At 45.0% G+C, this 288,358-nt stretch overlaps 1 protein-coding gene across 2 annotated transcripts; it reads left to right on the top strand.

Moving 5' to 3' along the window:
* The first annotated feature begins 23,668 nt into the window (after positions 1 to 23,668).
* Positions 23,669 to 224,791, top strand: LOC146805865 (vomeronasal type-2 receptor 116-like). Of its 2 annotated transcripts, XM_085623192.1 has the most exons (5): positions 23,669 to 23,780; positions 114,824 to 115,115; positions 149,932 to 150,750; positions 209,879 to 210,002; positions 222,496 to 224,791. In XM_085623192.1, the coding sequence occupies exons 2-5, from the start codon at positions 114,861 to 114,863 to the stop codon at positions 223,398 to 223,400; spliced, it is 2,103 nt and encodes a 700-aa protein (XP_085479318.1). In that variant the 5' UTR covers positions 23,669 to 23,780; positions 114,824 to 114,860; the 3' UTR covers positions 223,401 to 224,791. The 2 variants fall into 2 exon arrangements, with proteins under 2 accessions (XP_085479318.1, XP_085479319.1); XM_085623193.1 differs by lacking the exons at positions 23,669 to 23,780; positions 114,824 to 115,115; positions 149,932 to 150,750 and adding an exon at positions 169,757 to 169,875.
* The last annotated feature ends 63,567 nt before the right edge of the window (positions 224,792 to 288,358 follow it).

Below are 288,358 nucleotides of genomic sequence, written 5' to 3' on the forward strand. Positions count from 1 at the left end.
TTTCTCCCGTAGGAAACCATTGACTGTTTTTCTGTGAAATTTCTTCCAAGTGTTGATTTTTGCAAACTACAAATATTCTTTAAAAATTGTACCAACTGTGAAAACGTAATTACTTACCTGTTTTAGATAGATGTCCCAGTGCTGAGCCTAGGAACCCAGCCCTGGATTACAAAAGTAACGGGAACATACTTTACCCGTAACTCGAATTTTCACCCATAGGAAACCCTTAACTGTTTTTCTATGAAATTACTTCTATCGATTTTGCAAACTTATAAATATTCCTTAAAAATCGCCTGTATAACTTAAACACAGTTTCTCAACTGCTTACAGGTGGTACACTAGTGCTGGATCCAACACTGACCTAGAAAAAGTACCCGTAACCCCACTTACCGGCTAAGTGAATTTCCTTCCATAGGATAACATTGGTAATTTGATCAGAAAAAGTTTCTAAGTGTCAACTTTTAAAATAGCAAAATATTGTTTAAAAATCACAACAGTAACTTAACCGAATTTACTCACTTGTTTCCAAGAACTGTCCCAGGACTGAATCTAGGATCCAGTCCTGGAGTTAGAATAGTAATCCTGAAAGTAATCAAGCGCACATAACTGAAAATTCCCATTGAGCTCAATGTATTATTGTGTTTGAAATTGTGTTGCCTATTGCAACAACCAGTAACTATTACCTACAAAAGTCAATTGCATATTGCAAAAGTATTTAACTAAAGCATCTCATTTGGAGAAAGTATACTTTGATACCTATTATTGGTTCTAAAATAAAACAACCATATATTTTTTATATAAACCATTGGCCTAGAGTTCAGTTCTTGAGTGTGTGAGACCATTTGCTGACTGAGTGTGTACAACAAATGCTTTACACTGTCCTCTGATATTGCCTTACTGCTCGACCAAGCTACCACTTTAGAGAGTAAGGTTATATCTAACTTTAACCTCTGACAAACCTCTGAGGACTGTGGACTCTGTACACACTGTACCTATTTGGGAACAGTATATACAGAGCCACTTTCTCACAATATTCAAATACTCACTAGGTGAAAGGCAGCAATACTAAAAAGCTAGGTCCACGTATACAGTCCACAGAGACCACACACTTGGAGCAAATAAATACGACAATCCAGGATCCTTGTGGTACTCAGGAACCAGATGATTGAATCCAGGCAATAGAAATTTCACAGAACAGATGTCAAGAAGGACTGATAAGCACACCAGTTTATACCACATGAACGCTGTTAGCAGCACAGCATAATTAAGAGAGAGTTCAGGGTGCACATAAGGAGCAGCAAGCCTGGTTCCAGTGGAAAAAACACTGCATAATATTTCACTGTTAATAATTCCAAACTTATAGTGACTGTTTAAGACCACAACAAAGAAAGTCAACGGTGACTAATGGAATCTTCAAAAGTTAATGAATTGCAAGTGAAAGGGGCGCACCAGCGCTTCCTTTCCGATTCAAAGCTAAATACCTGAAATGACTGGGCGCTTGAACTAAACACAATCTTTAGCTCTCCAGAATCCCCAGGCCTCCACGCCAGGAACGAAAAAAGGGAGGGAAAACCGGCTCAATACTCCGAGGAAGCCGGGCCTTGAAACAGCGGAAAAGCCAGCTATAAAATCTCTGAGGAAGCCGGGCCTTTGAACTGCAGATTTCCCTGTGAACAGAAACAGGCTACAGCTGGGAAACCACACCAACACAGGAAACTCTAGTGGAGAACACCGTCCGCTCTGAAGAATGCCAGAAAATGCAAGATTGTCAAGCCCCAACCCCAGGAGGCGAGGGGCTTTATAGTGGTGGTTGTATCCAAGGCGGCTTCCAATCTTTCTTATAGTCATACGCCCCAGGGAATTCTGGGACTTGTAGTCCAGTGAGCGCCATCTGCCTGCTGGTGGCGCTCTATACTTTACACACAAGACACCATTCAATTGGGGGGTGGAGCCCTTCGTGTAAGTGCATTGCGAAGAACTGTGACACCCAATGCCCCCACGGTCCCAGCCGTCTCCCCACCTCCTGCGGGAGACGGCATTGCTTTTGGACAAAATGCAGCTCCCCTTCTCAAAAACCAATTCTGCTTTCCTTCTTGGAAGCAAGAGCAGGTTTCCCTGCTCTCCCTTCCAAGAAGTAAAGCAGTGTTTGCAATGACAGGGCAGGAGCCTCACGGCTCCCGCCCTGTCATTGCAAATGTTAAGTCCCGGGGGTGGGCACCCCAGGACATTACAGGAGCCCGCCCTGGGGAGTGGCGGTCCCCAGGGCCGTCTACGGCTCCACGAGGTGGGCCACATGGTCCCCCTGACTTTACTTGCATTGTCCCGGGGAGGTGGTGCTCCCCGGAGCTTGGGGGGGCAGTGATCCACCCCCCTTCTCCCCCTTTAAATAACAATTGCCCCGGGGAGGTGGTGGTCCCCGGACCAGGTAGAAAATGAAGCGCCTCATTTTCTAAAAATTATATCCCGCTTGGATTCATGAACTCAGCGCGTTTACACTAGTCTGCCGTGCTGGACGCAATGGAGTCGCAACTCCAAACATGCAAAATAAATAATCAATACCTCTGCGTTTAGCATACCTTTTGCACCAGAAAACATATCTGTGCCCAACAATCCACACTGTCAGCATCTTGAAGGGATGTCTGGAAGTAATGAAAAGATGTCTGTAGCTGAGGTAGTCAGTTGGTAGTATGAGAAGTCCTAAAATGGTGGACAAGATGCTGTTTTTTAAAAAGTAGACAATTGATTGGGTGTTTAAGAACATTGTACATTCAAAGTAGGTTGCATTTAACTTTTCTTTAAAAGCATATTTCTTATTGGTTAGTAAAAAAATTTGGAAGGGTACAGTAGGAAGGATATGGTCATATTGTGGAAATGTCAACCACACCTGCTGTTTGCTTTTGCAACATTGTGTGGTGAACTTGAAAATATGGTGAACTTGTGACCTGTGAGTTCAGTTGAGTGTGCCATGAACTATTACTATGTAAACTGTGATTAAGTAGAATGGGGGTAGGGTTGAAAGTTAACTGTGGCATTAAAATGTGAATTTGTAATTTATAGAAAAGTAATATGTTATTACAGTAACATTTCCCAAGCCAGTGCTATTTTTAAAAGTGGTGCATTATAAAAAAAACATGTAAACTTATGTGTGATATATTTTTGAACTCCCGTATAGATTTGTGGTTCCATCACTTTGCTGCAAGGTGGAGTCGCGACTCCCAAAAAAATTCAGAGGTAGTTTGGTTACTTTTAGAAGTCAGTTGGTAAGGGTTGATATGTCTAACCAATAGAAATGTGTTTTAGAATTTAAAATAATCTGGGAAGCAATGTGATTTGTTACTTACATGTATATGTTTGGAAAAAGAGAGAGGGAAACTTTGCCATTACTGGTTTTCCCTTGCTGAGAGCAGTGCGTTACATTGATTGTGTGCATTTTCTGATATTTCATATTCTACAAATCAATTTGTAAGGTGAGTTATAAATTTGTGAGGTGTATTATGTGTTACCTTTATTTTAAAGTAAAAAAAATATTCATGAACTTTAATGTTTGAAATGTATTATGATATGTAGAGATGTTTCTTATAGTTTGTTGTAACGTTGTTAACTATGATTTGAAATAAATTTAGTATAGTATTATGTGTATATGGGAATATGGATGAATGTGTATGGTAGTTTGCTTCGATGTGTGGATATGTATATTTGCACTATACCGCATATTTTCAGCTGGTCCTTTAAGTTTGGCGGTAGATTCTGATAAATATTAACGTGTGCATGGAGTTCTGTCTCATGGATGTTTCTACTTATATTTGTATTTTCATATGTCTTATACATTATATCAGGCTTCTTCAACAAGTAGCTTTTGGTAGCTCTCCAGCTGCTCATAGGTAGCTCTCCTTTGTCCATCCTGGCCTACTAAATTTAAAGCAATTCTTGGTTGAATTAATATATGTGTATCAAAATTGAAAAGTGAGTATTCAAGACAAAAACGTGTGTATATTCATAACTAATGCATTGATGTTTGGAGAGACTTATTAGTAATAGTAACTTGGTTCCAGGGGCAATGCTGTTATGTTTTACTCATGTAGAAACATTCCAAATTGACTAAGCATTTTTTTAAATACTGCCAGGAACCATGCCTGATGCACCCACACTGTTGGTAATCTTGCACATGAGGGCCACTAATGTGAACTTGACATGGTCCATATTAAAACTCTAATCATATTAGTAGTCCAGGATGATTTTCATTGAACACAAGTAGCTGCTCATAGGTAGCTCTCCTTTGTCCATCCTGGCTGTTGGAAAGGCGTTCGCCGGAGGGGGGCTCGATACACGTCTTGCCCACCACCTTGACCCACCTCTCCCAAGTAGGCCGACCCAGGCGCGCACACCCTGAGATACCCTACGAACAGAGTAACACCACACGTATTCTTTGTAGGACGATATGTTCTTTTATCGATGATTTCAAGGGATTTTTATGATCCAAGATGCAAGCAGTACAGCAGTGGCACAACGTACCACAAATCGGTCGTGGGGAATGGGTGTAGCGGGACAGTCTTTCAAGATAGTGTCTCTGCGAAATACCCTGCGGAAGCTCACAATCCTCGAGCTGGAGGGTGTCGTATCTCTGGGCGATCTCTTACCGAGTCGTCCTCAAGGGGAGCGCCGCGAGTCTCTCAGCAGGCACAAGTGGTCGAAGTTCGGGAGCCGCGATTCCGTCCGCAGGGCTCAGATGGTTCAATAGCTGGGGGCCGCGAGTCACTCAGCAGGCCTAGGTGGTTCAGGGTTCGGGAGCCGCGACCTCGTCTGCAGGGCTCAGATGGTTCAGTAGCAAGAGGCCGCGAGTCACTCAGCAGGCCCAGGTGACTTCAGTATTCAGGAGCCGCGACAGCGTCTGCAGGCTCGGATGGTTCCAGGTCTTCTCTGCACTCGTTTCTCCGGCACCCCTTGTTATACTCCGCTGGTTCTTTGAAGTCCGGAGTGCTCCCAGAGGGGGGACTGGGGTGACGGAGGGGGTTCGGCGGGATTTCCTGCCGCTCACTTCTTTGGTCTTTTCAGGTGGGTCTGGGAGGGACCCCAGACGCTCGGCAGGGGAGGCACCTGCTCCCCAGGGGCCTGGTGGCCGATCAAGTCCTCCCGGGGAAGGTGACCCGAGGTGTGACTGGGCTGGCGCCTCTGGGTCTGGCTCGAGGGTTCCCGCTCCCTCGGTTGGACATGCGTGGTAGGGTGTTGAGTCTGTCAGGCCTCTGGCCGGCCCGCGGATCGGGGGTGGCTGGGGCGGCCGGAGTCGGAGATGTCGTGTCTTGAGGGTGGTTGCAGGTTGGCTGGATGATGGAGAGGGCAACGCCGTGAGGCCGGTCTCACACGCGTCCCCCCCAGCTGAAAGGCGTGGAGAACTACCCATCCACTAGGGGGTTCTCCTCGCCGAAGCGGAAGAACCGGGACAGGCCGTCGGCGTTGGCATGATCCGTCCCGGGGCGATGTTCGACAGTGAAATCCATCCCTTGGAGAGAGATGGACCATCGTAGTAGCTTGGGGTTCTCCCCCCTCATCTGCATTAGCCACCGCAAGGGCCGGTGGTCCGTCTGTACTCGGAAGTGGGTTCCGAACAAGTAGGGCCGTAGTTTCTTGAGGGCCCAGACTACGGCAAAGGTCTCTCGTTCTATAGTACTCCAACGCTGCTCTCGCGGCAGCAACCTTCTGCTGATGAAGGCTATGGGCTGATCAATGCCCTTGTCGTTGAACTGCGAGAGCACGGCCCCGATGCCGTGTTCGGATGCGTCGGTCTGGACCACGAACTCTTGGCAGTAGTCAGGGGCCTTGAGTACGGGGGCGGTGCACATGGTGGTTTTCAAGGCGTCGAACGCCTGCTGGCACGGGGTGGTCCACTGCACCTTCTTCGGGAGCTTTTTGGAGGTCAACTCCGTGAGGGGCCCCGCGATACTACCATAATTTTTAATGAACCTCCGGTAGTACCCCGTAAGGCCCAGGAAGGCCCGGACCTCCGTCTGCGTGGTGGGGGGCTCCCAGGACTTGATGGCGTCGATCTTCGGCTGGAGGGGGGCGACCTGGCCGCTGCCCACCTGATGTCCCAGGTAGACCACGGAGCCTTGCCCGAGCTGGCATTTGCTGGCTTTCACTGTTAGGCCTGCTTGGCGCAGAGCCATTAGTACTTGTCGGAGGTGCTGGAGATGCTCGTGCCATTGAGAGCTGAATACGGCGATGTCGTCAAGGTACGCTGCGCTGAACTCTTCGAGTCCGGCCAGGACCTTGTTCACCAACCGCTGGAACGTGGCTGGGGCGTTTTTCATCCCGAACGGCATGACCCTGAAGCGGTAGTGGCCATCTGGCGTGGAGAAGGCAGAGCGTTCTTTCGCTCCCTCCGTGAGAGCAATCTGCCAGTATCCGCAGGTCAGGTCGAAAGTGCTGAGGAACCGGGCGGCCCCCAGGCGGTCGATGAGCTTGTCGGCGCGGGGAATAGGGTGAGCGTCTGCGCGGGTGACCGCATTGAGCCCCCGATAGTCCACACGGAATCTTAGTTCGGGGGCGACCCCGGGGGAAGCCGCCTTCGGGACCAGAACCACCGGGCTGGCCCAGGGGCTGTCGGAGGGTTCGATTACTCCCAGGGTGAGCATTTTCTGTACCTCGGTCTTGATGCAGGTGCGGACCCGGTCAGGCACCCGGTAGGCTCGGTGTCTCACAGGCGGGCTGTCGCCGGTGTCCACGTCGTGGACGCACCAGTCGGTGACCCTTGGAATGAGGGAGAAGAGGTCTGCGAATTGTCTGAGCAGCTGGCGGCAGTCGTCGGACTGCTGGGGAGTGAGGGTGGTCGAAAGTCTCACTCCCTCCATGGAACCATCCAGGTCTTTAGCGTTCAGGGGGTCGGGCAGGGGCTCGGTGTCTTCTTCCGCCCCATCATCGGTGGCCAGTAGCAAACTTAATTCCGTCCTCACAAAGTGGGGCTTGAGACGGTTCACGTGGAGGACCCGGAGGGGGTTCCGTGGGGACTGTACGTCGACCAGATACGTGACCTGGCTCTTCCGCTCGACCACCTTGAAGGGACCAGTCCATTTGTCTTGTAGGGCGCAGGGCTTCACCGGGGCCATGACCCAAACCTGCTGGCCCGGCTGGAACTCGACCAGAGTTGCGTTCTGGTCATACCAGCGCTTCATTTCTTCTTGGCTGGCCTCGAGGTTAGCCTCTGCGAGTTCTCTGAACTTCCTCGTCTAGTTGCGGAGCGCCAGGATGTAGCGGAACACATCAGGGGGTGTCCCCCGAGGGCTTGTCTCCCAGCCCTCTTTGACCAGGCCCTCGGACGGGATGTCCGTACAGCAGTTCGAAGGGGCTGAACCCCAGAGACTTTTGGGGGACTTCTCGGTATGCGAACAGGAGGCACGGGAGGAGGACGTCCCATTTCCGGCGCAGGGGCTCTTCGAGGCCCAGGATCATTCCCTTCAGGGTTCGGTTGAAGCGTTCCACTAGGCCGTTGCCCTGGGGGTGGTAGGGGGTTGTGAACTTATACGTGACTCCGCACTGCTGCCACAGGGACTTCATGTAGCAGGATATAAAGTTAGTGCCGCGATCACTCACAACCTCGCGGGGAAATCCGACCCGGGAGAAGATCCCCATGAGAGCCCGGCCCACCACGGGAGCCATCACGGTGCGGAGGGGGATGGCCTCGGGGTAGCGGGTGGCATGGTCCACCAGGACAAGGATGAATCTGTGGCCCTGGGCGGTCTTCGGATCCAGGGGTCCCACGATGTCGATGCCGACCCGCTCGAACGGGGTACTCACAACGGGGAACGGTTGTAAGGGAGCTTTGCGTTTTCCGCCACTCTTCCCACTGCCCTGGCACGTGAGGCAGGATTTGCAGTGTACTTCTACATTCGCCCGCATCTTGGGCCAATAGAAGTGGGTAACCAATCGCTGATATGTCTTGTCTTGGCCTAAGTGTCCTGCCAAGGGTACATCGTGGGCCAGGCCCAGGAGGAGGCTCCGGAACCGCAGGGGTACCACCAGTACCCGTGCTGCGCCTAGCTCGGCGGACTTTTGCTCGCTGTATAAGAGGCCATTGTCCAAATCGATCCAATGGGTTCCGGTTCGGTCACCGGCGGCCTGGGCTTCGGCTTGTTGTCTAAGTCCCCCGAGGGAGGGGCAGGTGGCCTGTTCCTGGCAGAACTCTTCACGGGAGGGCCCCCCCTCACAGCGCCACTGGGCCATCTCGGGCAGTTCTTCGAGCTCCGTCAGGGCCTCTGGGGCGGAAGGTTCCGGTCCTTCCCCCGGGTTAGTGTCTCCTTCCCCCTCTGAAGGAGGGTTGTCTGCTTCCGGTAGGGTGTCCCGGCTCTCGGGGATAGTGTTCGGTAAGAGGGCTTCACCGCCCTCGGAGAGAGGCAATTGTGCGGTCATGGAGCGCGTGGTGGCGCAGACCCACTCTGGTAGGCCCATCATCTCCAGGTGGGCTCTTCGTTCTACTTGCCCCCACGGGGAACTCTCCAGGTCGTTGCCCAGGAGGCAGTCTACGGGTTGCGATGTCCGGACCGCTACCTTCAGTTCTCCGGAGACCCCTCCCCACTCGAAGGGCACCAGCGCCATCTGGCAGAGGCTCTCAGAATTGTCGGAGGATACGACCGGACAGAGGGCCCCGGGTAGGATCTGGTCTTCTGAAATTAGGCTGCGGTGGACCGCGGTGACACTCGCCCCGGTGTCGCGAAGGCCCTCGACTCGGTGGCCGTTGATGGTCACCTGCTGTCGGTATTTTTCTGTGTTGGCGGGCAAGGGTGTCCCGGGGACCATTTCTCGATCACCAAGGGAGACCAGGGCCATGGCCGCCGGTTCCCATTCTTCGGAGTCTTCCATCTCTTCCCCCAGAGCCACGGAGGCCATCTGCCGGGCCGTGGGGTGGGTCGTTGTGGTTCACTGATACTGGGGACACTGGGGGTCATTGGCGTAGTGCCCGGGCTGTTGGCAGCGAAAGCAGGTGATCCTAGCTCGTGGACCTGGTTGTCCTGGGGCTCCGGTGCTTGCTGGGGACGGTGCCGAACCCGCCGCTGGTGGGCTGCTGGGGGGGCTGGTGGAGGACCCCCCGGGGAAGTCTCTTGGTCGGCCGTGGTTCCCTCCGCCCCTCTGGCGGGGGGGGCCTTGACTGTGGCGGCCGTAGTCCCCCACGGGGCCCCGGGTGGCCCGGGTGTTCACCCAACGATCAGCCTCAGCGGCCAGCTTCCGAGGGTCGGTGAGTTTACTGTCCAGGAGATGCTGGCGCAGTTCTATAAAGCAATTGGCCGCTAAATATTCCCAGGCAATCAGATCGAACAGTTCTTCGAAGGTGGAGACCTTGCTGCCCTTGATCCACCCGTCCAAGGCTCGGCTGTAAAAGTTCACGTATTCTACCCACGTGGTGCCCGGTATTTTTTTGCAATCTCGGAATCGTTGTCGGTACATTTCGGGGGTGAGTCCGTACCGGCCCACGAGGGCTTCCTTCATGTGGCTGTAGGAGTTCATGACCGTGGAGGGCAGATCTAGCAGAGTGTCTCTTCCTTCGCTTAAGAACCGGCCCCATAGGCCAGCCCCCCAATCCTTCTGCGGGACTCGGTGAGAGGTCATGGCGACTTCGTAGGCCTTAAACCACTGCTGGATATCATCGTTCTTGTAATACTCCTTTACCACATCCTTGGGGATGTGAACTTTGGTTTCCCCGGTGGGAGCGGGCGGTGGATTCCCGGGTGGCGGTGACTTTTCGTTTCTAGCCCGCCACTCAATCTCCTTCAGGCCGCGTTCATGTTCTAGCTGGAGTTTCTTTTCGTCGTGCTCCCTTTGGAGTCTCTTCTCCTCGAGTTCCCCTTGTAGCCGTAACTGCTCAACGGCCAACTTCTTCTCTGCCAGTTTTATTTCTCCCTCGATTTTTAGTTTTGCCAGTTCAAGTTCGTGGTGGCGGCTTCTCTCTCGGTCCGCTAGTTCCTCGGGGGACAGGTTCCCCTCTGGCCCGTTGTTTCTCGCCGGGATGCTTGGTGGTTCATGGGTAGAGTCTCCTTCCGTTTGGGTCGGGGGCGCCCCGTCTCGACCCAGGTTTTCAGTACTTTCTGGAAGTCTTCCTTTGGGCTTAATCCGGTGGTAGCGATGCCAAGGTCTTTGCAAAACTGTTTTAACTCTCTATGTGTGTAATAGTCCAATTGATCCTCTCGGAACGGTGAACTTATTTCGGTACCTGCGGCACCCAGGGAGGTTTCTCCTTCCATCTCTGTTTGGTAGTGCGTCAGTCGTTCACTGCACGCTCTCTTTCGGTGTCGGCTCGGATCCCGTCGTCTGCCACCAAATGTTGGAAAGGCGTTCGCCGGAGGGGGGCTCGATACACGTCTTGCCCACCACCTTGACCCACCTCTCCCAAGTAGGCCGACCCAGGCGCGCACACCCTGAGATACCCTACGAACAGAGTAACACCACACGTATTCTTTGTAGGACGATAAGTTCTTTTATCGATGATTTCAAGGGATCTTTATGATCCAAGATGCAAGCAGTACAGCAGTGGCACAACGTACCACAAATCGGTCGTGGGGAATGGGGGTAGCGGGACAGTCTTTCAAGATAGTGTCTCTGCGAAATACCCTGCGGAAGCTCACAATCCTCGAGCTGGAGGGTGTCGTATCTCTGGGCGATCTCTTACCGAGTCGTCCTCAAGGGGAGCGCCGCGAGTCTCTCAGCAGGCACAAGTGGTCGAAGTTCGGGAGCCGCGATTCCGTCCGCAGGGCTCAGATGGTTCAATAGCTGGGGGCCGCGAGTCACTCAGCAGGCCTAGGTGGTTCAGGGTTCGGGAGCCGCGACCTCGTCTGCAGGGCTCAGATGGTTCAGTAGCAAGAGGCCGCGAGTCACTCAGCAGGCCCAGGTGACTTCAGCATTCAGGAGCCGCGACAGCGTCTGCAGGCTCGGATGGTTCCAGGTCTTCTCTGCACTCGTTTCTCCGGCACCCCTTGTTATACTCCGCTGGTTCTTTGAAGTCCGGAGTGCTCCCAGAGGGGGGACTGGGGTGACGGAGGGGGTTCGGCGGGATTTCCTGCCGCTCACTTCTTTGGTCTTTTCAGGTGGGTCTGGGAGGGACCCCAGACGCTCGGCAGGGGAGGCGCCTGCTCCCCAGGGGCCTGGTGGCCGATCAAGTCCTCCCGGGGAAGGTGACCCGAGGTGTGACTGGGCTGGTGCCTCTGGGTCTGGCTCGAGGGTTCCCGCTCCCTCGGTTGGACATGCGTGGTAGGGTGTTGAGTCTGTCAGGCCTCTGGCCGGCCCGCGGATCGGGGGTGGCTGGGGCGGCCGGAGTCGGAGATGTCGTGTCTTGAGGGTGGTTGCAGGTTGGCTGGATGATGGAGAGGGCAACGCCGTGAGGCCGGTCTCACACTGGCCTACTAAATTTAAAGCAATTCTTGGTTGAATTAATATATGTGTATCAAAATTGAAAAGTGAGTATTCAAGACAAAAACGTGTGTATATTCATAACTAATGCACTGATGTTTGGAGAGACTTATTAGTAATAGTAACTTGGTTCCAGGGGCAATGCTGTTATGTTTTACTCATGTAGAAACATTCCAAATTGACTAAGCATTTTTTAAAATACTGCCAGGAACCATGCCTGATGCACCCACACTGCTGGTAATCTTGCACATGAGGGCCACTAATGTGAACTTGACATGGTCCATATTAATACTCTAATCATATTAGTAGTCCAGGATGATTTTCATTGAACACAAGTAGCTCTCACTACAGAAAATGTTGGAGACTCCTGCATTATATGGTGCATGATGTTAAAGAAAGAGCTCTTGTTGCTTTCTATGTGGTAGGGTCAAGAGTGTGAGTACTAGTAGAATGGTGAAGATGCAGCACAAAGCTGTGCTATAAAGGATGCACACATGAGGTATTATTAATTAGGCTTCTTTTTTGTAGGTTGTGCAAAGGTATAGTTGAATGATGCCGCATAATTGTAGATAGAATGGTGAAGATGCTGCACAAATGCATGCTTTGAAAGATGCATGTATAAGATGTTATTAATTAGGCTTCTTTTTTCTAGTCTGTAGAAAGGTATAGTTGAAAGATGCCATATATTTTTAGATGTTTGGTTGAAATTGTAAGTTTGTTTTATATGTATTCACCTAGGCAGTACTCAATAACTGATGAATCCCTTCAACTGCTATTTACACACCTTCAATTACCCAGGTAGGACCCATGCAGTCCAGCAATCACCCTGTTACTGCCCATGCACTCATCCAATCACACATCCAGCACCATTTATTTATCCAATAACTCCGCCAATACCCAAGCACTTATAAATTCACCATGCACTACCCTTGCAGTACTCTAATCATCCAGTCAGTACCCATGGGCCCATGCAATGACCCAAGTACTATCACATGCACTGCTACAATCCCCTGTGTACTACCCATGCAGTCCTCTAACCACCTAGAAACTACTCATTCACTCCTTCAATTACCTAGGTAGTACCCATGCACTCCAGCAATCACCCTGTCACTACTGATACACTCCTCCAATCACACAGACAGTACCATTAACTTATCCAAACACTCTGCCAATACCCAAGCACTTAAAAAATTCACCATGAACTACCATTGTGGTACTCTAATCATCCAGTCAGTACCCATGTACTGATGCAATGACCCAGGCAGTAACCATGCACTGCTACAATCACCTGTGTACCACCCATACAGTCCCCTAACCGCCTAGACACTGCTCATTTATACCTTCAATTACCCAGGTAGTACCCATGCACTCCAGCAATCACCCTGTCACTACCCATGCAGTCCTCCAATCACCCAGCTAGTACCATGTACTTATCCAATCACTGCGCCAATATCCAAGCACTTTTGAAATCACCATGTGGTATCCCTCCACTGCTCCAATCATTCAGGCAGTACCCATGTACTCATGCAATTACCCAGGCAGTAACCATGCACTTCTACAATCACCTGTGCACTACCCATGCAAACCTCTAACCGCCTAGACACTGCTCATTCACACCTTCAATTACCCAGTAATTACCATGTACTTATCAAATCACTGCGCCAATACCCAAACACTTATAAATTCACCATGCACTCTCCTTGCATGACTGTAATCATCCTGTCAGTACCCATGTACTCATGCAATGACCCAGGCAGTAACCATGTACTCACTACCCATGCACTCCTTTAATCACCCAGCCAGTACCATGTACTTATCCAATCACTCCGCCAATACCTAAGCACTTTAAATTCACCATGCACTATCCTTGCAGTACTCTAATCATCCAGTCAGTACCCATGTACTCATGCAATGACCCAGGCACTAGCCATGCACTGCTACAATCACCTGTGCACTTCCGGTGCAGTCATCTAATCACCTAGACACTACTCATTCACTCCTTCAATTACCCAGGAACAACCCATGCACTCCAGCAATCACCCTGTCACTACCCATGCACTCTTCCAGTCACCCAGCCAGTACCATGTACTTATCCAATCACTCCGCCAATACCCAAGCACTTATGAAATCACCATGTGGTATCCCTCCACTGCTCCAATGATTCAGGCAGTACCCATGTACTCATGCAATGACCTAGGCACTAACCATGTATTCAAGCAATCATCCCAACATTACCTATAAACTCATGTAATTACCCAGGCATTAAGCATGCACTTGTAAAATCAACCAAGTAATAACCATAGACTTAGAAATGCATGCAGGCACTACAGATGTACCCAGGAACTTATGCAATAACCCAAGCACTACCCATGCACTGCTCCAATTACCCGTGAACTACCCCATGCAGTCCTCTAATCATCTAGACACTACTCATTCAATCCTTCAATGATGCAGACACTACCCACGCACTCCAGCAATCACCCTGTCACTACCTATGCACTCCTCCAATCACCAAGCCAGTATCATGTTCTTATCCAATTTCTCCGCCACTACCCACACACTTATAAATTCATCATGCACTATCCTTGCATTCCTCTAATAATCCAGGCAGTACCCATGTATGTTATGTTATGTTAAAATAATTTTTAAAGTGCGCGTTCACCAACGGTTTCTTGACGCTGAGAGGGGACAAATGCTTTGACAGACACAGTGAGAATTAATTAATTATAGGCCAGGGCAAAGAGCCATATTTTACGAGATTTCCTGAACTTAGAGTACGAGGGGGCTAGACGCAACTCAAGAGGAAGAGTGTTCTAAAATTGTGGTGCTAGAGTCGAGAATCTTAGACTGCCATGTTTTTTCCGTTTGAATGGGCAGGGGGTCAGTAGGTTCATGTTAGAGGAGCGTAGCTCTCGAGAGGGGACATTTCGCTGTATTTTGGTGGCGATGAAAACTGGTCCATGGGACGAAAGGTCTTTGTAGATCGTGCAGCCAAGTTTAAAAAGACAGCGTTGAGTCACGGGGAGCCAGTGGAGACTTTTAAGCAATGGTTTCACGTGGTGGGATATTGGCTGGCCATAAACAAGCCTTGCGGCTTGGTTCTGCACCAGTTGTAACCGGCGTGATTGGTAGACTGGGATGCCGGAGTACAGAGAGTTGGCATAGTCAAAACATGACATAACAAGGGCAAGAATGACTTGGATCAGCACCTCTGTGGATAGAAATCTGCTAATTTTCCGAATTCTTCGCAGGTGGAAGAAGCATGCAGAGACCACTTAGTTTATCTGAGCCTTCATGGTGAGATCCCTACTGATTATGATACCTAGGCTTTTAACCGAGCTGACTGGAGAGGGTGGACATCCCAGTGATAGAGGTCAAAAGTTGGAGCTCCAAGGGTTGGAGGAGGTCCCGGTAATAACCAGCTCAGTTTTATCGGGATTGAGCTTGAGCTGATTTGAGTTCATCAAGTTTTCTAATAAAATTCATGGTGGATTGAAAGTTCTCCATAGAAGAGGGCGATGAGTCGATGGTAAAGACTAGCTGGAGGTCGTCAGCGTAGTTTAAAGTGACGACTTCTCTCTTTCGGAAGTCCAAGATCAGGGGAAAGATGTACAGATTAAAGAGGAGAGGGGAGAGAGATGAGCCCTGTGGGACTCCACAGGACAGTCTTCTCAGAGGAGAAATTAGCAAGGCGGACCGCTTGATAGCGGTCACTGAGGAAAGAGGCAATCCACTTTAGTGAGAGGCCCCGGATCCTGGCGCTCTCGACCTGGTCGGCCAATACATCGTGGTCAACGCTGTCGAAAGCCGCCAATAGATCCAAGAGCACTAAGGCCTGCGTGATGTTATGATCTGCCCCCTTAATTTGTCGAGAACTGCCAAAACAATAGACTCAGTAGAGTGTTCGGGTCTGAAGCCCGCTTGATGTGAGTTTAAGTAGTGGGTGTGCTCTACAAAAGTGCTCAGACAGTTCGCAACATGGGCCTCCAGGATTTTGCCCAGGAAGGGCAGCAGCGACATGTACTCATGCAATAACCTAGGCACTGACTATGCACTGCTCCAATCACCCGTGCACTACCCCATTCACTCTTCTATTCACCCAGCCAGCTCCATGTACTTAACCAATCACTCCACCAATATCCAAGCACTTAGAAATTCACCATCATTCAGTCATTTTCAATGCTTTAATTATACACATATCAATATATTCTACTTACTACAATTCATGCAACACTGAAAACAATTAATTCTTAAACCAAATAGGTAGTTCTGAAAAGAACAATTTTTTCTTCTTTATTTGTTTTATATTTTTTAGTATTTTTTAAAATCTTTTTTTAAAAGTTTGGGTGTTTTTTTGGTAAAAAATAAAAAAAATCAGAACCAACAAGGAAAACAATGAAAGAATTATGCAATTAAAACTCATTGCATAAAGGAAAAAAAAAACACTTGTGGTTCTCAATTGCATTGAGATTACATTAACTGACTGCTCCCCTACACACAATGGTAGTTCACACTTTAAGCAGCACTGCTTCGCACGACACAAAAGTGGATGGACGTTGATGATAGAAGTTGTTCCTGCACCAGTAGAGGTACTGGGTCTACCTCTTGTATTATCAGCAGCATCCTTTTCCTGCTGGTGTCGTAGTTGCTCTCTTTCGAGTCATCGAGGGTGCGTGGTTTGTAGATGCTTTAGCATCGACGAGGTTCCACATGAATATTTTTTCTCTGATCCACGTAATAATACTGCTTCGCAGATCGTGCAGGTAACCTTCCTGGCATTAACTTTTTTCTCACCATGTGGGAAGGTAAAAAATGCTCAGACAACGCTTTGAAATCTTTTCTTCCTGGGCTCTTCAAGATCTTCGTCATCCTCTGGTGGAAGCTGCTGTGGTGGTGGTCCAGCTGCCATTTCTGCAAGGTTAAAAAAAAAAAACAAAGAGATGCAAAACAGAGGCCATTAAAAAAACAGGTCTGTCTCCTTAGATGCTCCAGAAGTAAAATAAAACACTGGGTGGGGTCCTTCAAGTTCTAGAATTAAAGACCTGTAAACCAATGAAAGTCTTTCTTTTGAAGTCACAAGGGATTTGCACACCAAGCGTGCAACGTAAGGGACCCTAGCATAATTTACAAAAAATACATTTAACAATAATATATCTATATTCCACTTACAGTTACATGATATATACAATGATCTTAAATCATGTCTTTGTAAAGTATATGTTATAGTGGTATATACATATAGTTTTAAAAGTTAAAGATTTGAGGTGGATTCGCGCACCTGGAGCGACTGGCATAGCCACGTACATGGCGTTACGTGGGGCTTGAACCATGCACCCGTCGCTGATGAAACGCATATTCCACATGACTTAATTAATATGGCAGCCAGATATTTAGATTCGCGCACCCATCGTGATAGGACCACGATGAGTGCGCAAATTTTTTTTTTTTCAATAGAAAAAATTTATATTTGTAATTTAAAAAAGAGAAAACATAAGTTTCAGGGATGTTATAGTTAAAAATTAGCCTTTAAAAAAACCATAGAAATTCACGGAAAAAACCATAGGTTTCAGGAACATTAAAGTTAGAAATTAGCATTTAAAAAAACATAGAAATTCACTGAAAAAAACATATTTTTTAGGGATGGTTTAGTTACTTGGATATTTCACTCATACAAAACCAGTGAAATGTGGCTGTTATAGTCAGTTAAACTAACTATAACTGGCGCCCCCTCAATGCACTGCTCATGATGTCACATATTACATAATTCATGACATGGTCAGTGACATCATTGATGACATCACTGATGTCATCTCAAATGACATCACTGATGGCATCATCCACGTGATAATCTGATGGACCTCCTCACACCCTAATATAACCTTTGATACACCCACTCTAAAATGCAGACTACCATTTTCGAAACCATAGACACACCAATACCAGTTACTACATACTCCCTCACTGAATCTTAGGTCTACACACATGTCCACTCATTCATCCATACAGTTACTCATACATACAGTCACTCATCAATGCAGCACTGTCATATGCACTTTAATAGCTATACAGAGAATCACACACCACCACTTACCCATAAAGTTACTCACACACCTAGTCAGTCCTGAAAAGAATCAATCACACTCCAATTTACTCACCTATACAGTTATACACACACCACTTCACTTATTCATAGAGATACTAACACATACTTACTCTCTTCTACAATCACTGACACAAGCACACACTCATCCACGCAGTCACTCTCACAATCACTCACTCTCACATATAGTCATTTATATACTCCAAAACTCACATATACTGACTTTCACATATGTAGTTATTCACAGATGTGCCACTGAGACATCCAAAGCAAAAACCAAAGGAAATGACATCCAGTCACTCACCAACACACCCATACACACACTCACCCAGCCATAAAGCCCTTCACAGATGCACTCTTGAACCCATACACCCAGTGAATCACCTGCTCACACATCTATGCACAGAGTCACACACCCACTACCCATCCACAGGGATACTCAAGCACCCATACAGATACTAAGACAACCAATCAATGATCCATTTAGACACTAATATAGCTACTCAACAACCCATGGAGCCGCTTTCACACAAACTGACACATTGATACAGACATTCACACAGTTTAGTCACTAACCCATGCATTCAGTAAGACATGATTCATTATTAATTCTTCAATACACCTTGGCATATATATATATATATATGTATATTATCTACTGGCGGTCGCCAGTAGATAGTTATAGTTAGGACCACGTTTCCATAGGAAATCTGCAACATTCTATTTGGAATAACTTTGGCGCCGGTCGACGAATCCTCGCGCAATTTTCAAAATAGGTGGGGCGCTACGCTCCGCTCCTACCCTGAAAGTCTCGGGGGGATTCGTCAAGCGGGGGCTGAGAAAAAAGGGGGGTCCCAAAACGCATTTTTCCCATGCATTTTTCCATAGGACCTTTAGACACAGCTACAGCCTGAACAGCTGAACAGAGTTACTTGAAATTTGGCAGAGAGGTAGTCCTCAGGTCAAGGAAGTGCCTTTTGTAGGTCTGGTGTAAATCTGTTCAGTAGTTCCTGAGAAAATAGCATTTAAATCAATATATATATCTGAGCCAGCTTACGGTGCGCTTACCGAGCGCTTACGGTAAGCTTACCGTACGCGTACGGTGACGTGCGCGAGCGCGATTCTGATTGGCTGTTAGATCTTAGTAAACATTCGAATCGGTCGTAACCAGGAAGTGTCGGCCGCCATTTTCTCTCTCGCACTCTGAGGGGAGTGGAGGAAAAACAAAGTCCGAAAACAGTAAAAGTGGCTTGATAGACAGCTCCCAACCACCCAGTCATTGTTATGGTGTCCCCAAAGAACCCAAAAGGCAAAAAATGTAAAATAAATTATTTTCGGAAAATCGCCGATTACGCTTACCGTACGCGTACGGTAAAAATTTTTTTTAAAAAACAAACAATATCCACGTTTTTCACACCATGTGTGCAAAAGGTGCCCGAAGGGCACCTTTTGTGCATGGCATAATTCCCCTAAAGACAATCTGTAGATAACCATTAACAATGATGTGCCTAATACGGCCTCCGTGTGTGGACGGTGCGCGAAGCGCATCGTGCGTACATGGCCCATTTAGCGTAACGTGGGCACACGGTGCGCGTAGCGCACCGTGTGCCCACCGTGCGTGCACGGCACTAACTGCGTAAAGTGGGCGCGCGGTGCGCGAAGCGCACTGCGTGCTCACTGTGCGCGCACGATGCGCGAAGCGCACTGTGCGCGCACGGAACGAACTGCGTAAAGTGGGCGCGCACGCCACGAACGCCGTAAAGTAACTTAGCATTTAAAAAACCGTACAAATTCACTGAAAAAACCATAGGTTTCACACACGTTATAGTTAGGAATTAGCATTTAAAAAACCTTGCAAATTCACTGAAAAAACCATAGGTTTCACACAAGTTATAGTTAGCGGACATTTTACTGATAAAAAACCATTGAAATTCCCCCGTTATAGTTAGTGCAGGCAACTATAACTCACGCGACCGCAATCCTCTGCTGATGACATATGTGTCTTTATGAAAAAAAAATATTTGTAATATATGTATAGCTAAAAATGTATGGAAGAAGACATGGGTAAATAAGTGTCTAAATACAGTATTAGCATCAGCAGAGGATTGCGGTCGCGTGAGTTATAGTTGCCTGCACTAACTATAACGGGGGAATTTCAATGGTTTTTTATCAGTAAAATGTCCGCTAACTATAACTTGTGTGAAACCTATGGTTTTTTCAGTGAATTTGCAAGGTTTTTTAAATGCTAATTCCTAACTATAACGTGTGTGAAACCTATGGTTTTTTCAGTGAATATATATATATATATACACATATATATATATATATTATATATATATTCACTGCACTGAAAAAACCATAGGTTTCAGGGACGTTATAGCTAGTTGGACATTTGACTCATCTAAAACCAGAGAAATTTGCCTGTTATAGTTTGTTGAGCTAACTATAACTCAAGCGCCCGCAATGCATTGGTGATGACGTCACATATTACATCACTCATGACATGGTCAGGGACATCACTGATGACATCACTGATGACATCTCAAATGACATCAATGATGATATCATCCAGTGAATGTATTTTTCTGTAAAGCTTAAATATTTTTCATATATATCTATGCCAAGGTGTATTGAAGAAAGAGTGAATTTTGAAGTCCCTGAATAGATTAGTTAGTAGGTGCGTGACTGACTGTATAAGTGATTGAATGAACATGTGTTACTGAATGTATGGGTTAGTGACTAAACTGTGTGAAAGTCTGTATTAGTGTCTCAGTTGGTGTATAAGCAGCTCCATGGGTTGGTGAATAGTTACATGAGTGTCTATATGGGTTATTGATTTGTTGTCTGAGTATCTGTATGGGTGCCTGAGTGTCTGTATGGGTGGGTGCGGGTGACTGTGCATACATGTCTCAGTGGGTGATTCACTGGTTGTATGGATTAAAAAGTGCATCTGGGAAGGACTGTATGGTTGAGTTAATGTGTGTATGGGTGTGTTGGTGAGTGAATGAATATCTCACTGGTATATGTGTGAGTAACTGCGTATGTTTTAAGGCAGTATATGTGAGTGTTGGAGTATATAAATGACTATACATGAGAGTAAGTTATTTGAAGAGTGGGTGTATATAAGAGTGTCTGCTTGTATCTGTGATTGTATAAGACAGTAATTATGTGTTAGTATCTGCATAAATAAGTGATGAAGTGTGTGTATAAATAACACAGTTGGTGTGTATAACTGTGTACATGAGTAAATGTCTATGTGATTGATTCTTTGCATGACTGACTAGGTGTGTGAGTAACTCTATGGATGAGTGGCGGACTGTGACTGTATGTATAGGTGTATGAGTGCTTATTATAGTACTGTATTGATGAGTAACTGCATGTATAAGTGAGTGCATGTGAGTGTAGACCTAGGAAATAATGGGTGGTATGTAGTATCTGGCATTGTTGTGTCTATGGTTTCAAAAATAGTAGTCTGTATTTTAGAGTGCATGTATCAAAGTTTATATTAGGCCATCAGTATGTGCATCAGATTATCACGTGGATGATGTGATCAGTGATGTCATCAGTGATGTCATTTGAGATGTCATCAGTGATGTCATCAGTGATGTCACTGACCATGTTATGAGTGATGTAATATGTGACGGCATCACCAGTGCATTGCGGGTGCACAAGTTATAGTTAGCTCAACTAACTATATCAGGTGAATTTCTCTGGTTTTATACGAGTCAAATGTCCAACTAACTATAACGTCCCTGAAACCTATGGTTTTTTCAGTGAATATCTAAAGTTTTTTAAATGCTAATTCCTAACTATAACGTCTATAAAACCTATGGTTTTTTCAGTGAATTTCAAAGGTTTTTTAAATGTTAATTTCATATTTTAATATTTATAAAACCTATATTTTTCTATTGTTTAAGTAATATTTTGCAACTCTATTATCCTTTTTTTGTAAATTTGAAAAATTATGGAATTTTTGATATCTTCCCCAAAAAGTATGTATATATATATATATTTTTTTTTTCCGAAAATTAGACTCCCGTACCGGTAGTGTACCAAGCTCCATCTCCATGCAAATCCTATCTGTGATAATGTAAAAATCTCGTTAAGAATGAGCATTTTGTATCCGACGGCTTTGAGGAACCGTGTCGCGCCTAACATCATATACATATAAGGTTGCGCCAGGTCCTAGTTTGGTATGCGACGGCTGCGCGGTACCAATACGCGCGTTACTTCATCTATGTATAGGGTCGCGCCGGCTGCTCGTTCCGTATGTGATGAGTGCACGCTGGCAGGCCCTGTGTTACATCATAGATGTATGGTATCGCGCCGGGTACTCCATTCCCTCATTTGTTTTTTTATGTCTCAAAACTACATCTAAATAGGTTTAAAGTGTATATGAGAGCAAGAGATAATCTAAAATATTTTCCACATTTATATATTTCTAACTGTAATAAACTTATAATATAGTAAATATTTTTTCTCAAAATTGCGTTGGGTGCGGCCTCCTTGCGCGCTCGGTAGGTGCTTGTCATGTGACCTTAAAAAAAAGCTTTTGATTGGTTCATGACATTTTCCACTGTAACAGTTGGAGGACCCCACCCATTTTAGTCATTCTCTCTACACCGTTTGATGAGAGACACCTCTTCTGCTTTTTTGAAAACTTTTTTGCTGTGTACACTTATCTTATAGTACATGCAACAATCATCTTGATCAATAATATTGCTCTGTACAGTAGCCTTCCACGTGTGATAGCCATGCATCTGAAACGTTACATTGAAAAACAAATGTGTGTTACACGATGCCCCTGATGTGTGTGTGTTCACATTATTGTGCTGCCTTTCAGGCTGGGTATTGGTGATCACATGTGACAAACAGTAAAGAGTAATGTGTAGATTTGTGTTGCAGTATGCTCTGTTATCAGACTTTACCAGTATAGTAGTGTGTCATGTGTGAGACTTTCAGATTCACATTTGACATGCATTGCTTGACTGTAATGGGCGTTATCACTGTGTATGACATAGCCTCACTGCTGATCCTCCTTCTATCCGAGCACATTCACATGTGGGCGCTTCACGATAGCAGCACTTTCAATAATACCGCACACCATTGACATGCGTGTCTGCGCATTTCCACAAGCTTGACAGCGACATTTGATGTTGTCCATTCAATGTTTTCAGACAACATCTTGTTAGCGATAGTTGCCGCCCTCCCGGTACATTCTACATTAATGTAAATTGCAGATTTTGCGACGTCAAAACTGCAACAGGGACACACACATAAGTACACTTCCTGCCCAGGCAGGAACTGAACAACGCCCAAGTCTCCGGAATAATTATTCACACCCCTACGCTGGCCTGGCGTACGCAAGCCCAGCCCACTTTGCATACGCATAAATAGGATAACGATGATGTCACATGTCCCAGCTCTTCCACACTGCTTCAGGTGACATGGCTGCATCCACCTCGCATATCAAAATGTGCAATGAAAAAAAGGGAACCATGAGGTGTACATCATCCTGGCAATCAAAACTACATCTGAATTGTGAACCCTGCTGGCCGTCATGTTTGGACACAAACCATTGACAGCAGGTGAGCAGTGGGGCCTGGGTGCACAGGGGCTGCAATTGAGCACGTTGCGGTGGGAGGGATGGGGTGCATAAGCCTGGGTGCACAGGTCCAAACAAGCGATGTTGCCGTACGTAATGATGTGATCTCTGACCTCATTCAGTCACATCTCTGTCTCATTTTAAAGACCTGCTGGACCGTACTGTAGGCCTGAGCCAGCCGGCAGCGCTGCCCTATAGACACGTGGCGTTGGCTTTTGGGGCACTGTAGTGAGCTGATTACTTAGTGTACATGCACACAGGCTTGCCCAACTGCATTGCACGCGTACATTATGCTTCTAGCCTGCGCTCTGTTCCTATGTATGTGAACGCTGGCATAATATATTATTATTTACCCTTGTGTATTCTCGTGCACTCCAACTCCTCTTTGAACCACGATTACCACTAACAATTGGTAGATCGTACTTCAAGAAGGAAGGATGCACTCAACTGGTGTTTTTTCTTAACCTTGAAATAAATAAACCTTCATTTACCTGAAGACGTTTCCACCATTACATTATTTCTCCCTTTTCAGACACTGAGCTAGTTCCACGCTCTGGCCTTTCTGGCGCCTTCCATCGTGGTATCAAGACACCGTCCCTGACCGGAGACCTGCTGTGTCACCCTGAGAGCGGCACCCTGGAGTTGGAGCTCGCACAGGCGTGGCCTTGGACACACCGGTTGTGGCAGGTGAGCAGTGAAGCATTAGTGCACAGGAGTTGCAATTGAGGACAGTAAGGGCCTGGGATGCAGCAGCCTGGGTGCACAGGTGCAGACAAGCGATGTTGCCACAGATCATAATATAATCTCTGGCCTCATTCATATCTGTTTCTTTTGAAAGACTTGCTGGACTGCACTGTTTCTCGCTGACCCCAGCATCCCACACACAGGGGTGATGGGAGGTGAACAGTGAGGGCAGGGTGCAGTAGGCTGACGCTCTGTCTCCTCCTCCCTCTGTTCTTTTGACTTTCTCTCCCCTTCTCCCTTCCACCCACTCGCTCTCTGTCCCATTCTTACTTTCTTCCTTTCATTCTGACTACCTTTCTTTTTAGGTCTCGCCTACGCAGTGTGCATGCAGTGCATAGGAGACCTTTAGTCGTCGTTCAGCTCTTTTTACAAAGCACATAGTCGTGCATACGGCTTGCGGGAGTGCACAGCCACGTGCCACAAGCACGAGTATGTGCTTTGAAAAAAGCAGGAGGCGCGATCACGCACCAGCTCATCGCCAGTGCACTCACTCAAGCGCTTCTGAGCACCACTCGCGTGCTTTTTGTAATTTTCTTTTAGCGTGCGCACACAACTCCCGGGCTTGTTATTTCATTGTATTTATTTTGACATTTTTAGAGCGCCTAAGTGGCGCCTTACGAGAACTTCAGGGCATGTGCTGTAATTACCTCTTTTCTGATGCCAGCTCATGATCGTGGCTTAAGCCTGCCTCTGGTCTCATGCGGTGAGCCAATGGTGGTGAGTATTAGAGATAGGAATCTTATACTATGAGCAGGAGCCAGTGTCACCGGGCAGGGTGCCTTGGGTCAAATGGCAAGGAGCCTTTAGTCTTGTGCAGAGGGTGCTTGCTTGAAACGTACAGTGTGCAGGGCTTTAAGTGGGCCGGGTCCCTCCTGGTCATAGATCTGCTAGCAATTAACAAGCATTTGCAATGCAATTAGGTCTCGCATTTACGCGAGTTTGAGCTATTGACAATGCAAATAACAATGCCTTTTATTTTTGTTTTCGTTTTTTAAACATCAATAAAAGGCATTGTCATTTACAATGCCAATAGCTTAAGCTTGCGTTAATGCGAGACAGTTGCATTGCAAATGCTTGTTCTCTTGGACATGGCACACATACTTATGTTCCTTTTTTCTCTTGCAGGTTTTGTACGCTGCTTCCGGAGGAGTCCCACCCACTTCTTTCATGTTTTACTGTTGTTCGAATAAAGTTAAGTTTCCATTCATTTGTGTTGTTTTAATAAAAGTTATTTTTTTACCAATAAATAAGTGAGTGTATGGGTCTTCTTTTTCTGACAACACTTGTCTGTAGTTTATTGTGAAAATCGGCGGTTGATAATAGGTTATGAGGGAAAACATTTGTAATTTTGAGATGCACCTACCAAATATAAACCAACAGACTATTACATAAATGAAGCCTGGGTAATTCTACAACGGCAAGGTTTCTATGAGTGTATCACTTTATCACACCATGACTACTGCCCGTGTGATTACAGAACCAATAAGGCACTGCCCAGGGCCACCGAGCCTTCAAGGACTGACGCGGCCCACCCTGCATATTTAAGTAAAGCACCGGAGGTTGCCGATCCCCAGTCTTGAGTTGGCCTCGAAGTCCCCCGAACAATTCTTAAACAATACCCGGGGAGTTGTCGATCCCCTAGTCTGCAAAACGTCTCTGTGCCCTCCCCCGCCTAATTTACATGTGATATTAAGGTCCCCAGTGCTGCAGAGACCGCGCAATATAATAATAGGATTGGCCCCGGAACATCACCTATCAGTGGGATCATTTAAATGCACGGGTGAGATCCGCTTCATTTTTTTTCTTCCATTTTTACCATCCGGATCTGCTTTATTGAAGCGATACGAGGTTTTCCTCCTCTCGCTTCAAAGAGGAAAACAAGGGTTTGCTATCACAGGGTGGAAGCCATGCGCCCGCCCTGTAATAGCAAACATAAATGTCCCGCGGATTCACACCCCGGGACATTGTATGAGCTGCGCCTGGGAGGTAGCGCTCCATAGGACCATGAGGCATTGGTTACTGCATCCGGCGCCGGCGCCGGATGCAGTCCGGCGCCGGGAAACCCTTTGTGGGTAGCTGTGCGCCTTACAAGTGTTATAAAATAAATAAATAAATAAATACTGCATAACTACAGAATTAGTATAAACGCATACTAACACTACTTGCACACGTGTAGTACAGTGACCAGAGTGTAGTGAAGAGGCAGAGGAAGCCCAAAATCAAAAAAGTATAAATCTCATTGTATTTATATTGATTGGGAATAGTGCGTCAGGTGCTGGATCTTGACGAGATACACTGCCCAGTTCGTATATTGTTCTGCACATGAAAAAAATCACATCACATCTTTCACACCAACTGCAATGCGAAACAAATTCCGGCAATAAGCCACGTTAGCACCAGCGATTTTACACCTGCTTTCTGATGGTGTTAAGCAGGACGACTACCTGCACAATGAAAGAGAACACAGCCAAGAGCCACACCAGAACACCCACAGGTGCCATAGATTCAATGAGCATGATACAGGGATACCCATGAGGGCCACAAGACTCATCGCAACAACTCCAGGACGGCCAAAGCCCCCAAACTCGCATCTGAGCAAGTGTGTCCCTGTGGTCATTGTGTTAGCATGATAGGCACGAGCCCTGCAACATCACAGTGTGCTGTCACCTCAGCGTTGGCAGTGAGTCTGGACATATAACTGCACACTCATCCTCCTGCATGCACAACCGGTGTGTGCTGGTCCGGGGTACACAGGTCAGCGCAGGGGTGTGTCTATCCGGCAAGGGGAACAGGGTGTCTCGGACATGTCCGTGTACAGGAAGTGCCCCTAAGTGTGTCTCTGTGTTCTGGTGTGGCCTGCCACAAGGGCCGCAGCAGTCGATGTTGTAAAGTGGCATGAACCACCTCCAAACGGCGATGTGTAGTTGGAATGCAGCAGGACATGTACGAATAGGCATTACAATGGTGTGCCGTACGAGTGCACAAGATACAACAGCGTACTGTACAAAAGTGTGGGGGCTCGTGGGAGGGAGGAGCAGCTGTTTGGCAACGTGACAGACAGGGAACTCACCCATGTTCCACGTGCTGGGCATCCCATCAATGACGACCACGGTCGTAGACTTCCCGCAACACCAACAACCGGCCTTTGTACACATCCTGTATGAATGCAGCGTGGTTTTCACTTCTATGCTCGTTCAGTGGTGTGATGTTGGCGAGTTATATTACTTGTGCTCCTTGTTGGTGTGTTTAATTTTGTCCATTGTTGGTCTATACTTGTGCTGTACTTAATTGTGCATGTGTGCCATTCTGCCCATCTCCTCCGTCCCCCCACGCCCTGCTTCTTCCTCTTCCTGGTGCTGTTTTGTCTATAAGTTTGTTGCTCCACACATAAATATATGTAACGAACAAATTAGAATAGTTCCTTGATTCTTTCAGGTTTCAAAACGTCTCTCTATTGGTTTCTCATTAATTTTCCATATAAACAGTTTTTAATATTCAATAACACATAGAAGTCAGAAGTGCAACGTATTCTATCAAAACACTTTCTAGAACATTGTACAACACGTGCAGGTTAAAAGTTCAGCAATTTTTTTAAACTTAATGATTTTTTTTGCAACATTTTCTCGAACATTTAACGGCACATGCAGGTTAAAAGTTCACGATTGTTTTAAGTTCGAACAGTGCCTTCCAAATGCAAGTGGCAGCTGTGGTTCAGTTGAGCAAATTTTATCCTATGATATGTACTCCACGTTGAAACTGCTTTTTCTTACCCAATCACAAAGATGCTTTTCCACAAAACGAATGTGCACCCTACTTTTAAAAAAAATGCTTTTCACCCCCCAATCATGTATCGTTTTGTATGACAAAAAAACAGTAGTTCCCCATCTTTAAACATATCTATTATTCTACCAAGGAACTGCATGAGCTACAGACATCTTTCCATACCTTCCAGCCATACCTTCAAAATGCTAGTGTGGATCATAGAACATAGCTATATTTTCTGGTGCAAGAGGTATGCAGAGCATAGACGTATTCCATAGCTTTACAAAATGTGGACATTAAATGGTTTGCACAGAGAGGATTGAAGTGACACCAATTGCTACCTTTGGTTAAAACCTCTTTGCATCTTCAACACCCTGACCTCATGATTGTGCATTGTGGTGGAAATGACATAGGCACATTGACTAGGGTAGGTTTGGAAATGCTTATGAAGGACACCTCAGCTCAGCACCATGTGACTCTAAGCAATAGCTCACTTAATAGCTCACATAATTTCCACTCCGGCCTCAAGGGCCTTCAGACCCATAGGGGTGAGTAGTTAGCGCTTTTCAAATACTGTGTTGATTACATACTCGCAAATTTACCTTCGCACTTCCTGTATAACACCCTCTAAGCACCACACACAAGTTAACAATGTTCGAAACAAAAGTTCCTCCAAATAGGTATAACTACATGCTGACACTACTTGACAGCTGTGGCACAGCGGCCAGAGCACATGACTTCACAGCATATGACACACAGTTTGGACTCACGCTTTCATCCCTGAGCCTGGCGGCGCCTCAGCTTAGCACTATGAGACTCTAGACAATACCTCACATAATTTCCGTACCCCAGGACTTTCTGACCAGTAGGAGTCAGTAGTTCATCCTAGTAGGTATACACACATGCTGACACTACTTCCACAGGTGTGCTGCAGTGGCCAGGGTACATGACTTCACACCATAAGACACACAGTTTAGGCTCACGCTTTCATCCCTAACTCCCGCAGCAGCTCACCTTAGCAGCATCAGACTCTACGCAATACCTCACTTAATTTCCGTACCCACCACTTTCAGACCGGTAGCTATGAGTAGTTCGCTTTGCACCGCCTCTATAGCACACCCTAAACACCCCACAGAGGTTACAGTGCTCCTACCCTCCTCTTTCCTACTTTTGTCGACCTTTTTTCCCCTTACTCGCTTCAACAGAATAACAAAATGACAGTCAACACTTCCTAGTTGTAACCCTCTCGCAGCGCTCCCAACCAATAAGCAGCAAGCTCGTGCTCGTAACAACGCAGATGGCAGAATTCCCAAATATCGATATCTGTAAATTTTTATATTTCTCAAAAACTACTGAACGGATTTACACCAAATAAACAAAAGCGTGCTTTCTAGACCAAGACCCTTCTCCCTGCAAAAGTTGGTGTAATTCCGTTCACCCAGTCGACCTGTAGCCTTGTCTAAAGTTTCCTATGAAAATTAACATGGAGAAAACATGTTTTGGGACCCCCCTTTATTCTCGCCCCCCTTGACGAATCACCCCCAAACTTTCAACATAGGAGCTGATATGAACAAAAAATTAGTTTGGAAATGTTCTTCCCATGGAAACTTGGTCCTATCTATAACTACCTACTGGCGACTGCCAGTAGGTAATATATATATATATATATATATATTCACTGAAAAAAACACAGGTTTCTGGGACGTTATAGTTAGTTGGACATTTCACTCATGCGAAACCAGAGACATTCAGCCGTTATAGTTAGTTCAGCGAACTATAACTCGTGCCCCCACGATGCACTGCTGCTGACGTCAAATATTGCATCATTAATAACATGGTCAGTGACATCTCAAATGACATCAATGATGACATCACTGATGACATCATCCAGTGACTGTGTGTTTCTGTAAAGTTTAAATATGTTTTATATATATATATATATATATATATATATATATATATATATATATATTACCTACTGGCGGTCGCCAGTAGGTAGTTATAGTTAGGACCACGTTTCCATAGGAAAACCTCAACATTCTATTTTGAATAACTTTGGCGCCGGTCGACGAATCCTCGCGAATTTCTCAAAATAGGTGGGGCGCTACGCTCCGCTCCTACCCTGAAAGTCTCGGGGGGATCCGTCAAGCGGGGGCTGAGATAAAAGGGGGGTCCCAAAACGCGTTTTTCCCATGCATTTTTCCATAGGACCTTTAGAACGAGCTACAGCCCGAACGGCTGAACAGAATTACTCAAAATTTGGCAGAGAGGTAGTCCCTAGGTCAAGGAAGTGCCTTTTGTAGGTTTGGTGTAAATCTGTTCAGTAGATTCTGAGAAAATAGCCTTTAAATCAATATATATATCTGAGCCCGCTTACGGTACGCTTACCGTACGCTTACGGTAAGCGTACGGTGGCGTGCGCGAGCGCGATTCTGATTGGCTCTTAGATCTTAGTAAACATTCGAATCGGCCGAAACCAGGAAGCGGCGGCCGCCATTTTGTGTATTTCACTCTGAAAAAAAAGAGTGAAAACAAGGAAAGGGGGCAATGAGGAGAGTTACAGACCCCCTAACAATTGTAAGGGGGTCAAAGAAGGACAGAAAAGTACAAAAAAAACATTTATTGATTTTAAAAAAAATCACGGGGTACGCGTACGGTAAGCTTACGGTAAGCGTACGGTAAAAAAATAAATAAATAAATAAATGAAAAGCAGATTTAAGAGTTTAGAAATTAGGGAGCTCTAAAAAGAGCTGTTGTGTTTATGGAGTCATTTTTTTAGTGGTACCTACAAGTAAGTACCGATGCAGAGTCTAAGGTTCAAGAGGAAGACTCTGTTCCCTTCATCATTGAAGTGCACACCATCTCCTCTATAAATGTCTTGCATGTCGTAACGCAAGTTGTTGTGGTAAATGGCACCCATACCATAGTCACGGAGGAAAGCAGAAACAGATTTGTTGACGTGCTTTCTTGCTTTGTCAATCTGAGGACAGAAATGATTGGACCAGTTCCATTTTTGCCTTTGGCATATGTTGGAAAACACAAAGGCAGTTTTAGGGAAAAGTGTAAACAGTTGTGCAAAGGTGTCCTTCATAAGCATTTCCAGACCTACCCCAGTCAAAGTGCCTAGGTCATTGCCACCACAGTGCACTATTATGAGGTCAGGGTGTTGGATTTGAATGAAGGATTTCACCAATGGCATCAATTGGTGCCACTTTAACCCTCTCTGACCAATCCATTTAATGTCTACATTTGGCAAAGCAAGGTCTCTCACCATATCTGTTTTCTCTGCAAACTTTTCACTCCAGAAGACATAGCTGTGCCCTACAATCCACACTGTGAACATCTTCAAAGGAGAACTGGATGCACTCAGGAGGTGTCTTTCAGTAGAATGGCAATATGAAAAGAAAGACAGTTTGGAAATGGAGGCATACATATTTTTTACAAAACAAAAAGAACTGATTGGCTGTTTCATACCATTCTAGAAAAAAAACTAGGCTGTATGTGAAAATTAAAAGAAGCATGTTTTGTATTGGTACAGAACAGTACTATGGATTTGCTGTTAGGTTTGAAAAGTCAAGCACTCTTGCTCTGTGGAATTGAAACATTGTGTGTCGAACTTCTGACCTAACTGCACACAGCAGTGTTCCATGAGCTGTTGCTATGGTAGCAGGCAGAAGTCAAGTTGGGGGAAGGGTACTAGGCAGAAGTCAAGTTGGGGGCAGGGTACTTTTGGAAAAGGGTTGGTTTTCAACCAATAGAAATGTGTCATTACATTTGAAAAAAAGGGGGAAGCACTGAGATTTGAAACTTACATGTATATGTGTGGAAAAATAGAGGGAAAGTTTGCCATTATCTGGTTCTGCTGAGAGGAGAGAGGTGTAGAGAACAGAGATCCTGGCTCTGATAATCTGCTGTTTGAGTGTCACATTTCTTTCACAACTAACTAATTTTAAAGGTGAGTTTACAGTTTGAGAGGGGATGTATGTGGTAACTTAAGAAATGAATAATAGAAATGGGAATTGTTTTTGTTGTAGTTACACATGGTGGTTTCATAATGTGTCAGTCTGTAAAAGTGATTTTCACTTGGCCCGAAAAAAAAAGAGCAGTAAGTGTGCTTTCAAATTGGCAAAGAAATTTCGTTTTGGCACTAATGTGAAAACATGATTCTGTGTGCATAGAAGAATTATAGGCAGAGATTTATTGCGTCTTGCTCTGGTGATTTCACAGTTGCAGTAGATGGAAAGGGGGAGCGAATTTTTGGGGGAAGAAGCAGAGGCTTAGCACACACCCATGTGCTTGCCATGTATAGTCATGCACAGTAATTAGAAGCGAGTGGGGTTTTCAGGTTTAAGTCTGTAATGCAAATACATTCAGCATCACTAAGGCTGGTTGCCCCTGCTGGAGTGTAGGCAGTCACAGAGAATACACACGGTGGTGGTCTGAAAAAAAAACAGCTTGGACATGTGCATTTAAATAAATTTAAAAAAAAGGTTTCAGAATGTGTCAGTCTGTAAAAGTGATTTCAAATTGTAAAAAGAGATTTTCACTTGGCCCGAAAAAAAAAGAGCAGTAAGTGTGCTTTCAAATTGGCAAAAAAATTTCGTTTTGGCACTAATGTGAAAACATGACTCTGTGTGCATAGAAGAATTATAGGCAGAGATTTATTGCGTCTTGCTCTGGTGATTTCACAGTTGCAGTAGATGGAAAAGAGGAGCGAATTTTTGGGGGAAGAAGCAGAGGCTTAGCACACACCCATGTGCTTGCCATGTATAGTCATGCACAGTAATTAGAAGCGAGTGGGGTTTTCAGGTTTAAGTCTGTAATGCAAATACATTCAGCATCACTAAGGCTGGTTGCCCCTGCTGGAGTGTAGGCAGTCACAGAGAATACACACGGTGGTGGTCTGAAAAAAAAACAGCTTGGACATGTGCATTTAAATAAATTTAAAAAAAAGGTTTCAGAATGTGTCAGTCTGTAAAAGTGATTTCAAATTGTAAAAAGAGATTTTCACTTGGCCCGAAAAAAAAAGAGCAGTAAGTGTGCTTTCAAATTGGCAAAGAAATTTCGTTTTGGCACTAATGTGAAAACATGACTCTGTGTGCATAGAAGAATTATAGGCAGAGATTTATTGCGTCTTGCTCTGGTGATTTCACAGTTGCAGTAGATGGAAAGGGGGAGCGAATTTTTGGGGGAAGAAGCAGAGGCTTAGCACACACCCATGTGCTTGCCATGTATAGTCATGCACAGTAATTAGAAGCGAGTGGGGTTTTCAGGTTTAAGTCTGTAATGCAAATACATTCAGCATCACTAAGGCTGGTTGCCCCTGCTGGAGTGTAGGCAGTCACAGAGAATACACACGGTGGTGGTCTGAAAAAAAAACAGCTTGGACATGTGCATTTAAATAAATTTTAAAAAAAAGGATTCAGAATGTGTCAGTCTGTAAAAGTGATTTCAAATTGTAAAAAGAGATTTTCACTTGGCCCGAAAAAAAAAGAGCAGTAAGTGTGCTTTCAAATTGGCAAAGAAATTTCGTTTTGGCACTAATGTGAAAACATGACTCTGTGTGCATAGAAGAATTATAGGCAGAGATTTATTGCGTCTTGCTCTGGTGATTTCACAGTTGCAGTAGATGGAAAAGAGGAGCGAATTTTTGAGGGAAGAAGCACAGGCTTAGCACACACCCATGTGCTTGCCATGTATAGTCATGCACAGTAATTAGAAGCGAGTGGGGTTTTCAGGTTTAAGTCTGTAATGCAAATACATTCAGCATCACTAAGGCTGGTTGCCCCTGCTGGAGTGTAGGCAGTCACAGAGAATACACACGGTGGTGGTCTGAAAAAAAAACAGCTTGGACATGTGCATTTAAATAAATTTAAAAAAAAGGTTTCAGAATGTGTCAGTCTGTAAAAGTGATTTCAAATTGTAAAAAGAGATTTTCACTTGGCCCGAAAAAAAAAGAGCAGTAAGTGTGCTTTCAAATTGGCAAAGAAATTTCGTTTTGGCACTAATGTGAAAACATGACTCTGTGTGCATAGAAGAATTATAGGCAGAGATTTATTGCGTCTTGCTCTGGTGATTTCACAGTTGCAGTAGATGGAAAAGAGGAGCGAATTTTTTGGGGAAGAAGCAGAGGCTTAGCACACACCCATGTGCTTGCCATGTATAGTCATGCACAGTAATTAGAAGCGAGTGGGGTTTTCAGGTTTAAGTCTGTAATGCAAATACATTCAGCATCACTAAGGCTGGTTGCCCCTGCTGGAGTGTAGGCAGTCACAGAGAATACACACGGTGGTGGTCTGAAAAAAAAACAGCTTGGACATGTGCATTTAAATAAATTTAAAAAAAAGGTTTCAGAATGTGTCAGTCTGTAAAAGTGATTTCAAATTGTAAAAAGAGATTTTCACTTGGCCCGAAAAAAAAAGAGCAGTAAGTGTGCTTTCAAATTGGCAAAGAAATTTCGTTTTGGCACTAATGTGAAAACATGACTCTGTGTGCATAGAAGAATTATAGGCAGAGATTTATTGCGTCTTGCTCTGGTGATTTCACATTTGCAGTAGATGGAAAGGGGGAGCGAATTTTTGGGGGAAGAAGCAGAGGCTTAGCACACACCCATGTGCTTGCCATGTATAGTCATGCACAGTAATTAGAAGCGAGTGGGGTTTTCAGGTTTAAGTCTGTAATGCAAATACATTCAGCATCACTAAGGCTGGTTGCCCCTGCTGGAGTGTAGGCAGTCACAGAGAATACACACGGTGGTGGTCTGAAAAAAAACCAGCTTGGACATGTGCATTTAAATAAATTTAAAAAAAAGGTTTCAGAATGTGTCAGTCTGTAAAAGTGATTTCAAATTGTAAAAAGAGATTTTCACTTGGCCCGAAAAAAAAAGAGCAGTAAGTGTGCTTTCAAATTGGCAAAGAAATTTCGTTTTGGCACTAATGTGAAAACATGACTCTGTGTGCATAGAAGAATTATAGGCAGAGATTTATTGCGTCTTGCTCTGGTGATTTCACAGTTGCAGTAGATGGAAAGGGGGAGCGAATTTTTGGGGGAAGAAGCAGAGGCTTAGCACACACCCATGTGCTTGCCATGTATAGTCATGCACAGTAATTAGAAGCGAGTGGGGTTTTCAGGTTTAAGTCTGTAATGCAAATACATTCAGCATCACTAAGGCTGGTTGCCCCTGCTGGAGTGTAGGCAGTCACAGAGAATACACACGGTGGTGGTCTGAAAAAAAAACAGCTTGGACATGTGCATTTAAATAAATTTAAAAAAAAGGTTTCAGAATGTGTCAGTCTGTAAAAGTGATTTCAAATTGTAAAAAGAGATTTTCACTTGGCCCGAAAAAAAAAGAGCAGTAAGTGTGCTTTCAAATTGGCAAAGAAATTTCGTTTTGGCACTAATGTGAAAACATGACTCTGTGTGCATAGAAGAATTATAGGCAGAGATTTATTGCGTCTTGCTCTGGTGATTTCACAGTTGCAGTAGATGGAAAAGAGGAGCGAATTTTTGAGGGAAGAAGCACAGGCTTAGCACACACCCATGTGCTTGCCATGTATAGTCATGCACAGTAATTAGAAGCGAGTGGGGTTTTCAGGTTTAAGTCTGTAATGCAAATACATTCAGCATCACTAAGGCTGGTTGCCCCTGCTGGAGTGTAGGCAGTCACAGAGAATACACACGGTGGTGGTCTGAAAAAAAAACAGCTTGGACATGTGCATTTAAATAAATTTAAAAAAAAGGTTTCAGAATGTGTCAGTCTGTAAAAGTGATTTCAAATTGTAAAAAGAGATTTTCACTTGGCCCGAAAAAAAAAGAGCAGTAAGTGTGCTTTCAAATTGGCAAAGAAATTTCGTTTTGGCACTAATGTGAAAACATGACTCTGTGTGCATAGAAGAATTATAGGCAGAGATTTATTGCGTCTTGCTCTGGTGATTTCACAGTTGCAGTAGATGGAAAAGAGGAGCGAATTTTTGGGGGAAGAAGCAGAGGCTTAGCACACACCCATGTGCTTGCCATGTATAGTCATGCACAGTAATTAGAAGCGAGTGGGGTTTTCAGGTTTAAGTCTGTAATGCAAATACATTCAGCATCACTAAGGCTGGTTGCCCCTGCTGGAGTGTAGGCAGTCACAGAGAATACACACGGTGGTGGTCTGAAAAAAAAACAGCTTGGACATGTGCATTTAAATAAATTTAAAAAAAAGGTTTCAGAATGTGTCAGTCTGTAAAAGTGATTTCAAATTGTAAAAAGAGATTTTCACTTGGCCCGAAAAAAAAAGAGCAGTAAGTGTGCTTTCAAATTGGCAAAGAAATTTCGTTTTGGCACTAATGTGAAAACATGACTCTGTGTGCATAGAAGAATTATAGGCAGAGATTTATTGCGTCTTGCTCTGGTGATTTCACAGTTGCAGTAGATGGAAAAGAGGAGCGAATTTTTGGGGGAAGAAGCAGAGGCTTAGCACACACCCATGTGCTTGCCATGTATAGTCATGCACAGTAATTAGAAGCGAGTGGGGTTTTCAGGTTTAAGTCTGTAATGCAAATACATTCAGCATCACTAAGGCTGGTTGCCCCTGCTGGAGTGTAGGCAGTCACAGAGAATACACACGGTGGTGGTCTGAAAAAAAAACAGCTTGGACATGTGCATTTAAATAAATTTAAAAAAAAGGTTTCAGAATGTGTCAGTCTGTAAAAGTGATTTCAAATTGTAAAAAGAGATTTTCACTTGGCCCGAAAAAAAAAGAGCAGTAAGTGTGCTTTCAAATTGGCAAAGAAATTTCGTTTTGGCACTAATGTGAAAACATGACTCTGTGTGCATAGAAGAATTATAGGCAGAGATTTATTGCGTCTTGCTCTGGTGATTTCACAGTTGCAGTAGATGGAAAGGGGGAGCGATTTTTTGGGGGAAGAAGCAGAGGCTTAGCACACACCCATGTGCTTGCCATGTATAGTCATGCACAGTAATTAGAAGCGAGTGGGGTTTTCAGGTTTAAGTCTGTAATGCAAATACATTCAGCATCACTAAGGCTGGTTGCCCCTGCTGGAGTGTAGGCAGTCACAGAGAATACACATGGTGGTGGTCTGAAAAAACAGCTTGGTTTCATAATGTGACAGTTTGTAAAAGAGATTTTCACTTGCCCAAAAAAAAGAGCAGTTTGTGTGCATTCAAATTGGCAAAGAAATTTCGTTTTGTGACTATTGTGAAAAGAAATGTAGTAATATATTTAAATACAATAAAGGATTTTTTTTTTAGTTTTTTTCAGGTATTACTGAAGAACAGTGAACAAAATTTAAGATGCCTACAAAATCTCGAGTTCAAAAAACGCTAAAAAAAAAACTATATTTGAAGACAACTGGAGGACCAAAGTTAGTAGAAGATGCTGATGTTGGGAAAAAGAAAAAATCTTCTGGTAAGCAAAAAAAACAATTTCTAAACAAAATATTCAAAACAAAGAAAAATGTACAAAATGTCTGTTCTCGGAAAAATGTAATAAAAAATAGAGAACAGCAAAAAATTGAGAATTTAGTTAATGCAAATATACCTTCTGCAATTGAAAAGTTTAACATAAACAGAAAAACAGCATTTAAAGAGATACGTAGAAAAATGTTTCAGAGAAGAGTTATGTCCAATTTGATAAAGGATATAAAGAAATATAAGCAAAAGGCTAAATATTACAAGAGAAAAAAAGAAATTGAAGCCATTGCAGCAAAAGCATTAGAATTAAAAAGGAAACTATTCATATTAATTTTGAATAGGATGCGTACATTAGATAAAATGGTTAATGTACTGAAATCACAAAGCAAAAGCAAAAGAGTAGTGAACAGAAAAACTTTTGTAAAGTGTTTTTAGGAAAGTGGATGCATAGTTCAAGTAGTGAACCTTTTTTTAATGAAGAGAGCTATTTTCAAAGTAATAGTTTGCTGCATGCAGTTGACACCAGAGGTCGTTCATACGAAGTAAAAAATGGTTGCATAATGGAGAAGGAGATAATGGTTCCAAGAGATGAGGTACAAGTGATGGCAGATGAGGCAATGGGGAGACGTCCTAAAGCCCCAGTGTACACTTGGAATTGTAGTAGTATTTGCACTGTGCGTCAGGAATCTATTGACAGATTTCGAGAGTTTCTAAGAGAATATAGTAAAAAAAGTGTAAAACAAAAGATTAAGGTGCTTCAAAGTCTGGATCCATGCAGAGTGAGAGAGAATACTGGTTTGCAGGGTCATTCTCTTGCTTGTCTATCTAGAAAAGTGTGCAATAGTGTTTTCCATCATTTTAGGATGCTGGCTGTTCATCATACTGAAATGAGAAAGTTTGTGAGACGGTTGTATTTTGCCAAAAGTCCAGCAATAAAGTTAAATGAATTGAATAGGGCTCTGTTCCGAGGAACGGTATCAGATGTAGAGAAGGTTGTTGATGAAATTCAGTTTTGTTACTTTGGTCCTGAACAAAACAGTGCAGAGAAGGACACAGTAAATGAGGCAGAAGTGGAAGAGAATGTAGAACCTTGTGTAAGTAAGACATTTAATGATCACATAACAAAATTTGCAATAATCTCTAATGAAAGACCAAATGTTACTTGTATTTGTTGCCGCAGAACTCATTATAGAAAACAAACTAGGAATGTTGATCTCTACAGAAAGAGTGAAAATGAAGATAATTATAAGTGGATGGATTTTGCCACATATATATTTCTTGAAAATTGTTTTGAATTGGGTGAAGATCAGCGTATTTGTAAATACTGCTACAACAAGTTAGAGGAAAATAGAATGCCGACCAGAGCTGTACATAATAATTTAGAATTGGATGCTATTCCTGCTGAACTTTCTGAATTAAATACATATGAGTCTATACTCATTCAATGTGTTCATCCGTTCCAGACCATAGTACGTATGGAGCCCAAAACTGGTAAATTACCTCCTTCAGATTTACTGAGAGGTTTAAAAGGTAGAGTGGTGTATTTGCCCTTGGATTTGAAAAAAAATATGGAAACTATTGATGCGGATACTTTGGAAACTGAACCATTAATTATTCTGGTTAATGGTGTACCTACAAAGAATAAGAAGATTTGGCAGGAGCTGGTAGATGTGCGGAAAGTACAAAGAGCAAATTTGTATTTGAAAAAAAATAACAAATGGTATGAATCAATTTATATAGAAGAAGAAGAAGAAGAAGAAGAAGATTTACAAGGAGACACAGAAACACCAACTGGACAAATTGAAAAAGTGGACAAGTCAAAGGAAGAAGAAATTTATGAACATTTTAGCATACATCCTCTCCATTCGAAAGAAGTTATGGGAGACAATATTGATCTCTTTCAGATGAAGAAAGCAAAAGGAAATCCCGTGAGTGTATGGGAGGAGAGCTTGGAAGCTCGATGTTTTCCCCAGCTGTTTCCTAAAGGAAAAGGAGGACGATACGATGAACGTCCAGAACAGATTCCAGCTTCAGAGTATCGAACTACAAGACTATATGCTGAAGATCCCAGATTTCGACAAAGTATTCCTTATTTGTTCCATCTTTTATTTGAAAGCGACTTGTCTGCACTGTCTTATGCAGTAAATCACATTTTAAAAAGTGGAGTACATTTACAAAATGTGTCTGCTAAGGATTTTATGGAGAAAGTGCAGCACCGAGATGATCATTTGGAAACACAACTGATCAATCTGATGGCTTGTCAGCGTGGGACAAATGAATATTGGTACCGACGCCATGGTGAACTAAAATGCATGTTACGCAATTTAGGAACACCAACATGGTTCCTTACCCTAAGCTGTGCCGAGTACGCTTGGGATGATTTACTGGATTTTCTACGAGAGGCCAATTCAAACATTAAAAACATCGAATACAAGACAGCAGGAGAACTGTGCTCATTGGATCCGGTTAATGTTTGCAGATATTTCAATCATAGATTTGAGGCTATGATGTCCTTCATCTGCAATAAAAAAAATCCACCCCTTGGAGAAGTAGTGGATTTCTTTTGGAGAAAAGAGTACCAGGCAAGAGGTGCTCCTCATATTCATATGCTGCTGTGGATCAAGGATGCCCCAAAGTTTGGAACAGATACTGATGAAGCAGTGTTATCTTACATTGAAGAATATGCAACATGTGCTATACCTAAAAGCACAGAAGAGAACAAGTTAAAGGAGCAAGTTCTACGTTTCCAAAGTCATCGGTGTGGAAAATACTGTCGACGGAAATACAAGAGCAAAGAAAAATACTACACTAAATGTCGATTTGGATTTCCTAGACCTGTTCTTACAAATGGAAGAGTCAACAGTTTTATGTCAGCTGTGAGACATACTATCACAAGAAAATCACCTAAGAATACCTACAACCTTAAAAGAAAAGAAGAATCAAAAAATATAAATGACTACAACCCAGTCATTTTATCCATGTGGAACGCTAACATGGATATACAGTATGTTGCTGACAATTCCATTGCTGTTGCTCGATATGTAACGTCTTACATTACGAAATCAGAAAAAACAGAATTGAAGGAAATGTGGGAAGAGATTTCTCACGAGAAGACTGTCAGTAAGAAGCTGTACAGTTTCAGTTTGAAGATGTTATCGCATCGAGAAATTGGATCCTACGAATGTTCAGATAGGTTATCTTCTGCAAGTCTCTACTCGAAGTCAAGAAGAATAATTTGGGCAAGTTTAGGCCTTGCAGCAATGAGAAATCGGGTACTGAAATCTGTTGGAGAAATTGAATATTTGGCTGAGAATGACCCAGAAAGTACAGACATATTGAAAACAAACATGTTGGACACATATTATCCCAAGAGAAGTCATCATCTGGAGAACATGTGTCTCTATGAAGTGTTACAGAACTACATTTATTCACGGAAAGCTGCAGAAGACATCAACAGTGGAAAATATAAAGTTGTTGGTGAAGAAGGATGTTTGGTGAAGCAAACCAAAGGAAGTTTGATAAATCACCGGAAGCTGAGTTGCGACACTACCGACAAGAAAGAATTTTACTACTTGGCTCTTTTACAGTTGTTTAAACCATGGCGTACAGAGGATGAACTACTGGGAGAATTCCAGAGCTATGAAGATTCTTTTAATGCTTGCAAAGACAGCATACAATGCAGTACATTCTCAACTTATCTGCAAATGTTAAATGAAGAAATTGAACAGGAAACTACAATTGCAGCAGAAATAGCTAGAGACAGTTCTCAGGACAGCCAAAGTTCAGGAACACACAGTCAAGATCCCCTAGGACAACCAATCGTTGAAAATGAAGCATCAATAGCCATGAATGAAGTGGAAACGGCTATGAATCAAGCTCAAGAAGAATTTATAGACTTAGAAAATTTGGAAAGACAACTGAATCAAGAGCAGCAACAAATTTATGAAGAGATCAAAAACAAAATTGATCACGGATTTCTACATATCAAAAAAGAGTGCTCATGCACATCATTTCATCCAATCAGGATGTATGTAAGCGGACAAGCTGGCACTGGAAAAAGTTTCCTAATTAAAGTCATCAGAAGCTACCTAAAGCAAAAAACGGATTCTACTTTGTCTTGTGTGGTTACTGCTCCAACTGGGTTAGCAGCATATAACATAAAAGGAATCACCTTACATCGTTTGCTAATGTTACCAGTGGAGCATGAGAACAAAATACAATTCAACAAGCTAACTGGAGAAGCATCCTTGGAAGTTTCACGAGTATTGAAGAAGATGCAAGTTCTCATTATTGATGAGGTGAGCATGGTATCAAACTTAATGCTTGCCTTTGTGCATTTAAGAATGCAGCAAATTTTGAAGACAGACTATGACGTGTTATTTGGTGGAAAACACGTCATAGTTTTTGGGGATCTTTTGCAACTTACTCCAGTTAAAGGACAACCAGTGTTTAATACTGTGACACATGAAGACACAAAGAAGTCATTGGGAAGCATTGGAAATACAAATATTTGGTCCTTCTTTGAGTACAAGGAACTTACAACTAATATGAGGCAAGCAAACGATGAAGAATATGGAAGTATTCTGAAAGATATCAGGATTGGACTACTCACAGATGTTGGGAAAAAAGCATTACAGAGTCGGCTGCTACATAATTTATTTCCAAAGGAAGAAATAGTTGCAGAGAAAATATACAAGAATATTGCAGAAAACAAAAGTGTCATCTGCTTAATGCCAACTCTACGTGAATGCTCAATATTTAATGAGGAGCTTTTGAAATTGGAAAAGGAAGACATCAGGAAATTGGAAGCAGTGGACAAAATTGAGGATGGAAGAATTACAGTCACAGTAACAGGCAAACTGAAAAATAAATTGGACTCACTAGAGAAGAACATCTCCAAAACAGCAGGATTAGAAAAAAATCTTTATGTTTGCATGAACTGTAGAGTGTTTTTAAGGAGAAATTTGGATGTTGAGAAAGGCTTAGTGAATGGAGCGATGGGAAGAGTTGTGGGTTTTATTAATTATCAGAAAAAAGAAGGAATTGAATGTTTACAGATAAAATTTGATCAGATAGAGGAAGTTAAAGACATTTGTCGTTGTTCAGTTCGTTTCATGCTTGTGAAAGACTTATATGTACGTAGGAAGCAGTTTCCGTTTTCACTAGCATATGCTGTAACTATCCACAAGTCTCAAGGATTGACTGTAGATTGTGCATTTGTGAACATTGGTTCAACTGTGTTCAAAGAAGGTATGGCATATGTAGCTTTGTCACGAGTCAAAACATTATCAGGTTTATTCATGATAGACTTTGATGACTCAAAAGTTAGTGCTGATACAAACTGTGTAAAGGAGTATAATAGATTAAGAAGAAGCTATGCTCCTCATTTAGGTCAGTATCCTGTGTTGGAGAAACGTGTAGTTTCTCGTAAAAGGAGAAATGAGAATATCTGTAATGAAGATGTAGAGAAGAGGAAAAAAAAGAGGAGTGATGTAATTGCAAGCAAAAAGAATAAGGAAAATGAAGAACAGGTTGTAGGATGTCATTTTGAAAATAGCTCTGGTGTCAACTGCTACGCTAATGTAGTGCTGAATGTTGCATTTTATCTGGAAAGTTTGCAAGAGCAGATAATAGTAAATCAGGGAAAAAGATTCTGTTCAGAGCTCAGTCTCCTTTTTCAAAAGCTGAGTAAAGATAAAACTCAAATAGAAAGTGCTACTGAAATTAGAAAACTTTTAGATGTATGTTCAGGACGAACACAGTTTTCTCAAAATGAACAGCAAGATGCACACGAATTTTTGATGTATTTTCTTCAGGTAGTGGAAGAAGAAGGAGTTCCCATTGACATTTTTTTTGGTCTCTCTTATAAATGGGAACATAGTTGTGATAATTGTTATAATATATGTGGCTCTATTGTTGATAATGAAAGGTTTATTTATTTGACATTGCCAGAGAGTAAAACAGTCACTTTTGCAAAATTAGTTAAAGATGCTAATCATAGCATGAAATGTGGTGAGTGTAATTCTGACATGTTTTCAACATTAATTTTAAGGGAATACGGACAGTATGTAATTTTAATGATGCAACGATGTACAGCTGATGGATCAAAATTGGATACTTTAATAAAGAAGTTTACAGGACAGCAATTATCAATTTCAGGAAAAACTTTTGTAACTGTTGCAATAATTTTCCATGATGGACCTACTGTTACTTCTGGACATTACACAGTTTATCTAAAATGTGAAAAAGGCTGGACACTGTGTAATGATTCCCAATTGATTTTCAAACAACGTTTGCCTTTTGATTTAGCAAATTCCTATCTAATCTTCCTGAAACCTAAATTTTAGAGAGATTTGGCAAGATCTGGACAAAATAATTTTACCATTTTACTGGATTACCATTGCAATTTTGTAGAAAAAAGATTTTTAAAATTATCATTTGGCCTAAAGGAAAGATAACCAATTGTAATGTGGACTTTTTTAAATTTTAATGCAATTTTCAAAAACCAATAATTTAGAGATAATCGGTAACTTCTGCACATTTTAAATTATGGAATGCTATTGGACTGCCATTGGAAATTTTTTCAAAAATGATTTAAAAAATTACTATTTGGCCATGTGGAAAAGTAAGCAATTCTATTGTGGACTAAATAAATTATTCAAAAAATTTTCGTGAACCAAAATGTTACAGAGAATTGGTGAGATCTGGACAGATTAAACTTTAGAATTTTAATGGTTTTCCCTTGGAAATTTATTCCAGGAAAAAAAAAAAAATACTATTTGGCCTAAAGGAAATAAAATCAGATGTATTTTGGAGTTATTTGAGATATAATATTGTGATTATACTTCTGAAACAAACATATCAGACGGTATTTTAAAGAAAAAAGTATTGTTTTTAGATGATATTTTTTTAGAATAATATGCATTTCTGTAATGATAAGTTTAAGTGAGAAGACATTCTGGGCTTTTTTAATACAATCTTTGTGATTGTTAATTTTTTTTGCCCGCTGTAAAATGATGAATGCAATTGCTTTCACAATTAATAGTGAAATGCAATATATTCTGAAAACAGCAAAAATAAGGCAAAAATATTTTTTTGTAAAAAATGTAAATATGTGTATTGTATTATAAAATGGATAAAAAATATTAATACTTTTTTCTTTATTTTCAGATCGATATAGAAAATTTTCGGAAACTACAACCATTTTAAAAACTATTTTTTAAAAAAACAAATGAATAAATATTTTTTTGAGTGAGTATGGTAAGTTAAAAATAAAAATTGTAGTCTCTCAAGGACTTTGTAATGAGATAAATGATTTTTAGTGGTTTTTTTTAAAAAATAAAAAAAAGGTACGCTTACCGTACGCGTACGGTAAAAAAAAAAAAAAAAGTTTTTTAAAAAAAAGAAAAAAAAAGATGAAAGATAAGGTTGGCTCTTAAAAGAACCGTTGTGTTCATGCAGGGACAGAGGAAAGAAAGATTGGGAATATTAGACGGTACGACAAGTGTGCTGATCTATTTTACTGTTCACCAGGGAAACACTGGTCTCCCTATAAGTAATTAGATCGTGACAAGTGGCGCACCGTACTTCAACCCTCGCAAACCGAGGGTTAATTTCCAGAGGGCCAGCAAAAGGAGATTCTCCCCCCACAGATGAAGGGCTCACCTGACCTGCAGAAGAAGGAGTCTGCCCTGCAGATGATGGTCCAGGCTGAGCTGCTGTGGATGTACTGGCTCGTCTTTCTGAAGAGTTACCTCCAAAAAGATGACCATGTGTCCTTCTGTGTACTTCCTGGAGGTGTCTCTTCATGGTGTGATTCCCAAAGGAATACTTCCTGTTAGGATTACCTCTAGAAAGTACACGCTTACACAGCTTGCAAGTAACTAAGGGTGCATTCACCTTTTGCTGGCCTTCTGGAAAAGTAAAATACTCCCAAACGTAAGAAGGCTTTACTTTCCTCGCTCTCTGCCTCAAGACAGTGCTGCTGGTGCTAGCCTCACTCTCAGAAGAGCTCTGCTGTTCTGCCATCGTATCCCAAAGACAAACCAGCTCCTTCTCCCAAGGGATCACAAGCAGAAATGAGGGGAATGGGTGTGGTGTAGGAGAGTTCTAGAACTGAAAGTAGTTTCAACCAATCAAAAGTTGTGTTTCAAGATCACATGACCTACCGTACGCTTACGGTACGCTTACGGTACGCTTACGGCAAAAAGTACGCGTGCGCGTAAAAAAGACACGCGCTTGCGCGCATGCGCATAACAGTCACTCCCCGGCACTTCCGCGTAACGTACGCGTGTTGCGTAAGCGCGCACGCGTCCCACGTGCAGTACGCGCGGCTACGCAAAGTACGTAACTATACGCAAGCAGCGTAGATAGATTACGGGCGTTGCGTAAACCGTACGCTTACCGTGAGCTTACGGTACGCGTACTATAAAAAAAAAAAAAAAAAAAAAAAAAAAAAACTGGAAATAAATTTTACATGTTTATTTTAAAAAATATATATAAAAAAAATATTTAAGGATTTTAAAAATTTAAGCATAGTCTTTATAAAAGATAAGAAAATTAAATTAAAAATATGTTTGAAAAAAATGAAGAATAAAAAAAAAAATAGCATTTAAAAAACCTTGCAAATTCACTGAAAAAACCATGGGTTTCACACACGTTATATTTAGGAATTAGCATTTAAAAAACCTTTCAAATTCACTGAAAAAACCATGGGTTTCACACACGTTATAGTTAGGAATTAGCATTTAAAAAACCTTAGAAATTCACTGAAAAAACCATAGGTTTCACACACGTTATAGTTAGGAATTAGCATTTAAAAAACCTTAGAAATTCAGTGAAAAAACCATAGGTTTCACACATGTTATAGTTAGCTGGACATTTTACTCGTAAAAAACCAATGAAATTGCCCCGTTATAGTTAGTTCAGCTAACTATAACTCGCGCGCCCGCAATGCACTGCTGATGACGTCACATATTACATCACTCATGACATGGTCAGTGACATCACTCATGACATCACTGATGACATCTCAAATGACATCACTGATGACATCACTGATGACATCATCCTTGTGATAGAGTGGCAGACCTCCTCTCACCTTAATATAAGCTTTGATACACACATTCAAAAATAGAGACTAAAAATTTCAAAACAATGGACATACCAATACCAGTTACAACAACCTCTTCAGTAATTCTAAGATCCACATACACATCCACTCATTCACCAACAGTCCTATACAGTCACTCATACATGTACTCACTCATCATATGTACTCATACATCTATACATCCTGTTACACAATGCCACTCATCCATAGAGTTACTCACACACATAGTCACTCATGCTAATAAAGAATAAAACATACATTTACTTGCATATACAGTAATACACACACCACCATACTTACTTCTACGGAAACTTACACATACTTAGTCTTTTAAACAATCACTTATAGAAACACATACTTATTCATACAGGAACTCTTTCAATCTCTCCCTCTCACATATACTCACATATATACACCAATAGTCACATATACTAGTTAAAAACATATGTAGTTACTCCTGAAGACACTATTGAAACAGTCATTCACTCACTAACACACCCATACACACACTCATCCACCCATACAGTCCTGCACACATGCTGTCTTCAACACATACAAACAGTGAGTCACTCATTCATGCATCTATGCACTACGTAATACCCCCCACCGTACCATACAGACACTCAGACTGATACTCAAAAAAACAACTAATAACCTATATAGACACCCATGTAGCTACTCACCAACCCATGCAGCCACTTATACACAAAGTGAGAGATACACTTAATCAGTCAGTAACACAATCAATTTTTCAAAAACAAATCATCCATTTAGACACTTATATACCCATTTATTCTTCCATCGACCTTGAGATACACATATATAAAACATATTTAATTTTCAGAAAAACACACATTCACTGGATGATGTCATCAGTGATGTCATCAGTGATGTCATTTGAGATGTCATCAGTGATGTCATGAGTGATGTCACTGACCATGTCATGAGTGATGTAATATGTGACGTCATCAGCAGTGCATTGCGGGCGCGCGAGTTATAGTTAGCTGAACTAACTATAACGGGGCAATTTCATTGGTTTTTTACGAGTAAAATGTCCAGCTAACTATAACATGTGTGAAACCTATGGTTTTTTCACTGAATTTCTAAGGTTTTTTAAATGCTAATTCCTAACTATAACGTGTGTGAAACCTATGGTTTTTTCAGTGAATATATATATATATATATATATGCCAAAGTGTATTGAAGACTGAGTGGGTGTATAAGTGTCTGAATTGATGATTTAGTGGGAGTGTGACTGACTGTATAAGTGAGTGATTAAATGTGTCTTACTGAATGCATGGGTTAGTGACTGATACAGACATTCACATAGTTTACTTTGTCAGTTGGTGTGTAAGCGGTTGTATGGGTTGGTGAGTAGCTAAATGAGAGTCTATATGGGTTATTGATTGGTTGTCTGTGTATCTGTATGGGTGCCTGAGTATCTGTGTGGGTGGGTGGGGGGTATGACTCTGTGCATAGATGTGTGAGTGGGTGATTCACTGCCTGTATGGGTTCAAGACTGCATCTGTGAAGGGCTGTATGGGTGGGTGAGTGTGTGTATGGGTGTGTTGGTAAGTGAATGGATGTCTCAGTGGTACATGTGTGAGTAAATGCATATGTGAAAGACAGTATATGTGAGTGTTTGAGTATGTAAATGACTATATGTGAGAGAGAGTGGATGTATGGATGATTGTGTACTTGTATTAGATTTTGTATAAGAGTGTAAGTATGTGTTAATTTACATTTGAATAAGTGAGGTGCTGTGTGTATAACTGTATAGCTTTATTTATTTATAAAGTTTTATGTAGCGCAAACAAGATCCAGGGGGATATTAGAGCGCTTTACATTAGGATGGAAGGAAGGACATAAATGAAAAGTCGACAACAAGTAGTAGTAAAAAAATTTTAAAAACAAGCAGGAATTGTTACAATTTCAGGGACAGTTGCACCATGGAGGGTCATACAAAAAACAAGTTTGCGTGGGCCCAGAGGGGAGCGTTGTGCATGGAAAAGAGGAGCAGTAACGGATGATGGTACAATGGAAGTAGGAATAAGGCCTTTGAGTAGGTGAGCCCTGCCCAATCAGGGTAAGAATGTATTCATTAAGAATCTTTTGGCTTCCAATTTGAATGCCGTCATTGCAGATATTCTGCCTACTTCTGGCGAATGAGAGTTCCAAATCTTTGGGGTGGTGCCGGAGAAAGCTCTGTGACAGGTTCTCTTTTTCTTAAGGATGAGTGGTTTCAAGAGGAAAGTATTGGCACTCCTTGAGGCTCACAAGAAAGCTTAAGTTTTTGCGCTAGGTACCTGGGAGTATTGAAGGGAAGATCTTTGTGCGTCAGAACAGCAATCTTTAACTGAATACGTGCTTCATAGGGCAGCCACTTGAATATGGGATATGTGCTCATTTCGCTTTGAGCCTGTAACCAGTCTAGCCGCTGAGATCAGCGATACTCTTAGAGGAGCATGATTTTTCATGTTCAGGTGCTTGTCCAGGAATGACTCTGAGCAATTTGGCTGAGTCTATGATAAGAGGAGTGCAGTTAAAGGCAGTGAGGTGGTTCAACCAAAGGTCAAGCTTGGGGTTGTGGTTCGGATGGGAGATCACCATGAATTCCATTTTGGAGGTGTTGAGCAGCAGATGGTTCTCAGTTAACCAGTTTTGAGAAGAGGATAGGGTAGTGTTGAGAGAGATGGAATTTTCTGAGGAAGAGATTTTCACATAGATTTGTGTATCGTCCGCTTACATATGAAAGAGAGTGTCTGCAGAGTTAGAAAATGGTTCCAAGAACAGGTTGAAAAGGATAGGCGATAGGACAGACCCTTGGGGAACCCCCATGTGAACTAGAGAGAGCTGGGAGAGAGAGGGGTTTGCCTTGACCCTTTGAGATCTGTGGTGGAGGAAGGACGAGAGCCATTGTAGCACCTAACCAGAAAAACCTATCCTGTTTTCCAGAATGGAAAGGAGGTTGTCATGATTAACCATGTTGAATGCTGAGGAAAGGTCCAGGAGGATCAGGAGGCAGGATTCGTTTTGGTCCAGAATTTTTAAAATGTCATCCATAACGTGAATGAGCGACGATTCAGTGCTGTGCCCCTTCCAAAAGTCAGATTGATGCTGGTCAAGGAGTTGGTACACCTCTATGTGAGCATGTTGGGATTGAACGCATTTTTTAATGAGTTTCGCTAGGGTGGGAATGTTGGAGACAAGACGGAAGTTATTGAGATCAGCTTTGTCTGCGTTGGGTTTTTTCAGTATATGTGAAACCTGAGCTACCTTTAGGCAATCGGGGATCATGCCTTGAGAGAGTGAAGTGTTTACAATCCTTGTAGAGATGGGGATGAGAACATTCTTGATCTCTTTGCAGATGGTCGGGGGCAATGGATCATTGAAGTGGTTGGATGGGTTTACGTTATGAAGGATCTTGGTGATGTCTTTTTCACTAAATGGGGTAAAGGTGCTCCAGGACGCATTGTTCTTGATGTTCAGGTTAGTAGAACTGCGTTTTTCACAGAGGTCAAGAGGTGATCTGTCACTGGGGGAAAGCAATAGAGCCTTCTTAGAGGCGAGGTCAATGGTGATGAGTCTTGCTTTCTCAGTGAAAAAAGCAGCAAGTTCATCGAAGGAGGGAGAGCTGCCACCAGGATCAGAGTGGTTTGGACCTACAACTGATTGCTGTTTGACCAATTTGAAGAGTTTCTTGAGGCGGTTTGCCGCTTGATCCAGTTGGTGTCTGAAATAGTCAGCCTTTGCGCTCTTAATTTGTTTATTCTAAAGGGTCATAGCCTCTCTAAGGAGTTTTAGTTGGTCCACAGAGGGATTAGATCGCCAGGAACGTTCGAGTGATCTCAGGTTGCAGCGTTCCATGTTTAAATTGTCATTATACCAGGGTTTGAATAATTTTGTTGAGGCATTTTTTTGTTGGATTTGAGCGAAGTCATCCATGATGTAGGAGATTGTTGAATTGGAGGAGTCAGTGAGTGACTGCTCTTCGGCCACGTCAGCTAGGAAGGAGAGCGCCGATTTTCAGTGGAAAGCTATTTCATCGGAGTTTATTGATATGAGGTCCCTTTTCCAGATCTTTACTTTTGTAGGTTGAACCTTCCTCAACGACATCTCCTTGTTGATAAAAAAGAAGATGCAGTGGTGGTCGGACCAGTCACATGGGATAATGGAATCCAAGGTGATGGGCTGTTATTTTGAGATAATGACGTCTAAGGTTTCTCCTTTTGTATGGGTTGATTGGTCACAGTGCTGAGTCAGGTCTTGCTCATTTAAGAATGATTTTAGGCTGGATACGGCGGTGTCATTGGGGTTCGACCAGTGGAGGTTGAAATCACCAAGGAAGATTTGGGCCACAGTTGAATCAACATTGAAGTAGACGATTTTCATTAGTTGCTCGATAAAGGGAGCTTGTCTCTCGTGGAGTGGTAGAAGGTGCGAAGTTTACAAATCGGTAGGTTCTTGCTTGAAATGCTGAGACAGAGGTATTCACAGGAGGAAGACATAGAGGACTCACATTGAGAGATCGAGATTGTGTTTCTATGAATACAGGCTAGGCCACCACCCAATTTCTGAGCTCTGTCTAGCCTAAGTATGTCGTGAGTGGGTGGTACTAGGAGGTCTAGGATAGGAGTGGAGGAGAGATTTAGCCAAGTTTCAGTGAGGATGATGATGTCTAAGTCTGAAATAGTCAGCCTTTGTGCTCTTAATTTGTTTGTTGTAAAGGGTCATAGCCTCTCTAAGGAGTTTTAGTTGGTCAACAGAGGGATTAGATCGCCAGGAACGTTCGAGTGATCTCAGGTTGCAGCGTTCCATGTTTAAATTGTCATTATACCAGGGTTTGGATAATTTTGTTGAGGCATTTTTTTGTTGGATTTGAGCGAAGTCATCCATGATGCTGAAGATGGTCGAATTGTAGGAGTCAGTGAGTGACTGCACTTCGGCCACGTCAGCTAGGGAGGAGAGCGACAATTTTCAGTGGGAAGCTATTTCATCAGAGTTTATTGATATGAGGTCCCTTTTCCAGATCTTTACTTTTGTAGGTTGAACCTTCCTCAACAACATCTCCTTGTTGATAAAAAAAGAGGATGCAGTGGTGGTCGGACCAGTCATATGGGATAATGGAATCTAAGGTGATGGACTGTTCATTTGGGATAATGAGGTCTAGGGTTTCTCCTTTTGTATGGGTTGATTGGTCACAGTGCTGAGTCAGGTCTTGCTCATTTAAGAATGATTTTAGGATAACGCGGTGTCATCGGGGTTCGACCAGTGGAGGTTGAAATCACCAAGAAAGATTTGGGCCACAGTTGAATCAACATTGACGTAGATGATTTTCATTAGTTGCTCGATAAAGGGGATCTTGTCTCCCGGGGGGTGGTAGAAGGTGTGAAGTTTACAAATCGGTAGGTTCTTGCTTGTGATGCTGAGACAGAGGTATTCACAGGAGGAAGACGTAGAGGACTCACAGTGAGAGATCGAGATTGTGTTTCTGTGAATACAGGCTAGGTCACCACCCCATTTCTGAGCTCTGTCTAGCCTAATTATGTCATTAGTGGGTGGTACTAGGAGGTCTAGGATAGGAGTGGAGGAGGGATTTAGTCAAGTTTCAGTGAGGATGATGATGTCTAAGTCCTTGTGTTGGATAAGGTCGAAGATATCTGAGACATGTTTGCTGGCTGATCTGCAATTGAGTAATACACATTTGAGACGTAATGGAATGGGGGAAGGTGTCTGGATGACAGCCACACAAGTGAGGTTGTCAATATTGCTGCTTCTCGGATTGCAAGGATGTTCTCTGTATGAATTAGAATGGGTAGGTTGAATTTGTCTTGGCGGGATCATGTTGGGGTTGGACTGGGTGGAGAAAGAGTTGTAAGGGACAAGCAGATCCATGGACGATGGGGGGATACACATCTTCTAGGCCTGGAGGAATCTTTGGGTAGGGTGAATGTATTTCAGGATGGGGGGGCTGAAGGCTGACCGATGCAATCACTCTCCCTAGTGGAAGCGTTGGGCAACTTCGCAGATGTGAGGAACGAGCTGATCACGGGGAAAAGATCATTATACAGGGCTTTCAGTTCATGTAGCTCAGAGGTGAGAAGGTGCAATTGGAGAGATATGTCATCCAGGTGCGCTGCCAATTCGGGGTGTTGGGCTGGAGGAGGAGTAGGGAAAGTGAGAGGGGAAGGGGGTCTTGGCGTAAGTCCTTAGGATCCGGGGTGGGGGTAAAAGTTTCCTTGGTAGGAAGTAGATCAAGTGGGACTAGTGAAGTTACATGTTCTTTTAATAGTGAGGTTGGAGCGTTAGAAAAAGGGGTGTCATCGCTGGGCTGAAGGTTAGGTGTAGTCAGATCCGGAGTGAGTGAGATGACCTCCGGCAGCACAGTCAAGTCAGGGAGTTGGGCTGTGGGGCTGTAAGCTGTGTGCCAAGTGAGCCCGAGATGTCTCTCTCCGTCTGAGTCAGGGGACTACCTGGTTGGGGCAGGTCGACAGGGGACAAAACCAATGTGTGACGATCAGAGGGCAAGGAGTAGTTTAAATGGAGATTAGGCCTTAATGGTAGTGGCACATCCACCAGGGAAGGTGCTAAAGATCAAGTGGCGAGAGTGGTTTAGAGGGATTGAGATCCTTCCCGAGGGGGAGGGGGGCGTACTCGACAAATCCTGAGAGAAGGTAGAGATAGTGTGTGTGTCATTGGATTTCGATGAGACCGCAGTTTTGAGTAATGGGAAGATAGAGGTAATCTTAACTATATTGAGAGTGGATGCTTGGATTAGGACGATACCATTGTTATATAGGGTGATGGTGGTATTAGCGTTGAATGTGAGTGAGGGAGCTGTTGTGAGCTTGAGGTCGTGGGGTGATTTCCTGGTACCTGGTATTCAGAGCATAGAATAGAAGACTTTTCACCAGCAAGCTCTTTTCCTGGTGTAGAAAATAAGATCATTGACTCTAGTACCATTGTTAGAACAAAAACAGACATCGGAGTCTAACATTTCGGTTCTGGCCCTGAGCAGATGATGCTTGTATTCCTTGGCTGTGTTTTTCGAGAGGTTGGGTTGGTAGTTGATGATGAAAGCATTGGATCCTAATGGATCGGGGCATAGCGCCATTGTGGTAGTGTGAATATTGGCAATGCAATATCTTAACAGTAGGGAGAGGAAGCTGTTAAAGTGAAGATTTCAGTGACCATTTTGTGGGATAATGACTTTATGAACCCGGAGTGGCGGGTATTCCCCTGACTGCCCACTCTCGAGAAAGTACCTGAAAGCAGGGGGAGTCACAGTCCTTTATGCTAGCTATACCCTGCTCAGGTGTGAAAGAGAAAAAAAAATTAAGCCCAATCCGGGAGGACACCCCAAAAGCAGGTGGTGTACCAGCTCTTTTCAATACCTGCCATGGTGAGAGAAGATAGTGTCCGCAAGCCCACTCCAATAAGATTCCCCTAAGCAGGGGGTGTAGTCCATCAGCCCCTATTCCTTTCAAAAGTCTGACCATAGGTGTGTAAATGAGAGTGTGATTGATTCTTTGCATGACAGACCAGGTGTGTGAGTAACTCTATGGATGAGTGGCGGTGTGTGAGTGTCTGTATAGATATGTGAGTGCATATGATAGTGCTGTATTGATGGTTAATTGCATGTATGAGTGACTGTATGGGTGAATGAGTGGATGTGTGTATAGACCTAGGAATTAGTGAGTGGGTATGTACTAACTGGTGTTGGTGTGTCTATGATTTCGAAAATGGTAGTCTGTATTTTAGAGTGGGTGTATCAAAGGCTATATTAGGGTACGAGGAGGTGCATCAGATTATCACGTGGATGATGTCATCAGTGATGTCATTTGAGATGTCATCAGTGATGTCATAAGTGATGTCACTGACCATGGCATGAATGATATAATATATGACGTCATCAGCAGTGCATTGCAGGGGCGCGAGTTATAGCTAGCCAAACTAACTATAATGGCCGAATTTCTCTGGTTATGTATTTGTGAAATGTCCAACTAACTATAGCGTCCCTGAAACCTGTAGTTTTTTCAATGAATTTCTAAGGTTTTTTAAATGCTAATTTCTACCTATAACGTCCCTGAAACCTTTGTTTTTTTCACTGAATTTCATAGGTTTTTTAAATAATAATTTCTAACTATCACATCCCTGAAACCTGTGGTTTTTTCAGTGAATTTCAAAGATTTTTTAAATGCTAATTTCTAATTATGCCTACAGAGGTAGAACATGTGCAGAAAGAGGAAGAAAGGCGTAGAAAGAAAGCAAGAGAAATGCAGAAAGAGGCAACAGAAGTCCAGAAAGACGAAGAAAGGTGCAGAAAGAAGCAAGAGATGTGCAAAAAGAACCAACAGAGGAGCAGAAAGAGGCCTTGTTGCAAAGTCATCCTGTGCCCCCAACTTTGTGCTGATGGGTACTGGTGATAACTGACTCTGACTAACCAGGCCCGGAGCCGCGCTATGCTGAAAGACACTTAGAATACAGTGAAAACACCTACATACACTAGGGTACACCATGGTTTTGGGCACCCCTTGTGATTGGCATGACCTCTTCTGTATGGCTCTAGTACATAATAGGGCAGGGGGATTAAAACTACCTACAACTAAGAGGTGCAGAAGGAGGCAAGAGAAGTGCAGAAAGATGCAACAGAGGTTCTGAAAGAGGCAAGAGAGGTGCAGAAAAAAGCAAGTGAAGTGCAGAAAGAGGCAAGTGAGGTACAGAAAGAAGCAAGAACAGTGCAGAAGGAACCAACAGAGGTGGAAAAAGGGGTACAGAAAGGGGTAGAAGAGGTGCACAAAGAGGCAAGAGAGGTACAGAAAGAAGCAGGAGGGGTGTTAAAAGAAGCAAGAAATGTGCAGAAAGAGGCAAGTGAGATGCAAAAACAGGCAGGAAAGGTACAGAAAGATTGAAGACGAGTGCAGAAAGAGACAAAAGGGGTGCCGAAAGAGGCAACTGTTGTGAAGAAAGAGGGAAGAGAGGTACAGAAAAAGGCAAGCAAAGTACAGAAAGAAGCAAAAAGAGGTACATACAGAGACAACGGGGTGCAGAAAGAAACAAGACAAGTGCAGAAACAAGCATGGAAAGTGCAGAATGAAGCAACAGGGGTGCAGAAAGATGCAAGAGGTGTGTAGAAAGCAGCAAGTGAGGTGCAGAAAGAGCCTACAGACGTGCAAAAAGAGGCAAGAGAGGTGTAGAAACAAGCAAGAGAAGTGCACAAAGAGGTAAGAGAATTGGTGAAAGAAGCCACAGAGGTGCAGAAAGAAGCAAACATGTGCAACATACGACTTTTACATGGATTTTTGACGTGTGCTCAGGGTATTGGATACGCTTTGCTTCCATGATTGGTTCTAGTAGGAAACATATGTAACTGGTCAACCACGACTACTGAGCAGTTTCACCCCTAGTATGTATGCAGTTGGTTCAGTGAGGTAACTGATCGGTGTGACATCTGGTGTGACCAGCAAGCTATGAACTAGAATCAAAGATGGGTCAAATCGGCTTTTCATCCTCCAGAGAGAAAAATGTTCAGTTCCAGTGAACTTGCTAATAGAAACACCTGTTATTTGCCGTGCTTTGACACGGCAAAACTGCAGTATTAGGCGCTGCAGGAAAAGTTATCAGTTGTGCAGCAGAACACTCTAATGATGGATTGTGAACATCTTCACTTAAGACACATTTTGCTATTTTAGAGATCTGTTGGCTTTTAATGGGCAGTGGACACAGACTTCTCAGCTAAAACCACGTTTTTAGAGACACCCACAGAAAGACAATGCCTCTTTTAAACACGTCACACCTCATGTCTCGCGTGGCCATGGGGCCGCAGCCGTGCACATCACACCGTGATCCAAGCTCTCTCAAAGTGGGCTTCTGAGAGCGCGGCTGAAAAGGCACCTTGTGAAAAGAAATGGAAAATTAAAGCTAAAGCAGCCAAAGAAAGGGCTTAATTTACTGGCATGTACAGTATACAAATGAGATTACTATCAGGTTAACTGCATCATTTATGTCCATAATAATGGCATCATCATTACAGAGCTCAAATTAAATTACACCATAATTAGCATAGCACAGTGATTGGTTAAACTTTAAAACAAATACCCAATTTTGCTAATGAACAACTGTAAGTGGAGTGTACACTTCAGTTAAAAGTCCCTAAACAAATATATGTTTTAGAACACAGGGAGGATTCCTGTGAAGACATGTCTGTGACGGTGTATTATTTCTACACAGAGTGACGTCAGACCCTCTGGTAATGGTGACCCATGCTCTTTACTTATGGGTGATAAAATGCCTCGTCTCCAGCAGTGGGACGTGAGCGTCTGTATTCACACGTCACTGGCACTGTCTCCACAGGTGCCCACTTCCCGCCTAAACTTCTGACAGGGTCAGTTGTGTGAACTGCGTCCACATATGGAGGACATGTCCAATAACATGCGAGGGCACGCTCGCTGCGTGTCCCCTTGCACCCCGTCCGTGGAGAGGGTCTCACATTAAACCAGACGCCGTTTTCGGCTGTTCTTTCTTGAAAATAAAAGGTGAGACGCTACTAGCGCCACACGTCAGGACGGCAGCATCCTGCTAACTCGGTGACATGAAAAGCTATTAGGGGGACCTGCAATTCAATTTCCTCTAATGTAATCATATCAACACAGCGGTTCCAGAGGTGGCTCGAACACTTGTCACTGGTGTGCTGCCTTTCACAACAAATACATGGCCGCTGTTAGTCAGTGCCACTGTGACACAAAGTTAAAGTAGAACGTCTATCCGACTCAACCAGCGCGCACACGTGGTGTCTGCAGGATGCGCAGGGACCCTTCTTGCAGACACGTTGACCACCCTAGTGCTGGGGGCATAGCTCTCATCAGAATAGCAAGTGCATAGGTGCAGGAGTACAGGGGAGAGCCCACTGCACCCCAATTATGGCCTTCTTTACCTTCCCAGGGGCAGGACAGGCCTAGCTGCCTGGCCTACAGTGGGACTTAGGGCACCCTGGCTGCGCCACTGAACATTCACGGGGTTATGACCCACGATTATGACCTCTAATTCCAAATTCAAACATGTGGCCTTCAGAAAGAACTGTCCTGTGTAAGTCTCCCAGAGGTAGTCCTGGGGCCGACCATTTAGAGCGCATGTACCGCAGTCTGTGGTGCACCACAGATACATGTTGCGCACGTATGAAACAAACCTTCAATGGGATGAGGGCAGGGAGGCCATGATTTGTGTCCTCCATTTTACAGTGAGCCTTACATGCCGCGCCGGCTTGGCTGCTCACCTCTAAACCCAGGGAAGGGCTGGGCGCCGTCTGTAAAAACAAAGACCGGGCTTTCTGCTACACTGCACACTTGCTCGAGTGGGAGAGGTGTCTCATAAAATGTGCATTAGAAAAACAGAGGCCTCGCATTTTAAGAGGAAGTGGTTTTCATTTTACTCATATAGGAATCCATTAAAGGCGAGATCTGAAGTAGTTTGCAAATGACGTGCCTTTCAAGGTAGAGCCAGGGCAAATGCACTCCATCAGCTAATGATGCCGCTCATTATGTGCGGATGTGGTGGTAAGGAGGAGCCCGCCACCCGCCAGTCCGGGGCCTGATGCGAACCCCCGCCCAACGGTCACCACAGCAGGGCTTGTTAGGGTCCTCTGAAGCCGGACTCCCGTCACTGGACACACAACTCCAGGGAATGGATTCGGAAACTGACACTTGCACGGAGCGGGCTTTAAACAGACGCTTGTTATCTGCCAGCCCAGCGCCCTCTTGGAGTTTATCACCGGCCTAAAATACCCAAATGGTGCAGTTGAAGCGCTGGATCGAAAACTCTCGGGCCCAAATCCGAGCTGAATCCAGCTACCAAAACAAAAAATAAAAACCTTGAGACCTATCTCTTTAAGAAAGCCTTTGCAGGCCTTTCACGAAGCCCGGGGGTACCCAGTGTGAAGAACGTCGGCCATGACATCCATCACTCTCAACTGGACCGGTGTTTCAATACTTCCCACTGTGATCTGTAATTTCAGCGCTACGAAGTTATCGAAAGTTGACAGCGCTTTACAAAACACCGAAACACATTAATTAAAATAAGATTACATTCACAAACCCCGGCTACATTTCTTCAGAAACACACACGCACATATTGATATAATTTCCAGTGAAACTACATGCGTCAGTTGAGGAAAAAACAGCACCCAAATGTCCACAAGAAAATAAAAAGCCCACTTGAAATGTACGGGTCAAAATTGCTTTTTCGTCTCAGTGCACAGGAACCTGCAAAAAAGTCCACGGCACTAAAGCAAGCATCCCAATAACACCGGCAGTGAGATGAACACTAAGTAAAACTACACTTTAAAAGCCTACGTGACATTATGAAGGGCCAGCACTGCAGCACTGTCTTGAGCTCCTGGGGTGTGCACCCACGCACCACCACCCCGCGCCCACCTCCCACTTATTAATTGTGAGTTCAACCCCTGTGCACTCCGAGCTCCAGCAGCTGGTCTGCCAGTAGGGTGACCAACTGGCATTGGTGCAAATTCAGGACAGTGAGTGTAAAAATTCAGGACAGAGGGTCAAAATTCAGGACACAAATTCAGGACAGGAGGTCAAAATTCAGGACAAAACGTCAGGACAATAGGTACGTTTTACAGACACATCAGAGGAGGTCGCACAATAGTATATAAGTAAGCCCAGCCATATCCACACATATTCAACCGTTTGCAAACCTATCCGTCATGTATCCTTCCATCTATCATTTCACTCATCCATCCCTTCATCCATCCTTTCACTCATCTATCCATTATCCATCCATCCACCCTTTCACCCTATCCATCTGTGCACCCATCCATCCACTCTTCCACCCAGCCGTTCATCCACCCTTTCACCCTATCCATCCGTGCACCCATCCATCCACTCTTCCACCCATCCATCCATCCTTTCACCCTATCCATCCATTCACTCATCCATCCAGACATTTACCCTTTCACCCATCCAGCCATCCTTTCACTTACTCATCCATCCACCCAGCCACTCATCCTTCCACCCATCGACCCTTTCAGTCATCCATCCATCCTACCTTTCTCTCTCCATCGACCCTTTCACTTAGCCATCCTTCCTTCCACCCATCCACCCACCCATCCATCTACTCATCCACTCATGAATCCATCCATTGACCCTACAACTCATCCATCCTTTCTCTAATCCATTTATCCTTTCACTCCTTCACTCATCTATTCATCCTTTTGTCCATCTACCCTCTCTTTCACTCACTCTTCCATCCTTACATCCACCCTTTCACTCATCCGTCCATCCATTCACCCTTGCACTCATCCGTCCATCCATTCACCCTTGCACTTATCAATTCATCAATCCATCCATTTCACTCATCCACCCACCCATTCACTCACTCATCATCCACCTTTTCACTCATCCATCCTTTCACTCATCCATCCACCCTTTTACCCATCCAACTACCCTTCCACCCATACATCCAGCTATTTACCTTTTCTCTCATTCATCCTTCCACTCACTCATCAATCCATCCATCCTCTCTCATTATCCATCTATTCAATATTTCATTCATCCATTCACCCTTTCACTAATTAATCCAGCCATCCACCCATCCCTTCACTTACTCACTTGCCCACCTTTTCATATTAATTTTGAGCTGAGCCTTTTGGAGAAGAGGCCCATCAAGAACTTCACCCTCGCTGCAGGAGCCATTCCAGGACTGGGACAGAAGCCACCCAGGGCGGAGACAGGATGCACCACGGGGGGGGGGGGGGTCAGGAGCCATCACAGGCGGGGGGACAGGAGCCATCACTGGGGGGGGGGGAGGAGCCATCACAGGAGGGTGAACAGGATCCACCAGAGTGGGCACAGGGTTGGGCATGCAGTATTCTAGTATCATCTTGGTCTCTTCCAGGGTGGTATAGGGCTCCTCACCCCCTCCTGGACAAGACAACAGAAGACAGGCTCTCTTTTCAAACTGTTAGTTTTGCCACCCCCACTGTGATGTACAGTACTTAGAGGAGATACTCCAAGAGAACTGATTTAACTGATTGTCCTCCATACTTTGTTAATCAGTGTGGGTGCGATTGTGCCATTTCTTTATTTTGTTACATTATAGACTGCATGTTTGAAGAAACGAGGTTTGCTTATAATTTAGGAACAGTAATTAAGCTCTGTGAAGAGAACCACGTGCTGCCTCGGAGTAATCAGGGCCGGTTCTACGATTTTTGGGGCCCTGGGCAGGAAGGGAATGTATGAGACCCCTCTAAATTGCAGAGACAAGAGCATTCAGGGCTGTTTGCATCTGAATAGATGCCCCTGCACCTGAAGCGTCAGCCCCTCCCTCTCAGTCACCTTCAAGCCCCTCTTAACAGCTCATCAAGGGCGGAAGGTGTGAGGGTAGCCATCCCGCTGTGCCTCTCCAGTGCTGCTGGTATCTGAGCTTTGGTGCTGAATCGGAGTCTGTTACACCCGACCTCAGCAGCATCGGAGTCAAGCAGGGAGGTGGGTGGAAGATGTGCCGGCTTTAGGGTGGTGCGACCGGTGCCCGGTTAAAATTACGGACAAATGGCGTCCGTTAAAGAATCCTTCACGGACAACGGACAGATGGCCGAAATTATGGACTGTCCGTGAAATTTACGGACGGTTGGTCACCCTATCTGCCAGGCAGCGCTGCACTCAGAACCCAAACGTGTCAGCATTCCTCGCTCTCCTATTTCACACACACAAGCACAGCAACGTGAACAGCACGCACAGCCGGGGCAGCACGCACCACGCTGGACAAGCACAAGAGCAACTGCACGTTCAACGAACAACCAGCAGGTAGAAAAGTAAACAGCTGACAAACAAGCAACCCAAGCAGCTGCACGGGACGTGGCAAAGCTAGGCAGACGGCGAGGAAAACAAACTGCACTTTTAAAAACAATACTCTGCAATTTAGAAAAGTACTAATCCAAACTAGTTAAACGGGGAACTCGCCACTACGTTATCTGGTACAAAAACAGTACTTTTGCCAACTATAATGCACAGGTGTCATGTTGTATTCTATGCAGCAACATAGCCCTGGGGAGATGGCGGTTCCCGGGACTGCAGGGGCCCCCACGGCTCCCGCTAATACTTTTTGGCAATACCCCCCGGGCCTGGCCCACCCGGGGGCCTCAATTAAATTAGCGCGGGAGCCCGCGATTCATTTAAAAAAAAACTATTTGGCGAGATTTTTGACCCTAGCGTGAATTTCACTGAAATGTAAAAAACAATTAAAAAAAAAGAAAAAAGCTGTTCTGGGCTCTGGGGGTCCTTGTGGGACCCCCTGAGCAGGCCTAGGGGGTCAGGGTGTTTCTACCCTGCCCCCTTTTCTTGTTTTTCGCGTTTCTTTTTTCTAGAACCGAGTCACAAGATGGCTGCCAACATTTCCTGGTTTGGAGTGTTGACAGCCAATTAGAATAAAGCTTGTGGTCGGGAGGGTGCGCGGATCCAACTCGCCTCTAGACATTGAAACTTTTATTTTTTTATTTTCTCAGCAACTACTGAACGGATTTACACCATTTAACAAAAAGAGTGCTTTCTGAATCATGCACTACCTTTTTGCAACATTTGGTGTAATTCCGATCCGCAGTTCGAGCTGTAGCCGTGTCTAAAGTTTCCTATGGGACATTGTTTTTTTTACCTTTTTTCTTGAATTTCTCAGGAACCACTAAACGGATTTACACCATTTAACAAAAAGAGGGGCATATTTAGAAGGCGGCGATAAAAAATTATCGCCGCTTTTGCAAGGTCACGCTAACGCGTGCAACCTTGCATTAGTGCACAAATTCTTAGCGCCCAGCTTTGCATCTCTAATGAGCTGCAAAGTGGGCACAGGAGAAATGTCGCTAAGAGACAGGCTACAGCCCGAACTGCCAAACGTAATTACACCAAGTTTGGCAGAGAGGTAGCTCTTGGTTCAGAAAGCTACCTTTGTTTTTAAATGGTGTGAATTCGTTCTCTAGTTGCTGAGAAATTCAAAAAATAAGAGTCAAAAAATCAATTTCCCATAGGAAATTTTAGGCAAGGCTACAGCCTGAACTGCTGAATGGAATTTCACCAAATTTGGCAAAAAGGTAGTGCTTGGTTCAGAAAGCGACCATTTTTTTAAACGGTGTAAATCCATTCAGTTGTTATTGAGATATTAAAGAAAAAATATATATATATGTGGGCGGAGCCTAATGCCCAAGCACGAGAAAAGGTGGCAGAGTAAAGACACCCTGACCCCCCAGGCCTGCTCAGGGGGCCCCACAAGGACCCCTAGGATGAAATAAAGCATTTTTTTTTTTTAATTTTCAGGCGGGGTCGCGCCAATGCACGATTCCGTCCAAAAATGTAAAAAAAATGATAGATGTGTGTTTGTGCTCCAGCGGCTCGCGCTTCTTGCAAGATTCCTCGCTCCGTATTATTTACATGTACTAGGCCCTGCCGCGCATGCAGTTGTCAGAGGTTACAGGGCAATCTTCGGGCTGCTGCTATAATTGAGAATACTCCCGTATTTCATCGAGGCCCGTGCGTCTTGCGCGCATGTGCAAGTATGCACAGCAGTCTCTGCACTTGCAGGCATCTACATACCTACGCATTTCTGCCTTTCTGCCATTGTCTCTGTGCACACCAGTTTGTGCATTTTTCTGTGACTGTTGCTCTGCATTTGTGCATGGTGTGAGAAGTTGTCCTGATGTATGCTGTCCACTAATTATAGTGGGCACCTTGTATCAGTCCAAACAACCCCTTATGGTGAATAGGTTAAAGACAACCTTTATTGAAAGCTATCCTAGTGGTAGCTATGGAGAGCAGCCTTCAGGCTAAGTCTTGAAGGAATGTAAAGCAGCTTGTTTTACCAGTCTATAATCTCTTGAATTACCAAATGAAAGGACAACCACACCATGTATATATTTAAAATATATGTATTTAAGATAAAACACACCCCTCTTGTCTCTTTATGAGACTGGAGTTCGAAGTACTTAATTTACAAGTTAGCAAACAACAGTAATAGCACAAAAACACGTTTGGGCCCTTGGGGCGTGCCAACCATATAACAATAAAGTGGTATAAGAACCACGACTGAACTAGGCACAAGGCCTAGAGCCTGTAGAATCGCTGGGACCCCAAGGAAGCACCCAAGGTAGTGACACAGGGGACCCACGGGGACCGTGTGCAGTGTGTAAACACAGCTGCGGGTTCCCGTTAGCTTCTGTGGGCAATGTCGCGGTTGGAAATTTAAAGATTAGGGACACTTAGAATCGAGTCAGGACCAAACCCTTTTGGACTTAGGAAGTTCTAGGGATAGCACCCAACAGGAGCACCGGAGTACTCATATTACCTCACCCAGGGAAGCCGGCTGCATAGGTGTCTTCGTCGATTTCAATGGGAACTGGCGAAGAAGTGCTGCTGCCGTGAAGAGGAGAAGTGTCCGAAGCGATCCAAGCCTGGATCTAGGATGGAAGGAGCCTAAAAGCAGAGGGGACAGAGTCTGGGTCACTTAACAGTGACCACGGGCACGATAGACCAATGCCCACAGATGTCAGGTGCTTCAGGTGAGTTGACAGGTGTCTTCACTCTTCAGCCACGAGGTCTAGGAGGTGCCGATGACAACCAGGAGCTTGATTCGAGCTGTCCCACAAAGTCTGTCAAGTGCTGCATTGTCGGCGACCAGATTGGATCCAACAAGCCTTGGTAACAGCAAGTCAGTGGAAATCAGAGAAAGGACGTCAGTTCAGACCAGCAAGGTCTGGGTGACTCACCCAGCAAGGGTAAGTTGGGGCACACCCAGAGCAACCAGGAAAGCCCAATCAGAATAGAAGTTGCCTTCGTGGGGACCTAATAGCCAACCGGCTATCAATCGCAAAGGAGCCTCAAGCAGTCGCACTTGAAACTGGCCCACGGGTCACTCATGGAGTGGAGGCCACCAATCTTCGGTGCAGGAGGTACTCAAGGGTGGCGCTACTCGGAGCCCAAAGCACAACTTTGAGGAAGACCAGGAAGATGGTGTTGCTGCAAAAGTTCACGGTGTCCAGGGGTCATGGTTCTACGTCACCCACAATAGCCACGAGCCTCAGCTTTGCTGTGAACTGAGGGTAGCCTCAGGAAAGTCTGGAAATCCACCTCTGGTGATGCAAAGACTTCAGCATCCGGCGGGAGCTTCAGCGATGCAGACCGGTCCGTTGCTTCTTTGAAGCCTGCCAATCAGGGGAGTCACTCCGTGACCCCAAGGGAGATTTCTTCCGTCTTCTAGTCAAAGTAGAACATCCAAGGTCCAGGATATATGTTGCAGAGTTTCGTCCAGGGTAATCTAAAGTCGCAAGGACTGGGTTCCCATACTTATACTAAGTTTGGGGGTTGGACATACTCTAGGGACCTACCTATGGAAGGGTTTGGAAAGAGAGGTGGTTACACCCATTTCCTTTGTCCAGTTTCATGCCAGAGCAGGAGCAGGTAGCCCCTGCAACCGGTTTGAACTGGACTATGCACAGGGACACCAAGTGTGCCCCCAGTGCAGGACTTCAAAGCACCAGAGAGTGCTCCCGCCCAGCCCCAATACACATCTGCCTGTCTGGGGAGGTGGTTACACCTCCCTGGGACAGGAAACCTATTGTCCAGGCCTCCCCTGCCGGAGTTTCGGTCAGCAGCAGGAGGCCAGACCCGTGTCTGTGGCAGAGGCATCCATTTTGTGATGCCAGGGCTGTAGAAAGTCCTACCAGGTTAGACCAGTGTGAACATGTCTCTCCTCTAGAAGGGTGGAATGCTACTTCTGCCACCAGAACTGGCGGGGGTAGTATTCCAAAGCGTTTGATACCAAACACAACATGTTTCCGTGCAGCCATCCCAAAGTTAGCATTTACCGCGAGGTTATAATGCACTTAAGAGTATATGGTCAGGCTCCACCACAAACAGCATCAGAGAAGGGTCTCCGAACGCTGCAGAGGGGCTCTGCTCATGCAGGGGCACCCTCTCACATAAAAACCAAGCACTCTGCCTTGAGGATTGTTAAGGCCTGCCATAGGAGTGACTTATAGGTTTTATATGTGTGTGCAATGGTTGTGATATAGGTAGCCTATACCACAGTAAGGGGTGCAAGCATCACCTTACCCAGGCTGCAGCAGCAGACCTGTGGTGCCATTTTGGAGTGCTTCCCAGGGGTGGCATAATGCATGCTTCAGCCCCTGGTAGGCCTCTGAGGTACCTATGCCCTAGGTACATAGTATACCATGTACTAGGGGCTTATAAGGTACTCCAGAATCCAATTAGAATTGTACCTAATGTACATGGAAACCATTTTAGAGAGGAAGCAGCTAGGCTGGGGTCCTGATTAGCAGGGCCACAGCTTGACTAAGGTCGAAAAATAGTGAAACACCAGCAAAAAGTGGGGGTACCTATATGAAGCAGATCCTACTCTCCTACACATGGGTGTGCATGTATGCGTCTATGCGTGCGATGTGCCGTGAAAACATACTGGGAACCTATTGTTAATGACGTCCGATGCGGCAGAGATGGCCTCCGACAAAATCACAGCGGTCATTGTGCACTGCTCATATTCCGTGATACATTGAGACATTTTGTAAGTTTCGATTTTGCAAGGTCAAATTGCACAGCGTTTTAAATCACCCTAGCTCTCTACGGCATAATCGCATTTCATAAATATTTCGAGAGATTAGTTTAACATGCAATTCTTGTGTACATTAAGGCTGTATATGCCCCTCCATAATGGATACAGACAGGCTGCAGAAGTTATTAAACTCAGTGATGAGGGTGAGGAGAGTAGCTCTTAAGTTCTCCAAGGTGACTCTATCGCACCCCCTTCCAGAACACACATCCTGAGAAGGTGCAGCGCTGAGATCCAGGTAACCTCAGCATGGCATCTCTATTAGCACATGAATTCACGTGCTTCAGTCTTTTGAGGTTTTGTCTTGTTTTCAAGTGCCGAAGCTTGCAGCTGCTCGGGTGTAATGACTGCAGCATTCTCTGAACCATAATCCCCAGTGCTGTCACGCATGTAAATGTAGATTTTCCACAGCTCTGGTGGGCTGAAAATCTGGATTTTATTAAGGACACGGAGGCAAATATTATGCAATAAATCCTTTATTGCTACCACTCAGCAGCAACAAGATAGAAACCATGTTCTTAGAATCAAGAATACAGAACCTCTAAGAACATTCCAAATACAACAAAACTCCCCTTCAATCTCAGTTCTCCCTTCTTATATTGCTTGCGAAAAAGATAACAAAAAACTTTAAACAATTAAACATTTCCAGTCTTTAACTTGAATCCAAATCCATATCCAACGGAACAAGATCTTCTTTTCTTCCTTCCCATACGTAGAAATGTAACTTCATCGAAAACGTCCAAACTCCAAACTTAAACATCTTAGATTTGTCCTGCAAAACAATAAAACAATCAACCATAGGGATGGGTAGAGGAGGGATAATATTTGCCTCCGTGTCCTTAATAAAATCCAGATTTTCAGCCCACCAGAGCTGTGGAAAATCTACATTTTATGGCACGACACGGAGGCCAACATTATGCAAGTTTAAAGCTTATCAACAATACATTGAGCTGCACTCTCAATAGGTTTAAAATAAAATTTCCTAAACACACCATCAGTTGACCAATCTGCACATTTTAAAATATCTTGCAAACTACCTCCTAAAATTCGTGCCTTTGAAGCAGCTGCACCTCTCACAGAATGTGCACCAAACTTACTTATATCAATTCCTGCTCTCTCCATCACACATTTAACCCATCTAGCCAAAGTTGGCGATGAAACAGCCTTATATGGATGCCTGAAAGAAATGAGCAATTGATCCACTCCATCAGGTCTGAAAGGCCTTGTTCTACATTCATATTCCTTCACACAACGTGCCACACAAAGCTTTTCTTTTTCCAACATATACGGATAAAAGACCGAAGTAGAATTAGTTTTCGTCCTTTGTCTAATATAAAAACAAATCCCCTCAGGAGTAAAGCACCTGCCTGAAATCTCTAGTGCACGTACATCTGAAACTCTTCTAAAAGACAAAAGACACAACAACATTGTAAGTTTATAGGACAAATCCTTTAAATCCAAAAAACTATTATCGTCCCAAGACTCAAGAAAAAGTAAGACTAATGATACATCCCATAGTGAAGAATACCTTGGACCCGGAGGATTAGCCAGCCTGATACTTCTTAGTAATCTCTTCACCATTACATCTTGTCCTACTGTAATTCCATTCACCAAAAGATGACCCGCTGAAATTGCTGACCTATGTAAATTCACAGACCTATAAGCCAATCTTTTCGTATGCAAATCCGTTAAATAATTCAAAACATGAACTACATCTGCTGATACGGGATCCAAATTCCTTTCCACACACCAACCATTCCATCTATTCCATGCTGACTTATATACCCTCCTTGTTCCGCCTGACCAAGATTCCTCAATGAGCTTTGAAGCTTCAGATGAAAGTCCTGGTTTAGACCAGACTCTCCTGAAAGTCTCCAAGCTAGTAGATGAAGTTGACCTGAATCCACCAAAGTGTGAACCTCCCCCATAGGTCCCCGCAATATCCCCTGAAACATGGGCAGAAGAATTGGCAGATCCACACTCAACTCCAACATCATAGGGTACCAAGCTTGTGAGCTCCAAAACGGGGTGATCATCACTATTGTCTCTTTCCACTTCCGAATCATTCCTGTCACTCTGCTTATCATTGAAAAAGGAGGAAAAGCATAAGGACGTAGACCCCTCCAATCCTGCAGAAATGCATCTATCCCTACTGCCTCCGGATCCGGATGCCAACTGAAAAACCTCTCTAGTTGAGTGTTTATCCTGTTCGCAAAGAGATCTACCTGAAAAGGTCCCCAAATTTGGTTCAATCTCATAAAAACCGACCTGTCCAACCTCCAGTCGCTTGAGTCGTAAAAATTCCTTGAAAACCAATCTGCCACACAATTCGCATTCCCTGGAATATGTTCCGCTTGAACATAAATATTCCTCTCCAAACAATACTCCCAAAATATTTTTGCTAAATCTGCCAAACCTTTCGATCGCGGTCCTCCCAACCGGTTGACATACCTTACCGCAGAAACATTGTCCATCCTCAAAATCACAGAACATCTTGCCGTCTCTCCTCCAAAACATTTTATTGCAAAAGATCCTGCCAATAATTCTAAACAGTTTATATGCAATCTTCTTTCCTGAATCGTCCAACGACCTCCAGTACTTAACAATCCACATCTCGCACCCCAACCATCCAAGCTTGCATCCGACTCCACAATTAGATCTGCATTCTGACCAAAAATTGCTCTTCCATTCCACGCTTCCATATTCCTTAACCACCAAACTAACTCCAACCTCGCCTCTTCCGAAAGACAAATACTCTCCGAATATTTCAAACCATTCCTTAGATGCAATGCTTTCAATCTCTGCAAAGCTCTGTAATGTAACGGACCTGGGAAAATCGCCTGAATTGTTGATGACAAAAGTCCAACTAAACGAGCCAACATCCTTAAAGAAATACTGTTCATTTTTAATACATTCCTTAATTCTTTCCGAATTCTCTTCAGTTTCTCCTTCGGAAGTTTCAGAACAGCATCCATCGTATTTACTAGAAAGCCAAGAAATTGAATTTCCTGACCTGGTACACATTGAGATTTTTTCCTGTTTACCACAAAACCCAAAGATTCTAGCAAATCTACTGTAATTTTTGTATGGGAAATTAGCGTTTTCCTGTCCTGATCCATTATTAATATATCGTCCAAATAAATAATCAAACGAATACCTCTCTCTCTCAGGAAAGCCGCTACCGGCCGAAGCACCTTCGTGAAACACCACGGAGCGGATGACAGGCCGAAAGGAAGACACACAAATTTCCAAATCCTGTCTCTCCACACAAACCTTAAATATTTCTGTTGATTTCTCCAAATTGGAATCGTAAGATAAGCATCTTTCAAATCCAATCTTGTCATCCAATCTCCTTTTATTAACACATCTTTCAAAAGATGTATTCCCTCCATTTTGAAATGGTGATATATCACCCAATCGTTCAACTGTCGCAAATTTATCACAGGGCGCATGCCCCCTTTGTCCTTTTTCTCCACCAGAAAAATATTGCTTATGAATCCTTCTACAGACTCTCTCTCCCTTTCTATTGCACCTTTCCTTACCAAATCCTCTACCTCTAAGTCTATCAATTTCATTTGATCTTTCCCGAAAACCATACGATCTGGAACAACACTTTGAACTGGATCTGCAATAAATTCTATTCTGTAACCCTCTACGGTTTCCAACACCCAACTGTCTTTCGTTATCGTCCTCCAAACCTCTACGAATTGGGCAAGTCTGCCGCCCAACCTTAACTGGATAACAGTATGGTCTTGACTTACCACTTGAGCTTCTTCCTCGTCTCTCTCCTCTATTATATCTTCCTCTCGCACGTTGACGTTGCGGAAAAAATCCGCCTCCTCTATAAAATTGTTGACCCTGGTAGCCTCTGGACCCAAATCCGCGTGAAAAGGAGCCTCTAGTAATTCCTTGTCCTCGGCCGGGGAACCGACCCCTTGTTCTCCCGGCCGAACCAAAAACACGTTCATTAAATACTTTTTTAATCTCTCTTTGAGACTTTTGTAGGCTACTGAAAGCTCCTACATATCTAGATAAATCTTTAATAAAATCATCTCCGAAAAGCAGCCCCTTAGCCAAAGGTCCTTCTTCTTTACTTGCCAGGTCTACCAACTTCGGATCAATTTTTAACAACAAGCTCTTTCTTCTCTCAATTGATATTGCCGTATTTGCGTTGCCCAATAAACAAATCACTCTTTGAACCCATTCTCTAAGTTCTTGTACATCAATATTTTGTTTATTTACATAGGCCTCCTCCGCCATGTCAAAGATTTTTGAAATTGGGCCAACCACATCTAACAATCTATCCTGACATGATTTCAGCCCACGATCTAATCCTTTCCTTGGATCACGACCTCCTTTAGCAATAAAAGCTATCATTTTCGAGTCCAGCTCCGGTGTCATCAACACCTTATTCTCAACTAATGGACGAGGACATTCAGACCTAAGACGAACCCTAACTTCTTTGGGAATTTCTCTTCTGATCCAGTACTCTAAATACTGTGCAACATGATCAGATGGTGTCCATTCCGGACTGAAAGGATGTTTAATAAGTAAAGGGTCAAACATATCATTACCCATTGGATCCTTAATATTTTTTATTTCTGATCCTTTATTTCCATCCTTTTTCCCTTTAACTTCAACCATGTCCTCCTCAGATTCAAAATCTGAACTACAACTTATTTCGATCTCTGCACTCTCAGAGGAATCATCACATACCACGTATTTGTGTTTGCGCATTCCCTTACTGGCTTCATCACTTGGGCCTCTTACTTGCCCTTCCTTTTGGCCCGTGGCCTCCTCTACTTGCCTGTCATGACAGCAAATATGTTCTACCACCGTAGTCTTTGACTTCTTCCCATGTTTTCCATTTGCGGAAACATGTTTCCTTTTCCTTGAAGCCTTCCTATTGCTTGAATGCGCTTTTTCATTCTCTTGGGCTGACCAAAACCTTTCCTCCTCCTGTCTACTTGACTTAGATGCTGCCATCAACTCTAATTTCTTTTCCATTCTTAATGATACTTCTGATGTAATCTTCTCTATTGCCAAGTTTAACCTATCTTCCATTGTTCCCTCACCTTGCTCCATAGCAACAAACTTAAACTTACTAATCTCAACCCAAATTTATATTTTCTTTCTTTCTATCAACTAATTACTCGCTCGCTGCTTGAAAAGACTCCTCTCCTACATCCACAGACAACGAAGACTGTAATATCCAGTTTCCGACACAAAGCTGACTGAAAAAAAGCCGATTCTGACTAACAAACGTCGTTGCTTAGCAACCGACGTCCGTACGGCAACACCAGAGAATCAATTCTATCCATGCGCAACAATAATTCAATGCGCGAAGACTCTCTTCACTCCACACGCGTTCCATGAACACCTCACTGTCTCCCGCGTCACCCGGTAAGAACGCGAGCCTCGCTCGAGACCTTTCATGCCTCGCGCATAACGCGCATTCTTTAAAACTACAACGCCTAAAAACAAACCGTCGTCTTCCTCAAAACACTCGCCTGCCTGTATCCAAATCATTATTTTCCATAAAATTACACATCTTTGTCATTTCTTTCACGAGCTGCCTCAACGTTTTATCCAACAATAAAAAACTCGAAACTTCAACGAGACCCGATTCGTTCATTAAGTACAATAAAGACCCGATTTTTCCTTTTATCAAAAACATATTACCATTTCATTGTAGAGAGGCTATCTTTTAATTTACCAAGCTTATTACTTATTTTAAACTCAACTCACTCCGTCTACCATTTTAAACTCTACTCTAGCTTAATCAATCTAACACCATAATATACAAGTCTCAATATCATACAACATTCATTTATTCTTATTCAAAATACAAGTCATTCTGAATTATATAATAATTCAAATCTTTAAAGTATACTTATCTCCTTGAGCAGCAGCAATAAAAGAAGGGAGAACTGAGATTGAAGGGGAGTTTTGTTGTATTTGGAATGTTCTTAGAGGTTCTGTATTCTTGATTCTAAGAACATGGTTTCTATCTTGTTGCTGCTGAGTGGTAGCAATAAAGGATTTATTGCATAATGTTGGCCTCCGTGTCGTGCCATAAAATCACAGGCCGTCAATCATGGATATGACATCAATCCGGAGTTATACAACTAACTGGAAAGCTACACAATTGTTGCGTGGAAGGTTGAAACTCTGCTAACAATCGTTCCAGGATCCTTTAATGCTCGGTAGGAAAGATGAGCAGAAGAAACTGCGGCACGCGCTGCGAATATGTGATACCTTTTGTATTTTGAGGGACAGCTCAGCAAAAAATCCACAGAATTCCAGAGGCAAAATGAGTGCGAGAGCCTCGGAATATGCTTTTTAGCACTAGATAGATTTGACAGAATCGTGAGCATTTTCAGAAGGATGCATATCTTGAGGGATTTTGCTTGATATGTATTTGATATAGTCAGTAACACAGTGGACCTAATGAGGACCTGTCTAAAACACCCAGTTTGAGTCCTTTATCACACGGTCAGAAAATATTTCTGTCAACCGAGCACCTCTTTTCATAATGTAACTGCAAAGAGAGGCAGAAATGAAGGATGGGCAGAGAGGCGGATGGCTCCAATGTGGTGCTTGACGGGCAAACACAGGGCGAGAGGTGAAAAAAGGAACAGACAAGCAAAGAAAAGAAAGGATATATATATATATTCACTGAAAAAACCATGGGTTTCACACACGTTACAGTTAGGAATTAGCATTTAAAAAACCTTGCAAATTCACTGAAAAAAACATGGGTTTCACACACGTTATAGTTAGGAATTAGCATTTAAAAAACCTTAGAAATTCACTGAAAAAACCATAGGTTTCACACATGTTATAGTTAGCTGGACATTTTACTCGTAAAAAACCATTGAAATTGCCCCGTTATAGTTAGTTCAGCTAACTATAACTCGCGCGCCCGCAATGCACTGCTGATGACGTCACATATTACATCACTCATGACATGGTCAGTGACATCACTCATGACATCACTGATGACATCTCAAATGACATCACTGATGACCTCACTGATGACATCATCCAGTGAATGTGTGTTTTTCTGAAAATTAAATATGTTTTATATATGTATATCTCAAGGTCGATGGAAGAATAAATGGGTATATTACTGTCTAAATGGATGATTTCTTTTTGAAAAATTGATTGTGTAACTGACTGATTAAGTGTATCATAGTGAATACATGGCTTAGTGAGTAATGTTTAAATATGTAAATATCTGTATCAGTCTCTCACTTTGTGTATAAGTGGCTGCATGGGTTGGTGAGTAGCTACATGGGTGTCTATATAGGATATTAGTTGGTTTTTTGAGTATCAGTATGAGTGTCTGCATGGTTTGGTGGAGGGTATTACGTAGTGCATAGGTGCATGAATGAGTGACTCACTGTTTGTATGTGTTGAACACAGCATGTGTGCAGGACTGTATGGGTGGATGAGTGTGTGTATGGGTGTGTTAGTGAGTGAATGACTGTCTCAATAGTGTCTTTATGAGTAACTACATATGTTTTAAACTAGTATATGTGACTATTGGTGTATATAAGTGAGTATATGTGAGAGTGAGAGATTGAAAGAGTTCCTGTATGAATAAGTATGTGTTTCTATAAGTGATTGTTTAAAAGACTAAGTATGTGTAAGTTTCTGTAGAAGTAAGTGTGGTGGTGTGTGTATAACTGTATATGCAAGTAAATGGATGTTTGATTCTTTATTAGCATGAGTGACTATGTGTGTAAGTAACTCTATGGATGAGTGGCATTGTGTGACAGGATGTATAGGTGTATGAGTACATATGATGAGTGAGTACATGTATGAGTGACTGTATTGAACAGTTGGTGAATGAATCGATGTGTATGTGGATCTTAGAATTACTGAAGAGGTTGTTGTTACTGGTATTGGTATGTCAATTCGTTTGTAAATTTTAGTCTCTATTTTTGTATGTGTGTATCAAAGGTTATATTAGGGTGAGAGGAGGTCTGCCACTCTATCACAAGGATGATGTCATCAGTGAGGTCATCAGTGATGTCATTTGAGATGTCATCAGTGATGTCATGAGTGATGTCACTGACCATGTCATGAGTGATGTAATATGTGACGTCATCAGCAGTGCATTGCGGGCGCGCGAGTTATAGTTAGCTGAACTAACTATAACGGGGCAATTTCAATGGTTTTTTACGAGTAAAATGTCCAGCTAACTATAACATGTGTGAAACCTATGGTTTTTTCAGTGAATTTCTAAGGTTTTTTAAATGCTAATTCCTAACTATAACGTGTGTGAAACCCATGTTTTTTTCAGTGAATTTGCAAGGTTTTTAAATGCTAATTCCTAACTATAACGTGTGTGAAACCCATGGTTTTTTCAGTGAATTTGCAAGGTTTTTTAAATGCAAATTTTTTTTTTTTCTTCTATTTTTTCTAACATATTTTTATTTTAATTTTCTTACCTTTTATAAAGACTATGATTAAATTTTTAAAATTCTTTAATATGTTTTTTTTAATATATTTTTTAAAATAAACATGTAAAATTTATTTGCAGTACTTTTTTTCTATTTTTTTTAATTTTTTTTAGTACGCGTACCGTAAGCTCACGGTAAGCGTACGGTTTACGCAACGTCCGCAATTTTTCTACGCTGCTTGCGTATAGTTACGCAATTTGCGTAGCCGCGCGTACTCCGCGTGGGACGCGTACGCGTGTACGCTACACGCGCACGTTACGCGGAAGTGCCGGGGAGTGACTGTTATGCGCATGCGCGCAAGCGCGTGTCTTTTTTACGCGCATGCGCACTTTTGCCGTAAGCGTACCGTAAGCGTACCGTTAGCGTACGGTAGGTCATGTGATCATGAAACACAACTTTTGATTGGTTGAAACTACTTTCAGTTCTAGAACTCTCCTACACCACACCCATTCCCCTCATTTCTGCTTGTGATCCCTTGGGAGAAGGAGCTGGTTTGTCTTTGGGATACGATGGCAGAACAGCAGAGCTCTTCTGAGAGTGAGGCTAGCACTAGCAGCACTGTCTTGAGGCAGAGATCGAGGAAACAAAAGCCCTCTTATGTATGGGATTATTTTACTTTTCCTGAAGGCCAGCAAAAGGTGAATGCACCCTTAGTAACTTGCAGGCTGTGTCAGCGTGTACTTTCTAGAGGTAATCCTGACAGGAAGTATTCCTTTGGGAATCACACCATGAAGAGACACCTCAAGGATGTACACAGAAGGACACATGGTCATCTTTTTGGAGGTAACTCTTCAGAAAGACAAGCCAGTACATCCACAGCAGCTCAGCCTGGACCATCATCTGCAGGGCTGACTCCTTCTTCTGCAGGTCAGGTGAGCCCTTCATCTGTGGGGGGAGAATCTCCTTTTGCTGGCCCTCTGGAAATGAACCCTCGATTTCGGAAGGTTGATATTCGATGCACATTTTGTCAAGATCTAATTTGCCATAGGGAGACCAGTGTTTCCCTAGTGAACAACAAAATAGATCAGCACATTTGTCGCTTTGAATAATTTTCCCATGCTTCCTTTCCTCTGTCCCTGCATGAACACAACGGTTCTTTTAAGAGCCAACCTTATCTTTCATCTTTTTTTTACATATGTTTTTAAAAACTTTTTTTTATTTTTTTTTACCGTACGCGTACGGTGCGCGTACTTTTTTTTTATTTTTTAAAAAAAACACTAAAAATCATTTATCACATTACAAGGTCCTTGAGAGACTACTATTATTATTATTGACTTACCATACTCACTCAAAAAAATATTTATTCATTTGTTTTTTTAAAAAATAGTTTTAAAAATGTTTCTAGTTTTCGAAAATTTTCTATATCTATCTGGAAAAAAAGAAAAAAGTATTAATATTTTTAAAACAATTTATAATATAGTACACATATTTACATTTTTTTCAAAAAAATATTTTTGCCTTATTTTTGCTGTTTTCAGAATATATTGCATTTCACTATAAATTGTGAAAGCAATTGCATTCATCATTTTACAGCGGGCAAAAAAAAATAACAATCACAAAGATTGTATTAAAAAAGCCCTGATTCTCTTTTTACTTAAACTTAACATTATAGAAATGCATAATATTCTAAAAAAATATCATCTAATACCAATACTTATTTCTTTAAAATACCGTCTGATATGTTTGTTTCAGAAGTATAATCACAATATTATATCTCAAATAACTCCAAAATACATCTAATTCCATTTCCTTTAGACCAAATAGTAATTTTAAATTTTTTTTGGGAATAAATTTCCAACGGTAATCCAATAAAATTCTAAAGTTTAATTTGTCCAGATCTCACCGATTCTCTGTAACATTTTGGTTCACGAAAATTTTTTGAATAATTTATTAAGTCCACAATAGAATTGGTTACTTTTCCGCATGGCCAAATAGTAATTTTTTAAATCATTTTTGAAAAAATTTCCAATGGCAGTCCAATAACATTCCAAAATTTAAATTGTGCAGATGTTACCGATAATCTCTAAATTATTGGTTTTTCAAAGTTTCATTAAAAATTAAAAAAGTCCACATTACAATTGGTTATCTTTCCATTAGGCCAAATGATAATTTAAAAAATCTTTTTTCTACAAAATTGCAATGGTAATCCAGTAAAATGGTAAAATTATTTTGTCGAGATCTTGCCAAATCTGTCTAAAATTTAGGTTTCAGGAAGATTAGATAGGAATTTGCTAAATCAAAAGGCAAACGTTGTTTGAAAATCAATTGGGAATCATTACACAGTGTCCAGCCTTTTTCACATTTAAGATAAACTGTGTAATGTCCAGAAGTAACAGTAGGTCCATCATGGAAAATTATTGCAACAGTTACAAAAGTTTTTCCTGAAATTGATAATTGCTGTCCTGTAAACTTCTTTATTAAAGTATCCAATTTTGAACCATCAGCTCTACATCGTTGCATCATTAAAATTACATACTGTCCGTATTCCTTTAAAATTAATGCTGAAAACATGTCAGAATTACACTCACCACATTTCATGCTATGATTAGCATCTTTAACTAATTTTGCAAAAGTGACTGTTTTACTCTCTGGCAATGTCAAATAAATAAATCTTTCATTATCAACAATAGAGCCACATATATTATAACAATTATCACAACTATGTTCCCATTTATAAGAGAGACCAAAAAAAATGTCAATGGGAACTCCTTCTTCTTCCACTACCTGAAGAAAATACATCATAAATTCATGTGCATCTTGCTGTTCATTTTGAGAAAACTGTGTTCGTCCTGAACATACATCTAAAAGTTTTCTAATTTCAGTAGCACTTTCTATTTGAGTTTTATCTTTACTCAGCTTTTGAAAAAGGAGACTCAGCTCTGAACAGAATCTTTTTCCCTGATTTACTATTATCTGCTCTTGCAAACTTTCCAGATAAAATGCAACATTCAGCACTACATTTGCGTAGCAGTTGACACCAGAGCTATTTTCAAAATGACATCCTACAACCTGTTCTTCATTTTCCTTTTTCTTTTTGCTTGCAATTACATCACTCCTCTTTTTTTTCCTCTTCTCTACATCTTCATTACAGATAGTCTCATTTTTTCTTTTACGAGAAACTACACGTTTCTCCAACACAGGATACTGACCTAAATGAGGAGCATAGCTTCTTCTTAATCTATTATACTCCTTTACACAGTTTGTATCAGCACTAACTTTTGAGTCATCAAAGTCTATCATGAATAAACCTGATAATGTTTTCACTCGTGACAAAGCTACATAAGCCATACCCTCTTTGAACACAGTTGAACCAATGTTCACAAATGCACAATCTACAGTCAATCCTTGAGACTTGTGAATAGTTACAGCATATGCTAGAGAAAACGGAAACTGCTTCCTACGTACATATAAGTCTTTCACAAGCATAAAACGTACTGTACAACGACAAATATCTTTAACTTCTTCTATCTGATCAAATTTTATTTTTAAACATTCAACTCCTTCTTTTTTCTGATAATTAATAAAACCCACAACTCTTCCCATCGCTCCATTAACTAAACCTTTTTCAACATCCAAATTTCTTCTTAAAAATACTCTACAGTTCATGCAAACATATAGATTTTTTTCTAATCCAGCTGTTTTGGAGATGTTCTTCTCTAGTGAGTCTAATTTATTTTTCATTTTGCCTGTTACTGTGACACTAATTCTTCCATCCTCAATTTTGTCCACTGCTTCCAATTTCCTGATCTCTTCCTTTTCCAATTTCAAAAGCTCCTCATTGAATATTGAGCATTCACGTAGAGTTGGCATTAAGCAGATGACACTTTTGTTTTCTGCAATGTTCTTGTATATCTTCTCTGCAACTATTTCTTCCTTTGGAAATAAATTATGTAGCAGCCGACTCTGTAATGTTTTTTTGCCAACTTCTGTGAGTAGTCCAATCCTGATATCTTTCAGAATACTTCCATATTCTTCATCGTTTGCTTGCCTCATATTAGTAGTAAGTTCCTTGTACTCAAAGAAGGACCAAATATTTGTATTTCCGATGCTTCCCAATGACTTCTTCGTGTCTTCATGTGTGACAGTATTAAACACTGGTTGTCCTTTAACAGGAGTAAGTTGCAAAAGATCTCCAAAAACTATGACGTGTTTTCCACCAAATAACATGTCATAGTATGTCTTCAAAATTTGCTGCATTCTTAAATGCACAAAGGTAAGCATTAAGTTTGATACCATGCTCACCTCATCAATAATGAGAACTTGCATCTTCTTCAATACTCTTGAAACTTCCAAGGATGCTTCTCCAGTTAGCTTGTTGAATTGTATTTTGTTCTCATGCTCCACTGGTAACATTAGCAAACGATGTAAAGTGATTCCTTTTATGTTATATGCTGCTAACCCAGTTGGAGCAGTAACCACACAAGACAAAGTAGAATCCGTTTTTTGCTTTAGGTAGCTTCTGATGACTTTTATTAGGAAACTTTTTCCAGTTCCAGCTTGTCCGCTTACATACATCCTGATTGGATGAAATGATGTGCATGAGCACTCTTTTTTTTCATGTAGAAATCCGTGATCAATTTTGTTTTTGATCTCTTCATAAATTTGTTGCTGCTCTTGATTCAGTTGTCTTTCCAAATTTTCTACGTCTATAAATTCTTCTTGAGCTTGATTCATAGCCGTTTCCACTTCATTCATGGCTATTGATGCTTCATTTTCAACGATTGGTTGTCCTAGGGGATCTTGACTGAGTGTTCCTGAACTTTGGCTGTCCTGAGAACTATCTCTAGCTATTTCTGCTGCAATTGTAGTTTCCTGTTCAATTTCTTCATTTAACATTTGCAGATAAGTTGAGAATGTACTGCATTGTATGCTGTCTTTGCAAGCATTAAAAGAATCTTCATAGCTCTGGAATTCTCCCAGTAGTTCATCCTCTGTACGCCATGGTTTAAACAACTGTAAAAGAGCCAAGTAGTAAAATTCCTTCTTGTCAGTAGTGTCGCAACTCAGCTTCCGGTGATTTATCAAACTTCCTTTTGTTTGCTTCACCAAACATCCTTCTTCACCAACGACTTTATATTTTCCATTGTTGATGTCTTCTGCGGCTTTCCGTGAATAAATGTAGTTCTGCAGCACTTCATAGAGACACATGTTCTCCAGATGATGACTTCTCTTGGGATAATATGTGTCCAACATGTTTGTTTTCAAAATATCTGTACTTTCTGGGTCATTCTCGGCCAAATATTTAATTTCTCCTACAGATTTCAGTACCCGATTTCTCATTGCTGCAAGGCCTAAACTTGCCCAAATTATTCTTCTTGACTTCGAGTAGAGACTTGCAGAAGATAACCTATCTGAACATTCGTAGGATCCAATTTCTCGATGCGATAACATCTTTAAACTGAAACTGTACAGCTTCTTACTGACAGTCTTCTCGTGAGAAATCTCTTCCCACATTTCCTTCAATTCTGTTTTTTCTGATTTCGTAATGTAAGACGTTACATATCGAGCAACAGCAATGGAATTGTCAGCTACATACTGTATATCCATGTTAGCGTTCCACATGGATAAAATGACTGGGTTGTAGTCATTTATATTTTTTGATTCTTCTTTTCTTTTTAGGTTGTAGGTATTCTTAGGTGATTTTCTTGTGATAGTATGTCTCACAGCTGACATAAAACTGTTGACTCTTCCATTTGAAAGAACAGGTCTAGGAAATCCAAATCGACATTTAGTGTAGTATTTTTCTTTGCTCTTGTATTTCCGTCAACAGTATTTTCCACACCGATGACTTTGGAAACGTAAAACTTGCTCCTTTAACTTGTTCTCTTCTGTGCTTTTTGGTATAGCACATGTTGCATATTCTTCAATGTAAGATAACACTGCTTCATCAGCATCTGTTCCAAACTTTGGGGCATCCTTGATCCACAACAGCATATGAATATGAGGAGCACCTCTTGCCTGGTACTCTTTTCTCCAAAAGAAATCCACTACTTCTCCAAGGGGTGGATTTTTTTTATTGCAGATGAAGGACATCATAGCCTCAAATCTATGATTGAAATATCTGCAAACATTAACCGGATCCAATGAGCACAGTTCTCCTGCTGTCTTGTATTCGATGTTTTTAATGTTTGAATTGGCCTCTCGTAGAAAATCCAGTAAATCATCCCAAGCGTACTCGGCACAGCTTAGGGTAAGGAACCATGTTGGTGTTCCTAAATTCCGTAACATGCATTTTAGTTCACCATGGCGTCGGTACCAATATTCATTTGTCCCACGCTGACAAGCCATCAGATTGATCAGTTGTGTTTCCAAATGATCAACTCGGTGCTGCACTTTCTCCATAAAATCCTTAGCAGACACATTTTGTAAATGTACTCCACTTTTTAAAATGTGATTTACTGCATAAGACAGTGCAGACAAGTCGCTTTCAAATAAAAGATGGAACAAATAAGGAATACTTTGTCGAAATCTGGGATCTTCAGCATATAGTCTTGTAGTCCGATACTCAGAAGCTGGAATCTGTTCTGGACGTTCATCGTATCGTCCTCCTTTTCCTTTAGGAAACAGCTGGGGAAAACATCGAGCTTCCAAGCTCTCCTCCCATACACTCACGGGAGTTCCTTTTGCTTTCTTCATCTGAAAGAGATCAATATTGTCTCCCATAACTTCTTTCGAATGAAGAGGATGTATGCTAAAATGTTCATAAATTTCTTCTTCCTTTGACTTGTCCACTTTTTCAATTTGTCCAGTTGGTGTTTCTGTGTCTTCTTGTAAATCTTCTTCTTCTTCTTCTTCTATATAAATTGATTCATACCATTTGTTATTTTTTTTCAAATACAAATTTGCTCTTTGTACTTTCCGCACATCTACCAGCTCCTGCCAAATCTTCTTATTCTTTGTAGGTACACCATTAACCAGAATAATTAATGGTTCAGTTTCCAAAGTATCCGCATCAATAGTTTCCATATTTTTTTTCAAATCCAAGGGCAAATACACCACTCTACCTTTTAAACCTCTCAGTAAATCTGAAGGAGGTAATTTACCAGTTTTGGGCTCCATACGTACTATGGTCTGGAACGGATGAACACATTGAATGAGTATAGACTCATATGTATTTAATTCAGAAAGTACAGCAGGAATAGCATCCAATTCTAAATTATTATGTACAGCTCTGGTCGGCATTCTATTTTCCTCTAACTTGTTGTAACAGTATTTACAAATACGCTGATCTTCACCCAATTCAAAACAATTTTCTAGAAATATATGTGGCAAAATCCTTCCACTTATAATTATCTTCATTTTCACTCTTTCTGTAGAGATCAACATTCCTAGTTTGTTTTCTATAATGAGTTCTGCGGCAACAAATACAAGTAAAATTTGGTCTTTCATTAGAGACTATTGCAAATTTTGTTATGTGATCATTAAATGTGTTACTTACAGAGGGTTCTACATTCTCTTCCACTTCTTCCTCATATACTGTGTCCTTCTCTGCACTGTTTTGTTCAGGACCAAAGTAACAAAACTGAATTTCATCAACAACCTTCTCTACATCTGATACCGTTCCTCGGAACAGAGCCCTATTCAATTCATTTAACTTTATTGCTGGACTTTTGGCAAAATACAACCGTCTCACAAACTTTCTCATTTCAGTATGATGAACAGCCAGCATCCTAAAATGATGGAAAACACTATTGCACACTTTTCTAGATAGACAAGCCAGAGAATGACCCTGCAAACCAGTATTCTCTCTCACTCTGCATGGATCCAGACTTTGAAGCACCTTAATCTTCTGTTTTACACTTTTTTTACTATATTCTCTTAGAAACTCTCGAAATTTGTCAATAGATTCCTGACGCACAGTGCAAATACTACTACAATTCCAAGTGTACACTGGGGCTTTAGGACGTCTCCCCATTGCCTCATCTGCCATCACTTGTACCTCATCTCTTGGAACCATTATCTCCTTCTCCATTATGCAACCATTTGTTACTTCGTATGAACGACCTCTGGTGTCAACTGCATGCAGCAAACTATTACTTTGAAAATAGCTCTCTTCATTAAAAAAAGGTTCACTACTTGAACTATGCATCCACTTTCCTAAAAACACTTTACAAAAGTTTGTTCTGTTCACTACTCTTCCTTTTGCTATGTGATTTCAGTACATTAACCATTTTGTCTAATGTACGCATCCTATTCAAAATTAATATGAATAGTTTCCTTTTTAATTCTAATGCCTTTGCTGCAATGGCTTCAATTTCTTTTTTTCTCTTATAAAACTTTGTTTTTTTCTTATATTTCTTCACATCCTTTATCAAATTGGACATAACTCTTCTCTGAAACATTTTTCTACGTTTCTCTTTAAACGCTGTTTTTCTGTTTATGTAAATCTTTTCAGTTGCAGAAGGTATATTTCCATTAACTAAATTCTCAATTTTTTCCTGTTCTGTTCGTTTCGTAACATTCTTTCCAGTACAAACATTTTGTACATTTTTCCTTGTTTTGAATATATTTTTAAGAAATTGTTTTTTCTGCTTACCAGAAGATTTTTTCTTTTTCCCAACATGAGCATCTTCTACTAACTTTGGTCCTCCAGTTGTCTTCAAATATAGTTTTTTTTTTAGCGTTTTTTGAACTCTGGATTTTGTAGGCATGTTAAATTTTGTTCACTGCTCTTCAGCAATACCTGAAAAAAACTAAAAAAAAATTCCTTTATTTTATTTAAATATATTACTACATTTCTTTTCACAATAGTCACAAAACGAAATTTCTTTGCCAATTTGAATGCACACTAACTGCTCTTTTTTTTGGGCAAGTGAAAATCACTTTTACAAACTGTCACATTATGAAACCACTTTTCAGATTTTTTAAAAAGCCCATGTCCAGACTGCTACACTACAGCAAGGGCAACCAGCCTTAGTGATGCTGAATGTATTTGCATTACAGACTGAAACCTGAAAACCCCACTCGCTTGTAAATACTGCGCATGATTATACATGGCAAGCACATGGGTGTGTGCTAAGAGTCTGCTTCTTCCCCCAAAAATTCGCTCCCCCTTTCCATCTAATGCAACTGTGAAATCACCAGAGCAATACGCAATAAATCTCTGCCTATAATTCCTCTCTGCACACAGAGTCATGTTTTCACATTAGTCCCAAAACGAAATTTCTTTGCCAATTTGAAAGCACACTTACTGCTCTTTTTTTTTCGGGGCAAGTGAAAATCACTTTTACAGACTGACACATTATGAAACCACTTTTTTTGATTTTCTTAAATGCACATGTCCAAACTTCTTTTTCAGACCACCTCCATGTGTAACCTGGGTGGCTGCCTACACTCCAGCAAGGGCAAACAGCCTTAGCGATGCTGAATGTATTTGCATTACAGACTGAAACCTGAAAACCCCACTCGCTTGTAAATACTGTGCATGATTATACATGGCAAGCACATGGGTGTGTGCTAAGAGTCTGCTTCTTCCCCCAAAAATTCGCTCCCCCTTTCCATCTAATGCAACTGTGAAATCACCATTGCAATACGCAATAAATCTCTGCCTATAATTCCTCTCTGCACACAGAGTCATGTTTTCACATTAGTCCCAAAACGAAATTTCTTTGCCAATTTGAAAGCACACTTACTGCTCTTTTTTTTTCGGGGCAAGTGAAAATCACTTTTACAGACTGACACATTATGAAACCACTTTTTTTGATTTATTTAAATGCACATGTCCAAACTGCTTTTTCAGACCACCACCATGTGTATTCTCGGTGACTGCCTACACTCCAGCAAGGGCAACCAGCCTTAGTGATGCTGAATGTATTTGCATTACAGACTGAAACCTGAAAACCCCACTCGCTTGTAAATACTGTGCATGATTATACATGGCAAGCACATGGGTGTGTGCTAAGAGTCTGCTTCTTCCCCCAAAAATTCGCTCCCCCTTTCCATCTAATGCAACTGTGAAATCACCAGAGCAATACGCAATAAATCTCTGCCTATAATTCCTCTCTGCACACAGAGTCATGTTTTCACATTAGTCCCAAAACGAAATTTCTTTGCCAATTTGAAAGCACACTTACTGCTCTTTTTTTTTGGGGCAAGTGAAAATCACTTTTACAGACTGACACATTATGAAACCACTTTTTTTGATTTATTTAAATGCACATGTCCAAACTGCTTTTTCAGACCACCACCATGTGTATTCTCGGTGACTGCCTACACTCCAGCAAGGGCAACCAGCCTTAGTGATGCTGAATGTATTTGCATTACAGACTGAAACCTGAAAACCCCACTCGCTTGTAAATACTGTGCATGATTATACATGGCAAGCACATGGGTGTGTGCTAAGAGTCTGCTTCTTCCCCAAAAAATTCGCTCCCCCTTTCCATCTAATGCAACTGTGAAATCACCAGAGCAATACGCAATAAATCTCTGCCTATAATTCCTCTCTGCACACAGAGTTATGTTTTCACATTAGTCCCAAAACGAAATTTCTTTGCCAATTTGAAAGCACACTTACTGCTCTTTTTTTTTTCGGGGCAAGTGAAAATCACTTTTACAGACTGACACATTATGAAACCACTTTTTTTGATTTTCTTAAATGCACATGTCCAAACTTCTTTTTCAGACCACCTCCATGTGTAACCTGGGTGGCTGCCTACACTCTAGCAAGGGCAACCAGCCTTAGTGATGCTGAATGTATTTGCATTACAGACTGAAACCTGAAAACCCCACTCGCTTGTAAATACTGTGCATGATTATACATGGCAAGCACATGGGTGTGTGCTAAGAGTCTGCTTCTTCCCCCAAAAATTCGCTCCCCCTTTCCATCTAATGCAACTGTGAAATCACCAGAGCAATACGCAATAAATCTCTGCCTATAATTCCTCTCTGCACCCAGAGTCATGTTTTCACATTAGTCCCAAAACGAAATTTCTTTGCCAATTTGAAAGCACACTTACTGCTCTTTTTTTTTCGGGGCAAGTGAAAATCACTTTTACAGACTGACACATTATGAAACCACTTTTTTTGATTTTCTTAAATGCACATGTCCAAACTTCTTTTTCAGACCACCTCCATGTGTAACCTGGGTGGCTGCCTACACTCTAGCAAGGGCAACCAGCCTTAGTGATGCTGAATGTATTTGCATTACAGACTGAAACCTGAAAACCCCACTCGCTTGTAAATACTGTGCATGATTATACATGGCAAGCACATGGGTGTGTGCTAAGAGTCTGCTTCTTCCCCCAAAAATTCGCTCCCCCTTTCCATCTAATGCAACTGTGAAATCACCAGAGCAATACGCAATAAATCTCTGCCTATAATTCCTCTCTGCACACAGAGTCATGTTTTCACATTAGTCCCAAAACGAAATTTCTTTGCCAATTTGAAAGGACACTTACTGCTCTTTTTTTTTCGGGGCAAGTGAAAATCACTTTTACAGACTGACACATTATAAAACCACTTTTTTCGATTTTCTTAAATGCACATGTCCAAACTTCTTTTTCAGACCACCTCCATGTGTAACCTGGGTGGCTGCCTACACTCTAGCAAGGGCAACCAGCCTTAGTGATGCTGAATGTATTTGCATTACAGACTGAAACCTGAAAACCCCACTCGCTTGTAAATACTGTGCATGATTATACATGGCAAGCACATGGGTGTGTGCTAAGAGTCTGCTTCTTCCCCCAAAAATTCGCTCCCCCTTTCCATCTAATGCAACTGTGAAATCACCAGAGCAATACGCAATAAATCTCTGCCTATAATTCCTCTCTGCACACAGAGTCATGTTTTCACATTAGTCCCAAAACGAAATTTATTTGCCAATTTGAAAGCACACTTATTGCTCTTTTTTTTTGGGGCAAGTGAAAATCACTTTTACAGACTGACACATTATGAAACCACTTTTTTTGATTTTCTTAAATGCACATGTCCAAACTTCTTTTTCAGACCACCTCCATGTGTAACCTGGGTGGCTGCCTACACTCCAGCAAGGGCAACCAGCCTTAGTGATGCTGAATGTATTTGCATTACTGAGTCCAACCTCAAACCCTTAAACTATTCTTTTTTTTTCCAGTACACCTTAATTTATTGTGAAAACATACTCCATATTATTTTACATGTTCCTCACATTTAAATTTCTCCCAAAACAGAAAATGATAAACGCAACTACAACAAAAACAATTTCCATTTCTATTATTCATTTCTTAAGTTACCACATACATCCCCTCTCAAACTCTAAACTCACCTTTAAAATTAGTTAGTTGTGAAAGAAATGTGACACTCAAACAGCAGATTATCAGAGCCAGGATCTCTGTTGTGTTCACCTCTCTCCTCTCAGCAGAACCAGATAATGGCAAACTTTCCCTCTATTTTTCCACACATATACATGTAAGTTTCAAATCTCAGTGCTTCCCCCTTTTTTTCAAATGTAATCACACATTTCTATTGGTTGAAAACCAACCCTTTTCCAAAAGTACCCTTCCCCCAACTTGACTTCTGCCTGGTACCCTTCCCCCAACTTGACTTCTGCCTGCTACCATAGCAACAGCTCATGGAACACTGCTGTGTTGAGTTAGGTCAGAAGTTCGCCAAACAATGTTTCAATTCCACAGAGCAAGAGTGCTTGACTTTTCAAACCTAACAGCAAATCCATAGTACTGTTCTTTGGTTACACATTTTTTTGTACCAATACAAAACATGCTTCTATTAATTTACACATACAGCCTAGTTTTTATTCTAGAATGGTATGAAACAGCCAATCAGTTCTTTTTGTTTTGAAAAAAATATGTATGCCTCCATTTCCAAACAGTCTTTCTTTTCATATTGCCATTCTACTGAAAGACACCTCCTGAGTGCATCCAGTTCTCCTTTGAAGATGTTCACAGTGTGGATTGTAGGGCACAGCTATGTCTTCTGGAGTGAAAAGTTTGCAGAGAAAACAGATATGGTGAGAGACCTTGCTTTGCCAAATGTAGACATTAAATGGATTGGTCAGAGAGGGTTAAAGTGGCACCAATTGATGCCATTGGTGAAATCCTTCATGCAAATCCAACACCCTGACCTCATAATAGTGCACTGTGGTGGCAATGACCTAGGCACTTTGACTGGGGTAGGTCTGGAAATGCTTATGAAGGACACCTTTGCACAACTGTTTTCACTTTTCCCTAAAACTGCCTTTGTGTTTTCCAACATATGCCAAAGGCAAAAATGGAACTGGTCCAATCATTTCTGTCCACAGATTGACAAAGCAAGAAAGCACGTCAACAAATCTGTTTCTGCTTTCCTCCGTGACTATGGTATGGGTGCCATTTACCACAACAACTTGCGTTATGACATGCAAGACATTTATAGAGGAGATGGTGTGCACTTCAATGATGAAGGGAACAGAGTCTTCCTTTTGAACCTTGGACTCTGCATCGGTACTTACTTGTAGGTACCACTAAAAAAATGACTTCATAAACACAACAGCTCTTTTTAGAGCTCCCTAATATCTTAACTCTTAATTCTTCATTTCATTTATTCATTTTTATTTTTTCTTCCGTACGCTTACCGTAAGCTTACCGTACGCGTACCCCGTGATTTTTTTAAAAATCAATAAATGTTTTTTTTGTACTTTTCTGTCCTTCTTTGACCCCCTTACAAATGTTAGGGGGGCTGTAACTCTCCTCATTGCCCCCTTTTCTTGTTTTCACTCTTTTTTTTCAGAGTGAAATACACAAAATGGCGGCCGCCGCTTCCTGGTTTCGGCCGATTCGAATGTTTACTAAGATCTTAGGGCCAATCAGAATCTCGCTCGCGCACGCCATTTTTTTCATCCGTACGCTTACCGTAAGCTCACCGTACGCGTACCCCGTGATTTTTTAAAAAATCAATAAATGTTTTCTTTGTACTTTACAGTCCTTCTTTGACCCCCTCACAAATGTAAGGGGGTCTGTAACTCTCCTCTTTGCCCCCTTTTCTTGTTTTCACTCTTTTTTTCAGAGTGAAATACACAAAATGGCGGCCGCCGCTTCCTGGTTTCGGCCGATTCGAATGTTTACTAAGATCTAAGAGCCAATCAGAATCGCGCTCGCGCACGCCACCGTACGCTTACGGTAAGCGTACGGTAAGCGTACCGTAAGCGGGCTCAGATATATATATTGATTTAAAGGCTATTTTCTCAGAATCTACTGAACAGATTTACACCAAACCTACAAAAGGCACTTCCTTGACCTAGGGACTACCTCTCTGCCAAATTTCGAGTAATTCTGTTCAGCCGTTCGGGCTGTAGCTCGTTCTAAAGGTCCTATGAAAAAATGCATGGGAAAAACGCGTTTTGGGACCCCCCTTTTATCTCAGCCCCCGCTTGACGGATCCCCCCGAGACTTTCAGGGTAGGAGCGGAGCGTAGCGCCCCACCTATTTTGAGAAATTCGCGAGGATTCATCGACCGGCGCCAAAGTTATTCAAAATAGAATGTTGAGGTTTTCCTATGGAAAAGGGGTCCTAACTATAACTACCTACTGGCGACCGCCAGTAGGTAATATATATATATATATATATATATATATATATATATATATATATATATATATATATATACAATTCACTGAAAAAACCATAGGTTTCAGGGCTGTCATAGTTAGCTGGACAGTTAGACTGATTTGCATATGGCTGAGTTCAAACTGGAACAGCACGGTGAGCAAAAAAAACAATGGATTTAGGCCCAGATCTCTGTACTGGGGTGAATGTATGACATTGTTCTGCACTCTGTCCATCAACTGTTGTTTTTGCATTTGTCACCCCGAGTGGGAAGGGTATACCCAGACATGGGTCCCGTGCTCTCCATGCCACTGGAATCAAGCTATCTTGGCTGAAGAGGGGTGAAAGCCCGAAACCGGTCCTAGGATGCTTGTTTCCAGTCCAGGGAGGACCTGGCTTGGCAGTTCGGGCTGGACTGTTCCCATGAGGCACAGGGTCAAGACTGATTTGCATATGGCTGGGTTCAAACTTGAGCAAAGAAACAATGGATTTAGGCCCAGATCTATGTACTGGGGTGAATGTATGACATTGTTCTGCCTTCTGTCCATCAACCGTTGTTTTTGCATAATTCCTAAATATAACATATCTGAAACCTATGTTTTTTTTAGTGAATTTCAAAGGTTTTTTAAATGATAATTTTTTAATGTAATAATAGTTATATTTATGTTTTTTTCACTGATTTTCTACAGTTTTTTAACTGTTTATTTTAACACATTTTATTTTTTTAACGTACTTTATACATTTTTAATATAAATGGAAATAAAAATGTTTTTTAAAATATTGAAAGTGAAATTGTGTTTTTTGTCAGGGTCACTGCATGAGTACTTGGGTACTGACTGAATAATAAGAGTACTGCAAGGAGACTGCATGGGTGAATTTATAAGTGGGTGGGTTTTGGCGCAGTGAATGGATTAGTACATGGTGCTTAATGGGTCAGTAGAGGAGTGCAAGAGAAGTGACAGGGTGTTTGCTGAAAGTGGAAGTTTCACGGTGAATCGTGAAGCGGGGGACGAGAAAAAAGGGGGGTCCCAAAACGTCTTTTCCCCATGCAATTTTCCTTAGGAAAATTTAGCCACAGCTACAGCCCGAACTGCTGAACGGAATTACACCAAATTTGGCAAAGAGGTAGCCCTTGTTTCAGAAAGGTGCCTTTTTGTTAAATTTGTGTTAATCCGTTCAGTAGTTGCTGAGAAATTCAAAAGTAAAAACATATACATATCTAGGGCCGCGGATCCTCCCGAGCACGAGCTTTATTCTAATTGGCTGTCAACACTTCAAACCAGGAAGTGTTGGCAGCCATCTTGTGCCTCGGTAGATTTGCATATGGCCATGTCTGAACTGGGGTGGCTGAGTGGGCTAAAGAACGGTGATGGATTAAACCCAGATCAGTTGACTGGGGGTGAGTGCTTGCAATGTTCAACACTCCATCCATCATTTCCTTTGGTTTTGCTTTGTTCGCCATAAGTTGGCAGGGTATGCTCAGACGTGAGTCCCTTGCTCACTTTGCCACTGGATTCAAGCAAGCCTGGCTGAAGACGGCTAAAATGCCAGAAACCGGTCCTAGGAAGCTTGTTTCCGGTCCAGGGAAGACATGGCTTGGCAGTTCGGGCTGGACTGTTCCCATGAGGCACAGGGTCAGACTGATTTGCATATGGCCATGTCTGAACTGGGGTGGCAGAGTGGGCTAAAGAACGGTGATGGATTAAACCCAGATCAGTTGACTGGGGGTGAGTGCTTGCAATATTCAACACTCCGTCCATCATTTCCTTTGGTTTTGCTTTGTTCGCCATAAGTTGGCAGGGTATGCTCAGACGTGAGTCCCTTGCTCACTTTGCCACTGGATTCAAGCAAGCCTGGCTGAAGACGGCTGAAATGCCAGAAACCGGTCCTAGGAAGCTTGTTTCCGGTCCAGGGAAGACATGGCTTGGCAGTTCGGGCTGGTCTGTTCCCATGAGGCACAGGGTCAGACTGATTTGCATATGGCCATGTCTGAACTGGGGTGGCAGAGTGGGCTAAAGAACGGTGATGGATTAAACCCAGATCAGTTGACTGGGGGTGAGTGTTTGCAATGTTCAACACTCCGTCCATCATTTCCTTTGGTTTTGCTTTGTTCGCCATATGTTGGCAGGGTATGCTCAGACGTGAGTCCCTTGCTCACTTTGCCACTGGATTCAAGCAAGCCTGGCTGAAGACGGCTAAAATGCCAGAAACCGGTCCTAGGAAGCTTGTTTCCGGTCCAGGGAAGACATGGCTTGGCAGTTCGGCTGGATTGTTCCCATGAGGCACAGGGTCAGACTGATTTGCATATGGCCATGTCTGAACTGGGTTGGCAGAGTGGGCTAAAGAACGGTGATGGATTAAACCCAGATCAGTTGACTGGGGGTGAGTGCTTGCAATGTTCAACACTCCGTCCATCATTTCCTTTGGTTTTGCTTTGTTCGCCATAAGTTGGCAGGGTATGCTCAGATGTGAGTCCCTTGCTCACTTTGCCACTGGATTCAAGCAAGCCTGGCTGAAGACGGCTGAAATGCCAGAAACCGGTCCTAGGAAGCTTGTTTCCGGTCCAGGGAAGACATGGCTTGGCAGTTCGGGCTGGACTGTTCCCATGAGGCACAGGGTCAGACTGATTTGCATATGGCCATGTCTGAACTGGGGTGGCAGAGTGGGCTAAAGAACGGTGATGGATTAAACCCAGATCAGTTGACTGGGGGTGAGTGCTTGCAATGTTCAACACTCCGTCCATCATTTCCTTTGGTTTTGCTTTGTTCGCCATAAGTTGGCAGGGTATGCTCAGACGTGAGTCCCTCACTCACTTTGCCACTGTATTCAAGCAAGCCTGGCTGAAGACGGCTGAAATGCCAGAAACCGGTCCTAGGAAGCTTGTTTCCGGTCCAGGGAAGACATGGCTTGGCAGTTCGGGCTGGACTGTTCCCATGAGGCACAGGGTCAGACTGATTTGCATATGGCCATGTCTGAACTGGGGTGGCAGAGTGGGCTAAAGAACGGTGATGGATTAAACCAAGATCAGTTGACTGGGGGTGAGTGCTTGCAATGTTCAACACTCCGTCCATCATTTCCTTTGGTTTTGCTTTGTTCGCCATAAGTTGGCAGGGTATGCTCAGACGTGAGTCCCTTGCTCACTTTGCCACTGGATTCAAGCAAGCCTGGCTGAAGACGGCTGAAATGCCAGAAACCGGTCCTAGGAAGCTTGTTTCCGGTCCAGGGAAGACATGCCTTGGCAGTTCGGGCTGGACTGTTCCCATGAGGCACAGGGTCAGACTGATTTGCATATGGCCATGTCTGAACTGGGGTGGCAGAGTGGGCTAAAGAACGGTGATGGATTAAACCCAGATCAGTTGACTGGGGGTGAGTGCTTGCAATGTTCAACACTCCGTCCATCATTTCCTTTGGTTTTGCTTTGTTCGCCATAAGTTGGTAGGGTATGCTCAGACGTGAGTCCCTTGCTCACTTTGCCACTGGATTCAAGCAAGCCTGGCTGAAGACAGATGAAATGCCAGAAACCGGTCCTAGGAAGCTTGTTTCCGGTCCAGGAAAGACATGGCTTGGCAGTTCGGGCTGGACTGTTCCCATGAGGCACAGGGTCAGACTGATTTGCATATGGCCATGTCTGAACTGGGGTGGCAGAGTGGGCTAAAGAACGGTGATGGATTAAACCCAGATCAGTTGACTGGGGGTGAGTGCTTGCAATGTTCAACACTCCGTCCATCATTTCCTTTGGTTTTGCTTTGTTCGCCATAAGTTGGCAAGGTATGCTCAGACGTGAGTCCCTTGCTCACTTTGCCACTGGATTCAAGCAAGCCTGGCTGAAGACGGCTGAAATGCCAGAAACCGGTCCTAGGAAGCTTGTTTCCGGTCCAGGGAAGACATGGCTTGGCAGTTCGGGCTGGACTGTTCCCATGAGGCACAGGGTCAGAATGATTTGCATATGGCCATGTCTGAACTGGGGTGGCAGAGTGGGCTAAAGAACGGTGATGGATTAAACCCAGATCAGTTGACTGGGGGTGAGTGCTTGCAATGTTCAACACTCCGTCCATCATTTCCTTTGGTTTTGCTTTGTTCGCCATAAGTTGGCAGGGTATGCTCAGACGTGAGTCCTTTGTTCACTTTGCCACTGGATTCAAGCAAGCCTGGCTGAAGACGGCTAAAATGCCAGAAACCGGTCCTAGGAAGCTTGTTTCCGGTCCAGGGAAGACATGGCTTGGCAGTTCGGGCTGGACTGTTCCCATGAGGCAAAGGGTCAGACTGATTTGCATATGGCCATGTCTGTACTGGGGTGGCAGAGTGGGCTAAAGAACGGTGATGGATTAAACCCAGATCAGTTGACTGGGGGTGAGTGCTTGCAATGTTCAGCACTCCGTCCATCATTTCCTTTGGTTTTGCTCGGTAGAACCGAGGCACAAGAAAGCAGTGAAACAAACACGCAAAACACAAAAATGGGGCAGGGTAGAAACACCCTGACCCCATAGGCCTGCTGAGGGGGTCCCACAAGGACCCCAAAAGCCCTAAAAGAAAATATATATTTTTTTAATTCGCAGGATGCGTGTAGGATCCGCACATCTCGCCTCGGAAAAAAAACGCAGCGTGGGCTCCCGCACTTTGTTTCTAATTAGACCCTGGGGGGCCAAGTCCCGAGGGCAATATATTATAGTAATGGGGGGCCCAGAGGGGCCCCCAAGCCCCACGGACTACCTCCCCCCGGAGATTTCTGAAATATGTGGGGGGGCTCTCAGCCCCCCCAGGGACCACCTCCCCCGGGGCTTTAAAAACATGGGTGGGGGGCTCAAAAGCCCCCCAAGCCCCGGTGACCGCCACCCCCGGGGCTTTATGCTAATACATGCAGGGGCTCACGGTCCTCCTGCAGCCCCGGGGACCGCCACCCCTTGGGACTTGTGTTTTTTTCAAAAATAAAAACCTGTGTGTGGGGGGGCTCAAGCCCCCCCACATGCCCCAGGGACCACCAACCCCGGGGCTTTGGAAATGGTGGGAGGAGGGCTGGCTCCTGCAGTGTCCCGCAGTGCCCACCCCGGTACACTGTAGTTTGAAATGGCAACGGAGCTGCGTTGCAGAGTATTGTAAAAAGGGGCGTGTCCTCTGAACACTACTCTGCAACGCAGCTCTCTGGTGCATACCGGAGGTAGCTGGTGGGCTAGTTGGCCCCCAGGTACCCTCAGGATTGAGGAGGAATTAATTCTCCAACTTAAAACGTGCCACAGGACGTGTTTGCAGACATGTCACCTCAGGCCACGCCTTCTTCCTTCACCATTGTGCAAACGTGCCCCGTGGCGAGTTGTAAGTTGGGGAATTAATTCTCTTTCAATACTGAGGGTCCCTGGGACAGGTTTTCAGAGACCACGCCCCTTTTTACACCTCTCTGCAACGCAGCTCTGTGGCGCTTACTGGAGGTACCTAGTGGGCTAGTTTGACCCTAGGGACCCTTAGGATTCAAGGGGACTTAATTTCCCAGCTTAGAACGGACACAGGGCGCGTTTACACAGTGGTGAAGGGAGGGGACGGGGTCTGAGTTGACGTGTGCAAACACACCCTGTGGCGTGTTTTCAGTTGGGGAATTAATTCCCCTTCAATCCTGAGGGCCCCTGGGCGCCAACTAGCCCACCAGGTGCTTCCAGTAATTGACACTGCGCTGCGTTGCAGAAATGTGGTGCAGGTCCTGCCCCTTTTTACACCTCTCTGCAACGGCACTTACTGGAGCTACCTAGTGGGCTAGTTTGACCCTATGGACCCTCAGGATTCAAGGGGACTTAATCTCCCAACTTAAAACGGCCACAGGGCGCGTTTACAGAGTGGTGAAGGGAGGGGATGGGGCCTGAGGTAACGTGTGAAAACACACCCTATGGCGCGTTTTAAGTTGGGGAAATAATTCCCCTTCAATCCTGAGTGCCCCAGGGGGCCAACTAGCCCGCCAGGTGCTTCCAGTAAGAGCCACTGCGCTGTGTTTCAGAGAGGTGGCCCAGGCCGTGCCCCTTTTTATACCTCTCTGCAATGCAGCTCTGTGACGCTTACTGGAGGTACCTAGTGGGCTAGTTTGCTAGTTGGACCCAAGAGACACTCAGGATTCAAGGGGACTTAATCTCCCAACTTAAAACGACCACAGTGGTGAAGGGATAGGATGGGGCCTGAGGTGACGTGTGCTAGCACGCCCTGTGGCGGGTTTTAAGATGGGGAAATAACTCCCCTTCAATCCTGAGGGACCCTGGGGGCCATCTAGTCCACCAGGTGCTTCCAGTAAGCGCCACTGCGCTGCGTTGCACATAGGTGGTCCAGGCCGTGGCCTTTTTTACACCTCTCTGCAATGCAGCTCTGTGGCGCTTACTGGAGGTACCTACTGGGCTACTTGGACCCTAGGGACCCTCAGGATTCAAGGGGATTTAATCTTCCAAATTAAATCAGCCACAGGCCGCGTTTACACGGTGGTGAAGGGAGGGGATGGGGCCCAAGGCTTAGGCTTAGGGTCTGACAAAATCGACTTTGAACTTTACGTCGTAACGCTGCCATAAATTTGCTGCTAAGTTTTTATTCACTGTGTGGTGTTGTATTATAATCCTTTTTTAAATCCTGCTGCTTGTTTGCACACTTATTGTATTTGTTTGAAGTCTTTTTGACATACAGACCTTTACCCGCGATACTCCGCTGATCGTGGGTTCCTCACTTTCTGCTTTTAGCCGGTGTGCCAGCGAGAGGTGCCATTTTGTTTTGGTTGGGCGCTCTCTAGCTTACTGGCCACCGGAGCACCGGAGCACCAGAGCTACAAAAATGCACGCTGCGCGTTCGCAGGTGCTTAGGGGCTGACAAAATCGAATTTGCACTTTACCTCGTAACGCTGCCATAACTTTGCTGCTAAGTTTTTATTCACTGTGTGGTGTTGTATTTTAATCCTTTTTTAAATCCTGCTGCTTGTTTGCACACTTAATGAATTTGTTTGAAGTCTTTTTGACATACAGACCTTTACCCGCGATACTCCGCTTATCGGGGGTTCCTCACTTCCTGCTTTTAGCCGGTGTGCCAGAGAGAGGCACCATTTTGTTTTGGTTGGCGCTCTCTAGCTTACGGGCCACCGGAGCTACAAAAATGCACGCTGCGAGTACGTGCAGCGGACAAGCCCGTCAGCATCCCGATGGCTGCCGGGGCCAGCTATGCTGTGCCTCAGTCTATTGGTGCGCCTCTTCGACGGTGCTTCTCTAGTGAGTCGTTAAAACTGTTAAGGGGAACGAGCTGTGACCACCAGGTCTATCCTAATTTATTGGGGAAGCAAGATTTCGTGTGTTTGGTTTGCAGGTTTTGTCTCTGTTTTGATTCGAACTCCTTGAGTAGGTCCTCGAGGATGCCTACTATTTCAGCGGTGCTGATAAACGCGCGCTCCCTGAAAAAACATCACTCGGATGTGTTTGAGCTACTGGATGATAATTCTCTGGATCTTCTATTTATTACGGAGACCTGGTTGGACAGCTCTTCTGATCCAATTGTCCCACTGGCTATTCCTGGGGGGTATTAAATATGTAGATTGGATCGTCCCAAGGGGAGAGGGGGCGGGGTGGCTATTATTTCTAAAGTGAAGTGGGAGCTCTGCAAGTGTGACCTTAGTATTTGGGGTGGGTGTAAAGCCCTTGATTTTAGTATTCGCTTTTCGGCTCATTTTATGCTGGGGGGCTCTTTGATTTATCGTCCGCCAGGCCCGGAGAAATCTTTTCTTCAGGCCTGTGATGAGGCTGTGTCAGCGCGGGCTCTGCGTTTTTCTCACTATCTGATTCTTGGAGATTTTAATATACATCTGGATCAAAGAGATTCTAGGGACACCACAGAGTTCCTTGATATTTTTCAACCAGCGCCGTTTTCCCAATGAGTCACTCAGGCGACCCATCAAGGGGGCCATACTTTTGATCTCATTTTTGCTAATTTCTCTATCAAAGTTAAAGACCCCCTTCCTGTCTCTTGGTCGGATCATTTTTTGACCTTCTTTTCATGGGAAGTAGCCTTACCTAGCGCAATGGCCTTAGCCTGCCATAAACCTCCTTTTAAGAGAATTGATCCCGCCAAATTTGCTATGACGTTAGCGGACAGTAGGCCGCCCCTGCCTCAGGATTTGGATGGGAGCCTTTTAGCCTTTTCTAATTGGATTCAAGGCACTATGTCTGCCATCGCCATTCCCACTTCTAGGAGGTGCCCTAAGGAGTCCCCCTCCAAACAATGGTTCACAGCTGAGCTGAAACTTTTGATGCAGGATTGCAAAAAATTGGAGCGCTCGTGGCGCCTCAGTAATTACTGTCTGGTGGCAAAAGGTCTGCTTAGGCAGAGCCAGAAAATCTATTATAAGGCGATCTCCCTAGCTAAAAGGGATTATTATGCTGTTCATATCGACCAGGCCCATAACAACTCAAAAGAGATCTTTGCTATTGTTCAGAGCTTTATGTCACCTACAGCGCAGATTAGCGCTCGGCCTGCGACGGATGCTTGGTGTGATACGCGATATGATTTTTTTTTTAATAAAATTCGAGGGAAACAAGACAGTTTTATACGGCCTTTTTCCAATTCGTGTCCACCCACAACAAATTCTATTCTGACACCCATTTTGGATGTTATCTCTCTCAGTCACTCCCTGGTTAATTTTTTCCCGGTTGACCTATCTAGTACGATGAGAATTTTGAAGGGACTGAAGCCTGGCTCACCTGCGGACCCCTGCTCTGCAAGATTATTGGCATCAGTGGCAGAAGTGGTGAATTCCGAGGTCAACAGTATTATTAACCGTTCTTTGCTAGATACTAGGGTCCCAAGTGTTTGGAAGCAGGCTAAAATCCTTCCCCTACTGAAGAAACCTGCCCTCAATCCCTTGATTCCTGGGAATTATAGGCCCATTTCCCTTCTTCCCAGCCTTGCTAGGGTGTGTGAGAAGATAGTGAATAGACAATTGTCTGAGTTTGTGGAGAGGGAGGGGCTCCTGCATCCGGCTCAGTCCGGCTTTCGCTCTTCCTATAGTACTGAAGGGACTCTGGTGGAAGTGACTGAGGCTATTCGGGAGTGTCTCAATGCCGGCGGGAGAGCAACCTTAGTGCTGCTCGACCTGTCGGCTGCTTTTGATACGGTCCCCCATCCCTTATTGCTAGACAGACTGGTGGAGATTGGTGTTGCAGGTTCTGCCTGGGGTTGGATTAAGTCCTTTTTGGAGGGCCGGGTTCAGCAAGTATGGCTGCCTCCGGCTGCTTCCTCACCTCAGCGGGTCTCCACGGGGGTACCTCAGGGATCATCCCTTAGCCCCCTTTTGTTTAACATCTATCTTACTTCTCTTGTCATATTAGCGGAGGATTTGGGGGCTAAGGTGATCGCCTATGCCGACGATACCCAGTTATTGTTTACTTGGGATAAGAATGAGGATACCGTGGCCCCTGTTCAGTTTTGCCTATCTTCGGTTTTTAAGTGGCTTGCGAAGGTCCAATTAAAATGCAATGAAGATAAGTCTGAGGTACTTTTGTTTGGTAACTTCCCTCTTGGGTTTAGAGATACGATCTGGCCAGCTGAGTTTCCGCCCCCACTGTCTAACAGCTGTGTTGCAAAGAATCTTGGAGTTTGGTTTGAAGATAATCTCTCTTTCTCTAATCAAGTTAAGAGACTCGCGGTATGCTTTTTTGGCCTCCTTAGAGTCCTGAGAAGATTCTCCCACTGCTCCCTCAGGCGGCGAGAGAATCAGTGGTACGTGCGCTTATTCTCTCCCGCTTGGATTACGCCAATGTGCTGTATGTAGGGATTCCGGCCTACTCCCTTAACAAACTTCAAGTGGTGCAGAATGCGGCGGCCCGCCTTCTGGGTGAGATCCCTCTAAGGAATAGTGTGCGAGGTTATCATCGCTCTCTCCACTGGCTTCCTGTGAGGGCGCGAGTGATGTTCAAATCTCTCACTGTTGCCCATCGTGCTCTTCATGGTCTTGGGCCACTTTATCTGCAGAAATAGTTCTCCTTTTATGTTCCAGGGAGGTTATTGCGCTCCTCGGCTCTCAGGCTGGCAAAGGTTCCTTGTTTCCATCGACATCGACTAGGGGGTGCTTCCCTGGCCGTTCTTGCGGCCCAGGCTTGGAATGCACTACCACTGGCGCTTCGCTGTGTGGAGGATCCAGCAGTTTAAAAAAAATTGTTAAAAACTCATCTTTTTGTATGAAGTTCAGGTTATGCTTTCTGATTCCCTATGCTCGCGCCGGGACACTCCTTGGAGTAGCTGTGCACGTTAGAAGTCCAGATAACATAACATAACATAACAAGGTGATGTGTGAAAACATGCCCTGTGTTGCGTTTTAAGTTAGGGAAATAATTCCCTTTCAATCCTGAGTTCGCCTGGGGGATAACTAGCCCACCAGGTGCTTCCAGTAAGCGCCACTGCGCTCTTTCAAAGAGGTGGCCCAGGCCGTGCCCCTTTTTACACCTCTCTGCAACGCAGCTCTGTGGCGCTTACTGGAGGTACCTAGTGGTCTACTTGGACCCTAGGGACACTCAGGATTCAAGGGGACTAAATCTCCCAAATTAAAACGGACACAGGGAGCATATACACAGTGGTTAACGGAGGGGATGAGGCCTGAGGTGACGTGTGCAAGCACGCCCTGTGGCGGGTTTTAAGATGGGGAAATAATTCCAATTCATTCCTGAGGGACCCTGGGGGCCAACTAGTCCACCAGGTGCTTCCAGTAAGCGCCACTGCGCTGTGTTTCAGAGAGGTGGCCCAGGCCGTGCCCCTTTTCACACCTCTCTGCAACGCAGCTCTGTGGCGCTTACTGGAGGTACCTAGTGGGCTACTTGGACCCTAGGGACACTCAGGATTCAAGGGGACTTAATCTCCCAAATTAAAACGGACACAGGGCGCGTTTACATAGTGGTTAACGGAGGGGATGGGGCCTGAGGTGACGTGTGCAAAAACGCCCTGTGGTGGGTTTTAAGATGGGGAAATGATTCCCCTTCAATCCTGAATGGACTCTGGGGGCCAATTAGCCCACCAGGTGCTTCCAGTAAGCGCCACTGAGCTGCGTTGCAGAGAGGTGGTCCAGGCGTGCCCCTTTTTACACCTCTCTGCAATGCAGCTTTGTGGCACTTACTGGAGGTACCTAGTGGGCTACTTGGACCCTAGTGACCCTCGGGGTTCAAGGGAACTTAATCTCCTAAACAAAACGGCCACAGGGCGCGTTTACACAGTGGTGAAGGGAGGGGATGGGGCCTGAGGTGTCGTGTGCAAACATGCCTTGTGGCGCGTTTTAAGATGGGGAAATAATTTGCCTTCAATCCTGAGGGCCCCTGGGGGCCAACTAGTCCACGAGGGGCTTCCAGTAAGCACCACTGCGCTGCATTGCAGAGAGGTGGTCCAGGTCGTGCCACTTTTTAAACCTCTCTGCAACGCAGCTCTGTGGCACTAACCGGAGATACCAGGTGGGCTAGTTGGACCCAAAGGACACTCAGGATTCAAGGGGACTTTATCCCCCAAATTAAAATGGCCACAGGGCATGTTTGCACACGTCAGCTAAGCCCCCCCCTCCCTTCACCAGTGTGCCCTGTGGCGCGTTTTAAGAGGTAGTTTTAATCCCCCTGCCCTATTATGTACTAGGGACTTACAGAGTAGGTCATTCTAATCACAGGGGGACCCCAACGCATAGTGTTCCCAGGTGTATGTAGGTGTTTTAACTGTATTCTAAGTGTCTTTTAGCATAGCACTGGCTCTAGGACTGGTTAGTCAGAGTCAGTTACCACCAGTATCCATCTGAAAAAATTGTGAAAACTGCACCAAAACCCAAACACTCATAAATTCACCCAGGCACTCTCCTTGCAGTACTCTAATCATTCAGTCAGTACCCAAGTACTCATGCAGTGAGCCAGGCCTTAGCACATGGACTGCTTCAAACCCCTATCCACTATGCATGCAGTCCTCTAATCACATACACATGTGTCTTTCACACCTTCAATTCCCCAGTCAGTATCCATACACTTCCAGCAAACACCCTGTCATTCCCCTTGCACTCCTCCAGTGACCCACTTATTATGCAATGGATGTCCATCCTCTGGTTCTGCACAGACCAGGCCTATGGCGTCAATACCTTGGACAAATGCAGCAACATTTTGGACGCTTGCCATTGGCATCACTAAGTGTGAGCTATGGGCTTACCTTTTGCTTTGCTTACTTCACTTGCGTGCAACCTGTGTTCAACTGCTGACGGTGCCCTTCCTATTGGGCCTTGGATATCTGCCACTCCACAACATCAGGCGCTGAGCTGGATAATGATTTGTTGGTGGGTCCCTTGCCAGCCCATGACCAGTACTGTTCTAGTGATGCCTGTATAATGTGTGCGGCTGCACTTGGAGTGTTGGCATGTTGGAATACCTGTGAGGCTGCCCAGCACCTCTTGCAGGAGAGTTTAATTGAATATCACGCAAGTTGCCCTTTTCTGCTGCTGGATGCACTGGATTATGAGGAATATGAGTGTTCATTCGCTCTGGTGCATTGGATGGCATTTCTCTTTTTTCTTAACGACAATGATGCCCTTTTGTGGAGCACCTTGCATTCCAGGGTGCGCGTAATCTTTTGGATTTTTCTGACTAAACTGCTCAAATATATATATATATATATATATATATATATATATATATATATATATATATATATATATGTATCCAAGCAAAAAGGTTTCCCTGCTTGAGAATGCCTACACGATGGGAGGTATGTCCTTTTCTTTATTGCAGGAAATGCCAGATAGCGTACAGTTTCTCCGAGTAAAATTGCGCCAAACATGTTTCGGGTGAAATGTCCCTTGATCACTGGCAAACACACAGAGTCTCACAGCTGCTTGCATTTATATAACTCCACCTTCAATGATTAGTGTATTCTGGGTGAGCGAGTTTTGTACCCAAAGTGAGATTCTTTGCCTTAGTGGTAGCAGTCTGTTCTGTGATAAATGCCCCCTGCATATCCCGCAGGCCGCGGATCCGTCACTGAGGTTCCGCAGGGTTGGAGGTCCATCTATTGCGGGTGAGGATTATATTTGCGAGACATTGCTGTACTTTCTCCGTGGCAGCCCACTTGGGGAATTCAGTTTTTATCACAGAACAGACTGCTACCACTAAGGCAAAGAATCTCACTTTGGGAACAAAACTCGCTCACCCAGAATGCACTAATCATTGAAGGTGGAGTTATATAAATGCAAGCAGCTGTGAGACTCTGTGTGTTTGCCAGTGATCAAGGGACATTTCACCTGAAACATGTTTGGCTCAATTTTACTCGGAGAAACTGTACGCTATCTGGCATTTCCTGCAATAAAGAAAAGGACATACCTCCCATCGTGTAGGCATTCTCAAGCAGGGAAACCTTTTTGTGTGGATTTAAATAGCGGCGCTCCTCGTCGCGAGAATGCCCCCCGCATATCCCGCAGGCCGCGGATCCGTCACTGAGGTTCCGCGGGGTTGGAGGTCCATCTATTGCGGGTGAGGATTATATTTGCGAGACATTGCTGTACTTTCTCCGTGGCAGCCCACTTGGGGAATTCAGTTTTTATCACAGAACAGACTGCTACCACTAAGGCAAAGAATCTCACTTTGGGAACAAAACTCGCTCACCCAGAATGCACTAATCATTGAAGGTGGAGTTATATAAATGCAAGCAGCTGTGAGACTCTGTGTGTTTGCCAGTGATCAAGGGACATTTCACCTGAAACATGTTTGGCTCAATTTTACTCGGAGAAACTGTACGCTATCTGGCATTTCCTGCAATAAAGAAAAGGACATACCTCCCATCGTGTAGGCATTCTCAAGCAGGGAAACCTTTTTGTGTGTATTTAAATAGCGGCGCTCCTCGCCGCGAGAATGCCCCCCGCATATCCCGCAGGCCGCGGATCCGTCACTGAGGTTCCGCGGGGTTGGAGGTCCATCTATTGCGGGTGAGGATTATATTTGCGAGACATTGCTGTACTTTCTCCGTGGCAGCCCACTTGGGGAATTCAGTTTTTATCACAGAACAGACTGCTACCACATGGCCATATTTTCGAACATCCCTTGGAGAGAGGGTAGAAGCTGTCAAAATGATAAACAGATCAATAGGAAAGTAAAGTAAACATCCATCAATTAGGAAGAAATTTCTCATTTTCTAAAAAATATATATCAAAAATTTAACGTCTTATATAATTCATTTACAAGGAATTATATAAGACGTTAAATTTTTGAAATATATTTTTTAGAAAATGAGAAATTTCTTCCTAATTGATGGATGTTTACTTTACTTTCCTATTGATCTGTTTATCATTTTGACAGCTTCTACCCTCTCTCCAAGGGATGTTCGAAAATATGGCCATGTCATTTGAATACATAATACATGTTTGAACTATAAACAAATAATAGTTCAGACATTTACACGTACTATACGTGAACCCTCCCATTCAAATGTACATTCCAGTATAATTGTTAATCACAGACATGCAATAGCCCTATCAGTATATAAAACGTAGAGTACTATACGATTATTTTTATATACTAGCTTTCTTCACTGTTAAAGGTCTCTGTCAGAATGTGACTAATGTTTAAATTGAACTACAACTCCCAGAATCCTATGGGATTAATTGTTTGACAGGAAATGGTATAAAAAATAGCTGCAAGTAGTGTCACTTACCGTGAACAAGGCCGTTAAGGCCGAAACGCGTCGGTTGACAGACTAGGCTTCTAAAACTAATAAAGTCTTTTGCAAAATCTACGGTTCCAGAGTGCGGCGCCTTTTGTGACAAAATTGAACCTGGCCAGGGTTTGGCCCAGCGCTCGCACCCGCTGTTGTGCGCTCCAGCATTTAACCCCATTGTTTGAAAAAAAAAAAATATATATATATATATATATAATGGAGGCAGGCGCCTGAAAAGCAAGAAAATTATGAAATAAAAGCACTTCAAATGTATTGGGCCTCACTTCGTGTTTTTCGGCTGAGAAAGAGTAATGGGCTTCCCCATGCCCATCTGTGAGACCGCCCCGAAGAGCCAGAAGCTCCGGTAACTGGGGAACGCCTCGTGCTTCTTTGGAATATTAATTGAGGAGCTAGGCTCACTCGCACCTCCCAGCCTACAAAGGATCGCCACTGGAGCAAACAAGGTTGGTGCGTGGAAGGGATTCTGGCAGCACAAACAGGCTGTCGAGATCGTGCATTTTGAAGATGTCTTTGCCAAATTTCTGATACTCACTTGAGAAGCAGCGGCGAAATCATACTCACATGACTGTTTTATAAATAATTCCACTATTACATCGGGCTTGTGCAAAGTGATAAATATTACCACCAAGGATTAGAACTTTTGTGACTTTCACCATGCATTTTACCAACTCGCACAAAGCACTTTGGGATCAGTAGTTCGACATTGACAGTCACGTGCTGCACTAGTTTAAAAGCACACTCAAGCGCACCTGGGCGCTTGTGTTTCCAGTCCGTGAACAAGGCATCACGCCGAAACGTTGGGCAAATGGAGGCAGGCGCCTGAAAAGCAAGAAAATTATGAAATAAAAGCACTTCAAATGTATTGGGCCTCACTTCGTGTTTTTCGGCTGAGAAAGAGTAATGGGCTTCCCCATGCCCATCTGTGAGACCGCCCCGAAGAGCCAGAAGCTCCGGTAACTGGGGAACGCCTCGTGCTTCTTTGGAATATTAATTGAGGAGCTAGGCTCACTCGCACCTCCCAGCCTACAAAGGATCGCCACTGGAGCAAACAAGGTTGGTGCGTGGAAGGGATTCTGGCAGCACAAACAGGCTGTCGAGATCGTGCATTTTGAAGATGTCTTTGCCAAATTTCTGATACTCACTTGAGAAGCAGCGGCGAAATCATACTCACATGACTGTTTTATAAATAATTCCACTATTACATCGGGCTTGTGCAAAGTGATAAATATTACCACCAAGGATTAGAACTTTTGTGACTTTCACCATGCATTTTACCAACTCGCACAAAGCACTTTGGGATCAGTAGTTCGACATTGACAGTCACGTGCTGCACTAGTTTAAAAGCACACTCAAGCGCACCTGGGCGCTTGTGTTTCCAGTCCGTGAACAAGGCATCACGCCGAAACGTTGGGCAAATGGAGGCAGGCGCCTGAAAAGCAAGAAAATTATGAAATAAAAGCACTTCAAATGTATTGGGCCTCACTTCGTGTTTTTCGGCTGAGAAAGAGTAATGGGCTTCCCCATGCCCATCTGTGAGACCGCCCCGAAGAGCCAGAAGCTCCGGTAACTGGGGAACGCCTCGTGCTTCTTTGGAATATTAATTGAGGAGCTAGGCTCACTCGCACCTCCCAGCCTACAAAGGATCGCCACTGGAGCAAACAAGGTTGGTGCGTGGAAGGGATTCTGGCAGCACAAACAGGCTGTCGAGATCGTGCATTTTGAAGATGTCTTTGCCAAATTTCTGATACTCACTTGAGAAGCAGCGGCGAAATCATACTCACATGACTGTTTTATAAATAATTCCACTATTACATCGGGCTTGTGCAAAGTGATAAATATTACCACCAAGGATTAGAACTTTTGTGACTTTCACCATGCATTTTACCAACTCGCACAAAGCACTTTGGGATCAGTAGTTCGACATTGACAGTCACGTGCTGCACTAGTTTAAAAGCACACTCAAGCGCACCTGGGCGCTTGTGTTTCCAGTCCGTGAACAAGGCATCACGCCGAAACGTTGGGCAAATGGAGGCAGGCGCCTGAAAAGCAAGAAAATTATGAAATAAAAGCACTTCAAATGTATTGGGCCTCACTTCGTGTTTTTCGGCTGAGAAAGAGTAATGGGCTTCCCCATGCCCATCTGTGAGACCGCCCCGAAGAGCCAGAAGCTCCGGTAACTGGGGAACGCCTTGTGCTTCTTTGGAATATTAATTGAGGAGCTAGGCTCACTCGCACCTCCCAGCCTACAAAGGATCGCCACTGGAGCAAACAAGGTTGGTGCGTGGAAGGGATTCTGGCAGCACAAACAGGCTGTCGAGATCGTGCATTTTGAAGATGTCTTTGCCAAATTTCTGATACTCACTTGAGAAGCAGCGGCGAAATCATACTCACATGACTGTTTTATAAATAATTCCACTATTACATCGGGCTTGTGCAAAGTGATAAATATTACCACCAAGGATTAGAACTTTTGTGACTTTCACCATGCATTTTACCAACTCGCACAAAGCACTTTGGGATCAGTAGTTCGACATTGACAGTCACGTGCTGCACTAGTTTAAAAGCACACTCAAGCGCACCTGGGCGCTTGTGTTTCCAGTCCGTGAACAAGGCATCACGCCGAAACGTTGGGCAAATGGAGGCAGGCGCCTGAAAAGCAAGAAAATTATGAAATAAAAGCACTTCAAATGTATTAGGCCTCACTTCGTGTTTTTCGGCTGAGAAAGAGTAATGGGCTTCCCCATGCCCATCTGTGAGACCGCCCCGAAGAGCCAGAAGCTCCGGTAACTGGGGAACGCCTCGTGCTTCTTTGGAATATTAATTGAGGAGCTAGGCTCACTCGCACCTCCCAGCCTACAAAGGATCGCCACTGGAGCAAACAAGGTTGGTGCGTGGAAGGGATTCTGGCAGCACAAACAGGCTGTCGAGATCGTGCATTTTGAAGATGTCTTTGCCAAATTTCTGATACTCACTTGAGAAGCAGCGGCGAAATCATACTCACATGACTGTTTTATAAATAATTCCACTATTACATCGGGCTTGTGCAAAGTGATAAATATTACCACCAAGGATTAGAACTTTTGTGACTTTCACCATGCATTTTACCAACTCGCACAAAGCACTTTGGGATCAGTAGTTCGACATTGACAGTCACGTGCTGCACTAGTTTAAAAGCACACTCAAGCGCACCTGGGCGCTTGTGTTTCCAGTCCGTGAACAAGGCATCACGCCGAAACGTTGGGCAAATGGAGGCAGGCGCCTGAAAAGCAAGAAAATTATGAAATAAAAGCACTTCAAATGTATTGGGCCTCACTTCGTGTTTTTCGGCTGAGAAAGAGTAATGGGCTTCCCCATGCCCAACTGTGAGACCGCCCCGAAGAGCCAGAAGCTCCGGTAACTGGGGAACGCCTCGTGCTTCTTTGGAATATATATATATATATATATATATATATATATATATATATATATATTATCTACTGGCGGTCGCCAGTAGATAGTTATAGTTAGGACCGTGTTTCCATAGGAAATCTGAAAATTCTATTTTGAATAACTTTGGCGCCTGTTGACGAATCCTCGCGAATGTTTCAAAATAGGTGGGGCGCTCCGCTCTGCTCCTACCCTGAAAGTCTCGGGGTGATAAGTCAAGCGGGGGCCGAGAAAAAAGGGGGGTCCTAAAACACGTTTTCCCCATGCATTTTTCCATAGGAACCTTTAGTCCAAGGTACAGCCCGAACCGCTGAACAGAATTACTTGAAATTTGGCAGAGAGGTAGTCCTCAGGTCAGGGATGTGCCTTTTGAATATCTGGAGTCAATCTGTTCAGTAGTTCCTGAGACAATTTCAGTTAAAAGTACATATATATCTATAAGCGCGCACCGTGCGCGCACCGTGCGCGCACGGTGACGTGCACGAGCGCAATTCTGATTGGTTGATAGATGTCAGTAAACATTCGAATCGGTCGAAATCAGGAAGTGTCGTCCGCCATTTTGTCTCTCGCAGTCTGAGGCAGTGAAAAACAAAGGTGGAGAACGTGAAAAGGGGGCAGGGTGGACAGTTCCTGACCCCCTAGCCTTTGTCAGGGGGTCACTGAAGGACCCCCAAGGGTGAAAAAAACATAATTTTTTTTAACAAAAAAGCGCGGGGTGCCCCCACCGTGCGCGCACGGCACGCACAACGCACAACACAGCGCGCGCACGGTGGCGCACGGTGAAAAACCTGAAAAAAAAAAGATTAATAAATACATAACTTAGCATTTAAAAAACCGTACAAATTCACTTAAAAAACCATAGGTTTCACACACGTTATAGTTAGGAATTAGCATTTAAAAAACCTTGCAAATTCACTTAAAAAACCATAGGTTTCACACATGTTATAGTTAGCTGGACATTTCCCTCGTAAAAAACCAATGAAATTCCCCCGTTATAGTTAGTCCAGGCAACTATAACTCACGCGATCGCAATCCTCTGCTGATGACGTCAGATATTACATCACTGTATTTAGCCACCTATTTACCCATGTCTTCTTCCATTAATCTTTAGCTATACATATATTACAAATATTTATTTTTCAGAAAGACACATATGTAATCAGTGATGTAATATCTGACGTCATCAGCAGAGGATTGCGGTCGCGTGAGTTATATATATATATATTTTTTTTTTAATTGTGCCCCTTTTTTTGATTGGCTCTATTTGGATGGAACACAATGGAATTTGGCTTTACTTATCATTGAAACCTGTTTGTCTATGCACCACAACCTGGCCAAGGGGAGGGTGCCACGTGTTTGCTAGATTCATTTCCATCATCTTTAAATTAGCATGAGCCCGGTAGTTGTGATGCTACTTTTGCACAGGACACTCGTCATTATTTTTTCAAGACTCTGTTTATGCCTTTCACATGAGAACTCTGTGCTGTGCTCATTCTCTGTCTATTCCTGGAGTTTGGTCTGAACATTATGAGCAAGTTCGATAAGCACTCCCTCTTGTTATTATGTTCTGGTCAGGCCCTAGCACTCAGACAAAACATACCAATGCAGCTGTTTCTGCTGGAGAATCGTACTTCAGTATTATGAGGATGCATGTTTAGGAAAGACACACTTGGAGAGGGACCTTTCCAGGGAGAAGAGCAACCCGCACCTTTGATGTAGAAATACGTTTTATGGTCTGAGGTATGGGGTCTGCTGGCAAAGCGCAGAGATCTTCTATTATAAAATAATACTTCTGCTTACCAAGGGGAGGTGGTTAGGCCATATAGTCCTTTTTCCTCTCTCTTTATGAAATGATATCGTGCTTTATGATATATGGCCTTGCTGCAATGCTAACTGTATTGATATTATGCATTTTGCTGCTGGTGTTGGCTCGTATACTGCATTTTAGAGCACATTAGTTAAAAAAAGAATTTTAAATTATTTTTGTGTCTCTGTAAGATCTTATTGTGGACAAGTACGATAGTGTGAGCGAAAAGATGTGTCTTGTTACCGCGATTTCTGAGAGATCCAGGAGTGTTGTAGTCTCTAATCATTGGTTTATCTGTTTGTGAGTAGGAGAGCTAGCGAGACACTATAGCTAGTCGGTCCTGGGCTCGTGGGCACTAAGGCGGTAGGAAGGTTTAGCCCCTATACACGAGGTTCCATAATCCTGCGCATAGTTCTGCGTATGTGCAGATCCCCTGCAACAGCTTCAGGAGGAGCGTGGCTTGTCCAGGTGTTTGACTGGCTGCTATTCTGGCATGGGCGGAGGGAAGAAGCCACGCAAGGTTCTAATTGGGGCCTGTGAGAAAATGGACCCTAGAAACCTAAACACTATAAATTAAACCTTATTAAATACTAACTGATGGGACGGGAGGAGAGTAATATAAAAAATGGGTGGGTTTATATTTCCTTTTGTCTTCTTTCTTGATTTCATGTCCTGCATGACAATACTTCACTTGCCTAAACCGCTAGGCTTGTAAGACCTGGAAACACTCCAAAGACTAAACGGACCTTGTGAGACACCCCCTGGGAGCACATCCTTTTAACAACACCCTATGGAAATCGGCCCGATTGTAAGTCAAGAGGGGTCCTTGAAGACTGAAGGGACCGCGCATTTTCAACCAAAGACCGGGTGAAACCTAAAAGAAGAGGAATTCTTCTTTTCACATTTCTGTTCACTTTCTTACTTTATTTGGCTGTCAAGGCTAGAAAGACACCTCAGCCCTCAACATAACTAGCATCACAAAAGACTGTATGCCCAGAGAAAGAAGAGCACATGTATTAAACCTTAATCTGGGAGGAAAATCACAGCTTAACTGTGGCGTGTTTCCTTGTTCTGGGGGAGCCAGTGGATGAGACCTCCAGCCGTCCCAGAGGGACGAGAAAAAGGTAACAGAAGATTAGGGACTCACATCAAGCTAAAGGTCATTATACAAATAAAAACTGATGTTCCAAACCCACTTATCTTGTTTTGTCAAACGCAGGCCAAGCAACACACTCCTATTTTTGAACCACTGGAAAGTGCATTTTTCCACTCCCACAAAGCCCTCCACAACACAGGATCAGCCTACCTCAACCACCGCCTCTAGTTCCACGCCCCCCAGAGATTCCTCTGCTCAGCCCAGCTCTCCCTAGCTATGGTGCCACTCCTCAAGAAAACCAGAACAGGAGGATGGTCCTTCTCCTTCCTCACAGCCAAAGCATGGAACACCCTCCCACTCCACCTCCGGCAGACACCAACACTCTCCAAGTTCACGAAGGACCTCAAGACCTGGCTCTTCCACTGAACCCTAATGAACACCCTGGAGCTAAGCCCCCCCCAGTGCCTTGAGTTGAGACCCTACGGGTGAGTAGTTGTGCTTTACCAACACTTGATTGATTGATGGGTGCACCAGCAAGGGGAGGCAAGAGCAATGAAAAACTTAGGTGGGACTTATCAAGCCATACAAGGCGGCCTTGCATTAGTCTGCCCCAGGGAGGCATACCATGATTGGAGCATGGGTGTTCCACGCGCCCACCCATGGACTTTGGCACATTTCCAGCTTTACCATTAGTGGTAGACCTTGGAATGCATCACAATGCTACGCCTCCCCAAATGAGGCGGAAAAAAATGTTCATATGCCGATGACACACAGACCATCTTCTCTCATTGGCACAGAACCATTAAGCGTCTTTTCTGAACCTGGGCTTTAGTAGAATTTCCTTATGGATCGATAAGTACTCACTCAATGGTGACAAGACTGAGGTCATGGTTCTGGGTAAAAACGCCTCTCATTGGGGCCCTAGACACTGGCCAGAATTCTTAGGGACCCTGCCCAGCCCATCTCCTAATACTCTGTCGCCTGCTGAATCTGCCTCAGTTTCTCACTTGCTGCAGTAACTGCATTGACTTAGGCTCACTAAGCGAGTTGAATTTCAAGCGTTGTGCTTTATGTTCAAGGCCAAACGATACGAAAACTGGCAGTCCATTACCAGCATACTTGTCCCTTGAGTTCATCAATCGAGCTTTGTTCCCTGTAGCGAGGTTCCGTTTAATTAGCATAAAAGGCTGCTCTATCACATATCTTGGGTTGAAATGTGGTAAGCTTAGAAATTGTAATTGATTAATGACCTTTCGTAAAGGCCTGGCAATTTTTATTAAATTTACTTGGACACCCTACTTGTATTTGCTCTGCACTGGGAAACTCTTCTGGGTAGCTGTGCTCATTACAAGACTCATAATAATGAGGAGAAATATCTTTATTTCTCCTAATTTCTTCCCCCTTTCTATGTCTGCAGCATTCTGCAATACAAATAGAAAGAGGAAAACACTTCTCAGGACTGGTTTTGTGCAGGAAGATGTCCCTTCCTACACTAAAACAATCCTGCCTACAACCAAGACACCCTTGCACCATGACACAAGGGTGCCTGCGTTGGTGCTAAGCATTCAAAAGTGTGCAAGGACTAGCAAAGGGCAGGAATGTCCTGTATAATTTTAAATACAGTCAATCAATCAAACAATCAAGAATTTGTAAAGCGCGCTACTACCCGTGAGGGTCTCAAGGCGCTGGAGGGGGTGGGGAATGTCACAGCTACTGATCGAACAGCCGGGTTTTGAGAAGTCTCCTGAAAGTCAGCTGGTCTTGGGTCTGACGCAGGTGGATGGGGAGGATGTTCCATGTCTTGACGGCGAGGTGGGAGAATGATCTGCCGCCGGTGTTCATTGGGTGGATGCGTGGGGCGGTGGTGAGGGCAAGGTCAGCGGAGCGAAGCTGGCAGTACGGGGTGTAGAAGGTGAGCCGTTCGTTAAGGTATGCTGGTCTGGCATTGTGGAGTGCTTTGTGCGCGTGGGTGAGGAGCTTGAAGGTGATCCTCTTGTGGACCGGGAGCCAGTGCAGGTCACTCAGGTGGGCGGTGATGTGGCTGTGGCGAGGGATTCCGAGGATGAGGCATGTGGAGGCGTTTTGTACGCGCTGGAGTCTTTTCTGGAGTTTGGCTGTGGTTCCTGCGTAGAGGGCATTGCCTTAGTCCAGCCTGCTGCTGATGAGGGCTTGGGTGACCGTCCTTCTGGTTTCGGTGGAGATCCATCTGTAGATTTTGCAGAGCATGCGGAGGGTAGTTGAAGTAGGAGGAGGAGACAGCGTTGACTTGCTGGGTCATGGAGATCGTTGAGTCCAGGATGAACCCCAGGTTCCGTGCGTGCGTGGTTGGTGGGTGTTGGGGCAGCTCCCAACGTGGCCGGCTACCAGGAGTCCTCCCATGCGGAGGGGCTGTGGCTGAGGATGAGGACCTCCATCTTGTCGGAGTTCAGCTTCAGATGGCTGGTCTTCATCCAGTCTGCAACGGCCTTCATTCCCTCTTGGAGGTTGGATTTGGCGGCGGCCGGGTCCTTGGTGAGGGAGAAGATCAGCTGGGTATCGTTGGCGTATGAGATTATGTTGAGGTGGTGTGATCGGACGATGTTGGCGAGAGGTGCCATGTAGATGTTGAAAAGGGTAGGGCTGAGGGATGATCCATAGGGTACGCCGCAGGTGATCGTGGTGGCTTCAGATCCGAATGGGGGAGGTGGACTCTCTGGGTTCTGCCGGTGAGAAAGGAGGTGACACATTTCAGGGTTTTGTCACGGATCTCTGCGTAGTGGAGGCGTGTGCCAAGGGTGTGGTGGCAGACATTGTCGAAGGCGGCCGAGAGTTCCAGGAGGATGAGGGCTGCGGTTTCACCGTTATCCAGCAGGGTTCTGATGTCATCGGTGGCAGCGATGAGGGCGGTTTCAGTGCTGTGATTGCTGCGGAAACTGGATTGGGAGGAGTCCAGGATGTTGTTCTCCTCCAGGAAGTGGGTCAGTTGTCTGTTGGCAGTCTTCTCAATGACATTTGCCGGGAATGGGAGCAGGGAGATGGGTCAAAAGTTCTTGAGGTCCTTTGGGTCCTCCTTGCACTTCTTGAGTAGGGAGTTTATCTCAGCGTGTTTCCAGCTCTCCGGGAATGTGTCGGTCTCAAAGGAGCTGTTGATGATCTTTCGGAGTTGGTGTGCGATGATGGAGCTCGCTTTGTTGAAGATGTGGTGGGGGCAGGGGTCGGAAGGTGAGCCGGAGTGGATGGTGTTCATTATTTTGATGGTGTCTTTGTCGTTGACGTTGTTCCAGGAGAGCAGGAGGTCGGTGTGTTTGGTGGGCATTGAGTCGGGGTGTTGGTGTCTGTCGTTGGTGTCTGGGTGCCGAAGCTGTTGCGAATGTCTGCGATCTTGCAGTGGAAGACGGTGGCCAGGTAGTCGCAGAGTTCTTGTGACGGCGGGATGTCATTGGAGCTGATGCTGGGTGTGGCAAGTTCTTTCACGATGTTGAAGAGCTCTTTGCTGTTGTGTGCATTGTTGTCGATGCATTCTTTGAAGGAGGTTCTTTTGGTGGATCGGATGAGTTGGTGGTACTTGCGTCTGGCGTTCACGAGGGCTGCGTGGTTGTCTGGAGTCTGGTCTTGGCGCCACTGCTTCTTGAGCCTTCGGCTGGTGTGCTTGGAATTCTGGAGGTTGGCGTTGAACCAGATGGCTCTTGTGTTGTTGCACCTGTTTGAGGGTTTTCTGATTGGGCGAGGGTGTTGGTGCAGTCATCAATCCATTGTCCGAAGTTGTGGGCTGCTGCGTTGTTGTCCGAGGGTTCGGATGGAATGTCTCGAGCGGGGATGGTAAGGAGCCGGTCTTCGGTGACTTTCTTCTAGCTGCGGTGTGGGAGTCGTTGTGGTTGGTTGTGCGCGGTGTGTTTCTCGAAGGAGAAGTGGATGCAGTGGTGGTCAGTCCAGTGGAGTTTGGTGGTGTGGCTTAAGGTAACTTGGTTGCTGGCAGAGAAGATGGGGTCAAGTGTGTGTCCGGCAGAGTGGGTGGGTGTTGTGACGAGCTGTTTGAGTCCGAGGTTGGCGATCAGGGTTGTGGAGTTGCTGTTGTTGGCATTCTCGAGGTGGAAGTTCAGATCTCCCAGGAGGATGTAGTCTGTGAAGGCGAGGGCGTGCGTGCGGATGAGGTTGGCGATGGAGTCGCTAAACTGTGGTCGGGGTCCCGGGGGTCTGTAGACAAGGGTTCCCCTGAGGGTGGTGTTGTGATCGACGTGGTTCTGGAAATGTAGGTGTTCAGCCATGCTGAGGGAGTCTTCGGTCTTGGTCGAAATGCTGATGGTGTTCCTGTGGATGGTGGTGAATCCTCCGCCAGTGCTTTTCTACCCCATCTCTTACATGCAGCACAGCACAGCAAGGTGTCTTGCTGCATTGTGCTCTGTGAACAAATTATAAATATAGGCCGAAGTATTTAACCTGTAGGTGGCAAGCATACATTTACAGTGTAGTTGAGAGCTAACCAGCTGACACCACACAGTTCAATCCTCAGATGAATAAATAAAAGTGGTTAATTTCCTTCCTGGGAATGGAAAACTAATGGTGCTAGGGAGTGTAACTGCTGCCAAACGCTATTCAGATTGGTTGCCAAAAAGCCAATCGGGGCCGGTGGAAAGTAAAGATGAGCTCTGAATGTTTTAGAGAGTTTGGATTGCTGATTCAGTCAGGGTTGCTTCGTTGTTAAAACTGTTCTGATTGGCTGCTGGACCTTGTATATAGTCTGCCTGTGATTGGATAGATGAGCTGGGACTATTCCCTACTATTGCAGCAGTCCATGGCTTGCGGTGAGATTCCTTCCATGACTTTTTCTGTCATCTGAAGTTATGCTAGAGTAGGCATATTTTCTAGATTGTCCACATCTAGACGGACACTGACGAATTTTGCTCATCCTATCCCAGAACTAGTCAGAAAATGAAAAGGAAAGCTGCACTAGTCTTGAAAGAAGACATTTTATGACATGCAAGCATACACCTCTTCTATATAGAGCCTTTTTTTATTGTTCCTATCCTTATTTTCTAAAGTGGTCATTTTATTTAGATGTCTTGTGAAAAATCAGTAATTATGTTCTATGTTGTCCACTCTTTAGGGCTACTTTGCAGTCTGTTATTAATGGCCTGGTGTTCATGTACGCCGTGGAGGAGATTAACAGAAACCCTACTCTCTTACCAAACCTCACGCTGGGGTACCATTTATTTGACTCCTGTGCTAGTGAGATGAAAGCTCTCCAGAGCACCCTGAGCATCATGTCCCAGCAAAGTGAGCCAGTTCCAAACTACAGGTGCCAGAGCAAGGACACTCTGGTGGGTTTCATCGGAGACACGTTCTCATCAACGACCTACTCCATGGCCCAACTCCTGGCGCTCTACAAGTACCCACAGGTAGGAGGATGCTTTACTTAATCTCTTTTATTATATTTTTTGAGGGGGGAGTCTAACCTCACCTGCCGCAGACATCAGAGCTTTGATATTTGCATATAAAATTATGGTCAAGATGCAAAACCTGCCAAGAAACTGACAAGGTGTAAATTAGACCAACCCATATCCTGTAACCTTGGGCTGGATTCAGCAAATTCCCAAGTTCTGCTGCTCGTCATGTAGGATCCTGTTTCTTCCACGGGGCCATATTGCAGGGACAAATTTGGAAGTGGAGGTCGGTCTTCATCCGATGTACCTTTGTGTGGAGTCTAGGAAGGTAGTAACAATTTATATTTTAACATTTCTGTAGACCATTTGGCCCCACAATAGAGACAAGGGTTCGGTAACTACGGGTAAGTGTATTTATTACAGCTTGATAAGCAATCAGTAAATCAGCAAAAGAAAAGGTATTATGGACATGATGCATTACAACAAGTAGGGGGGCGTGGCCAGGCCACTGACCAAGATGGCCTCGTGGCACTGAAGCTGCGTCGGACGCTGCAAGCTCATCCGCATTATCCCCACATTATGCTGTTTTGAACTGTGATTTCACTGCACCATCCGACAGCGGACTGGACTGTGCCCCGGTGCCTTTGTTGGAGTGCAGGAAGCTACTGAAGCCGGTTTTTCAGCTGCCGGAGAATTGAGGAGCTTGACTCGCCTGGGCCGCGATCGGCCCTATCATCCCAACGGCCTGCCTGAGAGTGTCCCGGAGGCCGTGCCCACCAGATTCCTGTGGAGTTTGTGGTAAGAGCACCGGGTGCAGACTTTCCTTTGTGCCCTCCCTCCCCCGTTGTAATCTTCAACAGTTAAGCAGCGACCTTGTCTGCTTCAGCAGGGTGCTGCGCCACACATCTGCGTATCCTGGAGGCCAGCGGGGCCTGGGCCCATGGGTGGGCCTGGGAGGCGACCACCCAGTCACCGCAGGGGTGTTAGGGGGGGAGGTGAGCTGAAGATCTAGGCATGTCCCACACCCGGCTGCCCCCACGCTGTGTTCCAGTACTCTGGCTGGCCTATTTCATAACAAAAACCAGCAGGCCAAGCGAAGCATATTGCCGGGAACAGGAGGGCCCTGAACTGCCCATGAGACCATTATGCCTGCATCTGCCAAGTGGCTTTATTCCGCACAGCTGCACAATGTTGAAGTGCTCGCTGGGACTGCACAGTCACCCATCTTACTGTCGGACTCGGATCGCTTTTGCTGAGTCTGCCCGTCGGCACATAAGTGGCGCTATCTGCTTGCGGACGCGCCCCCCCAGTAGGCTTGACTTGGGGGTTATGCATTTACAGTGACTCTCCCCCATGAGCTGCATAACGGTGGGCTGGTCCAATATCCAGCGGAAACTCTTGGGGTTGAGGAGCGCCGTGCCGGCTCACAACAATACCACGAGATTGGGCCTGTCCTGCTCATATGCACTGTGGCCTGTGGCGCACAGCGGTTTTAACATTCTGACGCTCAGCAGTTTCCTTAACTGTGACAGCCCAATCCACTGCACAACCATATTTGTTTCCCACACCAATTCTGGGCCTGGCCTCTAGACAAAATTGCCAGCGGTGCCTGATGGACTCTGAGATCTGTTTTTTTTGTTGTTAATCCTTGTTTGCTTTGCGGCACTGCTTCCACCACGCACCGGCTCATCTTTGCATGACATCACCTTCCTGATACTCCCCTGCGGGTGGGTTGTAGCCTTTTTGCAGAGCCTGCCAGGTTATTTACACAGCCACTCTGTGCATCACTGTTTATACGCTGGCCGGGGTGCTCCATTACTCAGAGTTGTTTAGGGCGTTCACTAACATCCACGTTCTATTTCCCTGACCGCCCCACGCAGCGGCATGGGCCGCAGAGACCCGAAACAAAAGACCCTACCATTTGAAAAGATAGCTGAGAAGACGCAAGACGGGGGATCAGAAATGGCAGAAGGGGGTCAGGGTTCTGTACACAGCGGGGACCCGACAGCCCAGTCAGCATCGCTATTACAGGAAATAAGGGCGGGCTTTAGAGCTCTGGAAGGCCGATTTGACACCCTAAATAAACGGGTCGAGTGCCTGGGGGCCAAGATCCAGGTTCATGACAGACGCTTAGATGTCGCGGAGGCCAGGATCTCCGATATCGAAGATGGCAAGGCACAATCCCTTAAAAGGTTAGAACACATCAAGCGTATTCTCAAGGATGTGTCCTTTAAAAACGAGGACCTTGAAGCACGCAGCTGGCGTAATAATATACGCATTTTAGGGGTTCCTGAATCGGCGAACACTGGGCGCATTGACCTCTGAGTCCGTCCTCATTGACATGTTTGGTAGGGAGACATTCATCCCTGGCTTTGTAGAAGAGCGGGCACACCGTACATTGGGCCCCAGACCCAACACGGGCTGTCCCCCAGGCCCATTATTGCCCGGATCATAACCTACTGTGACCGTGATACTGCCCTACGCCTCACAAGGGAGCATGACGACACTACGTGGCAGGGTTTAAAACTGTCACTCTACCCTGATTTCACAATAATGGTGCAGGAAGCCTGCCGTAAATACAATGGGGCCAAGGCCGCCATTCGAAACTTGGGCCTAAAATACGGCATGCTTTATCCTGCAAGGTTGCAGGTGGACATCAACGGCTGGGCCCGCATTTTTAACACACCTACTGAAGCACAGGAGCTCTGCCATTCGTATAAACAGAACTATAGCCAGACGAGGGCGGTTGATGCGGGGTCCTCCCCCCGTGCAGCGGCTCCAATGCAAGCATTGAACTAACAAGGACACTGGATAATGGTCTATGATTATGCACTAATATATATTGGTGTAGTGTGATTTCTTGGGATAATTTAATATGTAGACAGGTATTATATTCAATAGCTAGGCGTCCGACGTGACGTTGCTGACCCTCACGGTTTACGCCATTGGCATGTTTCTCTCGAAGCAGGTGCATCATTTTGTTTATATTTTGTTCCAACTTGGATGTTTCCTTGATGCTACATTTCGGTGTCTTATGGGGTTTTGTCCTCACTATACAGGAAGTGAGGCTGGGTGGGGGGAGGTTAGGCTTCATACAAAAATGTTTTTGTTTAATCACTGCTATGCTCACTGTACTATTTGCTTTTTCGTTATGGCTTATTGACTGCCACAAATTAACCAAGCACATTAGATGGCCAAGTTAGGTAATGAAAGCGGCACCTCTGGTTTGTCCCTACTTTCTTGGAACATTAGGGGTCTTAACAACACCCGAAAACAAAAAACATTTTAGTCATTATCTCCAACGACACAATGTAGATATTGCTTTTTTACAGGAGATGCATTTACCCAAATCTGATTCCACTCAGTTTGCCCTGGGTTGGGAGCGGCACAGATACTGCTCCAATTTTAGCAACTATGCTAGGGGTACCGCAATTCTGAATCAAAAACGGGTGCCATTCCACTTACACGCGTGCATTGGCGACAGTGAGGGTCGTTACACGATTGTAACTGTGAAACTGATGGGCCACACTATTGCACTAATATGTGTTTATGCCCAAAACATTGACTGTCCCGAATTTTTCCACACCTTACATGCCCAACTCGCAAAGCACAACTCAGTTAGTCTGGTTGTTGGAGAGGGATTCCAACTTACTCTTAAATCCTGCATTGGATAGCACCTCCACTTCCCATGGCACCAAACCACGATCACATCAGGCCCTCCTGGACCTCTGCAAAAAAAGTTCCCTTGTTGACATATGGCGCCAGCGAAATCCCCTCACGACTGCCTACACGCATTACTCAGGCCAACATAATACATGGACGCGGATCGACTACTGGCTCATATCTCAGGACATTTGCACCTGGTATAATTCCATAACAAGTCTCCCTAGAACACACTCCGACCATTCCACCGTACTCCTCCATGTCATGGTCCCCAGACCAGACGGATATGAGCTGCAGTGGTGTTTTCCGGGTCGGGCCCTCAATGATGACTTATTTTACTCTGAGGTGCAGGAGGCCATTGTAGACTATTTTAACATAAACACGGGCTCAGTGGACACTTGGGTGGTATTGTGGGAGGCTTTTAAAGCCTACATTCGGGGTGTCTGCATCTCCAAACACGCCGGAGTGCTCAAAGACCTTCGAGTGACTCTCGCTCGCTTAGAGCAGGAACTTGCCGCATTTGAAGGTGATTCCCTCCTTTTCTCCGGTCCAGACACACCGAAGTGTCGGCTTGCCCTCCTCACTGAATACAGAGACTTCGCTGACCGTGAGATTCTTTTTCTCGGCAAATACCAAACAGCTCTCCGATATGAGGAGGGTGAGAGACGCGGCCACACATTGATGCAGATGCTTAGGCCCCCATATAGCAAAGCATATTTCACGACTTTGCGATCCCCCACGGTCATATGCTCACTGACTCTGTTGAGATCTGGAACTGTTTTTTTGGGAATTTTACACCACACAGTACACTTCTAGGGCCGCAAACGACTCCAAGGCTCAGGAAGATTATCTGTCCAAGATCGCATTGGTTTATTTAGAAAAACACATGCAGGAATTCCTGTCTGAGCCCTTTTATGAAGAGGAGATTATTGGCACAATTGAGGCCCTCAGGGGCTCCAATGTGCCGGGCCTTGATGGCTTCACCGGGGATTTTTATAAATCCTACAAGGATTTCCTAGCGCCTCGACTGCTTGAGGTTTATGCAGAGACCTTGAGAGGAAAATATTTTCTTCTACACTTCGGGAAGCGGTCATCATTTTGTTGCCTAAACCTGGTAGGGACCCCACACTTTGCGGCTCATATAAACCTTTATCGCTACTCAATCTAGATTACAAAATTCTGGCCAAAATGATTGCCCTCCGTTTGTCGCAATTGATGGAGTTTATTATTTCACCCGCTCAGTCGGGATTTGTCCCTCACAGATCGACTTCTTTAAACCACAGGACACTGTTTGCTATTCTGCATAGAATTAACCCTGAGACCCCGGCTGCAGCGGTACTGTTGGATGCTGAGAAGGCTTTTGACTCCCTGAAGTGGCCCTTCTTCGTATCCATCATGCGGCAGATGGGTAAGCCCAAGTTATTTGTGGCAAACACGGAACTGCTATACAGCTGCCCTATGGCGAGAATACGCTTGAATGGCTCATTGTCCCGTTCCTTCTCCTTGTCCCGGGGAACCAGGCAGGGCTGCCCCTTATTGCCCCTATTTTTCATACTTGCCATGGACCCCTTGGTCCGGCATTTTCAAGAGAAGCATTTACATAGGGGCCTACAATTCAACACAGGCCCCTGCTGGTATCTCTTTACGCCGACGACGTTATCCTCTATGTCAGGGAACCACAGATTAATCTTGAACCCTTGATCAGAGAGACGATCGGATTTGGTTTATACTCTGACCTAAATATCAATTGGTGTAAATCAGTTGTATTCCCCCTGACCCCTGTCACAGTGCGATGGAAATGTGAATTCCCACTTGACTGGTGTACTGATTCTACCAGGTATTTGGGCATTCTGTAACGTGGTCCTCTGGGGTGGGATATGGACGAACCATCAGGAAGGTCGTAACACTTGACAAATGTTTTTATATCTTTTGGCTTGGATGTCTAGATTTCATTTAATTATCGTTGCATACAACATGATACCATGTTGTATGCAACTCATGCACTCATGTTGATTTTGATGTAATGTCAAAGAACAGTAAATAAAGTTAAAAACAAAAAGCATTACAACAAGTAAATTAATGCATCAGTGAGGATTGTGGCTAGACAATAGAGGCCAAAAAAGAGTGTGGTTGGAATAACCCAAATACAAAAGAATACAATTCAATGTACAGCTTAAAGACTCTGCTCCTCCTTCCTCACCATAAATAAAGCTAAGAGTCATCTAATGGGAATTCCAAATCTAAATTTGGGGATGGGAGTTGTAGTGTGAGCGGACACAATACACCTCACACAGGATGTCCTGAGTTATCTGCTTATTGGCTGTACGTTTATGCTGAATAGCATTCTTTACCGAAAATTACTCCATCTCAGACACAATTTGCACTCCATTATCGAAGACAATTTCTTTGGGACAACCTTCCCTCATAAACAACTTCTGTAAAGATTTAATATCAGCATACATTGTAGGCTCCTATATGAAATCTACCTCCCACCATTTCCTGTAGTAATCCGCTATACCTCAAGCAAACTTGGATATTTGTGGTAAAATGTTGAATGGACCTATCAAATCGATAGCCAATTTTGACCATGCCCCAAAAGGTAACACACTGGGCTGTAGTGTCATAGTCTTAATCTTCATGCTTTTGTCACTATTAGCACAAATGACACATGTTCTAACATTGGCAACGATCTCAGAGTCCATACCAGGCCACCAATAACTCTCTCTGATCTTCCTTTTAGCAATGGTTTGTTACAGATGACCCTCATGCTGATCTAAATAATCTTGTGTCTTAACCCACTGGAGGGAATTAACTTATCAAGTCCAATCAGCATGTCAGGTCCGTTCCAATGAGATCCCCTAAATTCCGCCATATTTGTTCTTCAGTTCTTAGAGGTCATCAGTTACTATACCAGATTCTTAAGATGCTTGCCTTGCAGTTTGGAGTCCCTTTTATTTCAGTGCCTGTGTTTTTGGCTTACACGGAATTCTAAGATGGCCACCTGTTAGGTTGCGGTTGGCCGGTCTAGTGATCAGCAGTGTTTTCAATCACAGCTGCCCTCACCCATCCTCGCGCTATCTATTGCGCACTTCAACTGTAGAAACTTGGGTAGCAGTCGCATTCCAAGTTCGCTGCTGCTAGCTTCTCTTCTGAATAATTCCCGCATTTCCAGTCTTGTGAAACTCGGCGCGGGAAAGAAAACTGATTAGGTTTGTCAGCGGCTTTGGTAAGTCATATTGTTACCATTTCCGCTTGTGGATAAGGAGTCAGAAATATTCAAGGATTCCTCAGAGTTCTTGTGGAGGAGAGTAGCGGTTCATGGTTTGTCCCTTATAACCATTGACCGCGTTATTGTTTAGAAGAAGTCTATACCTGGAAACTCTGTTATTTTTCTTTCCTTGGCCTGCATGTTGCAGCAATATGTTGTCAGCAAAGACAATTCCTCATTGACTTCCAAAGAATTATTGATATAAAGGACTAGAGAATTTAGTCAGTATAACCGTTTAGTTATTTAGGTTATTCAGGGCAAGAGACTTATAAGACTTCTCTGAGACACATAGAGAAGGAGTGACTCTTCATTGTAGTGCATAATAAAGTGACAATTAAATACAAGGATTGGGTGCACCAGTGGGAGCAGCGGTCCAGAAAGACAGTGTTATCAAAAGATTTCTTCAAGTAAATATGGATATATATATATGTATATATATATATATTCACAGAAAAAACCATAGGTTTCAGGCACGTTATAGTTAGGAATTAGCATTTAAAAAACCTCAGAAATTCACAGAAAAAACCATAGGTTTCAGGGGTGTTATAGTTAGCTGGACTTTTCACTTGTACAAAACCATTGAAATTCCCCCGTTATAGTTAGTTCAGCTAACTATAACTCGCGCGCCCGCAATGCACTGCTGATGACGTCACATATTACATCACTCATGACATGGTCAGTGACATCACTCATGACATCACTGATGACATCTCAAATGACATCACTGATGACATCACTGATGACATCATCCAGTGAATGTGTGTTTTTCTGAAAATTTAATATGTTTTATATATGTGTATCTCAAGGTCGATGGAAGATAAATGTTTATATAAGTGTCTAAATGGATGATTTGTTTTTGAAAAATTGATTGTGTAACTGACTGATTAAGTGTATCATAGTGAATACATGGCTTAGCGAGTAATGTTTAAATATGTAAATATCTGTATCAGTCTCTCACTTTGTGTATAAGTGGCTGCATGGGTTGGTGAGTAGCTACATGGGTGTGTATATAGGTTATTAGTTGGTTTTTTGAGTATCAGTCTGAGTGTCTGCATGGTTCGGTGGGGGGTATTACGTAGTGCATAGGTGCATGAATGAGTGACTCACTGTTTGTATGTGTTGAAGACAGCATGTGTGCAGGACTGTATGGGTGGATGAGTGTGTGTATGGGTGTGTTAGTGAGTGAATGACTGTCTCAATAGTGTCTTTATGAGTAACTACATATGTTTTAAACTATTATATGTGACTATTGGTGTATATAAGTGAGTATATGTGAGAGTGAGAGATTGAAAGAGTTCCTGTATGAATAAGTATGTGTTTCTATAAGTGATTGTTTAAAAGACTAAGTATGTGTAAGTTTCCGTAGAAGTAAGTGTGGTGGTGTGTGTATAACTGTATATGCAAGTAAATGTATGTTTGATTCTTTATTAGCATGAGTGACTATGTGTGTGAGTAACTCTATGGATGAGTGGCATTGTGTAACAGGATGTATAGGTGTATGAGTACATATGATGAGTGAGTACATGTATGAGTGACTGTATAGGACTGTTGGTGAATGAGTGGATGTGTATTTGGATCTTAGAATTACTGAAGAGGTTGTTGTAACTGGTATTGGTATGTCCATTGTTTTTAAAATTTTAGTCTCTATTTTTGAATGTGTGTATCAAAGGTTATATTAGGGTCGGAGGAGGTCTGCCACTCTATCACAAGGATGATGTCATCAGTGATGTCATTTGAGATGTCATCAGTGATGTCATGAGTGATGTCACTGACCATGTCATGAGTGATGTAATATGTGACGTCATCAGCAGTGCATTGCGGGCGCGCGAGTTATAGTTAGCTGAACTAACTATAACGGGGGAATTTCAATGGTTTTGTACAAGTGAAAAGTCCAGCTAACTATAACACCCCTGAAACCTATGGTTTTTTCAGTGAATTTCTGAGGTTTTTTAAATGCTAATTCCTAACTATAACGTGCCTGAAACCTATGTTTTTTTCTGTGAATTTCAAAGGTTTTTTAAATGCTAATTTCTAACTATGCCTACAGAGATAGGACATGTGAAGAAAGAAGAAAAAATGCACAGAAAGAAAAAAAAGAAGTGCAGAAAGAAGCAACAGAAGTCCTCAAAGACGAAGAAAAGTGCAGGAAGAAGGATAACGTGCAGAAAGAACAAAAAGAAGAGCAGAAAGAAGCCTTGTTGCAAAATCATCCTGTACCCTCAACTTTTTCAGACAGATACTGGTGGTAACTGAGTCTGACTAACCAGTCCTAGAGCCAGTGCTATGTTAAAAGACACTTAGAATACAGTGAAAACACCTACATACACTAGGGAACATTATGCGTTGGGGTCCCCCTGTGATTAGCATGACCTCCTCTGTAAGCCCCTAGTATATAATAGGGCAGGGGGATTAAAACTACCTTAAAACAGGCCACAGGGCGTTTTTGCACACGTTAACTCAGCCCCCGCCCCCTCCCTTCACCACTGTGTAAACACGCCCTGTGTCCGTTTTTAGTTGGGAGATTAAGTTCATTTGAATCCTGAGGGTCCCTAGGATCCAACTAGCCCACTAGGTACCTCCAGTAAGTGCCACAGAGCTGCGTTGCAGAGAGGTGTAAAAAGTGGCACGGCCTGGACCACCTCTCTGCAATGCAGCTCAGTGGCGCTTACTGGAAGCACTTGGTGGGCTAGTTAGCCCCCAGGAGCCCTCAGTATTGAAGGGAAATTTTATCCCCAATTTAAAACGTGCCATAGTGCGTGTTTGCACACGTCACCTCAGGCCCCGTCCCCTCCCTTCACCACTGTGTAAACGCGCCCTGTGGCTGTTCTAAGTTGAGAGATTAAGTCCACTTGAATCCTAAGGGTCCCTAGGGTCAAACTAGACCATAGGTAACTCCAGTAAGCGCCACAGAGCTGCGTTGCAGAGAGGTGTAAAAAGGGGCTTGGCCTCAGAACACCTGTCTGCAGCGCAGCTCCCTGGCGCATACTGGAGATGCCTGTTGGGCTAGTTGGCCCTCAGGGACCCTCAGTATTGAAGAGGAATTAATTCCCCAATTTACCATTCGCCAGGGGGCGCGTTTGCAGAGTGCTGCAAGGAAGGGGCGTGGCCTCCGGCACAATGCCGGTCTTTTATTTATTTTAATTTTTTAAGAAGGGGGGCTGTGTGGTTCCCCTTCTTATTCTAATTTTTTGGCCCTGATGACCCCATCCCCCAGGGCCTGTCTCCTAATTATATTTTTTTGACCCCAATCCCCAGGGCCGGCCACTGTTTTTTATTATTTAAAAAAAATATATATTTATTGACACACCTAGGACATGCTGGACAAACGTACGTACCTATCACCATGACGATTTGCGTGATATTCATTAAAAGGCGACTATGCATACAATGAATCCACGTGGAATGTATTTACACCACTAGCGAAGCTCTGACATGTCTGATACCCTACCGTGCCTAATCCCGGTAGACACCCTTGTCGTTTATTTATACAAACATGGGTAGCTATTGACGGGCACATTTAATACACATGCACACCAAGCCATTCAAAGGGGATTCGACAAAAATGCGACCAAAACTATGCAAGAAACCCCCCTCACGGTTAATAAAACACACATCCACTGCCGGATGTGTAATACTTTTTATTTTACTCTCTGGAAAGGGGACGAACATCACTTGAGAGTCACAGCGCGCTCCTGGCAGAGCCCAATGCTGTGTTACGCCCACCATTGCCTGCTGAGTGCCACACACCTCTGTGTTGTATTCCACTAGCTAGTGCATATGCTATGACACTCTCTAGCCCATGTGCACTGTAACACCACCCCGTGAATATGTCATGCCACACTTGTCTTCGCACGGGTTATATTGCCCCATCTAACGTGCCTTCCTCGATGCCTATGTTATAACGCACAGTGCTATGCCATACATATTACAATCTGGGATCCATATCTTTGTCACAGTGCATATGCAACGTTACACTCCCGAGCACATATTTTATATTACAACTTTAGAGACTAGTTAGGTTACACAACACTGCCCTGTGCATATTACACTCCAAGGCGCATAACGCATAGCACGCGCTAGTGCCTGTGCTATCTCGCGCTCTCCAATGAATCTGTAATTGCGCACAATGTATTGCATATTATATTTCACGCCCGGTTCATCTTATATCACACTTTTTGGTGCATAGTTTATACCATACACTATATCTAGTTTTCATTTTCAATCGTGCTCTCAGGACTATGTTCTATATACCACTGTGTTCACCTACCCTTTTCACGGGCATTACATTTTGCGATAGGGGGTGGAGGGTCAGGGGGTGTTTCTGCCAAGTGAGCCCAGAGTCACAGTCACAAACGTCCTCTTCTTCCTGAATAAAAGTGAGATTATGCTGCATACTTGTTCATATTTTAAGTAGTTCGCACAGACACATGTTTTAAAAACAATAAAGTTCCTAATACCCGCCTTCTCTGAACAGTTAGCTTGCTGCCCCATCCCCCTCCTCCCTATCCTCTGTTGAGTGAATCCATGGACTAGCCTCCTCCCTCCTGCCATGCATGGTCTGATGTGCTGCCACTGCCCTCAATTTAGTATGATGTACCAGTCCACTCCTCCTGCCCTCCATTGCCCAATTCTATGCCCCATCATTGACCTCCTGCTTAAACTCTGTGCTTAGCTTGCTGCCCCTATTCTCCTTCCCCCTGCCCTCCGATGTCTTTGCGCATGCCCCTGCTCCATCCTTTTTGCCCACCATGTTCCATGGACCTGCCACTCCTATCTACTCTGATTGTTCTGTTGAGCTGCCACTCCCCTCCCACCTGCCTAGCATTGTCAGATGACTGTAACCTGTCCCTGCCACCTCCACCCTGCCTGTCCACATGCCATGCCCCTATCCTCTTCCTCCTGTCCTACATGGTCCATTGTACTGCCACACCCTTCTGCCCTCCCTGGTCTGTTGTGCTGCAACTGCTTCTCCTGCCTGCCCCGTGCGGTCTGTTGTGAGGCCCCTTCCCATGAACTTTCTTGTCTGTGCACAGGTCCTGACCCTCCCTTCTATCCTCCATCGTCCTTTGTGCATGCCCCTGCACCCTCCTTCTTGCCCATCATAGCCATTGTGCTGCCACTAACCCTCCCACTTGCCATGCATGTTCTTCTGTGCTGCCATGGCCCCTCCTACCTTCCCTGTGTGGTCAGTTAGCTGCCCCTGACCCCCTCCCACCTTCCCTCCATGGTCTGTGTGTATGCCATCACAGTCTCAGTGTTGCTCTTCATGGTGTGTCTTGCTTCTAGTGCCCATCCTGCCTGACCTCCATGGCTATCTTGCTGCTCCTGCCCTGCCCCCTTGCCCCCAGCCCTCTGTTTACATGTGCAGACCCCTACTCCCTCCCTCCTGGCTTGTCTGTTCCATTGTAATGCCCCTGATCCGTCCCTCCTGCCCTTTATGGTCTGTTACGCTGCAGCTTTCTCTCCTGTCTGTCCATTATGGTCAGCTAGCTACCATTGCCTCTTGCCCCCTCTGTTCTCTGTTGTCCATGTGCATGGTCCTGACCCCTCCCTCTTGCTTTCTATGGATTGTTGTGCTGCACTCCCGTCCCGCATGCCCTGTGTGGTGTATTGTGCTGCTGCAAACCCTGATGCCTGCCCTGCAGGGTCAGTTTGGTGCACCTCTCCATGTCCCTCCTGTCCTCTGTTATCCAAGTCCATGTCCCTACCCCATTTCCTTCCATGATCCAATGTACCATACTTGCGAACATTCTGAACTTGGTAAGTGGGAGATTTTGAAAAAAAACTGGGGTATTGATTTTCCCCTTTGAGTTACATTGAAAAAGAGGAGATTGTAGACAGGAGACAGATCAAATAAAGCCCATTTGAGCTTAAAAACATTGGACGTTTCCTGGCTGAATCGGGTCTGTTGGCATGTATGGTTGTACTACCATTGCCTCTTCCTTCTGCCCACAATGGTCTATTACATTGCCACAGCCTCTCTTGCAAGTCCTGTATTGTTGGTTTGTTGCCCCTGCCCCCCTTTCCACTGTCCTCCATAGTCTGTTGTGCTGCCACGGCCCTTCCTGCCTGCTCAGTGTGGTTACATTGTTGCCTTTGCACCCTTCTACCTGCCTTCAATTTTCAGAGTCCGTGCCCCTGGCCTCTGCCTCTCAACAGTATCCTAATGAACAACTAGATTGCTAACATTCTATATTTATTACAAAAGTGTGGAACGCCTGACGTCATCTTGATGTAATCAAAACTGTAATACCTAGAGCATTTCCTTTAGAAATTACATATATGAGAGGGTCTTATTGGCATCAAAATTATGGTTAGTGCTCTAAAAGACTAAAATAAGGACATATTTTCTGAGTTTTCAAATAGCGACAAAGCACTTTTAAATTCTTTGTTATCTTTATGTTTTTTATCCAGTTGACCACTTGATTGAATGTTGCACTTAGGGGATAGGATGTGGTGTTACTTCCAGAACTGCAGACTTTGCAACTGGGGAACCAGGTTGGAGTTTCTGCTTCAGCTCGTCATTCTGTGATTCTGGTCAAATCACTTAGTCTCCCCATGTCTACAACCAAAATGAATTTGTTCTTGTGTGATGTAACCAATGCTCATGTAAAGCACTCCAATACCTGACAAGTCTGCACTATATAACACTGCAAAAACACAAAATAATAAGTGTTTTGCACACTTCTGTCATTGGGCTATATTTGGGCTACATCTGGGTGATGTTGGGCTCTTTTGTCTCCGGTGGCCATCTTGGGAGATTTATTTGTTATGAAGATTCCTAATTTCCTCATGTACTGCAGTCTCCTCAGTAGGAAATGCTTTCAGTTTTTTACTTTGATTCCATCATGAAGGTATTCAGATATGTCACACATTTGCCATAAATTCTGAATGTTAGCACTCTAGTTGTTCATTAGATCACTGTAGTAAAACTACTGTTCACCATGGAAGTCTGCTCCTGGTATTAAAAGTGCATGTTTCAGTCTGCATGTCAGAATTTTTTAATGAAATAGAAGAGGATTTGAGAAGTCACTCAAAATGTGCCCTCATTTTCTTTCTTCAGTATTAATCATAATTTCTATGGCAAAATGAACCCCCTCATTGTGTTCCTTTTTAAATTAAATGTTTTAAGTGTTACCAGTTTATTCCAATCAAGATGGCTTCAGGTGTGCCATACTTTTGTCATAATGAAGACAGTAAGCGCTCTAGTTGTTTTTAAGAACACTCTGGGACATTCTGTCATTGGGCTATACTTGGGCTACATCTGGGTGATATTTGGGCTACATTTGGGCTCTTTTGTCTCTGGTGGCCATCTTGGGAGACTTATTTGTTATGAAGTTTCCTAATTTCCTCATTTACTGCAGTCTCCTCAGTAGGAAATACTTTCAGTTTTTTACTTTGATTCCATCAAGAAGGCATTCAGATGTGTCACACATTTGCCATAAATTCAGAATGTTAGCACTCTTTTTGCTCATTAGATCACTGTAGTAAAGCTACTGCTCACCAGGGAAAACTGCTGCTGGTATTAAAAGTGTGTGTTTCAGTCTGCATGTCAGAATTTTTTAATGAAATAGAAGAGGATTTGAGAAGTCACTCAAAATGTGCCCTAATTTTTCTTTCTGCAGCACTAATCATACTTTTTATGGAAAAATGAACCCCCTCATTTTGTTCCTTTTTAAATTAAATGTTTTAAGAGTTACCACTTTAATCCAAGCAAGATGGCTTCAGGTGTGCCATATGTTTATCATAAGTAGGACTGTTAGCGCTCTAGTTGTTCTTTGGAACACTCTGGGAAGCTGCAGTAGAACACAAAGGAATCAACTGACAGTCTCTGCCCTTGTTGGATGTACATGTTTTACTGAGAATGTCAGACTTCATTCTCACATGACTGAGAAAGATAATGTGAATTTACAGAAAATAAGCTCTCAGTTTAGCTTATAGATCACCTTCCAAAACCCTGTGGGAAAAGCATGAGAAAATATTTTTCTCTCAATCATGATATCCCAGCAGAAGGCTTTTTCACATGGTGAAATCACCTTAGAACATACCACAATTCCTAAAATGAGTATGGTACCATCAACAAATGATTTATAATGTAACTAAAGTCTTAAAACCTTCTATTAACTGCAATGCTTTTTAATGAGGTGCTATCATGTATATTGGTCCCAAGATGGCTGCCAACACTTCTTGGATGAAGTGCTGACAGCCAATCAGATCTCAGGATGGGATGTGTGGTTAGGCTCCGCCCACATATATATATGTTTTTACCTTTGATTTTCTCAGGAACTACTGAACAGATTGACACCAGACCTGCAAAAGGCACTTCCTTTACCTGAGGACTACCTCTCTGCCAAATTTCAAGTAATTCTGTTTAGCCTTTCGGGCTGTACCTTGGACTAAAGGAAAATTGCATGGGGAAAACGCTTTTTGGGACCCCCTTTTTTCTCAGCCCCCGCTTGACAAATCCCCCCGAGACTTTCAGGGTAGGAGCGGAGCGGAGCGGAGCGCCCCACCTATTTTGAAAATTTCGCGAGGATTCGTCAACCGGCGCCAAAGTTATTCCAAATAGAATGTTGCGGATTTCCTATGGAAACACGGTCCTAACTATAACTATCTACTGGCGACCGCCAGTAGATTATATTATCTACTGGCGGTCGCCAGTAGATAGTTATAGTTAGGACCACGTTTCCATAGGAAATCCGCAACATTCTATTTTGAATAACTTTGGCGCCGGTTGACGAATCCTCGCAAATTTTTCAAAATAGGTGGGGCGCTACGCTCCGCTCCTACCCTGAAAGTCTCGGGGGGATTCGTCAAGCGGGGGCTGAGATAAAAGGGGGGTCCCAAAACGCGTTTTTCCCATGCATTTTTCCATAGGACCTTTAGACACAGCTACAGCCCGAACGGCTGAACAGAATTACTTGAAATTTGGCAGAGAGGTAGTCCTCAGGTCAAGGAAGTGCCTTTTGTAGGTTTGGTGTAAATCTGTTCAGTAGATCCTGAGAAAATAGCATTTAAAAGCATATATATATGTGGGCGGAGCCTAACCACACATCTCATCCTGAGATCTGATTGGCTGTCAGCACTTCATCCAAGAAGTGTTGGCAGCCATCTTGGGACCAATATACATGATAGCACCTCATTAAAGCATTGCAGTTAATAGAAGGTTTTAAGACTTTAGTTACATTATAAATCATTTGTTGATGGTACCATACTCATTTTAGGAATTGTGGTATGTTCTAAGGTGATTTCACCATGTGAAAAAGCCTTCTGCTGGGATATCATGATTGAGAGAAAAATATTTTCTCATGCTTTTACCACAGAGGTTTGGAAGGTGATCTATAGGCTAAACTGAGAGCTTATTTTCTGTAAATTCACATTATCTTTCTCAGTCATGTGAGAATGAAGTCTGACATTCTCAGTAAAACATGTACATCCAACAAGGGCAGAGACTGTCAGTTGATTCCTTTGTGTTCTACTGCAGCTTCCCAGAGTGTTCCAAAGAACTACTAGAGCGCTAACAGTCCTACTTATGATAAACGTATGGCACACCTGAAGCCATCTTGCTTGGATTAAAGTGGTAACTCTTAAAACATTTAATTTAAAAAGGAACAAAATGAGGGGGTTCATTTTTCAATAAAAAGTATGATTAGTGCTGCAGAAAGAAAAATTAGGGCACATTTTGAGTGACTTCTCAAATCCTCTTCTATTTCATTAAAAAATTCTGACATGCAGACTGAAACATGCACTTTCAATACCAGCAGCAGTTTTCCCTGGTGAGCAGTAGCTTTACTACAGTGATCTAATGAGCAAAAAGAGTACTAACATTCAGAATTTATGGCAAATGTGTGACACATCTGAATGCCTTCATGATGGAATCAAAGTAAAAAACTGAAAGTATTTCCTACTGAGGAGACTGCAGTACATGAGGAAATTAGGAAACTTCATAACAAATAAATCTCCCAAGATGGCCACCGGAGACAAAAGAGCCCAAATGTAGCCCAAAATCACCCAGATGTAGCCCAAATATAGCCCAATGACAGAAGTGTGCAAAACACTTATTATTTTGTGTTTTTGCAGTGTTATATAGTGCAGACTTGTCAGGTATTGGAGTGCTTTACATGAGCATTGGTTACATCACACAAGAACACATTCATTTTGGTTGTAGACATGGGGAGACTAAGTGATTTGACCAGAATCACAGAATGTCGAGCTGAAGCAGAAACTTCAACCTGGTTCCCCAGTTGCAAAGTCTGCAGTTCTGGAAGTAACACCACATCATCTCCCCTAAGTGCAACATTTAATCAAGTGGTCAACTGGATAAAAAAACATAAAGATAACAAATAATTTAAAAGTGCTTTGTCGCTATTTGAAAACTCAGAAAATATGTCCTTATTTTAGCCTTTTAGAGCACTAACCATAATTTTGATGCCAATAAGACCCTCTCATATATGTAATTTCTAAAGGAAATGCTCTAGGTATTACAGTTTTGATTACATCAAGATGATGTCAGGCGTTCCACACTTTTGTAATAAATATAGAATGTTAGCAATCTAGTTGTTCATTAGGATACTGTTGAGAGGCAGAGGCCAGGGGCACGGACTCTGAAAATTGAAGGCAGGTAGGAGGGTGCAAAGGCAACAATTTAACCACACTGAGCAGGCAGGAAGGGCCGTGGAAGCACAACAGACTATGGAGGGCAGTGGAAAGGGGGGCAGGGGCAACAAACCAACAATACAGGACTTGCAAGAGAGGCTGTTGGAGGCAAGATCTATTACGGGTCAAGGAAGCTAGGGGCGGTCCCCAGATCCCCGGGAGCCACCACAGAACTGAGCAGGAGAGTGAGTCAGGGACAAAAGGGGCACCTTAATTTGAGCCGGGGTGCCTAGGAACGCTTGCTCCAAAAATGAAGAAAACAGACATATGAGACATGGAATTGGAGGCAGAATACAATGGCAGTTTAATGAGAAGATGCAACTTCAAAGAAACCGCAGAATAGAGACATAAAGTACAAAATACAGAATCCAGATAATCATACAGCTGTCATGATATTCTCTGTATCTCAATTAATGTACTGACAGAGAGAGAGAGAAAACACATCTATAAATGCATCATGAGAAACAAGTTACACCAAGGAAAATGTTACCTAGGAACACTCACGTTTACTCTTAGAGCAAGCATTCCTGCAATTACAATACAAAATCTTTTAAATGCAAAAGTAAAGAGAACAATGGTTAAACATAACATGACATTTCATATAGGTAAAATAGAATAAGATACTTCAAGCAAAGCAGAGCAAGACATTTTAAGCAAAGGAAGACAAGAGCTCCCAGCTCTTGGGGAAAACCTGCACTGCCTGTTAACCTACATACAGACGGCGAGGTAGTCCGTCGATATCTGTAGGTGCTCCCTTTTTATATCATTTTGTGGGCTCCTTTGCACGCTACATCTACCTACGTATGCTACCCAAAAGCTTCGTCTGCAGATTTTACCAGACATTTCGTCATTTACCCACTTAATGCTGACAATGGACTGGGTGAAAAGGTCAGTCTCTCAGGCCAATCGCTTATCGTAAGTTCCATAGAGCAAGCAGAAAATAATGGGTATTGTACGGGAATTCAATATATTCATGTATAAAATCTCCTCAGTTCTCCTAACTTGACGCTCTGCGGTTGCCACTTCCTTAAAAGCGGGAAACCTGCCCAGGAAGCAAGTACCAGTCCAGGATGCAGCCTACTGTATGTCGACAGCTTCAGGGGGATGTTGAACTTTGATACCGAGCACGGAGCACTCGGGTAGGGTGGGGGCTACTGGTTTGGAGCAGAAGGCCTCGCAGACCTGCCTTCAGACTGCTATACACTAAAATTGCAGAGCTATGGTCAATTTAACAAAGAGGCCTACATATTGAACAGAAGGGCCTACACAGGGGTTTTATACTGGCTGAGTGGTAAGGATGTCTCAGGATAATTATATAGCAACACAGGACCCGCTGGTCAATTTAATACGGCCTACAAATGCAGCTGGCAGGGCAAGGACAAGGGTCTCATACTTCAGGTGTGGACAGAACGGGCCAGGGGCCCCCTGTGATACAAAATCTACCCTCCTTCAAGCCTGTGGCAATGTAATAGACCATTGTGGGCAGAAGGAAGAGGCAATGGTAGTACAACCATACATGCCAACAGACCCGATTCAGCCAGGAAACGTCCAATGTTTTTAAGCTCAAATGGGCTTTATTTGATCTGTCTCCTGTCTACAATATCCTCTTTTTCAATGTAACTCAAAGGGAAAAATCAATACCCCAGTTTTTTTTCAAAATCTCCCTCTTACCAAGTTCAAAATGTTCGCAAGTATGGTACATTGGATCATGGAAGGAAATGGGATAGGGACATGGACTTGGATAACAGAGGACAGGAGGGACATGGAGAGGTGCACCAAACTGACCCTGCAGGGCAGGCATCAGGGTTTGCAGCAGCACAATACACCACACGGGAGTGCAGCACAACAATCCATAGAAAGCAAGAGGGAGGGGACAAGACCATGCACATGGACAACAGAGAACAGAGGGGCAAGAGGCAATGGTAGCTAGCTGACCATAATGGACAGACAGGAGAGAAAGCTGCAGCATAACAGACCATAAAGGGCAGGAGGGACGGATCAGGGGCATTACAATGGAACAGACAAGCCAGGAGGGAGGGAGTCGGGCTGGGGGCAAGGGGGCAGGGCAGGAGCAGCAAGATAGCCATGGAGGTCAGGCAGGATGGGCACTAGAAGCAAGACACACCATGAAGAGCAACAGTGAGACTGTGATGGCATACACACAGACCATGGAGGGAAGGTGGGAGGGGGTCAGGGGCAGCTAACTGACCACACAGGGAAGGTGGGAGGGGCCATGGCAGCACAGAAGACCATGCATGGCAAGTGGGAGGGTTAGTGGCAGCACAATGGCTATGATGGGCAAGAAGGAGGGTGGAGGGGCATGCACAAAGGACGATGGAGGATAGAAGGGAGGGTCAGGACCTGTGCACAGACAAGAAAGTTCAGGGGAAGGGACCTCACAACAGACCACACGGGGCAGGCAGGAGGAGCAGCTGCAGCACAACAGACCAGGGAGGGCAGAAGGGTGTGGCAGTACAATGGACCATGTAGGACAGGAGGAAGAGGATAGGGGCATGGCATGTGGACAGGCAAGGTGGAGGTGACAGGGACAGGTTACAGTCATCTGACAATGCTAGGCAGGTGGGAGGGGAGTGGCAGCTCAACAGAACACTCAGAGTAGATAGGATTGGCAGGTCCATGGGACATGGTGGGCAAAAAGGATGGAGCAGGGGCATGCACAAAGACATCGGAGGGCAGGGGGAAGGAGAATAGGGGCAGCAAGCTAAGCACAGAGTTTAAGCAGGAGGTCAATGATGGGGCATAGAATTGGGCAATGGAGGGCAGGAGGAGTGGACTGGTGCATCATACTGAGGGCAGTGGCAGCACATCAGACCATGCATGGCAGGAGGGAGGAGGCTAGTCCATGGATTCACACAACAGAGGATAGGGAGGAAGGGGATGGGGCAGCAAGCTAACTGTTCAGAGAAGGCGGGTATTAGGAACTTTATTGTTTTTAAAACATTGTGTCTGTGCGAACTACTTAAAATATGAACAAGTATGCAGCATAATCTCACTTTTATTCAGGAAGAAGAGGACGTTTGTGACTGTGACTCCGGGCTCACTTGGCAGAAACACCCCCTGACCCTCCACCCCCTATTGCAAAATGTAATGCCCGTGAAAAGGGTAGGTGAACACAGTGTTATATAGAACATAGTCCTGAGAGCACGATTGAAAATGAAAACTAGATATAGTGTATGGTATAAACTATGCACCAAAAAGTGTGATATAAGATGAACCGGGCGTGAAATATAATATGCAATACATTGTGCGCAATGACAGATTCATTGGAGAGCGCGAGATAGCACAGGCACTAGCGCGTGCTATGCGATATGCGCCTTGGAGTGTAATATGCACAGGGCAGTGTTGTGTAACCTAACTAGTCTCTAAAGTTGTAATATAAAATATGTGCTGGGGAGTGTAAGGTTGCATATGCACTGTGACAAAGATATGGATCCCAGATTGTAATATGTATGGCATAGCACTGTGCGTTATAACATAGGCATCGAGAAAGGCCCGTTAGATGGGGCAATATAACCCGTGCGAAGACAAGTGTGGCATGACATATTCACGGGGTGGTGTTACAGTGCACATGGGCTAGAGAGTGTCATAGCATATGCACTAGCTAGTGGAATACAACACAGAGGTGTGTGGCACACGGCAGGCAATGGTGGGTGTAACACAGCATTGGGCTCTGTCAGGAGCGCGCTGTGACTCTCAAGTGATGTTCGTCCCCTTTCCAGAGAGTAAAATAAAAAGTATTACACATCCGGCAGTGGATGTGTGTTTTATTAACCGTGAGGGGGGTTTCTTGCATAGTTTTGGTCGAATTTTTGTTGAATCCCCTTTGAATGGCTTGGTGTGCATGTGTATTAAATGTGCCCGTCAATAGCTACCCAAGTTTGTATAAATAAACGACAAGGGTGTCTACCGGGATTAGGCACGGTAGGGCATCAGACATGTCAGAGCTTCACTAGTGGTGTAAATACATTCCACGTGGATTCATTGCATGCATAGTCGCCTTTTAATGAATATCACGCAAATCGTCATGGTGATAGGTACGTACGGTTTGTCCAGCATGTCCTAGGTGTGTCTATAAATATATATTTTTTAAAAATAATAAAAAACAGTGGCCGGCCCTGGGGATTGGGGTCAAAAAAATATAATTAGGAGACTGGCCCTGGGGGATGGGGTCATCAGGGCCAATAAATTAGAATAAGAAGGGGAACCAAACAGCCCCCCTTCTTAAAAAACTAAAATAAATAAAAGACTGGCATCGTGCAGGAGGCCATGCCCCCTCCGTGCAGCACTCTGCAAACGCGCCCCCAACAGGTATCTCCAGTATGCGCCAGGGAGCTGCGCTGCAGCCAGGTGTTCTGAGGCCAAGCCCCTTTTTACACCTCTCTGCAACGCAGCTCTGTGGCGCTTACTGGAGGTACCTAGTGGTCTAGTTTGACCCTAGGGACCCTTAGGATTCAAGGGGACTTAATCTCTCAACTTAGAACAGCCACATGGCGCGTTTACACAGTGGTGAAGGGAGGGGACGGGGCCTGAGGTGACGTGTGCAAACACGCACTATGGCACGTTTTAAATTGGGGATATAATTTCCCTTCAATACTGAGGGCCCCTGGGGGCTAACTAGCCCACCAAGTGCTTCCAGTAAGCGCCACTGAGCTGCATTGCAGAGAGGTGGTCCAGGCCGTGCCACTTTTTACACCTCTCTGCAACGCAGCTCTGTGGCACTTACTGGAGGTACCTAGTGGGCTAGTTGGACCCCAGGGACCCTCAGGATTCAAATGAACTTAATCTCCCAACTAAAAATGGACACAGGGCGTGTTTACACAGTGGTGAAGGGAGGGGACGGGGCCTGAGTTAACGTGTGCAAAAACGCCATGTGGCCTGTTTTAAGAGGTAGTTTTAATCCCCATGCCCTCTTATATACTAGGGGCTTACAGAGGAGGTCATGCTAATCACAGGGGGACCCCAACGCATAATGTTCCCTAGTGTATGTAGGTGTTTTCACTGTATTCTAAGTGTCTTTTAACATAGCACTGGCTCTAGGACTGGTTAGTCAGGCTCAGTTACCACCAGTATCCGTCTGAAAAAGTTGAGGGTACAGGATGATTTTGCAACAAGGCTTCTTTCTGCTCTTCTTTTTGTTCTTTCTGCACGTTATCCTTCTTCCTGCACTTATCTTCGTATTTGAGGACTTCTGTTGCTTCTTTCTGCACTTCTTTTGTTTCTTTCTGTGCATTTTTTCTTCTTTCTTCACATGTCCTATCTCTGTAGGCATAGTTAGAAATTAGCATTTAAAAAACCTTTGAAATTCACAGAAAAAACCATAGGTTTCAGGCACGTTATAGTTAGGAATTAGCATTTAAAAAACCTCAGAAATTCACTGAAAAAACCATAGGTTTCAGGGGTGTTATAGTTAGCTGGACTTTTCACTTGTACAAAACCATTGAAATTCCCCCGTTATAGTTAGTTCAGCTAACTATAACTCGGGCGCCCGCAATGCACTGCTGATGACGTCACATATTACATCACTCATGACATGGTCAGTGACATCACTCATGACATCACTGATGACATCTCAAATGACATCACTGATGACATCACTGATGACATCATCCTTGTGATAGAGTGGCAGACCTCCTCTCACCCTAATATAACCTTTGATACACACATTCAAAAATAGAGACTAAAATTTTCAAAACAATGGACATACCAATACCAGTTACAACAACCTCTTCAGTAATTCTAAGATCCACATACACATCCACTCATTCACCAACAGTCCTATACAGTCACTCATACATGTACTCACTCATCATATGTACTCATACACCTATACATCCTGTTACACAATGCCACTCATCCATAGAGTTACTCACACACATAGTCACTCATGCTAATAAAGAATCAAACATACATTTACTTGCATATACAGTTATACACACACCACCATACTTACTTCTACGGAAACTTACACATACTTAGTCTTTTAAACATTCACTTATAGAAACACATACTTATTCATACAGGAACTCTTTCAATCTCTCACTCTCACATATACTCACATATATACACCAATAGTCACATATACTAGTTTAAAACATATGTAGTTACTCATAAAGACACTACCGAGACAGTCATTCACTCACTAACACACCCATACACACACTCATCCACCCATACAGTCCTGCACACATGCTGTGTTCAACACATACAAACAGTGAGTCACTCATTCATGCACCTATGCACTACGTAATACCCCCCACCGAACCATGCAGACACTCAGACTGATACTCAAAAAAACAACTAATAACCTATATAGACACCCATGTAGCTACTCACCAACCCATGCAGCCACTTATACACAAAGTGAGAGACTGATACAGATATTTACATATTTAAACATTACTCACTAAGCCATGTATTCACTATGATACACTTAATCAGTCAGTTACACAATCAATTTTTCAAAAACAAATCATCCATTTAGACACTTATATACCCATTTATTCTTCCATCGACCTTGAGATATACATATATAAAACATATTTAATTTTCAGAAAAACACACATTCACTGGATGATGTCATCAGTGATGTCATCAGTGATGTCATTTGAGATGTCATCAGTGATGTCATGAGTGATGTCACTGACCATGTCATGAGTGATGTAATATGTGACGTCATCAGCAGTGCATTGCGGGCGCCCGAGTTATAGTTAGCTGAACTAACTATAACGGGGGAATTTCAATGGTTTTGTACAAGTGAAAAGTCCAGCTAACTATAACACCCCTGAAACCTATGGTTTTTTCAGTGAATTTCTGAGGTTTTTTAAATGCTAATTCCTAACTATAACGTGCCTGAAACCTATGGTTTTTTCTGTGAATATATATATATATATATATATATATATTACCTACTGGCGGTCGCCAGTAGGTAGTTATAGTTAGGACCCCTTTTCCATAGGAAAACCTCAACATTCTATTTTGAATAACTTTGGCGCCGGTCGATGAATCCTCGCGAATTTCTCAAAATAGGTGGGGCGCTACGCTCCGCTCCTACCCTGAAAGTCTCGGGGGGATTCGTCAAGCGGGGGCTGAGATAAAAGGGGGTCTCAAAACGCGTTTTTCCCATGCATTTTTCCATAGGACCTTTAGAACGAGCTACAGCCCGAACGGCTGAACAGAATTACTAGAAATTTGGCAGAGAGGTAGTCCCTAGGTCAAGGAAGTGCCTTTTGTAGGTTTGGTGTAAATCTGTTCAGTAGATTCTGAGAAAATAGCCTTTAAATCAATATATATATCTGAGCCCGCTTACGGTACGCTTACCGTACGCTTACCGTAAGCGTACGGTGGCGTGCGCGAGCGCGATTCTGATTGGCTCTTAGATCTTAGTAAACATTCGAATCGGCCGAAACCAGGAAGCGGCGTCCGCCATTTTGTCTCTCGCACTGAGTGTTGTTTATCAAACATGATGGCCAAAAACATGTTACGGGGCTGTTTTGACAACTCCCTCCCACATAGTCATGTTGAGGGAGCCCCCAAACATCCCCCCAGAGCAAAAACGGTTTTATTTTTTTTTCGGCAATTTCGCCGAGTACGCTTACCGTACGCTTACCGTAAGCGTACGGTAAAAAAAAAAAACACTATCCACACTTACCCCACCCCCTGTGCTTTTGGTGGCCGTATGCCACCAAATGTACAGGGCTTATTAATAGGTAAAAAAACCTAAATTTTGGCAACATGAAATTATAAAATCGAAATAAAAAAAACACTATCCACATTGACCCCACCCCCTGTGCTTTTGGTGGCCGAAGGCCACCAAATGTACAGGGCTTATTAAAGTTGATAAAAACCGTGCACGGAACGAACTGCGTTAAGTGGGCGCGCACGCCTCGAATGGCGTAAAGTAACTTAGCATTTAAAAAACCGTACAAATTCACTGAAAAAACCATAGGTTTCACACACGTTATAGTTAGGAATTAGCATTTAAAAAACCTTGCAAATTCACTGAAAAAACCATAGGTTTCACACATGTTATAGTTAGCGGAAATTTTACTGATAAAAAACCAGTGAAATTGCCCCGTTATAGTTAGTGCTGGCAACTATAACTCACGCGACCGCAATCTTCTGCTGATGACATATGTGTCTTTATGAAAAAAAAATATTTGTAATATATGTATAGCTAAAAATGTATGGAAGAAGACATGGGCAAATAAGTGTCTAAATACAGTATTAGCATCAGCAGAGGATTGCGGTCGCGTGAGTTATAGTTGCCAGCACTAACTATAACGGGGCAATTTCACTGGTTTTTTATCAGTAAAATTTCCGCTAACTATAACATGTGTGAAACCTATGGTTTTTTCAGTGAATATATATATATATATATATATATATATATATATATATATATATATATATATATATAATAGTACTTACCAACTCTATCATTGTCCAGAGATTCCTGGAAGAGTAGACAAGAAGTGTAGAAATGCAAGTCTTCATTCATCATGCAAACTCTGAAAGAAAAACAAAGATAACGTTATTTTGGAATATTTTGAACAGAGCAAGGGTTTAAGCAGGTAATTAGGAGTATACTAAAGGGAGAGAGAAAAGTATTCAGAAGAGGTATTTAAGGTAGTACCAACATCTTTTCTCTCTTCCAGATTTCTGCAAATAGACAACATACTGGTAAAGAGAATTGCCAGTGAAAAGAACAACATTAAAATTACAAAGTATAGAGAGCAGCTAGCCACTCAATAAGGGCAGGTAAATAAGGGAAATTCAGAATTGTTATCAGAAAGGTTTAGGTCTGTTTGTTTCATGCTGTTATTTATTTCAGGAAGACAACCAGAAGAGTTGTGCACAATCCAGTCCTAAAGAAGCAGTCTCTCTTTTCATCCCACTCCCCTTTCCCCCTCTTTGCTGCTTGTGAGCCTAGTTCACTGTAGCGGAGTTTGGGAATTGAGGAATATTCATCTGTTCCTGCGGAAGATCCTAGTGTTGGCACCGGTACTTGACAGAGCATTCCTTTCTTTTCAACCGACAATTCATCAGCCACCTTGACATACGTCTGTAATCCAACAGGAACAGACTTCTCTTTAGGCCATCCCTGTGTCACCCATTTCTTTACACATACCAGAACCTCATCTTCTGCCATACTGTAATTCCACTCTTCCTCAGTGAATGCATGACCCTCGCATACATCTGCACTCGCTATCAGGTACTCTTCATCCCAATTAATAGACTGACCGTAGTCATTTATGGAGGATCGCTATAAATAATCTGCCTGGAAATGTTTTCCCCGGAGATGTATTCTGTGATAAAATCATTTAGCAACAATTTAGAAGTTAGGGGCACATTTACAAGAGTTGCCGCTAAGTCGAATTTTCGTTGCTTAGCTGCATTTTTACAATAGATTGTTACATGGCGTTAGGATCAGCTAGCGGCTGTGAACAAATTGTGGCTAAGTCTACACCAGATTGCAGAATAGAGCAGCCAAGACCAAGTTCAGAACAAGTCAACCACCCCCAAACCCACCTAACAGTTAAGATGACCCACCAGAGCCCCAGGGGAAGAGGAAATGCAGAATCAGGACCTCATTTATGAAAAGTGGCTCATCTTTGCGACACCCTGCAGGCCTATGCCTGGAAGTATAGATGGCCCACGGTGGCTCCAAGCCTGTGGGCCGTGGCTGTAGACATTGATGCATCGGCGATCGCCCTTACCTGGTGGCGAAGTCTGACAGGTTGCATGGCAAAACATTGCTGACCTGTGTGAGAAGACTGCCTGGGGCCCCTTGGACCTGTGATCGGTAGAGAAGCTCCTGTGCACCACCATTATCTGCATTGCATAACATGTACCACCACTACACCCAGGTGCACAGATGAGAGATTTCTGATGGTGGGCTGTGCCTCTCTGCATCACAGGGCACAGGAGGTGGCGCTGGCCAGAAGCTGTGGGGGGTGAGGCCCCTAAGCTGTGACGAACTTGTGCGGTGGGAGCGCCGTGACTTTGTGCCTAAGAGGGACTTGTTGCATCACCTGCATCAGGAGGTTCCACAGCAGACTCCGTGGTAACTGCTAGACCCAGGCTTGTGAAATCCAGCCTTACTAAGGATCCAGCCAGCTGAGTCAAAGATTCGGAGAGAGCACAGGGGATTGGTATCCTGGTGTTGATGTACAGGTGAGGAGAAGGTTGGATGGGGAGGGGGAGGCACAGGGGTCATTTTGGGCCAAGGCCTATCACATATGGGTTGTGGACATCGTGCCATGAGCAATCCCTGCAGTGCTGTAGACCCACATTGCTGAGGACACAGCATAAGACTGGTGGGGGACTCCACTAACTGTCTCAAGTCGCTGATATTGGTCATTGGTGGCAGCGGGTGCCAGAGACACGGGGGTCGGGTTGGGCAAAGGCTCTTGGGTGTGCAGCTTGATCTGCTGTTACTCACTGGGGCACTGGTAATCGGGTTGCCACTGTTAGATGAGAGGAGGTGAAAGGGTGATGCTGTCTTTCCTTGCCCCCAGGTAGTGAGCTCTTGGGTGTTCGGTGGATTTCCATTGGTGCTGCCTGAACGAAGATTCCTGGCTAGCACACACCTGACTGGAGGAGAGGGGCCCGCTGGCCATGCTGCACGGCACCGCATGTCATACATAGTGCCTGGGCATCTGGTGCAATGATGGCCGACTGCACACGCTGTTGGTGTTGACACTTTGCCGCTCCTCCTTGTCTGTGAACCTAGAAGTTGGGGGTTGCTGGCTACTGGAGCAGATGACAGTGGACACCCTGGACTCCAAAGTAACCTTGCAGTCAGTACCTCCCTCGAACAAACGCGTACTTCCCTTGATGGCCGCATCGACAAAATCACAGTTTTGATGCAGTTGCATATTCTGAGACATGCTTGCTTTATCTACTTCCAGCAGGTGAACTTTCCCCATTCTTTGTAGTGGAGCGGGCCCATCGAGTGATGGACGAGTCATCTACTGCCAGGGACAGGTCCTAGACCCTTTCTCTTCCACCTCTCACAGGGATAGTGATGCTGTCCTGAGGGAGGTACGCAAGCTGGGAAGTTGAAAGTGGCTAACGCCATAATAATTTTCTTCCCTGACTATGCCACAGGGTGCAGAGGCAAAGGGGATTGTCTCTAGTGATTGCGCTACATCTCAGAGAGTCGGGAATCAAATACTCCCTTCTCATCCCGGCAAGGCTGCAAGTGGTCCCAGATGGTAACATGTGATTCTTTGACGCCGCTAAACAGGTCTAATTCTCCTCTTTTATTCCTTTTTCTATGTGTGCAGAATTCTGCAGCACAAATAGAAAGAGGAAATCACCTGGATTGATTGATTTTGTACATGAAGCTGTCCCCTTTTGCACAACATAAATCAGCTCTGCAAGGCAAGCAACCTTGCACGATGGGGCAAAGGTGCCTGTGTTGGCGCATTGCAGCCATTGTGTGCAACATAGGGGACAAAGACAGGAATGCATCCTATCTTATTGATAGTGGGAATTCCTGCACTTTTGTTTTGTCGCAGGGCAGAGCAGCAAGGCTCCTTGCAGAGCTGTCCAGCACCAAAACCTCTTAAATGAGGCCCCAAGTGTGTTTGCACCATTTCTAAGACCAGGTATTTACTGATGTTAAAAAACTGACTCTAATTGGACTTAGCGGCATTTTTTTCCCTTTAGCGACTTACAAAGAAATCCTTGTAAATATTGGGTTGTGTCTTTTGCTGGTGGTTTTTACCTGGGAATACCTACCTTACTTTTCACTTTCAGTAAGTCACGCTAACAGAAGTGGCACTAGGGAAAATTTACGTTAAAGCTAGAAAAATTCCGCTAACTAGAGGTAGCAGCAACTTGTAATTATGGCGATAAAAAAAGCTGCTGTAACATAAAATAATTGACGCTACAATGGCGGTAAGTCCTTGTAAATATGCCCCTTAGTCTAGGTGTATGAACCCTGATGACTGTCCCACTGAGTATATTCAATAATGGCTTATGGAATGTTTTGAATGTGAATTTAACCCCCAAAAAAGAAACACTTGAAATGTTCCACTGTCCAACAGCAGGCTAACAGTTCTTTTTCTTGTTCTATGACTGAACAAACGTTCTCATTTTCCTTCAGAGACCTTGACACAAACCCCACGGTAACTTCACTACCAGATCTATTCTTTTGGGCTAACGTGGCTCCCAACCCTTCATTACTCACATCAACCATAACAATGCATTCCTTTGGGGAATCAAAAGGGGCGAATATTCCGTCTGTTCCCATGTCTTGCTTGAGTGAAGCAAATTCCTCCTGAAGTGCGTCACTCCACTCAAACACCTTCCATTTTTGAGTATGTCTCATAAGTTTGGAGAAAACAACTTTCAATTAATTTTACTGATCACTTAAGACTCTGTAAAACATCAAACTAGGAGCCACCATAGTGGGGAGAAACAGAGGGAATTGATACCTGGGGTTCCTAAGCACTCAGGGGCAGATTTACGTTCCCTGGCGCATCCCTGCAAATCAGCAGGGATGCGCCAGGGAAGATGCGTCACACAAGTTTGCCCTTGCGCCACTGCGGATGCGCCGCATTTACAATGCGGTGCATCGTGGCGCCAGGACAAGCAGATGCGTGACGCATCTGCCGGCGTAAGGTTGGCGCAGTGCTGAAATTGTGTCGCAAGCGTAATGCAACTCCAGCACTGTTCCAACCTGCCCTATCCCTAACATGGTGCGTCACGCCTTACGCCTGCTTCAAGCAGGCGTAAGGATTTGCGCACCAGTGTCGGAAAAGTGACTGCGTGAAATCTTGTAGATTTCACTGCGTCACTTTTCCGAGGCTTTTTCCGACATAACGCCCACTCTGCATACATTAAACCTGACGCAGGTTTAATGTGGCGCAGGGCTTTACAACGTGACGCATCTCCCTAGATGCATCACGTTGTAAATCTGCCGCTGCATGGTGCTAGCTTTGCGCCGCCACTGCGTCACAAAAGTGACGCAACGGCGGCGCAAAAGTGGCACACAGGGCTTGTAAATCTGCCCCTCGGTATGTAGCCCATCTTGCGAGTGACTTCCTAAGAAAGGCTCTTAGTCGTTCTACCAACACCTTGCACAACTCTAGACAGGGCACTAGGCCCTTCAAACTCACAATGTGTGGTCCTGCACAGGTGTCTGCATTCTCTGAGGCTGTGGCTTTATTGCCTCACTGATCCTATCCAGGGCCCTCCACTCACTGACGCCCTATGTATTCCTAGGCCCGCATCAAGCTATCACAGGATCTCCCAAATTTGCCATAGGCTAGTCCAGCTCTGTGTGACTCTAAGCATGTTCAGTGACTTGAGTCTCTCTTTCTCAATCTTTGCATGCTCTGGTTGTGGATACCTCAACTGTATACTTCTGTAATTGTGGCAAGTTAGCCATCAAAGTCTTGCTATCATTTTGCCCAAACGTAGGAATCGACGTGGCAACAGCGAGAATCAGGAAAACCCTCCTGGAAGTCCTATAGTGAGTTTTTGTGATTCACTGTTAAAGAATACTTCCAGATTTGTTGAAATCTTCTTGTTCCCAAACATCTCTGACCATGGGGTACTGGGAGGCTGAGGCAGTCGGGTGGACACCAATGCAGAGGCTCCCAAGAAATGATTTTACAGCCATGCTTCATCGATGATCTTTTAATCTGGGAAGGTGAACAAAATGAGCTGAGAATCTTTCTAAAATCACTTGACAACAATCCTCAAAAGCTCAAATTTAGTTATGAAATAAGCACTAGCGACATCAACTTTTTGGACATCGGCCTCTATACTGAAAACAACAAGACCTGTACAAAAGTACATAGAAAGCCAACTGGTTGTAAAAGCATTGTTTCGCAAACAGGGCACATCCAAATGCTCTAAAATGGAAAGTCTCCTATGGGCAATTCTTGGAAGTAAAAAGGAATTGATCAGAGTAAAAGGATTTTGAAAGTAAGGTAAAGGAGATATACCTGTATACGTGGATGTCAGATTTCAGTGCTAAAAGATGTCTGGAAACAGGAAGGACCAATTGATCCACAAGAAAGTGGAAGCTCTGACAGAAGAAATGATGATTAGACACATTATGGACTTCAAAAATTCAGAAAAGGAAATCAAGAAAGATGAGGATTTAAGACCACACTTATCAGACATCTAAACATCACATACAGGGAAATATCGTCACCAGGTGAAATCATTATGGAAAAGGGGGCGCTATTTTAAAAGATATATATGGGATATAAACAACCATAGGATCACTATGTTAGCAATCTGTAAAAACCTGTATACACAAGAGGGCTTTGCGTGTTTTATGTTAGCATTATTGAGATGTAAACAATAGACCCCATTTATATATAACCCACTTGCATTGACTGCATGATCATTGTAATTGTATGCATACTCTACAGTTCTGACAATGGCTTCATATAAATACCTATTGAGACAAGACTGTTAGAATTGAGATAGAAATATTGCACAGTGGACTGAAAGAAGCTTGAGATTCATATTAAAATTAAAAAAAACTCAATGCATCCGAATTCTCCATCAATCATTTCATGGAGAATGACTCAGCAGTAGTTTAAGCCCCCTGCTGATAGCAGGTAATAATCAGAAGAGAGCAAAGAATAGAGAAAAAGAAGAGTAAAAGAAATAGAGAGGAAGGGAAAATGGTAGAATAAAGAGGGAGAGGAACAGATCAGTGCAATGCAACACCAATACGGTGGAGGTGTACCTCTGTTTGTTGTGAAACAGGTACCAGTGAAACCCCATGTCTTATGCCACAGCATCATTCATCTTAAATGGATAAAACACTTCTATTACCATATGAAATTATACTGTTATATAGAACAGCAGGATCATCAAAGGTACTGACTCTACAGAACTTAAAGGTGGATGTAAAGTTCGGCATCTGTGTTTGGACTCAATGGTTTTTCAGTTCTGCTCATGATAATCCATATTGATTTGTCTCTCCTTGAGAACAGTTTGTGATCTCCTCCTCCAGGATTTGCTGGTATATGTTGAATTCCATAGAAGAATGAACCACTCCTATCATCTCTATGCTCTTCCTAGATATGTTTCGCGATCATGTGTACAAAGTCCTTGTTGGAGATTTCACATATGTGCTAGAGTAGGGGAAGTTTCTTTGATCTTTTAAGTGCATCCATCAGCTAATACAAATACAATTTCATTGTCACCCACAACACAGGGTTTACACTTCTGACACTTGTAAAAGCCTTGTTTTTTAGACAATAACCACTTGGTTGACTCTTGTATTTGATTGGTCGTCTCCAGCAAACAAAGAAACCCATGTATCATATGTCCTGCAAGTTGGAATCAACAGTAGATTGTACAACATGTCCATTTGGGAAGAGATCCCACATGTGAATAAAGTATGATGATGTTGTGTGCACTGTACCAACTTTCCCTGCATGAGTGTGAGTATAGGAGGCTGGCTTGGTATATGGTGCACACTCAAAGGAGTGATGCACCTTGCACTAATCCAAGCAACCCTTATGGTGAGTTTAGTGGTCTTTGATAACCTTTGCTCTCAAATTGGTAGCTGTGGAGAGCACCCTTCAGGCATTTCTTGAAGGAGTATAAAGCAGTTTGTTTTACCACATTTATTCGACAGTGTAGATCCGACTAAAACAAACCATACAGTGTATATAAAAAAGAATTCTATTTATTACACACACAATCACTAACACATTGGCATATCTCCTGCCCAGAGATACCAACAATACACAAGAAGATACATAAAGCAGCACAAATATGCACTGGTCTCCAGGGGGAAACCAAACCATACACTAATAAAGTGGAATGCAAACTGCAAAGGAGAATGGTACTTGGACCAGAAGACTCAGAGGAGCCGGAAGAACCAGGAACTAACCTGAGGTAAGTACCCAGGAACCCCACAGAGACTGTGTGCAGTGTTGAAACACAGCCACATATTTCTGTTTATTTTTATGTTTTGTAAAGTGCATGGCTACCCAAAGGCTTCCACGCACTGGTGAGTACTGTGTTGAGTAGGGCCTTGGGTACATTAACAGGGAAACAGTCATGTCTCAACTTTCTTCCTGAAGGAAAGTTCATTTTCCAGTGCTCTGAGACTGGGTGGAAGCTCGGTCCACAACTTCGGTACTACGTGTGCAAACAATGTCCCTCCCCATCTCATCCTTTTTACCTTGGTTGTACTGAGGAAATCATGATGAGAGGATCTCAGGTGTCTAGTGGAACATAAATGATTTAAAACTCTCTAAGTTTTACTGGGCCCTTGTAAACATACCCATTAGAAGTCAACTGAGAAGTCTGGATTGCAGTTTTGAAGAAGATGGACCCTTCCAAGAGGACCCTGAAGAAACCCTTTGGAGGATGGAAGGTTGGAGAGCCATCCCACCGATGGACACCCCAGGAACCAGGTTACCTGCACTAGGGGAGTCGGGTGCATTGGGGTACAGTAACCTTGGAATAGGCCATAGAAGACATTTCGAGTCTCTGGAATAAATGCATTTGAAGAAGCCTGTGAAGAAGTCTGGTTGAATCCAAGGGTGAACCCAAAAGTAAACAGTACTTGTGCTATGGGAACTATTAACAGAAGAACACAGCAACAACAGGAAGAACAAGCATTGTACATGCAGGGAAATATATGAAAGCCATTAGAAATGGAGTAAAGGAAAGTGGCAAGCAGAGAAACCAATGAAAAGCCAGGAAAGCAAGGGGGCTGGATGTAAGTACCTTTTAAGATTTATATAAAAGAAATTCTCAAGTGTAGTGTAAGCGCTGTGCAGGCGAAACCTAAAAATGTTAGCACATTTTTTTAAAAGCTGTGTCAAAAAACATTTGAAAAATTAGTTTGTTAAAACTATTTGAGGGTTTGTATGAATGGTGGTGTTTTATGAACAAAGGGCCTGATTTAGAATCCAGCGGACGGGTTACTCCATCACAAATGTGTCATTGGATATAATGCACTTGTAATACGGCAGACAGGATACATATCATGTTTGTGACAGCGTAACCTGTCATACGAACAATACATCTGGACCTAAACTGTTAAACATGTTATGACATTGTAATAGTTTTCTTTCAGCACAGTCTGTTTTGGTTTTTATACATGCTCAAACTCATGATACATTTGCTGGGCCTTTTAGAGTCAAAGATTTGTGGTATTCACTGCCTCTCGCGTAGGATGTTGCCAGATTGTATTTAATGTATATTTCATTTCTTTCTTCCTTACAGATCAGCGACGGCGCTCAAACCCCTGTACTCAGTGACAGAACAAGATTTCCAACCTTTTACCGGATTGCCCCAAACGAGCTCTCCTTCTATGATGGAATTGCTCAGTTGTTAGAATATTTTGGCTGGACGTGGGTGGGTCTTCTGACAACGGATGATGACGGTGGGGAAAGAGCGCTGCGAGAACTGCAGGCAGTGGTCGGCCACGCTGGAGGCTGCATTGAGTTCTCCTATATGATACCCTCTTATATTACTGTCACTGACGCGGTGAACTTGCCTACTGTCATAGACGCCATCAGAATATCCACCGCCAAGGTGATCATTCTCTACAGCACCCCAGTGGCCCTTATGAGTTATTTCACAAACAACAGTTGGAAAAAGCTACCTCGAAAAATCTGGATTCTGTCAGTGTCTACCTGTAATATTTTAGGCTATTATCTAATCTCCGAAATATTCAACGGAAGTCTAGCATTTTGTATCCAAAGAGGAGAAATTATTGGATTTCGAGATTTTCTCAATGAAGTTACTCCATCAAAGTTTATAGATGATACAGCCCTGACAGATCTATGGCTATTGGCTTTCTTGTGCATAGTAAAGGATGGACCCGTTGGTATGTTCTTGGACAGTTCATCTGATCTTCTTTGCTCAGGAAACGAGACGTTTCAGATGTTGAGTGACTATCAGCGCATGAACTTCAGAGAGGCGTACAGTGTTTATAAGGCCGTCTACACATTGGCTCATGCTTTACATGACATGTATTCATCTGAACCTGGGCCAGGAGCTGACCGCAATGGTTGGAGCTCGAGGAAGGAACCATGGAAGGTAATAATGGATCACCTACAAAAGGCAAATTTATCACATTTACAATTAAAAAAGGAAAGTGGTGTCCGTTATTACCGGGTTATCTGAGGATGTTGTAGGTTGCAGATTTCAGAGTTTGGTCTGAGAAACAAACATTGCTATGGTACTCTTTGCAGAATGTAAAAATACTTATTAATGGAGAATGTCTGACCAGTTATCTGGAGCCAAGGAAACGTATAAGGAAATAAACAATTCTGTAACAAATATTTCCTTTTATTAGCCACAAGGTACATCAGCAAGCATCACCAAACACAAAGAATGTTTAAACATTTAAATTTCATTAGATTCGAAAACCCCCAAAAATCGGAAATAACAAGTTATAGTTGAAAAAAAAAAGAAACAATCAACTTATAGACTTCCATTTCCAGTCATGTTTGATTATATAAAAATACACAAAAATGGCAGGATGAACAAAACCAGAGAGAAGGGAGGTATAGAATACAAAATTAAATATATATAAACCAGAATAAACATAAACCAAAAAACAAACTTACTGATTCCTACCCTGTTTGGTAGCTCCCGTATCTATTTTTGAGCCAGTTGGTCATAGGTGTCCAAATCCTACCCCCTTTCTCTCTTGCCCGCCAATCCTTATTTTTATATAGAGCCATTTCCAGAACATGTATGCTCAATAACCGTTAAATACAAGCAGTATACACAGGAGGTTCAGAATCCTTTCAGGCTGTGGCTATCAGTAATCAAGCTACTGCTATCGTAAGAATACAAAATCCCTATGTATTGTTGATAGTTTTGCTCGATTATCATATACAAATAGCATCATCGGTTGGCTGATAGTAATCACGCAATTGAGCGATTCTTGCCCAAATTTCTCTATACCCTTTTTCAGCGGGATCAGGGGTTTGCATTCACAAAACATATGTATACTGTCAGCGGGACTGTGATGACATCTTGGGCATTCGGCGGTCTCCTGTTTCCGCCAGCCAAAATGTTTAGCTGGGGTATAATATAAATTAAACAGGGTCTTATAGTGTTGTGCTTTGAGATTCGCCGCTAAAAGAATATTTTTCCCCAATTACAACGATATGTCTAGATCAATTTCATCATCGCCCATTTTATCCTCCCATCTCGTTTGTGTTTTTCCTAGGTCATCTGGTATAGTTTCCATCAGCATATTATAAAAGTCCCCGATCCGGCCATCCCCTGATATGTTTTGTCTAATAGGGGTATTGACCCAAAATTACCAGATCCAACATAGCAATTTTTTAGACATCCCTTTATTTGAATATATTTAAAATATGATCGGCTGTCGATCCCAAATTTCTGACCTAATTCCGAGAAGGGTAGTAGCTCTAATTTCTCATTGTATAAACTCGCCACCCTGTTCCCACTCTCTAGCCATGCCATCGATTACCTCAGCTGGGAAGAGTGAGGATCCCCATAAAGGGGTATATATGTTAAATTTGGGAATTTTTAGTATTTTACTAGCTTTATTCCATACTATTCTAGTTGCTTTTATAATTTAAAACAGATTTTTTTTATAATAGCTGGGCTCCAGCTGTCTGAGAAAGAGCCCTGTTGCTTTCTCCCCGATGGCTAAATGGTATATAGATGGTAAGCCGTCATCCCTAGCAGAACTATCTGCTACCATCAGGGCCCCCATTTGTTGCAAAAACACTGCCCAGTAATAAAAAAGTAGATTTGGGGTAGCCCATCCGCTTCTCTCTCGCAGGGAGGTTACTGTTCTCAAAGCCCGTCTGTTTTTTTGATAATTCAATATGAAGTTCGAAAAGATTGCATTCATTTTCTGAAATGCATTAGGGGGTCCTTCTAGGGGGATGGAACAAAATAAATAAAATATTCTAGGAAAGATTTTCATTTTCAGGACATTGATCCTACCTACTATAGTTAGATGCAGTTTATCCAGCCACCGAGGTTCGATCCTAATATTCTCCAATACTGGATCAAGGTTGTTTTCCCATAATACCTCCAGATCGGATCCTATCCTTACCCCCAAATACATAGCAGATTCAATCTGTCACTGATCTTGTAGGATGCATTGTCTTGTGCAGATTATCTGCGTCTTTCCCTTATTAAGTCAATAACCTGACCTCCTCCCAAATTCCCCTGCCATACTTTCAGTCTCAATCATTGCCGTTTCTGGCTTAGATGTAACAATGGCAATATCGTCTGCGTAAGCTAGCACCTTGGTCTCCTAGGCATTTGTCCTAAAAGGTTCAATCGCAGAATTCAGAATTAGTTGATTAATAAAAGGATCTAAATATATGGCTGTTAGAAATGGGGGTCTCTAGTTGGCAATGGCTGGCCACTGTCCAAGTAGGGACCCTTCTTCCTAAGTTAGAGTAATCGGGCTACACCCTTTGATAACCCCTGCTCAACCCTGTGGTAGCGTAGCACAAGCAGCTAGGCTTATCTCAGAGGCAGTGTGTGAAGCATTTATGACCATGCGCAGTAATACAGTGAGGAACACTACAAAGGGACACCACACAAGTAAGTATAAAAAATAAGTATCTTTATATATAGACTTAACACAAGACCAATAACAGTAAAAATCCGCAATACTAGAAAAATTGGGTTACTCTTGAAAGGCTGCAAAAATAGTTCAAAGTGTGCAAAGAGGAGTTCAGTTCAAGGCAGTGGTCTCTGCAACCCTTTTACTCACAAAATACCTGGATTCTGTAGCAAAGCAACCAAAATGTTGCTAAGGAGTTCTGGCAATGATTTTCCTCACGTGACCAGCGATGCGTTGAATCCTTGCCGCAAGGGAGGATGATGCACTGATCTGTGTGCAGGACAATGCGACAAACTTCTACACGCTAAGCCGGCGATGCGTTAAAATCCTTGTTGCGAAGGGAGGATGAGGTGCCAAGCCTGTGGCATGTGCGATCTTGTTGCGATGAAAAGAAATGGCGCCCCGCAACGGAGCGACGATCCTGATGCGATGCGATGAAAATGGCGAACGCTCGGTGTCCGCGCTGCGATGTCGTGAAGCGATGAACTCAATGCGATGATCTTTGGTTAGCGAGCGCTTGGAGGCCCGCAAACTTGCAGTGCGATAATCTTCGGGTTAGCGAGCGTTTGGCAGCCCGCAAACGTGTGATGCGATGATCTCCGGTAGCAAGCACTCGGCGGCCGCAGCGCAATGATTTTCCTTACGCTCTTCAGCTGCGGCGGCTCGCTAACGGGCGTTAGCGACGATTTTCAGCACTCTTTTCTCCACAGTAGAACTAGAGGCCCTGGAACTCACAGGAGCCTCACCTGCAGATAGAAATCCTCGCTCGGAGGAAACAGGAGGCTGGTGGTGGATTCTGATGTGCCTGAGACTCCAGCAGGAGGCTAGCTCTCTTCTAGCCCTTGGGTGATTGCTGTAGCAAAAATAAAAGTTCCTTCAAAGTCCTTTTCCTCTTCTTCCAAGTCCAGTAGTAACCACTGCAGGCCAGTCCAAGAAACAGCACACATGCACAAGGACAGTCTTCTCCTGCAGATTCCTTCAGTTACATGGACAGAGGTTCTTCTTGTTGTCCAGGAGCAATACAAATTTTAGGGCTTTCAGCACAGATATTTATACCCCAAAAGTCTTTGTTCTCAGAAGCTACACGTCACTGAACCCAGCCAGAACCAGTTCTGCCCAGTCCTGGAGCACTTTTTTTACCAGGCTGCTTCTTTCCTTTCAGAGTGCAGGCCAGAGACATCAGACGCACCACAGGAGGTGGAGCCAGCATTGTGGAGGGAAGGCACAGCCCTGTTCAGGTCCCAGGTGCAACTCCTCCCACCCTTCTAGATGCAGATCTCTCTATTCACCATTGGGACACCTCACCCTGTCTCCTGGAATTCCCCAGCCCTGTCACTCCAGAACCAGACAGCCAATACACATAACAGCAGAGCACACTGCAAGGCATAGGCAAGAAAATACCTACTTTCCAAAAGTGGTATTTTCAAACACAGAATATAAAAATAAACTTCACTAAAAGATGTATTTTAATATTCTGAGCTCAGACATACTAAATTCGTTTTTCTACCATGTTCTTTGGGTCAGTTAGGACTATAGAATGTAATAGTCAAACTGCCCATTCTGGCCTATGGAGAACTTGTAGCCTTATAGTAGTGAACAACGAAATTGGGTGTAATTCACTACCAGGACATTCTACACACACCAAGGCATGTCCTACCTTACACATACAATGCACCCTACCATAGGGGTGGCTTACATGACGCCAAGGGAAGGTTCAGGGGCTGGGAAGTGGGTGCACTTCACAGCCAAGATGGCAGTTCTGGACTGCACACAGACTCTGCAGTGGCAGGTCTGAGACACACTTTACAAGCTGCTTCTGTGGGTGGCACAAACCAGCGCTGCAGGCCCACCAGCAGCATTCGGTTTACCAGCCCTGGGCACACACAGGCCACGCTACTAGGGACTAACAGGTAAACCAAATAAGACAATCAGGGATATACCAATTCACAGTCATATTTACTAAGGGAGAGCATATGCACTTTAGCACTGATCAGCAGTGGTAAAGTGCCCAGAGTCATAAAGCCAACAAAAACATGTTAGAACAAATCCAGGAGGAAGGCAAAAATCTTAGGGATGACCCTGCAAAAAGGGCGATTTCCAACAATGGCGAAGAGAATTGGGGAGCACGGACATCCCTGCCTAGTACCCCTAGCCACCACAATTGGGTCTGAAGTGTTCCCCTTCACCTGCAGCCTTGCATATGTGTTATGGTACATCGCCTGGATAGCTGTAATCAATCTAGGCCCAAAACCTCTCTCTGCTAAAGCTTCCCACAGATACTGCCATGCCACCCGATCGAAAGCCTTCTCGGCGTATAAGAGGATCACAGTCAAACCGTCACTTATAACTCCAGCTATATCCATTAGAGAGATCACCCGCGGGTATGGTCTGTGGTTCCTCTGCCGGGTACAAAGCCATGTTGCCATGGCAAGACTAGTTTGGCTATGACCCTCTGAAGATGATTGGCCAAGATTTTAGAATACATTTTCACATCAGAATTTATCAGTGAGATGGGACGGTATGAGCCAGGCAGCTCAGGTGGTTTCCCCTTCTTATGGAATATCACTATATCTGTTTCCTGCCAGGATCTGGGGGGGATCCTTCGGTATTACACATCTAGGAAAAGATCATATAGTATTGGAGCCAAATCAGATTGAAGTAATTTATACAGCTCAACTGGAATTTTATCTAGGCCAGATGCTTTCCCAGAAGATAAGGAATTTAGAGCTATCCCTGTTTCTTCCAATGTGATCTCTCCTTCCAACTCTGAACATACCTCTGCATCGAGTTTACTGAGCTGTGGGTAATTCCTTACAATAGCTGGTTGTGTGGAATCAATATGATCCGGTTGATACAGTTTTTTATAAAACTGTTCAAAGACACCCATAATCTTTGCAGAGGTAGTTTCGAGCTGCCCTTCGGGGTTCTTTATTTCAATTATGGTATTCCGGGAAGCCTTTTGTCTAATCCTGAGGCCCAAAAGTCTCATACATCTCTCTTTGATGTGTCTGATATGCCTGGGCAACTTGTATCTGAAAAAAAGTATTGAGTTCTGTCTTAACAATAATTATTTTGTTCTTCACCTCACTTAATCTCTCCGGTTTCCCCTGGCATAGCAAATCAGTATGTTCTGTCTCCAATTGTGCCAACCGAATTATAAGGGAGGCAATCTGATTCCAACGTACCTTCCACTGCTGGCCAACATAGCTTACTACTTCCCCCCTTAGACTAGCTTTAAATGTATCCCACACAATCGTACGGGAAGCACTATAAAGGTTTATGTTGAAAAATTCTCTAGACCATCTTTTGATATATTTTATAAATCCCTCATCCGCTAACAATTTCCTATCAAAGACCAAGAGCGTGGTTTCCCTTCCATACCATGGCTAGTTATTCCCAGCAGAAGTGGGTTATGGTCTGAGAATATTTGAGGCAATTTAGTTATCTACACCTCCCCAAGGATCCTAGCTGAAACCAGAAAATAGTCCAAGCAAACATATTTTTGGTGTGGGCATGAAAAATATGTATAGCCTGGATCTCTGTTGTTTTTAGCTGCCCAAACGTCTACCAGTCCATGACTAACTTTAAGGGTATTCAGTGCTCGATTAACTTGCGGTTTCCTCCTGTTGTATTTCAGCCCAGCTTCGTGTGAGATCCCAAGATGGATATTGAAATCTCCACATAGTATTAATGGGGTTGGCCATGAGGCGAGTTCCACTTCAAGTTCTTCCCAAATTTCTGGGTCATCCTGATTTGAGGCATAAATCGTCCCAATTGTCAGCCCCGTGCTTAATGCAACAATTGCCCATCTACCCCATTTGTCCACCCAGGTATGCTTACTAATACCAGCTTGGTGTTTAATAAATATCGCTACTCCCCTTATCATAGAGGTCTGTGAGGAGCAAGCTACCATCTCATACCCCTTTATTTGGAGAACGCCCCTATTGCTCCATGGGATATGAGTCTCCTGTATACATACAGATTCGGGATTGATATAGCGCAAGATCTCATATATTTTAGCTCTTTTTGCTCTATCGTTTAGCCCTGCCACATTGACTGAACAAATCCACAGTTTAGCCATGCCCTACTCCTTGAGAGAACCGTCTTAACTTGCCTGCCGCTCCATTTCCTAGCTATTTCTTCTATTTCCTCTGTTCTTATTCTTTTAGTGCACCTTGCCTGGCTTTTTCTCCCCTTAATTCCCATCTCCCCTCCTTCCCCATCTACCCCCAAACTCCTCCCTCCCCCACCCCACACCCTTCCCATGGAAGCTGCTAGACCAATTGTCAAGTAGGAGATGGAGCAGCACTGCAACATGATCCGTGAGCCCCCCCCTTTTCCATCAATACATCAATACTTCCTAGCACCTTAAGCTCTCTTAAGCCATTTGTAGTTCAACCCCACCCTGGTGCCAAAAGAAAAGAAAACACTTAGCAACCACCCTACCAACCCCCAATACCACTCAAAAGAGGTAAAGCTGAGAGCCCAAACATAGATGGTGGAGTTACAGAGACTTAGACGAAATACACAGACAGACAATAAAAAGAAAACCCTCTATGGCCAGCTCTATTACCCCTCCCTCCACCTCGGCTCTCTTTTTATGCCCTTTGCCAGTATCTAAAGAACCATCAATTCCTTCGCCCTCCAAAAACTAAACCTCACTAGCTCTTTCTTTTGAACTCCTCCAAAAATTCTTTAGCTTTGATTTCCGATACAAAGTAGCGAACTTGGTCACCAATTACAAATTTCAATTTTGCAGGGTTCAAGGGATATGCCTGTGCTTCTTTTACTTGAACAAGATTTGTCATCTGTCGTAGCCTCCAATGCCGTTCGACAGTTATATGACAGAAATCTGGTCGTGTAAAAAACTCTATATCGCCTAGCTTGCATTTACAATCTGGTCTGGCCTTTTCAAAGATGGTTTGTCGAAGAAGAAAGTTCCCAAAATAAACAAGCACAGCTCGGGGTCTGGCATCTGCACCCATCTGATGTTTTATAGTCAGAGGAACCCGGTGTGCTCGTTGGACTTCCTGGGCCCAATTCCAGCCTTCTACCTCGGGAAATGCCTTAGCTGAAAGGTCAACCATGTAGAGACGAATATCCGTGCCACCTTTATCCTCCGGAATGCCCAAGAATCTCAGATTGTTTCTCCGTTGGCGATTCTCCTGATCTTCCAGCTTCCACTGCACGTCTATGAGGCTAGCCTCGTGAGATGCTGTTTGTTGTTGAGATGACACCATATCAGACTCAATATTCCCGGTTCTTGTCTCAAGCTCAGTTAAGCGACTCGAGATCTCGCTACATACTTTGGCTATTTTCCGAACTGAGCCCTGGACTTTCCAGATAGCCGCTTGAGATCGCCTGTTATCCTGTGAGCCTTGACTGACTGTAAAACTGCATCCAAAGTTGTAGTGGGGACTGTTTTCGTGTCATGAGGTGGTTTGCTTTTTATCCCCCATTAACTGATTTGTCGGTGAGTAGTTCCAATTTAAATCCTGCCCTCCTGTGCTTGCTTGTGCTGAAAGAGCAGCTGCCCTTTTAGATAACTGTAGCGTCGAAGCTGAGTCTCTTCCGCTAGTGTCTTGTAGACTTTCACTCTCTGCTTCGCTAATTCTTGTCGGGGATAGGGAGTCGTCTACCGATTCTGTGTCATCCGACAATGAATAAAAATAATCAGTAGATTTTATGTCAGTTTCTTTGCCACATTAGATCTTTTGTGCAAAATGTTTAAATCTTGCATGAGTTAGCCTCCAGACTTTGTGGCTTTTACCAATGTTTTTTTCCTTTTTATAGAATTTTCAGGGGCTTTTCCTGCATTGATGACTTGATTTAGTAGTGGTTCTGATTGGCTGATGTGTTTAGTCTCGGCCGTAGTTGTAGGATCTATAGTATCTGTACACTGGGCATTCATACCCCCGACCTGCTGTGCCCTGTTTCCTTCAACCTGCACCTCCCCACAAGCAGCCATGCCATGTTTTTTTCCACCTGCTCACCCCAAGTCTCTGAGGTATCCATCTGGACTAGATTAGCGACATCAGTTAAATCGGATACGGTAAGTGCATTGGGCATAGCGGACACTATCGGGGCATCCCCCCCTCCTTCTCATTTACCTGCAGGGTTACTTCAGGTCCAGAGTTCTGTTTGTCTAGATCAGAGTCTATCGTGACCAGCCCCTTCTCCTTCTCCAACCCCAGAACCGGAGCTTCAGATCTAGCGTTAGATGCTGCTTGTCCTGCGTGCTTCTCTAGCCTCTTAGATCCGGCGAATAGCTCTGCAATTGACGGGCCGGATGAACGTTGCTGGGTCGCCACCTCTCCAGGAGAGTCCTTCCGGGTCAAATTCTGCCCACGTAGCCCCGGCAGTCGAGTCGTTCCTACACTCGCTCCTCCCCCAGCCATGCTTGGTTCCAGCGTGCGGGATATCACCGGTGCTCCTGTTGCGGCCCCCAGCATCAGACTCTCCGAGGTCGAGTTCTTCCCGGTCTTGGCCCACATCGTCAGAGGTCCCTTCGGCCTCATTATCTTCCAATTTGCACCGGGCTGCTCTCTTGATGATCCTGACTGACAGCAGCCAAAGCACAGAGATAGGTAAATCCGCCAGCAGGTAAGATCCAACTCCTGCTGTATATCTACTATTTCGGGTGTGAAGGCGCAGTTATTTATCCTTTCTTCCATTACCTCAAGCAGGAAATTCAGCAAGGACAGAAACATCCCCTTTAAATCGCCAGGGGGGCATATTCCTGGAAGGGGCTCACTTTATCATGCCAGTCGTGCTGCAAGCGACAGCCTAGCCTGCCGCCATCTTGCTTCCCTCCAGATTTCCTGTAACAAATATTTCCAGTTGTACATACAATTATGATCTCACTTAATTAGCAGTATCTTTTGAGGTGACTGACTGTCTGCTAAAGTAAATACGCCTGCAGAGCCTGAGTTCTCCTAGCTCAGTTATAAAGTAAAATGACTGTAGGGGTGGGCTAGGTTATGTCCTCCATTGTTCATCTAACACATCCCCTTTTGGACAGAATTGATGATCAAGGCAATTCAAGAATGGTCCAAGGAGTCCCCTCCTCTTGGTTAATAAAATCTTACACTTTTGTGCGAAAGTGTGTGGTAGAGTCTTGCTGGAGTAGGCCATTCGAACTTGGCAAATCCAAGGAAGATTATTGTGCAGGCGCAGATGGGCTTCTGCCTGAGCTTAAGTGTCCACTACCAGGTCTTTGCATTCTGATGTTTGCCTGGAAGTCCATCACATGCAGACAGCACGTTGCCTATTTCACAGATCGCATCACTGGATGTGACAGGGTGAACCATGGTTGAATTTGAATGAAGTCCCCCTAGTGTAACATCTTCATGCTTCTCCTTAGGCTTAGGTCCAGATAAGCAGCAGCAGGCAGGCTACCTGGAGAACTGAAACCTCAAGTAATTTAAAACATGGCGATGCATCAGCGCCCATTCTTTCAATTCTTTGAGGTACATCCAAAGTCTCTGCAGCCTCTCATGGCTTTCCATCAAGGCATTTTAATTTTTTTTGTTTTATGCTTCAAGTGTACAAAATACCACTTTGACCATTGGTCGGGGGTTTGACAGTGAGTGTAATGCAGATAGCCTTGTGGTCCCTTATAATTCGACTGATCTGCGGTGCTGCAAACATCATTGCATGAATAGTATTGGGGCAATGATTTAATCAGGCTAGCACCCTTCCTATCCGAACCCATGGAAATCAACTGCGGAATACCCCAAGGATCATCGCTCAGCCCCATGCGATTCAACATATACATAGCCCCACCTCGTTGGACAGCATGCACTCAGCATAGAATCCTATGCCGATGACACCCAACTCATCCTCTCTCTCACCCAGGACCTCACCACCACCAGGCTCCACTTCCAGGAAGGAATGCAGGACGTCGCATACTAGATGAGCAGCAGCTGCCTGAAACTCAATTCGGAGAAGACAGAGGTCCTCGTCCTCGGACCCTCCCCCTCTGCATGGGATAACACTTTGATGTTCCACAAGAGGATGCGTACTGGCTGGGAGGTGTGAGGAACAAGTGCTGCCATGTGTGATCTGAGGGGCCATGGAGGTGTCTGGCTGCTCATAGGTGAAGAAGGCACTAGGTTATTTGAAGAGGTGGAGTAGAAAGGGTGCACTATTTTGGAGAAACTGTATAGGCAGGGGAGTGGTGTGAGTAGACACAAAGGGGGGTTGGGGTTAGGGCAGGTAAGGGGACGGACAGGTAGAGTAGGGTGAGGATATGTATGGGCCAGGGAGAGGGCCGGTAGCAGGGGAGGGAGAAGGAGGAGGGAGGTAAGGTAAGGAAGGAAAAAAGGAGGAGAGGATATGAAGTGGGGGGTAGAAAGGGGAAGGTAAGAAAGAGAGAAAAAGAGAGGAATAGTGAGGGTGGGCAGGCAGGGGGACCTAGGTAGAATAACACTAGTTTTTAGGCAACCGACAAGGGAATATGAGAGGGAGATACAGAACCCAAGAGAGGGGACATTATCAACAAACAGACAATCCCCCACAATTTCTACAAACAAGACAGAATCAATATTGGAGAGAATAGATTCCTCTACACACATTGAACCTATTCCGATTTTTAATCTCTCAAAGACTGTCTTAGACATCCCCTCCGAAGACCTACTGGTTAGAGGTCTTTCGTTTATACCGAGCACGGGCCTGAACCGTTTGGAACTAAACCAGGATCTTCAATATTTCTTTCGTAAAATCCGTCTGAAAAGATACTTTGAAAATCGGGATACCAGAGAGATTGAAAATAAATCAGGACTTAGACCCAAGTCGGAATTTACTCCCAATTTGGATGAGATTGGTCCTGACATAGGGATTTTCGATAAGGTAGCTAATACCAAAATGAACAATATGACAAAATTTGTGCCCAAACCCTTATTCAATTTGAATTATAAAGAATACAAGGCGATGCAGTCACTTTCCAATAACAAGGAACTGACTATTAAACCTAGTGATAAGGGTGGTGGGATTGTTATTATAGATTCTGACAAATATAAGGCTGAAATACAGAGGATGCTCAATGTCCCAGAGAACTACATTAAAGTCATGAGCTATCCTGAGCGAAGAATTAAGAACAATATTTTGGATATCACTCAAAGAGCCTTAGACATTGGGAGTATCTGTGTACAGGAATTTGAATATTTGAATAAAGATCAGTTTCAGATCCCTGTTCTATATGGTCTCCCCAAGGTACACAAAGACATGGAGAATCCTCCTTTCAGACCCATAGTCTCCACCGTCGGTTCCCTTACTGAACCACTATCCAAATTTGTGGATGTGTTTCTGGCACCTATGGTTAGCAATCTTCCAGCGTATGTGAGGGACACAGGTCACCTGATAAGTAAAATCGAAGGTTTAGAATTCAATAGTACCACAGATTTACTTGTCTCAATGGACATTGAGGCACTGTATTCAAATATACCCCAAGTTGGGGCCCTGGAAGCGGTGAAAAGTGCTTTAGAACAAAGTACGAATAATACGGACAATCTCTTTGTTGTGGAGTGTCTTGCGATTGTTTTAAAAGAAAACTATTTTGAATTTGATAATACCATCTATAAACAGACTCTGGGCATTAGTATGGGAGCGGCATGTGCTCCTAATCTGGCGAATCTGTACATGGGTGCTTTCGAGAATAGGTTAATCTACAATGAGGTTGCTCCATTTTTCAAGACTATCACCCACTATTTCTGTTTTTTTAGAGTGGACCTGAGGAACAACTTTCAGAATTTATCTTGTGGATCAATCTATGTGATCTACATCTTAAGTTTACTCCCAAAATCAGCAAGGAGAAAATTGAGTTCTAAGACATATGGATTGAGGCAATTGATGAACACATTGAGGTTTTGTTGCATACTAAACCTACAGCACGATACACTCTTTTGCAATACCAAAGTTACCATCCGCGCAGTCAAAAGGATAGTATCCCGTTTAGTCAGTTCCTGCATCTTCGCAGGAACTGTACTTGCATTAAATCATTTGACATACATGCTGAAAATTTGAAAATCAAACTCCGAAACAAAGGATATCCACTTAGATTTATCAGAGAGTCTTATAAAAGGGCTAAGTATTATAATCGTGACATCCTTCTAAAAAACAACCCAAGAAAGTTTAGTCTGTGTGACTAGGCATTTTAACTTTAACAACAAATTGCGTCAAGCAATTAATTCTTCTTGGCATATTCTCAACTCAGGGAACCAGATGAAGATTATACCCAAACCCATTTTTGCTTTTCGCAGAAACAGGAATTTAAGAAATGTATTGGTTAATTCTAAGTTGCCCGAGAAGAATGAAATCATTCAGCGTTCCATTGTGGGAACAGATTTAAACCAATGGTAAGGGACAAAACAAAAAAAACGCAATGGGTGGAGTTTCACCCTTAATACTAATTACTTAATGCCTCGTAGAGGCAGAGCATGCGCTGCCCTATGCGAGACCTAAAAAACAAGAAAACGGTGTCCGCCCTCCATGAATGTGTAATTAGCAAAGTGTGTAAAGTGAATCTGAGCAGGAAAGTGAGTTGGTGCTTCATGAGACTTATCATTGGTGCCCTGCTTTCGGGACGGTGGTGGATGGAGTCAGATACTTCAACAGAAACTGAAAACATTCATTTTGAAAATCCTTTCATACCCTAGAGTGTAAGCCTCATGAAACTATCACCTTTGTTCCTCTGTTTTAATTGGTGAAATGCAACTGGTGCCAATTTCCACGTACCCCGTTATGCAAGGGCCAATTGTATGCAAGTTAGATGATATAACAAACAAGCATTTACAATGCAATAGGTCTCGCAATTGCGAGAGTATGAGCTATTGGCATTATAAATGACAATGCCTTTCATATATGTGTTTAAAAAGCCTGCAATAAAAAAAGGCATTGTCATAAACAATACCAATAGGTCAAAGTTTCTAAAATCTGAGACCTATTGCATTGCAAATGCTTGTTGTTTTTGGCTTCCAACAGTCAAATGAGCACTCCTACCCCGAGATTAAAGGGACTGGAAAATGCAGACATTCCTCAGCCCTCTGATTCAGCAGCACTTATAAATGTGCAATACCCCCATGGAGAGGCTTGCTTTTACATAGACAGATGCCACCTTTTTGTACCGCCTCATGCTGTGCACTGGTCCACCTCTCGCCTATCGCCTACCCCTCTGGGTGCATCCACCCACGCTTCCGCCTCTCGCTCTCGTACACTCTCTCACCTCTCATGCACTCTTCCTCCCTCTCACATTGGTTCACTTCAGCTCTGAAAGCACAGTTTCTTTCCTGTGCCTTTTCAAGATTTCCGTCCCTCAAAACCATGCTCTCCTCCTGTTTTTGGGGTTTCTTCTGCATACACAGGTGCACAATATTTATTCATCTGTGGCCTGCTCTTCCCTTCTTTCTCTCTTTCTCACACACTCTGTCTGCTCCTCTATACTGAGTTCTTTCACCACGTCATGCACAAAGTACTTATCCGTCTCCATCTCCCTTTCTATTGATTTTGTACAGCTCTCAGCACTATCTATTCACTATGACACATAATTCCACTACGCACCACACAATTCCATCCCACACAATTCCAAAATCAACAATTCAGACTCAAACCACATACCAGCTACGCAGCCCACAAGAACGCCACCCGCAAACACCATCACCTCATCATATCCGCCAAAAGGGCATCCTTCCAGACCACCTAGACAACAACGCACACAACAGCGAAGAGCTCTTCAACATCGTGAAGGAACTCTCCAACCCCAGCTCCAACACCAACGACATCCCACCTTAGCAAGACGTGTGCGACTCGCTTGCCACCTTCTTCCACAGCAAGATCGCAGACATCCACAACAGCTTCAACACCACAACCGCCCCAACTACCACTGAGACACCCGCACCAACGACCACCACCCGCACCAACCGCCTGCTCTCCTGGACCAACATCAACGACGACGACACGATCAAGATCATGAACACCATCCACTCCGGATCTCCATCAGACCCTTGCCCACACCACATCTTCAACAAAGCCAGCACCACCATCACACCCCATCTTCGAAAAGCCATCAACATCTCCTTCGAGACAGCAACCTTCCCGGAGAGCTGGAAGCACGCCGAGATCAACGCCTTACTCAGGAAACCCAAGGCGGACCCCAAGGACCTCAAGAACCTCCGGCCCATCTCCCTGCTCCCGTTCCCGGCGAAGGTCATCGAGAAGACCGCCAACAAACAACTGACCCGCTACCTCGAGGAGAACAACATCCTGGACCCGTCCCAGTCCGGGTTCCGCAGCAACCACGGCACCGAAACTGCCCTCATCGCTGCCACCGACAACATCAGAACCCTGCTAGACAACGGAGAGACCGCGGCCCCCATCCTCCTGGACCTGTCAGCCGCCTTCGACACAGTCTGCCACTGCACACTACGAACACGCCTCCACGACGCTGGGATCCAAGAGAAGGCCCTGGACTGGACCACCTCCTTCCTCTCCGGCAGAACACAGAGCGTCCGCCTCCCCCCCTTCCGCTCCGAAGCCACTGAGATCATCCACGGCGTACCCCAGGGCTCATCCCTCAGCCCAACGCTGTTTAACATCTACATGGCACCGCTCGCCCACGTCACCCGACTACACGACCTCAACATCATCTCCTACGCCGATGACACCCAACTGATCCTCTCCCTCACCAAGGACCCCCACACCGCCAAAAAAACCAACCTCCACGAAGGAATGAAGGCAGTCGCTGAATGGATGAGGAACAGCCGACTGAAGCTAAACTCGGACAAGATGGAGGTCCTCATCCTCCGATCCATCCCTTCAGCCTGGGACAACTCCTGGTGGCCAACCGCACTGGGAACAGCTCCAACCCCCACCGACCACGCACGCAACCTAGGGATCATCCTCGACTCCACCCTCTCCATGACTAAGCAGGTCAACGCCGTCTCTTCCTCCTGCTTCAACCCCCTCCGCATGCTCTGCAAGATCTACAAGTGGATCCCCACCGAAACGAGAAGAACGGTCACACAGGCCCTCGTCAGCAGCAGGCTGGACTACGGAAACGCACTCTACGCAGGAGCCTCGGCCAAACTCCTGAAAAGGCTTCAACGCATCCAGAACGCCTCTGCACACCTGATCCTTGACATCCCTTACCGCAGCCATATCACACCCCACCTGAGAGACCTGCACTGGCTCCCTGTCAGCAAGAGGATAACCTTCAAGCTCCTCACCCATGCACACAAGACACTCCACAACACCGGACCAGCGTACCTCAACGGACGACTCAGCTTCCACATCCCCACCCGCCAGCTATGCTCCGCCGACCTCGCCCCCGCCACAGTCCCCCACATCCAAGCAACCTCCGGCGGCAGATTGTTCTCCCACCTCGCTGCAAAGACCTGGAACACCCTCCTCATCCACCTACGGCAGACCCAAGACCTGCTGACCTTCAGACGACTCCTCAAGACTTGGCTTTTCGAGCAGTAGCAGCATTCCCCTCCCCCCAGCGCCTCGAGACCCTCACGGGTAAGTAGTGTGCTTTATTAATGTATTGATTGATTGATTGATAATTTCACTCCAAGCCAAAACACACGGGAAAAAGACATTGTCATTTACAATGCCAATAGCTCGAACTCTACTAAATGCGAGACCTATTGCATTACAAATGCTTATTTCACTGTGTTACTGAAGGACTATGTTCCTATATAAGGCGTAGAAGAATGAATGAATAAATACAGAGCTAAGAATAGATGCTCTCATAGCGAAGTACTAAGACACCCTTATGGCTTTACCTATGTGGACAAAATAATCCTGATCCGGTTCTTAGCAATATGGATGCGGTTGGAGCTTTGGAATGCAGTGTGGGTTTCTGATATCTTCAAAGTATTGAGTTTATAGGAACTCAGGGCTTCATTTACAAGCCCCGTGCACCACCGGAATGTGACTTTTAATGACGCTCCGGCGGTGCACATTGCAGGACCATACCTACAAGGCCACGTAAAGTCACCCTGCGTGGCTTTTCATGGCCTTGTAGATATGGAGTGATTCAACGCAGCACACATTGTTACGTTGCCTCACACTGCGATATGGAGTCGTGCCATGGGTGTTGCGGTGGGTTTTCTCATGTAACACCCTTGGCATTTGACACATTCACAGGATATAAAACATTCTGTAAACCTGGGACTGCGTCTCATCCCTGTGTCTCCCCAGGTGTGGTGTAAGGGTTGTTTTTGTGAAGGAAGGTGTCCCTTCCCCCAGAAAAACAACTTGATTTCAATGCTGGCACCCGTGCGCCATGGTGTAAGGGTGCTTATGTTGGTGCTAGGCACCATCTTGTGCACCAGCGCAGTGGAAGAGGAAAGGAATGCACCGTATTTCACAGTGATGGCTCATTCCTGCCCTTTTATTTTGATGTAGGGTAGCGCAGCAAGAAGGCTTGCGGCACTGCCCTACGTCAACCATTAGTAACTGAAGCCCTTAGAGTTTTATTTAGAGTTTTACAGACAAGTTATTCCATCAAAATTAATCTGCCCTCTTTTTAGAGTCAGGTGGGCCATGATGGCTCCACCACAGCAAAGCTTACTCCAACAGCCCAATGATGCAGGAGTAATCGGGTAGGGACATCAGGTCACCTGCGCTATTTAGTATAAATGACCTGATGTCTTTGGTGTCTGGTGGTCACAGCCAGAAAAGATATCATGGTGCCCAGATCCTGCGGGTCATTAGTTTTTTGTTTTTCAGTAACAAACTCCCATCTGGTATGGCAGCTGGACACATATTTTTTGCACCTTCAGAGTTACAGCTGTTCTTCTGGAGAGACAGAGATCACTCTAGTCCATAAGGATGGCAGACGTAATGCCCTCTGCCACCCTCGCACACAGCAGATCACCTATGACAATATACATCAGACCCTCAGACTGCGCGAAGGTCCATGTATTGCTACTTCCAGGGTTTAACTTCCTACTGTTTGCATCTGATCTTTTGCTGCTGATTTTAAGCTGTACTTTGCCTCATGTTTGCTGAATGGCCAACTGGACCCTAAATGTAAGAGTAGATCTGCACTCAGTTCACAAAGTTTAAGCCTGTCAATAAGGTTTGACTAAATATATCTCTGTTTTTGGAATGAGAATCATGCTTTCATCTGGCAGGCTGTTTGATGCCCAGACATGAGGTTGCACCAACTCTGAGAGAGGATCCCAAGTAGCCAAAGCCGAGGGGGTGATTTGTTTTTAATGCTCAGAGTTGTCCACAGACCTGCCCACAAGTCTGCTGAAGATCTTCCAGAGGGCCTTTCCCTACCATCTCTGTTAATACCTAGGCAGTTTTTACTCCTGAATACTGGCCTTACCCTTCATTCTGGTCACAGTTATAAACCCACTGGGTGCCACATGCGTAGTCCTCCACTTGCCATGGCTGAGTATTCACCCACACTTCTGTGCTTAAACTTGATCTCCTGACTTTGTACTTTTTATTGTTTTAGCTGAACAGTTTCCTCCAGAAGGTACATTTTAAGACTGCAGCTGGAGATGAAATTTATTTTGATGACAAAGGGGAGATACCAGCAAAGTATGACATTATGAACTGGATTTATAATCACAAAGTAATTTGTATGGAGCCCTATGAAATTGGATATTTGGATCTCTCTGCTCCATCAGGGCAACAACTCCTCATCAACCAGAGCGCCATCCGGTGGCCTTCCGATGGTCACTATGTGAACCAGGTCAGTGTAAAATGATAGAGATCTTCATTTTGTGACCTTCAGTGGGATCTTTATATGAACTGGTTTGGTGCCATATTTACCAGAGCACCAGGAGTAACACTGGGACCCTTTTAAACTTGTAAAGTGCGCAATAAGCTGTGGAGCACCTACCCCTAAGTGTATTCTGCACCGGTGCAAAGTGTTTTGTAAGTGAGAGAGTGAACATCTGTATACTTCTAGACACATTTCTACAGATGCTAAGTGAGAAGCTGGTTGGCACACAATCCAAGTTAGCTCTTGGTAGGCACCGAGGATGCTGTTTAATGAATAAGAAGATGAGGAGCACACACAGGTGTTTCAAGTGACGTTGAAACAAGAGAGCAGCCACAGGTCGCACACATCTAAGTATATTCTGCACAGGTCTTAAGGATGAAGCTGTAGAGATCAAAGGGCTGATTAATTTTTAAATGACAACACAGAATACTGTGAGTATTATGGGGTGGTACAGAATAGAAACGCCCGTATTACACGAAGCACTTTACCTCTGGGGCCGCACCTTCTGCTTGTTGGGGCCAAGGCATGCTGCACTTTCTTCGTGCTGGGGGCCAGGGAATGCCGCACGCTGCATTTTCCCCTTGCTGGGCTCAAGGCACGTTGAACTTTGTGGAGAGGACTCCAAGTTCCAGGGGGCTCTGCGCCAGGAGGCACCACCGTCATCCTTTCGTGCCCGGCAGCGCATAAGATCAGCCCAGGGCTCCCGCGGCATGCGACGCACGCGGGTGTGCCCGGGCCGCGCCCGGGCCAAGGGCAGGCCGTCCGAGGCCGAAGGAGGCCGGGCTGGGCCCCGTTATTGACATTTTAAAAATTAGTGGATGCTCATGGACACCTGTTGAACTGTGACAGTAAGGTAATTGGGCCAAATACACTACGTGCAATTAGTGATTGCATTATATTGTATTATATTGCATTGAGTGAGTGACGGGGGAGTAAACCATGAGCAAGCATAAATTGCTAACGGGGCAGGGAGTTGTAGGGACCTTGGACGCTTTCCTACTAAGGGCCGAGTCGGCTCTAATACATGAAATTGCTCTCACTGAGCGTAGATTATCATTAGAGCCACATTGCCCCCTAAGTCACTCGGTTATAAATGTTCCCGTAGAACACATCAACTCCAAACCAAATTCTCCTATATCTAATGAAATGCAGATATCGGCATCTGACTTGGAAAGTACAGATGTTAATGAGGCAATTGATTGACTAACTAGGCCAAATGTAGTAACTAAGGGCAAGAAAGTAAAATTCAGCCAAGGGAGTAGCTCTGCACCACCACCTAAGAAAAGAAAGAAACAGGGTCCTAATAAGCAATATTATCCCCCCTCCAAGACAACGGGACGTAAACAAAAGATTGCAGAGAGGGAGATTAGTGTGGGACACAACACGGCCCAAAAGGACTCTGTCCCAATAGCCTCAACTTCAGTCCAGGACATTGATAATGTGGAGTTCTGGAAACAACTATCTTGGCCCTTTTGAATCCATTGGTGCTTAAATTATCCCATCTGGAGGCGAGCCTCAGTAAACTGGAAAATCTCGTCAGCATTACCTCCCTAGCCCCGCCCGAGACTGGTCAATGCAGAACTAAGGCTGCATTGCCTAGTAGGAATGTGGACTCAAAAGCTAGCGAGGCTGTAGGCAATCTTGGGATTGAGATCGTGCCCCAGCAAATTCCCTACGATTCCCCACATAATACTAACAATCCGGCCTGGTTTGGGACGTCACATCTAAGAGAAGCGCCCCCCCACCCACAAGCAATCAGTACCTGCACAGGGTATGACCAGCGGGTGTGACCAGATGATAAACACTCAGAAAGATGTGTAGAGAGGGAGTTCAGATTCTAAGTGACTCACAATGCCTGGCCCTGCCAAAGGGTAACTCGCCAAGCCCAAGTAACCTGCATCTTCCTCCTGAAGTAACTCCATACACTATTGTGCTGGCCAATGTTCCCCCACTGTCATCTGGGGATGTGGAACACTGGTCAACACTGAGGAATAAGTCACTACACTTAATAAGTGCAAGGACAGGTATCACAAACATGCTATTTGCAGAGTTCAAGATGGCGCAGCGGATTGGCTGGGTAGGAAGTTCCAATAAGGCTTTATCTGGAGATTGTGTAGTTTTAACATTTAGGTCACGAGATTTGATTCTGTGTAGTTTTAACATTTAGGTCACGAGATTTAATTCGAACCATACTAGACAAGGGGGGGCAACTGGCCAGTTAGAACTACGGGACTTTGGGCCTCATGTAGGTAAATAAATTTTACCGGTTCTTAAATACCGAGCCGTACCGAATCGGTAAATTAGAATCGGTAAGTTATATGTAGGTAAAAATTCGGTAACAGTTACCGATTCGGTAACATTCGGTAAATACGAATCGGAATTCACCGATTCGGTAAATACCGAGGTGATAATTACCGAATCGGAAAATACCGAGGTGGTATCTACCGAATCGGAAAATACCGAGGTGGTATCTACCGAATCGGAAAATACCGAATCGGTATGTACGGATTCGGTAAATAACATCACATGACTTGACGAAACAGCTAATCCTGTGCAACGACAGCCCACCCAACCAGGAACTGCCCACACCCAGGCAGGTGTACACAATTAGCCGAAGTGGCCACACCCAGGCAGGTGTACATAATTAGCCGACCCTGGAGAGGCTTGGAGTGCAGAGGAGAGGCAGGGAGCAGTTGCATGTGCGAGCGGGAAACGAACAGCATGTCCAGCCAGAGAACACAGAAAGACGGAGGGGAAAGGAGGAGGAAGCTCAAATTCAGCCCCAAGGAACTCCAGGTGCTGGTGGAGGAGGTGGTGAAGCAGCACCAGAAGCTGTTTGGGAGGCAATCCCTGCAAGTGCCTGAGGCCGAAAAGCGCAACATATGGCTGGCCATCCAGGCGCAGGTCAATGCTGTGGGAGTGACCCACAGGGACATTGAGGTCCTCAAAAAGCGCTGGTATGACCTGAGGATTGTGACCAAGAGGAAGATGGGCGACATCCAGAAGGAGGCCAGCCAGACCGGAGGTGGAACCAACAGGGCACCTGCCCTCACCGAACTGGAGGAGCTGGTGGCGGCCACAATCGAGCAAGAGAGCGTCGTGGGTCTTGGGGACGCCGACAGCTCTGCCAGAGCCGCAACACACCAAGGTAAGACGAAAGCACAGCAATGTAGCCTCCCCTACCCCTATCCCACATCCCCCATTGTGAAACGAGAATCACACTGCAGTCCACACGTGTCAGTGCAGACAGGCAATGCATTCCGGGAGATGTAGTCAGGGCAACACTAACCATGACGTAAATGTTACAGGGCAACAAGGCATGTCACGCACTCGAGGCACAAGGAGACAGAGGACAGATTGAAATGTGAAATGATTTATTGTGACGCTTGCAATGCAGCCCTTCGGGGACACTGAGCCAATGTTGTTTTTCTGTCCACAGATGTGACATCATGCAGTACAGGGCATGCTGCAGGGGAGACGGCACACCGGCCACAAAAATCACCTCTAGCCAGCACGAGTTCAGACCAGGGAGCAGGCCCACTGGCAGCCGCACCACCAACACAGCCAGCCTCGCCGCACACAGAGCCAGCATCACCTCACCGAGAGCCAGCATCACCACAACCACAGCCAGCATCGCCACTCATGTTCGAATCACCGGCCACATCTCCGCTTGCAGGTGTGAGAATGAGGAGGCGTCCAGCAGCCAGGCTACAAGCCTTCGACACCTCGTCAGACGACAGCATGGGCCCAGAAGACCGCACCGGGCCCCAGGAAGGGAGCCATCCCACTGTGCCCCACACCTCACAGGCAGCACAGACGGGAGCAAGAGGGCGCCGCAGGTCGCGTGTCCAGAGTCCACCAGCACCCACTGACGGCCATGGTGTCTTCTTGGGGCTCGAGGGCCAAATGTTGAAGCAACAGCGCCTGCAATCAAAGGCAGTTATGTCAGTCCAGAGGCACATGCGGGTGATGAAGACAAGCTTAGTCAACATGGACACAAACATTGGCGGCATGGCTGCGGGCATTCGGGACATGTCCCAGTCAATCCAGCAGTTGTGCAGCAAATTAGATGCTGACATCGAAGCACGGCGCCGGGAACGCCAGAGAAGGGACACTACCAGCAGGGCACTCAACCGTCTGGCAACTGCGACTTCCCTACTTTGCCGGCGCTCTGTGACGATGCAGGAGGGCCTAACACAGTGCTGCAGCGACCTGTCTCGGGGGATGGTGCAGGTGACAAGTGCACTAGGGGTGCTATTGACTAGTCAGGCGTCGACAACTGCTGCAGGGGATGCTGCGGAGAGCATCGACACCAGCAGCAGCATCACACCCCCCGTCCCCGAAGCACGCAGGAGCAGCAGGCGGCTTGGGGTTGGCTCTAGTGAGGATGCACAGGCCGTGCAATCCACCACTGCAGCGCGTATGCGCAAACATTGATGTGGCCCTGCTTAGCCACTTCCCATTGGGTGACGTAACCCTGGACATAATCCTTGTATAGATGGTATATTGCCAGATTGGCCTGTTCATGTGTTCATGGCGTGGTGCCACATTAAACTACGTCATGACTTCTCACAACTCGCTGTGTCCCCTCACTTACTCAGAAATAGTTGCATGTGATCTCTGCCCGTCTCTCTCTCCCATCGATTGCAGTTGGCACTCTAGCTGCGCTGCCCTCTGGCTGGCCTGACTCATCCTCGTTGTCCTCAAAATATGTTAGTTCCACATCTGTACCTTTTTTCGTGGCAAGGTTGTGCAGCATTGCACAAGTGGCAATAATCTTGCAGCAGGTGATGGGTTTGTACTGGCGTGCGCCTCCGCTCTTGTGGAGGCAGCGGAACCTGCTCTTCAGTAGTCCAAACGTGCGCTCCACCACATTGCGTGTTGTTTTGTGGGCCACGTTGTATCGTCTCTCACTCTGGGTTGCTGGGTGTAGGTAGGGAGTGAGGATGAATGAACGGCATGCATATGCACTGTCGCCTGGATGAGTAAAAGGGAACCATCAGTTACATGCCTCTATACACTCTGATTTGCAGGTTTCAAGGGGCGTCACTGTTACTTACCCAGCAGGTATCCCTCTCCGAATTCGCCGGCACTCAGTCGTGTGTAGATCCCACTATTCTGGAAGATGTAAGAGTCGTGGGTGCTCCCAGGAAACTTTGCAACAATATCTGTGATGATGTTCCCTGCATCACAGATCACCTGCACATTGATGGAGTGGGTGGACTTCCTGTTCCTGTAGATGTGCTCTGTATCAGCTGGTGGACAGATTGGGATGTGTGTACCATCAATACAGCCGATGACATGGGGGAACTGTGCCATGTGATAAAAGTCTGTTTTTGTTTTCTGCAGTGCAGCCTGTGTGTTTGGGAAGCTTATGTAGTGGTGCATTCTCTGCATCATGGCATCCAGGAACTTCCTGAAGAAACGGGACAGGCAACTCTGGGATACACCACCCACCGCAGCTATCACCACCTGATAACTGCCGGATGCCAGTAGATGTAGGCTGCAGAGCACCTGCACATGTGGTGGTATGGCGTGCGCCCTTCTTGTTGGCTGGTCCAGGAGTGGGTGCAGGTCCCTTATCAGGTCCATGATGGTTTCGGGGTGTAGCCTGTACCTCTCATGTATCTCTGCATCAGTCAGCTGTAATAGTGTGATGCGCTGTCTGTAGATTTGTTCCTCCCGTCGCCACACCCTCAGTCCTGCTGCCTGTAGACGTAGGCGCCTTGCAATGACGTACATGGCGGCCATGTTGTCCACGCTGTTGCATTTTGGGATTGCTTATGTGCATTGTTGATGGTTACCACCTGCTTTCAATCCGTGTTAATTACCGACTCTTATTTACCGATTTTCCTGGATTTCTTAATTACCGACTGCTCCTACATGTCATTTTAAATTTTTACCACTTCATATTTACCACTTCATATTTACCGATTCGTTAATTATGTATTCGGTAAATATGAATCGGTATTTTAGAATTCGGTAACTATGAATCGGTATTTACCGCCTCATATTTACCGAAAAGTGGTTTTTGGACTCCTACATCTCACTTGTCTGAATACCGGTCGGTAACGGCATATTTACCGAAAATCTGCCGTTACCGACCGGTATTTCGCTACCTACATGAGGCCCTAAACATCTTACCCCTGGGCTTCTTTTATCAAACGCATAGACTCCCACATTTTATCCCAGAGGAAGAGAGATCGTTCCCGATAAGACAGCCTAGGTATGCTGTTCCAGTCAGCAATCATTATGATATCTTTAACACCTTCAAGGACATTGACTGACTGGCACCTCCAAGTTGGTATCCGAAGCAGGATGAAGCCTATCCAGGGGTTGTGATGACGTAACATTGTTAAATGGTAGCACCTCAGATCGTGATGAATTAGTGTTCAGGCCACTCCCCGTTACAATCGAGAGGGAATACTGTGAGAGAGAGTCTATTACTAGACGTTTAGCCCCACTCTCTGATTTATGTGAACCCTTAATTCAAGCAACACCCCTTACGGGAAATCTCAATCTCACCCCTTCTATTACAGCCCCAATTAGACCCTTGTTCAACCTCGAGAGCTCTCTTTGTAAGGTTATTTCTTGGAACACTGCAGGGTTACGCAACAAGACAAATAATCAAACATGGTGCGATTTTATTTTTATTTTAAACTATGACATATTATGTTTCCAGGAAACATGGACCATAGAACCAACTCATATAAACTTTTCACACACCTTCAGTGAAGGGACCAGGGGGTAGACCAAAGGGTGGGCTTTGTACATATATATCGAATAAGTTCGCCATAGACAAAATGGAATCAAAGCTGGGGATTAGTTATTATCAGTTGATTAAACAACATCAAAGCCTGACTCATTGCATTGTTTTGGTTAATTTTTATAATAACATCCTCCCAGGTAAGCTTGGAAAGGTTGTAACAAATATTGGCAGTGACTTTAATTCCTTCTGCAATGCTAGTGCAAAAGACACAACGACAATCTTTGTGGGGGATTTCAACTGTGCCCTATGCCCACATGAGGATAGTAGACTCTGTGGTTTTAATGATGGAGAGGGCATAACACTCATTTTTGACATACGATGGTGGGGGAATTATTTAATTACCTGATCCTGAATACTGAGCTGGGTTTTGTGAATGATTTACTGGTTAGACCTGTCCCCATGCCCTACACATTTAATGGAAGAGGTTTATCCTTAACCATAGCAACCATAGACTATATACTAGTGTCCCGCAACTATGCATTCAGGCTGTACTCTTTCAATGTTGGTGATGACCCAATGAGTGACCGCTTCCCTCTCTGCCTCAAGATCATTCTGCCATCACATAGGTCTGTTAGGGCGGATTATGCCATAGAGGCCATAGGAAGGGTAAACCTTGATCAAATCAATGGTTATACCTTATGGTGGTCAACGGTGGACCCTGTTGCGGTTACAAAACAACTAATAACGAAGTGTAAAACTGCCTTTGATATTTGTCTGAGCGACTTAACTTCCCATGACAGTATCTTATCATCCTTTCAGATAATATCAGCTGGGGTCAGGGAGTTATTATTTGTTCAACTCTGTAATAAAGTCAAAAGTCAACGGTGGTTTGACACCAAATGCACACGAGCATACACCAACCTAAAGAATGAGTTACATAGGCAGCCCAGAATTACAAATAATGTTAGGCAGACAAGAACGGATTATAGACTGGCCCTTATGGAAAGAAGATGTGCTATGAGAAGGGAGGCCTGGGAATCCCTTCACAGTGCGGCTCAACAGAAAGATAGTGCCACCTTTTGGAGGGCAGTGAAAATGCTGTTTTTACAACCTGCGTGCGGTCCTTCCATAAAAATCGCCATACCTGCAGAGTCCTGGATCGGACACTTTTCAAAGGTGTATAATGGGCAGCGAATACTTAATTTACCAGTTAGTGAGAGGTTAGAGGAAAACATTGAAAAAGTAGATTTGCAGGTCACACTGGAGGAAGTAAAGAGAGCTCTGTCAGTGACCCAGGGAGGTAAGGCTCTCTGACGGCGTACCAGTGGACCTGTTCAAATCAAATATCACTCTCTGGGGGCCCCTAGTAACCCAGGTTATTAACGCCACTTGTCTGGAATCAATGTCGAAGACCTGCGTGGAATCTATTATTTTCCAAAGAGGATCGTAACGATCCTGGGTGCTATAGGCCCATCTCCCTATTGGACTCCATGGTAAAAGTAGCTGGGCGAGTTATTTTGGAGCGCCTCCAAGCATGTGCAGAATATAGCCTGGTGCTATCAGATTTACAGTGTGGCTTTCAAGAGGGGCTGGGGACGACCGAGCAGAGTTTAAACCTGGCCATATTAGTGGGGAAATACACAAGAGCAAACATGGGAATCTTGTTTCTGGCATTTTTGGACCTTACGGCGGCCTTCGATTCTGTAAGGCAAGACAGATTGTGGGAGGTTCTTGAGACATTATTCTCTTTTTACGGCGTCTGTATAGAGGCGCAATGGCGAGTGTACGCTTCGGATTAGGTGGCGAGCGTACAGCTTCCTTTCCCATTAGAAGGGGGGTCAGGCAAGGTTGTGTGCTGGCCCTCTTTCTTTTTGATCTTTATCTTAAGATTTTCCTTTAGTGTGTGGATGACCTATACCTGCTCTCCTTTATGCGAACGATGCAGTGTTAATGTATAGAACACAAATTGGTCTCCAGAGGGTCCTAGATAGTTTTACTGATTTTATGAAGGACCTAGGCCTCTCTATTAATATATCAAAGACTTTTATTATGAGGTGTGGTCCTGGAAGGCAGAGGTCAAAAGGTATGTTTGTGGATGGGCAGAAGTTAACCATGACAAAGAGTTTTTCATACCTCGGCATTTTATTTAATCAAGGAGATTCATGAGCGCAAAGCCATATCTGCGAAAAACAGTTGCCCTTGCTTCTTTTTCAAAGAAGCAAGGTTGGAAACCGCCAGGAGAACTCATTCAAATTTACAAAGCCAAATGCACTACTACTGCAATGTACGGCGCGGGAGTCTGGGGTTTTGCTAATACCCACCCGATACAAGTAGTGGAAAATTCCTTTTTAAAATACATTTTATCGGTTCCAGCCAGTACTCCTTCTGATGCCTGCCACGATGAGCTGGGCCTTCCTTTCATTTCCGACCTTATAAAACTGGAACCCATCCTCCTGTGGCACAGGATTTGGTCACAAGAGCAGACCAAGTTAAACAGGGAGATACAATTGTCGAGCATTTGGCGAATACCAAGTGGCAATCAACATTGAGTCCCCATCCTCCTTAATGTACAAATGTGCCCAATGGCTGCAAAAACCTAATGGAAGACCATGTTTGGGCTAAAAAGGGTCGGCTATGCTGTCTAAGATCTCCAAGTGCCAATTTCTAATAATTATATATTTTTGCAAACAAATGTTAAAACGCAGTATAAAATTGTACAGTTAATAAATGTTGAGCAAATAGATCAGGGCCTCTGTGTCTATCTCCTAATACCCCACAAACATCCCAGGAATTTTACGACTGAGCATGCAAACAAGGGTCTTGGATCCAGTCTTAAAATTCGTAGAGCTTCAACATAATTACAGGTTCCTAGCTACTTGCATATAGGTTTGAGCCATTTAACCCTTGGGAGGGAGTAGGCTGTTCATAAAAATACTACATGCTCAGTTGATTTAGTAACTGCGGTGCAACTAGGACATAACTGGGAGGCTGTTGTGTTGCGGTGCCAAATACTTCAATTACTTGTAAAAGAATTCAGTGGGAGTGTACCAAATTTGAAGTGGGTGTACAAGCTCCCTGCCTTTAGGTATCCGGATGATGTCTACGGCATCGCAAAATAGGGAATCGCAAAATTTGCGATTCCCTATTTTGCCATTGCATTTAAGGAATCGCAATTGCCATTCCTTAAATGCGATGCAGGAAGGACCCAAGTTGTGCGATTTTGACATAAGAAATCGCAAATTACCACCAACTTCAAGTTGGTGGTAATTTGTGATTTCTTTGAAAAATGCACTTTTTTACATTTTTAAAGTGCCATGTGGTGCACTTACATGCCCTTAGGGCATGTATGTGCGCCACATGTGCACACATCCATATTTCAGGGGTGCAACAGGGTGTATTTTTGACACCCTTGAAATTGCATTCGCAATTTGCGAGTACCTAACGTGTACTCACAAATTGTGAATGTCTTCCCATTCATTCCTATTGGCCTCTAGCCGGCCCATAGGAATGAATGGGAAAGTATTCCTTAATTGCGAATCACAATTTAATTTAATTAAGGAGTATTAAGGAATCACAATTAATACTGCAATTCCTACATACATTCCATTTTGCCAGTACTTAATAGCGATTCTAAAAATCGCTATTAAGGACTCGCAAAACTGGTTTTTCATACATATGCCCCTAAGTCTTTGGGAGGAAGCGTAGAGAATCCACATTATCCCAAATGCCCTTTAACCCAGTGTCAGTCAGTGGTTGTTTCACATTACTTATCCAGCCTGTCTTGTTTTACAAATTCAAGGAACTGACTTCCTTAAGAGCATTGGCATAAAGACGTAGTTCAGGGGTAGTCCTAATTCTCCTCCAGAATAACAGGGGGCACAATTTGGCCACATCTGCAATGTATTTCCTACCCATATCCAGCCTTAAGGGACTGGAGTGCGGTACTCCGAGGTAGCGACACCAAACTCCTCAAAAAAGAAAGCTCGGGTCGCAGACATTTTGCTGGTTTCTGAATTCTTTTTTTTCTGGCACTTTATTACTTTTTCAAGCCATGCAGTTTTATTTTAGGAAGTCTATGTAAAGAGAAAGAAGTTGGAGAGTGATTTATAATTAATTGCTATTTTACAATTTTACATTTATTAATAAGTACATTTTAGTTTAACTATAAGTTTTACTTAATTTGTTAGGTAGTTTTTTAGATGTATATATTTCTTCTTTAATCTTCTGGTTAAGGAACTTGGCAGACTTTCCTGGTCTTGCAGGATTTGTCATTTCTGATATATTTAGTAGTTTAAATTAGTTTGCCTGTTATATTGTTGATTTCATTCTTTGCTTGATTTTATTGGTTAAAGTTGTTCATACTTTGGGCCTTACTATGAGTTTGGCAGTCTGATCGTCCAAAAACCGCGTCCGTGCCCTCCAGTAGCCCACAGCACTGGCGTTGCAAAGACGGCCGTGTTATGAGTTGACCACGGTGCCGGCAGTGTGGATGGAGAGATCTTGCAGTAGTGGTGAGTATTTTTACCAAATATATTGATACCTGTGTGTGTATTTCAATGCATATGTGTCGGATGTACACATGCATGATACATGTGAAAAAATACCGTCAACCCATTGCCGGGGTCCGTCCCATATGTGGGCAGTCCTGGCAATGGGTATGTGGTACAAAAAGGACTCACCTGGAGATCCTCGCAAAAGGGGTCGTATTCATTGTGGTGAAGATCCTGCTGTGAAAGGGGGCCTAGAAGAAAGGGATCTGTGTCGGACTCTGCCTGAAAGAACAAGAAAAGGGTGAGTACGCACCCCAAATCTTTTGTGTCCGCCACCTTGAAGTAGGAGTTTGGATTGCCACGGTCAGCTTGTGGAAAATGCAACTCGTAATACGGATGACAGTACTGATCCCCTGTACCACACTATGGAGGCTGCCTTTCCGCAACTGTGAACCTGGCAGTTGGCTGGCAGACTTGGTGGTTCATCTGCAGTCTTTGCAAAGGCAATCTGCCCAAATAGTAATTTTTTAAAATCAATTATGTCCTTCTGTGGCAAATGCTAATTTATGTTTTAATTTTGAATGACTGATATATAGTTTAATAGATCAGGGATGAACATGGGGGCACCAAGGGTGCCCCACTCTTCCCCCAACTGAAGGCTGCTGGCTGAAGGGGGTCCTGCTATAGGCCCCCAAAGTCATTTCTCGACAGGCTTTCAATGTTGGAAAGCCTAGCATGAAAAGCCTATCAGAAACCGGCTTCATAATCCGGATGGCGTTAAATGCTGTCAATTGGGATTACGTGCCGGCCATCCATAGTGATTACGTGCCGATTCCGACTAGGAGATGGGCTTCTTGAGCCCTTCAGTAGCCAGTCAGAATGTCCTGCCGGTTTCAAAACCAACAGCCTCCATTATATATTTTTAACAACGATGTTTGTGTTGTTGATATTTTGTGTTTTACTAGTTCAGTTTAGGAAGTCAATATTTTCATTATCAATATCTATTTTCTGATATTTTTTTGTTTCGATATTATATGCATCAATGTTATGTCAGTGACCCTATGCTGCCCTTATAGAATGTAATACCGCAGCAAGACTCGAAATGAAGGACCTATGCACAAACAGCAAAAATGCACCCTATTTCCATGGATGCACTGCCCCGGGCAGCCACAAACTCATGCTGCTGTGGGGGCAAGTGCAATCCTGTGAAAAAAGGAGCTGCTGCGTTTTCACAGTGCAGGTGCCAAACCGCCTGCAATTTTGAAGGGGTTAGAGATCCCCATGCAGGTGGGTACAGTCAATGACTGGGGGGTTCATGGCACCCCCTTTCCTGCCTCCAGAGGGCTGCCATCAGGGGACACACTAACAGTGCGCCTCTTTTTAGATGGTGCACTCTCAGTGCTCCTCCTGAGGACTTCTTTGCCTCTGAGCATACCTCTGTAATATGCCTAGGGCGCAGAGGCAAAGGGATTCCCTCATTTGCATGCAGCACACCCCCATGCAAATAAGGGAATACCCCCTGCAGAGAGCGCCGATGCTTTATGTGTGCCAGCACTTTCGGTATTATAGAAGGGACTGCACAAGCGTCTGCAGCCTCTTCTATAATACCAAAGTGCCCCGGGGCACACAAAGCATGTGCAAATGCCCGTTGCACTTCAAGGCACTTTATAGAATACAAAAAGAACAATGGATGGACAGAATGCAGAACAATGTCTTACATTCACCACAGTACAGAGATCTGGGCCTAAATCCACCGTTTATTTGCTCCCCATGCCATTCCAGTTTGGACCCAGCCATGTGAAAATCAGTCTTGACCCTGCGCCCAGTGGCAACAGTCCAGCCCAAACTGCCAGGCCAGGTCCTCCCTGGACTGGAAACAAGAATCCTAGGACCGATTTTAGGCTTTCAGCCCCCATCAACCAGAACAGCTTGACTCCAGTGGCATGTAGAGCACGGGACCCACGTCTGGGCATACCCGTCCCACTTGGGGTGACAAATGCAAAAAGAACAATTGATGGCCAGAATGCAGAACAATGTCATACATTCACCCCAGTACAGAGATATGGGCCTAAATCCATTGTTTTTTTGCTCACCATGCCATTCCAGTTTGGACCCAGCCATATCCAAATTAGTCATGACCCTGCACCCAATGGGAACAGTCCAGCCCGAACTGGCAGGCCAAGTCCTCCCTGGACTGGAAACAAGCATCCTAGGACCGGTTTTGTGTTCACATTGCCACTGGATTTAAGCTAGCCTGGCTGATGAGAGCTGTTAGCCCGAAACGGGTCCCAGGATGCTTATTTCCGGTCCAGTGAAGACATGGCTTGGCAGTTCGGGCTGGACTGTTACCATGAGGCACAGGGTCAAGACTGATTTGCATATAGCTCAATCAATCAATCAGGGTTTTATATAGCGCGCTACTCACCTATGAGGATCTCAAGGCGCTGGGGGTAGGGGGGGCAGCTCCGAATCAATTGAAGAGCCAACTCTTGAGGTCCTTCCTGAATGTGTGCAGGTTCGGGGAGTGTCTGATCATTACGGGTAGCTCGTTCTAGGTCTTGGCTGAAATGTAGGAGAAGGCTCTCCCGCCTGTTCTGTTTTTGCGGCTGCTTAGGGACCTTGGCCAGGGCGAGGTCGGTGGAGCGGAGGTTCCTCTTGGGTACGTTGAATGATACGCTCTTGTTGAGGTATTTGGGTCCTATGTTGTTGAGGTATTTGTAGGCGTGGGTGAGGAGTTTGAAGGTGACCATTTTCTCAGCGGGGAGCCAGTGGAGGTCTCGTAGTTGTTGGGTCATGTCATGTGTTCGTGGCGTGGTGTCCCGAGAACGAGTCTGGCCGCGGCGTTCTGAATGGTTTGGAGCCTGTGTAGTAGAACTCTGTTGATTCCGGCGTATAGAGCATTGCCGTAGTCCAGTCTGCTGGTTATGAGCGCATGGGTGATGGTCTTTCTGCAGTCGGGGGGATCCACTTGAATGCCTTGTGGAGGATGCGCAGGCAGTTGAAACTGGTGGAGGCGAAAGCGTTGATCTGGGGGTTCATGGAGAGGGAGGAGTCGAGGATGATGCTGAGGTTTCATGCGTGGTCTGTCGGAGTGGGCGGGTTTCCGAGGGCAGAGGGCCACCGGGTGTCATCTGAGGCAGAGGTGTGGGGTCCGAGGATGAGGACCTCAGTCTTCTCTGAGTTGAGCTTCAAGCAACTGTCCTTCATCCAGGCTGCCACATTCTTCATTCCTTCCTGGAAACAGAGTCTGGTGTCTTCAGGGTTCTTCGTGAGTGAGAGGATGAGCTGGGTGTCGTTGGTGTAGGATACAATGCTGAGTCCATGCTGTCTAACGATGGAGGCCATGTAGATGTTGAAGAGCATGGGGCTAAGTGAGGATCCTTGGGGTACTCCACAGATGATGTCAGTGGGGTCGGAGAGGAAGGAGGGAAGTCTGATCCTCAGTGTTTTGCTGGATAGGAAGGATTGGATCCAGTTGAGGGCGGCTCCTTGTATCCCGGTGTTGTGAAGTCTGCCTGCGACAATGTGATGTGAAATGGTGTCGAAGGCTGCGGAGAAGTCTAGAAGGATGAGGTCTGCAGTGTGTCCCTGGTCTAGTAGCATGTGGATGTCGTCTGTGGCAGCGAGGAGGACGGTCTTGGTGCTGTGGTCGCTGCGGGATCCGGTCTGGGAGGCGTCTAGGATGGAGTTTTCTTCTATGAAGGTGGTCATCTGGACGTTGACGAGTCTCTCGGTGACTTTGGCCGCAAAGGGGAGGAGAGAGATGGACCGGTAGTTTTTTAGGGTCAGTAGGGTCGGCCGTCGGTTTCCTTGAGGAGGGGTTTGATTTCCACCCGCTTCCAGTCGTCTGGGAAGATGCCGGACCTGAAGGAGGCATTGATGGTCAGACTTAGTTCGGGTATGATGGCAGCGGCAGCCCTGTGGAATATGTGCGGTGGGCAGGGGTCCATTGGGGCTCCTGAATGGGTTTTCTTCATGGTGGCGGTGATGTGTTAGACAGTGGCGGGTTCCCAGGCCATGATGGTAGGTTTGCCGGGGGCATTGGGTGGGGGTGTTGTCCGTCATTGGTTCACTGAAGTTGTCGTAGAGGGCCTTGATCTTCAGATGGAAGTATGAGCTGAGCTTGTTGCAGAGTTCCTAGGAAGGTCTGATGTTGTTGTATGATGTTAAACAGCTCCTTGACGTTGGTTGCTTTGGTCTGGACTTTGTCTCTTAGGAAGGTCCGTTTGTTGTCTCATGTGCTGGTGGTATTCCTTCAGGGTGCTTCTGTGGTTGTTCCGCACTTCCGTGGTTTTCTGGTTTTGCCAGGTTTTCTCTAGGCATCTGCAAGAGTGTCTGGTTTCTTGTAGTTCTGTGGTGAACCATGCAGCCTTCGGGGGGTGTTGTTTGGCGGGGAGACGGAGGGGTGCGAGCTTGTCGGTGCAGCAGGAGATCCAGCGGTGAAATTCTGTGGCTGTGGAATTGGTGTCGGTCATGGCGCTTGGGGGGGTCCTGAAGGAGGGTGGTGCTGAGGAGCTCCTCTGTGACCTGGCTCCAGTTCCTTCGTGGTGTTCACGGTGCGGACTTGGGTGCGGAGGTGGTGTTGAAGGTGAAGTGGACGCAGTGGTGGTCTGTCCAGGGGGGCTGAGTGGTGTGGCTGAAGCAGATGTTGGTTCCTCCTTTGAAGATAGGGTCGAGGGTGTGTCCAGCTTTGTGAGTGTATGCGTTGACCTGCTGCTTCAGCCCGAGGGTGGCGAGGTTGTTGAGGTGAGTGGTCGAGTTAGGGTTGTTGCAGTTGTCGAGGTGGAAGTTCAGGTCCCGAGTAGAATGTAGTCCGTGGAGGTGATTGCGTGAGGTGCAGTGAGCTCAGTGATGGTGGTTGCGGATTGGGTGTGAGGTCTCGGCGGTCTGTAAATGAGGGTCCTGCGTAGCATGGTTCTCGGGCTGGTCTGAATCTGGAAGTTGAGTTGTTCCATGTTGGAGTGGGAGTCGCTCGTGCTGGAGGTGGAGAGTCGGAGGGGGGTTTTGTGTGCGATGGCGTGTCCTCATCCTGGGCGGTGGGGGTAGTCCTTTCTCTGGATCTTGTAGCCGTCGAGTATGGCAGTGACGATGTCGGGCCGGAGGAGGCGTTGGTCCAGGTTTCCGTGAAGAAGGTGACGTCGGGCGAGAGGGTGTCAATCAGGTCCCAGATCTCTACGGCATGTCGGTGAAGGAAGCGCACGTTGAGGAGGATGCATGTCAGGGTTTTGGAGGTGCGTGCGTCGGGCGGTTCTTAGGTGGTGGTGGGGATGTTGTCAAAGGCTCTGTGACAGTGTCGGCACGAGAATGGTCCCTGGGTGGTGTTCAGTGAAGATCTTATGCAGTCGGTGTGTCTTCCGAGGTTGTGTGCGTGGAGGGTGGTTGGGTCATAGCGGTGGGGCCTGGGAGAGCCAGGGTTCCTGGCGCTGGTCATGGTCGGGTGACGGACGGGCGCTGACGGGCTTGACTTAGGCCCGCCTTCGGTGCGCAGCGGTCGAGATTTTGTAGGGAAGTAGAGGGATGCTCAGCTGGGAGGCGGGAAACGAGCGAGGGCAGGGGGTGGGGCTGCGGGTCAGCAGCGGCAGAAGCAGAGAGAGGGAGAGGCATGGGGAGAGAGGGGTACAAGCGCAAAGCGCAGAATTTAAACACAGAATGAGCTTACACACAGAGTGAAAAACAGAATATGAACCCAAAATGAAAACCAAATGAAAGCACAGTGGACAACCAAATACACAGTGACTGCAAAGTGTATACGCTCAGACTATACGCTCAGAGGTTACCGATGCACAGGAAAAGTAATACAACAGAGGTCAAGGATTACCGCGAAGCGGCAGGCGGGCAGCAGCAGCCTCGAACACCAAGGCTGGGTGCTCAGAGGCGGCGACCGAGTGGATGGAGCTGCCGGGGAGAGTGCAGGCCTGTGACCAAGGTCAAGGTCATAACTGGGGTCTGAACTGGGGTGGCGAAGTGAACGATGATGAATTCAACCCAGATCTGTGACTGGGGGTGAGTGTCTGAAAAGTTTCAGCGCTCCGTCCATCATCTCCTTCTGTTTACTTCATGGAATTCAGCCATCAAATCTAATCTACATTGCGTAAGCAGTGATTTTTGACTATGCTGTTTAGAACTGCAAATTGCAAAATAGGAAAACAAGTATCACCTCAATAAAGAAATACACACATGGAAAACAGTACCACTGGGGGCGTATACCTCTGAGCTCTGCTTTTCCCATTGTGTTGGAAGACCTTGTGAGCAGGACACAAGCAACAAACGTCTTGTGTGTCATTGTGTGTCTCTGAGTGTGTTTGCTTGTTTTGAATATTCAATGTGAAATGATGTGTCTTTAAGTATGTGTTAAGTAGCGATAATACACAAATGACTTCTTATTTTATTCTGTAAAAATGTACATATTATTAATTTTCTGTTTGTAGCTCTAACATGTTATTTTTCTTAGTGGTTGCAATGTATGCAGTCATATGGCCATTTTCCACACTTTTTTCCCGACTAATATTAATGTTTATAATGCAGTTTACACGGATGTCTATATGCATATACAATTATGTGACTATTTTTCTATTAACGTTAATTTATTTTATATTTTATTAAATATGTACAATATAATTTATATTGGTATATAGAGTGTCTAGTATTATAAGACCACTGATTTCTCTTCTTTTTAGTTATTTAGGAGTTGTGCATTATGCTGGCACTGTTATTCCTTGCCTGCATTAGTTAAAGTATGATTCAATTTCAGTATCTATGTGTGCTCATGTAAAGTGTACGACGTACTCCATGGCTTGGTTGGTGTAGATGTAAGCTTCTTTTTACTGTACTAATACTGAGGTAGATGTGAGTGCTACTTTGGTGAGTTAGAAAAGGTTTACCTTTTTGTAGTTGTGTTTTTTCATGTTCGTGCCCTTGCCTCTCCTAAATTCCTCATTGCACATTACATTCTCATGTTCCAATTACTCTTCCTTGGCACTCTTATCTGCACCTATGAACTCTGTATGTGCTATGTGTGCAGAGTGACTCCAAGCTCCCATTGGTGAAAGTACATGACACTCAGACTGCCCACTCTGAGTGCAATACATGCTACTGCAGCCTACAATTCCCACAATTACATTTCACAAGGCGTAAAAATATGTCTGCTGTGTTTTCTAATTGTTTGGACTGTGGTGCAGTCTGACATGCTACATGCAGTGATTATAAACTGGTACAAATAAAAACATTTTATTACACCCCGCCGTAGCTGGCTACACCGGCTATTAAATTAAAGGCCCGCTCCAGCGTTAAAGGCCCAAGCAGAAGGTGAGGGCCTTTAACAAGGGAGGGGACTTTAATAGCCGGTGTAGCCCAGCTACGAAGGGCTATAAGGCTATTAGAACATTCTGGCACTAGAGGGTAGAATGTTCTAACAAATGAAACAAAGGCGTCTTGGAGCCCGAGGGGGCTTAAATCCCCTCGAGCTCTGAGAGGCCTTTGTTCACAGCAATAGCTGTGAACAAAAGCAACATTGGAATGTTGCTCTGTGGGCCCTTACTGGCCATAAAAGCAAGGAGCACTCCATTGTATTCAATGGAGTTTTCCACATTCCAATGTTCTAATATCTATTATGTATTATGGTAAAGAAGGGCCCCTCAATAATCGAACCTTGGGTGAATCATTGTTTTGAGAAGACAATGGTTCTTATGAGGTCAAAATGGTCCTAGAAAAAGACACAGGAATTTTGTGCCAAAAATTAGAAGAGTCGATCTGATTTTTAGGATGGGCAATTAATGCTGGAGGGAGCAATGAAGTGTATACGCAGGGACAAGATTGAATTTAAAAAAACGATGTGATTTATTTTTAACAAAAATAGTTCAGGTAGTCACATAAAATAGTGACAACAAGCATGACATGATAAGTGAGGGTGACTTTAAAATATATACATCGCATTCACAACATACAGGGGAATGCCTCAGAAACAATTTATATAAAATACAAGGAGTTCTTGTTGTAGGGGGTCGACGGCGTTTCGATCTCAGTGACTTGAGATCACCTTCAAGACATAGAATATTTTGAGTATTTAAGATCAGCTTTCACGCTGAACTTCCTGCCTTCAGTCAGCGTGTGCTGCTTGGAAGCAGGAGACACCGCCTGCTCCTCCCGAGTTGATCGACTTCTGCGATCTTGTTTCTAAGTAAGTGAACTATACACCGATGACTGGTTTTGCTAAATTGAAAAGCGCTCCATTGCCTAACTACTTTCCTCTTCACCCAGATTAACGACTACGGACGACATATTAACTATCCTCCATTGGCAACCCCGCAGTGGCTCATCACCTAGCATTCGCCAAATTTAATTACGATGTAAGTCGACCAGCCTTCTGTGGCATGTGTTTAGTATCACACTGCACTCTACAACTTTTTTAATTAGTTTGATTTCATCCTACCTTTTTCCCACAGACGCTTATAATTGAATGACTTGACTGCCTTGCGTGTCACTGTTACCTTGACCTCTAATCAGGCACTGATTCTCTCGGCACACCTTGATTACCACACTGTAAGTTATTACTCCCCCTTAACGGAAGTAATTATCGCACCTGTAAATCATTAGCCCTGATTAGTTTTTGTTTCCCTCAGTAACCTGACTACCAACATACATCAGACCAAGATTTCTCCAATTTAGCATTTGCCTACATTTTGACCACCTGGACACCATAATTGTGTCTTCGCTACCACTCTCCCTTTCACCGGTTTTCTTCTGGTTTCCAGAGTAAGTGTATTGCTTACACTATGGGGCCAATTCCAATCCTATGAAAAAGCTGTACGAATCGTTCTACGGAACGCTTTCTCCGTACGACTCGTACCCGGTAAACTTTCCGTACAACCTAGGAAGTACGATTTGTACAGAAAGCCTATTTCCGTACGTTTCGTACAAAAGACCATACGGGTAAAAAAAAACAACGATTCTGATCCGGACCAGGTTGTACGCGACGTTCGGACGCATTCATAAGCGGTTTCCGGCCCAGCAAGTACAATTCGTCCCTACGTCACTCCGTACGGCTCTTTTTTTGCGGGAGCCAAACACAGCCGAAAAAGCAGAGTCCGACGCGAACCGCTACGCAACGGAGCCCCAGTACGCGACGTACACGCCATGAACCCCATCGTATGTGTCATCCCGGTCCTCCTAACCTACGACCTGGTGCACCGGACCCGACGCACACGCCGCAGAAGGTGAGAACAACACCCAGGGGCCAGGGGTGGGTGAGGGACAGGAAACATACCCCATACCCAAAGCAAAACCTATAATATGGAGCCCATACATTACCATCAGGGTCTGGTCACTTGGGGGGGCGTGGCCAGCAACCCCTGCGTACCGCAACAACGGAAGTGGACGTGTACGGTGCGTTGCACACGTACCCCTACGGCACCAGTAGAACAGTGATACGGACCGTACACATGCAATGAATGCGTGGGTATGGTGCGTTCCACATGTACCCCTACGGCACCAGTAGAACAGTGATACAGACCGTACACACGCAATGAATGCGTGGGTACAGTGCGTTGCACACGTACTCCTACGGCACCAGTAGAACATTTATACGGACCGTACACACGCAATGAATGCGTGGGTATGGTGCGTTCCACACGTACCCCTACGGCACCAGTAGAACAGTGATACGGACCGTATACATGCAATGAATGCGTGAGTACTGTGCATTTCAAACATACCCCTACAGCACCAGTACATTTGGGATACGAGGCGTACACACGCCAGGAATGTGGGCTTACGGACTGGCCCTGCATGTTACCTTCATATTGGTGTGTGTGTAGGTCCAGGCCAGCAGTTTACAGCAGTGGCCACACATAAAGGGATGGGTGCAGATTAATACCAGCAGTGGGCAGAGACATGGGGGTGGGTGCATAGGACACCCAGCAGTGGACAGAGACATGGGGGTGGGTGCAGAGGACTCCCAGCAGTGGACAGAGACATGGGGGTGGGTGCAGAGGACTCCCAGCAGTGGACAGAGACATGGGGGTGGGTGCAGAGGACTCCCAGCAGTGGCCTGCAATATGAGGGGTGTGTGCAGATGAATACCAAGAGTGTCCAGACATATGGGGGTAGGTGCACAGGACTCCCAGCAGTGGACAGAGACATGGAGGTGGGTGCAGAGGACTCCCAGCAGTGGCCCGCAATATGAGGTGTGTGTGCAGATGAATACCAGCAGTGTCCAGACATATGGGGGTGGGTGCACAGGACTCCCAGCAGTGTACAGAGACATGGGGGTGGGTGCAGAGGACTCCCAGTAGTGGCCTGCAATATGAGGTGTGGGTGTAGATGAATACCAGCAGTGTCCAGACATATGGGGGTGGATGCACAGGACTCCCAGCAGTGGCCTGCAATATGAGGTGTGTGTGCAGATGAATACCAGCAGTGGACAGAGATATGGGGGTGGGTGCAGAGGACTCCCAGCAGTGGCCTGCAATATGAGGTGTGTGTGCAGATGAATATCAGCAGTGCCCAGACATATGGGGGTGGGTGCACAGGACTCCCAGCAGTGGCCTGCAATATGAGGTGTGTGTGCAGATGAATACCAGCAGTGGACAGAGATATGGGGGTGGGTGCAGAGGACTCCCAGCAGTGGCCTGCAATATGAGGTGTGTGTGCAGATGAATACCAGCAGTGTCCAGACATATGGGGGTGGGTGCACAGGACTCCCAGCAGTGGACAGAGACATGGGGGTGGGTGCAGAGGACTCCCAGCAGTGGCCTGCAATATGAGGTGTGTGTGCAGACGAATACCAGCAGTGTCCAGACATATGGGGGTGGGTGCATAGGACTCCCAGCAGTGGCCTGCAATATGAGGTGTGTGTGCAGATGAATACCAGCAGTGTCCAGACATATGGGGGTGGGTGCATAGGACTCCCAGCAGTGGCCTGCAATATGAGGTGTGTGTGCAGATGAATACCAGCAGTGTCCAGACATATGGGGGGTGGGTGCACAGGACTCCCAGCAGTGGACAGAGACATGGGGGTAGGTGCAGACGACTCCCAGCAGTGGACAGAGACATGGGGGTGGGTGCAGAGGACTCCCAGCAGTGGACAGAGATTTGGGGGGGGGGGTGTACATTATTATCAGATGACCACACCTACATGATGGTATGGACGCATCCCTAACTTTGGACTATGATGATAGTGCTATAACAACACATCACTGACAGCAGTGTCCCACTCCCAGGAGGATGGATGTATTTCACACACTGCATGACACACCACATGTGGGTGTGAGGACATATAACACATGCATACCCTCCCATGGCGGGTGGGTGCAGAGGAATACCAGCAGTGAACAGAGACATGGGGGTGGGTGCAGAGGCCTCCCAACAGTGGACAGAGACATGGGGGTGGGTGCAGAGGAACACCAGCAGTGGACAGAGACATGGGGGTGGGTGCATATCAACACCAGTAGTGGACAGAGACATGGGGGTGGGTGCAGAGGACTCACAGCAGTGGGCAGACATATATGAGTAGGTGCAGAGGACTCCCAGCAGTGGACAGAGACATGGGGGGGTGTACATCATTATCAGATGACCACAACTCCATAAGTGTATGTACGCATCCCTAACTTTGGAAAATGATGATAGTGCCATAACAACACATCACTGACAGCAGTGTCCCACTACCATGAGGATGGATGTCCTTCCCCCACTACATGACACACCATATGGGGGTGTGAGGACATATAACACATGCATACCCTCCCATGGCGGTTGCAGCACAATACACACCCTGATATCATGCCACAAGACTGTATAGTCAGGTAACTGCCTATAAAACGGAGATAGCCAAAGGGAACACACACTGTCACGCACATCCCAGGACTGATAGGAATGTCCAGGTGCTGGTCCAGCCACCAAGATGTTGTATCTCATGGAAGGAATAGGGTGGAATTCCCCTAGATACAATGCTCAGAATTGTCAGTCAGGTGCCCATATACCCTGCATAACAAGTACCATTTGTGTGGTAGGCCGTGAATACACACATGCATAGTGCTGAAAAGGGTGAATTTGTCCATGAAGGCATTTCAACATACTCAAAACACAAGTACAGTGACTAGCAAGGATGGCACAGACGATTCAGCAGGAGACATCGGTGAGCAGGCATGGCCATTGTTGAAGGGATCAGTCACCAACAAAGGAAATGTTGACACAGGTCAGCACAACAATTGTGCAACTGTTTGCAGGGAAGATGTCAGGTGCCACAGAGGAAGGAACACTCCTTGGGACAATGTCTCTGAGCAAAATTAACACACACTACCAATGATTCTTTGCAGAGACATTGTGATGGCACGCAGATACCATGGTCCACCTCATGACCATCATACAAAAACATTTCTCAGAACCCTAACACATTACCAGAACACCAACTCCAGGAGCCTCAGCACCAACATCAAGTACCTGAAATGCAATAGTGTTGAAAGTAAAAATAAAGGCTTTATTCAGCACAAAAAAAAAACGACGAAAAATAGACTATGTACAGAGGCCAATGGCCAGTCCATATTTCAAGTCCAAGGGGGGACGTAGGGGACCGCGTCTAACCCTAGCTTGTCTGAACAAAGGAACCTCAAGGTTTGTCGACCGGGGGGGGGGGGGCATCATCTGTGGCAGTACCAGACCCCGCAGGTACAGGAGGGGGAAGGGTAGGTGTTGCGGGTGCAGGGGGGATGTCTCCACCACAGAGGGTGGGGCAGCTCGCGAAGGTGGAGGTGAGCTCGGCGCTGCACACCGCTGCCAGTACCTCCGTCCGAACCCCTGCACCTGAGGATTCCCCAGGGTCAACAGAGGGTGTGGTGGGTGAGGGATGGGGTGCAGCGCTCTTGGGGGAGGGGGTCGACATGGTGGGGGACTCAACTCCCGTGCCCGGGGACTTCCTCACCCGCTTGTGGGGTGGTCGCTTAGTGGGGGAGAGGTCCAGCTCACCCATAAAGATATTCTTGGGTGAGAGTTTGGCAGGGCAGCCAAGGGGAGTGGTTTTGGAGGAACAGGGTTGTGAGGACTGTGGACTGCGACTGTGGCTGTGTGTATGTCATCTGTCCCCAGACCCTGTGGGTGTGCCTACATCCCCCTGAGTGTGCGTGCCATGAGGTGTGCGCTTTGCCTTACTTGGGGGTGTGCTGGCTGTGTCTGGTGGGGTGCTTACCCGTGACTGTCTGTGTGTGCATTGGACAGGCATGGGAGAGGGAAGTGTGGATGGGTCTGGGGTAGGGGGGGACGGAGTGCTGCAGGAGACTAACTGCTGCCGTCAGGGAAGAGTCCATGGACCGCAGAATCCTGCGTTGGTCAGACATCGTTGCTGACATGCCCTCCATGAACGACACCATCTGTGTGAGCAGTTTAGTGTGGCCATGGAAGACATTCAGCACCGATGCCTGCCCAACCTGCAACTGCCGCAGACTCTTCACTGAGGGCAGCAGGGGTGACAGGGGCAGGGGGTGCGGTGCCTGGTGCGAAGGAGACATGTCGGGCCTCTGCACGGACAAAAGGGACGGGAGCAACTGGGAGGGTGGAGATGGTAATGGAGGAGGCGGGGACAGATGTGGGGATGCTGCCAGGTGGTGTTGCAGCCTCCGCCTCCTCCAGGAGGTCAGCGTCGGACCCGTCGGCGTTATAGCTGGTAACGTGTCCAGACAGGTCCTCAGACTGACTCCCCTTGCCCTCCGTGCCACTGGCTCCTCCTGACTCTACAGCACTGGTGGCACTGTCGCTGGGTCCCTCCTCCAGGTCCGTGCAGGTGTCTCCCTCCGTTGCGGATGATGATGCTGTGGGCAAGGAGAAGAAACCGAAATGCATCAGTCACCTGTATACATCTGACACATGAGCACAAAAACAATTGGTCACAGTGCATATCAGGCAATGCATCATGAGTAACAGCTAGATTACTCCGCACATATGTAAGCCCTGTACTGCCCAGTTGGTAGACCCCTATGCCACTTGGACACAAGGAAAAAAAGAACACACCAGGCCACTACTTGAATGAGAAATACACTGAGAAGCTAGTGTCTGTGAACCGGTGAGCACAGCAATACAATGAAGTCATGCCACCTCTGGTTTACCCTGAAAGAAACAGTAGTGGTGCACCCAACGTAAACTGACACACCTCAATACTCAAGGTGTCACCACACTCAGAGACCTGTAAGTACTTTGGAACACAAAACAAAAAGATTTTGCTACCTTGGGACTCAAAATACTTTACACAATCGACATGTTTTGAATGTGCCAATTCGCCATTTCGTGAAAAGAACACTCATGTGCCTGCATGAAATATGTCTCACACGGCAGTGCACACAAAACTACATTTACACTGTCATTGAAGAAGCTGGCACCTTTTCTAAGAAGCCACCGTTAGAAATGAATGGTGTTGCAGAAAGTACATATACATGGGCCCACGGAGGTCTTGATGTCTTGAGACTTGTTAGTTTGTATCACCAACAACAAAGGAGTCTCACAAAATCAAGACCACTGTGGGAACATGTATATGGAGAATCTGCAACACCATTTAATTCTAACAGTGGCTTCTTTGCAAAGGTGCCAGTGTGTTCCATGAAAGTGGAAATGTCGTTTGGTGTGCACTTCCTTGGGAGACATCTTTCATGCAGACACATCAGTGTTCTCAACACAAATCATCAAATTACCACATTTAAAACATTGAATTATGTCAGTTGTCACATGGCCATCCATCACCTGATTACACAGTTGGCTACACATATGACCTACTGCCTGTCATCTGAAGTGGCACCAATGTCCACACCCAGGACAATGCATAAGCTACTGGGCCTGCAATTGGGATGTTAAAAAGCATAGCTGTACTGTGGAGACACCCTCATGGCGAGGCAAGAATGTCCACACAGATGTCAGCACACAAAGTCCAAACTGCGTTGCATCTTAAACACACACAGGTGCCAAAAATGTATGAGCAGGAATCATGTTTTTGAAAAAATGACACAGGCTGCAGAGTACGAACATTAAGCACTGGCCAGCATCACAGGGGCACTGCACGGTGATTCTGTGTACAGCCAATTCTCCCACACAGGTCAGACCTGGTAAGGAAAAGTCAGGGGTGCCCATGTAGGCCTCTCCCGCACAACCACCCATACCTGAGTCAATGTGATTGATACAGATCAAGAAGTGACACCTCTTATTCAGGGTAACAAAAACTGTGCAGCAAAAATTGCGAGATTTACACAACATCACCTCCTGGGGCTGGCAACACATATTTGTGACAAACAACCAGCAACAGATTTTTGTGAATAGCCACACAGGCACTGCCCAGTGTGAGTATGCACAAGCAAAATGGTGTATCCCTGTCCAGTGGACACATGTAGCACACATTAGAAAAATACAAACTAGGCCAGGGACCAATGCCACAGAGGCAGACCTATGCTGAACCCACAGAGAATGTGCACAGTGTTGGATGACACCCATGATTAGGAGGCCAGGGTGTCTCAGGGGACTGTAGTGGTCACACTGCTCCGTGTTCCTGGAATGAGCTGACTGTACCATGAGCAACCGTCATGGCAATATGCATATCTCACACTCATGCACATCATGTCTGAGGCCACAACATTGGTCATGCATGCTGCAAGGGTGTTCAGTTGAAACCTCACACTCCTATGTTGAGAATCATCATCAGTGCCAACAAATATGGACCCCCAACATAGTGAACAGGTCATGGCACAGGCAAGGTACCAACACAAGTCACAGACCACCCTCCCACATGATGCAGAAAGCAATGTGCACTTAGAATTACTGGAACCTTAGATGACCATGTGCAAATGTGATTACACACAGACCAGGGGACACATGTCAAGGAGGGGAAGGGATGAAAAAGAGCACCAGGTGACATTGGGGAACAGAAAATGCACTGCACATATAAACTCTGGGAGTGTATCCAGGCTACAGAGCACTTCCAAAAGATGGTGACACATAACACAACAAACAGCCATGTACCTACCCCCTTGTTGCTGCAGTCTCTCCTGTAACTGCCTATCGAGGTCAGGGAATACCACCGCCAGGACACGGCTCGTGGGGGTCAGGCGTCGGCACCCGCTGTGGGGGCGAGTAGTGTTGATCCCCAGCTGGACCAGGGCGATCCGCCGGGTCCAGCACTGGATGTCCTGCCACCTTTTGCGGACCTGTGGCAGGCTCCGACTACGCTACCCTGCAGATCTCACGGCCCTGACGATGTCCCTCCAGATCTCCCCCTTCTGGTAGGCAGTTACCTGTCAGGATGACAAAGTGACACAACATCAATACACCTGCTCCATGTCCCAGAAACACACATTTGAACATCTTTTAAATGTTGAACAGGGCATAGGATGCTGACAGGAATTGCATCATTCACAATAACAAATTGGCCGGTGTGCAAGCCCCAATGCACTACATGGCATTGAAAGTCAACATGTGGCATGAGGGGTGCGACACACTCACTGATCATGGCACACACTGTGCAGCACATGCAACAGCAGGCTGATGGCCAGCACGTGTCAAGCAGTCACATGTCCCACTCCACTGACGCACCCTCAGCAGACTAGACAGACACACCCAGGCACAGATCACTCGCCTGTCATTGACAACAGCGGATACAACCCTCACTCTGCACATGTGCCACTTGCCAGTGGGGTGTCACAGGTGTCGTGCTAGCTCTGCAAGTCAGACACACAGCACGGCTTACTTGTCACATCAGATGGGTAGATCTGTTGCCTCCTCCATGCAGCTGTGGTGCAACACTTCACATAGACACTCACCCACATGACAAGGAACATTCACACACATCAATGTCCATGAGGTCGTAGACATCATTTGGAAACTCTCACCACAGGTCCACTCAACTCATACACATCTGTGGGTACAGTCACCTGTCACACCGGTGGGACCACTGAATCACCTCAGGACAATAGGAAAAAAAGCCACCAAGGATTTGCCAGGCTGAATGTGTCATGCACTATGCAGAGAAAGTCACAGTAAGCACAATGCAAGTGAGGAGTGCACACATGAACTACATCATGCTCTGCATGAGAGACATCAGCATGTCCCCCCCCTTGGACCCACTCTAAACAGCATTGCATTTCTGTTCCACCTGGACACAATATTGACAGTCACACAACAGGTGCATAGGCAAAGGCAGTGGAGTCAGCACACACCTGCTCCCCTGGTCTCCCATACAGCTTGGTGTACTGTGGGAGGAGGCAGGCCAGCAACGCCTCATTCTCCTCCAGGGTGAATGGCTGGGCCCTCTCCACAGTACGTGACATGGTTCAGAGGAAGCAGAGACAGCAGCAGTGTGGTCTACTGGAAAGTTGTGCAGGCAAGTGCCCTCTCATGGGTTCTGGCTGCCTTATATCTGTCTTGCTGAAGGGCATGCATTTTGAGGAGTACATAGTGATTAGTCAGACACATTTGCATCGTACGTTTACTCCAATCCCTTTAAACATACACCTATGACACGCATTCGCATCGTTCAAATTTTGAGCATCATGTCAAGTCAACAACCACTTTGCAACATTGTATTTTGTGGCCAACTGACTGTTCCAGGACACCTGATGGACACATTTCAACTGAAAACTCAGTATCCATGACAACCAGCATGCATTTAGGGCCTAATACTTGTCCCTTATGTGTCCCCTATGTAATTTTGAAATCCACACACAGGTACGGTGCGTTTCACACGTACCCCTACGGCACAAGTACAATGGTGAAACGAAGCGTACACACGCGATGATTGCGGGTGTACGGTGCGTTTCACACGTACCCCTACGGCACAAGTACAATAGGGAAACGAAGCGTACACATGCGATGATTGCGGGTGTACGGTGCGTTTCACACTTACCCCTACGGCACAAGTACAATGGTGAAACGATGCATACACACGCGATGATTGCGGGTGTACGGTGCATTTCACACGTACCCCTACGGCACAAGTACAATAGTGAAACGAAGCGCACACACGCAATGATTGCGGGTGTACGGTGAGTTTAACACGTACACCTACGGCACAAGTACAATGGTGAAACGAAGCGTACACACGCAATGATTGCGGGTGTACGGTGCGTTTCACACGTACCCCTACGGCACAAGTACAATAGTGAAACGAAGCGTACACACGCGATGATTGCGGGTGTATGGTGCGTTTCACACGTACCCCTACGACACAAGTACAATGGTGAAACAAAGCGTACACACGCAATGATTGCGGGTGTACAGTGCATTTCACACGTACCCCTACGGTACAAGTACAATAGTGAAACGAAGCGTACACACGCGATGATTGCGGGTGTACGGTGCGTTTCACAAGTACCCTTATGGCACAAATACAATAGTGAAACAAAGCGTACACACGCGATGATTGCGGGTGTACGGTGCGTTTGACACGTACCCCTACGGCACAAGTACAAGAGTGAAACGAAGCGTACACACGCGATGATTGTGGGTGTACGGTGCGTTTCACACGCTTACAATGGTAATACAGGCGTACACATGCCAGGAATGGAGGGCTACGAGTCGCACAAGGATGTCCATCAAGTACTTGTCATTGCATACTTTCATGTGCAGGCCCTATGTGTGTCAGCCAGTGATATTGCACATGTCATCTCATCTAGTTACACAATTGATGTGTGATGACCTGTGTACACATGTCATGTGTGATGGGGCACTATGTGGCACACATCACCTTGCCACTTGCCACATGTGTGTCTGTAGTCCAACTGTGTCATGCACAGCAACAGTGGGATGGCACAGTCATCACCACCCGCACCTGTCTCCTGATGCCAGGGACAGGGACACTCTCTCAACTGACATGTCACGATCAGCGTGCCCCTACGTGACTATGTCAGGTGTGTGTTATGTGTTCCCATGAGCTTGCTGTTAGTGTTCCATCAACTGCATCTGCTTTTGGTGCATCCAACATGGGTCTGTGTGGAGATGGGCATGGCACACATCTATGCACACCATGCCACATGTGGATTCCCATGGCTGTAGGGTCTGTGTGCATCGGACATCATATTTTCCCAGGCATGCATGTCTACGTCGTCTGAATGGCTGTGTTTAATTGTTGTCACGTGTACCCCTTCATCGCAATGTGTGTCATATGTACATTTGACTTTCCATGTGACCTGTGCGTGTGCCTTGCAGTCAACTGTCTGGATGAGATGACATCCTTCCAATGCAGCTATGTGGATGTGTGTCACTCCGGTGATATCTCTGGCTGTTCACTCAGACTTGCCCCCAGCTCATTTCAGGGCATGTCATGTAGACTTGACAATCAACAGGTGTATCTGGTTTTTCGTAGGAGTGCCAGCAAGCTGGCAAATGTGTCCTGGATGTATTGCACACACCAGACTCCACAATTACCTGATGTGTAGTAGCAGTTTAGCATGTGCTATGTTCATTGACATTGATGTTGGCAGACTCTCAATCTTCATGATTCCTAACAATGTCTTTCAGGGCACCGCCTGTCCCAAGAACAATGCCAGACTTGGCTGCCATGGGGGAACGTGCCTGCATCCGTCATTACAGATTCACTCAACAGTTGATTGAGGACTTGACCGACAGGCTGGCACCTCCAACCGCGACACAGGTATCCTACTGCGCTGACCCCAAAGATGAAGGTGATGGCAGCCCTAATTTTTTTTGCCACAGGTACGTTTCAATTGACCATAGCTGATGTTGGTGGGATGTCACAGACAATGTTCAGCCGTGTCCTGCACGATGTTTTGGCAGCCATGTTGGAGCACCTTGATGAATTCATCAAATTTCCTACTCCTGAGGAGTTGACAGATGTGAAGGGTGATTTCTATGCCCTGGGAGGGATGCCCCATGTCATCGGGTCCATTGATGGGACACATGTGGCTTTGGTACCACCACAGGCACAGGAGCAAGCCTATCGCAACCGTAAACATTACCACTCAATAAATGCCCTTGTGGTGTGTCTTGCTAACATGCTGATTTCCCATGTCTGTGCACGTTTTCCAGGATCAGCATACAATACCTACATCATGAGGCGTAGCAGGGTGCCACAAATGATGCTGCGGCTGCACAACGAACGAGCATGTCTTGTTGGTGGGTATACTCTGTTGGTCCTGTGTGTTGCGGTATCTTTGGCTCTTACGGCATCTCCTGACCCACTTATTTACATGATGTTTTCATGTAGGGGACTCTGGATATCCGAACATGCCATGGCTAATGACACCTCTCCGCAACCCAAGAACAGCTGCAGATCACAGGTACAACAATGCACATGGACAGACCAGGCGAGTGATTAAGAGGACGTTTGGCCTCCTGAAGAGCCGATTCCGGTGCCTTGACAAGACAGGCGGGTCCCTCCCATATGCACCGGAGAAGGTGTGCAAAATCTTCATTGTGTGCTGCATGCTGCACAACATGGCCGTTGAGAAGGCAGTGCCACTCATCCTTGATCCTGATGAGCAGCAACACCCACCCGTGGAGGATCCAGGGCTTGGTCACGAGGCAAGTGATGAGGAGGAGGAGGATGATATCCGCAGTCAGCTCATACGCAACTTCTTCTCATAATGGTGAGTCACTGGGTATGAGTGTGCAAGCTTGTAGCATTGAGTGGCATGTGTTGTGTCCAGCTGACTGAATGCAAAGTGACTTTGATGTGTGTACTGATGTGTCACTCGAGTGATGATGTCATGCCACACAGTTTTGCGGAGAGACTTTCTTAGAAATGTGCATGTGTCCAACATTGTTCATGTTTCGTAACTGACCATGTGTGCGGTGAGATTTGTTTTAGGTAACTTCTTGTGTGTCTGTCATTCCCAGGTTTTTGCGCCTGTTGTCTGCTCGTGTCATCTTTGTCCTCCTGCTATTCCTCATGAGGATTGCAACGTGTGCTGAATCAGCGTTCCATGCACGGACATGTGGAACTGTCAGTTTAGGTAAGGATTGCAGCAAGGCTTTTTGGTGGTGGTACGGGTTGGGAATGTGTGGGGACTGCTTCTGTGCATGTTGTGGTACCATGCATACATGTCTTCTCACCATGGAGCATATAACATGTAGCATCACTCCATGACATGATAGTCACCCTTCTTGACAGTCATCTGTAGTGAAATGTGTAGTCTGATGAAGGCATCAATGTGCGTAAACCTTGCCTCTGAAACATTGCTGATGCTACGGGTGAACATAGTGTGGGACATCACAACAACTGGCTCTATGGTGATTTGCAGCATCTCCGTGTGCAGCAGGATGTGTTTGGCTCATCCCCTTGACTTGTGTGCCAGTTCATTGGGATTTACAACATCCGTGTTGTGAAGGGGGGGTCCAGCGTATGTCCCACATGTTCTGTCAAGTGACCTGTGAGTCTGTTCATATGGATGCATTTCCCTTTGTGTGAGTTTGTGCAATAAAGGTGTTCTGCACAATCCAAAGTGCCTCATCTCTGTCACTGCAGATCTCTTGCCAGTTTGCATGTGTCATCTATGGCATAATTGTCAAAGATTGAACATATGAGTGTATGTGTACTTTGGCAACATGCATGCATTTCTTTATGGCTCATAATCTCTATTGTACATGAAGTACCTGGTTGTGTATGTATTTGTGCAGGTGGCTCCCCACAACGGGACGTCAACGCCTGCTGATGGTGTGTCTCCTGTGCGCAGCTCCGCATTTTGTTGCCTGATCCTATGGCTGTCATTTTTGTTGATTCTTCATACATTTTCTCGGAGTGACCCATGAGTAACCTGACACTCCTTCCTTTACATACACCTGTTGCACTGTGCCTTTCTGACCTCCTTGTCTTTGTGTGCTACTTTTTCCTAGTTTCTCACCCCTTCCACCTGCTGCTGCCTCACCTGCGGCACCGCCCCACCGAGTGCCCTGATTCGGCAACCCACATGCCTACAAAATGCTCCTCCCTTCCCCCTCCACCCATTCTAAATGCAGCCAGCAGCTTGTCTGTGCCACTGTTGCACCAACGCCGTGCCAAAGGCAGGACCGTCTGCGCCTGCAACGTGCACAGTGCACGACCCTCTGGTCCTTGCATGACCCATGTCACACAACAGGCTCATGCTGCAGCCGACCCTCCAAGCAATGTCCTCCAGACAATCAACCGCCTGCAATCAGGCAACCCCTAAGCGCACACACGACACCTTCGCATGCTGAGTGTGCAACTCCAACTGCCTACACAGCGCTGCCCCGCCTACCAGACCCTGTCAGAACAACCAGGTCATGTGCCTCCTACTCCACACCCGCTCCGTGCACAAGCACGCCATTGGACTCTGTTACCTCCTCAACACAACAGCCCCACACATCACCTTCATGACAGTAACCTGGTCAAAAGCATCCTCAGCACACAACTTCTTCATTGCCATCTCAGACGGATACAAGATCACCCGCAGGGACGGCAACAACAATCCCGGAGGATGAATTGCAATTTATTCCCAAGTACACCCTCAGAGTCAGAAATCCGGTTTTGCTCCAACCACCTGGCAACCCTCAGAGTAACACTCATTTACAGATCTCCAGGCCTACATCCACAATTCCGCAAAGCCATCAACACGTACATCTGCACGCACGCCCTCACTTCCACAGGCTACATGTGGCTGGGGGCCAGTAACTTCTTGCTGGAGGAGAACCACACCACCATCCAACATTGGTCCATCAACATTTGCATCCACGTCTCCGACAAGTAACACACTGCCCCACACCCCGCTACCGATCCCCCAAAGATGCTTGATGTAAGTCACCACAGACAAGCTGTGTGGGACACTCGAACCAACACCACCGCCACACCCTGCAACCTCACACACTGGATCAGCTACTGATCCAACAATCTTGTCACATTGACGGATTTTCCTGTGAAGCACAACAACAGTTAAGACACCTGGGACAAGGCAGACCTACTGGACTCATACAGATCTAGCCGGACTCTTGTGCAAACCTTGCAACACAAAGTACCTTCATTTACCTTACAGCCCTGGAAAACGCCACACACAGCCATCACCATATCATCAGCAAGGACAAGTGGAGATCCTTCAGATAGGGCCGAGGCACCAAAACACACGACATCAAGGAGCTCATCAGCATTGTGAGTGAACTGACATCAGATCTCCATCCAAAAGACACCCCACCCTTGCAAGGCAGATCACATCCCTTGCAACTGTCTACCACTGCAAGCTCATGGCCATACGCGACAGCCTTGGCACACAGAGGCAGACAGCACTATTATCCGCAGGACAAACCCCCCTCAGGTTCTGGACTCCCGTCAGCAACAAATACACCACCTGGCTCATGTGCACCATCCACTCTGGCTCTCCATCAGTCCCCTTCCCACACAACATCTCAACCACATCATTCCCCATCCTTGAAGCCCACGTCCAGGGCGTCATGAATGTCTCCTTTGAGTTTGCCACATTCCATGGGAGCTGGAGGCATGCAGAGACCCAGGCCCTTCTTCAACAACGGACGGCAGTACCGCAGGATCTCCTGGAACATCACCCTGCTTCCCTACCCAGCAAATGTCATCAGGAAGACACTCAAAGAGCAACTGACAAACTTCCTCTGCGCATACAGCTCCAGGCAACCGGCACCAGAACATCTTCCACGGTAATCACACCACTGCAACCGTCATCATTGCCACCACCAACGACAACTTAGCCCTGCTCAACAATGGTGAGACCACCCCCCTTGACCTCTCAACGGCATTCTACACCATGTGCTACCACACTGTCAGCTCACCCATCTCCAACACTGGTATCCAGAGGAGGGACCAGGATTAAATCAAGAAGTAGCTCACCAGCAAGGCCCAGGGAGTTGGCCTCCACCCTGCAGCATGTAGTACACTGGGGACATGTGGCCCATGCCCCAGGGCTAATCTCTCAGCGTGACGATCTTCAATGTCTTAATGACCCCCCTCTCCACCATCACATGCGCACACGACCTCATCATCATCTCGTATGCCATTGACACCCAGCTGCTCCTCAATCTCACCAAAGACCCAGCCATTGCCAGATCCAACCTTCAAGCAGGCATGAGATCCGTTCACGAATGGCTGACCATCAGCCACCTGAGGCTGGACTTGGACAGGACTGAGGTCATCATCTGAGGATTGTCCCCTTATGGCTGGGTCAACTCCTTGTGTCCCACCGGCCTGGGCACCGCACCAGCACCCAGTGGCCACGCACGCAAGCTGGTGTTCATCATGGACTCATCGCTCACAATTACCATGCAACTCAACACCATCTGTACCTCATGCTGCAACACCCTCCGCATGCTGCAAATGATCCACAGATAGATCCACTCCAAGGCAAGACAGACCGACCCCCAGGTCCACGACACCAGCCGGGTCAACTACAGCAACGCCCTCTACGGAGGAACAACAGCAAAACTGTAGGAGAAGTTGTCCACATCCAGGGTGCATCCGCACACCTCATCTTCAACATCCTCTGCCCCAGCCACATCACCATCCACCTGAGATAGCTACAATGGCTCACTGTCTGCTGCAGGATCACCTTCAGACTCCTCAACCACACTCAGGAGGCAGTCCACAACCCCAGACCCCAAACCGACCTTGGACGTCTGTCATCCAACACCCCGTTGGGCCAACTCAGTGCAGCCCACCTTGCCATGGCCACCATTCATCACATCCACAGAACAACTGCATGCAGGAGATAGTTCTCCCACCTCACCAAACAGACCTGGGACTCCCTCCCCGGGCACCTCAACATGACCCATGACCTCTACACCTTCATGATACTCTGCCAAATTGGTCTGTCTGAGCAGTATTGCAAGCCCCCCCTCAGCAGCTTGAGGCCATCACGGGTGAGGATTGGGCTCCATGTCTGTATTTGGTGATACATTGTGACCCATGTGTGTCCTTGACCGGACTCAGATCCAAGTGTATGGATGGCTGGAGTTAGTTCCACACTCAGGCATACTTTGAAATGTCCCCAGATGTATGTTGTGGACTCATGCTAAATGACTGCAACATAAAATTACAATTATACCTTTTTTTATTATAGGTCTGTGGGGTGATTTGTGCACAGAAAAATGTGCAATACAGGGACCATAGAATCCAAAGTTCACAGGGGGAGATGGGATCCTTGGCATTTGAAGTCATCAGAGTCCAGGCCACAGTGTTTGGCATCATTGGTCAGACTGTGACCAGCAAGTCCATGTGGCAGATGATGTCAGTCAATGAGGTGATGCTGTCACACATGGAGGCCAGGTGCCACGTCAGGTGACCTGGGATATGTGGATGGTCCGCTGCCTCTCACGGTCTTTTCCGTGGACGACCCACCTTCCTCCGGGAACCCTCAGATGCAGGCCTTGAAGATGCTTGGGATGCTCCGTCGGACGAATCCTCCTCCTCCTCCCTCCCTGTGGCTGGTGATGGTCTTTGCCTGGTGGCACAGGGAGGGTTGCCGATGTTGTCGGCGATCCGACGGAGTGAATGGCTTATGTCCCTTTGCACCGCCAGGAGCTCAGCCAGTCTTGCCTCCATCCGTCCTTGGTGTTCTTGTTGACTGGCGTGTTGCTCGGCCTGCTGGTTCTTCATCTCTGTGAGGGTCACCACTACCTGGCTGAACTCCCTGGTGTCACGCCGGTATGCAGCCATGATGTTGTCTATGTGTGACATACTGGTCCCTTCAGCTGGCTGGTCAGGATCTCGCCTCCGCCTGCCTCCACTCTCACCACCCCTGCCCACACGAGCCTGGGCTGCCGTTGTGGGCACATCGGGTCTACGGGACCCCTGAGGGATGGCAGTGTTGTCTGCCTCCTCCTGAGTGCCCGGCGCACCTTGTCCCTCCTGGTCAGACTGGCTCAGGTGTTCACTGCGGGCAGGGCTCCTCGGTGTCTCCTGGGATGTGGCAGGAATGGGGGTGGTGTTTGGCACAGATGTTCCTGAACCAGGTGCTGCAGGGGCTTGGACACCAGAGGGTCCAGGTCGGTCGGGGTCATCCGTGGAGTGTTGAGAGGCGTCGCTGCCGGTGGGATCAGGTTCCTCCCGAGCCTTGGACTGTGATTCTTCACCCCCATTGTTGGGGGGAGAATCATCACGTTGCCCTGTGTATGAGAGACAGACAATGTTAATGCTGTTTCATGCAACATCCATGTTTCATACACATTCAAGTTGGCAGTGTTCCTCCAGGTAGTTGTATGTGCCTAGCATTCTCCTCAATATTCACTTGTGGATGGGTATGTTGCGGAGGACAGATTGATATGTTCTCCTTAGTCTTTGACATGTAGATTTTTGGCTTGGATGCTTCTTCGGCTATGTATTGGTGTTGTTGTGTTACATGTCCATTGTGACAGTGGGTATATCCATTGCCTGCCCCGGGGGTCTCTGCTTGTGTAAGGGGTGTGTGTGACAGGGCCTGCTGGTGGGTGTAGTGTGATTTGGCACTGGGGCTCCCAGGTGATGTAGCTGTCCCCCCATGGAGAATGCTGCCATGACAGTGAGTGTGAGTTCCTGTCCTAGATATCTGACCTCGTTGTCTTGGTGTTTGTGTTTGCACTGGTCACAGGAGGGCCTTGTGCTGCCTACACCCAGGCCAAGTGTCAGCTATCTTGTCAGTACTTTCCCAATCCCTGTGCATTGCGCTTGGTGCATGGGTATGTACCTGGGCCATATGGGATGAGGGCAATTGTGTCTGATTTGGAGTTCAAAAATGCGTTTTGTGACACCCACCCTCCCAGCATACTGGACATCCATTCTTGGGTTGGTGCTTCGTGTCGCATGGGACATAGCATGGCCTTGCTTTCTCAATGGGGCATACACATGTTATTGGCATTAGAGTTGTTCTTGACTGTGGTTCTGGCCGGTGAGGGCTTGGGGGTAGTTGCGTGCATTTTGTGTAGTTGGGGTGTGGATGCCATTAACCCCATGTTACGTAAGTTGTTTGTGTACTCACCAGGCTCTGGAAGTCCTTGAAGTCTATGTACTCCCACCGGCGGAAGCAGGGCCATCACCTTCTCCTCCCAGGGATGGAAATGTACTGGTCTGCGGGGCCCACCCCCTCCAGTGATGTTGCTCTGGGCGTAGTCGTCATTCATTTTTCGCTTGACCGCCCTCCGCAGATCGTACCACCTGGCTTAGCATTCAGTCCTGGTCCTTCTGATGGGTGCAACAGCATTCACCCTATCGACGATCCTCTGCCACAGGCGTGATTTTTCGGCTATGCTGGTCTGTCTGACCAATGTTCCAAACAGCTGTGGCTCGACTCTGATGACTTTATTGACAAGGATATCCAGCTCCTCCCTTGTGAACTTTAGATTCTTGTCTGTGGGCATGGTGTGGGGTGAGGGTGTGGATGGTTGTGGGTGTGTGGGTCTGAATGTGAAGGTGTGGGTCTGAATGTGAAGAGGGGGTATGTGTGAAGGAGGTTGTGTGAAGGTGTATATGTTAAGGTGGATGGGTGCAGCTGTTGGTGTGTGCTCTCTAGCTGCAGTGAGTCTGTTGCAAAGGCTCATGGTTTGTGTGTGTGGGCCCCTTTTATTGGTCCATTTGTGGGTGGGCCTCAGTTTGAAGTTTTGGTGGGTGTGTTGTAAGGGGTGGTTGTGAGTTTGCCCCTCTGTTTGCCTGTTTGGATGTGGCCAGGTCAGTCATTTCCATGTTTTGTGCACTGTAGACGTGTTTTGTGGTGTTGTCGAAGTCGAACAGACCCTCCTTGTGCTGTTTTACATTGCCTATGTACGGTGCGTACATACGCGATGTTGTTGTGAGGTGCGTACATACGTGATGTTGGGGTACGCACCGTACATACGCGATGATGTTGTTGTTCGGTGTGTACATACGCGATGATGTTGTTGTGGGGTGCGTACATACGTGATGTTGGGGTACGCACCGTACATATGCGATGATGTTGTGAGGTGCCTACATACGCGATGTTGGGGTACGCACCGTACATAAGCGATGATGTTGTTGTAAGGTGTGTACATACGCGATGTTGCTGTGAGGTGCGTACATATGCATGGGGGGGCCTGTACGACTCCCACCCCGGGAACTACTTATCCCGGGATACGAGTCGTACAAAGTTTACTTTGTAGCGGGTAAAGTCATTCCCCGTGTACGGGACGTTTTCCGTACGAATCCTAAATCGGAAAGCCGGTCCGGATCGTACTTGTACGGTCGGACTCTATTTTTAGGCTTCGTACGGAAAAGTGTCCAGGTCCGTCTCGTACAACTTTTCCCGATCGAATTCGTAAGGATCGGGCCGATCCGTATGTATTTTTGTCGTACGAATCGTACTTCACGGGTGGGACGGGACTTGTACGATTCGTACGGGAAAAATTACGGATGCGAGTCGTACGGAAAAAAAAAATACAGGATCGGAATCGACCCCTATGTGCCTTAGATTCCTCCTCAAATTGCGCTTTGGCAAATTCTCTGTCCGTACTTTCGCGCTGGTTCATAACTACTCTTCCTTCCCTTTCCGTACTTCTAAGCATTCTTGCTTCTTGTGTCCTAAATAAACAGACTCCTTCCTCTCACCTACTATTATAAACTGCTTTACTTTCAAGACACAATTTCTTGCCTTATACAGTCTAATTAGAATTAAATTCCTGACAAAGAATTTGTTCTCCAAAGTATGAAGGGCACTTAATTACTATGCGTTCAGTAAAAAGTGTTTTTTCTTCTTCTCACTGGGCGCACTAATTTCACTTGTTTTAATTAGCATTTAGAAATAGTTATTCGAGGGACAATATATGAATTTTTTTATAGATTCAGCTTGCTCACATATTCTATGTTCTGATGATGATCTCCAGTCACTAAGATCGAAACGCAGTCGACCCCTACAACAAGAACTCCTTGTATTTTATATAAATTGTTTCTGAGGAGTTGCCCTGTATGTTGTCAATGTGATGTATATATTTTAAAGTCACCCTCACTTATCACTTCACGCTTGTTGTCACTTTTTTATGTGAGTACCTGAACTATTTTTGTTAAAAATAAATAAGATCATTTTTTAAAATTCAATCGTGTCCCTGCGTATACACTTCATTGCTCCCTCCAGCATTAATTGCCTATCCCAAAAATAAGATTGACTCTTCTCATTTTGGGCGCAAAATTCCTGCATCTTTTTCTTTGACCATTTTGGCCTCATAAGAACCATTGTCTTCTCAAAACACTGATTCACCCGAGGTTCGATTATTGGGGTACCTTTGTTTACCATAGTACATAATATATATATGAACATTGGAATGTGGAGAACTCCATTGAATACAATGGAGTGCTCCTTGCTTTTACGGGCCGGTAAAGGCCCGCAGAACAACATTCCAATGTTGCTTTTGTTCAGAGCTATAGCTCCCTCAAGCATTAATTGCCTATCCCAAAAATCAGATCGACTGTTTTCATTTTTGGCGCAATATTCTTGCATCTTTTTCTAGGACCATTTTGGCCACATAAGAACCATTGTCTTCTCAAAACACTAATATATATTATAACACCGAAAAATAGAAGTCTGGCTATATGGTGGCAGACACCTAGCATAGCACCACCACATGATGAGCCATGGTACTGCATACATTCTTGACTGAAAAGATGAGCTCAAATTGAAATAAGGGCCAGTGGAGAAAGATGACTTTCAGACTGGCTTCCAGCATCCACTGCGCAAATTAAGTATTGCATATGTAATGCTTCTTCTTTGTTCTCTTGTTCCCCACAGACTCCCCGCTCTGTGTGCAGTGATACCTGCCTTCCTGGGTACCGCAAAGTGCCAATAGAAGAAAAGCCCATTTGCTGCTATTTCTGTACACTGTGTGCAGAAGGAGAGTTTTCAAATAGGACTGGTGAGTGAAACATTCATACTCCAAAGCCTTAAATACATGTCAAATACTAGGGGAAACTCATATTTAAGGATCCGAAGGTGAGTAGTGCCTGAAAGATAACACTTGCTAGGAGAGGAAGTAAGGGTGTTTACGTGGTATGTGATCAGCTACTCCCACCAACACCATTCTTTCATCGACATGTACAATACCAAATTACATCTTTCATAGAAGCAGAATAAAGATATCAGAGATCTTTACAAATCCACAGAATCACACTTGGAAATATTACAACTTCACCATCGTGCAAGACACAGACTACAAATATACACAGTTTTATGATGATTATTTAATAAAACCATCTGCAATAAGATGTTCAAAGGACATTGACCTTTCACCCACAATCTGTGACATGCTTCATCTCTCTGCTCCCTTCTGATGGGGGGAGTGTGATGTATCAGGGTTGTTTATGTGGTGTGTTAGACCTGAGGGTATGTCCAAAATAACAGGATGAAGGGATAATCCTGCACTCAACGACCTACCTTCAATGTCTTATGGAAAGTGTGATAGAAGCTTGTGCTACTCTCTTGTGACATGGCCTACATTATCCTAATTGAATGAGTGTGAGAAGAGGTATTTCACTTCATTATGACATCCCTCCAACCCTGTAAGACAACAATAAATCTGCTGATCTGAATGCAGTCATAGGACCACACCTTGTGCACTTACTGCGGCTAATATCCTGTAACTGTTACTATAAAGTGAACCATATGGATCTAGGGAGAGCATCCTGTTACTTCTCAGAACAGAGGGCACTGAAGCTTCCTCACAGGAGTCACCTGGCCATTGTTCAAACCATCCTCACAGAAGAGAACATTTGGTATTCTGGCATTCAAAGAGGATTCACATAAATTCCATCCACCTCACCTCATTCCATTAATAATATGGTTCTCAATGCTTGGATCGGCGGTGGTGATTTCTCAATGAAAAAGACCCAATCAGAATTGTTAAAAAAATGATCAGATGCAGACTGAACCCTTATCCCACGCAGGTCCTTGTAATGGATTGAAGCAACGTGTAATGATACTCAGACAGACCAATGGTAGAAGAGAGTGGAGCCACCAGTGGCGGCTGCTCTCAGAAGCAGCAGTGGGGCGGGGAGGGGAAAGAGAGGGAGGAGATGCAGACTGAACCCTTACAATGTATGCACCTTTCGTAAAAACAGTACTTTTTTTATCTTCGTTTCACTCTTGTCAAACAAACAGTTCATGTACTTATACGATTCAGATCACTCCATGAATTCATTCATTCATTTTCCAAGAGAAGTTCATTATATACATGAGTTATTCATTTTTTTTCATCAAAAGAATTGATTTTTGTAATACCCAATACATTTCGGGTCATAGACAGACCCTTCCTCAGGGGTCTACAAGAAAAATACAAAAAAACAGATCAAATAAATCATTACTTATGACGCAATCAACAGAATTATGCATCCACATTTGTTTAGAAATACCCAAAAACCGTAATGCGCTACTCGCAGCTCTGTCTTAGATGCGTGCAAACAGAAATGTCCCTGAAAAGCAGATACTCTGAATATATATATTCGCTGCCTTGAAGCGCCTAACCTATTTACTGCGTGACATCAAAAAACACATGTTTGTAAGTTACATCCTACGCTGAACCAAACTATTAAACATAACGATAACTTGCTGCGTTGTTAATCATTCTGCCCTAAATACCCTTATTACTTACTTCAAAAAAGCGTAATGTTCAGCGCCGGACATACCTAGCGTTCTGTTGAATTAAATCTTACTTCCGTGAACCCGATTTCAAAGATCTTGGTGAGCCAATCATTACTCTCCCACTCGCGTTCCTTCTGCACGTGATATGAGGGAATGGTATTCCCATCTCACATGAACAACTCAACCAATCATTGTGATAAAAGCGTAGGTTCCCTCTGCATGTGACGCGCAACCGTCACAAACAGTAACTAAGCAACATCGTTAGGTTTGCAAACAAATCTCGCGTATCCCCCCACGTTCATTTCATGATGTCACTAAAATGTAATATGCAGTAAAATAAGCAATGTAAACCTATTGTTGTATTCTATACTATATTGGGCGGCGCCAAACATCGAATGCTTCAACTATTGATGTTATTACGCAATCGCATAATTCACGATAATATTTATACAGTATGGTGCATCAAAATCCATACGTTATGCAGTTCTCAACAAAGCAAACAAAAATTGCGAAGAAAATGTCTTCAATTTTAGAAAACATGCCAGTTCTACACAATCATTCATGCCATGCGGTTGCATGGAACTTAACTTCTTAATCCAGAAAAATTCAGCTCTTAATAATTGTTTATGTGGATCCATATCGCAACGTGGTTGAATGGCTTCCAGAATAGTGAATCTGACTTGGGCAATTTGGTGGCCGGCTTCATGCCAGTGCATGGCAACTGTTGACTTCACATTCCTCGTTCTAATATAACTTTTATGTTCTGTCATTCTAATTTTCACCTACGTTCTGTTTGCCCAAAACAAAGTTTACCACATGGGCATTTAATGGTGTATACGACATTCCTGGTGTCACATGTGCTCGAATGTAATAAAGGAATCTTAGTGCCTTTTGTGGGATGTGCAAATCTCGTTGCATGTCATTACATTGTTGCAGTGGATACAGTTCTCACATCTCCGCATGCCTTTAAGTTTCTCTCTCTTTTTTTTTTATTGCATAAATATTTTTTAATGTTCTTCAATCTTTGAAAGGCAAATGTGATTTTTTCATCAAACAGAGGTTTCAAATCCGGTTCCAGTTGAATCAATGCCCACTGTTTCTTAATGATATTCCTAATTTTGTTGGCTTGGGTGGAATATTTTAGAACACAAATTGTTGGTGTCTTTTCGCTAGGTACTTTGGCTGTTAATAAAGTTTCTCTGTCTAAATTTCCCACTTTTGTGATGGATTCCTCATTTATGCAACTTGGATACCCCCTCTTAGTATACCTCATAGCTTGATAAGTAATCGTTGTTGCTGCATCTGTGGCGTTGGAGGTGATGCGTTTTCGGTATTCATAAAGGTTAGTTACTACTAACACCTTTAGTATTAGTAAACATACTAGTAAAGTTACGAGTAGTAAAGTCAACTGGTAAAATGACTTGTAGTAAAGGTACTAGTAGTAGCTTACCTTTGTAAATACTGAAAAGTTAGACCACAGTCTAATTTTATTACTTTTCGGTATTCATAAAGGTTGGTTACTACTAGGACATTTACTATTAGTAAACATACTAGTGGTAAAGTTTTGACTGGTAGGATTAGTAGTATTAAAGTTACTAGTAGTAGCTTACCTTTGCAAAGTTAGACTCTTGTTCTAAGTTAAACTTTAACTTCAACTTTAACTTTGTGAATTGTGCTCTAAGCCTCTCTCAGTAGGACTCTGATAGTTATTTTTTCCTGAGAACTTTTTCATTTGCACTATCAAGCCAGACCTAAAAGTCCATGTAGGTAAATGACTGCCCTACTCCCATCTGTGCCACTTTCAAAGAACAATACTGTAAATTATCTAGTTATCTAAGATGCTTTAACAGAATACATTGTCATGTGTGTACCCCTGAAAATTCAAGCTCAGGCAGCTGTCTAAATAAAGGAAATTATCACAATTGCATGGATGGCTAGCACTTACTTTGAGGAAGCACACAACGTCTGCCCAATTAGAATATGTGCTCCTGTTACCCAACATGCCAGGGAAGCGAAAGCCCCTCTCCTGTTGATTCTCACAGCTGTGATGTCAAGCCAGACCATAAAAAGGAACCTCAAATTAGTGTCCTGTGATCTCAAAGAAAGATCTTCAAAAAGTGATTCACCATGCAGCCAGTTGGGGATTGCACATCAGATCAAACATGGGGCATGACCTAATGATGAAGCACGTCACCTAGGTGGGTGAGGGCCTGTGTATCCTGAAAAGCATATACTTTGGCCTGTCATCATCCGACTTGTCATAATGCACTCTCCTGTCATGTCAATGACATGCTCGGGACCATAAAAGGTTGAGTAATAATACCTGAAATGTGTCTGTCTTTTTGTATGAACTCAATTTTCTTTTTTGCAGTGTCGTACAGTGTCATACATACCTGACTAATTAATATGATGTATTTTATGGACACATGGTCAAATATAACTCTACCTGAATGTCTTTTAATAGGAAATAACCTGTAACAAAGGAGATTTTTACATTTTCTATAACATATTCACACAGAATAAGAGTAAGTGTTGGCTGACCCCTTAATATGATGTTACCACCTGGTAATGGAAGTCTGGTTAGTTCTTATAGTTAATACGGGTCACAAGAACACAAGGTTCACATAAGGTGCCACATCACTTCATCATGCACGTCAGTCATACTTGTGGCTAGACGGTAAACCTACCTCTTACTTGCTGCAAGTAAAATAGGATTTGCCTACTTGGTTTGACCATCTCAAGTGTAATAGAGTCCGAGATTCTCAGCTGTATGCTCCTCCACGGGTAATGTGACAGCAGTTTAGTTGAAGTGATTGCTCCTATCCTTAGGGCACTATAAGAGTCTACTCATATATACAAGGATAAAAATAAAAGATGGATAAAGGACAATACAAAGGCTAAAGAGCAGACCACACCCTACTGTTGTGAGAACAGCCTAGTATGTGGCTTCTAGTTTCTCTTTCATAATCTAAGGAATACATGATGTGGCTTGCAAGCAAGCCTCTATTCCTGAAGGAAGGCATCAACTACGCAGTGCGCTTGTCTCTTCATCAGTTTATTAGTAGGACAGCCCCACCCTTGCATTCATACATCTCAATGGTACAAGCTCTCTCGAAAGAAAACATCTTCTTAAATCCATAAGCATCACCAGAACAGGATAATATTTTGTTTGGAAAGATGAATATAGTACATTATTTAGGCCTACAAGGTAAAAACACCAGAATAAATCATTAAACCCTCATGTCAAGTCAACGTGTTTCAGCTCCCTTATGTAAAAGATAGGCATCAAGGGCATTCACCAGGACTCATGCGATAGTACTTCCTGCTTACATTTAGAGTGACCCCAGTACCAACTTTTTTTGTTTTATAGAGTTTTATGTAGCACGAACAAGATCCCGAGGGATATCATAGCGCTTTACACAGGGATGAAAGGGGTAGTAAGACTCCAGTAACGATATCAAGTAACAGTCCCAAACAGTTATAGTCCCAATATTCACAAACAAATGGTACACAGCGAGTAATAAAATTAACAGGTACATAACAGGCTGCTACGGGGGGTACAACATACAGCCGAAAGGAGCAGAGAGCAGAAGCACATTTGGTAAAAATAAAAAAAATAAAAAAACGTTGTAGGGTCAATGCAAATCATGTTGGTGCATTTGTTGAAGGATTAGTGGTTACGGGAAATTGCACATAGCCCAAATTAAGGTAAGAATGTGTTCATTAGGAATCTTTTGGCTTCAAGTTTGAAAGCAGTTATTGATGAGATTCTGCGCAATTCAGGAGGAAGAGAGTTCCAGATCTTTGGGGCAGCACCTGAGAAGGCTCGACGACAAGTTCTCTCTTTGTTCATGATATGTGTTTTCAGGAGGAAATTGTTAGCGCTTCTTGAGGCCACATGATAATTCAAGATTTTGCGCTAGGTACCTGGGGGTGTTGGCGTGCAGGGCTTTGTGCACTAGGACGACAATCTTTAACTGAATTTGAGATTCGTATGGCAACCATTTAAGAGATTTTAAGACTGGGGAAATGTGCTCATTACGTTTGGTACCAGTAACTAGTCTGGCCGCAGCGTTCAGTGCTGACCTCAGTGGAACCAGGGTGTATTTAGGAAGGCCACAGAGCGTAGCGCTGCCATAATCTAGCCTTGGCAGGATCAGTGCTTGGACCGCCTGTTTGAAGTCATTTTGAGGAAGGAAGGTCTTGATATTTCTAAGTGTCCTCAGCAAGTGATTAGCTCCCTTACATACGTTGCTGATATGATTTTTCATATTCAGGTGCTTGTTCAAGGTGATTCCGAGGGATCTGGCCGAATCAATGATGAGAGGGGTGCAATTGAAAGCAGTGAGGTGAGTCAACCAAAGGTCAAGCTTGAGGGGGTGGTTCGGAGGAGAGATGAGGAGGAATTCAGTTTTGGAGGTATTGAGCAGGAGGTGGTTCCAATTTTGAGTAGACGTTAGGGTAGAGTTGAGTGAGATGATGTTATGATGTTATCCAGGGATGAGATTTTCAGGTAAAGTTGTGTGTCGTCCGTGTACATATGGAAGGGAATGTTCATGTCATTTGGAGAATTAGCAAGAGGTTCCAAAAAAAGGTTGAAAAGGATATGAGAGAGGGCCGACCCTTGGGGGACACCCATGTGTACTGGAGACGGCTGGGAGAGGGAGTGGTTTGCATTAACTCATTGTGTTCTGTGGTGGAGGAAGGATGCGAACCATTGTAACACCAGTCCAGAGAATCCCATCTCCAACCGTGTCGAATGTGGACGAAAGATCAAGGAGGATCAGGAGGCAGGAGTCATTTTGGTCAATCATTTTTAGGATGTCGTCCAAAACGTGCGTGAGTGCCGATTCTGTGCTGTGCCCCTTCCGAAAGCCTGATTGATGCTGGTTAAGGAGTTGGAAATTGTCCATGTGATCACAAATTTGGGATTGTACGTATTTTTCTAGTAGTTTGGCTAGAGTGGGGATGTTAGATATGGGGCGGAATTTATTGAGGTCAGATTTATCTGTGGTTGTTTTTTTTAGTATGGGTGATACCTGCGCTGCTTTTAGACAGTCAGGGATCGTGCCTTGTGATAGAGACGCATTTACAATCCTTGTCCAGGTGGGGATGAGAACGTCTTTGATCTCTTTGAAGATGGTCGGGGCAGTGGGTCAGTGAAGTGGTTGGAAGGATTGATGTTCTGAAGAATCCTGTTGATGTCTTTTTCACTGAAAGGGTTAAAGGTGCTCCATGAGGCATTGTTCTTAATGATCCGGCTTGTGAGATTGGGCTTTTCTAAGAGGACAAGAGGTGGAGCGGACCCTGAAACTGGAAGTAGAGCTTTCTTGGAGGCAAGTTCACTGGAGATGAGTCTTGATTTCTCAATGAAGAAAGCAGAAAATTCATCGCCAGACGGTGGGCTGACATCGGAGACAGAGTGATGTGAACCAACAATTGATTGATGTTTGAACAATTCGAAGAGTTTCTTGGGACGATTTGCGGCTTGATCAAGTTGTTGTCTGAAGTAATCAGCCTTAGCGCTCTTGATTTGCTTGTTGTTAAAACTCCTGGCCTCTCTAAGGAATTTTAGTAGTTCCAGGGAGGGATTTGACCTCCAGGCTCGTTCAGCTGCCCTAAGGTTGCGTAGTTCCGTGTTTAAATTTTCGTTATACCATGGTTTGGATTTTTTTGTTAAGGTATTTTTTAGTTGGAGTGGTGCAATGTCATCCAAGATGTTAGAGATGGCCGAGTTGTAGGCGTCGGTGAGTAGCTGAACCTCAATCGATTCAGCTTGGGAGGAGAGGGAAGTTTTACAATGGGCAGCTAATTCACCTGGGTTTATTGATCTGAAATTCCTTTTTCAGATCTTGGCTTTCATTGGATGAGCCTTCCTCATCGATACCTCCATGTTAATATAGAAGAGCATGCAGCAGTGGCCTGACCAATCACAAGGGGTAATGGATTCCAGTGAGATGGACTGCCCTTTTGAGATAATGAGGTCTAAAATTTCACCTTTGTTGTGTGTAGGTTGGTCACAGTGCAGCGTCAGTTCATGATCACTTAAAAAGTCTTTCAGGCAAGTTACCGCTTGGTCATTAGGGTTAGACCAGTGGAGATTGAAATCTCCAAGAAAGATTTGGGACATGGCTGAGTCGACATTACTCAAGATGATCTCCATTAGTTGTTCAATGAAGGTTAGGTTGTCTACCGGAGGGTGATGAAAAGTGTGAAGTTTGCAGACCGGCCGGTGGTTACTTGAGATGATGAGACAAAGATATTCACAGGCCGATGGCGAAGAGGGCTCATTGTGGGAAATCGAGGGTGTGTTCCTATGAATGCAGGCTAGGCCACCTCCAAGCTTCCTGGCTCTACCTAGCCTAATTATGTCATGAGTAGGAGGAACAAGGAGGTCTAAAACAGGAGTGGAGGCTGGATTTAGCCAGGATTCAGTAAGGATGATAATGTTTAGATCATTGTGTTGAATGAGGTCAAAGATGTCGGAGGCGTGTTTGTTGGCTGACCTGCAATTGAGTAGTACACATTTCAGTCGAGGTGGATTTGTGGAGGAAGGAGTCTGGGTGACCTTCACTCTCATGAGGTTGTCTTTATTGATGACTAAGATTATGCGGAGGTTCTCTGTGCAAGTTAGGATGGATGGTTTGTATTTGCTTCGGCGGGGTCAAGTTGGAGTTGGACCTAGTCGAGTAAGAGTTGTGAAGGTCATTAAGATCATTGGGCACCAAGGTCTCAGATCTTCTGGGCCGGGAGGGTGCGTTAGCTAAGGGAATGGTTTGAGAGACGGCGGGGCAAACAACTGGCCCATGCACTCACTATCACTAGGGGAGGGTCTAGACAGATTCGCAGAGGTGAGGATGGAACTGATCACGGGGAAAAAATCCTTTGAGAGGACTTTTAGGTCATGTAGTTCAGTAGTGAGAATGTGCAGCAGGAGATATATATCATCAAGGCGCGCACCTAAGCCTGAAAGAGGTATAGGATGCGTTGAGAGAGTAAGCGGATGAGGGAGGTCTCTGTGTAAGCCTGTGTGTGCTAAGGTGGAGGATAGTTGTTCCTGGGGAGGGAGGTGATCGTGTGGAACAAGCGGGGTACAATGAACCTTGGGTATCAAGGATATAGCGTTAGCGAGGGTGGTATGACCATATCTCTGAGGGTTAGGTGCAATTCTGACCGGAGACCATGGGTATGACAAATAATGATCGGAGTAGGGCATTTGTTCATTCCCCCGTGTGGTATGTGGTGTAGAAAGAGGGATGAGGGTAGAGTGTTCAATCATTGGGGGCAAAGATACAAGGTCAAATGGGGACCTCTCGAAGCGCGGAGCAGAAGGAATTGGACTAGCTGGCTGTGCTCTGAGAGGACTCGAGATGTCCTTCACTTGCTGGGGCAATGAAGATAGGGAACAGGGTGGCCTCTCCATATAAGGAACAGAAATAACCGGACTAGCAGGTTGTGCACCTAGATGACCCGAGATATTTATCACCCGCTGGGTCGAGGGACTAGAAGGTTCGGGCACCTTCACCCAGGACTGCGCCGCTCTGTGATCATCTAGCAGCGAGGAATGATTCAGAGGGAGCGAGGGTCTGCGCTGAGATGTGGGGGGAGGACTGATGCTGACCTGATTGCTGGAAGGATGAGGGTGGGTATCATTGGGCTTCGCTAAAACCACGATCTTGAGTGACGGGAAGATAGTAGCTATCTTAATCAGATTGGCATTGAAAGCTTGTATAAGGATGATCCCGTTGTTATAGAGGGTGATGGTGGCATTGGCGTTGAGCGTGGGTGAGGGCATATTAGTCAGTTTGATACCATGAGGTGTTTTTCTGGTATATGATATTCGGAGCATAGAGTCAAGGACTTTTTGCCAGCATGCTCTTTTTCTGGTGTAGAAAATAATGTCATTAACTCTAGTACCTTTGTTTCCACAATAATAGACGTCCAAGATTAAAGTTTCAGGCCTAGACCTTAGTAAGTGATGCTTGTGATTTTTGGCGGCTTTTTTTAAAGGTTAGGTGGGTAGTTGATGATGAAGGCGTTAATTCCTGAAGGGTCAGGAGATAAATCCATTTTGAGAGTGTGGCTATTGCCCGATGGTAGTAACTTCTCCATAGGACAAGGATGGTGTTAAGAGGAAAGACAGCTCCTTTAGCAGCAAGGTAGGATATCCGTAGGGCATGGATGGTGTTAAGAGAGTTTCCCATTCAATTGTTGCCAATGCCAGCCATTTACAGCAGGCAATAGTATTACTGTAGACCCTGCTGGAGCCTTTACTAACCTCTGTTACCTTATGACCATGAGCAGTTTGGATGAAACTAGATGATATGAAATGGTTAGGCAAAAAGGAAGATAGGAAATCCTTGAACCAATTGCAAAAACCAACCCGGCTTTCATTGACAGAAACTATAGATGAACCGAGCCGTTCCAAAATGGCTGCCACCTTGTTGAACCAGTCTCAGACTGCAGCTGTAGTCCCTTGTTAGTTATAAAGTGCAGTCCTCTTTCATTTGCTCTTGCCCGTTGCTGCCCTTTTTGTGGCGAGTAGAAACGAGGCAGTAAAGAGGAACAGCCCTGTTGTTCAAAATGGCCGAGCAATGTAATTGCGGTACCGTTGTGCACACAGACCGCAACTGTAAAATTATGCAAATTGACTCTTCAATTTACAGTCAGCATTTTTCATTTCTGCTCTGCCGCAAGCCCCGTCTGGTCCGACTTCCCTCAGCCAGGCTGAAACCCACATTGTGATGCTCTCACTCATGTTGCCACGGTAACCCTCCATTGGACACCCAGGGTGGCACCGCAGATAGACAGGGGACTCGAACGGTCACTCCCAGTGTGGAGGACCTCACATCGGCACTCCGTGACCAACCCTGCTGATTGCTGCCTTATAGTTCCACGATCGACCCTGGTGGGAGGGGCGAGATCGATCGTCCCCAGTGTGTGCCTGGAGCGGCGGCAGCTACACCGGGATACGTCACCCTCTGGGTGCTGCAACCGCTATCGAAAATCTTAGCATGGCACCACACCAACGTGCCAGATCGTTACAGGCAGTAGGCATGGGAACCCAGGATGGCGAGCGGACTATCGCGCGGGGGAGGGGGACTCACCACCGCTTCTGATTTCAGGGCGACCGCCCGTGGGCCGCGATCCAGTTCCCGCAGCGGAGATGAACTCCAAGCCTCCCACTGATGTCTGCGGGAATTGCGGTGCAGCACTCAGCTGAAGGAAAAGAGGCATCCACCAGGATTCAGAGAGGATTGAGGCATCCGGCGTAGTCGTCCATCGGCCCGCACAGTTGACCAATGGGGCGAGAGGGGTCCGTGACCATATGTCGAGGCAGAGGGTCTACAAATGCTGTGAGATGATGTCGGGGGCAGCCCGATGATGGGTGACTGGGTTGAACAGGGATATACACCGATTTGGTGATCCCTAACCCTGGAGCTCAGTGGAGGAGCTCTCATCCGGAGGCCATCTTGAATACAATTTTTCAATTGCTCTCGTTCTCCAGTTTCATTATTGGAGCTTGGCCAACTGCAGGCTGCTTGGAGACACTGGTTAGAGAGCACCTCAGTTCTCTAGTGGGCCTGACCATGAAGACAAACTACAGGCATTATAACAAACCCACCATCAGCCACCTGATTAGTGATATCTCTTAAACCTTCAATATTATTACTAGGCTGGGTATAAAATAAGACCATCTTAGGGCTTCAAACTATGTCAGTAGCAATAATGTTTGAGGTGAATACTGCAGGATCTGTCACCCCAAGGGGGTGCAGCGGTAACTGGCCATCTGGGAATGTTGTGGGCACTTTTAAGTCATTCTTCACTTTCTGGCCTATTTGTCTTCTACATTTAACACAGATTAGCTGAGCCTGTGATGCAGACTTTGATTCTTTCCCCTTTATTTGTATTTGTCCATCTCAAAGTACAGGTATTAATGTCTATTGTGTGTCCTCAGACATCCTGCTGTTTTGTTAACGGATTTACCACTGAGACTGATTGTACAGAGAGCATCATGTGATGAATGGGTGAATCAGTCATCTCAGGCTGAGGGATGCTATCCTCCTGCAAGAGGCAGGTCCAAGTTGGTCTTGGAGGGATGCATACTTCATTAACTGGAACTTTAATTGAGGGTTCTCATTTCTACTCCCTAATGACACTGATTGCCGTCCCTAATAATATGACGCAGAATCCAATGTGCCACATTAACCAGCTCTCTGATTCTGGGCTTCTACTGTTTGGAAAGGAATCTTGGATCCATTTGAATTAAGATCCTGCATTAACGGGGGAGAGGATCTCAAATGGTGGATAGCGAAGCTCCCTAAACCCTTATCTATTTTTATGGTGGTTGGAGAGAGAGAGAGTGTTTACCCAGAATGGGATAGTAATGAGTCAAGTTGTTTTTTTCTATTAAATGCACAAATTCACTGGGTGATCAAGGCAAATTTAAAATAAATGTATTTTTGTTCCTTTAGCAGTTCTCCAACAATCTTCAGCTAATCCCTGGTATCAGTTCTACCAGGTGCAGTGTTACTGACAGTTTCCTGTCTGGGTTTGCAGGGTGGGAGGTGTGATCATGATTGCATTAGAACAGCACAAGCCTAAATCAGCCACTGCTCCTTCTATCTAAAGATTTCAAAAACAATCATTTTATCTTTCCTAATGAAACATTCTCAAAATAATGTGGGAATATGTTTTATTACATTATCAAATGACTATTTGTAACAGTTTAAAGAGTGGAAATGGCTGATATCCTTTTTACTTTCTCGCAGACATGGAGAGCTGCATGCAGTGCCCCGAGGACCAGTGGCCGAATGACAGGAAGGATGGATGCCTCCTGAAGGTCATTGACTACCTCTCATACAGCGATAGCCTAGGTGTGACGTTGGCCACTGTGGCCATTATTTTCTCCGTGGCCACTGCTGGATTACTGGGAATCTTTATCAGACACCGGGACACCCCAATAGTGAAGGCCAATAACCGGGATCTCAGCTACACACTCCTTGTCTCGCTAATTTTGGCCTTTCTCTGCTCTCTCTTATTTATTGGGCAGCCTGCAACCTTCACCTGTCTGGTCCAACAGGCTGCATTTGGGATTATTTTTACTGTGGCTGTGTCTTGTGTTTTAGCAAAAACCATCACTGTAGTGATTGCCTTTAATGCCACCAGGCCTGGCAGCAAATTGAGTCGATGGCTGGGATCCCGGATGTCTGGCTCTGTTGTCCTCTTGTGCACACTGGGAGAACTGTCAATCTGTGTCTCTTGGCTGCTCACCTCTCCACCTCACCCTGGCACTGACATGCACTCTGAGACTATGAAGAAGATCCTGCTGTGTGACATGGGCTCTATCACTGCCTTCTACACTGTGATTGGTTACATGGCCCTCTTGGCCTTTGCCAGCTTCACTGTGGCTTTCCTAGCCAGGAACCTCCCAGATAAATTCAACGAAGCCAAGTTCATCACATTCAGCATGCTGGTGTTCTGCAGCGTCTGGGTCTCCTTCATTCCAGCTTATGTCAGCACGAAGGGCAGGTATATGGTGGCCGTGGAGGTCTTCGCCATCTTGACCTCTAGCGCTGGACTGTTGGGCTGTATATTCATTCCCAAATGTTACATTATACTGTTCAGGCCAAATATTAACACCAAAGAACGTTTAACTTTATGTGGCCATTTGTAGTTTCACACCAGAAGTTTGAAACTCACTCATAATTAAATATTAAAATATTGCATTTTCTTTGAGGCGGTTCTGGGGGGGCAGAACATTGAGTCAAACAAATGTACCATCCTTTTGTATAGCCATTGGGCTCTCTGCAGGAGAGCAGTACACATTTTTATAGTAAACGTTTTTTTTTAGGGCAGCTAATAGAGATGGCTTTAAATCTCTGCTGATACAGCTCAATGAGTAGGAATTTTTGATTGGTTGAATAAGAATTGAGGACTGGATCGTAACTGAGCAGCTCCAGCTGTGATTTTCTTTGTTTAATTGTTGTTTGATTCTAGTTGTAGTTTCTCACTCTGGAAAGGCCAGTCTTGCAGCGCGTCATCTAGAGTCTATTAATGTACCTGTTTTGTTCTTGAGTAGCCAGTGTGAGGTGTCCTGGGTATTTCCAGGAGTTGCTTTTGAGGCAATGAGGGGTATATCATCAAGGCGACGCTATGAAATTATTGCCGCTTTGCATCCATTTTCGGGGGAAAAGCGGCAATAATTTCATCGCCTTATCAGCAAAGACATGTTATCGCGTGTTTTGCTGACTTAGCGCCCGTTACAACAACGCCCAGCTTTGCATCGCTAATGAGATGCAAAGTGGGCGTTCCTTCCGAAAATAACTAGAGAAATGTCGCTAACCGACATTTCTCCAACTATCAATCGGCACGCTAACAAGCATAGCGATAAGAAAAGTAGCGCTAACCCCAGTTATCGCTACTTTCCTTACGCCTGCTTTTAGTTTAACTTGATATCCAGTGGAAGGTGGATATCATGGTTAAGTATGCCGTGCCCTATCAACAACGTAGCGCTAAACGTTATGCGATTATTGCTGGAATCCCAGTGATAATTGCACATTTGGCAGCTAACTCTGGTATTTTTATCGCTCTGGAGATAAGCGTCGCTGATAGCCCGCTATGTCCATGATAAGACCAAGCGATAGCCGGCAATAATTATCCTAGCGCTAAGTGCGCTTAGCGATAATTATCGCCAGCTGTTGATCATATGCCCCTGAGTTTGTAAATGCAGCTTCACCCTTTTAATGCTTCAAGTAACTTCACAAGGATTTATATGCAAAGAGCAGCATCTGTATGTGGTTCACTGCAGGGAAGACAATCTTGGAAGGGTTATTCATCCTGTAATATGGTTCTGTGTCCTGGGATGCAGTCATATCTCTACATGTGGCTGATTGTTGTAAAACATCACAGTTTACTTCCACTGAATGTTTTTAAGAGCAGAGTCTGTGTTAATGAATTCAGTCATTGTATCCATCCAATTAGTATTTGCTGTAATATTTCTTTACTGGAATTGATATTTTGAGACCAGAATGAACTGTATATGGTGAATCAGAACAAGTTCTTACAATGTATTACAACCCTATTATATAACATGTTTGTAGCATACAATATCATCAATAGTAGACAATAAAGAAAAAGAAAAGAAATCATATTATTTGTGGTATTTACATAAAGGGGGGTATATGAAATACCAGAGGTGACACTTACATTTTTGGTTAGAGGTAATCGATTAGAGATACTGTGTGAACATTCTGAGTAGTTTATTCAGGTGTCCGTTTATATAACATGGAACCCGGCGGCACAAACCGTGCACTAGCAACCTCTGACACCATTATCAATGCTACACGTTTCCCAATGTCCTGTCTGCTTTTCTGTTATGCTTTAGTAACAGCTAGAATCCGAAATGTTCTACTTTGGTATTGGTGGTCTTCCCATACTTCCCTTGGGATATGGGTGGTTGTTTCTGTTAGGTCACACTGCTGTATGTGTACGTGTAGGAAGAGCTGAGGTGTTACATGAACGAGACAGCTGTCGGAAATCATTGCAATAGGTAGAATGACTCTCCCTCATTTGTGTCAATCTCTCATCCCTGTATCAATAAATGGGGACCAAGGGCCAGATGTTTCATACTTCCACGCAACGCAGCGATACAACTTGCAGCGCAGCGTGACAGGGAGAGGGCAGGAATGCACCATATCCATGAATGCAAGGCCCTTTCCTGGTCTCTGCCTGCGTTAGCCCACAATCTGCTGCATAGCACCAATGCAGGCACCCTTGTGCCATGCTGCAAGGGGGCCTGTGTTACATGCAGGGTTGTTTTTGTGCAGGAAGGGACACTAAATATCAAGGACCACAGGCATTTTGGTTTGTAACCTATAAATAGTTTGTTCATATGAGTCTATTTTATTTATTTCAGTCATCCATTCTTTACTCGTTGGCAGGTTAGCCAAGTACAAATGTCTGAGTATACACATCTTAGCTATCACTAGTGCAGGTGAATAGCCGTCTCCTACAGTGAGGAGAAATGCCTGAGATATCAGTTGTCGTTGGCAGGATAGCTAAGTGCCAATGTTGGAGTATGCACATCTTAGCTCTAAGTAGCCCAGGTGATAACTATCTCCTACACTGAGAAGAAATGCCTGAGATATCAGTTGTCATTTGCAGTATAGCTAAGTACCAATGTCTGAGTATGCACATCTTAGCTATAACTAGTGCAGGTGATAGCTGTTTCGTACAGTGAGAAAAAAAGACAGATATCAGTTGTCGCTGTTAGGATAGCCAAGTACCAATGTCTGATTATGCATATCTAAGCTTGTTAGAAATGGGATCTCTGGTTGGCTAAGGCTTGCGCCAAAGCCAGGCAGAGACCACCACTCTAGTCAGGGCTTGGGAGCTACACGCCAAAGATAGCCCCTGATTACCCCCTTGGTAGCTTGGCACGAGCAGTCAGGCTTATCCTGGTGGCGATGTGTAAAGCATTTGCGCGACACACACAGCAACAACATACTAGGCACACCACAAAAGAACTCCACACAAGGTTATATATAAAAATAGCCTTTGTATTATCATAAAACACATTAGATGGTAATCACACAATATACACTGTGCCAACTGGCACTGGGAAATATTTACAGGGGATAATTTACACATGACAGGGCCACGTGGGCCACTACCAGAATCATCACTTGGTAAAAATAGTAAAGTGAGAACATATCATAAATGTAGAACACAACCAGTATCACCATGTAACATTAATCATATTACGCACAGTATCACATCAGGTGAGAAATCTATTCTGCGCCAACCTCATAAGCCTAAACATAGTAGACCATAATCTCCTAAACATAACTCACATTAGGAAATAAACTTAATAGCATCGCGGCCCACTATTGACTGTAAGTACGAGTGTTGCGAACTACTATGCCCTCGCACGTCCTATGTTGAGATATGGTAACTTCAGGTGCGCTCTAGCCCAGGTAGGACTGAGGTCGTTGTTTGCGGAGGGCTGCTGAGAGGATAACGCTTTCATACCCTGGGGCTGACCGGTCGACGGCGCCGGTGCGCTCCTTTGTGGCCATGCGGAGCCTGCGAGACTGTGAGATGCTATGCCAGATGGGGTATGGAGGGCCGGACTACGTTGGCTGGCACTGGTCCTCCAGTACACGTGCCGTTACTGGGCTGACTGTGCGGATGCTGGCTGGAGGCTGGGCTGCAATCCACCTGACGACGGAAGTGCGGTGTTGCGGATCACGCAGCACGGATCAGAGATATGGTTACTAAAGGCACAGGTATAAGACGATGTGATGGCTGCACAGCTGTGGTGACTCTCAGGCTCTAACTCATACTATATCCCCGTCCACATCAGTTGGATGGAGATGTGTGCTCTAGGTGGTTCCCCGAACGGGTGACCCCCAAATTCAGTTACTTTATGTCGGTTTTCTTCTGGGGGGTATGTCTTTGGCATGTTTGGGGTGCTGAAGTGGGTGGGGGGAGGAGGGGAGGGGTTGGGGAGTTGCTTTGCTGGTCACAGAGCATGAGACGCATCGCTGAAATCCAAATACTTTTGATGGGAAACAATGAGGTCATTCTATGCCTAGATAGTCACTGGGGTGCGCTAACTGAATGCATATATAAGTGTTGCTATAGTATCGCTGCTGCAGAATGGCTGAGACACGAGTAGAGGCTGGGCGCCTCCAATTGCTAACGTGGAATGTGCGGGGGCTTAGTAACCCCAAAAAGATCAGACAGATACTAGCATACCTAGACAGGAGGCACATTGACATTGCACTCAAACAGGAGACGCACTGTGCGCCGACGCATCAACCCAGCATAGGGCGCAGGTGGGCAGAATCGGTGCATCACTCGTCATACTCATCCTATGCAAGGGGAGTGCTGATACTGGTTAGAAGGGGACTACAGTATGCAATAGACAGCGTGGTGGCGGATGACTTTGTCATCATATCAGGTTTATTACGGGGGCAGAGACTGGCTATTGCGAACGTCTACGGGCCGAATGTAGATGATCCGAAGTTCTACCATTCCCTGTGGGGTACACTGAGGGACCTACAAGCCTCACACCTGATCTGGGGAGGCGACTTTAATATTGCATTATGTGATGACGTAGATAGATCTGGGCTCACGGTGGAGCCGCACAGGCGCGCGCTGCATGTCTTAAAAGATATAATAGTGGACAGGGGGCTTACTGATGTTTGGAGAAGTAGGAATCCAGAGGGGAGAGAGGCCACGCATGCATCAGCGGCACACGCTAGTTGGTCCCGCATTGATTACTGGTTGGTAACCGGGGATGTTGCCCTATGGACACGGGAGGTCCGACATTTGCCCAGAACGCTGTCTGATCACAGCCCAGTGCTCCTGTCCCTGGAGCTCCCGAGCTAAGCACCACCTCCTTTCAGTTGGAGATTTAACGCAAAACGCTACTAGATTCCATGTATGTAGACGCCATTGGGCAGGCGATACAAGAATATTTTGATCACAATGCACCTACTATGAAGGACCCTGGCGTGCTCTGGGAGGCTTTTAAAGCAACTATTCGAGGCGTCTGTATTAGCACGAACGCTGATATTTTAAAAGACATACGGCAACAGCTCACAGTGAGGGAAGAAAAATGGCGAAACTTGGAGAGGGAGTATGAGGAAACGCACGACACTCACATACTAGGTAATATTAGAACTATACTTTCTGAGTACCAAAGTTACGCAGAAGATGAACTTAAATACACAACGAAGAGACAGATAGTGAGGGCCTATGGAGAGGGTGGCAGATCGGGCAGATATCTGGCGTCTAAAATATGTGAAGGTCACGCACCAAAGCACATCCAAATGGTCCGTAATGAGCAGGGGGAGCAGAAATATGGCACGCAGGAAATCTTACACAAGTTTGTGAATACGTATAGAGCGGTCTATGCATCCAGGCCCATGGCCACTTTGGCCGAAATACTGGAATATCTAGACGATGTGGCGATAGCATGGCTGTCGGATACACACCGGGAATACCTGTCTATGCCTATCACGGTGGAAGAGGTCGCGGAGGTGATTAGATCACTGCCCAATGGTAAGGCCCCGGGCCCAGATGGGTTCACATGCGAATTCTATAAGGCCTTTGTGGATCAGCTGGCCCCTTGGCTGGTGGAGATATATGGGAATGCCCATGAACAGCAGAGCCTGCCTCCGACCCTACGGGAAGCACTACTACTAGCGCTGCTCAAACCGCAGAAGGATCCGGAACTATGTGATTCGTATAGACCCCTGTCTCTTATCAATGTGGACAATAAGATCTTGGCCAAGCTGCTTGCGGCCCGTCTGCACCCCTTAATGTCTAGGCTGATCTTGCCTGATCAATCCGGATTCATTCCGTCGCGTTCAACTGCGCACAATACGCGGACCCTGTTCGCGTTATCGCACTATCTAAAACCTACTACCAAGGCTGCGGCGGTCTTCCTAGACGCGGCCAAAGCCTTTGATTCACTGGAGTGGACATACCTACATACAGTGCTGCAGAGGATGGGCTTTCCGCACATGTTTCTCCAATGGATACGACTTTTATATGATGCACCAGTGGCGTGAGTTCGGGTGAATAAATATATCTCGGAGCCCATTGCTATACAAAGGGGGACCAGACAGGGATGCCCTCTGTCCCCTCTCTTGTTCGCACTGGCGCTAGAACCGCTGGCATGCAAGATCAGACAGGGGTATCACTATTCAGCTCTGCAATTTCCACAACGGCCGTTGCATATATCATTATATGCTGACGATATGCTGTTATATGTGCGGCACCCGGGGACAATCTGAACCCATTGCTGAGGGAATATATTAAATTTGCACACCACTCCGGTATAAATATAAACTGGGCCAAGTCCCTGATTATTCCCTTGACGGATAGTACGCAGCCGCACCCCATGGATTACCCTCTGGAGTGGAAGACTGACCCGGTAAAATATTTGGGCGTATGGTACCATCGCGACCCTGAAATTGTAATTAGGACTAACTATGGGAGGGCGATCGATGCCTTAGAGGGGAAAGTGCAGAGATGGATTCAATTGCCACTGTCTTTGGCAGACCGCATTGCCATTGTAAAAATGGTAGTGTTACCTAAACTGTTATACCTTTTCAATAACATCCCCATCCATCCTCCAGCAGAGGTTTTTCGGCGTATTAAATCGATGGTCCTCCAGCTTATATATGGGCGGGAATAACGGCCAGGGTCGAGTTGCGGACGCTTACATTACCTTACTGCCAGGGGGTTTCGGAGTTCCCGATTTTTTGCTCTATTACCTTTGTGCGCAAGCGCAATATGTGCATTTCTGGTATCATAAAGTCCCATTCCTCACCCATACTGCAATTGAGGAGGGGACGCTCTGCCGATTCCACTGGAGGCGGTTATAACCCATCGTAGACCTCCATTACACAAGAACGATATTAATACGATAGATGCCACAAACAAAGCTTGGCATACGATGGGTAGTAAAGCTAACAAACTGCCACTATACGCCCCGGCTCTCCGGCTCAAGTAGCATCCTGAGATTTCGGTTACCCAGGAGGAGGTGGGGGTGGGGTTGCTGCGCCAGGTCGGTATAGACACGATGGGAGACCTCTATGAGGATGGGACTTTCAAAACGCTCGAACACCTGACATACATTAGTAATAAGACAGTATTGTTCCAATTCAACTACTACAGGTTACAACAGGCCATGAAAAACCTGTATCCAACGTTTCCGGCGGAGCCGCCGGAATCGACCGCTCTGCAGTGGCTAATAACCACGCCCACGGCCAAACACTTGGTATCCACGCTCTATACTAAATTACAGACAGACATAGCGGCGAATACAAATAAATCTATGGAGAAGTGGAATAATTGCCTGGATGTTCCTTTAACTGAGAAAGAATGAGAGATAGCCTGTACACTAACCGGCATGCTAACACCAAATGGCAATCTACGCATCCTTCATTTCAAATACCTACACCAGACATATTACACACCAGATAGGCTGCACAGGTATGGATTACGATCGGATTCTAGGCGTGGTCGCTGCAATGAAGAGGGGGCGGATTTTATTCATCTAGCATGGTCTTGTAGGGCGATTGTGGAATACTGGACACAAGTGACGCAGATGCTGGGGGCTATGGTGGGTGGTGAGGTGGATTGCAATGCTAAAACCTGTTTGCTGGGACTGATGCCGGGGGTGACAGCCCTAAAGCGTCAATTCTGTGTGATTTCGTTGCTCATGGCCAAACGGAGGGTCTCGCTCTGCTGGAATAGCAGGAAGATTCCGAAACCCAAAGACTGGATTGCTGACTTAACGTACTGTAGGGATACATTAAAGACCTATGAAGAAGAACTTCCTACCAGGTCGAAGCCAAGAGATTATTGGAAATATCTAACCCAATACCTGAATCTGCATCAAGTGAACTGAATGATTGTTTCTACTGCACTGCTGGGCGGAGGGCATAGAGGGCCGTTGAATAGGGATGGACCACTAAGACTGGATGACGGATGCTGTTGTACTGTGACCAAAACTGTTATGGTTGTATTTGATTTGTACACATTTGAAATGCTAATAAAAAAATAAATAAATAAATGAATAAACTTAATAGCATAAACCGCAGTAGGGAATTAGTCATACCTAAACCACAGCAGAGAATAAAATAGAACATAACACAGTCGGTAAAAACCTCATAATCATAAAATCACATCTAGAGCATAAATCAGGGTGCATAAAACAGTACATGAATGACATTTCCTGCGCACCTTCATAAATCACATCAGGGCCTGGCGCCCTATAAACCTAATAGTCCCCCTGGCCAACTGGCCACCTCTATGGGGCTCAAATGCCCTCTGTCCAAAAGTCAGGGCGCGCTGCCTGTGCAGCAGGAGTCAGGGGTACGCAATTGCGCAAACCTAAATGTTGCAGCTGGCAATAAGTGCTGCACAGCTGGGAATAGATGGGGGGCGAAGGAGTGAGTCTCACTCCCAACATCACCAGGTCCCCTAAGGAAAGAAATAACTAAACGGTGCAGCTGCCCACTACTTGCTGGGCAGCTGGGAATATAGAAATGAGGCATGGGCTCTCAATGGCCCTTGAAACCAATTATGCCCCGTCATTGGAGCCACATGTGCTCTGGAACAAATACAAAGCGTTGGAGCCACGCACGGGCTCTAAATATAAATATGTCCCCATGGAGCACACTGGCTCCTGAAATAATCATGTGCCAATAAAGAAAAGGAACTTGCCCTCAACGTTGGAGCAGCCCGCTACCAGGCGGGGCCGCTCGGAAAGAAGTGCAGGCATTGGCAAGCACCAACAAGGTGCACGTTGGAGTCCCTCTCGGGGACTCTGAAGTGAAATACACAAAATGCCCAAGACGTGGCAGCGCACTGGCGCTTAAAATAAAATATGCCCCCGATGGAGTGGCCCGCAACGGCGGGACCGCTCAGGACAGGCACTCGCTAGTGCCAGCATGCAGCCCCACTCACCGGGCTGCTGTGCAGAGACTCCGTTTCCTCTCTTCTCTGCGGCCTGCGCGGGGTTCCCATGCGGCGGCCTTGCAGAAACAGACCCCGCCTCTCCACTTCACCCGGGCCCCCTCCTGGGACCCGGGCCTTCTCAGGACTTCGACCGCGAGGCTCTACTTCGTCATGGGAGATCCACATCAACGAGCCACACCGGCCTCTTCCGACCGCGCCACATGCCCCGCCCATGTCTCGGGCAAGGATGTCTGACTTTCTGGTTTTGCCCCCCGGGCCGCAACGGTGATTTCTTCACAAAAAGGAGAACGTGGGGTGGGCACCCGCATTTGAAAATTAATATAACGCGGCCATGTGGGGTGGGCATCCACAATTAAAATATCAAAATGAGCGGGGAGGGCACCCGCCGTTAATTAAAAGCAACCACGGCATCCCAGCGGGGTGGGCACCCGCAAAGCATCACAGGGGGAATCCCTAAGCTGGGGATTCCCTCTCTCTCCCTCCAAGCAGCGTGGTGCTGCAAATCATGCTCGCGCTTCCTCTGGGGAAATGAAAAGGAAACGGAGCACAACGCTCCCCCTGTAGCAGGAAAGAGCCAGGTGCTCTCCAAAAATAAAGCAAAGAGCTCACAGGGCGCTGGAGCAGCCCAAAGTCCCAGGGCTAAAGAGAATAAGCAAAAGATTTCAGGGTATAGCTAGGCCCAGGGAGGCGGACCTCCTGGCAAGTCCTCCTGGGCCCCAGCAGCAGAATGCCCAGCACGATTCAGGAACCAAGACAGCACTGAACATTTTCATGGGGTCACAGCCCCTATATTTATACAAAATTTCCCTTTGTTTAAAGGTGCAGGGTTTGGGGGAACCAGATACAACTGGTTCAGGAGCTCTTTGTGAACATTACTCCTTCTTTCTTTTTACAGGACAGGCCAGTGACATCAGACGCACAACAGAAGGTGGAGCCAGCATTGTGGAGGGAAGGCACAGCCCTATTCAGGTCCCAGGTGCAACTCCTCCCTCCCATCTACATGCAGATCTCTCCATTCACCACCGGGCAGACGCATCCTGGCTCCTGGAATTTCCCAGCCCTCTCAGCTCCTGTCAATCACAAGCCAGACATGCAATTCACATCATGTAGGCAGACACACAGCACACAGAAATGCCAACTTCTAAAAGTGGAATTTCTAAAATAACCACAATACATCTGCGCACACTATTGCGCAGCATTTATTCTCACAAATTCGCACATACTTAACTCGCCCCTGCACTCCTCTCATACCAGGAATTACCATGGACAAATATATCCTCCATGCATTCCTATGCGAGGGCAGGCCAATCTCACCACACGCACTGAGAGAGCGCACGCACTTTACACTGGGCCACAGTGCTTAAGTGCGCAGAGGCCTAAAATCACTACCACCATGTCAGAGTTTAAGGCAAAAAGTTCAGGGGTGAACCTGTCGAAAAGGGCCAAGTCCAACACAGCTATAACTAGTACAGGTGACAGCCGTCTCCTACAGTGAGAAGAAATGACTGAGATATCAGATGTCGCTGGCAGGATAGCCAAGTGCCAATATCTGAGTAGAGTATGCACATCCTAGCTATAACTAGCGTAGGTGATAGCCATCTGCTACAGTGAGAAGAAATGCCTTAGATATCAGTTATCATTGGCAGGATAGCCAAGTACAAATGTCTGAGTATACACATCTTAACTATAACTAGTGCAGGTGATAGCTGTCTCCTACAGTGAGAAGAAACGCATGAGATATCAGTTCTCGTTGGCAGGATAGCCAAGTATAAATGTCTGAGTATGCACATCTTAAATATAACTAGTGCAGATGATAGCTATCTCCTACACTGAGAAGAAATGCCTGAGATATCAGTTATCATTGGCAGGATAGCCAAGTACAAATGTCTGAGTATACACATCTTAACTATAACTAGTGCAGGTGATAGCTGTCTCCTACAGTGAGAAGAAACGCATGAGATATCAGTTCTCGTTGGCAGGATAGCCAAGTACAAATGTCTGAGTATGCACCTCTTAGCTATAAATAGTGCAGGTGATAGCCATCTCCTTCACTGAGAAGAAATGACTGAGATATCAGTTGTCGTTGGCAGGATATCTAAGTGCCGATGTTGGAGTCTGTACATCTTAACTGTAACAAGTGCAGGTGATAGCTGTCTGCTACAGTGAGAAGAAATGCCTGAGATATCAGTTGTTGTTGGCAGGATATCCAAGTACCAATGTCTGAGTATGCACATCTTAGCTATAACTAGTGCAGGTGATAGCCATCTCCTGCAGTGAGAAGAAATGCCTGAGATATCATTTGTCGCTGGCAGGATTGCCAAGTACAAATGTCTGAGTATTCAAATCTTAACTATAACTTGTGCAGGTGATAGCCGTCTCCTACAGTGAGATTAAATGCCTGAGATATCAGTTGTCATTGGCAGTATAGCCAAGTACCGATGTCTGAGTATGCATATCTTAGCTATATCTAATGCAGGTGATAGCTGTCTACTACAGTGAGATTTAATGTCTGAGATATCAGTTATCATTGGCAGTATAGCAAAGTACCGATGTCTGAGTATGCATATCTTACCTACCACCATAGGTGACCTGACCTGACCTCGTCAGAGCCGGTCGCTCCTCCCGCCGCGTGGCTCCTCCTGAGTGCGCCGGTCCCCCCTGCTCTTGACGCCTGTTCGCCGCTGCCCCAGGGCCTAGGTGCCTCTTGGTTGTATTTCATTCATTCTGCTCTGTGCCTTATTGTGTGTTGTATTCTGCTCTGTGCCTTATTTTGTTCGCCCACTGTGCCCCTGTACTTTCTAATTTTTTGCGCTTATTCTGCCGCCTGTTTCCCGCTGTTTTTTTCCCGCTTCCCGCTCCCCGCTCCCTGCCGCTGCTCCCCCACGGCCCCACCCCCCTTTTTTCTTCTGTACCCTCTCCCCTCCTAGTCGCCACCCCGCTCCTGCCTCCCAGCTGCCCCTCCCTCCCACTGGCTATTTAGAGGGTGGACACGCGACGGAGTGCTGTGACCTGACCTCGTCAGAGCCGGTCGCTCCTCCCGCCGCGTGGCTCCTCCTGAGTGCGCCGGTCCCCCCTGCTCTTGCCGCCTGTTCGCCGCTGCCCCCAGGGCCTAGGTGCCTCTTGGTTGTATTTTATTCATTCTGCTCTGTGCCTTATTGTGTGTTGTATTCTGCTCTGTGCCTTATTTTGTTCGCCCACTGTGGCCCTGTAATTTTTCGCGCTTATTCTGCCGCCTGTTTCCCGCTGTTTTTTCCCCGCTCCCCACTCCTTGCCGCTGCTCCCCCACGGCCCCACCCCCTTTTCTCTTCTGTACCCTCTCCCCTCCTAGTCGCCACCCCGCTCCCGCCTCCCAGTTGCCCCTCCCTCCCTCCTCCCTCCCTCTCTCCATTTATGGCAGAGTCCGCACGTACGCGCAGCGTTCACGCGCAGCGGGCGCGCCGATTGTGCGCCGAAGGCGTGCCAAAGGCAAGCCCGTCTACGCCCGTCCGCGCCTGGACCGCGCCCAGCACCAGAACCCCTGGTCCTCGACGAGGCCAGTGCACCCGACAGACCTACAACGTCGCAACCCTCCACGCACTCAACGCTGGCTGGAACCCCGCCTGCTACCGAGCCACCCCGAAACTCACCCACGGACCCTTCACCTGCCAAGCCTGCCGATTCACCTGCCTCCGGACCTGCACCGCACCCGCCAAGCCGACCGCCAACAACAACCACCTCAAGTGCATCCTACTCAACACCCGCTCCGTCCACAGGCACGCCATGGAGCTCTGGAACCTCCTCGACACAACCTCACCAGACGTCGCCTTCCTCACGGAAACCTGGATGAACGCCTCCTCAGCCCCCGACATCGCCATAGCCATCCCGGAGGGCATATAAGATCACCCGGAGGGACCGACCAACTCCAACTACACCCTCACCGCTGCCGAGCACCTTCACTTCCAGATACACACCGACCCCAAGACCACCCTCAGAGGCACCCTCATCTACAGATCTCCGGGACCGCGCACACAATTCAGCGAAGCCATCGCAGACTGTGTCAACCCACACGCCCTCACCTCCACAGACTACATCCTCCTGGGGGACCTCAACTTCCACCTGGAGAACAACAAGGACTGCAACACCACCGCCCTGCTGGACAACCTCGCCAACCTCGGACTCAAGCAACTGGTGAACACCCCCACCCACTACGCCGGACACACGCTTGACCCCGTATTCTCCTCCAGCAAGCACATCTCCTTCAGCCACTCCACCGAACTACACTGGACAGACCACAGCTGCGTCCACTTCAACTTCAGGAGAACCACGACCCACCACCACCCGCAACAGGTTTCCCGCCGAAGCTGGAGCAAGATCACCGCCGACCAGCTCACCACCTCCCTCAGCCAGAACCCGCCCACCAACACGACAGACCCCAACGAAGCAGCCCGCAACCTCACACAGTGGCTCACTGACTGCGCTGACGAACTTGCACCACTGAAGAATCCTCCCAGCAAACCCGGCAGCAGGAGAGCCTCGTGGTTCACCATCGACCTCAAAAACTCCAAGAAAACCTGCCGCACCCTCGAGAAAGCCTGGTGCCTCGACCAGACAACAGAAAACGTGACAGCCCTCAAGAACGCCACCCGCGAACACCACCAGCTGATCCGAAGCACCAAGAAGACAGCATTCAAAGAAAGACTGGACAACAACACCCACAACAGCAAGGAGCTCTTCAACATCGTCAAGGAGCTCTCGAATCCCAGCGCATGCAACACCGACATCACTCCCTCGCAAGACCTCTGCGACTCTCTCGCCTCGTTCTTCCACCGCAAGATCATCGACATTCACAACAGCTTCGGTGCACAGACCGCACATCCAACCACCGAACCAGCGCCCCCAAACACCACCCTCTGCACCTGGACCCCTGTCAGCACCGAAGACACCACCCACCTGATGAACACCATCCACTCCGGCTCCCCCACCGACCCCTGCCCACACCACATCTTCAACAAAGCCGACTCCACCATCGCACCCCAACTCCGGAACATCATCAACAGCTCCTTTGCATCCGCCACCTTCCTGGAGAGCTGGAAACTTGCCGAGCTAAGCGCCCTCCTGAAGAAACCCACCGCGGACCCCACGGACCTCAAGAACTTCCGCCCCATCTCGCTCCTTCCCTTTCCAGCCAAAGTCATCGAGAAGACTGTCAACAGACAACTCTCCGCCTTCCTCGAGACCAACGGATCCCTCGACCCCTCACAGTCCGGGTTCCGAGCAAACCACAGCACCGAGACCGCCCTCATCGCAGCCACCGACCACATCAGGTCCCTGCTCGACAACGGGAAAACGGCTGCCCTCATCCTCCTGGACCTCTCAGCAGCCTTTGACACCATCTGCCACCGCACCCTGATACAGCGCCTCAGCAACACCGGAATCCAAGGAGCGGACCTGGAGTGGATCATCTCATTCCTCACCGGAAGAACCCAGAGAGTCTAACTAGTGCAAGTGATAGCCATCTCCTGCAGTGAGAAGAAATGCCTGAGATATCATTTGTCGCTGGCAGGATTGCCAAGTACAAATGTCTGAGTATTCAAATCTTAACTATAACTAGTGCAGGTGATAGCCGTCTCCTACAGTGAGATTAAATGCCTGAGATATCAGTTGCCATTTGCAGTATAGCCAAGTACCGATGTCTGAGTATGCATATCTTAGCTATAACTAGTGCAGGTGATAGCCATGTCCTACAGTGAGAAGAAATGCCTGAGATATCAGTTTTCATTGGCAGGATAGCCACATATCAATGTCCAAGTATGCACATCTTAGTTATAACTGGCGCAGGTGTTAGCCATCTCCTGCAGTGTGAAGAAATGCCTGAGATATCATTTGTCACTGGCAGGAAAGCCAAGTACAAATGTCTGAATATTCAAATCTTAACCATAACTAGTGCAGGTTATAGCCGTCTCCCACAGTGAGAATAAATACCTGAGATATCAGTTGTCATTCGCAGAATAGCCAAGTACAAACGTCTGAGGTGCCGATCACGATCCGGTAAAAAATATCCCCGTGCGACTCGTATCCGGTCTTTTTACCGTACGAATCGTACAAGTGCCGTACGAACTGGCAATCACGATTCGCATGGTAAAAAGTCCATACGAACCGCATTGGGAATCATTCCCCACACGTCCTCGGGTCGGAAAATGTGTCCGACACGTCCTCGTACGATTCACCGTACATACGTGAAAGGTGAAGTCCGACCGGGGAATCACGATCCATTCCGTGCGTCCGAGGTTACAACCGGATGGAAAAAACACCGTCCGCACCGAACACCCATAGCAACCATGGAGACGTGCCCGCATACGCGCCGACCCCCCCCCAGCCCCCGTAGGTACGCGCCGACCCCCCCCCAGCCCCCGTAGGTACGCGCCGACCCCCCCCAGCCCCCGTAGGTACGCGCCGACCCCCCCCCCAGCCCCCGTAGGTACGCGCCGACCCCCCCCAGCCCCCGTAGGTACGCGCCGACCCCCCCTGTATGTACACCCGTGTACGTGTCGAACCCCCCCGTGTACGTTCGAGTCGTACCCCCACCCGTGTAAGTACGGTGCGTACCCCCCGTGTGTCGTACCCCCACCCGTGTATGTACAGTGCGTACCCCCGTGTGTCGTACCCCCACCCGTGTATGTACGGTGCGTACCCCCCCGTGTGTCGTACCCCCACCCGTGTATGTACGGTGCGTATCCCCAGCGATCCGGGTGCTCTGGCAGTGAATGCCTTCCTCCAACCTTGGCAAGGCAGAAACAGCTACGCCTTTCCCCCCTTTTCCATGATTCAAAGAGTGCTTCAGAAAGTCAGACTCCACCAATGCCCAATCGTGTTAATCACTCCCTTCTGGCCCTCTCAAGCCTGGTTCCCAACTGCCCTAGAGATGAGCTACGACTCCCCATTCCTAATTCCCTTCCTTGCGGACCTTCTTACAGACATAGACGGTCATCTTCACCCCATGGTTCAATCAGGGAAACTGAACCTTCTTGCCTGGAGAGTGTCAGGAGATCCAATGATCTCTCAGGACTTTCGTCAACAGCTTCAACTCTCCTTGGCGAATCCTGGGCCCCTGGCACTCACTACCGATACAACAACATTTGGAAATCTTGGGTTCGTTGGTGCTTGGAAAGGAATCTGGATTCCGTTCAGGCACCTATCGTTGACATAATCAACTTTCTAGTGGAACAATTTGAAAGAGGCCTTAGTTATAGATCTATCAATTGTTATAGATCTGCCATCTCCGCCGGCCACTCCCTCGTCAACGGTAAAACTATTGGTAAAAATGCAATTATTTGCAGGGTCCTTAAAAGTATCAGACTCAGAAGACCTCCTAGACCCAGATATCAATCCCTTTGGGATGTGAACCTAATCCTTGACCTTTTTTCAGATTGGCCCATTAATTCACTCTTAGACAATAAAAAACTTTCTATTAAACTAGCTACTTTACTATGCTTAATTTCCTGTCATAGAGTCTCTGATGTCAAGGCTCTGGAAATATCTAATAGATCTTATAGCATGTTCGGAGTAAACTTTGAGCTCTTCAGAAGAACAAAGACCATGTCCAATTCTATTTTTTACCCTCGTTTTGATGATTACCCCAAACTCTGTGTAGTTGACTGTATGAAAGAATACGACTCTAGAATGAATTCTCTTCGACCTCCTAGTGCAAACCAATTGCTCATTTCCTTCGTTAAACCACATAAGCCTGTTTCTTCCAGTTCTATCTCTAGATGGGTTAAAATTGTGATGAACCTAGCAGGTATCGACCTTAATATTTTTAAACCACACTCTATCAGAGGAGCTATGGCCAGTAAGTCCTTCTGGTCCGGAGGTAAGTTGGATGATATCCTCAAGGCTGCTGATTGGTCTAATGCTCGGACCTTTGCTCATCATTACTGTAAACCTATCCCGCATGTGTCTGACGTAGTATTACAAAGCTACCAACAAGCATAATGGTAGCCTCCGGTCTTGTAATGAAATTGCGATTCTCCTATTTACATGACCAGAGAATCTGGATTTCATTAAAGACACGGAGGCTAACATTATCCCCCCCTCCTCTTTCCCTTTGGAGGTTGTTATGCTTCTATAGAAATTATTCTAATGTTTATTATTATATTCTATAGATATTATATTGTTGACTTGACTTGTTATTGTTGACTTGACATACTTTTCATGCCTTTTATACATTGTTGTTTTACATGAGTCTTTTGCTCTTATTATACTTGCACTAATTCTCTCTCTTTTGCAGATGTTCTCTAAAGAATTTTTGGATTTGAGTTTCTTCTCCTTCTCCATCTTCGGTGTCCTTCCTTCTACGACTTCTTACATTTCACCAAGACGTTTTTTCTTCACTTACTAAGTTCAAAGGATTTTATCGAACTTTTCCTGTTGTTTTTCGCGATTTAAAAGAGGCAGAATACTGTGGGCTCATGCCTTTTACTATTGTTAATGTTCTATTTGGAATACTTCCTTTGTGATGTATGCGGCTGTCCTGGTGACGCAATTAAAAGTGTAAGCATAATGTTAGCCTCCGTGTCTTTAATGAAATCCAGATTCTCTGGTCATGTAAATAGGAGAATCGCAATTCTCACCTGGTATGTACTGTCCAGGGCCCACAAAGCCTGGTGTCACCATAGTGACACTGGCACATGTGTCCCTGTAGGCTTGAGCCACTTTTTCATTTATTTAAGGAGTCTGTCTGTACTTGCCCAGGTTACTGGGGCTCACAGTCAGGGACAAGTCCATGTCCCCATCACAGATCAAGACTGCCTGTGTCAGGGTTCTGTCTAAGTCAGAATCTCCTTCAGTTCCCATAGTGATTCCCACTACACCCTTTGTCTGGGGACCAACACTGCTAACAGTAGTACTGGGAGCAGGTGCCTTAGGGGCAACAGTGTTGGGGGCTCCACCCTTCTTACAATCACTAGTCCAGTGAGTTGTATTCTTGCAAGATTTGCACCAGGGTTTCTTTGGACCTTCTTTCTTCTTCCCTTTAGGTTGAGACCCACCCTCGTTAGTACTAGTTTGGGGCCCTGTTGAAGACTTCTGGTCTTTGGATTTCTGATCTCCACCCTTTTGGTCTGTTTTCTTCTGATCACCCCCTTGGCCCTGGTTCTGGTTCTTTTGCTTAACCCTGGTTCTGACCCATTTGTCTGCCTTCTTTCCCAATTCTTGGGGAGAGGTCAGATCTGAGTCAAACAAGTGTTGATGCAGTTGCTGGTTCTGACAGTTATTTAAAATCTGTTTTCTCATCATCAAATTGTACAATCCTGTATAATCAGATACCTTACTTCCCAGAAACCAACCCTCCAAAGCCTTAGTCACACATTCAATGTATTCAGACCAGTCCTGAGTCTGTGTCTTCTGGGTATCTCTGAACATTAACCTGTACTGTTCAGTGGTTAAGCCTAACCCATCAACTAGGACACTCTTCAGGGCTCGGTAGTTTCTGACATCCTCCTCCCTAACAGTGAGGAGTCTATCTCTGCCTCTACCTTCAAAGGAGAGCCATAAGATTGCTGCCCACTGGTCTTCAGGAACCTGCTGCACTTTGCAGGCTCTCTCAAGAGCAGTCATCCACTTGTGGATATCATCCCCACTTTTGTAGGGGGGCACAACCTTGGACAGGTTCCTATTGTCAAAGACCCTATCTTTGTCCTTAGGGACAATGCTGCCACCAGTGGGTATAGACCCACTCTCTCTAGGTTGCCTAGCCTTGTTCAGTTTCTCTTCCATCAGGGCTACCTCTAGCTCCTGTCTCCTGATCCTCAGCTGAGCTTCCTTCATTCGGGCCTCATGCTCCCTCCTCTGAGGGCTGGTCATCCCCCTTCTGGGGCGACCTTGAGAGCCTCTAGAGGCATGAGAAGTATTAGAGTCACCTGAGTGATTCCTCTGCCTCCCAAGCCCCTGGTTAAGTCCACTAGGGAGATCCAATGGGGTGAACCCATTATCAGTCCTCAGAAGCCTTAAGTTAGCTGGGCCACGTATAACACTTGGCACTGGGCTAGTTCCCCCTTCATCCCCACTACCATCTGTATCAGTACCCTTATCACTTTCATCCTCTGTAGTATGATTCTCATCTAAGGGGTGACTATTGGACAGGCGTGCCTCAGTAGCATCTTCAGAAGGGGGGCCTCCTGTTCCAGTCCCTAAGGGGCCTAACTGGGAGGCTTTCTTGAGAGCTCTCTGATCTTCATCAGCTTGTAAGAGTTCTCTGAGTTCAGCAGAGGTAGGGTTCCTGGGCTGTTTAAGGCCCCTGATATTTGCCAACTGCCTGAGCTCATTTTGATTTAGGGTAGCAAAGATGGTTGGTGCCCTCTGGGGGTCACTCTCGACAGAGATGGGTACATTGGACCCCTCTGCCCCAGCCATTGCTCTTAAGTGTGGGTGGATGTGTTGCAACTACCTACACTTGGGTTTTCCTACTAAACCTATCTAGTAGTTGTAGTCAGGGTGTGCTACTCCCTTTGCTCTACAACAACTAAGTTCAGTAGAACTTAAGTATATCTAATCTTGTTTTATATGTACCTAAAGGTACCTGTATGATCTTTCAATTGGTAACAAAGAGATTACAGAGGTAAAACACAGCAAGCTCAAATCCAACCGCTGCCCACCAATGTGAGAAGTTGGCCTGGTATATGATGTTCACTAGTTAAAGTGACCACCTTGTACCATGCCAAGCAACCCTTATGGTGTGGTTGTAAGTCAACCTTTTCGGACTAGCTGCCCTAGTGGTAGCGTAGGCTAAGCAGTCTTTGAGGCTAAACTCGTTAAAGCGTGTTAAGAAGGCTGTTTTACCATATGTAACCCCCCTTTATACCAATGAAAGGACACCACACAGATATATATTCAATATATATATGTATTTATTACTCAAAGTATCCCCTAGACTCTTTATGAGCACAGAAGCACAAATCGTTAAACAAGAAAGTATTACAATATACAGAAGTTGCACTTTATATGGATAGGCCCTGGTGGCCGATCAAACCATATAGTAAAATAGTGGTATAAGTACCACGAACAGGAAAGGGAAAAGGCCTAGGGCCTCTAGAATCGCTGGGCCTACAAGGAGCTAACTTTAGTTAGTGACCAGGAGGTCCACGGGTCGCGTGTGCAGTGAGAAAAGTTACACGCGGGCTCCCATAGGTTTTCAATGGGTGCGTAAAAGTTCAAAAGTTACTGCTAGAAGGGTCTTCTGGATGGACTACGAACTTGGGACTTAAAACACAGACACTAGAGATGTTTCTCTACACTTGGGCACCGGAGTGCCAGCTTTACCTCACCCACAGGAAGCGGGTGCATAGGTCTCGAAGTGCGTCGGGTTTCGTCTATCGATTCAATGGAGCCTGATGACAAAGATGCTGCAGGCGGTCGGTCCAGAAGAGATGCGGTGGATCCAAGAGTGGATCGGAGTTGTAGAAGACCTGAAAGCAGAGGGGACAGTGTTCACAGTCACTAGCCAGTGACCGGCGTGGCACCAGGTAGGTACCAGGCGATGTCGGGTGCAAACAGGTGATGAAGTGTAGCTTGTCTCCGCAGCCACGTGGTCCCTGAAGGTCGACGACGTCCAGGTGTTGAGTCACGAGCTGTCCCCCGCAGGCTCTCGCTGTCGGCGGTGTCGGCGACTCGAAGGAAGCAAACAAGCCTTGGCAAAAGCAGAAGTCGTGAAGAATGGAGAAAGCTGATTGTTCTGACCAGCAAGATCAGAGGGGCTGCTCTTTTGGAGAGCAGCTGGGGCCAGTCTGGAGCAACCAGATCAGCATCGTAGATTTCAAGGTTCGTCGCCAAAATGGCCACTAGCCAACGGGCCAGGGACCGGGCAGGCGCGTCGAGATGCAAGGTGCAGAGGGGCCCCACGCAGATCGTGGAGATGCTGGAGGGCTCACCTTTCGTGCAGATGCTGCTCGGGTGTTGGGCTTCTCAGAACCCAAAGCACAACTTGGAGGGAGCCTCTGTTGTCGCGCTTGCAGCTTGTCGTGGGTCTTTCAAGATGGCTGGCTCCACGTGTCTCGGTGCCTCCACAGGTTCCTTCTTTTCAGGGACTGTGGATCGGGCGGTGAGAGGTATGGAGGTCCAGGTCTTGTTGGGCTCTGGGCTCGGGCTCCGGTGGCAGGCGGTGGCAAAGCAGACGTCGAGTAGCTGGTTGGTGCTTGCGTTAGCAAGATGGTCACTCCCTGGCCATAGGGGAGATTTCCTTCTGTCCTCTGTGCAGCAGAGCGTCGAAGTTCCCGTCTTCTTCTTGTAGTTAAGTTGATTCCAGGATGTCTGAAGTCTTAGGACACAGCTCCTACCTTTAAGCGGATTCTAGGGGCCGGACTACCTGCTAGGTCCCTCCCTAAGGGTGGGACCAGGAAGGGGGGTGGTTACACCCCCAATCCTTTGTCCAGCTCGCCCCAGGTCCGGGGCTGGTGTGCCCCAGGACCGGTTTGAACTGGCATATGCACCGAGGCTCCTTGTGAGCCTCAGGCATGTCTGATTCCATTCAAGCCCTACCTGACCAATACACAAAATCCTGTCTGGGGTGGTGCACGCACCTCCCCTGGCAGGAAACCCTTTGTCCACGTCTCCCAAGCTGGAAGGACTCCCAGCAGCGGGAGGGCAGACTTGTGTCTGTGGTGGCAGCATCCATTTTGGAGCTGAGGCTATGTCTGATTTTACCCGGGTTTCAGGAACTGTACATGTCGTGTCCCTCTAGAAGGGTGGAATGCTAACCCCGTCGCCAGAATTGGCGAGGGGTTAGTATTCCAATTCGTATGACACCTTACTCGACATGTTTTGATAAAGCCAAACCAAAGATAGCATTTAACCGCGAGGTTCATAATGCACTTAAGAGTATATGATATGACGATATCTGGAAACGGTAGAAGGAAGTTGTTCCGACCACTGCAGACAGGCTCAGCTCATGCCAGAGCACCATCTCACATGGAACCAAGCACTCTGCCTTTAGGATTGTCAAGGTCTGCCATAGGTGTGACTTATAGGTTAACATGTGTCCCATTTAAGGTTAGGTATAGGTATACTACACCTAAGTAAGAGGTGGTTACACCAACTTACCCCAGCTGAGTGATCAGCCAGTTGTGTCAAATTTGTTAGGCCAGGCCAGGGGTGGCACAATACATGCTTCAGCCCTTGGTAGGCCTTAGATACACCAATGCCCTGGGTACCTAGTGTACACTGGTACAGGGGCTCACAGGGTGATCCACTTCCAATTGGTTATGCACCTAGGGTGCATAGTGTCAATTTAGTAGAGAGAACAGCAGGCTGGGGGTCTGATTAGCAGGCCCACAGCCTCAATATGTCAAAAACCAGTGAAGCAAAAAAAACAAAAATTTGGGGTGACCATAGGATAGCAGACCCTACTCTCCTACAATAGGCAAGTACCAATGTCTGAGTATGCACATCTTAGCTATAACTAGTGCAGGTGATAGCCATCTCCTACAGTGAGAAGATATGCTTCAGATATCAGTTGTCATTGGCAGGAAAGCCAAGTACAAATGTCTGAGTATGCACATCTTAACTATAACTACTGCAGGTCATAGCCGTCTCCTACAGTTAGATGAAATGTGTGAGATATCAGTTCTAATTTGCAAGGTAGCCAAGTACCAAAGTCAGAGTATGAATATCTTAATTATAACTAGTGCAGGTGATAGCCGTCTCCTACACTGAGAAGAAATGCCTGAGATATCAGTTGACACTGTCAGGATAGCCAAGTACAAATGTCTGAGGATGCACATCTTAGCTATAACTAATGCAGGTGATAGCTGTCTCCTACAGTGAGAAGAAATGCATGAGATATTAGTTGTCATTGGCAGGATAGCCAAGTATCAATTTTTTTGTATGCACCTCTTAGCTATAACTAATGCAGGTGATAGCCGTCTCCTACAGTGAGAAGAAATGCCTGAGATATCAGTTGTCGTTGGCAGGATAGCCAAGTACAAATGTCTTGAGTATGCACATCTTAATTATAACTAGTGCAGGTGATAGCCATCTCCTGCAGTGAGAAGAAATGCCTGAAATATCAGTTGTCGCTGGCAGGATAGCCAAGTACAAATGTCTGAGTATGCACATCTTAGCTCTAAGTAGCCCAGGTGATAACTATCTCCTACACTGAGAAGAAATGCCTAGATATCAGTTTTCATTGGCAGGATAGCCAAGTACCAATGTCTGAGTATGCACATCTTAACTCTAACTAGTGCAGGTGATAGCCATCTCCTACAGTGAGAAGAAATGCTTCAGATATCAGTTGTCATTGGCAGGAAAGCCAAGTACAAATGTCTGAGTATGCACATCTTAACTATAACTACTGCAGGTGATAGCCATCTCCTACAGTGAGAAGAAATGCATAAGATATCAGTTTTATCACGTAGAAGTAGTTGTTTGTTAGTGGTGGATATTTGCTGGACCACAGAGAAATTTAAAATGCATTTATGAACATACTGTTTGGTGTATAACAGGGGACAGATTTACCATCATTTTGCATCATGGTTGTGCCACTTTTGTGATGCAGCCACAGCGCAAAATGCTGGTAGATATTTACAAAGCCATTCCGGGGACAATCTGCGCTGCCTTGCATGGCTTTATAAAGAAATGAAATACAACGCAGTGGCTTCTGCTGCACATCATTGCATTTCATTCTGGAAGGCATTCCATAGTTGGAGCATGGGCATTCCTGTGCATTCAACAATGGATTTCAAAGGTTTGTAAGACATGGATTGTGTGAAATCACTGGGCCTTTTAGAGGATGGTGTAATGAGGAGTAACGTGTCTTCCTCTTCTCATTAGTTCCTCTTTCTTTGCAGACATAGAACGTGGGAAATTCCTTGAGGGATTGTTTTTATGCAAGAAGGTTTCTCTTTCTGCACAAAAACAATTCTGCTTGTAATGCAGGCACTCTTGCATGTGGTGCATGGGTGCCTGCGTTGGGACTAGGCTGCCTGAAGTCTGCCAGAACTATGAGAGTGGAAGTGTGCCATATCTTTGTAGATATGGCACATTATTGCTCTCTTCCTGTCATGCAACACAGCGCTGCAATTTGCCTTGCTGAACTGCGTTGTGTGAAAGGTTAGTAAACTTGGCCCCAGGTTTTGTGCCTATAAGAAAGTTGAATTTACACATCCTTTTGCATGAACCAGTTTCCTGTCTGAGATTCGATGGGTAGCTGCTGTGGTATCCTTGCAAGAAGTTACTGAAGCAGGTGCTGTAGGTATTCAATGGAGACGCAGAACATCTTTTAATAGACGTGTTGATGAACACGTCCACTGGGGATACGTCTAGTGCAATGTTCTTTCTTTATCGAGCTGAAGTAATAAACATTGTTAGCATGCTATCAGAATATGTGGCTGATGCACTCACTCAACAGTGAATGATTAACATCTAACAGTGTAATGTGTTATCTATACAAAGATTTGTATTTAGTGATTTCAAATTTGTACTGCGTAACATCTGAATTATAAATGTAATGGATGTGCAGTTTGTCTATTCAAAGTGTTTGATGTATTGTATTCCTGAATACAGATTAAATACCTTGAATTGATCAGTCTTCCAAGGCTGTCTCCATCTCCCCACTGATATTGGTGTCCGAGCCGCACAGTATTCAATGGGATTCATCAGGCAGCCATGTATTTACAGGGATTTCTTACTGTGTGGTTTTTAGATGCTGGTCGAGGCACACAGAAGCTTGTGCCTCAATTTGGCTAGTGTTTATTTATTATACTGAAATGTGTGAGAGTATTTGCCTCTTCACCCCTTGATGATTTCACGATGGTTCCAGTGATCTACAGACACATAGGCCCTGATTTACTAACATTTGATACAACACAGCGCTGTAACACAACCTGCTGCGCTGCATCCAATGCAGAGCGCATATGGCACATTCCTGCTCTCGCTCTGCGCTGGCATACTGAGTGCCACCTGGTGCAAATGCAATGGTGCAAGGATCCCTGCATTACAGGCCGGATTCTTTTGGGGCAGGAAGGGACACCTTTAGAATGCAGCACATGTATTATGCCTCTGTAGGGTATGGAGTAGCATTGTGATGCATTCTTAGGATTACTAACCATAGTGAATCTGGGAATGGGCCAAAATCTGTGAGTGAATGTGTGAGAGCGCCCACACTTCACCCATGGAACGCCCACACTCCACCCATGGAACGCCCCCACTCCACACATGGAACGCCTTCCCAATGCAGAGTAAAGCAAGGTAGGGATTTGCGCTGCCTTTATTAGTCTGGATTTACTGAACCACACAAGGCCAATCTAGGTGGTTTTACGTGACTTAGTAAATATCACTGAAGCCCTTGTGTTGCCGTACCTATCCTTGTGTGACACAATGGCAATACAAGGGCGTTGTAAATCTGGGCCACATAGCTCCTCATATCTAGATAGTGACAAATGAAATGAAATACTATTGTTGTTTCTGTGATCTCAATATTCTTCTGCTTCTCCTACTGCTCTCACCTGTCCTCATCTCTCCCCCTCACTAGTCCATGAACGTCATACACAAGGCCTGAATCAACAAAGGTAAACTTACACTTTTGTGTAAGGTTACAATTTTTTGCTTTCACAAAGGGATTAGCAAGTAGTATCGTTACAGGTGCGAATTGTCTACACATAAAAGGTTAGGAGTGGTTTTATGTGTGGAGACTGCACTGGTAAAGATACTACTTATAAATCTCTTTGTGAACACCAAACAATTGTAAACTTACACAAAAGGCTCACAATGTTTCCAGCCCTTCCCTCTTTAGTGAAGCAGGACCACATCTCCCCCAACCCACCAAATGCAGCAAAGAATTTTCAAAACAGGTCTCATAAGCAATTTTTAAACATAAGAGAGTCAATGAGGGTACTCGATTGGGCACTCAAAAATCATTAATACACACAAAGACACCTCATAGGCATAAACTTAAAAAACAATAGGGCATGTTTGGGCCTAGATTTAAAAAAGGGCTAACAAGCCACACTGTTTTAAACCAGGTGTAAGGTGAAAAATAAAACAACAAATAGATTGACAGACCACCTTGAACACAATTTTAATTTTTATTTGACTGTTCCAGTACACCTGTACCAAGAGAGTACCTGACACTGCATACAACGATACAAAAGTGTTAGTACATTACAATTTCAAATAAATAAATTGCTTATATAAAAAAATGACTTATTGTTTGGTGCTTTATAAAATAGAGTTAAATAACATTGAGTCTTGAAATTACATATTGGCACACATGATTTGTGTTCATGTTGTGATGGAATAACTCATGTTGCAGCTATGGCTAATCGGGGGCTCTTTACTTTGATTGTATTTCTGGATCCCTCCCTCAATAAGCCTTATAGGATCAAACCCTGTGATTATTTCGGACTCTAGACTGGACGTTCATTAACATCATTGAGGGACGGCAGGGAACATTCACCAACTTTTTATTGGTGTCACATGTAGGAGGATAACCCATGGATCCAATCTAACTCAGGGTCCATCCTCTAATTTGCAGCCGAAGTCTCCATCTCATTGGTGTAATGTATGAATAAATGAATGAACAAATGGAGTATTTGTACAGTATGCACCAGACAGCGCTTGAAGAATCCATCTATGTGGCTCCTTGTTTCTGTATTGGGAGTGAACAGAAAGGTTTTGAGCCTCTTACAAAAGGCACTTGGAGGGACACTGATGGTATAAAGGAAGAAGATCCCAGAGTTGAGCTCCTACAGATGATGAATTGTCTCCACTGATCCAAATTAAGAGCTGTGTAACATCGGCATAGTGGAGTAAAGAGAAGCCCCAGGATTTGAATTATCGCAGCTAGAAGGTAATCGGTAGGTGCAGGAAATTGCTGTAAGGCATCGAGGAAAGATGTTAGCCAATCAAACATATGAGATCTATACCCCAGAGAGTGCAGTCTATGGCAAGAATGTAATGGCTAACGGTGCCAAAGAGAGCAGAGGCCCTTGGACCAAATTCCTGCAGGTATCATAGAGGCCAGAGAAAGAAACTGTGTCTAGGCCACCTGTGGAGTGAATAATAGATTGAGTCAAAAGCTTGAAAGATATCTTGAAAGGGGGATATTTTTCCAGTAACTTTGGCTGCTAGGGAGTCATAGGACAGTAAACTTAGGGATAGTGCCAGACTGATACTGTGCATCTCTGCAGGATATGTTGTCCCTTAGACCAGCTAGCTCACAGTGCCACCGATAGCCCCCCTAAACCCAGATAGGGAGGGTACAGTTCTGGTAACCACTGAACATGACAACCCTGTTCCCTCAGGAACCGTGGTGACAGATCTAGAACCTTTTGCTCATTCACTCATGCTCTCGTTAGCTCAGAGAAATATACAACAAACACACAAAGGGACATTTTTAATATTTATTGACCCAAAGTAATTCTTGTATAGAAAATATGTGCTGCAATGATCAATAGACAGAAGCAGACAAAAGTTAATCCTGGGTGAAGTTTGCGGCGATCCGCGTGCGGAACGCCGCAAAAGTTGAAAAAAACTCCACCGCGCTACATGGAGATATGCAAGTGGTGGAGTGGGTTAGAAAAAATGCAGTTAGCGATTAATTTTCAGTGCCGGGTGTTTGTCCACGCTGTGAAATTATTGCAAACTGCACCATGCACAGCGCAAGCAGGAGCTGCTTCCTTTCTGCTGCTCGAGTAGATTTTCTTCCCAAGCGCCAGCTTTCTCAACACAAACAGACGCATACGCGGCCACTCGCATTGAGAAATCTGACTACCCTGCATTGAGAAATCTCACCTGGCGGTTGATTTCCCTCGCTCGCGCTCGCCAACTTGATGTTGATGAGTGCGAGCAAGATAAAAACTCTGCAAGCTCCATGTAACGTGAAGTGCAGAAAACTCTGCCAACTCAGCGAGCGGAGCGAAGTTCGCTGCTGAGACTCAACAAAAGTTACAATAAGTGTCATGACAGTGAACAGAATGAAAAGTTCCACCATTTTGCTGAGAAAACGTATATATGCAAGCATATAGAATAATGTAGCATACGCCTGCTATGTGAACCCTGACCTGCGTGTTTACTGTGTATGTGTATCTATTGTCAATAAACCCCCTACTGGATAACCCAAACTCCATAACCTGGTGAGTAAGAATGTAGGACCCCGTCTTTGTGACGAACTGGACATCCCTCAAGGAGATGTCGGTCAGCTGCTGGGTGATAGTTTCAGAATTTAGGGACCTCTCGAAGTCAGCAGAAGTGCCTCCTCTGACTATACTTGGAAACAGATATTTATATAGAGAAAAAGACATCCTTGCCTTGGTGTGAGATTGTGATCAGGCTGCCATTGTTTGTATTCTACAGATAGATGTGTTGTCATATGGATGTTAATAATGAGCACATTTGCACCACGTACATGTATGCCTTGTACACAATGCCAAGGCAACATGATAGTGTTCTCACAAGTTTATTTGTGTAAGCAAGGTCGGTGATTCAAGGAAACTAACCCATGAAGTTGACAATGTTTAAAAAAAAAATGTTCGATGAAAAACGACCTACATTTTATTTGGGACCCGTGATTTCTGCAAAAATCAAGTTCTTCGGGCAAAAATTATATTTTTTTGCACAAAAAAGATTTTTGCAACAAAAAATCTCTTTCAGTCTGAAATGTTTGCTCGCGGACTAAGTTGTGTGAAGGTGGCAAACGTCACAAATTAGTGAAAATGAGCATGTGGAGTTATAATTTAGCACACCTTCATTTGTATACTATTCATGCTCATTTCATACGTGTTTGTTTCTTCATGCATATTACCCTGTGCTTGCGGACAGTATATGTTTGGAAAACTATCCATTTATCTCACAAAAGATCAAGAACTATAGCTAAGAAATTGAATTACTGTCACCTGGCGCTGCAGGTCATGTTTGTAATTGTGCACGCTACTATCATTATGTGAGAGGAGACAAAAGACAGCAGTGGAGTGTCGCACACAAAGTGCAAACACATGTTATTGGCAGGCTGTGGGTGCATAGAAAGGGGGCAACATGAAATGTGTCATCACCATTCGACAGTCGTCTTTTTCCGAAGTCAGGTTGTAAAATATTTATATGCTTTACCAGGAACACATTTGTTGTTGTACTTAATTTGTTTTTTAGGTTTGATCCACACTGGTCATGGATAATGATGAATCAGTCCTGAATCGGTCCACCAGTTTGACAACTGGATATGAACAGCAGTTAACTGTATAGCGCCAGAAAAAACTATTACGGTAAAAAGAGGTCCAGCTACCTCTCCATGGTATGGACCCGACCGTAAACGTATAAAGGTCAAATGTAGGAAATGCAAACGAATTCGGAGATCGGACTACAGTAAAGAGCGCAAAGTGGCCTACACCTTAGTGTTAGAACAATATAAAGAGGCAATTATTGAAGCCAAACGTGCTTACTTTACTGCAAAGAATTGAGGAGGCTAGCAATTCACCTAAGGAACTCTTTAAATCTATCGAACTGTTAGCCAAATCGCCTCAGGCTAATCAGTTCAGTCCGGACCAAGCACTCTGCAACAAACTGGCTACCTTTTTCCAAAATAAGGTGCAATTGATCTACAGCGATCTCCTAAACACGCCTGGTGTCACGGATGGTTGTAAGAGGCCATCAGTTGAGGAGAAGGTAGTTTACTGCCAGCTAACTAGATTCCGGTCACTCTCTCAGAAGGATGTGAATAACCATCTCTTATCTACAAAATCAGGCTCTCCAAACGATCCTTGCCCCGCTGCCACTATGCACCTAGTTTCTGGGAAGATAAGCACATATCTTACCCCCCTTCTAAACCAAGTCTTAGAGTCTGGTATCTATCCTTGTGCTTGGAAAAAGCATGTATCAGGCCAATCCTTAAAAAACCGTCCCTCGACCCCACGGAGACCAAAAATTACCGTCCAATCTAAGGGCTGCCGGTAGCAGCCAAAATTCTCACAAAAGCCATGAATAAGGAGTTAACTTTATATCTCAACTCCAATAACTTGCTTGACTCTACTCAACATGGTTTTTGGTTGTGCCATTCCACTGAGACGGCCTTGATCATAGCAATGGAGGAGATTCGCAGAGTGATGTACGGGGGAGGCAGAACTGTTCTGATCCTCCTTGACCTATCGGCAGCATTTGAGACCGTAAACCACACGGTGTTAGTGTGACGGCTGAAGGACGTGGGTATTGAGGACACAGCTCTGGCCCTTCTTTCCACCTTTCTAGCAGCACGGGAGCAGATCTTACATTGGGATAGTCTACGATCTGACACCTTTCATCTCCCGTGCGGAGTACCGCAGGGCTCTGCTCTGTCTCCGACGCTTTTCAACATATATGTCACTCCTTTGGCCAGGCTCATCAGAATGCACGGCTTCACCTTGGTCTCGTAAGCTGATGACTCTCAGCTCGTAATATCGGTGTCCAATGAACCAGAGACCATTGCCAGTAGCTTTCATGCGTGTCTGACAGAGATTATGAGTTGGATGAGTCAGAACTTCCTCAAGATAAACACCGATAAGACGGAGGTACTGGAGTTTGACAAGGGCCAATCACTGTGGAATCAAAACTGGTGGCCGATAGAGGCAGGTGAATGCCCCCGCCCTACTGCTAAGGTTAAGAACCCAGGCGTGATCTTTGATGATCAGCTCAATTTTGCGGCCCAGATCAATTGTCTGACTTCCTCCTGTTTCTTCTTATTGAAGAGCTTACGGAAGATTTTCCCTTTCACCCCTCAGGAGCTTTGGAAAGACGTAGTAGTAGCCCTTTTTCTCTCAAAATTAGACTACTGCAATGCTCTTTCTATGGGCATTGATAAATCTCAGAGGATGAAACTGCAATCACTACTAAATGCTGCGGCACAACTGCTACTGAACATCCCCAAGGGTCATTCCACTTCAGTGGGCATAAGATCACTTCACTGGCTCCCTATCCAGCAACGAGTAGATTTTAAGGCCCTCTCTTTAGTGCAAAAGGCACTCTATGAGGTGGCTCAGCGGAGATCCAGAAAGTGTTCTCTTGGTACATCCCCTGCAGAATGCTTAGATCCACTAATATGGGCCTCATCCACACTCCTAAAATTCGGAGATATACCATGGGTGAAATGGCTGAAACCGCTTTGCCAGCAGTTGGGCACACGGGACCACCACACAGCACTACGCATCCATCGGTCCGATTCTAGGTCGCTCTTTGCATGCTGCTTAGCAAAGTTTTTGAGACAAGCATGGTTCATTAGATGGAAAGCCCTTGCAAGAGTGGTATAATTTTAATCGAAACAGGGACAGCAACAAAGTCTTGATTTACCATTATGGATATTTTGCACACATTCTGCATATGCACTTTAAATGTTAAATCTTCGCTGCTAAGAAAGGTATAGCTTTATATTTTAATATTTTAATAACCTTTAAGGAAAGTGGTCCTCACCATTTCTGATGATGAATTGACTGTTTTTATACTTTTCAATTGTAGAAATAAATTTGATAAATTGATTTACAAGGTTATCTTGTCCTTTTAATACTCTGAAAATGGAACATGGTTCATTAGATTAAGGGCTCAAGTGTTTATTTCATTGTATTAACTGTTTATGCATAATGGAAATGTTTTATATATATATTCCTGGTTTAAAGGAAAAATGTGTTTTTTAAACTGTAGCTTTTATGACATTTTTGTCGAATAAAGCTTATACAATAAAAAATTCAGAGAGCTGAATGAGGTGGCCGGAGTCTATCATACTGTACAGCCAAACTATGGAACCACTACCATCTACCATGAGACTTCAACCCAACCGGCAGCATTTTAGGAAAACATTGAAATCTTGGCTGTTTCTATCAAATTAAATCCTTGGTTCTACTGCCCACTCCTAGCGCCAAGACGTCCCAGCATTCGAGAGCTTTAAAAATGTCTATCCTATCCTATCCTATATGAGCACGAGTCAGGCCAGAAAGGGCTTCTTAGGACTGTACATTTTTCTCAAGAAGGAACATGATAGAAGAAAACTTAAAAGAGAGAAAGAGCCACACTTAAGTACAGCTTCCCAACAGTACCTGTAAACAAGCATTTGCAATGCAATAGGTCTCGCATTTTTGAGAGTTACAGCTATTGGCATAGTAAATGACAATGTCTTTTACCCATGTGTTTTGGTTTGGAGTGGATGTATATGGTTTGGTGTGGATGTATGTTGTGTGGTGTGCAATTATGTGGGTTGGATTGGGATTGTTATTTGAGTAATTGTGTGAGGTGGAATTGTGTGGTGTGTAGTGAAATTATGTGGAATGGTGAATAGATGGGGGAGCTGGACAGGATAGAAAGGAAGTTAGAGAAGGATAGGTAGTTTGTGTGCAAAGTGTTGAATGAAGTCCATATATAGAAGCAGAAAGAGTGTATAAGAAAGAGAAAGATGAGGAGAGCTGGCCACAGAAACATAAAGAGGGAGTGTCTGTGTACGCAGGAGACACTCTAAGAAGAGGAGGAGAGCATGACTCTGAGGGATGGAAACCTTGAAAAGGCACAGGAAAGAAACTGTGCTCGAAGACCTGAAGTGAACCACATGAGAGAGGTGGGAAGAATGCATGAGAGAGAAGGGCGAGAGAGTACAAGAGGAATTGTTTGTTGTGGAATTCTCTGGTGTGGAGTTGTGAAGTGGAAATATGGTACGGTGTGCAGTGGAATTATGTGGATAGTAATTAAATAGTATTACATGCACTGGAATTAGGTAGAGTGAGAAGGTATCTTATGGAGCTACGTCTAGTGGCATGTTCTGAATTATGTGGTGTGTAGTTACATGTTTTTACTTTTTGGCATGACGTGGAATTACGTGGTGTGTTGTGTAATTGTGTTGTGTAGTTGAACTATGTTGTTTGGTGTGGAATTTTGTGTACTGTATTTGAAATGTGTGGAGTTGAATTGTGTGGCCTGGACATGTGTGGCGTTGTGTGTAATTATGCTTATTGGAATCATGTGTCATAGTGTGGAGGGCATTTATGTGAGTTGCTGGTATGTGGCATAGAGTGCATTTATGTGGGTTGTATTTAGGTCGTATGGAGTAGAATGTAATTATGTGGAGTGTAATTATGTGGCTCTGAGTTGCAACATGTGGAGTGTAATTATATTGAGTGGTCAGAATCGAGTGGCATTCAATTGTGTGGTGTGTGAAATTATGTGGGATGGTTTGGAGTAGTATTATGTGGTATGGTTTGCAGTAGTATTATATGGTGTGGAATTATGTGGCATGTTGTGAAGCTGAATTTATTTTGTGCAATGCAATAGGTTTTGCATTTGGGAGAGTTAGAGCTATTGGCTTTGTAAATGACAATGCAATGTACCCATGTGTTATAGATTGAAGTCGATGTATGTGCTGTGGAGTGGAATTATGTGGGTTGGATTAGAATTGTTAGTTGTGGAATTGTGTGGCATGAAAATGTGTGGTGTGGAGTGGAATTATATGGCAAGGTGTGCAGTAGAATTATGTGGATAGTAATTATGTGGTTTTGAGTGTACTAGAATTATGTAGTGTGGGATTGTGTTTTGGAAAGACTGGAAGGGCTAGGTTAGTGTTAGTGGAGCGGCTAACCCTGCTTGATGTAGAACTCACTGCCACTGCAAAAGGTGAAAGCTATGGTACATTTTAGTAAAAGTAAAAAATTCCATGTAACTGCACTGGATATACTGGAAGGGCTGGGACCGCATCAGTGGAACAGGAAGTCCTGCTTAAATTGTACACTATAAGGTCAAAAACAAGCTTAGTATGTGTACAGCTGACATCATGCAGTCACATATTTGAAGGTGCCCCCTTCTGTGACAGTGAACAAAAAACCAGGCTCGGTAAAGTAAAGGATCGTCCCCCCTAGGGACTTTTGTGACTTTACTTGCTCTTTCCCCTGTTGTGTTTGTGAGCTCTGATGCCCCATGCTGAGGCCTCGTCAGCCTCTGAGGCAATATCTGGTTGTAAAATAGTGTTATGTCTGCCTGTGTTGTTGGTTGCGTGAGATGCGATGGCTCCTCTCTGACCTCACTCGCTCACACAAGGATTGCGGCAGCCCCTCTGTGTCAGTGTCACTGGGTCCTGCATAGATCCTCCCTGGCCACCTTTGGTCAGGGTTGAGCTGGCATTGCATGGACGAGGGGAGCTGGGTACACTCCACTCATCTGTCCAACAAGAGAGTTTACATTTAATTTATTTATTTAATGCATTTTTATAAAGCGCGGACTTTACCCAAAGGTGTCAGCGCACTTCACACTAGAAGTATGTTACATGAGGAGAATATTACAAATGTACACGTTACAGAAACAAATGAGAAACAAGAAAAGGTAAAGTAAAGCAAAAGATGGCAGTCACTCAAAAACACAAAAAAAAAAACCACAACAGGATGAAGATTGTACAGGCATAGATTACAAATTTATAATAGTGAAATCACTTCCTTGAGAGACATGAAAAGGGGCGCATTAGTTCTGGTTTCAGCTGTCCATGGGGCTGTGTGCAACCATTCACCTCCACAGGGGTAATCGTGTCACCTCGCCTTCAGTCTGCCCTCCCACTCAACCATGCTCCTTAAAGTGCAGTTTTAGCGGGTTTTTAATTCAAATGGAAACTAATAAAGGACAATAGAAGAGACTGGGCTGAAGATCTCCCCTCCACCATGCCTTTGATGGAATCTCTTCTATCTTCCCAAACACGACTTGCTGCACCCCCCCCAGTTGGAAGCCGGGTCCCCAGCTGCTGAGTAAAGACTGCGGCTTCAACTAACGGCCTCTGGATTTCCTTCTCCGTTTATTTCTTTTCAAGAGGGGCATTGGCCGAAGGCGGGTAAGCAGAATTCCTGCTGCCGCCTTCAGTGTGTGAGACAGTGGCGTAACGAAACTTGAGGGGTCCCCCTGCAAAGAACATGGAGGGGCCCCCCCCATGCTCCAGACTCAGTCAGGAGCTCTCAGATCAGGGGCCTGCCGCGCATGCACCAGTGGCGGCTGGTGCATCCTAAAAGAGGTAAAGCGAAAAGCTGAGATCCAAGTTGAAGGAGCAAGTGAGTACAGCAAGCACACCAAAGTGAAAGAGGAGGGTTCTGGGTTGGCCTTACCGAGTGGAACAGGAGTTTGATTGGTACATTTTACAACACAAGGTTCAGGAAAATTAATTAGAAGCAAGTCGAAAGATAACAATGGCATAATACTGAATAGCCTGGTTTGCAAAATCCTGTCCCTTCATGGCTCAGTACAGAGTTCTTATGCAGAGCTCTAGTTAGAATAAAGCTCACTTCCCCAGATACTCAGTGTAGGACTACTCTGCTAAGATGAATGAATGAAGGGGATTTATAAAGCGCAAAACAGCCCGCTCCAGCAGGAGCATCCTTGCGCTAATTGAAGTCCTATCTGCTCAGTACATACTACATGTAGGTTCAGAGCTCTCCACTCAGGAATTAGCAGGGCGCATTGCTCACCACAGAACCCACTGAACAGTATGTGCCACCCTCTTCTATACAAGACCCTCTACTCACTAAAGGGTTCATTGGTGAGTGCAATGCTTCCGATCAGCACCGAATGGTCTTCACAGCTCCAGTCTCCATGCACAATCCTATCTCTACGTTTGCTGGTTGCTTCTTGTTAGGCTTGGCGCGGTTTCCCCTGACTTTTTGCCTCTACCTCCTGCATTTGTGACTGTGTACGTGATTTTGTTTTTGCTGGTTTAGATGCTATGGGCACTTTGCCACTGCTGGTCAGTGTCAACGTGCAAGCACTCCCTTTGTAAATTGTGATTATGATTAGTTATCAATGATTTACATATTTGATTTACTGGTACGTCCCTGTTAATGGGCACTGAGAGTGCCAGGGTCTGTAAATCAAATGCTATTAGTGGGCTTGCAGCACTGGTTGTGCCACTGCTGGTCAGTGTCAACGTGCAAGCGCTCCCTTTGTAAATTGTGATTATGATTGGTTATCAATGATTTACATATTTGATTTACTGGTACGCCCCTGTTAAAGTGCACTGAGAGTGCCAGGGTCTGTAAATCAAATGCTATTATTGGGCTTGCTGCACTGGTTGTGCCACCCACATGAGCAGCCTTGTAAATGTGTCTCAGACCTGCCACCACAGTATCTGCATGCACAGTTTAAAACTGCCATTTTGACCTGGCAAGTATACCAACTTGCCAGGCCCAAACTTTCCCTTCCCTTACATGTAAGGCACCCCTCAGGGAGGCCAAAATACCCCCATGGGCATGGTGCAGTGTAGGTGAAAGGTAGGACATGTACTGGTGTGTTTTATATGTTCTGATCGAAAAGAGTGTGTATTTCGTTTTTTCACTGTTGAAAGGCTGTTCATCCCATAGGTTAACATGGGAGCTGCCTTGTAACATTGTACAAGTGTAACTTGCCATTGGGGCAAGAGAGAGAAATTGAGTCTAGGCTTTCTGAACTCAGAATTTAAAAACTCACCTTTTAGTAAAAGTTGTTTTTAAATTGTGTGTTTAAAAGTCCCACTTTTAGAAAATGGGCATCTTCTTGTTTAATCATCCTGTGTGCCCCTGCCTGTTTGTGTATTCACCTTCTTGTTGTTGAAGTAACAGGAGCTGGGGATGTGCATTCACATTAGACAGTCACAAGGGGGTCTGAGGTGTGCCCTGCCTTGCCTGGGTGACTCATAGCCAGGCTGAATAGACCTTGTCTGCATTTAGAGTGCTGGGAGGGGTTTCACTAGCACCTGAATAGGCTTTGTCTTCTTTTCACAATGCTGCCTCCACCTTCTGTGGTCCAGCTGGACCAAGGAGACCAGGACTGGTTTGGACTGGGCTCAGAGACCATTGCCACAAAGAGACCAATGAGGAAATGGGGTATAAGTATTGGACCTTAAATACCAAGACTTTAGATCACTTCCAGAAACAAGAAGACCATGCCAAGAAGAAGAGTTGTGTGAGGAGGGCTACCGTTTCTGTGTGAGGGGTGGGTTGACCTGCAGTTGCTGTTTCTGTCTGTGGCAGAGCAGAGGAAAAGGTCTGACTTTTTGCTCTACTGTGGTATCCTACTTGTGAAAAATCTCCAAGGGCTTGTGTGTGCTTGCCTCCTGTTTTGGAAGACTTAGGGACATCAAAGTCTTTACTGAGAGCTACTCTGTGCTTTACTCATTTGGGGAGTTTTTCTTGCAGTTGCCTTCGTGGAAACCTCCCTCTGCTTCGCTCCTTGGAAGCTGAGTGAGCGTTTTTCTTTCTTAAAGTTCTGGGCTTTGTCCCCACCTGCTGTGTGCAGAGGCCAAGGTCGGAGAAGATCTGGAAGTGCAAACGTGGCCGCTCGTCAAGGAAGCCATCGCAAAGGAGTCCTCAGCATTGTTAGGCAACCGCACAGCCGACAGTATTTCCCGGCATTGCTCAGCAACACCCCAGAGGCCAAAGAAGACGCAGCGTCATCAGCGGCCGCCCAGCCAGCCAGCACCGCTGAGAGCAACACCCAGGCGAGACAGAGCAGGATGCTCTAGGGGTGACCGGAGCATGAGCCCCACCCTTGCTGCACCAGCCGCACGGGGCCAGCATGCCATACACCCCTACAGTAGTGGCGCCTTCCACCTCTGTGCAAATCCATTGGATGCATTTTCTTTATTTGTCTGCATTTTGCTTCGGTGTTCAGACAGGTGGCTTAATTACCAGAAACAGCAACCTCGCACCGGAACGGTGTGCTCAAAGATCATTGGTACCTTAGTGCTAACAACAACATGGTAATACTGGTGTTGTTCCTTCACTACACGTGGTCATTGTAGATGGTAATATCTGGTATTTCTTTACCCCTTCATAAGACCATTGAACAAGTGTCCTCTTTGCAGGCCCTTCCTATAATGTGCAGTGGCAGTTATTTAATGAAATAAGCAATCTAAAAGTGTGTATTGCAATGTTCTAACTTTTATGCTCATGACAATTGCCTAGTTGCCAAACTGATTGAGATTTATGTGATTGTGTTGTAATGTGTTTATATACAATATATGTGATATTTTATATCCTACTGTGTGGAGTCTCTTTTGTAGTGTGTGTAAGTGTGGCACTGGTGTGTGTGTGCGTGTTGCGCAAAAACGCTTTGCACATTGTCTCTGGGATAAGCCTGACTGCTCTTCCAAACTGCCAAGGGGATGAGCAGGGGTTACCTTGGGTGTGTAACTCCCTTATCCTGACTAGAGTGGTGGGTTCTGCCTGATCTAGATGCATACCTAGGCCAACCAGAAACTCAATTTCCAACATCTCTTGAATGTTATACCTATTCATTAGGAAGTCTTCCAAGATTTAGGAGAAACAGAAAAAACAATGAAACACTTTGCACAAATGACTTCTAATCTGACAAGAGAGTCATACACCAACCATGACATACACACAGAGAATAGAATATCTGTCTACGGAGAGAAGCAGCTTCCCAAAGGAAGCAGGAGACTTCAGAGACCACATTTGGAGGGATTCTGGCAGAAGGAATATCTGTCTCGAATGGAAGGGACATGTTCAGAAACATCCTAAAGTTTTAGGTGACTGAGTGCATGGGGCACAATGTCTCTGGTACAGGGGCATAGAGAGAGTACCCATCAAGAAAAAATATGCACTCTTTCAATGAGAGTCAGGAAAAGTGTAAGTTCAAGGGGAGTGATAATGTCAGATCAGAATGAGGGTGTTCCAGTGCAGAAGAGATCCTGTGACATGGGTGAAATATCAAGGACAAGGACCTGCTCACACTGTGAACGAATAGTTCATACATCCGTATTGATGGCTATGAATATTAGACCCTCATTTGTAGCTTGCGATGTTAACGTCTAAGCTATTTTACGGTGTAGTTCACTAAAAAAAGACGAAAACAATTTGTCTACGAGGTATGTCAGAATGACTATGTCTCCCCCACCCGAATATGGTGAAAAAGGAGTGAAAAAGGGAGTGAAAGGAGTGTTGGTGCCTCACGGTAGCGCCACCAAGGAGGGTTAAGCAGGATGGTACTCGCCTGCTACCTCAATTTCTCATCATCAGCTACCAACACTCCAAAAGCAGGAAATGGTGTCTAATACTAGTGATAAACTGAATAGGTGCTAAGGTGTATGTTCAAGAGAGGAAAAGAAAAGAAACTGTGCTAAATTGTGTGCACCGTCTCAACCCCTAAGTGATATGTAATAATATCTAAAAAAGCTAAATCACACTGGCTTGCATACTTTATTCTAAGCTGCGTGATAGCTCATGTGTTAAAATGCCGACATGTTTCGTTACCATTGGACAACACTCACGGTAACTTCTTCAGGGCGTGGGGTCTGTTCAATTCACCCTGCACCTCAATTTTCCGTTTAAAAACCATTCAGGGTGTGGCCCGCGATGGGCATACCTTTACCCTAGGGACCTTGCGGCTCTCTGTGCGCGTTCAAGGCACCACTTGCTTCGCTCCAAACGTGAGTCGTGCATCTGTTCGTAACTGGCGTTTACTCAGCCCAGGATGGGCTGAGTAAACGCCAGTTACGAACAGATGCACGACTCACGTTTGGAGCGAAGCAAGTGGTGCCTTGAACGCGCACAGAGAGCCGCAAGGTCCCTAGGGTAAAGGTATGCCCATCGCGGGCCACACCCTGAATGGTTTTTAAACGGAAAATTGAGGTGCAGGGTGAATTGAACAGACCCCACGCCCTGAAGAAGTTACCGTGAGTGTTGTCCAATGGTAACGAAACATGTCGGCATTTTAACACATGAGCTATCACGCAGCTTAGAATAAAGTATGCAAGCCAGTGTGATTTAGCTTTTTTAGATATTATTACATATCACTTAGGGGTTGAGACGGTGCACACAATTTAGCACAGTTTCTTTTCTTTTCCTCTCTTGAACATACACCTTAGCACCTATTCAGTTTATCACTAGTATTAGACACCATTTCCTGCTTTTGGAGTGTTGGTAGCTGATGATGAGAAATTGAGGTAGCAGGCGAGTACCATCCTGCTTAACCCTCCTTGGTGGCGCTACCGTGAGGCACCAACACTCCTTTCACTCCCTTTTTCACTCCTTTTTCACCATATTCGGGTGGGGGAGACATAGTCATTCTGACATACCTCGTAGACAAATTGTTTTCGTCTTTTTTTAGTGAACTACACCGTAAAATAGCTTAGACGTTAACATCGCAAGCTACAAATGAGGGTCTAATATTCATAGCCATCAATACGGATGTATGAACTATTCGTTCACAGTGTGAGCAGGTCCTTGTTGTTTATAATGTACTGAGTGGGGGATGACCTGCTTTCTGCCCCTTAGCTCCTTTATATAGATTGAAATATCAAGGAGCCCGTCCGGAGAAAGCGAGGAAAGGTAGGCATAGAGAGAATGCCAGCTCTCAGGGAACATATCAGTAAGGAGGGGATGGTTGCAAGACAAGCGAGCATATCTAGTGACTCAATCAGTTGAAGAATGTGAAGACAGATGGATCGGAGAGATGCTCTTTCAAGTATTACAGATGGTGAGGGAACATGCGCAATATATGAAAAGCATGTGTCTCAACACCTGTGACATCTCTGAAGGCAACAGCGATAGGGTTTGTGTTTAGGCGTGTTAGGTATTTGCTCAGAAAATGCATGGATTGCAAAAATGGATTGGGAGGGGAGAGGACCACCAAACTGGATTAAGGCACGGAGAGTAGACAAGATTTCAAGCCCTAGGGCCTAGCTTAAATTGATAACTGCAATCACACACTGCTTTTAAATAATTGTGCTTCACACACTACACAAAACTCTACAAATGCACACACTGTAAACTAGTCTGTAAATGCGCTGCTGCCATGCTCAACGTCTCACATAGCTCTGCAAATGCACTGCTGCCATGCTCAACTTCACACATAGCTCTGTAAATGCACTGCTGCCATGCTCAACGTCTCACATAGCTCTGCATATGCACTGCTGCCATGCTCAACTTCACACATAGCTCTGTAAATGCACTGCTGCCATGCTCAACTTCACACATAGCTCTGTAAATGCACTGCTGCCATGCTCAACGTCTCACATAGCTCTGCATATGCACTGCTGCCATGCTCAACTTCACACATAGCTCTGTAAATGCACTGCTGCCATGCTCAACGTCTCACATAGCTCTGCATATGCACTGCTGCCATGCTCAACTTCACACATAGCTCTGTAAATGCACTGCTGCCATGCTCAACGTCTCACATAGCTCTGCATATGCACTGCTGCCATGCTCAACTTCACACATAGCTCTGTAAATGCACTGCTGCCATGCTCAACGTCTCACATAGCTCTGCAAATGCACTGCTGCCATGCTCAACTTCACACATAGCTCTGCATATGCACTGCTGCCATGCTCAACTTCACACATAGCTCTGTAAATGCACTGCTGCCATGCTCAACTTCACACATAGCTCTGCATATGCACTGCTGCCATGCTCAACTTCACACATAGCTCTGTAAATGCCCTGCTGCCATGCTCTGTATCAGTGCCAATGCTGCTCAAGCACTGAAACACTGGCATAGCACAAAAAGCCCAAGTTGAAGCAAGTGGTACTAAGGCCCAGGCAAAGCTCAAGCCATTCATGTAAGTTTTGGCCTGTAGCACCCACGGATTTCAGATAAACCCCTCCGCTCACATATAGACTCCCAACATCTGGGAGCTCCCTTGCTATGCAGTACCTCTTTTATGATATTTTAGAGACCGATGGCCACAGGTGTGCAGTGTGGACCTTCACAGGAATGTGGGAGCGACTGTAAGTTACACATGTAGTGGAGGAGAACGATTGAGAGAGAAGACGCTGAGGAGGTAAAGGAGTCATTGAAAAAGGAAAGAGAAGTCAGGATGGTGTTGGAAAGGAGTTTTCTTCTTTTACATATATTGACAGCTACACATGGACATACACCTCGGCCGTGACCAACTCATGTGTCACAAATCTTCTATTATTTGGTCACTCCTGATTTAGATTGATGCTGGGACTCTGCTACGAATCTTAGTCAGCATAGCAGGTGGCATCAAGGTAATCTGCGTAGCTTGCTGTCACCTCAGAGTAGGAACGGGGTCTAGTAAGTGTCAGAACTATAATCATGGACGGGGGCAGTTTTGTGAGGAGACCTATTATATGTTCAGTGCCAGCCAGCAGTAAATTGTAAAAAAAAAATCTATATTGTGCACTTCCCTCCAAACTTGAGGCATATTTTATTCTGGGACTTGTTGGCTTAAAGTTATCAAAAAAATGAAATAGCAAGTCCAGATATGCAGAATGTTAACGGCCGAGCTGCCTGCTATAAATAAGGCATTACAGGTGTCATGGGATCACTTTACATTTCTGTGTTCTAACATCGGACATGGAGGTGGGTAGCTGTCTCTTGAAAATCTAATTTCAAACCTTAATACATGATTGTAAAGTTTTTAAAAATGTGGGCTTTTGTCAACAGCAGGTAACATTAGGGCTCCCATTCGGTTTGAAATTGTGGCAATGAGGGCGACTTCACAAAGTGATAAAGGAATTTCTCACCTGCCTTCACATGGACATACACACCTCTCCTGGATCCAAGCTGCCGCAGTGCCAGTTATGCACTGCTGGCGAGTTCCCAGTCAGTAAGTTATCCAGGGCCTGGGATCAAAAGGGCAGGCTTCAGCAGCTCTTCAAAGTGATTTAATATTCATATGGCACTCTGCCACTGTTCGATCATGGGGACCAAGGGAATGAAGGGAGGTGTGACACTGCACATCTTTGACGGTCTACGAGTTCCCCGTTCAGCAGCAAAGTCTTTCTTTTTTTCCTGCAGATTTATATAGCGCAAACTCGACCTGATGGTATTGGAGCGCTTTACATGATCACCGTTACATTACACAAGGACTCATTTATTAGGTCTCGTGAGCCAAAGGCTCGAAGAGACATTTTTTATGTGGGATTTTCAAAGTGCTACCCTCAGTCTTTTGGCTGGCCTAAACCTTGAGTGCACGATCACATACACGTGCACAGCTGCTCCCACTCCCCCCTCCCTTCTCTATAGCTTTCTTTCACTTTAGCCGCTTTGACCCTTGCATTCCCCCCTCCCTTCTCACCCAGCCCTTTGATGCTCTGCTCGATTACTTTCACTTTCGCTGCTACAAACTTTTCAAGCCTTTTACCGCCGCCGGGCTTGTTACACTAGGCAAAGGACTTTAAACGTGTTCTCTGCTGCCATCGTCAACCTAGCTTACAGCCACACTTGGTGCCTGCACTCAATTTGCACACCACTCCTCGAAAACTCAGCAACACTGTGAATACACCTATTCTTTCTTAGTCTGGCCGCTTTTACTAAGGTAGTTACTATCAAATAGAAATTGATTGTGTTATGCCCATGCAAACACGTGGCTGTGCGCAGTTTGAATCTCCTAACTGTCGTTAGCATTAACACATTTCTTTTGCCGTTTACAGGTAAGGCACTTAAGGGTGCATATTCAGTCACTGGCGCCTCTAGCTGGCATACTGTTTCAAAGTTAGAACCCTCCTCTTGCGTGTATTGAGCGTCTCCCCTACGCGTGCACGGGCGGATTTACCACGCTTTGTCTATTTGATCAAAGGCGGAGGCCCGACAGAGAATGCGGCCATACATTTCTTATGAAGGGGAGGGCGCGCACTGCTCAAAAGGCTGCAATTTGGTGGGTGTTCTAGAAATCTAGAGCATGCAATCTTTAGAGGAAAAAACACAGAATGAAGTGCATACCAAACACACCTTATGAAGGAAGTCAGGCAATGTTTCACTTACGTAGAGTAATTATGAACATTGAGCAATGACTCATCAGAACCGGGATTGCCCCAGGGTCAAAAGTACTCGACACAGTGAGAGTTCACGGCCGTCTGTGCAGGTGGAAAGAGAGCTGCTCGGAATAAATGTGTGACGGAGATGTTACTGTACATGTGTATATGCGAGCATTCATCAGTACTGCATGGTTGAGTGGCTGCATTCGTAAGTGTGTGTGCGTGAAACTGAACGTGTTCCACGTGGTTGTCACACTGAATTCTTGAGTGAGGTGTGAGACTGAATGGTGAGCACAGCGCTGATGACGCTGGCTGCCTTCATAGGTGTCTGTATCGACGTGAGGCTGCATGAGTACAGCATGGTTGAGTCACTGACTTCGTAAGCGTGTGTTTGTGAGGTACTTTGTGTATTTTGCACAGTTGAGTCACACTGCGTTCACAACATGAGTGAGACTGCATAAGTACTGCATGACTGAGGCGAATTGCCTTCATAAGTGTCTGTATGTAAATAAGACAGCATGAGTGCAGTATGGCTGAGTCTGACTAGAATGGTATGTGTGTGAGACTGCATGAGCACAGCATGACTGAGTCTGACTGGAATGGTGATTGTCGGAGACTCTATGAGTGCAGCATGGCTGAGTCTAGCTGCATTGGTATGCATGTGAGACTGTATGAGTGCAGTATGGCTGAGTCTGGCTGCATTGTTATGTGTGTTAGTAGACTGCATGAGTACAGGATGGCTGAGTGAGTGATTGCATTGAGAAGCGTGTTTGTGTGAGACAGCATGTGTTCAGCATAGTTAAGTCACATTGCATTCCTAAGTGATGCGTTTGAGTGCATGAGTAAAGCATGACTGACTATTATTGCATTGGTGTGTGTGTGAGACTGTATGAGCAAGCATGACTGAGTCTGACTAGAATGGTATGTGTGTGAGGCTAGCTGCAAGAGCACAGCATGACTGAGTCTGACTGGAATAGTATGTGTTTGAGACTGCAGCATTGCTGAGTCTGGCTGCATTGGTATGTGTGTGAGGCTGCATGAGCACAGCATGACTAGGTCTGACTGCAATGGTATGTTATTATACTGTTTGTATGTGCTGTAACTGCTTAGCTGCAGGCGGCCTGGCATTGTTTTTTATTATAGTGTGTGTATGTGCTGTACTTAGCTGTAGGCCGCCCACCGTACTTTTTACAGTGTTTGTATGTGCTGTACTTCCGGGCAGCCGCCGCTGCCTCAGGGCCCCGTGAGCGCCGCAGCGGCATGGGCTAAAGCTCCTAGAAGTCCATCTTTTGGCAGACAAAGTGGGTTGGAGCCATGCCGGAACCTGGCTGCCACAGTTGGACATCGACAGTGTTCTCTGCTCTCTCTGGAGCAGGTGACATGCGAGCAGCAGGATCAGTTAAACTTTCAGTGCCCAAACCCTTTGGAATTCGATAACAAAAGGAGCATTGTCATGAAGCTGCGATTGCGCTCCACAAGCTCCTTGAGTGCAACAGATGGCGCTTGGTGAGTTCCTCTTTACATACCTTAAGTTCATTTTGTATCATGTCTTATTATTTCTCTCAAATGAAACAACTAATTGAAGCGGGGAACAGAGCGATAAGGTGACGTGCCCAGGATCACACCATTTCCTGAAGCGAGGAGAGTTTGGTGCAGCTTTTCAGTGTGAGGCCCTGCCTTCTGTTAATGGCACGAAGTGTTTGTAGCTCCTGTTTGTACTTTGGCAACACTTTTTCAGTTTAACGTATATTGGAATTCACATAAACGTCCTAAATTTGCTTTTGACTCAGAACCATATTGCTTTTAATGTCAGGCCTCAAGGACAAAGCGCCTTCCTTGCTATTTTCCCGTCACCTTTACACTACATAGCATACCCATTTTCTTTGCGTTGGAGTCTGCTGATGTAAACCAAGTTGTTATCAAATATAAAGCACTAGATTACTGTTAGCAACGAGAGCACAATGTAAAAAACGATATATTATATGTGTGCTCAATGCTGAAAATCATTAGACTGGAATTAGCTTTAATGGAAGCAACCACAGCTGCTCTCTGCGATTCTGGGATGATTGCTTTATCTTATGCATTCTGTGGGTCCACCTCTTGGGCTATTGGCCTTTGCTGAATGGATTAACCTGATGGAGCAATATGGTTATCTTGGCGCATGGGCAATCACGATTAATGCAAAGCTGATGGGGAATTATGAAGCTTATATTTTCAAAATTATTTGCATCAAAGCCATAGTTGTTGCTTATTTGTCTAATGCAACTAACAACCATTGACAAAGCCAACAGTACTGGCTTGTTGTAGGTGTAATGCTACTTGTTGTATCTGGATGGAATGACAAAGCAGCAAAAAATCAGCGGGGCAACGCACTATGCTAAGCATGGGTTTTCAGTTCGTGGTTTTAAGCAACGCCCTTCATTACATCGGCCACGTCCCTTTCAGAGCCCCCCCCACAAAGCCTTTCCATTCCACTGAAAGCCCCGCCTCCGTTATAGTGACTTCCTGCTGTAGAGGGAGAACAAGTTCACTTAGGCCATCATACCTGCCAACTTTTTATGAATATTACAATTAATATTTTAACAACAAACATAACACTAAACAATTTCTTACTAATGAAAAGATTACACAACTATTACCATACCCAATACGTATCATCTTCATATTCTAAAAAGTATTGCATAACTTTTACAGTATTCAAATTAAAACTAATTTCATTTTTTTTCAGATATTTAATATCATCTGCATAACCTGCTATATCTAATTGCATTTCTGACAATTTTTAACAGGTTGCTTTGCTTATAAGTACTTAATTTCTTAATGCACGTACAAATACACCCCAAAAAATATTTTCATTTTCAGTGCCAACAACCCAAACTTTAATAATGCTAGACCTATTGCATTGAAAATGCTTGTTTTTTGGTAGGCGCGGGGAGATTAAGTGATTTGCCCAGAATCACAGGGTGTTGAGCCGACGCTGAGACTCGAACCTGGTGCCCCAGTTCCAAAGTCGGCCGCTCTGGCCATAAAGCCACAGCCTCTCCTCAAGCCTCACCTCATCCTCTCAAGTCTTGCACTTGCTAGGCCTTTCACGCAGGATAAATAACAAGACACCAAAGTGCCGACAGAACAGTGCAGTGCACACTCAAGCGGCCCGGCTCTGACCAAGGGGTCATCCTGCACGTGCGCACAGAAGTCGGTGCATCATGACGCCTTCAATGGCCACGCCCACCATCGTGACATCAGTAAAGCGGACTGTGCCTCAAAGGCGAATCACTCCATACGCCCGCCCGGCACGTACGTAGCTGCCCCATCCCCCCCAAAATTCGGACTATTTTCTGTGATGAGCATCTTTCCGGTATTTTACTTTTGCTGCTGACTCCCACATAATATTTAGAGGAACGACCCTTATTACCAGTCCATAGCTGCCAAGGTTTTGGATTGCTTACGTGTGACATTTTCATAATTTTAGTGTAATTATGAGTGACATTACACGACTATGAGTGACACTCTCTAGCATGCCAAATCAAGCAATGAAGACGAGGGAAACATATAAATATCAGAAATTACACCCATTGAACATCAAAAAACTCTATGAAGATATTAAAACTGCTACAAAGCACCAGAAATGGAAGGGCACTAACCTAGTGCCCTTACATAAGGGTGCTACATGGAGGCTGTGCTTTGCTGCCGCCAGGCCACAGAGTCAGGGGTCTGAGGAAAGCGGGAGGTGTGAGAAGGCTCCATACATGGGGTTGCTACCTGGAGACTGAGAGTGTGTCACTGCAGCCAGGCCCCAGATCCTGGGGCTTTGAGGGAAGCAGAGGTGTATGAGAAGGCTCCATACATGGGGTTGCTTCCTGGAGACTGTGTGTCACTGCAGCCAGGCCCCAGATCCTGGGGTTTTGAGGGAAGCAGAGGTGTGTGAGAAGGCTACATACGCATAGCTGCAAAGTTTTCAGATTGTGTGACATCACCATGGATTTGGTGCACTTGTGAATGGCACTCAACTCCCAAATGTGTGACACTTAGTGTGTCATTTTCCTGCGAGTAAAACCAAGCAATGAAGTGCACGGAAATAAGTTACAATCTTTTGATCAATGAAAAGCCCTAAAACATCTTTCAACTGCTTTAAAACCTTGAAATGGAAGGTTAAAATACTGCTACAAAACTACTTGTGAACCAAGAAAATAGAAAAGTAAAGCAATCATCATAAAATGTCTAACACCCAGATGTCATTGAACTTTATTGCCTCTGTTACATTTGCATTTTCAATGGTTGTTGTTCAACATGGTTATGTTATGGCATAGTAGCATCTTATGAGAAACAGTTCTTGTTCCATTTGGAACCTTAAGGGACTGTGATGCTCTTGGCAGTTATCTCTGTCTGGATTATGCTGATCAGTCACCTTGGGTTGCTGTGCTGCTTAAAATAAATCTATTTTAAATTTATTGGACCTGAACTTCATCATTGTAACAATGGCGACGAGTTATGAAGGAGAGGAACACCTGACCAACCAGACTGCTGCAGCACAGGTGTTGTGTGTTCTTTAAATTCCGCTTTTATTGACCTGCTGAAACGGACCCTGCTGTTAAAAACGACACTTCAAGATCGTTACTTTTGGTGAAAACCGGACTTTCCCATTTGCTTGGCAACGTGAGTTAATCTATTTTGAGCATTTTGACATATTTATTTTACCAAGTGTGAAGCGCGAGGAAACGAGCGTGTATTTAAAAGTAAATACCTTGCTCTGGGGCCTTCCTTGAATCCTCAAGGGAGATAATTCACGCAGGCTGAACAATGCCGAGTGTTCCGATCGGAAGGTTGTCAGCTTAATGGTTCGCAGAGCACGCGCATGCATTTCAGGCTCAATTAGCGCGATTGTCTCTGGAGACATTCTGGCAGATTACGATCTCCATGGTTGAAAATAGAAGCTTTTAACTACGCGTGTGTCTCCTGAGGTTTGAAAGGCTCGACTTGTTTACATGACAACGTTTGGTAACGAAGGAAGTCACCGGAATTTAAAAAAAAAAAAAACACTAAGTTCAGAACAGCACTTTCAACAAAATTGAGAGTTCATCAAATATAAAGGAAAGTTTTGTTGCCACCAGTTAATACTACTAGTCATTATTATAAAACATTTTTTTTACTCTTTTTTTTTTTGTGCTGTTTCTTCGTTCTGGTTTCAAGTACAACAAATAAAAAAAAAGGGGTTTGCAATTATATACACATGAATGTGAACTAATAGGTTGTATAAATATATAACCATATATATATATATATATTTTATTTTGGATTGCAAGTCTGTGTGCTTTACTGATTCAAAACAACAAAATGCAATTTGACCCGCCTGACAAGTTTTTACAAAACAAAGGTGATCCTCCAATGCCTTGGACAAGATGGAAAGAAGAATTTTTAAATTACATGAAGGCAATAGATGGGGAACGCATGGGAGCAGAAAGAAAAAAAAGCATTTTTTTACATTGTTTGGGCTCGGAGGGTCAAATGGTTTTTAGAGCTCTACCTCAAGTACCACCGTTGGAAGGAGAAGGAGAAGGTTTTAATGTATACAAAGAAGCTTTACAACGTATGGAACTCAGGTTTAAACCTGTTACTAATATCGCATTAAACAGATACAAATTTTACACCAGGATTCAACATGAAAACGAATCATTTGACGATTTTTTAACAGCGTTGAGAGCTTTAAGTATTCACTGCAACTTTGGGGCAATTTGCGATGAGATGATTAGAGACCAAGGGCCTCATGTAGGTAGCCAAATACCGGTCGGTAACGGTCGATTTTCGGTAATTATACCGTTACCGACCGGTATTTTGGCTATTGGTATGTAGGGGGTCAATTTCTGGAATCGGAATTTACCGATTCGGTAAAACTACCGAATCGGTAAAATTACCGAATCGGTAACGTTACCGATGTGGTAATTTTACCGATTCGGTAATTTTACCGAATCGGTAAATTCCGATTCCAGAAATGATATGTAGGGGGAGTGTGTGGGTGTGTGTAGGAGTCGGTATTTACCACCAACTTATAGTTGGTGGTAAATAATTAATGTATGTGTGTATGCATTTTGAAGCGCGTAGCAGTGTGCAATGTGGCATACATACATGCCCTTAGGGCATGTATGTGTGCCACATGTGCACACATGGCCGAATCAGGGGTGCAACAGGGTGTCAATGTGACACCCTGCCACCCTTGCAAGTTCTCCACCATTACCGAATCGGTATTTACCGATTCGGTAATGAGGCATACCTTCCCCTCAATGGGAAGGTATGCCTCATTACCGAATCGGTAAATACCGATTCGGTAATTACCGAATTGTAACGAATCGGTAAAAAATACCGACTCATTACCTACATACGAGTTACCACTTCTTAAATACCGATTCGGTATCGTTCGGTATTTTAGAAGTGGTAACTGGTATGCTACCTACATGAGGCCCCAAATCATCGTACATGTAAAAAACAAAAAAACTAAAGAGCGTTTATGGGAAATTGGTGATCCTAAGTTAGCAGAAGCGATTTCAACTGCAAAAGCACTAGAACAATCTGAGAAGTGGATGTTAACTGTAAAAAGTACCACCATTAATAAATCTGAAGTATCAGATGATATATGTGTGGTCAAACGTACTGAGACACAACAAAGTGATCATAAAGGCGAGCAGAACCCTTCAGGATTTAATTCCTTTCGTGGTGGTACACATCCTTTTCAAAAGAAATTCGAAAGGAATGATAGACCTGGATCCTGTTACAGGTGTGGTAGCAAGCTACACTTAGCTAATTATGGGGGCTGTCCAGCAATTAACAAAGAATGTAAGAAATGTGGTAGGATTGGTCATTTTGCCTCTGCATGCAAGGATGTAAGGAAAAACAATTTTTCTACTCAAGGCAGAGTATCTTCAATGGCTGAGTTGGATAATACTGTTCATAAATGTGAAACTTGTAGTTGCAAAGAACATAACAAAGGTTTTGTAGTTTCTATCTATGAAGAAATTTCTAGCATAAACAATACAGTGTCCAACGAATATAAGAAACCTCCCATGTGTGTGGTGGAAATCTCTGGCGTATTAATAGACCTGATGGCGGATTCTGGTTCACCATGGACCATTATTTCAAATGACTATTTCCAGCAAAAACTTAGTACTGTATTGCTACCTTCACAATTGTTACCGTCCGACATAATTGCACATGGTTATGATGGTACAAAAATTGATATGATGGGGTATTTTGAGGTAAATTTACGGTTCAAAACAAGGGAAATAGATGTCAAGTTATACATTGCGGTCAAAGGCATAAATGTTTTGGGATGGTGGGACCAGTGGAAAATAGGCATTATCCTTAATCCCCGTTCTAGTGAACCTGTATTATTGGATGAGGAAGTGCATTTAAACAACATTTCACATGTTTCTTCACAAGTGAAAGAAAATGTCATGAAGGGTAATTTCAGTGATGTATTTTCAGACACGTTAGGTAAGCTTAAAGATTATACCCACAGGATAAAACTTAAAAGAGATGTTGATCCTGTAAAACAAAAACTAAGAAATGTACCGATCAACGTCAGGGAAGAGCTTAAGAGCATGTTAAATGATTTAGTAGCAGAAAAAATTATTGAACCTATTGATTCGGCTGAGTGGGTTTCTCCCATTGTTTTGGTAAGAAAACCAGATAAAAAATTGAGAATGTGTGTTGATCTAAGAGCACTCAATGCTGGCATCATCATTGATTGCCATCCCCTTCCCAACATAAATGAAGTGGTTTCAATGTTAGAGGGTGCGAAAGTATTTTCCACTTTGGACCTCAGGTCCGCCTACCATCAAATCTGCCTCACTGAAGACTCCAAACCACTTACGGCATTCATCACTCCCCAGGGTTTATATCAATTCACTAGAATGCCGTTTGGGTTAGCCTCAGCGGCTTCGGTGTTTCAAAAAGTGATGTTTAACATATTTAGGGATGTGGACAAATTCGTCAAGTGTTTTCAAGACGACATCCTAATTTTTTCAAAAGATGAGGAAGAACATTTCAAGCATTTAACTGAGGTGTGTGGAAGGTTAAGACGCTGTGGATTAACCCTTAAAGCAGATAAATGCAAAATGCTTAAAGATTCGGTTGAATATTTAGGTCACACTTTATCTAAGGATGGGGTAGTACCTAAGAAATCTAATGTTGAAGGAATAGTGAAGGCTCCTCCTCCATCGAACAAGGAACAGTTGTTATCATTCACAGGAATGTGTGAATACTACAGTAAGTTTGTTGAAAACTTCGCTGACAAGATGGAGCCCTTGAGGAAATTGTTAAGAATGAAAGTTGTTTTTGAATGGGGTTCAGAACAACAAAACGCCTTTGAACTTATCAAAGCTGAAATTCTGAAGGCTTCTACCCTTAAACCTTATTGCATGAACAAAGAATGCATCATTACTGTGGATGCAAGCTTATATGGAGTTGGAGGTGTTTTATCCCAAAGATGTGGTAAGGATGAATGGAATGTTTGTTTTGCATCCCGCACTTTAAATGACACTGAGCGTAGATATGCAGTAATAGAAAAATAACTTTTAGCATGCGTGTGGGCCATTGAACATTATAGGAACTACATTTGGGGTAGTAAATTTATCTTGAGGACTGATCATAAACCGTTAGTTAACATACTTTCTCCGGGGGGTGGCTGGAATTCTACCGCCCGAATAGCAAGACTTACCTCTAGGTTACAAGAATATTGCTTCATACCAGTGTTTGTTCCTGGAAAAAAAAATGTCATGGCAGATTTCATGTCTAGACTTCCATGTCAGGTTTCTGATAATAGTGACTGTGAAGATTCTGAGGTGATTACCACAATTCAGGATGTTGTGAATGGAACCTTTGAAGACATTTATGAAAATAGCTGGAAGTGTTGTGAGAAGGAGGATATCATATGGCAAACTGTCAAAGAGTATATTTTGAAGGGTTGGCCAGAAAGGAAAATGTTACCAGAAGAGTTTATGCCAATGCATAGAGTTGCAGATTCTCTGGTATTAGAAGGTGATTTGATGTTTAAAGATGGTAAGTGTGTGCCTCCTTGTGGAATTCAAAAGGTCATTATAGAGTTGGCACACAAGTCACATCCAGGAATATCAGCAATGAAGCGTTTGGTTAGGAATTATTTCTGGTGGCCTGGTTTGGATCGCATGGTGGATCGCATTGTAAGAGAATGTGATGTGTGCATGGCAAGTGAGAATATGTTAAAACTTAACACTCCTCCTTTAAAGAATACTGAATGGCCAACTGAGCCTTGGAAGAAAGTGGCATTTGACATCTCTGGTCCTTTCTTGTGTTTACCGCGTGATTCCCAGTATGCATTTGTCTTAGTGGATTATTACTCCAAATGGCCAGAAGTTAAATTTTCCTCAGGTGCCTCGACCAATTTAGTCATGGAATTTTTCAAAGAGATTTTTTCTAGAGAAGGATGTCCAGCTGAGCTTGTTACAGACAATGGTGTACAACTCACATCCAATGATATGGAAAACTTTTTGAAATGTCATAACATCAAACACCATACTGTTTCAGTTTATGAACCACATGAGAATGGTCTTGTTGAACGGTTTAATAGGGTGTTAAAAGGGTATGTTGCAGATGCAGTAAAAGTGAAGGATAATTGGAAAAATTTTGTAAGGGAAAAATTATGGTTGTACCGCATCACACCTCATTCCACTACGGAAGTCAGTCCTTTCCGTCTTTTAAAAGGGAGAGATCCTGCTTCCAAGATATGTCCATGGTGGTTCAAGGAGAAATGCAAGCATAAGTCTTTTTCTGATTCCATGGTTACTGGAGTTAAAGAAAGAGTTGGTTCCAAACAAATGAAAACAAAAGTGTGGTATGACAACAAGTGGAAAACTAAAGCTCACAATTTCAACAGGGGTGATTGGGTCAGGGTTAAAAAACCTGGTTTAACTATGAAGTGTTCAGGAAGTTTTGGTAAACCCATGAAGATTGTAAGGGTTTTTGATAACAGTGTCATAACTCAAGATGGAAGAATATGGAATGTTAAACGTGTTGCTAAATGTCACAATATACCCAGTCAAACAGTGTGTTCTCCATCAGTGAGTGATAATGATAATGTAGCTTCTAGAGTTAAAATCTCTGATCGCATAAGAACAGCTCCAAGAAGGTTTGATGATGAGTAATATTTGTACTCAATAAGTAATGTATTAGTTTCTGGTGGAGTATTTATGCTTGTAAAAAAAAAAGGGAGATATGTTACATTTGCATTTTCAATGGTTGTTGTTCAACATGGTTATGTTATGGCATAGTAGCATCTTATGAGAAACAGTTCTTGTTCCATTTGGAACCTTAAGGGACTGTGATGCTCTTGGCAGTTATCTCTGTCTGGATTATGCTGATCAGTCACCTTGGGTTGCTGTGCTGCTTAAAATAAATCTATTTTAAATTTATTGGACCTGAACTTCATCATTGTAACAATGGCGACGAGTTATGAAGGAGAGGAACACCTGACCAACCAGACTGCTGCAGCACAGGTGTTGTGTGTTCTTTAAATTCCGCTTTTATTGACCTGCTGAAACGGACCCTGCTGTTAAAAACGACACTTCAAGATCGTTACTTTTGGTGAAAACCGGACTTTCCCATTTGCTTGGCAACGTGAGTTAATCTATTTTGAGCATTTTGACATATTTATTTTACCAAGTGTGAAGCGCGGGGAAACGAGCGTGTATTTAAAAGTAAATACCTTGCTCTGGGGCCTTCCTTGAATCCTCAAGGGAGATAATTCACGCAGGCTGAACAATGCCGAGTGTTCCGATCGGAAGGTTGTCAGCTTAATGGTTCGCAGAGCACGCGCATGCATTTCAGGCTCAATTAGCGCGATTGTCTCTGGAGACATTCTGGCAGATTACGATCTCCATGGTTGAAAATAGAAGCTTTTAACTACGCGTGTGTCTCCTGAGGTTTGAAAGGCTCGACTTGTTTACATGACAACGTTTGGTAACGAAGGAAGTCACCGGAATTTGAAAAAAAAAAAAACACTAAGTTCAGAACAGCACTTTCAACAAAATTGAGAGTTCATCAAATATAAAGGAAAGTTTTGTTGCCACCAGTTAATACTACTAGTCATTATTATAAAACATTTTTTTTACTCTTTTTTTTTTTGTGCTGTTTCTTCGTTCTGGTTTCAAGTACAACAAATAAAAAAAAAGGGGTTTGCAATTATATACACATGAATGTGAACTAATAGGTTGTATAAATATATAACCATATATATATATATATATTTTATTTTGGATTGCAAGTCTGTGTGCTTTACTGATTCAAAACAACAAAATGCAATTTGACCCGCCTGACAAGTTTTTACAAAACAAAGGTGATCCTCCAATGCCTTGGACAAGATGGAAAGAAGAATTTTTAAATTACATGAAGGCAATAGATGGGGAACGCATGGGAGCAGAAAGGAAAAAAAGCATTTTTTTACATTGTTTGGGCTCGGAGGGTCAAATGGTTTTTAGAGCTCTACCTCAAGTACCACCGTTGGAAGGAGAAGGAGAAGGTTTTAATGTATACAAAGAAGCTTTACAACGTATGGAACTCAGGTTTAAACCTGTTACTAATATCGCCTTAAACAGATACAAATTTTACACCAGGATTCAACATGAAAACGAATCATTTGACGATTTTTTAACAGCGTTGAGAGCTTTAAGTATTCACTGCAACTTTGGGGCAATTTGCGATGAGATGATTAGAGACCAAGGGCCTCATGTAGGTAGCCAAATACCGGTCGGTAACGGTCGATTTTCGGTAATTATACCGTTACCGACCGGTATTTTGGCTATTGGTATGTAGGGGGTCAATTTCTGGAATCGGAATTTACCGATTCGGTAAAACTACCGAATCGGTAAAATTACCGAATCGGTAACGTTACCGATGTGGTAATTTTACCGATTCGGTAATTTTACCGAATCGGTAAATTCCGATTCCAGAAATGATATGTAGGGGGAGTGTATGGGTGTGTGTAGGAGTCGGTATTTACCACCAACTTATAGTTGGTGGTAAATAATTAATGTATGTGTGTATGCATTTTGAAGCGCGTAGCAGTGTGCAATGTGGCATACATACATGCCCTTAGGGCATGTATGTGTGCCACATGTGCACACATGGCCGAATCAGGGGTGCAACAGGGTGTCAATGTGACACCCTGCCACCCTTGCAAGTTCTCCACCATTACCGAATCGGTATTTACCGATTCGGTAATGAGGCATACCTTCCCCTCAATGGGAAGGTATGCCTCATTACCGAATCGGTAAATACCGATTCGGTAATTACCGAATTGTAACGAATCGGTAAAAAATACCGACTCATTACCTACATACGAGTTACCACTTCTTAAATACCGATTCGGTATCGTTCGGTATTTTAGAAGTGGTAACTGGTATGCTACCTACATGAGGCCCCAAATCATCGTACATGTAAAAAACAAAAAAACTAAAGAGCGTTTATGGGAAATTGGTGATCCTAAGTTAGCAGAAGCGATTTCAACTGCAAAAGCACTAGAACAATCTGAGAAGTGGATGTTAACTGTAAAAAGTACCACCATTAATAAATCTGAAGTATCAGATGATATATGTGTGGTCAAACGTACTGAGACACAACAAAGTGATCATAAAGGCGAGCAGAACCCTTCAGGATTTAATTCCTTTCGTGGTGGTACACATCCTTTTCAAAAGAAATTCGAAAGGAATGATAGACCTGGATCCTGTTACAGGTGTGGTAGCAAGCTACACTTAGCTAATTATGGGGGCTGTCCAGCAATTAACAAAGAATGTAAGAAATGTGGTAGGATTGGTCATTTTGCCTCTGCATGCAAGGATGTAAGGAAAAACAATTTTTCTACTCAAGGCAGAGTATCTTCAATGGCTGAGTTGGATAATACTGTTCATAAATGTGAAACTTGTAGTTGCAAAGAACATAACAAAGGTTTTGTAGTTTCTATCTATGAAGAAATTTCTAGCATAAACAATACAGTGTCCAACGAATATAAGAAACCTCCCATGTGTGTGGTGGAAATCTCTGGCGTATTAATAGACCTGATGGCGGATTCTGGTTCACCATGGACCATTATTTCAAATGACTATTTCCAGCAAAAACTTAGTACTGTATTGCTACCTTCACAATTGTTACCGTCCGACATAATTGCACATGGTTATGATGGTACAAAAATTGATATGATGGGGTATTTTGAGGTAAATTTACGGTTCAAAACAAGGGAAATAGATGTCAAGTTATACATTGCGGTCAAAGGCATAAATGTTTTGGGATGGTGGGACCAGTGGAAAATAGGCATTATCCTTAATCCCCGTTCTAGTGAACCTGTATTATTGGATGAGGAAGTGCATTTAAACAACATTTCACATGTTTCTTCACAAGTGAAAGAAAATGTCATGAAGGGTAATTTCAGTGATGTATTTTCAGACACGTTAGGTAAGCTTAAAGATTATACCCACAGGATAAAACTTAAAAGAGATGTTGATCCTGTAAAACAAAAACTAAGAAATGTACCGATCAACGTCAGGGAAGAGCTTAAGAGCATGTTAAATGATTTAGTAGCAGAAAAAATTATTGAACCTATTGATTCGGCTGAGTGGGTTTCTCCCATTGTTTTGGTAAGAAAACCAGATAAAAAATTGAGAATGTGTGTTGATCTAAGAGCACTCAATGCTGGCATCATCATTGATTGCCATCCCCTTCCCAACATAAATGAAGTGGTTTCAATGTTAGAGGGTGCGAAAGTATTTTCCACTTTGGACCTCAGGTCCGCCTACCATCAAATCTGCCTCACTGAAGACTCCAAACCACTTACGGCATTCATCACTCCCCAGGGTTTATATCAATTCACTAGAATGCCGTTTGGGTTAGCCTCAGCGGCTTCGGTGTTTCAAAAAGTGATGTTTAACATATTTAGGGATGTGGACAAATTCGTCAAGTGTTTTCAAGACGACATCCTAATTTTTTCAAAAGATGAGGAAGAACATTTCAAGCATTTAACTGAGGTGTGTGGAAGGTTAAGACGCTGTGGATTAACCCTTAAAGCAGATAAATGCAAAATGCTTAAAGATTCGGTTGAATATTTAGGTCACACTTTATCTAAGGATGGGGTAGTACCTAAGAAATCTAATGTTGAAGGAATAGTGAAGGCTCCTCCTCCATCGAACAAGGAACAGTTGTTATCATTCACAGGAATGTGTGAATACTACAGTAAGTTTGTTGAAAACTTCGCTGACAAGATGGAGCCCTTGAGGAAATTGTTAAGAATGAAAGTTGTTTTTGAATGGGGTTCAGAACAACAAAACGCCTTTGAACTTATCAAAGCTGAAATTCTGAAGGCTTCTACCCTTAAACCTTATTGCATGAACAAAGAATGCATCATTACTGTGGATGCAAGCTTATATGGAGTTGGAGGTGTTTTATCCCAAAGATGTGGTAAGGATGAATGGAATGTTTGTTTTGCATCCCGCACTTTAAATGACACTGAGCGTAGATATGCAGTAATAGAAAAATAACTTTTAGCATGCGTGTGGGCCATTGAACATTATAGGAACTACATTTGGGGTAGTAAATTTATCTTGAGGACTGATCATAAACCGTTAGTTAACATACTTTCTCCGGGGGGTGGCTGGAATTCTACCGCCCGAATAGCAAGACTTACCTCTAGGTTACAAGAATATTGCTTCATACCAGTGTTTGTTCCTGGAAAAAAAAATGTCATGGCAGATTTCATGTCTAGACTTCCATGTCAGGTTTCTGATAATAGTGACTGTGAAGATTCTGAGGTGATTACCACAATTCAGGATGTTGTGAATGGAACCTTTGAAGACATTTATGAAAATAGCTGGAAGTGTTGTGAGAAGGAGGATATCATATGGCAAACTGTCAAAGAGTATATTTTGAAGGGTTGGCCAGAAAGGAAAATGTTACCAGAAGAGTTTATGCCAATGCATAGAGTTGCAGATTCTCTGGTATTAGAAGGTGATTTGATGTTTAAAGATGGTAAGTGTGTGCCTCCTTGTGGAATTCAAAAGGTCATTATAGAGTTGGCACACAAGTCACATCCAGGAATATCAGCAATGAAGCGTTTGGTTAGGAATTATTTCTGGTGGCCTGGTTTGGATCGCATGGTGGATCGCATTGTAAGAGAATGTGATGTGTGCATGGCAAGTGAGAATATGTTAAAACTTAACACTCCTCCTTTAAAGAATACTGAATGGCCAACTGAGCCTTGGAAGAAAGTGGCATTTGACATCTCTGGTCCTTTCTTGTGTTTACCGCGTGATTCCCAGTATGCATTTGTCTTAGTGGATTATTACTCCAAATGGCCAGAAGTTAAATTTTCCTCAGGTGCCTCGACCAATTTAGTCATGGAATTTTTCAAAGAGATTTTTTCTAGAGAAGGATGTCCAGCTGAGCTTGTTACAGACAATGGTGTACAACTCACATCCAATGATATGGAAAACTTTTTGAAATGTCATAACATCAAACACCATACTGTTTCAGTTTATGAACCACATGAGAATGGTCTTGTTGAACGGTTTAATAGGGTGTTAAAAGGGTATGTTGCAGATGCAGTAAAAGTGAAGGATAATTGGAAAAATTTTGTAAGGGAAAAATTATGGTTGTACCGCATCACACCTCATTCCACTACGGAAGTCAGTCCTTTCCGTCTTTTAAAAGGGAGAGATCCTGCTTCCAAGATATGTCCATGGTGGTTCAAGGAGAAATGCAAGCATAAGTCTTTTTCTGATTCCATGGTTACTGGAGTTAAAGAAAGAGTTGGTTCCAAACAAATGAAAACAAAAGTGTGGTATGACAACAAGTGGAAAACTAAAGCTCACAATTTCAACAGGGGTGATTGGGTCAGGGTTAAAAAACCTGGTTTAACTATGAAGTGTTCAGGAAGTTTTGGTAAACCCATGAAGATTGTAAGGGTTTTTGATAACAGTGTCATAACTCAAGATGGAAGAATATGGAATGTTAAACGTGTTGCTAAATGTCACAATATACCCAGTCAAACAGTGTGTTCTCCATCAGTGAGTGATAATGATAATGTAGCTTCTAGAGTTAAAATCTCTGATCGCATAAGAACAGCTCCAAGAAGGTTTGATGATGAGTAATATTTGTACTCAATAAGTAATGTATTAGTTTCTGGTGGAGTATTTATGCTTGTAAAAAAAAAAGGGAGATATGTTACATTTGCATTTTCAATGGTTGTTGTTCAACATGGTTATGTTATGGCATAGTAGCATCTTATGAGAAACAGTTCTTGTTCCATTTGGAACCTTAAGGGACTGTGATGCTCTTGGCAGTTATCTCTGTCTGGATTATGCTGATCAGTCACCTTGAGTTGCTGTGCTGCTTAAAATAAATCTATTTTAAATTTATTGGACCTGAACTTCATCATTGTAACAGCCTCCTAATCATACAGTGACGTACGTGCTGCGGGGATCGAATAAACACAGGGTTGATATGTTGATGTTGCAGCCAGTAAAAGAATAAGCAAAATCCCAGCTGGTGCATATTTTTACAGTTTTCCGTATACTTCACCCATATAAATAGAAAGCAGCTTAAATGTGTTCTGACCAACTGATACTTAAAGTAAACAAACACAGAAATTGCACATTACAAATGACTAAATACGATTTTGTTTCCAGTTGGTATAAGGCATGTCCAGGACCCAGGCCTTTACAGACTCCTAAAATAACAATTAATGGCCAGTAATTCTCTTTTGGAGCGGTGTGAACTCTAGGCAGAATGTATGACTCACCCGAGTGCTGCCATTCCAGAGCTGCAGTTTAAAGCTGTCCCAGAGCACACGGCGAGCCCCTGGCAGCTCCCCTCAACAGTGCTTGCTCTGGCTGGCGACAGTTTTCAGTGATTCAAAGAGACCCCCCTGAATGTTGTTTTCCGGCGGGCCCACCTTAAACAGCAGAGATGTCGTCCTGGGTGCAGGCAGGATAGCAAAACAGGGGGTTCCAGTCACTCGCGCAACTAGCTGGTGAAGGCTTGATTGTTAGCACACAGAGTGCATGGCCAATACTGTCACGTGGACCTGAGCCTCAAATACTCTCTTGAAAGAGAAAGTGAATTTTTCCGCCACTCATCCATTGTCTACAGTGATCCCAGCACAAACTGATGATAGTGCTGGGGGACAGAGGGACCAGTCTCTCTTGCCGTGCACAGTGCTTGAGGGGGCCCCCCGCTCCGCGGGGTCTGCGGGGGCTATTGTTACACCCCTGGCTGGGAATAAAGGATGTCACCGCCACGGTAGCGGTGGCATCCTAATTACCAGTGCCCGCCATCCTAATAGGCCCCTATGTCTCAGATAGTTCAATAGAGGGAACAGCTCCTCCCCATGGAGAAAACTCTCCTCTCCCCCACATTGTCCTCATCTGCCAACTGAGGAACTTTAAGAGGAACAGGACAGTCCCACTTCTGCAGGGCAGCCTCCACTGCCCTATCAAGCATGGCCCGAACATCTGACATTGAAGGGATACCTCCCGAGGGACCAGATTCCTCTATATCTCCAGCACTGCTAAACCCACAAACAGAATCCCCCGCCGACAACCCAGAACACCGCCATTGCAAACCCACAAACAGAATCCACCACCTACACCCCAGAACACCACCATTGCAAACCCACAAACAGAATCCACCGCGGACACCCCAGAACACCGCCATTGCAATCAGCTGGCATGCCTGCAATAAATACTTGAAACCCCTCTGGACCACAGGAAATAGAAGGAAACAGGGGCACCGTATTGATATAGGCACCAACAGTTCTAAAATCAGCAAAGAATCTGCACAAAAGTTGTCAAAACTGCCTAAATGCAGGACAATCCAAACATTACCAATGGCACGCTAGGAACAGCATAGAGAAGGGTTCCTAGCATCGGGGTCAATACAACGGCAGAAAATGGCCAAGCTTGGTCGAGCAGGACATGACTGGACCAAAGAAGTTAGACATATAAATTAAAAATACCTTACTGTTCTTACACTGATGTAATCAGCTAGTGTCAATGTGGCCGAAGAAAAATAATACAGAACGTGTGTTATGGTTCTCCCTTAATGGGATTAAATGGCAGGTAATTTATTGTGCAGTTTGGAGAAAAATCTCGTGTGTAAGGACTGGGACAGGAAAGAGAGGCATACAGGTAATGATGACATCTGGGGCAGGCAGAGTTGCCTGACAGGTTTACAGGGTAGAAAACACATTTCGGTAATGATACATCAAATTACTATCGAAGCTGTGGCGGTGCTAATTTCATCGTTAGCGGTATCAGTAGTCTGCAGTCAGAATATCGAGTTGGAAATGTTGACTTACACAAATATGGCGTTGGAAATATCGTCACACAGAAATATCGACAGCAAGAATATAGTGGTCAAGAATATCGAATTTAAGGTAAGAAATATAGTTTATAAAAATATCGAAGTCATTAATATCGTTTGCAAAAATTGGGTTGTTTAAAATATTGGTTTATTCGATAGTGTTATGTATTTTAGTATGCATTTTTAATGTATGTGATCTATTGTTTTGTATAAGTATTATTTGTGTGTGTTAATATATCTGTTAAATTTTTAAAGTAATCGATTTAAAAAAATTTAATTTAGCGTTTTTTAGTCCTGTAGTGGGTTGTGGGTTTATAGGTGAATACGGTGGAAAATAGTTTAATTATAATAAATGAATGATTATTTTTTATTTAGTAATATTTATTTAATTTAGATTTTATAGTGTTAATTGTGGGAAGTAATTTATTAATAATTAATTATTAATTGGTTGTTAAGTAATATTAATTAATTAATTGGTAATTAATTATGGCAATTGTGTTATTTTTTTAGGAACTGGTTGTGGGGTTTATAGAATTAAAGGGTGGGAAGTAATTATAGGGTTTATTAGGATGGTGTCCCAGGGGTGGCGATCCGCCCGCCAGATGGCCCTGTATCACCCCCCACATTATTATTATGGCGAGGGGCACCATGGCGGACGGAACGACCGTCCGACGATTTTCCACCAGTCGGATTCCCGACCTGGCGGAAAAGGCCCTTAATATGGTGGCACATTAGTATGTGGCATTTTCAATGCCTTTCCATTGCGGAGACTCCGCCATGGAAAGGCATGCGGATTTCGCAAGTAGATCTACAACGGCTTCGACACCCAAGACACTCATACACCCACGGATTCATCAATAAACCTTAGTTAATATATTTAACACTCACAAACATTTTAAAAACACTCACAGTCACTGTGTGATGTCAACAGTGATGTAATTTGAGATGTCAGCAGTGATGTCATCAGTGATATCACTGACCATGTCATGAGTGATGTAATATCTGAGGTCATAAGCAGTACATTGCTGGGGCTAAGCGAACTATAACGGCTGAATTTCACTGGTTATGTACAAGTGAAATGTCAGCCTAACTATAATGTCCCTGTAACCTTAGATTTTTTCTGTGAATTTATAAGTTTTAAAAAAATTCTATTTCCTTACTAGATGACCATGCAGCATTCCAGATGACGCAACGTGTTTCTAATGTCACACACTCAGCTGGGCACCTCCTTGACACTGTCTTTTCCAACATTTACCTGTTAAAAGTCTATACCCCTCTCCTTATGACTTAGACGGATCACCATTTAATTTCAATGTCCATCTGCTTAGAAGGCCCTAAACAGCCCTTTTAACGAAACCCTATTTCTAAACGCCCATGGCACAAGCTCAATTCCAACAGAGTTTTAGATCTTCTTTGAACGCAGTGCCCTCAATTGACCTTTAATGTTCAGGCAGCAAACAGTCTCTTCCATGAATGGCTTACTCATGCTCTTGACATGTGCATCGCTGTTAGATCGACCTGTAGTAAGAGAACGGAGGCCAGCCCTTGGTTTAATGAGAAATTGACTTCAGCCAAAAACTGCAATGTCCTTGAACGTACCTGGAGATGGTCCCACGATCCCGCTATAGAAACACTTTACCGAGCAGCCATTAAAGCACATCATACACTGATTCTGAAATCTAGGGCCAAATACTTTGCAAATGAAATAAAAAACAGTAGTAACCCTGCACAGTCATCTTCTCTTATCTCACCGATCACATAAAACCCGCATCTGCGGTAGAGCCTTCTATAGCTTCTAATGCCCAATGCGAGGAACTGGCAAAGTAATTTAGTAGTAAGGTAGAACATCTTTATTTCAACTTTATCTCTGATACTTGGGATTTAAGGTTAGAGGTTCATACCAGTTACACCTTGCCACGCCTCCACTGTCTTCCTCTACTGTCCTTTGAGGAGCTACAGATTCTCTGCAACAAAGTCAAATCAGGCTCACAAGCTGATCCCCTTTAGCCGGATCTGTTTCTTAAATTTCCGCATTGTCTTATTCCACTCTGTCTTGAGCTGATAATTCTTTCCTTGGCATCAGCAACTGTACCAGCTTCTTGGAAGCATGCCAAGATTATTCCCCTTCTGATAGAACCTGCTCTGGATGCTTCCAAACCTGGAAAATGTGCTCCCCATCTCCTTACAGCCATTTCTTGCTAAAATCCCTGTAACACATATGAACACCATCTTAACACATTTTCTGGAGAATAACCAAATCCTGGACATCTCTCAGATTGGTTTTACATCACGACACAACACCGAGTCGGCTCCAGATGCTGTTACTAAGCATCGTCGAGGCTCTCTAGATGAAGGCAGATCCTCTGCTCTGATCCTGCTTAACTTAAGCGCTGATTTTGATATCGTGTCTCATGATATTTTAGGAGATTGGTATCTGCAGAGCTGCAATTAACTGGTTCTCCTCCTTTTTCTCTGAATGATCTTTTAAGGTTGTTTCCCCCCACATAGCTGTCATTCACATCCTCTGCAACATGGTGTTCCCCAAGGCTCCTCGCTGAGCCCTACTCTATTTAGCATTTATATTGAACCATTGTCCCAGGTTGTGAAAGCCCAGAAACTTACGTGGTGTCATATGCTGATGATACCCAGCTTGTGATCTCCTATTCCAACAATCCTACTCTGGATCTGGCGAAGCCCCAAAGTGTTATGGTGGCTGTTGCAGAGTGGATGGCGGGCAGTTTCCTACAATGGAACTCAAGTATATCCGAAATACTTATTTGTGGAAAAGAGATATCCATGATTGGGGTGACCATTGGTGGCCCTTTCTTTAGGGCTACCCCCGCAGACTAAGGCGGTGGGAAAAAATGTAGGTGTCTGGATCGATAATGCCTTGACCTTTGAAGTGCATGAAAAATCAGTGGTAGGCCCCCCGGTTCCTGCCGGCTCCCTGCCTCCTGCAGGAGCCTGCATTGCTTTGAGACCCAGGGAGCTGCTCACAGACATCTCCATGGATCCAAAAGCAAAGTGAGTGTTTCCCTACTTGCTTCACAGCAGGCAGGGAAACAGACACATTCTGCCTTCAGCAAACAAGAGCAGTTTGCTATT

Source organism: Triturus cristatus, chromosome 8 (genome assembly GCF_964204655.1).
Source record: "Triturus cristatus chromosome 8, aTriCri1.1, whole genome shotgun sequence".
NCBI lineage: Eukaryota > Metazoa > Chordata > Amphibia > Caudata > Salamandridae > Triturus > Triturus cristatus.

Bases quoted from the DNA above. Each gene is read 5' to 3' on its own strand.
- LOC146805865 (XM_085623192.1), top strand. From the start codon at position 114,861: ATGTACGCCGTGGAGGAGATTAACAGAAACCCTACTCTCTTACCAAAC. The intron at 150,751-209,878 runs GTAATAATGGAT...TGTTCCCCACAG, and splicing joins CGAGGAAGGAACCATGGAAG to ACTCCCCGCTCTGTGTGCAG. The intron at 210,003-222,495 runs GTGAGTGAAACA...ACTTTCTCGCAG, and splicing joins AGAGTTTTCAAATAGGACTG to ACATGGAGAGCTGCATGCAG.